General features: G+C 41.8%; 21 protein-coding genes across 27 annotated transcripts; 12 read left to right on the top strand and 9 right to left on the bottom strand.

Annotated features, from left to right (window-relative positions):
* Positions 1-4,865: 4,865 nt before the first annotated feature.
* Positions 4,866-6,787, bottom strand: bhlhe22 (basic helix-loop-helix family, member e22). Its single transcript, XM_072378457.1, has one exon. The coding sequence runs from the start codon at positions 6,549-6,551 to the stop codon at positions 5,745-5,747; it is 807 nt and encodes a 268-aa protein (XP_072234558.1). The 5' UTR covers positions 6,552-6,787; the 3' UTR covers positions 4,866-5,744.
* A 73,622-nt stretch (positions 6,788-80,409) lies between these two features.
* ythdf3 (YTH N6-methyladenosine RNA binding protein F3) lies at positions 80,410-88,730 on the bottom strand. Its single transcript, XM_072378040.1, has 5 exons — positions 88,145-88,730; positions 87,719-87,743; positions 87,466-87,545; positions 85,009-86,655; positions 80,410-81,488 (listed from the first exon to the last, which is right to left on the bottom strand). The coding sequence occupies exons 1-5, from the start codon at positions 88,166-88,168 to the stop codon at positions 81,465-81,467; spliced, it is 1,800 nt and encodes a 599-aa protein (XP_072234141.1). The 5' UTR covers positions 88,169-88,730; the 3' UTR covers positions 80,410-81,464.
* Positions 88,731-90,040: 1,310 nt separating this feature from the next.
* Positions 90,041-95,289, top strand: abhd10b (abhydrolase domain containing 10, depalmitoylase b). Its single transcript, XM_072378678.1, has 5 exons — positions 90,041-90,172; positions 90,627-90,813; positions 93,051-93,162; positions 94,300-94,437; positions 94,526-95,289. The coding sequence occupies exons 1-5, from the start codon at positions 90,079-90,081 to the stop codon at positions 94,865-94,867; spliced, it is 873 nt and encodes a 290-aa protein (XP_072234779.1). The 5' UTR covers positions 90,041-90,078; the 3' UTR covers positions 94,868-95,289.
* Positions 95,290-98,914: 3,625 nt separating this feature from the next.
* Positions 98,915-102,243, top strand: tagln3b (transgelin 3b). The gene is made up of 5 exons (XM_072378886.1): positions 98,915-99,190; positions 99,938-100,160; positions 100,554-100,728; positions 100,870-100,972; positions 101,087-102,243. Exons 2-5 carry the CDS (start codon positions 99,981-99,983, stop codon positions 101,226-101,228), a joined length of 600 nt encoding a protein of 199 aa, XP_072234987.1. The 5' UTR covers positions 98,915-99,190; positions 99,938-99,980; the 3' UTR covers positions 101,229-102,243.
* A 1,126-nt stretch (positions 102,244-103,369) lies between these two features.
* Positions 103,370-104,675, top strand: c1qtnf9 (C1q and TNF related 9). The gene is made up of 3 exons (XM_072378472.1): positions 103,370-103,556; positions 103,674-103,736; positions 103,851-104,675. The coding sequence occupies exons 1-3, from the start codon at positions 103,370-103,372 to the stop codon at positions 104,618-104,620; spliced, it is 1,020 nt and encodes a 339-aa protein (XP_072234573.1). The 3' UTR covers positions 104,621-104,675.
* A 1,956-nt stretch (positions 104,676-106,631) lies between these two features.
* Positions 106,632-122,449, top strand: spata13 (spermatogenesis associated 13). 3 transcript variants are annotated; one of them, XM_072378017.1, is made up of 13 exons: positions 106,632-107,098; positions 112,718-114,283; positions 116,055-116,483; positions 117,419-117,563; positions 117,725-117,858; positions 118,112-118,291; positions 118,844-119,023; positions 119,310-119,489; positions 119,626-119,858; positions 120,801-120,930; positions 121,044-121,419; positions 121,556-121,630; positions 121,748-122,449. In XM_072378017.1, the coding sequence occupies exons 1-13, from the start codon at positions 107,090-107,092 to the stop codon at positions 121,927-121,929; spliced, it is 3,819 nt and encodes a 1,272-aa protein (XP_072234118.1). In that variant the 5' UTR covers positions 106,632-107,089; the 3' UTR covers positions 121,930-122,449. The 3 variants fall into 3 exon arrangements, with proteins under 3 accessions (XP_072234118.1, XP_072234119.1, XP_072234120.1); XM_072378018.1 differs by lacking the exons at positions 106,632-107,098; positions 112,718-114,283 and adding an exon at positions 115,276-115,640; XM_072378019.1 differs by lacking the exons at positions 106,632-107,098; positions 112,718-114,283; positions 116,055-116,483; ... (1 more) ...; positions 117,725-117,858; positions 118,112-118,291 and adding an exon at positions 118,307-118,445.
* Positions 122,450-125,562: 3,113 nt separating this feature from the next.
* On the top strand, positions 125,563-133,702 carry tmprss7 (transmembrane serine protease 7). The gene is made up of 16 exons (XM_072378794.1): positions 125,563-125,670; positions 125,746-125,813; positions 126,368-126,561; positions 126,644-126,679; positions 126,753-126,981; positions 128,039-128,163; positions 128,403-128,515; positions 128,594-128,700; positions 128,791-128,927; positions 129,044-129,151; positions 129,325-129,432; positions 129,511-129,627; positions 131,328-131,523; positions 131,873-132,141; positions 133,265-133,401; positions 133,516-133,702. The coding sequence occupies exons 1-16, from the start codon at positions 125,578-125,580 to the stop codon at positions 133,675-133,677; spliced, it is 2,199 nt and encodes a 732-aa protein (XP_072234895.1). The 5' UTR covers positions 125,563-125,577; the 3' UTR covers positions 133,678-133,702.
* Positions 133,703-134,159: 457 nt separating this feature from the next.
* LOC140284799 (suppressor of tumorigenicity 14 protein homolog) lies at positions 134,160-144,985 on the top strand. The gene is made up of 19 exons (XM_072378793.1): positions 134,160-134,413; positions 134,963-135,149; positions 135,242-135,366; positions 136,384-136,451; positions 136,590-136,783; positions 136,901-136,996; positions 137,425-137,644; positions 137,795-137,937; positions 138,071-138,168; positions 138,326-138,435; positions 138,559-138,692; positions 138,911-139,015; positions 139,518-139,628; positions 139,718-139,831; positions 139,914-140,033; positions 140,141-140,324; positions 140,396-140,667; positions 140,775-140,911; positions 141,712-144,985. The coding sequence occupies exons 1-19, from the start codon at positions 134,333-134,335 to the stop codon at positions 141,877-141,879; spliced, it is 2,667 nt and encodes an 888-aa protein (XP_072234894.1). The 5' UTR covers positions 134,160-134,332; the 3' UTR covers positions 141,880-144,985.
* Positions 144,986-145,679: 694 nt separating this feature from the next.
* flt1 (fms related receptor tyrosine kinase 1) lies at positions 145,680-178,270 on the top strand. Of its 3 annotated transcripts, none has more exons than XM_072378201.1 (29): positions 145,680-145,954; positions 147,959-148,049; positions 148,689-148,894; positions 151,495-151,619; positions 155,250-155,412; positions 155,501-155,637; positions 156,027-156,198; positions 156,393-156,510; positions 157,356-157,525; positions 157,620-157,767; positions 165,094-165,217; positions 165,796-165,904; positions 167,200-167,502; positions 169,781-169,927; positions 170,015-170,146; positions 171,111-171,217; positions 171,930-172,065; positions 172,504-172,608; positions 172,703-172,816; positions 172,960-173,048; positions 173,491-173,688; positions 173,777-173,899; positions 174,250-174,361; positions 174,497-174,596; positions 175,989-176,094; positions 176,232-176,329; positions 176,537-176,606; positions 176,727-176,815; positions 177,052-178,270. In XM_072378201.1, the coding sequence occupies exons 1-29, from the start codon at positions 145,897-145,899 to the stop codon at positions 177,218-177,220; spliced, it is 3,819 nt and encodes a 1,272-aa protein (XP_072234302.1). In that variant the 5' UTR covers positions 145,680-145,896; the 3' UTR covers positions 177,221-178,270. The 3 variants fall into 3 exon arrangements, with proteins under 3 accessions (XP_072234302.1, XP_072234301.1, XP_072234303.1); XM_072378200.1 differs by having other exon boundaries at positions 176,229-176,329; XM_072378202.1 differs by lacking the exons at positions 165,094-165,217; positions 165,796-165,904; positions 167,200-167,502; ... (14 more) ...; positions 176,727-176,815; positions 177,052-178,270 and adding an exon at positions 159,651-161,201.
* Positions 178,271-178,644: 374 nt separating this feature from the next.
* On the bottom strand, positions 178,645-197,787 carry pan3 (poly(A) specific ribonuclease subunit PAN3). Its single transcript, XM_072378915.1, has 18 exons — positions 197,096-197,787; positions 196,076-196,197; positions 194,079-194,151; positions 193,910-193,980; positions 193,604-193,745; positions 193,114-193,331; positions 192,570-192,674; positions 192,417-192,474; positions 191,814-191,975; positions 191,336-191,452; positions 191,010-191,111; positions 189,591-189,756; positions 189,247-189,334; positions 188,933-189,072; positions 186,995-187,124; positions 182,064-182,128; positions 181,847-181,985; positions 178,645-181,153 (listed from the first exon to the last, which is right to left on the bottom strand). The coding sequence occupies exons 1-18, from the start codon at positions 197,439-197,441 to the stop codon at positions 181,013-181,015; spliced, it is 2,385 nt and encodes a 794-aa protein (XP_072235016.1). The 5' UTR covers positions 197,442-197,787; the 3' UTR covers positions 178,645-181,012.
* Positions 197,788-198,370: 583 nt separating this feature from the next.
* Positions 198,371-208,803, top strand: flt3 (fms related receptor tyrosine kinase 3). The gene is made up of 24 exons (XM_072378095.1): positions 198,371-198,440; positions 199,660-199,736; positions 200,773-200,924; positions 201,034-201,155; positions 201,598-201,709; positions 201,858-201,967; positions 202,231-202,397; positions 202,569-202,707; positions 202,830-203,007; positions 203,101-203,201; positions 203,290-203,401; positions 203,483-203,685; positions 203,769-203,878; positions 203,960-204,092; positions 204,435-204,539; positions 204,617-204,727; positions 204,835-204,991; positions 205,445-205,551; positions 205,680-205,801; positions 206,233-206,355; positions 206,454-206,565; positions 206,646-206,745; positions 207,450-207,555; positions 207,715-208,803. The coding sequence occupies exons 1-24, from the start codon at positions 198,410-198,412 to the stop codon at positions 207,928-207,930; spliced, it is 3,006 nt and encodes a 1,001-aa protein (XP_072234196.1). The 5' UTR covers positions 198,371-198,409; the 3' UTR covers positions 207,931-208,803.
* Positions 208,804-210,590: 1,787 nt separating this feature from the next.
* Positions 210,591-211,480, top strand: urad (ureidoimidazoline (2-oxo-4-hydroxy-4-carboxy-5-) decarboxylase). The gene is made up of 2 exons (XM_072378097.1): positions 210,591-210,820; positions 210,948-211,480. The coding sequence occupies exons 1-2, from the start codon at positions 210,646-210,648 to the stop codon at positions 211,295-211,297; spliced, it is 525 nt and encodes a 174-aa protein (XP_072234198.1). The 5' UTR covers positions 210,591-210,645; the 3' UTR covers positions 211,298-211,480.
* A 67-nt stretch (positions 211,481-211,547) lies between these two features.
* pdx1 (pancreatic and duodenal homeobox 1) lies at positions 211,548-215,479 on the bottom strand. Its single transcript, XM_072378096.1, has 2 exons — positions 213,925-215,479; positions 211,548-212,419 (listed from the first exon to the last, which is right to left on the bottom strand). The coding sequence occupies exons 1-2, from the start codon at positions 214,301-214,303 to the stop codon at positions 212,034-212,036; spliced, it is 765 nt and encodes a 254-aa protein (XP_072234197.1). The 5' UTR covers positions 214,304-215,479; the 3' UTR covers positions 211,548-212,033.
* Positions 215,480-215,580: 101 nt separating this feature from the next.
* Positions 215,581-218,964, bottom strand: LOC140284265 (uncharacterized). Its single transcript, XM_072378098.1, has 3 exons — positions 218,803-218,964; positions 218,218-218,292; positions 215,581-216,926 (listed from the first exon to the last, which is right to left on the bottom strand). The coding sequence occupies exons 1-3, from the start codon at positions 218,889-218,891 to the stop codon at positions 216,575-216,577; spliced, it is 516 nt and encodes a 171-aa protein (XP_072234199.1). The 5' UTR covers positions 218,892-218,964; the 3' UTR covers positions 215,581-216,574.
* A 1,199-nt stretch (positions 218,965-220,163) lies between these two features.
* Positions 220,164-232,927, top strand: lnx2a (ligand of numb-protein X 2a). 2 transcript variants are annotated; one of them, XM_072378781.1, is made up of 11 exons: positions 220,164-220,303; positions 222,507-223,065; positions 226,890-227,125; positions 227,219-227,356; positions 227,580-227,779; positions 229,279-229,692; positions 229,811-229,984; positions 230,201-230,378; positions 230,468-230,693; positions 230,975-231,133; positions 232,161-232,927. In XM_072378781.1, exons 2-11 carry the CDS (start codon positions 222,662-222,664, stop codon positions 232,294-232,296), a joined length of 2,265 nt encoding a protein of 754 aa, XP_072234882.1. In that variant the 5' UTR covers positions 220,164-220,303; positions 222,507-222,661; the 3' UTR covers positions 232,297-232,927. The 2 variants fall into 2 exon arrangements, with proteins under 2 accessions (XP_072234882.1, XP_072234883.1); XM_072378782.1 differs by lacking the exons at positions 220,164-220,303; positions 222,507-223,065 and adding an exon at positions 223,081-223,569.
* A 377-nt stretch (positions 232,928-233,304) lies between these two features.
* On the bottom strand, positions 233,305-235,345 carry gtf3ab (general transcription factor IIIA, b). The gene is made up of 9 exons (XM_072378485.1): positions 235,094-235,345; positions 234,857-234,951; positions 234,671-234,767; positions 234,475-234,563; positions 234,320-234,393; positions 234,164-234,244; positions 233,836-234,068; positions 233,553-233,606; positions 233,305-233,456 (listed from the first exon to the last, which is right to left on the bottom strand). The coding sequence occupies exons 1-9, from the start codon at positions 235,205-235,207 to the stop codon at positions 233,325-233,327; spliced, it is 969 nt and encodes a 322-aa protein (XP_072234586.1). The 5' UTR covers positions 235,208-235,345; the 3' UTR covers positions 233,305-233,324.
* A 4,734-nt stretch (positions 235,346-240,079) lies between these two features.
* rpl21 (ribosomal protein L21) lies at positions 240,080-243,160 on the bottom strand. Its single transcript, XM_072378533.1, has 6 exons — positions 243,063-243,160; positions 242,287-242,365; positions 241,424-241,485; positions 241,182-241,294; positions 240,450-240,600; positions 240,080-240,201 (listed from the first exon to the last, which is right to left on the bottom strand). Exons 2-6 carry the CDS (start codon positions 242,351-242,353, stop codon positions 240,112-240,114), a joined length of 483 nt encoding a protein of 160 aa, XP_072234634.1. The 5' UTR covers positions 242,354-242,365; positions 243,063-243,160; the 3' UTR covers positions 240,080-240,111.
* Positions 243,161-243,669: 509 nt separating this feature from the next.
* Positions 243,670-252,981, top strand: usp12a (ubiquitin specific peptidase 12a). Its single transcript, XM_072378314.1, has 9 exons — positions 243,670-243,815; positions 244,765-244,845; positions 245,474-245,687; positions 245,829-246,064; positions 246,171-246,247; positions 246,663-246,746; positions 246,861-247,058; positions 251,934-252,012; positions 252,120-252,981. Exons 1-9 carry the CDS (start codon positions 243,768-243,770, stop codon positions 252,219-252,221), a joined length of 1,119 nt encoding a protein of 372 aa, XP_072234415.1. The 5' UTR covers positions 243,670-243,767; the 3' UTR covers positions 252,222-252,981.
* A 641-nt stretch (positions 252,982-253,622) lies between these two features.
* On the top strand, positions 253,623-258,832 carry gpr12 (G protein-coupled receptor 12). Its single transcript, XM_072378576.1, has 2 exons — positions 253,623-253,960; positions 254,816-258,832. Exon 2 carries the CDS (start codon positions 254,828-254,830, stop codon positions 255,854-255,856), a length of 1,029 nt encoding a protein of 342 aa, XP_072234677.1. The 5' UTR covers positions 253,623-253,960; positions 254,816-254,827; the 3' UTR covers positions 255,857-258,832.
* Positions 258,833-259,703: 871 nt separating this feature from the next.
* wasf3b (WASP family member 3b) lies at positions 259,704-270,875 on the bottom strand. Of its 2 annotated transcripts, none has more exons than XM_072378574.1 (9): positions 270,791-270,875; positions 265,903-266,059; positions 263,836-263,970; positions 263,564-263,717; positions 262,765-262,882; positions 262,460-262,641; positions 262,105-262,380; positions 260,936-261,249; positions 259,704-260,578 (listed from the first exon to the last, which is right to left on the bottom strand). In XM_072378574.1, the coding sequence occupies exons 2-9, from the start codon at positions 266,033-266,035 to the stop codon at positions 260,421-260,423; spliced, it is 1,470 nt and encodes a 489-aa protein (XP_072234675.1). In that variant the 5' UTR covers positions 266,036-266,059; positions 270,791-270,875; the 3' UTR covers positions 259,704-260,420. The 2 variants fall into 2 exon arrangements, with proteins under 2 accessions (XP_072234675.1, XP_072234676.1); XM_072378575.1 differs by having other exon boundaries at positions 270,797-270,875.
* A 2,045-nt stretch (positions 270,876-272,920) lies between these two features.
* On the bottom strand, positions 272,921-281,533 carry cdk8 (cyclin dependent kinase 8). The gene is made up of 13 exons (XM_072378543.1): positions 281,100-281,533; positions 279,078-279,153; positions 278,594-278,704; positions 277,835-277,975; positions 276,885-276,942; positions 276,665-276,796; positions 276,426-276,569; positions 275,730-275,799; positions 275,485-275,557; positions 275,291-275,388; positions 275,015-275,093; positions 274,647-274,805; positions 272,921-273,948 (listed from the first exon to the last, which is right to left on the bottom strand). The coding sequence occupies exons 1-13, from the start codon at positions 281,225-281,227 to the stop codon at positions 273,823-273,825; spliced, it is 1,395 nt and encodes a 464-aa protein (XP_072234644.1). The 5' UTR covers positions 281,228-281,533; the 3' UTR covers positions 272,921-273,822.
* Between the last annotated feature and the right edge of the window lie 662 nt (positions 281,534-282,195).

Raw genomic sequence — 282,195 nt, 5'->3', positions numbered from 1 at the left:
CCAGGATAAATTGCCGGAAATTAGCCATAAAATTCACTGTGCAGGGAGTGTGAGGTGAAGGCCGCCAAGGAGCCAAGGACATTGGGCCGCCATGGTTACGCTTGGCCTGGCCTGCCTCCCCCATGCTTGGCATTCATGGCTGTTAAAGACCTCTGCTCAGACAGATACACTGAAGCCTCGAGTAGCACTCAGCACATCAGGAAGATCAGCCAAGCAAGTGTTACACTAACGGCGGAGTTTCATGCTCCAGTAACGTGACAGATTTTCAACAGAGAGAAGTGGATTGTCTGTTTTTTCCTTCTCACGTTATAGATTTTAATCATCTTTATAGATACTTATTACTAGATAGATACACTAGAGTTCCCCTTGAAAATATGAAACTGACCTAAAATTCAGTCAGTGTTTTGAGGCCTTTGTTTACTGTTGACCTTGTTCATCTTAATCTTCAGATTACATTTCAATCTGAAACCTGTCCGGCAATCAGGTAATGAATAGTTGTTTGAACAACACATAAACAAGTAGATCCCAACAGTAAATTGAAGCTGTATTATGTGTGTATTATGTGGGAAGAAACAAAGAAGTGTTTTGTGGGTGTGTGTATGGCTGAATGAGCAGTGAGTGATTCTCACTGTTATTGTGTCATCCTCATGTCTTTATTTTAATGTGAAAGCCAGAGTTAATGAATATCACAGAGTTGAGATGAAATTCACCTCACCTTGACTTTAATGAACCTTGATAGGGTTGGGATCTCCAGATTGATTGGGACAAGTGATCCCTGTCTCACACACACATGAAAAGCACACAGAAAAACACTAACAAAGCAGATAGAGATTCCATCATGTAGCAGTTTTTAATTTTAGTTTTGTTACCTTTTAAAGCTGTAACTGTTAAAGATTTGCGTCACAGTACAGCTGAGTTTAGTGCTGTTTTAGCCTCCTCGCAGCATCCACAGCAGGGTCACTGTGAGCTCCACGTCCACTCTGATCAAACAGTAGCACATTATCTGAACGTTAAGGTCACAGAAATGGAAAGTTCACCGCTGTCCTGAACACACTGTTATTTTTATCACCTTTAAATCATCTCATGATTAGTTCTTTTTTTTTGGTCTTTTTTTTTGTGTGGATCATTCAAGCAACTTCTCAACCAAAAGCAAAGCTCAAAGGCTTTTCTGAGCAACAGCATGGTAGAATGAAAATAAATCAAATTAATTGTCTCTCGGCAGCATTCATAATTTGATTTGCTGGGCACAAATATTTGCGCAACAAGAGCCCTTCACTTCATTGCACCTGTTTTTGTTTCTTTAAATCCTCTTTGCAAGATTGCGGAAATAAAAACAACCAGTGCACCAACATAGCCTGCTCTTTCCACAACAACTCCACAAATTACAGTGCTCTGCCATGACACATGTTTAATCCCAGGGGAATAAAAGAACATCAGATTAGGGCACAAAAACAGAGCCATCGGTAAACAGGGATTAGGGGATTGGGTCCTTAATCTGATTAATATGGAAGCAGTTGGAATATTAGAAATGTTACTCAACACTAGTATTCCAGATGAGAAAATAATCACACTTTGCTACGTCATTTTTTGTCCGCTGTTAGAAATTTCAGAGATAAGCACATCACCATATGTTTATCTGACCTCAGGGAATCCTCAGAGGGAACAAAAAGAAAAACATTTCCAATGTAATGAATTAGGAGTTCATGTGGGAAGCAGGAAAACATGCACTTAGCACACTGATTGTTTTAAGTATTTCAGGAAGCATGGGTGGAGTGTCGATAATCTGTTGCATTTTCAGAATAAATAATAAAACAAACATTTTTCTTTGATGAAAGACATTCAGTGCAGTTTCTTGGCTACAGCACATTCTCTCTAAATACACTGTAAGAATAACTTTTCATGAATATATGCTTCAACATGCTTAATTAAACAAAAATATAACAGTACACAAATTAAAAAACTGAGTTACAGCAAAAGTCGCTTTAAGCATAGATTACCATGGAGCTGATTTAATTTTCCAATCAGACTTGCATTAATCTAGAAAACTACTGCATGTCTTGTTGTTTCATTGGTAATGTGGCTTATTTCATGCATTTCCAGTTCACAAAGAACACCATAGTAACATTTCAAAGGTTGGCATCATATATTTTTGGTGTTAAGTGTCTTGTCCTGCTTTTAAAAAAAAAACTAAATCCATTCTCATACTGGTTTGATATCTCTAATGAAAGCGGAAGCAAGTTGGGCATTTGACCATCTTTACAATAAAGGGATAATTCAGCTCAGCCTGTGTGACCGGCTGAAAACAACGTGTCCAAAAAACTGAGCTTTTGTAAAGATGTATAGATGAGTGTCACTTAGCGTCAGTCAAAAACTAGAGAGGCGTGACTGTTTAAAAAAAAATCATGCTTAAATTTGCAAAGGATTCTGTCCATAAAAAGTATAATAATGCTTTTTTTACATTGCACTTTTTTAGTGGAAGTTAAACAATGAAACAGGTGAACCTTGTGGTTGACCCCTACAGTTGCAGTCTGATGAGCCTACATTGTGTATGCTCAACAAGAAGACAACATTATGCATTGCTATCAGTAGCCTGACAAAAGTGAATTACCTCCCAGCGGTTGATTTGGAACCTCAGCCAGTGCAGCACATATATTTTTATACACAATGTATGACACAGCATGGAGGAATCCATTGCCAGAGTTTTGCCTGTTACTGTTATATGAGGGTGACATTTCAATTCAGTTTACCTATGTATATTTTGACTTTAATGTTTATCATCTTTAGCATACATCACACCCCGTTATGAACAGACACCATGTTCAACCTTGATATGGTAAATTGGACATTTTGTGCTTTATGAGAGGGGTGTTTTTATCCACCTCTTCTATTCATGAGCCTCAAATCCTGCTGTAAATGGTTTTAAGACAGATTCAGCTTTATTAAACTCATGAATAAGAATGATGTTTTCTATTATGACGAGTAGCTCAGTTTTGTGGCCACTGAAAAACGCTTGGTTTCCTATTTTCACAAACCTCTTTCCAGTCCAACATAACACTTCTGGGACCCTTGTGTGTACATGGCACCTCATGTACGCACATGAGAATCCACATCAGGAGGAAAATAATGCATTTTGATTTTGAATGTTCTACTTTGCCGAGATATATTAGTTGTAAAAAATTTTATGCTGTGTTTTGTTTTCCACACACATATGGCTCTGACTCACCCCTGGGGAATGTCCTCTTCTTGGTTAATGTGAATATTAGTATGGGTTAAATGTTCCAATCAGTTGTGCATTAATGCATATTGCATAATTAATGTTTTTTGTGAAGTCTCAGTTTCCAACAGCAGGAGGGGAAGAAATACCCTCTGTTCAAACTTGAAATATGGGTTTAGCCCTGTAACACAACTTGTGGCTTGTTTCTGTTGATTAAGGGCCTTTCTGTGAAGAATCGAGGTGTTCGGGAGTGTGATGGGATTAAATGGGACACTATAATGTCCCTGTTGTCGGAACAGCTCATCATACAGACACAAAGCTCAGATCGGAGTCTGGCAAAAATCATGAAACTGGGATGGAATTGTACATTTGAAATGTTGAACTATGTTCTTACACATTTTTCAAGACATAAAACATCAATTTAGTGACTAAAATATTTTCACAAATTTTTCTACAAAGATTTAATAAGGAAAATATATGGAAGAGATATAAATGAAACACGATTTACTAAACTTAAAAATAAATATTCAGTTGTCTGTTGCTCCCTGCTGGAGTTTGACATTGAATTTAGTGACTTTCTTATTACAAAGCCAATGCTTTTCATGTACATCTATGCTGTAATCACAGAAATTGCTGGGTGGAAATATGACCTCTGTCCATGGTGCTGAAATCTTCTGATTTCAAATGAGATTTGGCAACTTTGCACCACAGTTATAACAAATAGTTTTAAATAAGGATAATTTCATGACATAAATATGACTAAGATATTGTCTTCCTGTGTAAATGGTAAACTTTGCCTTTTGTATTTCAGATGTATCACATGTCGTTCAAAAAGTTTAATCCCACTTCCGCTCTAAATGTTTGTCCTCCATTAATCTGGTTTCCCACGTTGTTATTGCACAACATGTTTAAGGAATATTTCGTTTGGCACCCATCAAATTTTCGATGTGGACAAAGAGGGAGTCGTTCCCGACTGCAGCTGATGGCTGCGTAGTGATTGAAGACACCAAATTTGCGGCAATGAGCACGGTCGTGATTACATTTCTTAATCACATTCTGGAGCTCTAATTGCCTCAGCGATGTGTTTCATTATGTGGAGCCAGGTAATACAGTGACAGTTTTCATACACACTTGTTTTCGAATTATAGTATCATTACACACCGTCATGGAAATCATTCTAGTAATCACAATAAAGGTAACCAGAGGTGGTTGTTTCTGTTTAGTTTTTTTTCTTTCCCGTGGAGCCCCGAGGCTGTATTCAGCTACCACATCTGGCCCAGAACTTGGTGTGAGTTTTAGCTCGGGGGAAACACACACACACACACACGCACACACAAATAGTTGCCAGTTTGTATGAAGTGGGAAATGATTTAAGCTGGTTTCTCTCGTGCTTTACATCTAGTGAAGGTAAAGAATCTGATTTTTTTTTTAAAAGAGGGAGAGAGCTGTATTACCTCCAGAAATCGCGATGATCTGCAGTACCATGTTGGAAGTTGTGGCACCACAAACAAATTTCAATGAAAGCGTCAATTACAAAATTAAAAAAAAGGAAAACAATTTTCTCTGATTCCACTCACACTGACCTCAAATAAATAATAAGAAGTCTGTGTCTGTTGTTCAAAATATTTTAATAAAGCTTTGAACACTCAGATACATACAAACGGCCCTCTTTGCTCATAGAATAACCAAGGTATCTACAATAGTCCACAGCCTGACCTGACAACGCGATTAATCTGAAGAGTTCATGTTGGAGATGAAAAAGGAACGCAGTCAATACATAAACTTAGTAGACTACAATGGAAGCAAAATATCTATCATAAATATCCAAATGAATAAATTACAAAAGACACATCGAAACAGCACCTTGATTCAGGTTTTATATTTTTTTCTGAATTGGCATTTCATCACAATGTCCCAAACATAAATCGCAGTAAACATGCGTAGCTTTTAACAAGAGTCCGGATTAGCACATAAATATCTGATGGATCGGACCGTCTAACTTGTCATCTGTTTTATTTAACTTTGCTCATTCACAACATTCCACGTGCTCAATAGAAAAGTTCGTGAAAACAGGCCTGTGATTATATAAAAAATTGTCTCTGATGTGAATGAAAGAAAATCCGCAAATCAACAAGAAAGCAGCAGAAAGTGAGGCTGGACTAACGCTCCGGGGAAGGTGTCCATCTATTCAAGTGAAAATGTCGCGAGTTGCCAGGTCACCTCAGTCTCCAATATGAGATCCATCACAGAGCAAGTGATCAACAACAGGCCTTCATCTACCTCAGTTTGGTCTTAACTGTCGCTCATACCAGCACTTTAAGGATGATTTATTTACACAATCAAGTATTGTTTAAACAAAAAGCGCGTTTTAATGCATTTAGTAAGTGTTATAAAAGTATTCATCGGTATTACTTTTTGTGTCTAACCTAGTGACTTCAACAACAGCGGTCTCACTTGTTTTTTTCCAAAAGTGTCCTCAAAAGTGGGATCTGTTCTCTCGTGTGCTTCTCGGAGTCTTTGTCAGGCGCAGTTAAGGCTTGTCAGTGCACTGTTTGCAAAGGCTGGAGGTGGCGTTGTTGAACAGGGCACATTTGTCGGGGCAGGAGGAAGCAGCCACTCCGGTGGGGAACGGGTATCCAGGCGGCTGCTCGTACGCACCCAAACCGGGAGCCGCAAGAGCAGTGGTGGCTGGTATCGAAGCTGCTGATATGGCTTGGCCCTGGTTGAGATACGCCACCAACCTCCTCATCTCCTCCAGTGCTTGCGCTTGCATGAGGATATAGTTTTTGGCGAGCAGCAAAGTGGCAATTTTGGAGAGTTTCCGCACAGACGGGCTGTGCGCGTAGGGTATGACCCCTCTGAGCTCGTCAAGCGCGTCGTTCAGATCGTGCATCCGTCGTCTTTCTCTGGCGTTGATGTTTAGCCTCAGTAATTTCTGCTCTTTGGATTTCTTACCTCCTTCGCCTTTCCCCGTTGACACTGTCCGCCCGTCGCTCAGAAGGACCATGTCACACCTGCCGTCACTGTCATCGTCGGGGCTCTGCTCTCCGCCGCTGCTCTCGGCCGCCGAAGTCCTGTTGGCGTTCTCCCCGTACTTGACACACAAAGATCCGGTCGGCAGACCCAGCGTACCCCCTCTACCTCCTGCCAGTCCTCCCGGTTGAATTGGGTCTGGATCAGCCTGGTCAAAGCAGCTGATCGGCGACTGGCGGTCTCTAGCTGGTAGCTCAATGCCGGCCGACGATCTGAAAGGATCCATCTTTTTGGAGGACACTGCGCTGAGAGTTTTGTGAAAAATGTCCCCTGCGCTTCCGTTTAAGTTCATCCTCCTATCCATAGCCTTGTAGATTCCGCGTCGTCACAGGCTACGGTCGCCTCTGGAAACTCTTGACGCGTCTCTGTGAGTTTCTACCTCTGTCTGTCCCTTACTAGTAGAGTTGCGAGTCAGCGGTGAAGTTGTGGGCTTGCTCCACTTGTCAGCTGAGGTGTAGTGACGAGGAGGAGACTCGTATAATAAGTGCTGCTCTCTCCTGCCTATCTCTCTGTCTGCGTCTGATTCACCTTCACTTTGTCTCCACGACGGTCCTCGTTATGCACAAGACGCTTCACTCTTTTTACATCATTATCTCGAGGCGGGTTATTAAAAATGATTCGCCTATTGGGACAGAGACACCCTCTCACACTCCACCCAATCAGGTTAACGTTTTAATTAACTGCGTTTAAAGGATGACAATACCGCGTGCGCTCAGTCTCTCCCTTTGAGGGAGTGTGTATTGTCAGCTCTGTTTAACGATGTTTTTAGAAATCATCCTGATCGTGAAAAGGCCTGCTTTAATTATTTGCTCTGGTTTCATTCACATGTTTGTTTCAGGAGAGACGTTGGGGTGTAATACTGCGAGCCTTTATTTAAGTCAAAGTTGATAGACTCTTTGTTTAATCTAATGATGACTTTTATTTCTTTTGATACGATTGTTTTCTCTCCCCTTAACCTTTATTTGAAACCCAGCGTTTTATTTCTGTCATTAAAAAGCCAAAACTGAACATGAAACTGCTGCAGAAAGGAGTTGCATTAACCATTAATTTTCTCTCAAAACCGCAACTATTTGTCTCCCCTTTGCTTTTGCCTGCTTGCAGAGTTTTACTTTAAGTCAGTCGTCTCCTCAAATAACCTGGAATCTGTTTTTCTGCATCTGACTTTGTGAGCTTTTCTATCACAAAAGTCTGATCTATTAAGAATGACTTGTGCTCATACTGCCATCTTCTGGAGATAATGGTGTAGTACATCCAATAAAACATCTTTATTCTGCTTTCTTTAACCACACAGTTTAACCACAGGACCAGTAATATATTTATTTAGTTAAAACAAACAAACAAACTATAAAGGCATATTTATTGATTATAAAGGTTGTAGTCAACATCATAAGGCTCGAAACTGTAATGAATATTTTAGTTGTTTTCTTTGGGAAAAATTTGAAAAGGTATTTATTTCTTCCATTCAGAGAAAAAAAAACAAAAGCCAAAGATCATTTTGCAAATATCTGGCTTAATAGAAAGTTGAAAACAGGACAGTGAAAATGTGTCACAAATTAAAACTGACATATTGTGTTGCTTTTTGAAAGATTCTGGTTTACTTTGATGCCAGGCCTACATTTTGCAACAGTTGAGATGGGGGCAACAAAAGCATGTCAAATTTGTGTAATACTTTAAAAACAACACTAACTAACAGAGTGAATAGATAAATAAATAGACCCATCAGTACTGAGGAAGATGGATAAATAGATCTCCATTCTAAAATACAGAATGGATAAAAGGTTTAACAATTTAAGAATGTTTGAAGTGGTAATGTTGCAAAGAATTTGAGGATGACATCATTATGCATGACATCTTCATGTTACATTCAGATCCTCAGGCAGTGGTCCAATAAAAACATGTTCTGTATGCTGTATGGTTAACGTGCATAACTCTGAAGATATCATCAACAATGAATGATATGTACATGTTTGAGAGTTACATAAGCTCCCATCCAGTCATCTTCATTTTAGAGAAAGCCTCACTTATATCAGCAGGACAATGTGAGGCTACTTTCTACATATATTACAGCTGTAATATACTCTATATATAGCTCTGTAGTAACAGAATACAGATTATAAACTAGACTGCCTGCTTTCCAGACCTGCGACCAATTTAAAACATTTGGAGCTTTATGAAAGGAAAAATACAATAAAGAAGGCGTCAAACTCTTTTATGCACCTGAAATCTTATATCAGTATGTAGTATGTATACATTCACCTGTCCCAAACTTTCTGAAAGTTGTTGCTTGCATTAAAATCAAAATCAAAATGTGCATGAGTTATGATGAAATAAGAAAAGAAATGCTTTTCTCAACATTTCATCTGAACATTTGATACATTGTCTTTGGGCTGTTTTTAATCTAATATTTTTTAGAGTTGGAGTTTGGTTTGTTCACATTTATTAAAGCGTCCCAGCTATTTTGGCGTTTGCTCATTTCGTTCATTTAGGTCTCACTCCATTACGTCTCTCATCAAAAGTTATCTTAGATAGAGCTACGACATGAGATTTGTAAAGGAAAAAATGCCTTACAAAACAGAATCTAGAAGTTTGGGAGACCATAAAACGTGGAGGGAGTTTCCTTTTGGTGATTGTGGGATTCAGATGTTTTCAACTGGGTCTGGAATGTAGGCTAAAAGTCCTTGAATCCTCCTTAATCTTACAAGTTCCCAAATGTACTGAAAGTAATAGTAAAAGAGGAGGAGCCCACATCATGTCATGTAACTGGAAGGTGACTGTGGACAGCTCCAATGGTTTAGGCTCTGCACATATGAACACAGGTGTTTTGATAATCATAGATTGTTCATCAGATCAATACTGCTTGGTCTGGCATCAGAATATGCACCCTCCCCCCCTAAATTTTAAGAAAACCATGTTTGTGTTAGAGGTCTTACACCTTCCTAAACTCCACAGTCGTGGCCAACATTCACTGTATCCCCGGGAACCCCACAGTTAGATTCAGTGTGACCAACTCTGTAACATTCTTCTTCACCTCAGATATTTCAGACACACACTAACAGCCAGTTTTGTAATTGCTTTCACCAAGATGCCATTTGAGGACCCACAGTGCCATGCATTAAGGATGAAATCCATCTCCGTCTCTTAACAAGGTACCATGGCTAGTTACCATGGCATATGTGCAGCACATATCCAAGTTACCTTTAGCAGTGATTATAACTGACTCTGCCAATTGAAACCGTTGTGAATATATTGTGGATTTTTTCATGCTCTGAATCTGGTGCCATGGCAGCTACATACTGTGAAACAGGAAAGGAGCTTAGCAGAAAAGGCTGTTCATGCTTCTTGCAGCGAATCAGCCACTGGAGACAACTACGTTTACTAAAGAATTTTGTTCAGAGCTCATGTTCCTCATTGAAAAACATGGAGGGAAATTGAGTCAGAACAGAAACATTTGATATTTTAATGTGAAAAACCGTAGTGCCATCCTTTGCAATTACTTGAACTTGTCTGCTAGTTAGCTGCTCTATGAATTTTAATCTAGAGGCAGATGAAGAAAAACCTTATTTAGTTTTTAATCAACTATTAATATTGGTAAGATAGGAAATAGTGCAAGAGAAAGAATTATTTTAATTTGTTATTAAAGTCAAAAGAATAATTCTAACTAGACATTAAAATGGCCACCACAAAAAGGTTATTTCTGTTTTTAACCATGATTGTTCTACAATTGATGTCTAAGGTCCGTTCAAACACTAGAGGAAGTACTTCTTAACCTTTTTTGAAGCTTTGGTCATATTGCAATAAACAACTGTGGAGGAAATCACTGCCATCTTACCCACATTAATATTTAATGCTGACTCTTGATCAAAAGCGTGACCAGATGCTGCAAAACATGAAATCAACAGAATCAAAGACAAAAAAATGTTTGCCCTCCTGGACCTCAGTCTTTGTATCAATGGTGCTTTATGCAGCTGCATCAAAAACGCGTTCAACACTTAGCGCCACACATTCAAGGTCAGCGGTTTAGCTCTTTTTCCAGCATATTTCAATTAGCTCATGCTCCTCTCAGGAGCAGAATACTCAAGGAGTTATGATCTAACGAGGAGCACAGACAGTCGCTTTATCCTGAGAACACCTTCATGGCCAATCGGGTCCGGTTAATGAGACAAGATGGGTGAGGACAGTGCCACAGCCATTACAGTCGCAGTGTTCGTCAGCACTTTGCTAATGAGACCATGAAGGCAAAGCTGGAAGAAAAGAGAACATGCTTCAATTTAGTTTGGGACAAAAGGGAAGCTGAGAAACACCAGGAAGTAGTCTTAAACACAGTGGGTTTTACGCAAGATTCAATTCCTTGATTAATTGTTTGTACTCTGCTTTGATCCTGATGTGAGCCAAACTGTTGTTGTGCTTTTGAGTTCTAACAGTACAAAGTTAACATTTTCCCAAGTCAGATGTATTCATTGTAAATCTTAATATAATCCCTTTTGCCTCTAAATTCTTGCCCCTGTTCAAAAATGTTTGGGTCAGCATTGCTCCTCTTGGATGTTTGAGTTTCACTGCAGACTGAAGTACAGTACAATCAGAATTTGATGCCAGAAGCCTCATCTGCGGAAAGCGGAATGCTCCTCTGAACTCACTAGAAAGTTGAGTTTAAGGTTTTCATTTTTGACATTGCAACAGCTCAATATATTCTCATCTTAAGGGTGAAACAGAAACTAACTCTGCACTGCTTGTACAATTAGAAGAGGAAGTGTCCATTTTTATTTTATGTAAATCGGAGTACAATAATTAATGAGATATGTTTTTATGCTGTGGTTGCTTATCTGTCATATCCAAATACATTTCCCTCTGGTAAATACATCTTTCACACCAGGTTATGTCTTTTTTATGGAAAAACTTCATCAGACCCCAATCATTAAAATCAGAGTATGTTTATATGCCTTGAAACATGTTCAAAGGGGGGTTGTGATATGATGTGGTGGTTTCTTCACAGCAAGTGGGATCTGAATTGTGTAGAATTTGTATGTTCTCCCTGTTTCAGTTTTCTCCCACAGTCTAAATACATGCATGCAAGGTTAATTGCTCATTCTAAATTGGCCGTGGGTGTAAGTGTGAGCGCACATGGTTGTTTGTCTCTCTGTGTAAGTCTTGTGGTGGACCGGCAAACAGCCCAGAGAGTACCGCCAAAATGTCAGTTGAGATTATTCACCAGCAACCCACAACCCTCTGGGTGGGATTAAGCCGGTGTAGAGCAGTATTTATTCATTTCTACCACAAGAGGGCAGGCAAGGACTTGTAAAATCAAACCATGTCGATGCAGGAAGAACTGAAGGGAAAGCAAGAGCATGATGAACATGCTTTGTGGCACCCTCATGGATTTCATTCAACTTGAAGATTTTGGTTATCAGCAGAGGCCAGACTGTCAAGCTGTTGAATTCTGATATGAAATATCTGGGGTTTTATTTAAATGTAGAGTTCTATATCGAGACCCACCAAATGTGCGATATTTATGACATGGCACGGAGAGTGCAGTTTCACTCTGTTGGCAACCAAGTTGTATCTCCATTTGTCGTCGTTTTAACATGCCCGACTCCCTCCCACTTGGTAAATGCCGGTGCTGACTGCTTATATTGTTATGGTTGAACAGTGTCTTTTAAGAAAAAATGCATCACTTGATCATGCGCATTATAGATTAAGATGTCAACACTGTTCTGTTGTAGCTTCTGCTTAGGACTCTCGGCGCCTCTTGTCTCATTTGTAGGATTGACAATTTCCCTGGTAGCTTATTTAACTGATATAAATAAAGTAAACAATAATAAGTCGGTTAAAATATTGAACAAACCCCCATTACCACCACCAGGCCCCTCTTCCATCCATCTATCACTCCTGCGATCATTCTCGGATGATGCGCACAGATTCGGATCATTAATCAAGATCAGCTTATTTTCTGTTGCCAGTTCTAAATGGAGCCAGTGTGTTTTTCTGTGAACATCACAAACCAACCTGCAGTATGAATAAAAAAAAAATCTACCACAGATGGTTGGAAGTGTAGCCCTACGAGTCTTGCTCTCAGTTTGTCTGTAACAATATGTCAAAATCTCACCTTTGGAAAAAAAAAAACCCTCCTTCATCATGGTCCTGCTAACGGGTAAAGATAAAGATGGCAGGGTGTTTTTTCACCTGGCTCCCACCGCTCGTGGTCTGCATTCATCTCTTGGGCCACAATTTCAAATCTCTTGATGTTCATCAATAGGACATACCTCCACAAAGATTCTGAGTAGTTCTTATTTATAGCTCACACTGGCAGCATGTTTATGGTTGGCTAATAAATCTAGAGAGCGAATAAATCGTAGGTCAACATCCTCGACATTAACGGGCAGTTTGTGTTATTTGAGATAGTGAAAATGAACATGCTTAACTGAAAAAAAATTTTTTTGGAACAAATAAGCGGAGCTGTCGAGTCAAGCGAACATGCTTTCTTTTTAATATTCGGATGTTCTGCTTGGACAGTAATGTTACATTTGTAGACTTTCCGATTCATCCCCACAAAAAAATAAAGTAGGTTATTTAGACATTAAGATAAATCGTTACTTGCCTAAAAGATTAAATCTTCTTAGAGATACTACCTTCTAATACACTCGCTCGTTTTGCCGTATGTCGGTGTGTATACACGATGTATAACGTCGAAGAGCCCGTACTGCATTCCTGCACTACAGTTAAATAGACTATCCATTTCCGCTTCTGCACCGGCAGCCGAGAGAAACAAAAGGCTGATCTGTGGTGCGCAGATTTCAGCACCACAGAAGGTGGACAGCGCACCGCGCAGCCTGTGTGTGGATGGACAGCTCCAACCGACTCACAGTCACATATGTTCACATAAAACCAGAGCCTTAAAATCTTTTTGTGTATTCACTTTATTGCTGAAAAGAGACAGTACATGAAACCATGCGTTACAGTTGGAAACACAGCAAACATTCAACGAGGACGCCACCAATATTTTTTTTCTTTTAATGTTCACAACCAGCATTTAAACTATTTTCTAGGTGTGCAAACATACGTAGAGAAGAGGATCATCTCTTGGCATTCACCGCGTGCCTTAATTGTAAGACATTAAATCAAGGTCCGCTGTGAACACGGAGAGACACAACCCGATCGTCTGTGTTTGCGTGTATATCCGTCACCAGCTGCATTCACTTCACTGTGGGAAAAAACGCCGAAACATTGAACCTTTCCGTGAAACCTCTTATCATACTTGCAGTCAGACTATTATGCAACTTCCGAGGCCTTTGCCCTGCGACTTAAGATGTTTTGGGATGTCAATGTGTTTAAAATTTTAAAGAAATAATCCAAAGCATCCCGCATGGATCAAAATAGACCAAATCCTTCCCTGGTTGTTGTTAAGGCCTACCTTATATACTGGGAAAGAAAACAGAAATTATCTTAAAAGCTGAAAATATGTATACGTCCCAGGCCGCTTTTGCAGGTAAATAAGGAATCCGCTGATCAGTTTTCGTCGCATAGAGCGCATATGGAGTCCTTCATTATCCCATAATGCACCTGCAAAAAAAAAAAGCAAACAGAAAATGTATCATGAGCTTCATATAGAGTTGCAAATATCAAATTCTAATATTCCACATTGATCAGAGAAGAAAAACCGCTCTTGACGTCCAAAAATAGGTGTAGAAAAGTCTCTGTCCACGTGCTGTGTATTGATTTTTCTAGTCACAATGTTTTTTTTTCCCTCCCAACACATTCACTCACATACATACGCCTCAGCCCTTACTGGTGGGTCACAAGTTAAAAATGCCGCAAATCTCAAAACGGGGCAGCTGAAGAACATCGGAAACTGCGGGTGTCCACGCGCGTCCAATTGCCATCTCACGGAGGGATATTGTGACCGAGCTGTGAGGCGCGAGCCCAGCACCGACACCACCTAAATGGGACTGATCTCTCTGCGTCCGGTCTTTTCCTCTGACTTTGGGATTAATGGTGCTCCAGCCAAACAAATGAGGCATCTGCCTTTCAGCACAAGAGGATTGGGATGACGAGGGGGTGGGGTGGGGTGGGGGATTGTTGACGTCACCAGGCAAACAGATGTTCCTCTATATTACCCAGCGTCCTCCTCATCACTACCCTGTGTCCTTGAAACTAGGAGGGAAATCGACGACTTTTCAATATGAATAATAAGTTTTCGCGAAAACTCGTTCATAGTTCTGCTGTGGGTTGGTTGAGTCTGTGCGCGCGACAACAAAAACGCCAACAACGGTGCCGCAACTTGCGAAGCCCCAAACCTTGCATTGGCTGTGAACAGTTATGCAACATTGCACTATTTAAGAAAAAAAAAGGATCACGCAACACTCACGCAAATACAGGATCGCTCGGGCATGCGCACTTGCCCTCTCTCGTGCACTCCCTCGCACACACGGTGATTAGGGAGGGATGCTTGTGTCTCGATCTTGAGATGCGAGTGTTAACAAATGCTGCATTTGGCTTCATGTGGTTAGTTACAGATCATTCAAAGTCCCTGAAAGAGGTTGTGAAATCAGTGACACTCAATAAAACGTTGACTGCACTGCACCTGTTATGATGAGGTTATACAGACACACTGCAATGCAATGTAAGCGTGTCCTTTTATTGTTTGCTCAAAGATGCAAAGGGACGAATTCCTTTATTAATTATCCAAACTTTATCGGAGGCTGACGGAGATCCATGCTCTGGTAATCCAGTGGAATCTGCTGTGGTTCAGACTACAGTAAAAACCAGTCCACTGTCAATTAATGTGATTTTTAAAAATCGCCTGTTTTTGAATGAAATCTGGAGGGGGCTGCCTGCTCTCTAAGTTGAACCTGACCGAGCTGACGAACGTACCTTAACCGGTGACCACATCCATATTTTCCTATTAAAGAGCAAAGTCCCTGCGTTAAACGCCGTATAGCGGAGAAGAGGCGCAGGCTGGTATGGTAATTGCAGTGAATTGCCCCACTCGGTAGAACAGAGAGGAGCTGGGCACAGAAACAAAGGGAATCGCCATTTTAGACGGAAACGTTCCCATCCCCTTGAAAACCGGGTGACTCTCTCATCCACCGTCATTTTGGAGTTTCACCGCAGCTCGTCAGCACATCACTCGGCGATATTTCGGGTCCCAAAGAAAACGACCCCCATTGTCCTCAAGCGCCGCGGAGCTCAGCTAACAAACGATACGGCTCAGAAATCCACCGTCCTCTTTACCCTTCTTAATGATTATGCAACCGTCGACGTGAAACTATGTTTAGGCTGCAGACTATAGGGTTCGCCGAGGATTTAGCTCGCTCTTTTTTTTCTTCTTCTGTGAAGTGCTTTATTCCCTGAAGCCCGCATTAACAATGGCAAGTGCAGCGTGGATGGAAAAGCGATGGAACAGGACCGTTATATCTCTACGGATTCAGTTTGATCGCTGCTTCCCCTTTAATCTATCTATGATTTACTAACGTCTGAAGCATAAACACACGCTCAGATTATGAATAATTGATTAGACAGTTGATCATAAAGCAGATGCAGGAATAAGATACTCACCATGATATGGTCCGCGCCATATGGTGGATCCCAGCACACTGTGATATATTTATCCGTGTGCTGCTGTTTTCTCACTTCATTTAAGCATTATTGCTTCACTGCATGTCTTTTCATCGCGGAGGCAGACGCTTGTATTCCCGGTTCCTTTCAGTGTAGCGGCGAGCAAGCAGAGACTCCGTTTGGCGAGAGGCTGATACTACCAATGAGAGCGACGCTGTAGCCTCTGCAAAGCATGGCTGCGCTTCCTCGCTTCTTTTTTTTTTTTTTTTTTCAAAAAGAGGGCAGGTCGTTCTGTGCATTACAATGAGTAAAATCGCTCTCTTTCTCAGCCTCTCTCGCTCTCTCCTCGCACGCGCGCGCGCACCCACGGGCTTATACATTATAATGCGCGCTCGTTCACACTGGCACGCAAATATGCGCGCTCCAGAAGCCTTATAGATCTTTTTGTATGACCATTTGGCTGTTTTACCTTATTATTATCAACGCGCGCTACGCTGGATTTTAGTGTGTTAAAGCACAATGGTCCTGCTGTGGTTAATGTCTGTGTAATAGTAAAGCTACATTTTAACTGTGTTGTCGGATCACTGCCTCGCCGGCTACAATTAATCATGTTTAATGCCGTTTGTCTTGAGAGGTCCATTAGTGCGTTGCAGTTTCACGCATCAGGCCACTAGATTGCAACTCAGAGTCTATAGGCTGTTAGTCCACTTGTATGTTGAACCTGCCCACATAAAGGAATATTTTATAGCAAGAATAAAAGAAATCTGCATCTTCTGTCTGCACGCATAGTTGAAACTTCTCCCAGATGAGCCCTTTCTTCACAGGCTGTTTTAAAAAATCTTTTTTTTTTTTGCTCACTTTCTAACGTTTTTCCTCACCGTAAGTTTTGACGTGCAAAAGCACAGACCTCATCTTGGTTGTGTGTGCATTCAGCACCGAGGCAGTAATTGATTGAAGCAAGTGCTGCCCCGCACGCCTCGCTTGTATCGCCTTTTGACTCCCAGGCAAAGATCCAATCGAGACCAGGGCCCACGGATGATGTCATTCGAGTAACCTCACTAACCCCTGTAACCAAGGCGGAACACAAAAACCTGATAATGCTTATTACGCCAAGCTTTTAATTCATACCTGATTCCGGCTTTAAAATGCCCTGCAGATGTTATTCACGGTCTTTTCCCTCCAGTTTTCTCCTTCTGTCATCTCATACCCTGAACATCCACTCTGCTACTGTTTTTTGGTTTCACTGTGTTACAGTGTTTGGCCTTTGACGGCTGCAAGAATCCAATCAGTGCAATGATGCAACATTGTGATGCAATCCGGGCGAACACACCACGAACAGCGTAAACGTTTAGTCAAGATTTTTCCTCTTTATTTTGAGGCTTGGAGGGAATCTGTGCCCGGGCTTGCGTCAGGCTTCATATAGAGGGAAGTTTGAAAGCTGCTTTTTCTCTGGCAAAGAGGGGGGTAAAGCTATTGTTCCCGCTGAAACAATGGGAGCTGCGGGGCGACATGCAGCGGTGCGCACATGAATGGCAGGGCTCCGGGATGTGTGTGGGTCAGTGGCCCGAGGTCTCCGTCCCAAAGCCCCTTTCCCAGCGCCCCACAATGCACCCTTACAAGGTCGGAGCTCCTAGGGGTCACAGGCCACCCCCTTTTGTCCCGCACTTCAAAACACATAAACATTTATTAATCAAGAGCCAGCCACTGGGCCCCTCTGCTGAAAAAAAGCGGTGGGAGAGTAGAGGGGCGATGAGGGTGGAAAGAAGTGAGGGAGAAAGAATGAAATGACCAGTCACAGCAGATGCACATTCCATTATTTGGGCAGAGTTTGTAAAAGTTACAGCCACTCTGTAGCGAGAAGCCGGCGGATAGAAACACGAGGCCAAGTAAGGCTGGATTTGGACTAAACATTAAACTGTACCCCGTCCATCTGGTTCGCACGTCTGTTGGATATGCGTTCAACATATCTGGAATGGGATTTCTGACACTTTTTTCTCCACACCTGAGGACTCAAAGGACAAAAATGGGGGGTAAAGCCATCTACACAGAATTCAGTCGATTTGAACTGCAGTTTCAACTGCATAAATCAGTTAGCGGCAGCGCAGTGTCACAGTGAAAGCAGTTCGTTAATATCAAAACACACGGAGACTGCAAAGTCGAAACGCCTTCCATAGGCGCAGCTCTCCATCATGTGAACAAGTACAAAATTAGAATTCAGGCGAAATCGAAATCTGTTTCTGTATCTTCGACCGAGGCTACTCTTTTAGACCAAAACAAAGGAATGACGATAATAATCTAGGAGCAGGCCTCCCTACAGCTGCAGCTTGACTACAAATAAATTAATTTAACTGAGGATCAAATAACACGTTGTCCTGCGAAAAATAATCGACATTCATTTCATTTTAAATGTGTTCGCCGGCATTAAAGCACCGCAGTAAGCATCGGTGTTGGTCATTTCGGGGGGAGGGGGTCGGTGTAACGAATTTGGAGCCGGGTTAAAAGTACAAATTTATGTCTGTGTGTAGGAGAATGTGTCCAGGCTGCTGGAGGCTGTGTGCTCTGCAGCAGTAAACGCTGGAGTTGCATCGAGATGCTTTCAACGCTGCCTGTCTGTCTGCTCCCCTTTATATTTTTGATCAGGCCTCCCCTCCAACATCACAAAGCCTGCACGACGTTTCTGTTATTGTATTACAATATTCTCCTTAAATTGTACACCAAAACTGATTAAATGCATTGATATATATCTTTTACATTTAGCATCCCTCTCAATGGTGAAACCTGAAATTCTAAGATAGTGATTGACTTCTAATTCCTGTTTTATTTTTGCTCAACATTTTGATTAAAAGACAAGGTGCATGAGTTAGATTTTTTTTTCTGTGTTAAAATGTGTTCCTGAAGGCTGTGTGGCATCATTCATATCATTATTCTAACTACTTAGCTACTGGTTTTTTTGTTCTTATTGTTGTTATTCTCGTCATAGTTTAAAGGTTTCTTCAAGTTTATCAATGTATTTAAACACCAGAATCCTTATTATTAATGTGAGAAGGTAGTAAGAAAGAAAAAAATTGCTTTAATTTTCTGACATAAATAAAAAGATGCATCATAGATCATCAACAACACAGAGAGGTAAACACACCCACATTACCACAAAGCAATAGCTGTCGCCCTACAGTTTTTGTGGAAATATTTAGAATAATTGGTTGAATTATCTGGCTATGTGCACTTTTACTAATGACATTTTCCTGCTGTTGCTTTATATCTAAATGCAAGCCTCATCACAGCTGTAACGTGCAACCCTATTTCTATATGAATTATTGCATCCTGTAAATGTTTAATGAATATCTATATTAAAAAACTAATACATTTGTGATATAATGTCTAAATGATCATTTTGTTAGTGAGTTATTGTTGCATTTAGGTTCACAATCCAGTTTGAAATGGACCAATAGGTTGTGGTTACTGAATGTGTCTCGTTTGATTAAACCACTTACACAAAAACTGTGCTTGTTCTTTGATCTTTCCTTAAATTTGAGAACCTCATTTTTAAAAAGATTTTAGCCATTTGATGTAAGCACAATATCATGTGTAGTGAGTATTACTTGAAAAATGTCCATGTGTGTTACAGTGTTCCATGTTCCAGGAGTCCTGACCTGTAATGAACAGACTCCAGAATTAGTGAACAACCCAGCAGATCATGCTGTATCAGGACATGACCTCATTGCAATTTTTTTCTTCTTTCAAACCGATCCTGATGGTAACGTTTGCCTGCCTAACCTGAGCAGGGACGGTACGCTCCCTGAGCTAACATCAAACACCAAGCAGCAGTTGTTATTTCATGGTTGCGTGCAAGCTGAACCAGGTCAGCTGCACTGGGTTACAGGCCTGCTGGCTGTGCTTGGAGTGTCCTCCAAAGTGAGCATGCTGCAGACATTTGTACTTTCCCCCTCACTATAGAAATATTCTTTTACAGATTTGCTGTAGTTCCTGCTAAGATAGCACATTTCAGGATACCTGTTATTTATTGATATGTCGGAGAGGAGATGTCTTTTTTTAGTGGTGGAGCTTTAAAACAAGAATCTCTTGAAATAGCATATTAAATGTGCTGCTGGGTTCTGATAAGAGAAAATAGAAAATGTTCCTTGGTGAAGATAACCTGAACCTTTTAATACCACCATGCAATTACTTGCATCCCAGTCATGTTGGAAGAAATTGTGCCTTCCACTAAACATTAGGAGGTGGCTGAATTCTCTGTAAGTACAGAGATGGATACTTTGTTCTCTGTACCCTTGTATTGCTTTGTGTGAGCGAAGCAAGGATGAGAGTGTGGGACCTTCCCCCTCTGACATTAGCAGGGGGTCAAATGTGCATGTAGGGCACCGGGCTCTCCACCTCCCCTCTCTCTGTGATGTTAAATGTCAACCAGCACCATCCACAGAAAGCAAGGTGAGCTTCCATTATAATGCTTCTGCCAGGAGATCACTGCGTCCGACTCCCAAAGCCATGTTTCTCTTGTGTAGAGCAATTAAAGCTGTAAGAGAAGGGAAATTTATTGAACCATTAACCTGCGGTTTTCTTTTCTCTTGTGAAGTAGATGGTTATAGGGTTGTTCTGCTGAGAGGAAAGCCCCTGGCTTTAATGTCAGTTTAAGATGAGAAGCCTAATCTCGATTTGTTTCAGAAAGGTTTGTGTTAACAGCTATAAATGTAATGAATCCTGTGAGCTGGCTTTTGTGGCCACAAAACAGTAATTGGATTAAACAAATGAATCAATTTTGGACACAGGTGCTTGTCTTTCTGGAAATCATTTTGCTCTAATAACTTGTATTCCAGCGCTGCTGCTTCACGTTGCTCCGTCACAGTTATTTTTCAGAACAGCCGCAGCGGGGGAGATATGATCAGATTACTGATTTTATGAGAGACAGTGTGGATTAATGTATAGTTCAAGAACCGCATTCCATGCTTATCCAGTTGTCTCTCTGATTTGAGATACACTTCAGTGTTTACGCCTCACCAGGTGCACGAGAGGTTAGATGTAAATCTGCATCAGTGGCAGAAGCACCTTCACTCAGAAGTGGGCAGCAGTCAGGACTTTGCTCTGCACCTCCACTGCTCCCTAATATGAAGCGTATTGAAGCCCAATCAGCAGGTCTGTTCCAGCCTTGTAAGTGGATTTCTCTCATACCCCCAAGGTTTGTGAAATGGGGGTCAATGGGTCTGTTATTGTTTTTCTCTGCCTCTTTATCCCCACATAGCTCTGTGATGTCAACAGTGAAGTGACAGAGAGAGCAGAAAAGGAAAGGGGGGAAAAAAAGCCGCAGAGGAAATAACTGCTATTATGATTTCAGCGCATTTTCACTCTCAACAGGGCCACAATTGTTCTGTTGGGCATGGATGCATACCCATATGAAGAATGGAAAAAGGTAAATATCACTTATCTTCCCAACAGTTCGAAATGAAACAGCAGCATCTTACAGAGAGCTGCTGAAAATATTGAGTTTTGGCTTGAATGCATCACAAAATATAAAAGGTTCCTGTATGTCACAGACCAAACAGCAGTTGTCACACAGGAAGTGTCCAATAAGTGGCAATAAGGATCCTAAAGAAATATTAAATATATGAACTGTGCCATTTCTAAGTGGTGCTTATATATTTCTCAGCAACATCACTGTTATAACATTTCCAGGTTTTCACTTTTTTTTCCACCTTGCTTCTGTGTGGGGAAAAATAAGAAACATATATTTTCCTCTAATGTGACCGAAAATAGAAACATTTTGTACAAAATTGTTGCTCGGGTGGAAAGCGAAATGGCATTGTTTTCCTCTGCGTATCACAGCCTGGTGCCATTTATTAAATGAAAGTGGGGATCAGTTATGAGTTGGAATTTTATGCCTCTGTCTGCAATGTGATCATAGCACCAAAGCGCAGCCATAAATTTCTTTTTGATATAATTGTATTAATGCAGCGAGTAATGGATGAGCATATGTTTCACACTGATTACTATCCCTCTCTGACTGTGTGTCCTAGTTGCCTTCCCATCGCCTGACTATCGGAATGAGAATGTGTGCCTTGAGTTAATGCTGATTGCAGCAGCTGCCAACACATGAATCTCCATGGCAACAATAACGGTTGCCAGGCAACCATGCTCTTTTAGGGACACTGAAAGAAGCCCAAAGGCTTACTAAAAATATATATGGGTATAGTACTTCTTGAACGCCTCAGCCCTATGAACAACGTGCTCAGAACGACGAACGCTCAGTGCTTAAGACCGTGTATGCTATTTTCTCTCATTCAGCTGCAGTGCGCGGTGACTCTGATGTTATTCTATTTTGACTTGAGCACTCAGCTCCAAATGGCAGCCACAAATACTGATACCTTTCTCGACACCAACACACAGAGCCTTGGCATAGAACTGAAAGCTTTTATGAGGTTATGGAGCTTATTTGGGGCTGTGGACGGTCTGGCTCACTGAGATAGTGAAGGTTTTCTTTTTTTTCCTTTTTTTTCTTTGCTTGGAAAAATGGGGCAACTGTCAGCCATCTTGGCTCTTGTGTCGAGCTTCCCCTTGCAGCTCGCACAGACTCAGGTGGCATGCGCACATGCTGTGGAACAAAGCATTCCATCAGCGCAAGTGACATCACTGCAGTCAGCTCAGCTGTTTCTGCCTGTGCTATAAATAGTGTGGTGGAAACGGCGGATTGCCTATGCAGAAAATATTTAACTCCTGACCTGAAGCCTTGAGAGATTTTTCTTTTTTTTTTCAACCAAGTAGTGAACTGCATCTATGCCAGTGCAGCAATCATGAAATATGGGCTTCCGCCCACTTTTCTCACGGTAGTGTGTCTAAGTCCTTGCACGGTATATTAGGATAGAAAATAATATTTTGTCGTATGCAGTGCTTTGACACATGAATTATGGAAGTTTGAAAAGTGATGTTTGTACTTGTTAACCATGAGATGTGAAATCTACAAGCAAGTATACTTTGTGGAATACAAAGTAGATGTTGTTGTTTTTGCCCTTTGGTTTGGAAGATTTCCTCGTGTCTTCCTCTTTACATACACATTTTTTATGTTTTGTTGCTACGCTTGTTTTATTATAGAAACAGACTCTGCAACCTCTAGTTGTGAAGCATGAAATTACAGAGAGCAGTGACATTTGAATACTTTGCAATAGCTCTCATTAAATAGGTCATACCTCCACCTCGGCTGATAAAGCACCTTGTATCACAGACAGGAATCGCGCTTGTGTCACGACTGCCTAACAGCACTTCAGTCATTATGTCACGCTAATTGGAAAACTGAGGTGTGCTTTTAAATTTTGCTTTTAAGACGATTTGTAAATATATTTTAGATCTAACCTTTTTAGTTCGAAGCTGTTTGAACAAGGTGGTTTGCTAAAAAAAAAAAAAGTGAATGTAGAGGTGCAGCTTAACACAAGTGCAAAGATAACAAGGGGAGTGAAGCGAGGGAAAAGCTCAGTCACACACATACTGAGATCAGGAAAACCATCACAATCATTTATACTGTAGCTTGTCTACTTGTTGTCTGCACTGGCTTTTTCTCTGCTCTCTTAAAAACACTTAAACTAACACAGCAGGCGAGCCAAGTCCTCTTTCATCCCTGCGCTTACTCGCTCTGCAGTAGCCGACGAGTCCAGCCAGCCATGCTAAGGGTCGTGGTGTGGCTGGCCAGGTGCCAGGACGTGTGCAGGGGGCTATGCCATGGCGTTGGCCCTTGCAGACTGGCAGCATTTAGAAGCGTAAAGGCATTCAGAGGCGTGAATGTCCCTTTGTCTCAGAGCAGTGTGCCAGGGTAGCTCTAATGAGGCAGCTCTTTGTGGCAGGCCTCTCAACATCAAGTGGGCTGGTGGACTCATTAACCTGACTACTGCAAATAAAGCAGGCAGGCACAAGAGACGCCTATGATAGCACACTTAAGGCCCTGCTGAATCCCCCCACCACCATCACCATCACCTCCCTCCTCTTTTCCCTCTGGTCTCTCAGGCTTCCCAGGGCTCCTCTGATAGGAGGAAGCCAGCCTCTGGCCTATTTCAGGTGTCCCAAATAAGGCATGGGGGTGATCTCCACTTTTCTTATTCTGTCTCCTTCGTACCTTAAGTGTTAATCAGTTTTAGTCTCTGTGCTGTAACCTAGATTTTGCTGAAAAATGAATGAACCAGGTTTGCTTGGTCCCATGGAACTAATGTAGTCCGTCGAAAGAAGTGCCTACTTACAAAGCATTTAAAAATGTTAATATGGTTATCTGCTCCCTTTCTTTTCTCTTTGTATAGATGTTTCAATGATCTGGTTGAGACTTTATTGTGATATGGAATATACACTTGTAATGTCTTTATAGATATGTATAAGCTGGGAATGGGTATAAGACCTGTGGACACCTTTTAATCTTGGTGGGACTCGGATCAATCATTAGGTGTTATCAGTAACAACATAACAGCTTTAACTACTGATAGGCATTCTGTGTTTTGGTTTAGTCAATATTAGGATTGGTCGGAGATGATAATTGTAACTGGAACTTGTTTTATGAAAATATGCTCCACTGTCTTAACATTATCTATGGCAGCTACGAGGTGCAAAACGTGACATTGTAGACAACTCAACAACAAAATGAAAATGCTTCAACAAAAACCTAAAAGAAAACTGCATTTCAGAAAACACAAATAGAAAATGTGAGAAAACAAACACAATATACAACAATATTACAAAAGACATTAAAAGTAGATTTTTTTTAAATACTGTTTTTGATTTATGATGTATTTTCTGTGTCATGGTTTTAATTCTGAAATGTGTTTTTTGGTTTATGAGATGCGGTGTTTGTTTTGTGAGTGTGTTCGTGTGTTTTATGATGTGTGATCCATGCTGTTTTGCTTTTGTATTTTGGAGTTTTCTGAAACCATGCTGTATCCTGTGTTTTGTTGTTGTGTTTCACATCTCATGGCCACTGTAATTATTGGATATACAACACTTGAACATTTCCAGTTTATAGCTCATTAATCTTTATCTTGATGCTCTTTTTGTTGATATGTTTAGAGTCAAGTGGTTCTTACAAGCACATTTCAACTGTAAATGTTCTCTCTTGCTGCCTTATTACTTTCTGTTTCTACTGAACTACTGTCAGGCTGATTTGAATGCTTTGGTTAATGAGACCTGTTATGCCATCTTGAATGTTTTAAACTTATCAACTTGCGCAATGCGTTGATCCACCTGACTTATTTAGGTCAGTGAAGCCTTTCTGACTTGTTCTCCCAGCTGATGCTTGATTGTTAGCAAGTCTGCTGAAGTTGATTTGCCCTCTTTGATTAATATGTTCATAGTGCTGTGGAAGTTGTGTAGCTCACCACTGAATTATGTATCCAAGTGAAATTGGGTCATGAGTAGCTGTTTCCTGGACTCCTGATAAGGACAGGTCAGATACTCATCTCACATTTGGACAATATATTGTTTTACATATCTAATTTTTTCAATTCATCTCTCATAACCCTGCTGGCCATTACTGCCCAGCGATACTGCCTCTGGGTTTGAACCTCATGGACATATATTCAATGTTAACATCATGTGCTGCTTGATATATAGCCTCTGAAATTGCTCGAGCATTTTATCAGGTTGCTTGTATGTAGATTAGATTCATTGGATATCCCCCCCACCATTTTTCATGTTGTATCCACACACTCATTTTAGAGCCTCCCATTGTCCTCCCACCTCACTAACTGATTTTAATCTAGTGATGCTGTGTAGTCTTGATAAGCCGTGTGCAGACTCCGGCAGCACCACAGAAGGCAGGAAGAGGCAAACGCCACAATATGCGCCAATCGTGCGAGTGCCTTGAAAAGGAATATTCATATCAACATCAAAGGAGTTAGCGCCTCTGACACTGACAAATTGCAGATGAGGTTTTATTAATTAAGCAAGCCGCTAATGTTTATTTAAATTAAGTTTACAGTTGCATTATTGATTTGCCGGCGCAAAATGATCTGATATGATGCACAGGACTGCGGGCTGCATGGCTCCCTGCAGGAGCTGACAGATAGCGGGAGTGAGGATGTGGGGGAAGTTTGGGTCAAAAGATTGAAGGGAAAACACAGAGGGGACATGTTAAGAATCTTCACAGTAGATACATATGAGCATTAGGCCAGAGCCTGCTGTCATTGTCTGTGTGTAAGATGTGAGGATAGAATGATTCCCTAGTACTACTTTAGAAAGTTTGCTTGCGTAGAATATGCTACAAATGAAAGAGAAAGTAGCTGACAAAAAATGCAGATCCACTCTATTCAGGGTGATAAGAACTCGTGTTTTCCACCTGGTGGATGTTTGGAATTTGTGGACAGATTTGAAAAATAAATCTGCATCACGGAGGCAAGTCTGACCTGAGTTTGTCTGTGCGCATTTATGCACACGCACACTTTTATGAGCAGCTCATATACACTTTGGCACTGTTTGTCAACACAACACATGTAGACGAATTGCTATTGACAAGTGCACACAATACACCAAGGGCTACCGCAAAGACTCAATAAAATTGAATGATAGGCTTGTTGAGATCCAAGGCCTTTCTAATTTCCTATAATAGAGTCCTCTATGCTTTGAAATGTGATTTAGGCTGGAGTAGTGGGTTTTGGTAGTCTGTTAGCCTCTCTGCCACTACCATTGCTCCTCCCTGTAATGGAGAGCATCGGAGTCACCGACAGGTTTTTATCAGGAACAGACACACACACACACACACTCACAGCAGTAGCAGCGTTTGTCCCACGGTAAAACATCTGACTGAACAAAAATCAATCTTAATTAGATCAGATGAAATTAATTCAGGCGTCAGGGTTCAAGTTAAAACAAATAAACTAAATAGTCAGCTGCCAGGATTTGTGTCGTGATTTATTTGAAATACTATACTATACTACCATTATTATGTCTACATTTGTGGGGGAAATGTGGTGTTTGTTGTTGAAATAATTCATATTTTAGTAACTGTGTGCAGCAAGTATACAGCACACAAATGCACCTTTAAGAGGTTTACATTATGTTTCTAAACGACTTGGCAAAGACAGCACATTTTGGCATTGATGCAGTGCGCTTGTTTTTTTAGAAACAGATTTGTGTGTGTGTGTGTGTGTGTGTGTGTGTGTGGAGCAGCTGAGACTGTTTCTGTTCTTCTCTTCCTCCTCCCTGGCGGAGCTCTGATGGCAGGTCCAACGGGATGACTGCCTGCCATCTGTCCAGGTATCCCACACCACACGTCTTTGCCTCACAGCTCTGTTGAAGTGTCTGAATGTGTGCACATGCCTCTGCGTGTTTTTTTTCTTCTTTTTTTTCTGCACTCTCTGTGCTCCTTCTGAACGACAGAACCAGAAAACCCTTGCTGAATTCATCATCCCCCCAGCAGTTCCATCGCCTTTATTTTTTATTCTTATTTTGTGTTTTCACTCATCCATACTGATACTTGTTGAGCAAATACAGTATCACACAGCATCTCTGTACCAAATGACAGACCAAATCTTAATGTGTATTGAAGGAAAAAGTTATGTAGAGTTGGAGCTGAAGCAGAGACAGTTATGAATGCGTGTAAATGTGTGTGTGGCAGGTGGTAAATGACATTGAGAGCCAACAGGCTGAGATCAACCTTTCCGGGCAGAAGCCCAAGCTATATTATCAACTGGCAGCTTGCTCTGCTGCACTGACATTTCTGCCCACATCCACTGCTATCCACATCTTATAAACACACAAACACACTCAGACAACTAGCTAACATATTGATTTTTTTTTAACAGCGTGGAATTCTAAAGAAATGTAATGATTTTACTGCTGGGAGCTGCAACACTGCTGCTGGAGCACTAGTTTAAACACAACACTTCGACGAGAGAACTGACTGTATGTTCTCTCCATTTGGTTTGTATGGATTTGGAGAAATAGAAATACATGCTGTGTTCATTCTGACTGTGTAATTTAAATGATCTGCAGCATTTTCACTCTACAAAACAACATACTCATTTATGTTTTTACTGCATATTAGATTTTGAACCTTTAGCTGCAGACAGATTATTTGAATTTTTTGCCTCAGTGTCTAATCACGAGTTACTGTCATATACTGCAGTGTGAGATTCAATGGAGGACATTTTCAGCATTCAAAATAGATCAAGTGCCTTTGCTTCATAGCGCTTCACGTTACCCTATCTGCATCATCCTCTCAAAATGAAAGAAAAATCTTCTGACGTGCTCTCATTTTTTTTGCGGCAAGTCATGCTTCATCAGAGCGCTGTACTGTTTGACCCACTTTACGTCAACATTTCATCCACTGTTGTCTCGGAAGGAAACCAAATACCAAAGTGCTTTTACGGTGGTTGGGAAATGACAGTGTATCGCTCAAACGCTTGTACGGCAAATACCACACTTACTTTGCATATTGTGTGTAATGACACCTAGCTGTTGATTGAAGAAGATACACTTGTGTTTAGTCTTTAATGTGATGAAATATTTCCATCACCTGTGATGATAAAGACCAATGAATTTCCTGCATCTGTTGGTTACCGTTTGTTATCTCTTTCAGTGTTGAGGCAGGGAGGTCACAAAATGTGACAGCAGCGTTTTGCAATTTTGCCCCTGCTGTTCATACCAACAGCCCGTCGCCCATAGGAAGGATCCTGAATTTATATGTGAGGATGGGAGGCAGGGATGGATAGAGAGATGCTGAGGAGAAGAGGGGGAAGGGATGGGACGGAGGGAAGGAAGGAGAAAAAGAGGAGTGGGATGGGATGGGGGGGGGGGGGGGGGGGGGGGGGGGTGCAGCAGCTGGCTCGTTTTTCCCTGTCATTATCCCTGGTCGCTGTTTCAGTCAGCCCCGTTTGATGAAAGTCAAATAGTACACTAGCCCTGATTATGTGACAACTAGAATTCACCTACTTAGTTAATCCTGCGTCGGGGTTTAGATTTCAATTAATTTCTCTCTGGTTGCTCCATCTTCCCAGGGGATGGTGTGAGCATGGTGGGGGAGGGGAGCCTGCTGTGTGGGTGAGGAGGATACAGTATGATGAAGAGTGTGGGGGGAGGGGAAGCCATACATAGAGAACCGAGATGGTGAAAATGCCTGCACAGCACATTCAGATATACCACGCAGAGCAGGGAGATAGAACATGCCTCGTTCTCTTACTTTTAACAGTGTAGCCTTGAAGCAACCAGCTGAATATTTTTATGTATTTTGCCTCCTTTCCAGAGGATTCTTGATGTGTGCATGACTGCATGTCTTTGTGCCCTCCTGCACTGCGCTCAGACAGCCGCCTGATATTTAATGTGTTTGCCTACTCGAATAAGCTCTGAACGTGTGTGAATGCGCGCTCATACGACACACATTTGAAAGCATGTCTGCATTTACCACAAAAAAAAGCTGCATATTAATAAAGTCTCCAAGGCCCTTTAAAGGATCGAACCCCCCAGGTTGTGATTTTCCGCCATTAGTCTTACGATACTGAGGGGACTGGAGCTGTTTAGGCCAGCTGAGCCTGCTTCTCTTCCGGAACAATGCCACCTCATCGCTGCTTCCTTCCCCGCTCCTCCTCACGACTTCTTCTCACTGACATTCCTTGACATTCTGATGAAGGTTTGAGTTGGAGCCTCCTGGCCGTGTCACCATGGTGAATGTTTTGCCATATGGTGACTGGGCATGCTGGGTGTCCGTGATGGAAGAGGGAAAGCAGAGTGCCTGGTGTGATGCTGCACATCCATTTAAGATGTAGGCAGGTCAATTTCAGGAAGCACAATGAGTGTAATATGGCTTTTACAATTTCTTATGCTTATGACGAGAGGCAGGGCACACCCTGGACGGGTCGCCACCATAGCACAAATCTTAAATACTATTTTTGACTATAATTACAAAAGTATAATTTATTCAGAAACAACGATAATGAGCAGTATCTCCTCACTACTATGACATTTTGCTTTGTGTCTGATGCTGTTGTTACTTTGCCATTTTACTTTTTGACATAATTCAGAATGCTCTTTTAGAAACGACTATATGTGAATAATTAAAATCCTGTCAAGACGCTCAATTTTAATTACAGGATGTTTTTTGCATTTTTGTTGTTTTTGTTGAGACTAAGAGCACCAAAGAGTGCATGCACTTATGGGAAATGTAATGTTAGCGTTTTGTTAATGCACATTTTGTCAGTTTTTTTGTCACATTTTGTTAGCCATAAATTATAGTTTTAACAACAATTATTTTGCATCTTTCCAATCAGCCATTTCAGTTATTCCATAAACAATTAATCTCATCTGTTATGTGATGACAGAACTTAATTTCACTTTGTTACCTTATGCAGAAAACAATGGACGAAGGACCCTGTGCTAATAAGGAAGCTAAAAGCAGAGCTAAGGGTGGAGATAATGTTAGTAGGTAGGGATGGTAGCTAAAGAAAATGTCATACAGAGCTCCTGCAGGGAGTCCTGGCTCTCCATCAGGTCTTGTTAGTGAAGACGGTGCTGTGCCGTGGTGTGAAACGAAGCTGACCCTTAATATACAGCCAACCCGCTGCACTCTGCCTTCACCAGTGCAGCCTGACAGTGTAGCTGGATAGTTAACGCAGCTGCCATTCCTTACCTTACCTCCATCCAGGCCTGTACCTCCTCGTCATTAACCCATCCGATTCTTTTGTGGTTCTGCTCTGCTACCCACCCCCCACCACCATCACCACAGTTAAACCCTTGGAGCAGAGGATGCTGGGACAGTAATGATGCTTGGCATCCAAGCTCACTAACAGCCTCTCTAGATTATTCAAGATGCTGGTGAAGAGTTGAAACATTATAATGGCACACTAAATCGACTTAAAATGGAGCAGGCAGGAAAGTCTCCTTAACCCTTTAATGTCCTGCTCTACCATTTTGTTTATTGAGCACATTTTTTCAGTGACTAAACTCTGTTTTTGAACATTTGTGGAAGTAAACTTGCCTGAGCCTTCTCTACCACTCGGTTTAGGTATATAGAGCTAAAAGTGAGTTTTGTTATGGATTTACTTTTGAAAACTGTAATACTTTCATCACAGGGTGACACCTCAACCATTTGATTAAAAAAAAGTATTTTTCCATTGCTTTTTTTTTCTCAGTCAGGACATCAAAGGCTTGAAAGTATTTTAGAGTTAGATCTATTTAGGAATAGGATTAACTGTTTTGAAAATAAACAATTGCTTTTTTGTTAAGAATTAAAGCCTCTTTGTCACTGGCCAAAAGACCCACTAACAGCGGTTATCACCTGGCTTTTGAGTGCCATGTGAAAGTTTTTAAGTGTTTTCAGTCCTACATCAAATCACTCTGCTGTAGATGCAGGTTTTTATCAGCTCCGGCTCGGTACGACACAGATGGGAACACAACACCTGGGTGCACACATTAATTGTCACTCTGGATGCTGCAATCGGGGGTAAAAGAATCGGCACTGCTCACTTTTTCTTTACAGAAACACGTGTTTACTGGGTCTAACATCAGATCTGGATACTATAAAGCTGACAGCAACAACTCGCAGACAAAAAGAAAAAAGACTGATCCGTTTTACCAGCTGCAAGACAGCTGGCAGCTCATTCTCTGTGCTGCTATATGGATGTGACGTCCGCAGTCCCGTTAGAAATTATAAAAAAGCCTAATTAGAATCATGTTTATCAGAGACTGTGGTCCAACACAGCCTACAGATACAGTGTAAAGCTGTCCCTTCATGTTGTTGTAGTTACAGGCTTATCCCTTGGGTGGTAGTGACCAGTTTTAGCCCTCAGAGCACTGAGGGTAAACACGCTATTACTGGCATTGGGAAAGTGGAAAAGGATTTAATCAGCTTGTTTTAGTGGATGTACTCGTGTTTAAAGCACCTGAATATGCTACTTTTAGAGTGAAAATGGCATAAGTGAGATTGATACCACAATTAATGAGAAGCTACAGCCACCAACCAGTTAGCTTAGATTAGCACAAAGAATGGAAAAAGCTTGCCTGGCGTTGTCCAAGTGGCAGTGTACTATGGATCAACAGAAGAAATTAACGAGAGCCTTTCAAAGTTTTCAAAAGACAACCTTGATGATAAACAATCTTACGCTAATGATTTAGACCTAACACTAACTAAACGTGACTGAAGCCAAAGTAGAAAAGTTAAGTCAGTACATCGTATTGAATTTGAATTGCTCACATGGCGGTCCATGATGAGGGGTTTTCAACGTGTAATTGTTGTGGAATATCATACCTGTGACAGTATTACTTAGAACCAATGGAATTTTACAATTTGCAAAGAAAAATGTAAGTTCATAATGCTTTTGAAGCCTTGAAAATGTAGCAATTGATCAGTATTTGAATATACTTTGCAGTTTCACATAATTCAAACAGAGGCATGTCAAAATTTTAAAAGGCAGACATGAGCATGCATTGTTTTGGAGCCTAGAAAATGTAACGATTTTACCCTTTTTGAGTCTTTATTGTCAGTCCGCTACACGAAGGTGGCTGCTACGATGGCAGCTATGTCCTGGTATGGCCGTGGTAAGTATGATGACAATCAGCAGTGACTGGTCTTAAAGAGAATATCAAAGATTCTTCAGCAATCATTTATAGCAGAGCCTAAAAATGTTCTTATTACTGATTAAAAAGATGGTGTACTGGTATTGTTGGTGGTGTTGCATTGGTATTTATTTGCTGATTGAAGTTGGTAAATGGCAGGGAAGCACTGATAGTTCATCTATTCACCTGCCCAGTAGTGTTTTTGTCCCTTTTCCTGTTTTCACAGACAACTTCCTACATTGCTCTGTATAACAAACCATCTGCTGTGTCAGATTATATTTTACAGGCTGTTTCAAAGACTTTAGAAACCCATCATCAGAACAGAGCTGCAGTAAAAAACCATGTAAAACACAGGTGTTATGACGATATAGCCATTGTGGGTATGTCTCTACACTGAAGACAATAAAGTTTGTGACCTTACCCCCCACCCCCCACCCTGTTCTGTGACACTTGTCATTTTATTGTGCCTGATGTCATAGTTAAAGCCAACTAGAAAATGGGACAAGAAGCAGTATATTCAGATATATTCAAAATTTATTCAGAGCCCAACCTGTCACATTTAAGTTTTTTTGTTCAAATTGAGCAATTGAGTATGCTTATGTGCTTAAGTGCCATTTTAATGGTGATACGGAGCCACATATTCATCTCTTAACAGAGCCAAGCAAGCAGAGCTAAGTTATCTTTCTTATAGCATTGATATCCATGATCTCATCCAACTTACAGCAAGGAAGAAAAATGCCCAAAAATGCTGAGCTATTCCTGTAGTGTTGGAGTAGAAACGATGAAGCATCAAATACTTGGACAGAGCTGGAGATGAGGAGTGTGTATATGTGTGTGTGATATGCATGTATTCAGAGTTATCTTAGCTCTGTAATGGCTGCCAGCCTCTCGCTCTCTGACCCTCCTCCTCCGTAGATCCTCTGTGCCCAGGCGCGCTGTACTGAACATGCATGGCAGCGTGTTTGCTCCTGTAGCAAGCTACCTTCTGCACCACTCCTCTTGCTATTTCAAGGAAAGTGCAACCTTTGCCTTGGGCCTTAATTGTGTTCAATTTGCCAAGCTGGGCCTGAAACCATTGGGGGGTGGAAAAGCTCTCTGACCTATTTATCAATGCAGCTTTCTCCTTCCAGTGACTGAGACTGAACCAAAAAGAGACAGGCAGAGAAATAGAGAGATGGAGCAGGCAGAGACAGTCAGTTTTCACACAGTTAGATATGGATACATGGATTCTGTTGGGGGGGCGGGAGGGTTGCTCCAAAGTGCTTCATTCTAAATTTAATTTCATAACAGTATCACCAGTGTATTTAAGGAACAGCTTAATAAAAGCAGATCTTTTAAAGTGAAAAAAATCAAACTCAAAAAATTGTGTTTGTCTACCTGTAGCCACCAATGCTGCGTTATCTCCGACCTACACCATCACTCTCTCAATAGAGACGGAAGAAGCTTCTTTTGACCACATGATTGGAGGTAAACACCAAGGAGGCCATTGACCTTTCATTATAGCTTCTGATAAGGCCAACTATCTTCCCTCTCTACGCTGTGCCCCAAATGTCAAGTCACTGTATGTGTTGTAATTACCCTGAGTTGGTATTTTCCTCCTCTTCACGTTTCAATGCATGGACAGCACATCACGCCAGTCGAGGCTGACTGAGGACATGTCAAACCACATGAGACGTGCGCCGTTAATTTAGCTGTTCGTGCGAATTACCCTCCCCCCTCCTTTTTTTTTCATTTGGTAACGCAGCATTTTTCAAATATTTCCAAAGATGGCAGGCAATCATAACACAGAGAATTTACCTCCCAAGAGTCGAGAGCTTGTTGATACATTCTCATTAAGAGTTTTTATGCATGGACAAATAAACAAATGCTAATAAACTCCTAATTATTTTCTCACAGCAAGTGCAGGGATTTTGAATATTCATGTCTGACCAAAAAGGAGTGCAATTATTTTCCCTTTGCCTAGATGTTACTGTGCAAAACATTTTGAAAAAGCTTCTTCTTAAAACTATTTGATCGTAAGACATTTATTTTGAGAAGAAACTGAAACTCTTGAAGTCAAGAGTTTATTATTCCAGGATTGTTCACTTTTTAGATATTAGAGTATTTTGACTGAGCATCTAAAGAAGCAGTGATTTTAAAATGATCACACAGTGCTTTTCTGCAAATTTACATTTTTACTGATTAACATTTTATTTTCTATTTCTGTGAGCCGTTTCTGTATTTTTGCCAGCAGTTGCTGGGTTTTATTTTGTTATGCCACAGGCTTGTGTTTTCCGCTACAAAAGAGCAACTCAGTGCAATACACCATATTTTAGCTCCATTGTGACTTTTTTCCCCTGTCAAAAATTTGGGCATTACTAATGCAATTTGACTCGCTGGTGCAATTGTGTGGAAGAAGTTAGGCCCATTTTACTGAGTGTCAGGCAAGGCTTTTAAACTGTCACCCCACTTTCTCCTTCCTTCATACAGAAACCTTTTAAAGGTCCTCTTTGTTGACTCGGACAATGAAGCGTCATTGCTATTTCCCTGTTCTGGGTTTTGCTGCTGAGTTATGTAGTAATTTAGTTACTGATAGGTTCTAGAAGTCTTGGCTTATCTGTAAGGTCATGTACATGTGTGTAATTTGAGTGTTAATTGTACGGTATATCTGTAGTCTTTCTAGTTTTCGTGTTGACAGACTGCCATGATTCAAGATGGCACCTGTCTCACTGATGTCTTTACCATTGCTGCTCTGAGCCCTCTGCAGCTTAGTGGCAGGCTGAGTCGTTGCTGGAATGAAAACCCTGCTAGAACCTGAGGCAGAGAGTCTGAAATTGTAGGTTTTAAGAGGTACGAATCTCACTTTTCAGGACAACTCGTTGTTAGATTAAAAACTGCGGGGCGCCAAAGATCTTAGTGGGCGCTGTGATTTGCTGCATGCCTTTAACAACTGCAGCCATCACTTGCACATGCCACAAAACTGAAGTGGGGAGAAAATGAAATTATGATTTGTGATGACAAATCTGAGACGTGTGCTTGCTATTACAAAAACAGCAACAACTCATAAATAATGCATGCCTGCCGTTGGCTATAGATTAAGTGTGAATATTCATTAATTTGCTTGCCCTTTGGGAGATGATGCAAATTCCTACAAAGGCATGCTGACAGCTGGGTTATGCACCACTCATAGCTGCAAAAAAAGGGTAACTATGGATGGCACTGTGTGTTTCTTGATAAAAACCTGAGCTGTATGTAAACTGGAAGACATCATTGACTCTGTTAAGAAGTTTTAACAGGGTTCTCCTGAAGTAGCGACCCCTCCTTCCTACTCCCACTTCTTAAGTGCTAAGTCACCAGAGCAGGGAAAGCCCATTAGTGTAAAGAAGGTGGGGTAAGGCAAGAGTTTGAGTGATTAGGCTGATTGGATGTAGCAGCACTAGGTTGCTCAGGTCAGGTCTAATCAGCTTCAGAATAGAGAGAAGGTTCTTAATGAGTAAAAGAGAGAAAGACTGGGAGATTGGTCTGCTGTCCGTTGTAAACGGGCGTCATGTCACACAAAAACAATAACGCTCTCATGCAGCCCCTGGCATAGCAACGAATGTTCCATAACTAGGAGCAAGTTTGTGCTTTTGGACAAAGTCACCTGTTTGGTACCAACCACAAATCTGCAGGTTTTCAGTCCTCATTAGACAATTACATGGAAAACACAACTATTCAAACTGTCTCTGTACTAGCTCTTGATAGTGCCTTCTTTTACTAATTTGCTCCCTCCCATTTCTCAAACCTACAAAAACGCTTTGCAGCATAAATTGATTTTGTTTAGAAGTTAATTTGCACATTTTACCAATGTTATATGGAGATGTTGCCATGTAGACTTCCCCTGCAGCAGGCTCTGACAGGAAGAAGAGCAGGGATTGGATGGAGATAAACGACTCATTAACCCCAAATTGATCAAGAACTCCACACTTGTGAGGACATTCCATCATTAATATTTCAACTTCATTATTTGTGCGCATGTTGACTCCAAGGTCATAATTTGCACAGCGGTGTGAGATTTATGAATTATTGTAATGGACAATATTTGAGCAGTTATTACTCCTGCTGCCACAATTTGTCTTTCCCTCTCCTCTTTTTGTTTTCCCACCTCTCACAGCTGATATTTCTGTATTATACAGTATTATTTCTGTGCGCTGAAATAATTTGTTCTTGTGATGATTGCATGTCATAGGGGCTTAAATCTTATAGATTACCACTTATAAATCAAACATTGCTGACTGGGGGAATTCTTCCTCATGTAGTGCTTTCTTTTTAAGGCTGTTTAATTTTTTTGTTTGTTTTTATTTTTAGTATTAAAGGACACTTTTGAGATATGTTGTAATTAGGGACTGAATATCCTTTGAGTGGCTAAGAGTTTGGTAAAATAACTTTGTGAAGTTTACACTAATTTTCATGTCTTTCATGTTTTCTATACTTTATTCTGTATGACGCATTGTCGGTATCAGTGTCGCTGTCTGCTATCCCTCAGAGGTGGAGTATCTGTGTTGCTTTGTTTACCGTTCTCTCCTGTTGTCTCTGCCACTTTTGCTCACTGAGATAGTGGTGACAGAGAGAGAAGCTTTCATTTCCGTTAACCCAGTGCCTTCAGAGCACCAACACACCACAAATAATTCTGTACGCCCGCACTCTAACATCAGATAGTGAACAGACACCTAAAATCAGACAGCAGGTGAGCTCTGAATCGTTCAGATCAGCTTGCCAACACCTTTAACAAGACATCTCACTCCAGGCATGGCCGCTGTTGCCACAGCTTCGACTTTAATAGATTCCTCTGTCTGAGGTTTGAGGTTAGGAGCAGAGAGCCAGATTGTGGGGTCTGGGGATTGGAGGTGAGTGCAAACCTGTGCATCAGCATGTCCTAATCCCAGAGAGCCATAATCTGGGATTAGTGATCCTCACTGGATCCAGATTAGAGCATCTGCTCATGCAGCAGCCTCTGCACCAACGGCTGGCACCACCTCCTCAACCCCCTGTGGGAGGAGCTGGGAGAGGCTGTGGTGCTTGCTGATTGGAGGAGGTGCCAGATAAACTATGTGGTGACAGGGGTTGCCAGGGCGATCATGCTGGCTTTGCCATGATTGGTTGTGTCAGAGCTCAGGTTGTCTGCCTGTCCTCAGAGGAGCATTAGATCACTAACTTGTATAAACTCATTTATAAGTGCACACTGTTTGACATGCATTAAAACTGAAACATTTTTGCTCTTCTTGACTGCAAATAACTACAAACTCATTATGAAAGAGTCACATTGAATGATGTTTCCAAAAACGAGCAGAGGAAGCAGTATTTCATCTGAGCGCAAGTGTGTGTTGATAGGTGGATCTTGCTAGCTGTCAGATATACACTCACACACAGCAGCAGCAGCTCACATAGGGTCAATCTCATCACCCTGCTCACTGGCACATGGTGGAACCATAATCCGAGGGGTCAAAGGTCAGCTTCATGCGGCTTGCCTGGCTGAAAGGGCAGATGGGACACACACACACACACACTCACATGCGCATGGACACACACGGGTCAGCCTCATGCTGCCGGGTTGGTTTGAAGGGCAGATGGGTGCATTGTGTCATTATGGCGGCCAGGCTACAGCTTGTGGGGGCGGCCATATTGTCATTGAGAGGACACTCAGTAGGTTAGGAATAGAGGCAAACACTGAATCTAGTATATTATGTGTTAGGACGGTCATATTCTTAACACATCTCTGCAAGTCGTTTAAATGCCATTTACATTTTTTCCAATTTTCAGTCTTTAATGTGTTTGATTTAGAAGGTCATCATACATCTAACTTTCTTTATTCCTGAAAAGCTATTCATGGAAAAGTGATTTAGACTGTGTGTAAGAAGCCTGCAAGGCAGAAATTCAGTTGAAATGTTCTCATTTGGCGTGAATCCATTTGGGGGTTTTTATGAGACACAGAAATTAGTGTGCAGAGAAGCACACTGGAAATGGCAAAGTGATACTATATTGATTTAGTAAAGTAACATAAGTAATGTGAAAAAATCTTTTTAAGAGCAACTGTTGGGTCACAGTTGCCAGTCAATAACACGCACACTCATATAGCACATGTCAGCATTCTTCCTTTTTTTTCTGGGCTTTCTTGTTGGGTGAGCATTTTCTCCTTGCAGTCTTACAAAATAAACATCATCAGTGTAACAATATCTTTTTGAAAACATTGTTTACGTCGTTCATTTAGCTCGCACGCTTCAACCCGTTTTTATTGCAGCAGAGAAACACTTCTGAAGGTTTATTTTTTGTAAGCTGCTTCCATTGCATTTCCACTGCAAATGTGGTATTAAGAATACTGCAATTTTAAGCAATTTAATATACGTATAATCTGCTTTTGCTGGATTAGTCCCCCACATTAGAACAAATCAGGAAAACCACAAAGGGCAGCAACTCGGAGATCTAAATATACTCTCTTTATCCGCTGGAGCATCAGCCCCATTTTTGGGAGATGCGTTTCTGGTGATGAGCGCTGACTGGAGGAGCATTCTCTATAAGACACTTCAAATCTATAGTCTGCTTAAGCTGTTGCATCAAGGCCTGTGCAGCAAAAACTGAACATGTTTATTATATTTCTCACAAATGCACATTGTATATACTTTAGTGCATGTAAATTCCAGTTCACTGGCAACCTTTAAGTAGAAGCCAACAGTATAATGCAATATTTATAGAGTGCATATGTGCATGTATGTGAGTGAGGCCCTAATCTAGAAGTGGTTGTTATGTGCTCTGAGCGAGGTAAGCAGAGGGTGACAGCCCTCAGTTAGGTCTGTCACAGCAGGGACTCTGCAGGCTGTCAGTCCCAGGATAGCAAAGAGAAAATGGAATACATTTTATCCCCGGTCTCCTCCAGGTCAACTGTGACAGGGTTGCCCCTCAATTACTGAGTATCAGCACCTCTTCTCGCCTCACCTTTCTTCCCCTCTCCCTCGCCGCAGTATTTCTGTGTGCGCTCTGCAAGAAGCATGCAGAGAAGAAAAATAGAGAGGAGAGTGGGGGCAGGGTGGCGAGCACCTACAATAGGCTGCCTGGTGATTCCATAGAGTACAGCGAATTTCCAGAGGCGTTTATACCTTAGTTGATTGTTTGGCTGTATATCTTCACCTACACCAAGGATTTGTTTGCTATCACCCAGCAAAACAGTAGACTGTATGTTTTATTGATTGCATTGTGAATACCGAACATCGCCTCAGATATTGCGGCTGTGTTTACCTTCAAGCATAATCTCTTTAAGTGAACCTCATATATCTAATGATCCTAAACTTCATGTTTTATGTATCCACCTTAGCTAATAAGGTCAACAAGCAGTGAAATGGCTGACAGGAATCTATGCATTTTAATGCTGCTGCAGAACAATAGACACGCGCCAAATACAATAGGTTGTATGTGGAATCAGTCAATGAGGAGGTAGTGTGACCAGCTGGAGCCCCATACCCTCTGACCTTGAGGTCACCAACAGCTACACTCCTTTTTCATCCACCTCTTGCAGTTGACTCATGAAAATGCATGGAAATAGAAAGTTGCTTTGTCATACAGATAACCTCGACACGTGGAGGTCTGATAGGGCGGCATTGTGAAATCACTTCCCTGTGTTTGGACGGTGTGATTGCTCCGACGCCCCTTGTCAGTCCCCGCGTGTTTGAGAGATGGAAAGCAAGGTCAAATCTGAGCAGATGGATGGGCTTGTGTTTGGGTTTTGAACAGTATAACTGAACCCCCTCACTCGACCTTGACCTCATGTAAACCCAGGGTGCACTGCCTTGAGGTCACTTAGATTTTAATTTCTTTAAACATTAGAAATAAAGCAGAAACTCCCATTAGGCAGACTAAAATCACCACAGCTACACTTTAGTCTTTATTTCGACTATCTGAAAAGCTGCAGGCTTCACAGATTCAGATTCTAACTTCCTTCTCTGTGTCCTAATCCTTTTCAGAGCAGTGACTCAAGCTCTCCTGCTTCCCTGTCCACTTTAGTATCATGGTGAACAGACCTGTCTGCCTCCAGCTCTCAACTTGCACACCACTCAGGCTCACAGACAGTTAGAAACCAAACACTGAAACAATCCAACCAGCAGAGCAACTAAGCTGCCAGCCTTGTCCACCTACACTTTAATGGCTGTGTGACCCATTAGCAGGAGATGATTCTGTCACAGAAATGGGGCCTTGAAGCTTTTGAGCACCAGGACACAGTGTCAGAACATAGTAAAGGCAATTGGGACTCCTGACAGATGTGTGAGACATCTCCACTCTTTTGTTTATTTCTGTTTCTCAAGCATTGATCAGATTTGACATGAAAAGCTTTTGAATATAAGTGAAACCATCAAATTCAACAGTGAAGTTAGTGTGGACTTAGTCGGGCTTGTGCTTCATTGTAGTGGAATAAGTGAATACAGTAGAGATATTGACTCTTCCCAGCGCTGGATTCAAGGTAGGTCTTTTCAATCTAGTATCTTGTCTATAAAGCTCAGCCTCTGTGTTAGCCAAGAATTGTCAGACAATTGAGAGAGCGTTGGTTTGCTCACGCTCCCAGGAAGGAGACAGAAACTATGTAGAGCTACAGTTAACCAGCCCAAACATCCATGGATATCTCTGTGGCCGACTTCCCTGGTCTTATATTTCCAAGGTTTAAAAATCAATAGAGCTGCTGCTGATGAAATTTGCCGCATGAGTGCACGCCGGAGTCTGCAAAGCAGACCTGGGCCGAGGCATTTCTCCGCACCCACCCGTATTCACTTTTGTTCCTTTCTGTTTTCAAATGCAAAGGGGATTTCACTTCATTCTCTTTTTGCCGTTTTATTTATTTATTTTCGCTCTAAATCCAGCTTTTGGAAGGCCCAGGGGCTGAGTTAATGTGATCGATTTTTACAGTGTGTCATCCAGGCTCCCCTTTTAGGAGTGGTTTTGGAACAGAGGCACAAAGGCGCGTGGAGCCATCATTCAGTCGGCTCTTTCATTGTTCATTTAATTCATGTCGAAGGATCCAGGTCAGGCTAGCAAGAATCTTTCACAGGTTAGAAGTCAGGACTTCTTTCCCATAAACCACAGGCAAGAACAAAACCACATATGTCCAGAGGAATGATGTAATATCGACTAGAAATAAAATCCACAGCTGTTTCTCTTCTATTTGTAATATGACTGTGAAACTAATGAGAACAGAATGTGTCTGAAATTATATTTGCTCAACAGGGTTTGCAGAACAGGGAGCTGATATGAGATGGGATGAGAACATCTAGCATGGTTATTAGTTGAACTGTGTTTTCTAGAGGAGCAGGTTGGAGATCATTTTAAATTTTCACAAGGTTGATTTTCTTTTGTGGCATAAGGATAAAACCAACTTGTGTTGGCCTGAATTAACCAAAACAACATGCCTTTATTGTATATTAGATACGGATATAGCTAGTTTATTCACAAAGTCTCTCCCGGCTGGTGAAGTCCACAACAATGAGCATCTCCTTTCTTACAATATCCCCCTAAAAAAAAGCTATAGTCACCCCGCCACTGAGAGACAACCATGCACGGCAGCCTCGCAAGCCGGGCTCTCCTGTGAGGGAGAATTAATCTGCTCCAAACAACCTTTTATTTTCTCGACGCAACTACTTGTCAGCTTCCACTAAAAGCAATTTGTTTTTGGCTCCCTTCTTCAGGCTCATGTAGCAGGACTGAGAGAGCGGTGTGGCATGCTGTTTCAAAAAGGAGAAGAAGAGGAGGGGTGCAGTGAGGGGAACAGTGCTTTAATCTGATTAGACCTGGCTAAAATCCCAAACCGGGGCTGAAGTGCAGTGCTTGTGGTTTCTGAACAGCTTACGCTAAGTCTGTACCATGGAAATAATCTACTCTTAAAACCCAGGAAACAAATCAACTATGGTAAGGACATAAGTCGCTGTCATTACGGAGTCATTAGGAAAAACATTTCCATACAGCATGCAGGCCGGTCATGCTGGCAGAAGGGGGCAGTGTGTATGTGTGTGTATGTGTCTGTGTCTATGTATGAGTATACTTCTGTGATTATGTCTTTTATATTTAAGTATCCCTGCTGACGCTTGAAATGCACAATAGAAGTTCATGTTTTCTCAAATTCCTCCCTCTAACTAAAGATTTTCTGTGTTTGTATTGCCTCTTTGTCGCATGCGTCTGTCTTTAGTTAATTTGTATGTGAGTGTGTATGCGTGTTTTTCTGTGCTGCTGTGGGATTGCAGGACAACTTCTCGGGTGCTGAATAATGAATCAAAGCATGGGAGAGAAGCAAAGTCACACTGCAGCAGCTTGTCTCTCTGCTCTGCACTGCCTTCACTTTAGCTGAGCTGGATGACTGGAGCCTAGAAGAAGCCCTCTTTTATAGGGCAGAGACCCAGCTATCACCTCCACTACCACACAGCGGTGAACCACAAAAATTCTCTTTGATTTGCCGCTCCACAACCAAGTGAAACCCCAGATCTTCAATTAATATTTAGTGAATTATTAGCATTTGTTGTAAAAGTACTTTTGGAGGAACATTCAGTAATACAAGAGGAAGAGGCCTCTTAGGAAGATTAATAGAAAACCCTGATTAATATACTTTTCATGAGACTGGTTTAGCCATCAATTGAATATAGAAAAGAAAACCAGTTTGTGATCAATATTCAGTGTATGTTGGGGAAAAAAGGGAGCAATATGGGAGAGGAAGTGGTGCTGATGAAATATAAGCCTTCACTGCCATCTTGCAGGCTTGTAGCAGAAACACAAAGGAGAATCTTCCTAATGACACTGTTAAACTGTTTTACCACAACGTACAATGTTGCCAGCCGCAGTGTTTCGTTGTCTCATTAATAGCCTCCAAACACAGTACGGATTTCAATATCAGTTTGCTCTCATTATCTCTTTTATCTTATACCGTTTCATTTTACACAGGCTAAATTAAATGTAAAAACCATAATGCAATTCTGCTGGAGGAGAACATGGCATCTAATTGTATTAGACTGAACTGTCTGTGGAGTCTGCAGCGGCTAGGCCCCCATCACTCTGTTACAATTAGTACTGGCTACTCCCCTCAGTAGCAGGTGTTGTCCCGCACGTGCCAACATTCCAGCTGACTGCCTGAGCACTGCGAGCCGCTCTCCATCCATCTAGGTTAGCGCACCACCATAGCTCTGTGCAGATACTCAGAGGGCTGCAATTACATTACTGTTGAGCCCGCAGATACGCATGGTTGGCAGCACACACCTCGCTGTCACACTGAAAGGTTGCTGAGTTGCAGAAAGGACTCATATGATCCTGTCATGTTGCAAGCCGAGGAGAGTGGTTAGCTGCAACCTTGGCCTTGAAGGTTGAGGTGTGTCACTGTGAGAAGCAAGCAAGAGCATGAGGGAGAGCGGGCAATGAATGAGGCTCAGAGCGGTAGAAGAGGCAGTGAACTCACACACATACACCCACACAGCACGAGGTTGGCAGCATTCCAACACACCCTGAGAGCAGTTGAGCTAACCAAATTATAAATTTACAAGGACTAAATTACATAGCTAGTGTACGCACGTAGTGTCACATCAGACACACACACACACACACTCTAACACACACACACACACACACACACAAGGGACACAGAGACAGCCAACATCAAACAACTTGAACCTTGGACAGGTAGAGAAGGTTCTGTGCATGATATGAATAAAAAAAAATCTCAAGCCTGAAGAAAACTCCACAGCTTTTTGATGCTGTTTACCTACCCATCTGTGATTTCTCATTCCACTCCCCCAGGTCAAGATTTCCACGTGTCTGAAATGCATCTCTGTGAAAAACAGAAGTCTGAAAGTGAGGTGTAGTGGTACAAGATAAATTAAGGAGCCTCTACCATAATACAAAATGAAGATATGTGGTCGTTTTTATTGGTCGTTATAATTTAAAATCACTTTTTCTTTGCTTCACAGCATATATTTTGGTGTTTGAAGATACTCCCAAAAACTCATCTCTCAGTCTCAACGTCAAGTTCAAATCATGCTACATCCTCTGTACCTCGCAGTGGGATGTCAAAACAAGCTTTTTCTCTTGCTTTTTCATTTATTTATCAACAGCAAATTTTCACTAGCAATTATTTAGTTAATTTAACCTTATAAAAAGGAATGAATTAATTGTGCTCCGCCATTTATTTTTCTAATGTTCTATATACCAACAAGAAAATCTGAAATCTAATCCCCAGTCCTATGTTGAAAATTCAAATTTAACATTTATCATTAAATACAACATCGGTTGCTCTCCCATTATTAAAATAAACTCGTTAATGTCAGCCAGCGAAGCTCAGGGATTATGTCACAGAGAAATGACGACATGTTTTTGACAGGTGTAGAAACCTGACATCTGGTTGTTATTTTCTGTGGTGGCTACAACTTGGGCCATTTTAAGCAAAGCCCATGACAAGATTGTGCTTAAGATACAGATCAATAACAAGATTCCATTACCAAACTGCAGATCAGAGAATTTTAAATATTTGTGAATAGAACTGCACGTGAAGTATTTTTACGAGTTGGTGTGAGGTAGTCTGAGCTCAGTTTGCCTGGTGTGCTGGTCTGAGCTCTCGGGCTATTTACTATATGGTTTGTCATATTGTAATAATGCGTATCAAGGGAAATTGAGTGCTTGTGATCTCAAAAGAGGCACACCCTGCAGAAGAGAGGGATGGAGAAAGCGGGTCACTCCTAAAACAGATCAACACGAGATGTAAATTCATGGTGGAAACAGGAGCTGTTGGGCTGTATCGTGGAAGAATTTTGACCAAAGCATGTAACAGACAAATACATTAGGATCTGTGAAAGTCAATTTGTGAAAATAGGGCATAATATGTCTTCCTTAAAGAGGTGCTGTGGAGTCTTTTCATAAACAAACAAAATGGCATGTTCACGACCTTCATCACCTTCATTAAACATTTGTAAAGCTCTTTAGATCCAGCTGACTTGTATTTCATAATTGGTTCTGGGGTCCTTGAGTAAACGAGCATGTGAACAAAACCAAAACCAGTTCTTCGTCGGTTTAAAACAACCATATGGAGGATAGAGCAAAAATTTTCGGGAAAAAAGTTTTGGCAAAACTGACATTTCAATGCTTCATTGTTACAGTCAACTATTTCATTATTGATGGCTCATTCCAGTTTGATAGTGTAAGGGCGTCAAGGGGTTTGAAATCCCTTGCTTGTTTCTTCAGCTTACAAATACAAATCAGGTGATTTACTGGGGTGTTCTGTCTTTATTTTAGGCTGTGCCCTCAGACAGATACCCAGTTTTGCTGCTCATCATGCGCTCATGCAGTTGAAAGTAATACTTGTGCTTCAACAGCAAAAACGTGCAGATTGAGTCCTGCGGTGGACTCAATCAGTGGACATCTTCTGCATCGCTGCTTCATATGATCTATTGGTTTGTTCAGCTGAATCTTGCAATCAGTGTTTCAAACGTCTTTCCAGTTGAACCCAACCCTTTTCATTAATGTCTTTGCCGTTATCTCTTGGGGATTTACAATTCCTTCCCATTACTTAAATTCAAACTACATAGGTTAACTTTAATTTTCATCCTTATGTGTCATAACATTCTATTCAGATGCAGAGAAACTGCTCCTCCCTCTCTTTTCCACTGGATTAGACACATTATGGCTTTGTTCAGACTGCCAGCTCAGATCCGTTTTGTGATGTATTCAGATTTTGCAGCCAGATTTTGATTTTAGGAAAGCTGGACAACGAAAATATTACAAAAAATCTGAAACCCAAGTAACATATGGAGTTTGAAATGCAGGTCCAAAGGGTTTTTCTTCACAGTCCGACTGTAATTTTCATCACTTACGCTGAAGCACACGACAACCCTTAAATCCAAACTGATGGCAGTGCTGAACGGAAATAGTGGGAGCACCAGCAGAGAGCCATGCAGGATAACAGTCCATTCTGTACTCACCAGTCTTTAAGAAATCTACCACTGGAAAGCTACTTTATAAGAGTAGCATTGTAGCTTGGCAGGATTCGTACGTTTGCATTTCAGGCAACAACTTCTCGCGTCTCATTCATTTTAAATTGGGGGACTTGTTGCGTTGGTGAATTGAATTCAGGAACTTTAATACATAGGTTGCGGAGAAAAGTTGAGAATAGTTTAACGTTTCAAATTGCAGCAGAGCCGCCAGCCAATCAAATTGCTTTGTCTAATCTCAGCACTGATTGTCGCTGCAGTTTAACCCACCATTGAGCATTACTGCATCACGTCTATTGGGAACACTGCCTTTCTGAGGTCTATGCTGTTACCACAACAATCATGCAGATAGATTGATGTTGACTGGAGACATAAATCCAATATGATCACTTGCAAATATCAATGTGGACAGTCTATCCAAATGATGGCATTTAAGTTAAACAAAATCAGTTTTATTTATAACCAGTCTGTTCAAGTTTCAAATTTGAAAAGAATTTGGAAAAAAAAAGTCAACACGATGCCTTGAGTTGGGTTAAAAATATATGTAACTAGTAGAGGCTTCTCACCTTAAACAGGATATTAAACATTTTCTCAGTGAATTTGGCACATTTTAAGTTTTTCATACTGACCTTTGCATTGTTAAATGACACAGTAACTTACGGTTAAGGTCAGGCAAGGATATCACTGTCAACACAAATGTCAGATGACTGTATGTACAGTGATGAGATGCGACTTGACTTGACATGTTATTTAAACACAAAAAAATGAAACATTTTCACAGCTTGTGCTTCTCCTAGCTGTCTTTGTTCTTGTGTACAAAAAAAGAACAGCAGAATGAGTGTTTTTAAAAAGGCTGACATAGGATGAAATCGATAACAATATCATTATTTTCTAATCATCAGATCTTTTGTTCTCTTGTCTAATTATTTATAGATGTCTCTTAAAAACCTGTTGTCTGAATTCACTGTCAATACAAACCAACAATAAGCCACACCGAATGCTCAGTAATGTTATGGGTTGTGAGTTATTTCTGACCCTCACAAGGGGTTAGTGTTTTATTGATTGTCACAGTGGTCCTGCTGTGCTATTGCTCACAGCCTCAAATGTTGAAGAGACACTGCATTGTAAACATCCCTCACTCATTGAGTTCCACATCTCGTATTGCTATAATAAAGCACTGTTGCATTAGTTAGATGCAATTCTACTTGTTCAATCTATTAGAGGGGAAAATCAAATCGGTTGCATTTTTAATCACTCCATCACACACTCATGCTTTTATAGTTATGGTGTTTTTTGGTGGGGGGGGGGAGTGAGATATCTGGCCCAACACATCGTTCAACCCCTCTAATCACACTGTTTTCTTAAAGCGATAATAGGGAACCACCGTTAGTGACAGGCCACACAGTTCAAGAATGGCCCTGCCAGGCCTGCTGCCAATTACCCACAGAACAAAAGCAGGAAAGTAAACATACAACCACTAAACGCATTCATGCATGCGTACACGCGCTCGCCCAAATGTGCACACATCTTTTTTTTCCCGCTGTGTCTTTCTTTCTTTTGGAAGTTAGCACAAAGGGCCAATTGACTCCCCCAAGTCCCATTAAGTCAGCAGCCTATTTGTAAACATCAGACTTTTAAGTTGGTGCCCAAGAGCCAAAAACAATGGTTGGTCCTGAACTTGTCGGTTCTGAATTGGATACAGCAGCAGTTATAGGAGCATATCCATGTGCGTCATGTCAGCTGCTACACAGCCATTGTGGCATGCTACAGAGCTCCCAGATGTTTCTGAATTTAAATGCATATCTTATTAAAAGACCTCTAAGCATTTGTAAATGCATTTTGCAGATGTGAATCTGAAACACTGCTGCATCTGGTTGAAATAATTGCATTTCAAAATCTATAAACAACCAGCTACAATGTAGCCAGTAAAAATTGCACAATGGTCGTAATGGTCTGGATTTGCCCCATCCTCGTTTTGTTGTATTTTCATGATAATGTTGTGGCTGGTGGAGGAGCTCGAGCTCACATCCATGGAGACAAAGCGCACTCGTCTCTCCCATGGTTAATTGCTGTTCGTGTTTCTCCAAGTGAGGCAACCCTCCCCTATATCAGCCCTCAGCCAATTTACATCTTATTATGTCTATCTGTGCTGAGAACTAGTATGTGAAATGGAGAGAAAATTACTCTCCAATTTGGGGGAAAATAGTGACTCGTCCTAGTCAGCCCAACATTGAATCGCTCTGTCACTGTGTCAGAGGTGCCTGTGAAGATATTGTATGAATTCTGGCCATGCATTGTGGGCATTGTCCCATACTCTCACTCCATTATTAAATCCCTAATGCCATTATTAACTGCACAAATAAGTAAAAAGAATTATGCAGGCGGAATTTGGTCCTGCTTTGAAAGAAGCAAACAGAGTAGAGCTAAGTAAATATTTTATGTAAAATAATTTGACTATCTTTAATCACATTTTATAAATTATAGTAAATGTTATTGAGATTGTACAACAAGTGCAAATTATTTAGTAAAAAAGGCAGGATATTAAAAAGTGTAATAATGTATTTGCAATAATCTCTGCCACATTTCCTGTCTTCATTCATTTGCACATCTTGCTATGTTTGCATTGAAGTCATGTACAATATTAATTAAATGTTACTGTTAGAAAGCAGTCACACACATATAAACATAGTTATCCATTACTCTAACTCATATGAATAATGTCCTCTTTGACAATTATTGACTGTTTAAACAGAATATTGGTAAAACATGTTGCAAACAAAGCCAATATCCTCAATCCTCAGTCTATATGTTAGAAATCAGGTGATTATTTACATCTGCTGTACTAAGGTTTGGTGTGTAAGCATTTGTAATGATGTGCTTTATTAATAAACTAGACAGAGAGAGGAAAAGCCCTGTGATAGGACAATTATTTTTGTTACAAGCAGCCTGTGCGTGGGAGGACAGCCCAGCTCCCTAGGTTACCAACAGCGAGTTACAAAGCTTGTCTTCTAAAGGGAAAATATTATGGAAGAATCACTTTTCTTTGTTTGAAAGCATATATTTTGGGGTCACTACCAACTCAAAAACTTTTGTTTTTATGTCTGAAAATATTTAACTCAGTGAACAGATTTTCAGGGGGAAGTTTTGTCTCTTTACAAGGTTATTCAGTCTCCTCTCGCCTTATCTCCACATAGCGTCAACTGCAGATGATGCTGCTGTATCTCGGAAGTAGGAAGTTCAAGCTCTTTTGCTCTTGCTTAGATAATTTGATTTTTTTGTTGTTCTTGCTGTTAGCGTAAAATTCCATCATTAGCTTCATAGTTGTTTCAACCAAACAAATAACTGACCTAATAAAGTGGTGCTTTGTTTAGTTTTTAATATTCTAACAAGACATCTGAGGTCTAATTGTTGTGCCTTATCTTTTACCAGTCAGAGGTGTAAATTCCAATTTCAACTTTTTCATTGAATGCATCATCAGTACAGCATGTAACTGCTATTACAAAGGCAAACATTGGGGAAATGTTCGCTATATGAACAACAGTTCTTCAAGTTAGCCACCAAAAACGTAAATAAAGCACAGAGAAAATGAGCAACAATGAAGTCCAGAGTTTATGGAGCCGATATGTGACGGAGGAATTACAATCTGAGTTCTGATGTGTGTGTTATAACAACTTGGGCTAGTTCAACACATGACTGAGACTGAGACTGTGCTTTCAAAGGGGATTAGCATGGTCCAGCTGCAGATGAGGGAAATGTCCATTTTTGAAAATGAAATTTCAGTTTGGTGTGTGGTCTGGATGCTCTCTCATAGCTTAATAAAGTGCTTAACAAAAGAGTTATTGAGGACTACAGAGTTCAAAGAGACAGACACTAAGGAAGAGAAGGGAATATGGAGTCAAGTGGGTCACTCCACACCCCTGATCTGCTTGAAAAGAGGTGTAAATTACTAGAAGAAAACAAGCTGCTTTACTGTATTGTTTGACAAATGTATGTCATAGTCATTTTATTAAGACCTCAGAAAATTGCCAGTGTGTGAAAAAAGGGCATAATATGTCACCTTTAAAGTAGCTGGAACTGCACTCAGGTTCACGATCGATCCAGTGCCTCGTGGCTCCTTTAAAATGATGCGTTATAATAATTGTGTGTGTGTAGAAAGGTAACTTTGATTTATGCCAGAAAATAAGTCACTTGCAAAAGAAACCTCTCTGTTATAGTTTAACTGAACTCTATTGAAATATCTGTGCTTAGACACGTGAATGCGAAGTAAGATAACGAGTAGTTTCAGGATAACCACTCTTTCAATGCCTGCATTGTTTTAACAAGAGAGTTTGAGGAACTGAATCTGAATTACTGTTCCAGAATGGGAACATAATGGGTTTAAATTTGGTGCCAGGCGGTGTTAAGCTATACAATACAATACAATAAAATACATTTGTACATGTTTGAAAAATTGTTGCTGTCATTAAAGGTGTGTGAACAACAGTGTGTAGTGATGAATTTTGGAGGCTAGTTTTTCCAGAACATAAATTGTTTTATGTTCAGGACTTTTCCAATGGGTCATTAATCATAGCTTAGGAGAGTCTAATTCAATAAGACCCCATCTCTAAAATTATGAAAAAACTAGAGTGGTTTAGTATCTGGCTTACTATCCCATCTGGCTATCTAACGGACATCTAGCTAGCTTACTAGATAGGCTGCCTTCGTCATGCCATTAGATCCTCCCTGGATGGAAGAATTCCTTGTTTAGATTTCCTGGTGATGATGGCTTCCAACCTAAAAACATTTTTTAAAAAACATCAAAACACACACAAAGCTGCCTAGGATTATGGTAGTTTTGTAGATAATGTTTATGCATTTCTTTTATTGCTATCCAGAGTCCACATCACTCATGGTCATCACAAATGTCTGCGCTACGGTGAGCTTTGCTCACCAGGTTGGCACTTTCTGCTTCATGGTTGGCTTGTGCTTGAGGCAAGCTGTAATCACTGCTTAATTTAAATGTAGCTGTGCTGTTAATACTCAGAGCAGAGAATACTTCTAATTTTCTCATGATTTTGTTTCAAGATTTTAAATGGTTCCGAATTAGTTTGGTTGTTAATAATTTGGTTGTTTTATGGTAATATGTTCATATCTTTATACGGGCTTCTTAGTATTCAAATCTCTGTGAGAATATTACTTGTGTTATTAATGTAGAAGAGGCCATCATCTTGCATGTATCCACTTTGTTTTTCTCACATCTACATGTTCACACGCAAAGGGGAGGTGAGATGGGATCCTCTGATTCAGCAAATCAAAGGCCTCTCCTCCTGTCTATATTATCGATGCTGCTGGAGGGCCGTGGAGGATGCCGGGGCACAAGGCAGGGTGGGGGTGGGACGAGCTGGCGGATCTGTCGGGGGCAGGGCAGGCAGGGCTGAAGCTGCAGATTATTCTGGAAATTGCCAGCTGCAGTGTCTGCAATCAGGATCAAACCGGTTCCGGGTGGGGGAGGAGGAAGTCACTGTCGATTTTTGTCAAGCCAGCCTGTGCCTATGTGTCTCCCGGCTGAGTGGGATGACATTCGCGAAGGCGATGGTGGAAATGTCCTACCACCTCATCCTCTCCTTAATAATTCATTCACCTGCCTGGGCTCTCTGGCTGTGGCCGTTGCTTCCTGCCTTTTAATGGAGCTGGTGATTACCAACACTGATGTCTTAACATTCGAATAATACACACACAAGGCCGAAGCAAAATCAATATTACATCAAGAAAGCAGAATGAGCGCTGCACATCTAGCCAGCAGTATAGCATGCAGAGCATGTCAATGCAGAATGCATACACCACTCCTCGCTTCGCACACAGCCTCCCTTACGCTATTCCCACTGATATGGGGCCTTCTTTTTCCTTTCCTGCTCCTCATCCTCTCCTATTTCTTGTATCCTCTCACTGGTACATTCCTTATTTCCTTCTCACCCTCTTCCTCCCATGCTCTCTAAGGATAGTAGGGCTCCTGAGGCAAGCAGCAGAGTCTTGGGACAAACCCTGATTAAGACTGCTTGTTAATGACAAAGGCCCCAGAGCTGGAGCTCATGCTCTAATCCTAAACTGTATGTATCTACAGGAGCACATATTTGTTCTCTCACTCAGTCCTCTGATACCAGAAACACAGAGGCAGCCATTTTGGAACAGCTGTATGGAGCTTCACGTAATGGAGTCCTGACCAGGGCACCAGCGGGGACAAAACCAAATCCATTTATAGAAGTCTGTGACCATGTTGGGCTTTCTTCAACCTGCCCGCCAGGTACATGCAAGCTAAATTTGGTGCTGGATAAGGGAGAGGTAAGGCACTCAAATGGAAAGTCCACGATACCAATATACCACTTGCTGTTTTTTTATCTGAAAACAAAATTTCATTAGTTTTAGCACTCTGAGCATCAGCTACACTGATTTTGAATAACCCATGGGGTAACCTCGAGAGCATAGGAGAGGCAGCCTATTCACCTGAAAGGAGGACTTGTGTGCTAACAATACAGAGAGAAGGTGAGCGGTTTATTTTAGCATTGAGGCACGAGGGGGGGGGGGTTGTGTCTGCATGTATGCACTGATGCGGGGTTGATTTCTTTCGGCAGGCCTGTGAATGCCCCGAGGCGAGAGGGGTGAGGACCGTGGAGGAGAAGGGAAGAGAAAGAATCTGGCCTGGGGAGACTTTGCAACATGAGTGCACTGGAGCCATTAAAATATAACAAGAGATGAGTGCAACAGTGTATATTTAGCTGCAGAGAAAGCCTGCTACGCTGTGTTACCGTGTTCGTATATCTTTTGGTCACTGCAGGAGCTCGAATCAAAGCAGAAAAAACGGCGAGAGATGAAAAGGAGCAAAGAAGCAAACTGAGGTGTTTATCAGTTGCTGTTGTTGCTGCTGGTGAGTCAAAGAAGAAAACCACTTTCAATGTGATAAGAAACAGTGGAGTTATAAAATGAAAATACGAGGTCATTCAGTGTGTGAAATTACAGATGCGGGAAAGCACCCTGGATGTGGGCGAGAAGAGAGAAGTATGTCAAGAAATCTCATCGTTCTGATTTCCTCTCTCTATCCCTCCTTTCTTTCTATCCGATTTCATCTCCTCTTCTCTTATTTTTCCATCCTAATCTCCTTTGCTCCCATTGATAAAGTGGATTTTAAGTTAATTTCTCTGTTGATATCTGTCCACATTTAGCTATCCACTTGGCCCAGCTTTTCTTCCCTAAATTGTGTAGCTGTGAAACAGAGCTGCAAGGTCTATACAAAATCATTATTCAAATCTAAAAAGAAAGTCTCAAATCTTCATTGTAGAAAATAGAAAATGTCACATAGGGAAGCTTTTTTTTTTTAATGCCCTCTTGTGTCACTGGTTTTATATCAATTTGATTTCTCTTAATTTTTTAACTGAGAACTTACCATAGATGGGCTTCTGTGAAATTCCATCATGGAGAAGTGTGTGCAACTAGTGTGCAGAAAGCAGCACTCAAGCCAATTTGTTTGGCAGAGTTTCTAAAAAGAGATGACAAGGCAGTTACCTATATCAATCATCAAAAATATGGATGGAAATTGTTTAAATTTCCAAGGAGGTCACAGCCCATTGCCAAGAGCAAAAGAAAATTGTGGATTAAGACCAGTAAAAGAGCTGACTGAGGTCCCTCGAGTCCCAAACGAAGCAGTCAGTTGACATTTTCTATGACATATTTGTATCAGGCTTGCAATTACTGACTTAGAACTGTGACAGCTAGCTTAGTGTGGGACAGTGGCTGGAACTGATTACATTGTTAGCTTGGACCGTGCCATTTATATGAATAAATCCATCATCATGGACTGCTCCAAATTTTGCTACATTTGTGTGGTTACAATTAAATGATCTTGAGTCAAATATGATTCCAACACTATTCCTGACAACGGGTTGAGGTGTCTTGTACTGCAGTAAATGTACAATATTTGACATTTCTGTTGAATGTGTTGTAAAGTACAACTTTTTTTTTAACCTTTTTACATGCCAAGTAAAACTAACGATACTAATTTTCGTTATTAGTTCTTTAATTTACATTTTATTGAGTCTACAGGAATCTGATGCCATCCACATTCGGTCAACTGGTAACTGCCGATCAGAAGGATTCAACCCTGGGCAGAAGATACCCACAGGTATAGAAAAGAACAAACTATGAGGTAGAGGTAAGCAAGGGTAAACAGCAATCCGACATCTGTAAAGCTGTAAAAATCAACATAAATAAAGCTGACTGATATTATCCATACAACTGAAATGCGTGACAAATGTCATGGTTTTACAAGATGTTTCAAAGTGTGATTGCCGGTCAGTTGCACTCAAGAAGAGACACAATATAGCCTGTGATAATCCCTTTCATTATTACAGCTTCTTATATTCATGTAGAGGACTTAATAAACAAATAGGATTTAGAGCAGTGTTCTTATTATTGGGCATTAGTGAGCAGAGTCATGCTGGCTGAGTGGGAAGGATATCTTAACTCAGGTTCTTATGTTCTGAAAGACATCCTAAGTCCTAACTCTCAACCCGAAGAATCCATGGGAAACACCATTAAAGAAATCCTGGTCCATTCTTCCCTCCTGTGAGCCAAACACAGGGAGGATCCTCCTGGTCCATGCACTCCCTTTGAAACTTTATTGCAAAACCATTTAGTTGTCAAACTGATATGAGGACAGTCCTCAAGATAATTTCCTACCTCTAACCCTGACACATGTCACATAAGGTGAGTACAGAGCTGGGGAACATGTTTTCAGGTTTTCATTATTTCTTGTCAGGGGGAGTGAAACATTGGACCTTGGGAACAAATGACCCTGGAGCCCTTTTCCAAAAGTGGAGAACATATAGGAGCCTTGGTGGTCTGGAGCCTTGTAAAATAAGTGTAACTCAGCTCTTATTCCTCTTACCTCTAGTGTTTATGCTTGCTAACTGAAATATTTAGCAATTTTCTCGTCTGACTCTAACATGTAGTGTGAAAATAATTACATGCATTTAAAAAAAAGTGGAATACACTCACTAAATGGTAATTAATTCACATCATTATCTTTTACTTTATTTTAGAAAACAAATATTGTTTTTTTTCCCTCTTCCTGACCTTTTTTTGGTATCTAAATGGAGGGGGGGGGGGGGGGGGGGGGTATCAGCATATCACTAATAGTCATGGCTTCCAGCAGGTTGCTAAAGTCCATTATTCTCACAGTCATTTTCATTCTGTCCATTGATGAATAGAAGATGGTGCTTGTAATTACAGGGTGCTTTGCAGAGTGTGATTGCAGCGCAACGAGGGTCAGCGAGAGCAAGGTTCAAGCTTCTTGATATTTCCCAGAGAAATAAATATAACCAAAAGGCGTTCCTGAGTCCCAGAGGACCACAAAGTTTAGGTCCCCTTTGTGTGGCCACCTTTGGCTTCAGAGAGTCAGAGAAATGAGTTAGTAATCTGTGAAGGCTCCGGGGTGCTGGAAAAGAAGCAGCAATCACAGAGAAATGATAGAGCGATGTTAATCCATGCCGACGGCGACCTCTGTATGACAAAGTGCTCAGAGAATGAAGCAGATTGGCTTTGAGCTGAAAAGTGTGGTGCTGTCTCTACTGAGAGGGGTTGGGGTCTATCTCAGTGCCTGAAATGAAAGTTTTACAATGAAACAGCCAGATGGAGATCATATGTGTGAAGCACAACATGTCCCCCTCTAAAAGAAAGCCTTACTCCAGGAACTACATTATTCTCTCAACTTAAATGAAGCTAATGGCTGCTCTTGCAAATTCTGCCTTCCCATCATCAAAATGACTTGCCTGTTAGCATTGTGCCTCCACACATAATAAGAGGAGAGTCTCATGCATGGCGGAATCTCCATTTATAACAAAGCACAAGTGGATCTCATATTCCCCTCTTAACCGTAATACAGGAAACATAAAAAATTGAACAAAATGATATGATGTTTAAACTGCACAAACTTCTGGTTGGAGACAGAAGACAAAGTCCTCATCCTACCTCTTCACATGTGTAATTTAAATCAGTGGTTGCTATTCTCTAACTCTCAATGCGCAATCAAAGCTGAGGGTTGTGAAATATTTTCAGCTTAAACTTGTCCATTTGGGTTTGAGTAATACACAGAGAGAGTGCATTAACATAATAGCCATCAATTACACAAGATTTCTGCATATATATAAATATATATATATGTCCTTTACTTGTTGAACACCATGAAGAGGAGAGTTAGACATCCAAGGACAAACCATACACGAGAGCAGGGTAAATGTGGCTTGTCATTTCTCTCCACAGCTTGTTTCAATCAATATCAATTAATTATCACGGGTACTCCAAAATGATAAATGCTTTTCATCTATCACTTCACAGATCAATGACTGCAGTGTTACCGTGCTTGCATTTATTTCATCATGTGGCTCAATCAATTGAGAAGTCACAGTGGACAATTTACATTTAAGATGTATGATGAAGGGGAATCAATATCGTTAGTAGTGAGAGTGAAGAGGAGTGTGATGTCTGTGGTGATGAATTTAAGAACATGGCTGTAACATTAACAACTTGAATGATGCCACAGGAGATCAAAACATAGCATTGAAGGCAACAGACTAACGTCTTGCATGTCTTCTGCCATATATCACATCTACTGCAATTCTGATACTTTGCTAAGGCAAGGAACTTGATGGGATGTTAAGTCAGAGGTTAATCTTTGCACATTGGCCATGTTTTCCTGTCATACAGGGATTTTTAGCCCATGTCTCATATGGAGTCCGCTCAGACCTCTGTGCCCATCCGGCCAAGAACCCGATGACCTGCTGTGGATAGCATCTGACCCGCGAGGTCAGTGTGTACAGGGTGAGTGTGACAGGCGACGCCGCTCCTTGACGCTCCACTGCTGACCTTTGACACCTTTTTGAATGCTAGGTCTTTAGAGTAGCAGCATAAATCTTGAGAGGAGATGCTAACCTTCTCTCACTAACAGCCTGTATGAGCCTTGCATTGATTTGAAGTGAAGCGCGCTGTGCCTGTTTGAATTCAAACAAAATTGGCCTAATTTCCCACTGGAAGATGGAAAAGTTAATATTTGAAATTGGAGAGAGGGACTCAAACCCTGTACTTAATAAGATCATAGTTAATGGGGTTAAACAAACATTTTTTTTGCAACTCAGCTTTGTTCTCATTTCATACATGATTTTTCTCAGATGTTTTTGACAAATGTAATATGAAACCTTTTTCTTAAAAAACTGTGACACTGTCAGTTGTAAACATAATATAATGATCTATAAATTACTTAAATGTCATAATTTGATGGAAAACATTACAGTGGCAATATATAAAATATTGAAGTTTCAAGATGTCATTCACTCTTGAAAAAAGTGTATGCTCAATTAGAATTTTATACAAACACATTTTCAAAGAAGGGCAACAGAAGCAATCAAAGTCTGGAAATAGGAATTTGACAGTGTTACATAACATTATTAAACGATGCAAAGAGTCCAGAGAATTCCTTCTTTGCAAGGCTAAAACCCAGTAATGAATTATCATGATCTTCATTAAAAACATAAATCATTTTGCAGTGGAAATCACTGCAGGGACACATCTGAACAACAGTGTCAGTGAACACACTTTATTCAGAAATTCAAGTCAAAACTCTACCACGCAAGGAAAAACCATATATGAATGAAATCCAGAAACACAGCCGCCTTCCCGACCTGAAGATGGACTGAGGTAAGTGGAAAACTGTTCTATGGACACGTGTATCAAAATCTAAAATACGACTACGAAAGTAAGGGGAAGCATTAATGCACATGACATTGGTGAATTTTAAATGTGTGAAGGCAGCATCCTGACTGATATATACAGGGTTTAGAGCAATATATGATGACACCTAGACAATGGATTTCAGGGAAGGTCTGGCTTTTTGCAGCAAGTTCACGTCTACAGTTTTCAACACACACTAGAACAGCGGTGTTTTGCTACTAAATTGACATGACTGCAGTTTGGACTTTTACCCACCGAAAACATCTGATGCTTTATAACTTTTTTTGAAAGAAGTGATTCAATCCAGGGATACTGTTAGAATGATGCTGTTCCAACCTTTTTGAAAACAGGGTTGTATTTTTTTAACTTCTACGGCCATTAACTTTTTAAATGACTGTAAAAATGTGGTCTTTAACAATTAGTTCTATTTTATTAGATGTTACTTTTTATCTGTCTGATAAAGTGGTTAACTAAAAGCCACAGCTTTTCTCTATCAAATTTATTCAAATTTGGTTATGTATTAAGTAGCAGATAATTAAAACATGTAAAGCGCAAGTCATTTTGAAACGTACTGCAGCACAGTTCTGAATTACTTTGCACCAGGGCACACAGAAGTGTGAGTTTGCTACTGATAAGATCAAATAATTTGCAAAAATATAATTAGAGATATAATTAATTTTGTCAGTATTGTCAGTTTAGCATGAAGCAATAGTAGACATTTCTTGTAAGTTGGCAACAAGCTCCTTTAAAGTAAGTCTTAACTAGAGTTCTGTTCAGCCAGACTGAAAGGAGGAAATAATAAGATACATACTTAGTGTCTCAGACAACATGATATGCACATGGAAATGGTGAAAAGTGTTGATTTTAATTACTATCCATAGTGTATTTTTCCTCATTCTTAGTCATTAGGGACAGAGAGGTCCAGTCGTATATTTTAATAAATGTCATTACGCCTGAAGGTGTCAAAAGTTTTCTTTTTGCTTTTAATGTCAAGAACACAGCTCTCCTTACATTTTCTCGACAGGGCACGTTTAGGTCTCTTTGCATATTTACTTAATGTGGACATAATAGGTTGCTCACAATGGTCTAATTACCATAATTATACGGGTTACTATAGCAACCCTGAAGTCCAGGTTTGATTCTTTGTGTTCTACCTCTCAGACAGCTTTAACTGTTGTGATGTGGGATAAGAAATGGCTGTTGGCATTTTCAAAACTGTACTTCAATATTGGCTTTTAACACGTGCTTTTGAGTCTCACTTTGTGTCGGCTACAGCCCTGGTCACTACACACTGTAACACACACACACATATCGAGAAATGGGCTCATATAATTCCACTAGTACAGGAAACATTACTTTGTTCAGAGTGACTTCTTCATGTAACTTTAATTTGAAAATAGTTTGATTCTGCTACTAATCTAGAGATAGTTACATATATACAAGGTTTACAAACTTTGAATTAAGCTGAATGAAGCTGGCATTTTTGGTTTGCAATATAAAGTGTGAATACATTCAGAGACCTTTTGGTGTATGTGTGAAAATCTGAATTTATTTAGTCATTTTTTACAGTGTAGTGCTGACAGTAAATACACCAATCCTTTATCTATCTTCTGAAATAATAATCCTGTCATTAAATAAACCATGTGTCCAATGACAAGTCTTTTTATTGAATTAGCAAAAAGTCCATTTAAGTGGTGAAATTGAAATTATATCTCACATTCTGCATTATAATTGCTTGTTTTCCTCAACTTTCTGCAGACACTATGTGTCTCCCAGGGCGTTTCCTTCACAAGACTTTCTGCTGAGCGTCGACTGATTTTTCCTGCGTCTGCGGCCCACAGAGGACACAATTCATATCAACACATTTAAGACAACAGATCTCAATCGGTCATGGTCGCTGGACTTCTGGCCTTGACACATCCCTCACTATTACAGAGCTATCGATTGTGCAATTACACAATGAGGGTCAAATTTCCCATGATAGATGACACTGGGAAAAAAAGAAGATTAGCAACAATAAAGGAGGAAGGCGAAAAATGACATAACTGAAGAAAGTTGGAAAGTGGAAACTGTACAGCATTATACTGTATGACCCTACAGGTTACAGATTTATTCACACGTCTTGGCATACAACGAAGCCTTAAATCAGTGAAAATACTGTTCCAGAGTAATTTGATGAAAGCGCACCTTCTCATTTCACAAAAGTCACCAGTGATTGTAACCGAGTACTTTGGCTCATGTTCTTCATTATAAAACAGTGTTGAGGCAGTTGTGTTTAAGAATATCCATTTTATGGTATTTTGTGATTCTACTGTATTTTTCCGGGAGACTTTTTATTCTGGATTGACAAAAGCGTCTTTTGTTATTCAGGCATCCATAATAAGTACATATAAGGACTGTAAGAGAAAGCTAGGCTTAGCTGTCATGTTTCCATGACATCCTCTACTAATTTTAGGGCTACTCCAGAGATGCCATCACATAAGTATTCAGCCATTGCTATCTTGGGTTCATGCACTCGAAAGTGACATGCAAGGCAGGAGAACCTGTGGATATTATGATATTATGTTGTGATTCACTCACTTTCGAGTCAGCGCTAGGTAGTGATTACGATATAATGCATATTTTGGCACGCCATCCTCACTGCTTGTTGCAAATCTTTTTCCAAAAAAGTTGGGACACTGTCAAAACACAACTGAATTTGTGGGTGAAAATCGGGGAAGATGCAAATTGTTTAATCTGAGAAATGTACATGGCATTTTAATTTTGAAGTGGGATAGTTTAACAGGACTTCTGCTAACTAACAGTTTGGAATTCATTATCGGTTTAGCACCCAGACTCTACTACCTGCTGTTGCAATACATGCAGAATTAGGTTTGAAAATGTATTGCTGACATACGCAAGACCTTCACTCAAATAGAAGTTGTCAAGATGGAAGTATATGCTATGCCAAAAGCTATAAATATTTTTCAGCAGCAAAGGTGCCTTTACAGTTGTGCAAGTTACCCATATTAGGTGCACTAATGCACCTCCATAGGATACATGCATAATCTCAAAAGAAAACATGGAATACAGACTTCAGTCCTTCCACATAGCAACTGCATGTAAAGGAGAAATATGAGGTCTGTTATGCACGGTCGCATTATAAAAATGATTTTCAGCCCTGACAATGATTGTTTTCGTTCTCTGACTTGTAACCAATTCAACAGTGAGCAGCATATGTATATTCTCAAGTAGCAAATCTTCAAAGGTGAACGGCATCATTATGCATCGACGAATGGCAGTTGTCACGTAACAAGAATTCAGGTGGACGAGGAACATTTAAGTCATGTAAGCAGCTTCTCCGTAGTCATAAGGAAAATCACCAGTAAACGATAGTTATCCTGCAATTTTAGAGCTTCTGTACTGAAACTACATGATTCTGTGCTGTGGACTAACATAGCTAATATATGTTCTGTCGTGTGATTGGATTTCCATAACAGATGCTGACTTCTGAACTTGAATAATTTAGCTAAAGCTAAAAGTTAAACATCGACGGTTTGTAGTGCTGTGATACCTAAAGACCTGAAGATCATGTCCATTTGGTATTGGTTTTCAACTTAGTTTCCTTCATACTAGTCATATTCTGGCTTTGCTCCAGTTTTCTTAAAATGTGTTACTGACATTAAATTCAAGTTTCGTATATAACTGAAAAGAAAGCAAATTTCTTCATGCCAGTATTTGATATGTTGTCTTTTTAGTAATTTTTAATCAGATATGTGGTGTAAATTATGTGCAGATGATTGCGTTGTTTTTCTTTGTTTTACACACCATCCTCAAATTGTAAAAGTACTGAAGTTTACACTCTAAACACACCTTGTTTTTATTAAATCTGATTAAATACAAATTATTTCATTCTAAGTACTGATCTACACACTACGAAAATAAGCACGTTATAACTGGTTGCCACCAGATAACATTGATGTGACAAGACACTGAGTGTAACGTTGCTCTGTAGCTTAGTGAGAGCTTGTTATATAAGCTCCTCTCCCTTTTTCTGTAAGGTGGAATCACTGTAGGCCTTATCAGAATGTGCCCCCTCATCAGTTGGACTGCCCATGAAAAGCTTCCAGGCGACACAAATTTGAGCTCACTCGTCACAATGTGCGCTACCTGTGAAGCAAAGGTGACGGAGTATAAAGAGAATGGTGAAATCTCAGCCCTATTATTTATGTGCTGTGTCTCTCGGTCTCCCTCAGCTGTGCTATTTTCTGCTCTCCCTCTGCAGCGCGGCCCTCGCTCAGGCGGGCTCCAGCTCTCAGCTCTGATTCTGCAGCGCTCGCCCACATCCTTCAGATGACCTTGCCGCTCCACCATGCCCTCTGTCGCCATGCTGCTAGCCTCAATGTGCCCACTGTGGCTGTGCAACACACACACACACACAATCGCACACACATCCCACTAAATCAATAGCACATTGGGCTCCTGGTCAACAGCGAGAATTTACTGAGCGTGCCTGATCACGTGGAGGGGGCCTCTGGGAAGATTCATTGGCTTGGTCACACATGTGCTGTGGTGTGTATGTACTTCTACTTGTGTGTGTGTTTTCAGTAATGAGTGGGGTGCAAAGAGTAAAAACAATATCTCAGTAATGACCTGTTGTTCACAGCACAGGGTTGTGTTTAAGTATGTGGGTTGTTTGGTTCTATGTATTGTGATCGGCTCCTAAACCTTCTCTACACAGGTAACACTTGTACCTCATCCTCATCCTCCTCCACCACCTCGCTGTGCCCTGCTACTGAACAGGAGGTTTTTTCTGTAACACATATGTGTGTGCAGAAAGACTTCAAACGCTGGGCAGTGGCTCACAGCATCCCATTACTGTTGGCTCTGTCTTTGCAGCAGTTAACTCCTGCTCATACCTGCATACACTGTATATGCACATCTGTCATTATGTTCTATCTCGCCGCTGTATTCACCTTTTTAAGCTATATTCGTAATCAATGTTTGAGTGCAGAAAGTGTCCATGCTTCACATGTGCGTGTTATCTAGAGCATAAAAATCCCTAATATTTACATAAGAGAACACAAATCTACACTTTAACAGAACTCATTCTAGACCTGCATATGTATTAAAGGATGACCAATGAGATAGAAAAGTAGTGCGTGGCATTCTGCTCTATCTGTACCGCTCCATTCCACTCATCTGTCCCCAGGGCCAGAGTCAGAGCGGCAGGATCAAAAGTAAAATCAGAGCAGAGAGCTGTATCCAATCATGTCAGTCAGAGAGGTCTCTCCCTATACTGTAGTCTGGCAACGTCCAGAGCTGAGGGCACTGATCTCTATCAACGAGGATAAATTCAGTCAAACCTCTGAAATGTGTGGCGGCGGACCTCAAGTGATTTAAATCATTAAAATGAGGCCAGCTGCATCATGCAGTCAGAGCACGCAGCGGGGGCATCCAGCAGGCTGGTATAGAGAGAAGAGTGCCATCATCTGGCTCCTGCTGATACATTCATCCCACTGCGGAGTGCCTGTATGTGGAGAGATGCGGCAGCAGATCTGTGTTGGCTCTAGTGTTGGTATTTGTGTGTGTACGGTCTAGAATTATAAGTCCTAGCCCATCTTAAAGGTGTAACATGGACCTTTGAGTTCTCAGCATTATGTGCCACACTGCAGAGAGCAAGCAAGGCCCATTCCCCAAAACCAATGGAATAACATGATTATGATGGTAGATTCAGTGTGGCGTGTTCTGGAGCAAAGGCAAACTAGCCCGACAGCGTCTTGAGGAGGAATCAACATATTTTAAGCACAGACAACAATCGTCCATCAGCTGCTCCATTTCACAAATAATAGAGCAGCTCCTCCTGCAATCATTATATGGGCCTTAGACAGGGAAAGCGTGTGTGTCTTGTATAATTGTAGGGTTACAGGCGTATGTTTGTGTTCATTCCGTTCATTGTTAAAAGGTTGTGAGGTGCTGATTTACCTTTCAGCGTGTAATTGAAAAAGAAAATCGTTACAAGTCACTCACACTCATGGTCTTCACGAAAGAAACGATTTTGGCGACTGAAATTAATCGACTTGCATTAGCGCTCGACGCAGCCTTTTTGAGATTCTGAGCTCACAGATGTCTTCATCGTACAGCCCACAAATTCAGGCTGCAACAAATTTATAAAATGTAAGATTTTAGCACCTTCTTTTAATACACTGGTGCATCTTTTCTTTGCGTCACTAACTGTCACAATCACCATGCTCTGTAAAAAGCAAATCAGTATATTTTCCAGTGTAAAAAAAAAAGGACTCCTTGAAATCTTCATGAAACAAGAACAGCACAAACAGGTGGCATTTGTGTCATGGACCAGACAGCAAAAGCCCTCAGGAGCATCTCGGTCAATCAGCAATCCAACTGTCTCCAGCGTAAACGCACCTATTATACACGCCAAGTGGTGTCAGTGTAAACATTGCAGAACAATATACTCTGCATTTCCAGCTGCAGTGGCTCCTCTGATTGGTTGGATCGATCGTCGGAGGCATTTGATGTTATAGGCGTAGAGGCAAGGCATATTGATTGGAGGATAATCAGAGTCAAGCTGGCTTGGTCCTCTTCAATAATTCAAAGGAAGGATTTGGGTGAGATTCCCTTAGATCTGAGGTGTGATGTACATTTCATAGCCTGAGTGTTGAGCAGCTGCAGAGAAGCGGGGAGGGGGTGCGGATGAGTATGTGTGTTTGTGAAAGTGAAATTAGGGTGGGACGGGGGTCACACAAGCTCAAACATGAGATACCTTTTTAACCGATAAACAAAAAAAGTAGAGCTGCCTACATCTGTTAGAAATATGAAAAATTGTGTGTGGGGGGGGGTAGCTCATTATTCGCATGTGATGTCAGATATGTTTGTAAGTATCTGCATTTCTGTACTTCTGCTTGTATATATATGTTTTCTTCTTAGAAGGCTTTTTGCATCGTTCCCGAGGCAGAATGTATAGCAGTTTGTGTTTACCTCACCCAGAGGATCCTGCACTGCAATGCAAGCATTGATTTTCCTCCAACACTTTGAGCTGTGTATGTGTGAATAAAGCAGTTTTACTATCCGTGACATTGCTGTGAAAAATCAGATGAAGCATAAACATTTCACCTTCAATCATTCTGGCTTCAGTTTTTGCCATAAATTCCAGATCAATATTCCGCCTTAAGAACACGAATTGGATTATTCTTGAACTTGTTGATGTATCAGTTCACATCGGATCAGAAACCTGTCTGTAATTTTTGTTTGAGTTTTCTGGTTTAGCTCAGAGGATCCCAAAGCAACACACTAATTCTGACCTGACAAGTTGTGGTTTCCCTGACTTAAAACCCAGTTTTGTTGCTTTAAATTTTGCTTTTCTGTGCTTACCAGACTGCAAACCCACGTTGTAAACAATTTATTTTACGAAGTAAATTAAATGCATTCTTATGTGCATCAAAAATATCATCAATGCATTACCATAGGCTCACTATATTTCATAGCAGTGTCACTACAATGCAGTTAAATAAATAAATCTTTTAACTCTTTGCATACAAATATACCCTATAAGCATGGACATACATAATAAGCCAGATTCAGAAAACCCAATCCTAAATCACAAATTTAAAAAAATGAGAGGAAAAAAAGCTCAAAACACATAATATTGAAAAATCAAAATGAATGCAATTTAAAAAGTCTCCAATGCAAACTGGAAAAAAATTTATAAATACACACACACACACACACACACAGATCTACAATCCCAAGATCAAAATGGATGTACACATACGGAATGTTCTGCATAAGATAACTAAAGAATTTCATACAAAATTACCAATGCAACATAATAAAAGAAGTATATTTTCACAGCCAGAAAATTAATTAGCTTTCACACAGAGGATTGTGGGAGTTGTGTGAAAAAATGAAAGCCAAAAGGCTTTATCAAGAACAGGCAAGATTTTTATAAAACAATTTTGGGGGGGTGGACAGCACCCACGTAGAAAGTTGTGATCCACAATCCAATCCATTTGGCTTTGCACAATTATTGTTGCATGGAAATACTTAATACTTAATGTAGAGCCAAGCCCAAGGTGCTTTCCATGGTGAAGGTCTGCCGAGTCTTTCCATATTTTATACCAGCATGACCTCTCCTGTGGATGTGCGCGGTGGCAGTCACGCATGTCTTGAATCGGACTGCAGCGCTGTCTCTGCAGTGGGTCACACGGGGTGCTTCCTCCATAAAGAGCGGTTTTCTCCAGTGTTTATCTCCTAATCACTGCAATTACCACGGCAGCACTTGTTTGTTTGTTTGCTGGACTGATGCATTAGTGTGTTTGTATCCCGCTGACCGGTGCAAACATGTCAGGCGGGTGTCTGGGGAGGGACACCGCAGCTTGAGGGGATGCTGACTGCAGATGTGGAATCTGTAGAAAGGTGCATAACATATCCTCTTGTTGTTGTTGTTTTTTTCTTATCTGTTTGTCCTTATCAGATTAGTCAGTGTAGAAGTGGACAGGATACAAGAAAAGAAAAGAGAATGGCATGCAACACAGCTTCATGTACATTGCAATTATGTGGTATGCGCCTTAACCATTAGTTTTGGGTGTCCTACATCTTCATCATCACCATCATCTTGATTGAATTTCCTTCTCTGTATTTCTCTGTATCTGTCTTCCTCATTCTATCAAAGTGAACCACACACCACGGGGGAATTGCTGCACCAGGTCGTCTGTCACCCCCCGTATATACACCCTAGATTCTACAAACACCAAACGTGTCTCTTAAGGGTATTTTGCTGTTAACATAATGCTCCCAGTTGCTTATACCAATTCCAATTCTTCACTATAAATGCTTGCGTCCTGTTTTTTAAAATATGCCACATTATAAAACATTAAATCAGTCTTTTTTTCCCTCTCATATTTTCAGTCTTTATCTGCTCCAGAGCCTTGTGTCATCTTGTTCCTTTGCTGCTGCTCTTGTCTTGCTCAGCCTGTGACACTAGCCCCGGTACATTAAATTTTTGAGAAGAGAACGCAAGCGTGTAGACAAACGTCCTCTCCAGTGCTCCCTGTCACCTCTTACCCAGAGTCACATCTCCATGCGCACTCTAATTATCCCATCTGATGAGAAACAGGGCTCCTCAGCCACCGCTGCTGCTCTGACTCCACAGCCATCTCCAGCCCCAGCAAGTTGATGCAGGGCTTCTCTCCCTCTCATCATTACTGCCGGAGATACCTGCCTAATTATAGCCCCACAATGCTGTAATGGAGAGGGGCCTTAATCCTGGTGATGAGGATAAGACATTGCTAGAAAACTGAAGAAGGAGATTTAGCAAAATAATTCTTTGTGTATAAGCTAGAATTTATGAATTTTCTTTCCAATTAATGTTTGACTTCTGTAACATTTGATTAAAATAATCTCTGCTTTCAAAATATATCTAGTTTTATGTGTATGAAGAGAAATACATGTTTAGATTCTGCTTTTGAATGTAAATGTCTAACGTAGGCTCCAGATCTTATTATTTATTCATTTCTAGTTCAAGGAGGTGGTGCTAATATTAGCTTTAGCATTTCTCTGTTTCAACCTACACAGTGAGGTTCAACAAAGATTGACCTTGATCTGAAAACTGTAGGTGAGCTCCATGGCAGGCTCAACACACACATATACACACATAATGTTCAGTGTGTGAATGTGTGCACGGCCTCTCTGACCCAGCATGTCCTCTTTCTATCATCTTCAGTTTTTTCTGACACCCCCCCCCCCCCCATCCCCCCATCACCGTAATGGCTCTCTGCGATGCCTTCTTGGGTGTATGCAGCATCATTCACAAACGCCATGCAGTCCTTCTCCTCGTCCTTCCCCTCACTCATCCTCCTGTCCTTTCATTCTTTCGAAGTCCTTGATTCACGTATATTTCACTGAAGAGCTCCTGGATGTCAGCGCAGCAGCCAGAGAGACAAAGACAGGCCTGAGTTAATTACCTATCATTTAGAGCAGATGGCTGCAGATGATATGTAAATGTGCGTGTGCTCACTTGTGTGTGCATGTGTGTAAATGGGGGTTTATGTGATTGCTAATATGACTGCATGTATGTGTTTGCACATACAAAGTAGCCCTTTGTATGATGTTTGTAGGGCCAAAAACACACATTAACACATGTATAGAAAGGCATGAAAATTTCTGTAGAGGAGTTGCAATTTAAACCCTGAATCTTTGTTTTTACTCCATCCAGATAAACTGTTAGTGACTGAAACCATAATTATGGGATGCAGTTTTTCTGCAGCCATATTTAAGCTGCTTCCTTGTCCATTTAAATATGGCCACAACCCTAATTTAAAATCAAGCTCTGGAGTGTCATCATTGTCTTTCACATAACTAAAAATGATAATGTGGGAAATATTTTACTGCAGGTATAGCCACTCCCTCACTTGAGACATTTCTTCTTTGGTCTTTGACAGATTTTCAAGAATATCTTCTCCGAGTCTAAAGAGGTAGTTCTTTCTGAACCAGACTCGCTTAACAGCAATCATGAGCGAAAATGTCTAGTTGTATGTGCATGGTGAATCAATGATGAATGTGCAGTGAATCGGAGATATATGTTACAGTGCACTCAATGACACAGGAAGAAGTATAACCACAGAGGGAGGGCAGCAGTGAGCGAGGTGTAGGGGGTGTTCAGTCAGATCAATTGGACTGCAAGAAACCCTTTTGTTTTTTTCTCTCTCTTTCACACTGTAAATTAAACATTCTCAATGCCAACATTTTCTCAGCAGCAAGTGCGTGAATAGTGCTGTAAATGCAAGCTATAGAGCACTCTTTTGTGCTTTGCAATAATTTGTGTATGTTTATTCTCCACCAACACACCCAGCAGGAGTCTGTGAATATAGCCAGCATGTGTGACTCTAAGTTTGCAATACCGCAGATGGAGACCCACTAATTTACTCATTATGGAGATTTAATATGAGAGAACACTGCTGCAGAGATCAGATGTAACTATAGAGCATCGTCATCCACATCCATACAGTTTTTCATCCGGTCTCCGCTGTATTGTACTTGAAAAAAATGAGGTAAGTGTTTTTATTATTTCCACAGATTTTTTTTTTCTTCATGCTCAGGCATGACTCGATCTGTGCAGCAGCAAATAGAGCTCATTCACATGATGGTTAGTCCCCTATTGGCTCCCTGGTGAGCGAAGCTCTTTCACAGCTCTGAGGAGTTAACGCTGCTTTGGGCCTTTTTTATGGTGTGATGGGAAAGAGAGCAGTTTGGCTTTCCATGAATAAAGATCTATTTACTAATTCAGCTAGTCCGAAGAGCAGTGCATTGTTCCATTTTCTCATTGTGTTAAATCCAATCATATTCTTGAATAATACTTGGCAGATACATTACAGCAGGAATTGTGCAAATCTGTTTGACTCAATCATAGTAAAAATCTTACAATAGCTCTTTGATATTGGAGGAATTATCCAATAAGATTTTAGTTGAAATATTAGATTTTTTTATTTTTATCGTCTAATAGATGTGTAATATCCATCAGTAAAACAGGAGCATTCTGTTTCACATTTACATCGTCAAATTAAGATGTATTGAAGCAGTCTTGTCTCAGGGTTTAGGCTGGTATATGGCTGCTTGAAATGGAATGATCTCTGAGCTTTAAGTTGTAACGGTGAGGCCCTCTGCTGGCAACAAGAGTCTCTGCACAAGCACCTTCATATTATTAGAAACACAGCCTTCCCCGTTTTCATCAAGTCTGTAGTTGGGATTTCTTTGACTTGTTATTGTAATTATGTGGACAGCTGCACTGCTGAATGAATGTGGAGGATGCACCCGGGACAGTCCTGCAAATAGCTACACCATGTGTCTTCCAGCCTGAGTGCATCTGCTCCAGAATAAAACATCCAATTGTGTTAGAGTTATAGTGACACCAATTGAAAATTTATAGCACCGAGATATGAGGCAAAAGAAGATTCTGATTAATCTTTGCTTATGGTTAACCAGCAGCATATCATTTACATGCTTTTTTTGTCTGCTATTACATTTGAGGCCGACTGCTCATGCCAACTCATTTTCATGCACGACACCTTTTTTTCTTGAGCACAAACACACAGTATCTCTCTCATCCACCTGCTGTGTAAAAACTGGACCTTTGATCTGGTCTTGCTTGTGGTCTGTATCTCTCCTGAAGCAGAGAACCATTACACACTCTCTGTGTCCAGATGTACTTGTCATGCAAAGGCAAGCTCAGATCCCAGGCAATCAAAGGTGTGGGAGATGCCTCCAGAACCCGCATTAATATGCATGAGAGCAGGAGCTACTCTATGATGTAATTGCAGTAGCAGCGAAGGTCAGTGCCTTCGCCTAGCCCTTGCACAATTTCAAAGCCCAGATGTACACACACCACTCAGGTTTGGTTATGGCAATCTCAATGCATTTCGGAGACAGAGGATAACTGTGCTGATAGGGATGTGCGAAAAGATGAAATCGGCTGTTAATTGCGTTATCGCCAGACTTTTTTATGCTACCAGGAGTCTGACTCTCACATTACAACGATGCTCTCTCATGTTCCCTCCCTGAACACAAATCACAGTGGGCCTTTCATCCGGGGAGCAAAGCTGTTTACAAGCTTCCCACCCACCCATGTGGTCCTATTCTCAAGGCTCTGTTTGGTTCTGAATATAATGGATGTTCCTTTTATTCATATTCCTGCTCTGGCCCTGATTTGGCCCCAAGGATTTTACTGTATATCAAAGCAAAGCATCCAGACGTTTAATGAGAATAAAACATGTTCCTGAATGTGGACCCTTTCCCACATTGAATTAGATATAATATGCCTTATAAGTGAAATCCAACATATTTGCCTTTGTTGTGACTGAATGTGCTGATTTGATGTCGTTCCAGTTATTCTCTCTGTGTTGTTCCTGTTTTGTTTTGGATCCTGTGAATCCCTCACTGCAGTGGCTGATTGACAGAACCAGGACAGAGAACAGTTCCTATCACTTAGCTGTGACTGCTATCAGACCCAGTTCTGTCACTGCATATGAGTTTACTTTAAAGTGCAACAATATGTACTACAGTATTTAACATGAAATCTAACTTGTTCATGAGGTATTTTCGTTATTATTTAGAGTTCTTTTAGTCAGTCTTGTCAAGAAGGCAGTTGAAATGTCCGTTTAATGATCTCAACAAACATAATCTTGACTTGATGACCAGCATGTCAGACACCCGACGCTCCACTCAAAGGGCTCTGTACTCAAAGTATGTTTCATGCAAACTTTTTTACAACTTTTCCTTGCTTATAATATTGTGGAATGTCAGAAAAAAAGGCAGCGAGGCCACACTAAAGCTTGTGGATCAATACCAGATTTAAATTCCATGGCAGTCCATCAAAACACAATTGCACAAGTAAAAATATTGGTATGGGGAATATCTGAGGATCGGTATTCAGCATGGATGGATTATGAAACAAGGGTTCGCGGAGCACCGTTGGTGTATGTAATAACCTCCTGTTCATTACACTTAGGAACACATACTGAAAGAGACACATTGTACCCATAAATACTGCAGCTTCAATCTGTGGTTGTTTTGTGTCTCCAACTGTGTATCTTTCATTACTTTGATGAAATTTTGCATCTCTTTGTGGTTGTTTTTGTTCAATTTTGATCATTTTGAATGTTGTTTTGGTTGGTTTATATCTTCTTATGATAATGTATTGGACCAATTTGAGTTTAGCATTTATGCACATTTTTTATTATATTTCTTCTCCAATTTTGTTGATTTTGCCTCTATTTATGGTCATACTATCCTTTTACATCTTGTTAATGTTGTTTTGTGTCTCATTTTGGTCCTTTTGTTCACCCTGTGGACAATCTGTGTCTGCCATATTAGATCTCTTTACTGTTTGTCTTATTTAGCCAATATGCTATTTGTGTGGTTATTTTATGTATGACTCTGTCTCTCATTTGGGTTGTTAGTTTTCCATCTGTCATCAGTTTAATCTCTTTGTGGTTTTGTTTTTATTTCCTTTTTGTTTTACATATAATTCATTTTACATTGTGGTTATTTTATGTTGCTGTCACATTGCATCTTGTAGGAATCATTTTCTCCATCGTATTTGCTTCTCATTGTGCTTGTTTTTTCTTTTTCTTTTTTTTTTTAACATATTTCTGGGATAAGACCCTCTGATGAGCCCCTTTACTACTTATACCCCTAAGCCTGTGTCTGTTGGGCACATTCAGCTAGTTGTCCATCCTGGTAAGCAGGAATTCATCCATCCACCAAAGTATGGGTAAAACTACTGATCAAACCACCTTAAAAGTACCTGGTTTCTTTAGTAAGAGCAGTTTTTAAGTGCGAGTAGCTATCGAGCTTTGTGGGAATCCCCCTGAATTAGCAGCATAGTGGTACATTTCCTGTACAGTGCAAACTAAGAAGATTTCCATGAGCTCCTGTCAGTGCTAATAACCACAACAGTCTTGTAAAGAGCTCCCCCAGGGCTGTTTGACCATGCTAGCAAAGGGAGGGGGTGATGTTCACAGGGGTGGGGGTCGGTAGGGTTTGAGCTGACGGCTCTCAGACTGTCTCAACTCATTTAGCTCTTTTGTACACGGTCAATCCATCTCTCTGAGAAGTTAGCTTCGTTGTAACCTTGCTGTGTGTGGTCGTGGCCAGAGTTGGTGAGAGCACAGAGGCAAGGTATGAGTGAGATATGCAAGTGGACACACAGGACCAAAGAGAGGAAATACAGACAAACATGCAAGCAAATATCAGAGGCTGGCCTAGAGGAGGTCAGGACCGAAGTGGTGCCCCAGTGCTGACATCAGCAGAGGCAGAGCAAATCCTACAGAGAATAATGAAGCACGAAGGGTGGGCGAGAGGAAGAGGAGAAGGGAGGGGCAAGGAAGGGAGAAGATGCAGGGGGAGGGGTTAAGGATGGTGGTACAGTGCTTGTAATCGGATCATTGGCTACAGTGTGTTGAGTCAATGTGATCAATAGAAACTGCACATGAAGCAGAGAGCCTTAATGGCCCTTAATCTCCATCAGTCCTGAACAGGAGTGTAGAAAAAGACGAAGTCACAGGAGCTTGTATCACATTACATACTCAGCCTGCACCATCTTGCACAGTGCCATGCCCTCAGATTCTCTCCAGTACTGTTCATATATATGTATATATATTGCTGAGTATAGAGTCCTGACTGGGGGGCTCCCCAGACTCCAGACCTCAGCAGCTGGCATGTCATATTTCATTCCTTGGCACCTTTTCATTTCATTTCAAATGCATTACATTTCAGACCTTTCCATTCTATGCTACCCCCTGTGATGCAAAACCTTAGTGTGAACACTCTGTCCTTGCACAGGACATATTCCAGCCTTTGAATTCGATAAGCAGTCTGCCTTCAGCTTGTTAGTCTTCAGCCATCATCTGCAGAGCACGGTTCTTTTATGAAGTTTAGATGTGGTCCCAAACTTTAGGATGCAGTGCTTTTTCCCCATTCTCTGAGTTCATACATTTAACTCATCTACTTCATGGATGACAGACTCATATTCATGAGGCCTGGTGTCCAAGTGCCCTAAAACAGCAGAGAAGCATAATGAAGGTATAGAAAGATATCAGTGCAAAATAACTAGAGGAGCAGTCTTCACTCTATGTAACTTATTCTGGTGTTCTTTTGTTACAAACTCTTTACCAACTCCTTCTGGTTTTTTTTTCCATTCAGCTCTCACTTGAGCATGAATTAAAGAGTACATTGACAATAAACTGAATCCTGAGGGCACAGGCAGGAGCAGTGTATGACCTGCTGTACTGTAAAATGAATAGCCATGGTCAAATAATCCCAGACGATGGTGGATTAAAAGGCCTTTGGAATCTGTGTCAGGCAAGAAATGATTGTTTCCACTTGTGAGCACTATCCAGCTGGATATGAAGCAATATAAAAGACAATTATTTAGTGTATTTTATGAACTGCAAATATGCTAACAGCAGCAGGAAAGGCACTGCTTTTTACACACATTTGCATAAAAAAGGGAAAACAATCGTTATCCAAGGGACAGCATTAACATTGATTTGATAGTTTTGAATGTTCCAGGGAAACATTTGAACATATTAAGGGCTCTAAATGATTCCCTTATGCTTTGAAAGCTGTCTACACGCATCACATAAACATTTAATTTGTCCTGCAAAGACAAACTTGCAAAGAGTTCTGACGATTGCAAACACTGCATTATTCATTGTAATATCTGAAGAGCATCATCATGGAAAGAACCTGGGAGGTGAGTGGTTGCCTTGAGGATAAAGGTATTGTCGTTTTTCATGGCCTGTGTTTTTTAGTGTTTATATTTCAAATAATACCAATCTAAGTATGATTAGAGTAAGACTGGAGTACTATCAGGTGCCTTTATTCTATGTGAGCCCCTCATGCACACGCACGTGCTGTCACACATTTATACCAAATTTAAGCTCCATTATTAGCCATGTTTGTTCCAGAGAGAAAGTTACTGAGGAAGTTACTTTAGGAGCTCAACTTGAGCTTTTTTCAAGGTAAAGAGAAAAAAATATTATATCGGCTTTTGCTCTGGACATTGTTACAATGACATTTTCCCATCTTTCTCTATTGATACATGCATCTACACAGCTTTCTTGTTGGCCACTGTTTTTCAGTAGAGTGATGCATCAACTGAGCCACCCTTTCAGTGCCTTTGAGCTACCCCTCCAAAGACATGTACTTCAGCACTAGTCTCACTATTTCATTGTCAAAAACAACGTCTAGAAATATGACCATTGTGTAAGGTTAAAATAAGCTTTTTTATGAGTCAAAATACTTCAGTCTGGATTTAAAGGAAGGAAGGAATATTTCAATTAACAATAATTTGATTAACCCGCAGCTCTGTGATTTGGAGACTTTGAACATTTTAAAGAGAGAGATTTTGAAGGCGGTGCATTACAGGAGGCCAAAAGTTGGGAATTCTCAGTTTCTGCTGCTTCACTTTTCATACTTATTTACGCATCGTCTTTGGTCCCACAACTTTATGGAACCACTGTAGTGAATCACTTAATTGTGCCTTTTGAACAATGTTTGACGTGATTTCAACTCACCTTCCACCTGCTGAACTGCTCTGAAAGGTTGAACCTGTTAGATAAACGAGACGATAAATGATCAAGAACTACTGATATCCTGGTATTCCTCACTAACTCCTATATTTGTGGAAAAAATAAAGAAAATGTTTGAGTTGTGGTTAATGATAGGTGAGAAAACTCTCTGAAATGGACATTTGTACCTCCACCAACGATGACAAATCCATCAATAGCCCTTTCTTTTTTCAGTACTTGCAGCATTTGATACGTGGCACAAATGAGATGCAAGCTTCATCTTTCAACATCACACTGATCAAAGTGTCATTTAGACCCATTTACCCTTTTTTTAAGCAAGAAAAGCAGTGGCACTGCCTTCATTAACCACCATCAATTGTAAAGCCCCGGCTGTGAGCCGGCATGCGCACGACAACTCAAGCTCCTTCTGTGTTTTTCTGTCTGTGACGAGCTGCAGCGTCTGCTGCGAAAAAGGTTTATTCAAACAGGAATAACCAGTTCAGTGTCAAACACTGAGCACACATCCCTCTGTTTAACAGAAGCCAAAAACAAAGAAGAAGTAACACCGACCACAAAACATTTGTGAGATTAGGGGCACAAAAAAAGGTAGATTTAAGTCTGTTTGTCTTCATTTATGAATGCTGTCACCAAACTGTGCTCCATAACTTCTCTTCTCTGGATGTTTTTTTCTTTGCTGTAACTACAGACATAATTATAACAAAAATATATGAAATGTGATCTCTAATAAAAACCCAACAGATCTGATCAAATCAAAAAGTAATTTCCTTGATAATTATTTGCCCTATTCAACACCTGCATTAACGGAATTACAAAAATATTAGAGTGCAAACCACTCAGTTCCGTCTCATTGTGTGCGGAACAATACAGTCTGTTCAGCTTAGATCTACATCAAATCAGTGTGTTTCAGCAAATGTTCACCCTCTACTTTCAGTTCACAGATAATGATATAACCATGGCAACAGAGACACCTTGGGAAAGGGCAGTAAGAATACTTAAACATTGCTGTCAATCAAAGCCCCACTTCCTCAAATGGGGAATAAAACTCTGCTGATTGCTTCATTTGGCTTGCCGAGCACCACTTTGAAACTTCAGCATAGCTTTGAATATCAGCTGATAGATTTGCAACAAACCCACAGTATAAAGAAATTCATTCCAGGTTCCTCTATCAACAGCATGTCAGTTAATATAGTCATCAATAGCACTAATGTTCTGTGAGGACTTATCGAGTGACATCGCCCAGAGTGTGAAAACCTTCCAAACATCGAGGAAGTGCCAACCCTGAGACTTTCACTAACCTTGCCTTGAGCCATGTGTTGATGAGTTTTGAGTGTGACTGAAACTTCAAAGGCATTTCAGCTCTCTTAAGTAGAGGATGCTTTTTCTCTCATCTTCACTCAACAGCATCTCTTTCCAGAAGGACATTTTGATGGTTTTTGGGGGGTGGAGGTAAAAAAAAGTTTGCTTGGCACTCCCTCAGAACAAGCTTTGACCACGGTAGCTAGGGGCAAATTAACTGCAACTGTGATATTAAAGTCATTAATCAGTTACTTTGATTCCTAAATGTTAAGAAAAACATGAGCAAGCCAGTAAAGGAGCCAGTGAAATTAAATGGAAAAAAAGGTTGAGCCTGCAGTGCATACAGCAGTGTGCTCTACTCATTAAACAGTAAAGAGAACCCTTGTTATGTTGCTGCACTTTGCAACACGTCAATGCACGAGGTCAAATCTGCGTCCCACCAGAGGTCTCTAATTAAATTGAGTTTAGCACATTTGAGAATTTGTACATCGCAGTAGTGTCACACTTAACCAGTAATTGTAAGGGCATTGTGAGGAAAATAAATAGCAAGTTACTCGTGTAGTTTGTCTGTTGTGTTCAGGGGCAAACGGAGTGTGGCCTTTTCAAAGGCTGCCTACAAAAACCTGACAGATGCACAAATTAACACACAGAGGAGAGAGGTTGCAATCCAAAGCCTCCAACGTTATTATTACAGCTCTTTCTTCCTCCTTGACACACATAAAGGCAGATTTCTCTCGCTCCCTGCTTACGTCCTCTTTCTCCCTTCTCCTTTCCACTTCTGACCGCACAGCTTGGTGAGCTGGCATTAATTGCTCAAAAGAGCTGTGGAAGAACAACAAGTGCTTCTCATCCTGGTAGTAATTGTGTCCGTAGGAGATGGAGGGCTTGAGAAGAAAGAGGGCTTTGCTGCTTACAGGAAAAGCTTTGTAGTATGTCTTGTGAGCAGAGTGGAGGGTATTTGGGGGGGGAAATGTGATATGATGGCGCACTCTAGTGGAGAGACAGTGAAAGAAAAGGTATTCGTGTCGATGCAGAGAATATAATTAGAATATAATTAAGGGGAGCGAGCACATATCACATGACATCTGGCACTACTGAAAACCCATGAAAACCTTAATGTACATTTAGTTTTTGCTCTTGCACAGCACTTGAGATTGTCAGTTTCCTGTCAAACATTTCCTGTATAACATTCACAGAACAAGTTATGTCTGTCTGTAAGTCTAAGGATTAACAAAACACGCAGGCCATGAGGGCTTGTCTAATAATGTGGCTCCACTATCTGTAAAACCTGTTTCTTCTTTCACCGGTGTAATCTTTTTCACTGCGTATGAAAACCAACCTGCTTCAGGCCATTTCCATCCCTCTTCCAAAAAAGTCAGAACACTGTGAAAAGCAAATTAAAACAGAATGTAATTATTTGCACATCGGGTTCAAAAAAAAAATTTCATTCACAATAAAACTTAGAACACAGAAAAGTATCTCGTGAAAAATATTAGCCAATCTTGAATTTGATAACAACGCATTTTAAAAAGGTCGGGCTGGAGCAAAAAAAAGGCTGAAACAGTAAGTGATACAGCTGGAGGAGAATGTTGCAGCTCAGTAGGCAAATTGGTAAGAGAGGCCGAGGCTTTCAGCAGCAATCTAAAAAAAAGAGGGAGAAAGTCTCTAAATTACTGAGCAATTTAAGAATAATATTCCTTATCATAGAATTGGGATTCTTATTCCACCATCAACAGTACGTAATATCATCCAAAGATTCAGATAATCTGGAGACATCTCTGCGCACAAGAGAATCAACAATAAATACTTGTGATTTTCAGGCCCCCATGCAGCATCACATTAGAAACAAACATCATTCACTCATGGAAATCCCTGCATGGGCTCAGGAACACTTCCAAAAATCTCTGCCTGTAGCTCAGTTCTCCGTGCTATCCACAGATGCTCATTTAAAGCGGCACGAGGCAAAGTAGAAACTGTTCTGTGGTCAGACAAATTTGGAAATTTCTCTCAACATTTGACATTCTCTGTGTTATTGTGAATGTATTTTTGGTTTATGCAAATCACTGCGTTCTGTTTTTATTCAGTCTGCACAGCCTCCCAACTCTTCCCTCAGTGTGGCCCCCACTGAGAAAGATGCCCACGGAGAATCATGTGACCGACCAAGGTGAATGGCTGCAGATGCATGTCATCAGAGTTCAGGAACAAGTAACAATGTATGTTTGTTAGTAAAATATTGCTCATAAGTACAATTTTGAGGCGAGTAGTACTTGGTATTTCTTTACTCGGTACAAACTGTTCTACATTTGATGCATTTAGTTATTTGTTACGTTGTTGATTCAGATTAATGATACAAAACACCTAAAAAAAAAGCACAATCTAACTATATAATTACTGTGAACAGCTTTACCTTGGCTTCCTTTACCACTGAGAGGAACATTGGAGTTATTTTTGTTCACGATGTTTCCTTTAACTCGCACATTGAAGTAGTCTCTTGGACAGTCTTGCCGGGAGTTGTTTGGTTTTTCTAAACATGAAGTGCCCTGAGATTACTTCAGTTGTAAACAGGCACTGTATGACTGTATTTTAAAAACATGATGCACAATAGGTCAGCATAAGCCTTTACAGATACCCTGAGGGAAATTCATCAGTATCCAGTATTAGTGATATACAGTACACATAAATTCATACATACACAGTTCAATCACTTACAAATTGTTCTAGAAATAATGGTAGATGATAGTTTAACTGTATTTAGATGCTAATACTGTTGTACTTTTACGCAAGCACAATGTAGAATGCATGGTTTGTTGAAGGGTGCGCCACACAGGATGCTGCACTGCCTTCACCTCAGAGATGTGATTGTTGTCCAATCTGTGGTAGATTAACATCATGTCTACCTACAGAGTTTCTCAAACCGCCCCACTTCACTGAGGTGTCCCCCGCTGGCTGCGCAGGAATCATTCAGAATGCGCGGATCCCCTTATTTCTTACTAACCAGCGTCATGTTTGCGTAGCTGAAACTTAAGATTCGTCAGACGAGAAAAGCTCATTTCAGTAATTGACAAATCGGTGTTTGTGTCTTCCAGCTTACTTTAAAGGTTTTGCTTCGTCGGGAAGGTGGAAGAAGCACTCAGAGCATTCTCTTACAAACCAATGGAAAAATGTAAAAACGCTCCGTGATGAATGCAAATACTGCATTCTAACTTTCATTTGAGTAAAAGTACCAAAGTATCAGAACTATTTTTCAAACATCAAATGTAAAGATACATAAAAAAGAATTTCCCATGCTGCTTGTTTTACTGAACATCTACAAGTGTCACGATGCTGTTTTAACAGATAGAGCTATATGTATCTACCTCATGACACCTCCATGGATCACATGACAAGTCTAAGAGGTCATAGGATGATTACAGAGAGGGCAGAAGAAGCTACTTTTGGATACAATATACAAAGTATTGGTTAATCTGACCACTTACATGAGTGGAATATGGAAAATCTCTCTCTTGAACATCAGTTGGGATAAAAGGCTTGTGATGATGTGACAACCCTCAGACTTCTGAAGCTTCATCTGAACCGCAGTCACGAGCCAAAATGGCTGTGACAAGTGTATGGCTTACATTATCCTGCTTTCAATTGTTATTTTGTGTGTGTGTGTGTGTGGCTGATTTTGACTGGTAAAGTCTTTATCTGCAAGTCAACTAAATGTGGGTAACAGTGTGGAGCAAAAAGTCAAACATTTGCTGCTTAAATGTAAAGTAGTTTAAACATGAAAGATTCATGGAGGCTAAAACTACATGTGAGTAAATCTGTTCCTTTCCACCACCGCCTCCATGGTCTTTGCTGCTCATTACGGGTTTCGATAATGGCTGCTAGCGTATACCGAGAAAAATGTACTGTGAAATCTGCTTGTGCTGCAGACTTCCTCCAGTGAGAACTAATAGCAAACGGATACCATGTAAAGGGAAAAGTCTGTGTGGGCAACTAGAGTAAAAACACAAAAGCAACGTTTGCGCTAAACATGTATATTTTTTATTTAGCTAAGTGAGTTACCAAGAGGAGAAAACTGTCACACCCTTACAGTTGATGTTTTGCTTTTTTTGGAGGAACCTCAGTCAAGTTGATTAGGTGGGAGGGGGGTGGAGGTTCTCCCAAAAGTGCTGAGAGTTGTTAAGGACAGACAGTCTGATTGAGCCTGAGGTACTGTTTGAGTACATCAACATCAGAGCAAACACAGTCACCAGCAGGGCCATCGAAGGGCACCGCTGGTTCTACCAGAGCAGCAGGTTTCTCCTCATACAAATGCACTTCAGAATGACAGAATCACCAGAAAAGAAAATTAAACCAAAAAAAAAGGATGTGCACAAGCCGGCAGTCGCCAGCCTGCTGCATAATTGTAATCTTTTGGTAAACAAACAGATGCAGGAAAAAAAGAAAAAGAAAACATCAACAAGGGAACAGGTTAGGGGAGGATAAATCCCACGATTGGCATAGCTGTGGCCGTTTCCCCAATTATTCCGTCCCACGCGTCAATCATCCACAGCCTCCGTCTGTAAGGATCAGACGGCTAAATACAGATTCATCTACAATATTAATCTAGATATCTTTAATTATCTTCAGGGCCTGATGAAGCTCACCAATATCCCAACATCTGCTGCATTAAAAAAAAAAGAAAAAAAAAACAGAAAACGTTACAAATAAGCTTAGGGAAATCTTCTGACTACTCTAGTTAATCGGTTAGTTGATCATAAACAAAACCAAAGAAGAACAGAGTTAGAGAGTTAAGGGTATTGGCAGAAGCTGTTTAGAAAGGAATCAAAGTGCTTCAAAGACAGAGTTTCAAAGTAGGGTTACGCTCTTTTTCTTGTGAGACAGGAACACGCGGTTTGACGCACCGGTCGACAGATACAGATGAGTCCGCCTAGCGCCAGGTTCAAGTCTTCAGATACATTGTCGTCTTCAGTGGAAAGATTGTGAGAGTCTTTCCTCCGCGTGGTTAGGCAAATTCGATTTAAGGTCCTACATCATTAGTGTTGTAGTTCTAGCAGAGGGCTTGCTTGGAGTTTACTGTTTATTTCTACTGCGCTCCTGGGCAGGGGAGAGAAGACACAAAGAGAAAAATCAGTGGATGGCACCAGCAGGAGAGCATCCGAGGAGAAAAAAAAGCAGCTTTATGGCTGCTCAAAATGCAACATCACAACATCTGCCCTCCTGCTGGTTGCCATTTGTGGAACAATGATACAGTACGTCAAAGTTGAACACATTCAGTGCTGATAACACATAAAGAAGTACTCCTTTAGATGTTGAAGGTGAGCTCACGCAATGGTACAGCAAGAAAGTCTGGTCAATTCTGCGATTACCCTTAGATGTAACAATTGAACTCTGAGTCCTAATGGCCTATAGGAAGACTTCCGATTTCATCCCTTTGTTTAACTTGATAAAAAGCCATTCACAAAGGTCCTGAATGGGGATTCTAGTTAAGGATTTATCAATTAATAGCTTCTAATTAATGTTTTCACAAATCACTTAATACATCAACTAATACATTTATTTATGTGCTTTAAAGTCAAAGCCTGCAACATTTAAGAGTGGCTTATTGGAAATGGAATATAACGTTCATTATTTTCTTTTCATTAGTGTAGAATTGCATTAAAATTAAATTAGAACAAGCCGTTTATATCCAAAGACAGCATAGGTCCCCCTACTCTTCCCTTTGCCTTGCTACAGTAGCCCAGAAGGGACAAACACTGGCTCTAAAGGCAGCCTTTTGTGTCTTTCTTGGCATTTATAGTGTGGAGGTAGGTGGGAGACATTCAGTTGGTCGTAATTTAACATCTAACACACTGAAACTCTGCATTACACATGAAGCTAGAAACTGGACAGTCTGGGAAGTTTCTGTAAAACTCCACGGCTAAAATATTGAAGAGCTAAAAGAGGACTAAAAGAAGAAAACGTCTGTTATATGTCCCATTTGTCAATAAGGGAGGCAACTTCATAGAAAACACCATAGAAAATCAACAATATATATATATATGTGTATTATTGAATGTAAACTCAGCACAAATATGAATATAGACTCATAAGCCACAACATTAAAACCCCTGACAGGTGAAGTGAATAAAACTGCTAATCTTGTTTCTGTGAAATACTATGCTGGGATATCTTAGGTCCTGGCATTCGCTTGGATGTAACTTGGACACATACCAGCCACCGAAACAAGCAAGATCCTCCCATGTGAACAGTACCAGGCTCCCCCAGCAGGACAATTTGCCCTGCAACGCTGCAAAAACGGCTCAGGGATGGCTCCGAGAACACAGCATAGTCTCGTTTTGTTCAAATTTGATGACACCTTTACAAATAGTCTTATTCCAGATGTAAGCCTCCTATTCACTGTGGCAAGTACTGGTTTCTAAAACTGGCTTCAGGAACAAACACTTAAAGGTTGATAGAAAAATGCCACTTGGTAAATTGTGCATAAGCACATTTAAATCAAAAAGGCATCACTAACAACACCCTGCAGAGATCAAAGTAATGGTTTACTTTTGATTGATTTACAGAATAAAAAGGTATTTAACCCTCATGAACCACTCTACTCTTGATAAAGCTCCTTAGATGAAAACAGTGCATATTTTGTTGCTGGGTACTGTCATGATTGTCATGTCCATTTCTAATTGAGCAGATGGTGGAAAATCTATTTCTATTAGAGCCTTTTCTGTTTAGTAGAAAACATAATGCAGCAAGTAACAGAGTTTACTCCATAAGAGAAACAGAGAGAAAATGAGTTTAGAGGTCCCAAGGAATGCGCTAACCAAATATCCCGCTATGTTTACACTGGCATGAGACTGCGGTCCCTACATTCAGCTTGTAATTATGAGTCTCAAATAGTCAATGATGGGGAAAAGAAAAAGAAAAAGAGGGAACAAACTAGATAACAAAAAGAGGAATACTGCGAGTTGTCGGTTAAAGACACAACACCACAGGTAAAATCATAGTTTGACCGAATATAAGCTTGGAATTCAAACTAAGCCACGGATCTTTATGCGTCTGGACTGACTCTTTTTTACATTTCTAGGGTTTCCATGTCGGCCCTCTGAGAGAACCACTAAGAGCAAGGCCCCAAGAGTAACTCTATCCCCAGTAAGGCCCTGGCAGAGTTCAGTCCATGCAAGGCATGGGGGTCAAATCAATTCAAATGAGTTAAGTTCAAATATAGCCTGGCAATGCAATTCAATAATAAAATAATTACTAAATAATACACATGAACATAAATAGCTAGATATCTTACTAAAAATAATTATATAAATGTATTACATACAAGTGGGATTCATCATAACAAGTCATGAGTTTCATCATCACGGTATTTTCAGAAAATAGAAGGTTGAAGCCTATATGTATTAATTAGCAGATTAGTTATGCAAATAAAATCCTGTAATACCATTCCGATGCAAAGTTGTCTTTAAAAAATACAACTCGGGAAGGTGTTATTGTGTAGGTAGCTGTGCCGGTTTGATGCCTCTCAAAGTTGGGGAAGGACAGGCCAAACAAAAGACAACAATTAACCTTGTCAGGCGCGGGAGGGTGAGGCCTCCACCCAGCCGATCCTGTCATGTAGGAGGTCAGGGCTACAAAAGCAGCGCGGCGCGACGCCTGGCGCAGAATGAAACTGGCTTTCTACTGACAGGTTGTTTTCAGAAGCCTGAAAACACTGGCTTGAAATATTTATGAGAAAGTAGCCCGGTGCATATTAACAAGGTCAGCAGCATCAACAAAGCACCAGCAGTTTGGGAGTGGGAGAAGAGGAGGGAGCAAGCCGTGTGGATTTTCTTGATGACATTAGTATACGAGTGAATCTGAGAATGGACACAGCAAAAGGCTATCGGTGATGCCAGCTTTTGCTCTTTGACTGCCGTTTCTCCACAGCAGTAGCATCCCATAAAGTTTTTACAGGTTACTCTGATATTAGCTGTATGCCACTTTTATGACTTCCGACACATATGCTAGTTTCTCCTCTGGAGGGGTTTATACTGTGTGTGTAAACAAGCTTTTCTTCGTGCATTTTGCTGGGAAACATTTTAAAAATCCAACTCTGCCAACTGCGCTGAGGCATGCTGAAGCCAGTTTGTTAGCCAAGGGCTTATGTTGTTAAAGGCTAATAAAGCATGAGGAGCCTGTGGAGAGCAGGGAGGCTCGGTGTTCAAAAGGGAGATCAGAGCCTGCATCTGCCTTTGTCTGAGAGAGGGAATGCCAGGAATGTGGGCTATTTCAGGAAACATGCATCCATCTCCACTTGGGAAAGTCATCGCAATCTTAACAGCATAAGATGGCTGTTGAGGATTCAGAGCTTCCTGAACCTGCTTTTGTGTAAACGGAGGCCCGTCAATGAACAGACAGAGCTATGGGGAAGTCCATTTTACTGCAGACTGTTGATGCGATCACAGGATGTTACAACCTCAGAGCAGGTGGAACAAGATCAGCTGATTACGGCCTGACAACAGACTGCAGCGGTGACTCAGAGCAAGTTAGTTCCTTCTTTGAATTTAAGGGCAGCTACACTCAACTGTGTCATACATACAAACAACATGGCTTCTTATGTGTGTATTCATCTCACCTTCCTCAGAGCCTCCTCCTCTTCCTGACGTTTCTCATAATGTGCAAAGTCATCAAAGATTGAGGTGGTATGCTTGTAAGTGGCAATAACTTTAAGCACTTGTTTGGCCTTCTCCAGAGGCACTTCCTGAGTGTCCCTGGAGTTGGTCACTGGCTTGTTGTCATTGTTCTCCAGCCGGATGTGCCGCAGCTGGTTGTTGGGCACGTCTTTGATGAAAATCCACTTCACCTCAAACTTGCCCTTCCATTTGTCCTGAGACCAGACGCCCGCATAGGCGTTGTAGTCCACCGGTGAGCGCATCTCGGCCACGCCACAGAAGTGCCCGCTGCCGTTAACGCTGAACAAGAGGTACATGGGGCCCTTGTTGCCCATTGAGCAGTAAGCGCTATCCAGGCGCTTGTTGCCATGTTCTGTGCTGCACCAGATAGAGTACTTGATTGAGCGGTGGATGTCATCTTCTGAGTAGCTCTTGATAATGAAAACACGTCCGTTTTTCAAGTTCCAGTCAAAGTCTTTGGGGTTGTAGTTGTTGAGGGCACGGAGTTTCTCCAACACGGGGTGCACTTCTCCAGAGCAAGGGGAGGCACTCAGTGGGACACCACCACCCAGGCCAAAGGCATCACCCCTGTTCCTTGGAGCCACCCAACGGTTGGGGGGTGGGCCAGGCTGCTGGGGTTGCTGATGGTGAAGGTGCTGTGGGGGACCAGGTTGAGAAGAGAGGTGCAGGTGTGGGTGGCCCGGAGGGTGCTGGGGGGAATGGAGAGATTGGAGTTGGAAGGGTTGGTGTTGATGCTGTGGCTGGTGTGGAGGCTGATGGGGTAAAGGGTTCTGTAGTAAGGGCTGGGGCTGAGCTAAGAGAGGCTGCTGCACCATAGGTTGGTGGGGCATCATAGTCTGAGCTAATTGGGGCTTGTTCAGAGAGCCCTTATCGTCCCAAGTACCAATGTTCATATTGTGCTTTATGGGGGGTGGGGGGATGGTGGCCCCTCCACCCATCCCCATGTTGGCTTTGGGTTTGACTTTGGGCTGGGGTTTGGCCGGCTTCTTGGCAATTGCTGCCCAGGAGGCTGGTTTAGGTGCAGACGAGCTGACAGATGGAGGAAGGTTATTGGCCGCCATGCTGCTCATACCTGCTGTGCCTCCTAAGGGTGAACCCACAGTTTTCGTGACAGCTGCCACCATGTCTGTACCCAGTTTTAGCCCCGTCATACCCTGCTCAATGCTACTCAGCACTGGGACCTTACTGAGCTGGGTGTCGCTTCCAAAGCCCGCCTGTCCGTCTGCGATGGCCCGACCCAGTGAGCTGGGGGCGTAGCCATAGCTATTACTGTAGACTGAGCTCTGCGTTGACTGACCCTGAGAGACAGTGGTGCCCCAAGTGGAAAAGTCTGCATTACCAGGAAAAAAGTTGAAGCCATGCTGGCCGAGGAAGGGAGGAGTGTTTCCGAGGGCACCTGGCTGGCTGAAAACACCGTCTGGGATAAAGTGCGGCTCGCCATTGCTCATTTGTCCATAGGTAGTTAGGTAGGGCATAGGTGGGTCACCTGCTGTGGACCAAGCAGCCTCTCCCAGAGAATAAGGGAAACCAATGGATGGAGCATAGTAGCTGGGCATGTAGGGATCTGACATTGGTGGATAGTTGTTACTCTGTGTGGCACAGAAAGACATGTCATGTATTTCACAGAACAATAACAATATATGCGTTTACTGTGATCACTTTGCATAGCTGTTCGTTGTTTTCATTCCTTCATTCACCTCTATAAGAACAGCTGTATGAAACAATAAAAATTATACTCAGTTTGCCTTGTTCTGCTCTGGTTGAATAGAAACCGCTGTTTATGAGGAGGCTATTTCATTTCAAATATCCAACCAACACTTACTGACATTAACAGCATCACTTGTCTACATCAACGTGGAACACATTGGCATCATGTCTGCCACATGAATAGTTTGGCATGCCTCAAAATAAAGATCTTTTACTCCAGCTTTTCTGACAGTTAAGTTGACCAATTAGAGCAGACGGAGCCTTTTAGGGGGAGTGAAGGGGGACCTTAAGGAGAAAAATGAAGCACTTCAAACAGAAGAAACCTAAAATGTGCCGCAAAGGTGTAGAACACGGGAAGATTTATGTGGTATTTGATATTTGATGTAAAACTATTCTCGTAGTCTGAAAAAATTCTAATTATGAACTTGTAAGTGAGCATAAAATGAGCTCTTTGAAGGGTGCTGCAGAAGCAGAACACAACAACTTGGAGGGGTTGATCTGTCTGACTTGGGGTAAAAAGTTGGCTTCAAAACTAACTAAAATCTCTGCTATATAACAGTGGCAGAAACTGTCATGTAGAAATATAATAATTGTGACATCCCCAGTTGGAAGCTGAATATTAGCCACAAATACCAGGTGACCTGTCAGTCAGAGCAGATAATGATATGCATTTTTTTTTATTAATACATTACCTGATTTGTCTGGCCGCTTAGATAAGGCTCAAAATCATCATCATTCACACCATCTTTCTGATGCATTGATCCGTTTTGTACTAAACATGGAAAGAGAAAACATTAAATAGATATGTACAGTGTGTAATTATCAAATATTCAACTGTAAGTTGTTACCATTTTGGCCAAAGGTACGTAATGCTGTGTGAACCATGGTGCTGGCCACACGGGTGATGACTTGTGTATCATCTACAAATCCCAGTAAAAACCTTACCTTTGTTTCCTTGTCCTTTAGGTCTCTGAAATAAAGGGACAGGAAAGAGAGATGAGACTGTTATCAGATCACGACAGGAAACGAGAAAACACTTACAGAGGATGCTGTATCCTACACGGATAAATATCAAGAGTCTAATGTAGTAACCCTCAGCCCGGATGTTAACATTTCCAGGCTGCTTCGTCTTATTGACCGGATGTCAAATTTGCTCTGACGTCCAGTAAAAGGTGCCGCATTGGCAGCCGGCTCCAGCCGGAGCTGAGAGGCAGCACAATCGGCCTACGTTTCAGCTAATAGCTATCGCATATCGGAGACTTTGTAGCCTCGTTTGATCTGGCATGCCAAATCAGATCAAACTGCTGTCGGCAAAGTTTCACGTCGCCGCAAAGCTAACATATAGCACCATTCACCTCTCAGCACACGAACCTGATCGACTGTGGTCGCAGACATCCTCCAGGAACCGACACAGATCGCTGTTTGTGAGAGTGTCCACGGCTTCCCCTTTTGCCCGTCTCTGTCTCCGCACTCGGGTGCTTTCCTGGCTCGTCTCTCTGCTTGTCCAAATCACTCTGAAAACGTTACAAGGCGGCGTTTTTTTTTTTCTTCTTCTCCTTCCTGCAGCGTTCAAAACCCACGACGACCTGCCTCTTCTGGTTGCTACTGACGGTGACTTTTTGTCCGCGGAGAAGGCGTCAAACTAACGCGTCGGTTCCTGCCACAGGCTGTGTTTAACAGTCAATCTGAAACAGATTGGTGCCTCACTAGAATATCCCTTACCATCTTCCACAATGGCGGATAGGCTTTTTACTCCCGCTTCCGTTCCGTTCCGCTGCTCAGTGACCTTCCGCCTGTGACGCTCTGAGTCATGTTACAAACTGACACTTCACATGACGGCCGCAAACTCGCAACAACTTCTCTGCTTCCTTCGTCACATTCACGACGCACTGCAACTTTAGCCCCTGAACTAGCCAGATCCCGCGCTAACTAGTAGCAAAATAGCAGCTCATTGGGAAGCTTCTTAGCTTAGCCACTGCCTGCCAGCACTATGAATAGACGCCTGGTTTGCCATGTGGATACAGTAGCCCAAAATAAAATACAAATTGAAGTCATGGACAGATTTTAGGACAACGGGTTTCTGGGAGCATGCCACTGCCTGGCTGAGTTTTACTTGTAGTCCTTGTCAGTGTAGTCACTTGTATTTCTTTTGTGGTTATTTGTGTCCTTTTTGGCCATTTTGTGTCTCATTTTAGTCATCTTAGTGGTAATTTTACGTCATCTTGATGTTTTCTGTCTCTCAGAAGCCATTTCTATTTAGCTGTCATACAGCTCCTCTGTAGTTTTGTCCCTTTATCGTTGGTCTTGTTGTCAATATTATTATGTAAACCTTAATTAATTATCTTGATGCGCCTGTGGTCGTTTAGTTTTGCGTCGATGTGGTCAGCATGAAAAAGTGTCTCAGTAAATGAACTGCATCCAAAGGAGAGGCAATGGTGCAAAGTAACGAGGCAGATTTACTCATGTGATGCATCTTCCATTTTCTGCTTCTTATAAATTCAGTAACATTTGAAAATGTACCACACATTTAACTGACACACCATATTTGTTGTTGACAGGGTTAGGCAGTAACTGTTCACGTGCAGTGGGATTTACGAAATCTAATAGTAAAGATAACCACAATCGTCCAGGATAATATTTGAAATCATTTTTCATCAAATTGATAAAGAAATTACTATACACAGAATGTATCCAAATAAAACATTTAGCATCTTAGTGTTGATAAGAGTAAATTACTGCAACACGCTGTTTGAATGTGGAAAGTTATAAATCTGTAATCATGTTGGAAACTGCATTGCAATAGTAGAAGTAATGTATTGATCATTTTTATTATATTTACTTACAAGTGCTAGCGTTTTTATTATTTCCCCCTTTTATGTTTCATTTTGATCTTTCTATTTACATGTCTGCTACTTTTTTCTGACAACTGTAGAGACATTTACTTACATTTACTGTATGGAACATCAGCTCCACCTCGACTACGTGACGTCAAAACACTTTATGCACCTATCATTGAGTGAATAAATTGCCTTTTTCAGTGTTATATTTTAAGCATAGGTTAGTAAAATACTGACAAAAGTCCATTAACATTTTGTTCATGTACATTTATTATTCTTGAGCAAAAGTTTGAATATTGAAAATTTACTATAGTAAAAATATTTTTACACAGAGTATTCTAAATAGATTTTTTTTAACAGTATCAGAGTGCTGCGTGATGTCAATCACAACTTGTGTTCCTTGAGTGGAAGCAAACGAGAACCAGCATTGCTTCTCTCGCGATATTTCCTCAGTAGTCACGGAACAGTATGGCAGCCGTCTCGCTGAGGTCCTGTCGCAGAGGACTTTCACACATATTAAGTAATGGAGGACTCGCGGCTTTGTCTTCGAAGCGCCTGGAAGGTTTGTTGAAGTCTTTTCCTTTTAAGAAATTAATTTCGCTACGCTCGCGCGTCATTAAGACATTTTAAAGGCACAGAAGGGGGTGTGGCGACTGCGCCGTTCTAAAAATTTAGGGCACGTGAACGGTGTGATGTTTTGCGCTAGTGACAGAATTTGCGCCATCTGTGTGTATTCCTGTGGCAATTAGAAACGCTTTGACGATAATCAGCCTCAATTCGGAGTTGTAGTCGGCCGGATTTTTGGCTTGTTTAAAGGATATGATAAACATGTACACGTTGTTTCCACGGACTCCATGTTCCGTTTGTTTTCTGTAGTGCGTCAATTAAAGCTTCATCCAATAACATTGGAGGTTTATTGTTCTAACAACGTTCTTTTTCAAATGTTCCTACTATTGGTTAAAAAACACATTGTGTTATATCAGTGCGTAACGACATATAATGTTTTTGTTGCCCAGGAGACCGGAGACAAAAATCCACAGTTCAGTATGCTTCACGACCAGATCTTCCAAAGCTGGCCTACAGAAGAGTGAAGGGGAAGAGCCCAGGTGTGGTTTTCCTTCCGGGGTATGGATCCAACATGAATGGGCAGAAAGCTGAGGCACTGGAAGAGTTCTGTAGGTCATTAGGGCACTCATGCCTCAGGTAAGTCAATCAAACACATCACAAAACATAAAAAAAAAATTAATAGACCAGATCAGTTGCACATCAAGTATACTTGTCCCGCATACTCAGGAAGCTCCTTCACTACAAACAAAAGAAACTGACAACTTCTGTACACTGCGTTAAATCTAGTTGAGCTCTGTTTTTTCAGGCTTTTAAAAACAAAATGGAGTCTGTCTGATTTGTGCCGGAGAGCTGCAAGAACCACAGTCGCAGTTATGCTCTCACAGCCTCCATCTGCGAACAAGAAGTCAATTCATAAAGATTTCAACACCATGTTTTTGTTTGTCATTGGTTAATGGAGGGCAAGTGGGTCTCCTCTTTTTCTGATTGCGGGCACACAAGAAAGCTAGAGGTGATGACAACCAGTCAGTGAGAAGTATGGGTCTTGAATAGAGGGGGGAAACATTTGCTGGTGGGGAGAGTTGCAACCTTAAAACAAGGATAATCTGTTAGACTGCTCAGGGTTTATTTTGTCATTAATCGTTGACAAAATAAGTGTATTTTTAAAGCTATCACGTGTTTCACCTAATACTCAGCAGATTCGCTGACTGTATTGATCTGTTTAAGGCTACATTGTTGCTTCACATGATGTCTTTATGTCAGCCTTAAGGTCAAGGTGGCATATATGCCGCATGCACACCATTTTAATGACTTATTTGCCATTAAAATGGTGTGTTGACCCCGCCTGCTCTGTGTTCTGACATGGTAATGGTGCAGACGTCTGTTTTACCCCTTTAAATATTGTCTGATATACCTTTTGAATGTAACTGGGTTGTAATAAGTTCTGATCCTTTTCCTCAATAAAACCCTAAAATAACACTTTCAGTCATTTCAAGATTGAAAAGCCATGTGATTAGATTTACTGTGACGGGGAGAACATTCATATGTGAGAGGCACCAGTTTGATATAAATTCTAAATCAAATCGATTGGGTAATTTTCTGTTTTCTGGCTTTTTTTCTAAAGATGCCTCCCACAACTTGAAACCTTGCATTATTTTATAGTCGTCACTCTCGAGGTGGATAGTCGTGAAACACTTGGCTCCATCATACTGAACACGTGGGGCTTAATCCATGTTTACGGTATTTTTCTGATTGTGTACAGTACTTACAACTCTGTTTTCCAAAAGGTTTTATCTTGTGTAAAATGTAAATGAAAACCGTGTGAATCATTTAGACTAGAAAAAGGAGGACAACTGTTAGCTTTTTATTTAATGAGTTTGGCGTCATCGGTATGTTTCAATGATGTTTGGTTGAGGTGAAACGATATTGGTGTAAGTGTTGTAATGCCATTATTAACTTGATTGGCATGAGGTCAGTAGCAAAAATAAAGAGCATCCCAGAGAAGCCGAGTCTGTAAGTAGTAAAGATGGGGAGGGGCTGACCACTTTATACACAGCTGTGTTGGTGAATATCTGACAAATTGGACATTTTCAATCTTATAAATAGTTCAGAAATTTTGTGTTGACCACAAATCATTTTCATTTAGTAGTAGACATTAGCTACATGCTTCTGGATTTTAGCACTTACTGTATGTAATATTGAAAGATTAAGAGAACCCAGAGAAACATCTCTGTGTGTGTGTGAGGTGGTAGGTTCAATGTTGGAGGAAAGTGATCTGAAACGAGACAAATTGTGTGGTGGGATATCTCTGAGCTCAGGAACTGCAACCACAAATGGAAGTTGAAATTCTACAACAGCAAAAAAACAGAATAGAAGAAAGATATCTGCGACCCACGTCTTTTTTTCAGGGAAAGCCTTGCCAATTTCAGCAAAACAATGCTAAACCACAAAACAGCAGCACAGCTGTGTGGTTGGAAAGCTCAGTGTTACCTGACCTTCCCGCAGCCTCGACCTGTTGGCCTCTGAAAGCATTTGACCCATAACGTAATGGAGAACATGACCAAGGAGGCTCTGAGACTTTAAAAGAAGAGGTGATGCAACAATGTGGTTGTATACACCGTACAAACTTTTATTTATTTCCATTTTTTTTAAAGCGTGTTGTTGGCATCAAATGCAAAATGAGCAAATGTGTTTTGCTGAGTTTGTTGTTGTTTTTTTAAATCTATATTATATATTATCTACATTATAGTTTTCATACTTTTTAGTATCCAATTTTAACCAAAAAAAGGTCAAATTGTCAGTGGCCTCTTGTGGCTGGACATTGTTGTTCCCTCTGATACTCACGGGCATTCACTGTTCTATTTCTGTTTTCTCAGGTTTGATTACACGGGGCATGGGGCCTCAGAGGGGGTCTTAGCAGAAGGAACTATCGGTACCTGGAAAAAAGATGTCCTTTTTGTGTTGGATGAGTTAGCAGAGGGGCCACAGGTAAATATGGTTTGGATTGACTCCCCTTTGCAAGCTACTGACTGGTAATCAGTGCAGTTATGAACATAGCTCTCTATAACTGGACCCTGTGCACTTCACTTGTTTTTATGTTGATGTTCTGTTTTAATGTTGTTTCTATCTTTTATCCTGTATTTTTTTTATTGTAAGGTGAACTTGGGTGACTTGAAAGGTGCCTCCAAATAAAATGTATTATTATTATTATTATTATTATTATTATTATTATGGCTCAACGGGGATAGAAGCTGTATATGGTTTCCTTACAGAACAGGTTGCATGTATCAGATTCCAGAAAAATCCCCGTGCTCTGACATTCAATTATTGTTTACTGTGTTCTGCAAACACACTACAGCATTTTATCCCAGACTTCACATTTTAAGACGCCTGCATCATCCCAGCTTTTCATTTGAGACTGATCATGAATTAATGAGGGTGGGACCAAACAGTACCCCTCTCACACATTTATAAACTCATTTAAGGATACTGTGAATAATATTGTGTCTGAAATGGTTTCTCCACCTAAAAATCTTGAAATTGATATCTACACATCCTCCCTAAACCAAAAATCATTATAAATCTAGTAATAAATACCCTAGTCTGTCCACAATGAGGCATCCATCTTATTTTTCAAATGAACTTCAGATAAATTTGGTGAGCATCGTTGCGATGGTTCAAATTTTGCACACACAGCGTTCTGCATGCTGAAACTAAAACTTCTAAGTGAGGCAACACTACTCAGAACAGGTGGGGTTTTTTGAGGGAGGGACTGTGTTGATAAAGTTTTGCTTCTTATGAACACAGATCAGCAGTTCTATTAACACGGCTGAGTATTTTTCCCTTAGTGCACTTAGTGACCGCCCAAATGGGCTCATTATAGATCAGTTGAAGAATCTGGTCAAACAGTAGAATGATCATCAGACCTGAGAGCTAGCAAACTTTTTGATGTATTCCTCTTCATTTTTCCTCTGTCATCTTTATCTGTCTCCAGAAGGTGGCGCTGTGTTACAACATGTGCATGTGTCACCAGTCGTGTGTTGGCACAGTCACTGCTTTGGTTTTCCGTTCATCAGTGGATGGTTTGATTTACTGTTATTTTGTGGTATTTCTGCTTACTTGTAGATAATGGTGGGCTCCAGTATAGGCGGGTGGCTGATGCTGCTGGCAGCCATTGCAAGACCAGAGAAGACTGCTGCACTCGTGGGCATCTCATCAGCCACTGATCACATCGTCACATCGTTCAACTCTCTTCCACTGGAGGTGGGGTGTTTATACGTGTATCAGTTTAGCTCAAACCTCGCAAATGTTCTGTTTTCTGAGTGAGATGTCTCCGTGTTTTTGTGCACAGACTCGCAAGGAGTTTGAGGCAAAAGGGGAATGGGCGGTGCCCTCCAAACACGCAGAGGACGGCGTTTACAAGTTTAGCATGGACTTTCTGCGCGAGGCAGAAAATCACTGTGTGCTTCAGAGTCCCATACCCATAACCTGCCCCGTACGGCTCATCCATGGCCTCAAAGACGAGGATGTGCCCTGGCACATCTCCATGCAGGTCGCAGAACGTGTCCTCAGCCCCGATGTGGATGTCATCCTTAGGCGACATGGTCAGCACCGCATGTCTGATAAGGACGACATCAAGCTTATGGTCTACACTATTGACGACCTTATAGACAAGCTGACCACTATGGTCTGAGTAAGAGATAGAGGAGCTGTTCCTAAGAGAAGAAGAGTGACTATAAAACTGGGAAGTCAACACTCAAGGAATTTACCAAACAAAGGCATGTTTTTCTGCCAAATGTGACCTTCTATCCACCTGTTTTTCCCTGTATTTCATCTGTCAACATTATCATGTCAACATGCCATAATAGTGCAAACAATATTGGAAGGGATCATGCTGATAGCCTCTCCCTAATACTTTCAGGTTGCATTTATATGTGCTTGGGGTTGTTGTGTTACTTTGGTCAGCCATTGTTAGGTCTGCCATTGCTGCTGTCTCTGCGGCCGTTCTTACTGTTTGGCTGTTTTTTTTTTCCTGTCTCTGTAAGTAGATACAGTTTTCCTGTGCCTTTTTAATCACTTTTCACCCGTTTTGGTCAATAAAACCTCCGCACACTACCGTGCAGGTCTGCAAGTCTGTGAAAGTACACACACACTGTTTGCATGGTTCTCTCAACAGCAGCTGGATCAAGATAGAGTGAAGCTTGAATTAAACGGTGGAAAATACATATGAATAAAGTTGTGGCCGTGTCTTCCAGCTGCAGGAAATATAAATCGAATTACAAAAATCTTCAGGAGAAATGTTTTTTTTTTTTAAATCACAGGTTAAAAGACATTTAGAATTGGTTAAAACATGAGCATTTGCTTTTATTTTAAAACAGACTTTCAGAAGACTTTTCATTAAACTTCTACATAAAAAATTCCATATTTCACCAGGATTTGCAGTAAAGAATATCAACACTGAGGTAGGTGTCACTCACTGGAGCATCTTCATGGTGTGCTCCTTAATCTGTGAGCCACATAGCCTTTGTACTTCATATGGGAACACCAGATCAGTGTGTCACAGCAAGCATTTAGTCTTTGGAGTTGTTCAGACTGATTATTTGAAGTATTTGTGCATGTGGGTCAAGCCAAAAATTGCATATTTTACATTAATACATATCACGAGTCATTGTGATCTTCAAGTTGGCCACATGCTGCTTATATATTTCCATGGTAATTACTTCTTGTATGAGACATTAAATGCGTTAAAATTTTGTGTGTGTGTAAAACAGTTTGCCTACCGTTGCAGTTTCACTTTGGAGAAGCGCCTTAACCCTGATCAATATCGTCATTTACATTTTGATGTTGTAATCACGTTTTAGCTGGTTGAAGGGAGAGCAAAATGTAACAATGCATCAGCCAGTTTCCATGAGGAATCAAAGCCATTGGGACAGTGGGTTTTTTTTGGGGGTTTTTTTGGTCATAGTCACATACTCTGGTTTTATTGACTGTTATTGACTCTGCTTGAGTGGTGCTCTGGAGCAATCTGAGCAGGCATGACACATGTTTTGTTTACAACTGGAAATATGTTGCGGTACACCCTTTGTTACAGTACAGCAGAGCAATTCACTTAATCCGATCCGGCTGAATGCAGTATGAACAAATACAGAAATTGGGTAATGCCAGAGGTGGGGGGGTGCAAATGGAGCAGCATGGGGACCTCAGGGTAGGCACAATAAATTAATGCTGCAGCGGTTTTAAGCTGAGCTTGTTGTGTGGGAGTGCCTTACTAAGCTAAATAGAATAAATGGTTTTCATACCCCAAATTACCATCATTACAAAAACAATTTACAGTATTTTTAGGCTGGCAACACTGAATCCTGGCTCTACACAGGGTGTAGTTATCATTTAGGGTCGTAAACTACAGCCATATGAGGTTTATTTTTGTTGGCTGAACATTCTGTTACATGACACCCTATACCTGCTGGCCTTTAGGCATTGTGAAGCCCGCTGAATGGAGCCAGTGGACTGTTGATTATTAACATGTAATTGTCTACAAGCTGCTTTATGCTCAATGGAGCAAATCAACCACTTATATCTCTCAGGTCCTCTCAACTGCAGCAGTGACCTTTAACTTATGACTTAACTCTGCAGTCAGTCATTTTTATGTCTAAACTAAAATGTCGGTTTAGAGTAGACGAGAGCGTGGCGGTTACCATCGGAGCAAGAGAAAATGTGTGAAAAGGCACCGCGGGTGTTCACGTTTTTCTACAGTTATATGAAAAAGGTACAAAATGTATGTATCCTGAAATAATTTTATTAAAAATCATCTTGTCCTTACCAACTCTTAAGAATAGGTGATTATAACCTCAGATGACCAACACACGCCAAATTACAACGTGTGCTTCATTTAACATTTGTACTTCATTCATTTAACAAAAACTGAACCATAATGCAGAAGCAGTGAGTGAAAAAATAAGTACACCCTTACTGCTTCTACATGCATTTAGAAGTCCATCATCCCACAGTGAGAAAGATTATTCACAGTTGGAGAACATTCAAGACAGTTGTCAATCTTTCTAGGAGTGGACGTCCCAGCAAGTTCATCCCAAAGTCAGAGTGCTGCATTCTCAGACTCTACAGGCCCCAGTTAGACAGTTAGAAGGTTCTTGACCGTACAATCACAACCCCAATTCCCCAAAGGTTGTGACACTGTTTCGAAACCCACATAAAAAAGTGAAAAGCATTGCTCTGAAAATCTCATAAACCAATATTTCATCTCAAAAATGTTGTGACTCGGGCAAAAAAAAGTCTGGAAAAGTAAGTGGTACTAAAAAGAAACATCTGAGGGAACATGTTGCATCCAGGTCAGTCACATGATAGTATAAAAAATGGCACCCTATAGAGACAGTCTCTCTGAAATAAAGATATGCAGAGGTTCAGCAGTCTTGCACATCTGGAATGCTACCATTGGTGCTTAAAAGTATTTACAGGTTTAGAGCAACAAACACTCCCATCCAGATATCTTTTTCGGAGAGTGTCTTGCATATTTCAGCGAAGAAATGCTAAAACACATTTATTCTAACAGCGTGGCTTCATAGAATAGTGCAGCTGCTGGACTGGCCTGCCTGCAATCCAGACCTTTCACCAACTGAATAGGTTTTGGTGCATCATGAAATACAACATCTGGCAAAGAAGATCCAGCTCTGCTGAGCAGCTAGAATCCTATATCAGACCAGAGTGGGACAGCATTACTCTTCCAAAGGTCCAGCAACTGGCGTCACATATGTTTAAACACTGTTGTTAAATGAGGAGACGGTGCTCCTTTATTTTTCAGACATGCAGCTGCTGTCAATGTTAAGAAAAGGCAAAAGAAAAGGACTACCAGAAGAATCCTCTTCCCTTTAAAAAGAATGTGGCAGTATGGCATAGATTTTCAAAGTTGCATCTGAACAAAGTACAAGAAGCTGGAACAATGTCCTTTGGAGAGATAAGACCAAACAGGAAATGTTTTGTCATAAATCACAGCACCACATTTGGAGTAAACTAAACACAGCATATCAGCACAAACACATAACTATCTAGTACAGTGGAGGAGGCATGAGGATTTGGGCTTGTTTTGCAGCCATATGTGTATGAGAGCTAAAGCTTGGCTGAGACTGAGTCATGCAATAGAACAATGATCCCAAACTCGGCAGCAAATCTACAACTCAATGTAAAAATGAATTGCCCGGTCAAAGTCCAGACATCAACCTGATTGAAATACTTTGGTGGGACAGAATTTCCGTAAGCCTCAATAAACTGAAGCTACTTTGCAAAGAAGAGTAAAACCTTAGAATTGATGATGGAGTACTTTCTTTTTCACATGACTGTGTGTTTCTCATGAGTTTGCCAAAATACAAATGTCTTAAGCTGTGACAGTAGTTGGATAAAATGAGGCGGAGTACTTACAATACTGAGCCACTGCATATATCCATGAAAAGTGACTTAAATGGTTTTACTAATGAAACAATAATCCATGCATTGTCTGTGTTTTGCAAAAGCCTGACTAATTTATAAGTCAGAGGTGAAACCAACTGTTTAAAGCAACTCTGTCATCAAAGACTCTCAGTTAGGATAAGATAAGAATGGTGGTTATATTGCACAGTTGTATCCAATATTGGCTTGAAGACACAGCCAGCAGTTAAATTGATTTGTCATGTGCCTCTGCTGGCCGAGGGTCACTCCACGCTGCACACAGCTGAGCTTGCACTACACTGACCACCATCCGGGAGAGAAGTCACGTCGCATCCCGTGCATAGCGTCTCTGGGGACCCCTCCTGGAGGAGCTGGCATATAAAACGAGTGACTCGCCCCACCCGGACAAAGTAAGGTCCAGTCTGGCCCGACGCGCTCGAGCAGCGTTTTATGGACGCTTCAGCAGTTCAGCATCCTCCTCAGCCCAGCCCAACTCAGAGGAATTAACACGGTGGCACGGGACGACTCTGGAAACGACATCTCCTCCTCAATAAGCGTTCATCCTGTAAACCCGCTTGAGGTGCGTATCATATGTGGGATAAAATGTCAATGTAAATTATGTAGTGTCGCAGATTCTGTGCGCGCTTTTGGGAGCTGCGTTTTTGTTTGGAAATGTTTCAACAACATGCGGTATGCGAAGCAATGTGACGCTGTGACGTTAGATGTCGGACTTTATTTGTTAGAAATGACTGAATTTAACTTTAAAAAACTGTGCTTTAATGAGATGCAGTAAAGGCAATCAATTTCAGGAATTATGTATGCGTCACAGAGGACTGACGTAATATAATTAACTGCACCGCATGCTGAACATTAAGACCATATTGTTTTCCATTATATTAGCGCATGCTTTATCAGAGTGGGAACTTTTTTCTAATACAGTTGATTATTTCATTCACGTCACTGTCCACTGGAGGTCAAATTAACCAAAATCCCTGTGCATCCCTATGTGCCGGAAACAGGTTTGATTGTTGCCATAGCAATAAGAGGGCTGGTCCCCGTTCGGGACAGCAGCCAAGAGACCACACCCTTCTCTGCTGTGGCATCCATAGATGCTCCCGCGTGGGCCTTCAAGAGAGAAAAATGCTTTTTGAGCTTCTCTTAACACACGAAATGTTTGGTTAATGAATGAAAGGAAAATTCTAATTAAATCAAATGATTGACAGGAAGAGGTGTTGTCTGTTACAGGAACGCTAGTAACATGCTGTATAGAAAAGGCATTTTATTGTATTAGTCCGATCTGATTTGTGACTTTATCTGTTCGGGTCAGCTTTTCACCACATATAGTGAACTAGATTGTTGGAAGACCCATCATGGCGAACAGAGGGCCCAGTTACGGACTGAGCCGGGAGGTGCAGGAGAAGATCGAGCAGAAATATGACCCCGACCTGGAGCAACGCTTGGTGGACTGGATGGTTGCACAATGTGGAGGAAACCTAGAAAAACCACAGTCGGGCAGGGAAAACTTCCAGAAATGGCTGATGGATGGAACAGTGAGTGGCTGCAGTAACTTGCTACCTAAAATAGAAACATGTTGAATTATTTAGGATAAAACATAATAACTCTTACATTATAAAGAGCCCACTAAGTTAGTGAATTTATGTGCCCAGTTATTTGCAAACGTTCTATTAATCTTATTGGTCTTGATTTACAATACTGAGAAACTTATATTAGGTCATTTTTATTAAATCGGAATATCAATAATTAGAATAATAAAGAATCATTCTACTTTCAAAACCGAAAGCAGAGTTTGAGATTATCACGCAAAGATTATACAAAAATAATGATTATGATATTTGGTACACAAGAGTATCAAGTATGGCATCAAGGCTTGTTGTGTTCTTTAAAATATGATCAAGGCAGATTTCCAACCTCTTTTGTCCCAGATCCTGTGTAGACTCATCAATAGCCTTTATCCAAGGGGGAAGGAACCAATCAAAAAGATCCCAGAGACCCAGATGGCCTTTAAACAAATGGAGAAGATCTCTCAGTTCCTGCAGGCAGCAGAAGCTTATGGAGTGACAACCACTGACATCTTTCAAACAGTGGACCTCTGGGAAGGTAAAAGGATCTTGCAAACCAGCAACTTGTCTTTTATAATCTAGCCTCTGACTGCTTACTTTCCCTCTGATAATTGGACCTTGTATATTCTTCACATTTGTTTTTAAAAGCTACATGCCACTAAAAATGTTCTGGCTACAGGAAAAGACATGGCAGCCGTGCAAAGGACCCTGATGGCTCTGGGGAGTTTGGCTGTCACAAAGGACGATGGCCAATACAAAGGAGACCGAGAGTGGTTCCACAGGTAAAGAAAAACCACACACCAGCTAAAAAGCTCTGTCTCTCCACAGCTGTATCTGTTTTACACATTCCATATGTCCCCACTTCGCTGTGTGACCGTTTTGTTTTATGTGTGTAGGAAAGCTCAGGGCTATCGACGAGATTTCACTGAAGAGCAGCTGCGCCAAGGACAGAATTTGATCGGCCTGCAGATGGGCAGCAACCGTGGGGCCTCTCAGTCTGGTATGACAGGCTACGGTATGCACCGTCAGATCATGTAGACCGTTTCCAAGCTAACGTGTCCCCCTGCTTCCAGACCTTATTTTCTACTAATTACACAAACGTTGTGGCCCCAAAACATTCCTAAGCTTTGTAGAACCCGCCGTATTAACCTCAATTTCCCTGGAATTGCTGCTTTAATCCACACCTTTAAAATGATGTCAAGTGTTGTAGATTTCCTTCTTCGAGCTCACGTCCTCTTCCCCTTTTCCCCTTTATTATTTCCTCATATGTCTCCAGCCTTGTTGACTCTGTTTTCTTACATTCATGTCAACATGTTTACCTATTGTGGATTTCAGACAGTCATTGATGTCTCTTATTCTTTTGAATAACATATGATGCAAGCTATCAATATTGTACACATATTTACAGAGATACTGTAAGCTACTGTTACAGCATGTTGTATGTATTCTAATTTATATGAAGATGCCGTATACTTAAATGTTCTTTTAGTCATTATAAAATGATTTGGTATTGTGCAATTATTTTAGCCTTAAACTTAATGGAGCTCAATAAATGAGGATGTCTCTGCTATCTTGTCTGAAGCCTTGGTGCAGTGTCTTCTGTAGCCAAATCAACCTCACGTTGTGCCTGGTTATGGAACTTCAAAGACTGGGTCCTAGTACACTGGCCTCGAATTCTAAATGAGTGTCATTCATTCTGAGCCATGCCCCTGTTATTTGTTTATTAGGTCACATATTTATCCATGTTGTGTCCAATTTGTGTACAATGTACAAGTGAATGTGCAGAAGCCAATACGTATGACAGTCAAGTTTCCATTTCTGGTGTCAGGTAAACACATTGCTTGAATGTGCACTTTTATGTGTTATGTTTATATTTTCTACATATATTTATACCTGGAGGCTTGTAAGAAGAGGTATTAAAAAAAAAAATAAAGTATGAGAAAAGATATTGGTGTGTGTGTTATGTACCGTAATACATAAGTTCGTGTTATGATAGGACGTCAGGGTTGTATGCTGTGTGCTCACTGTGAGCATTTGGGGGGAGGTTATATTTTCCTTATCTCGGCTTTATGTTCCAGCTCCTCCCTTGTGCCCATCCCTCTTGTCTCTCCTCACTGTACACAATCTAATAAAGTGTCAGCAGCACAGTATAATTTGGATGCTGGGTCCTGATTCAGGCTTGCTGCATGACCTTGAGTAAGATATCAAATCCTTCCCTGCTCCAGCGTGATTCTTAATAGCTGACCCTACTTTTGTGGAGGATGCAATAAATAAAAAAAATTTAAAAAAGGAGAGCCATTATTTTTATTGTAGTCTTTCCTACGTTTGCAGGTTTTTTCTTTTTTTTTTTGAGTTTTCAAAATTTCTTATAGAAGTTTCACATTATCAAAAAGACTTCTTCAGCTCTAACTGAGTGGACATCGTGAGCATTCAACCGTGGTGTTTAGCACTGAATTTTCAGTGATCAAATGTCTGCATGGTTTCAGGGGATGTTAGGTCCTCATGAGGCTTGGTTGGCCTTTGGATGGCAACAGAACACATCATACTGGAAGTCAGTGATCCATTTTATGGGGGCAAATGTTCCTGACCGTTGTTTTTTTTAAATGGCGCATATGAAAAAAGCATGCATGAATTAACAGTTTAGCATGCTATTAGCATCCAGTGACTAAACAGAGGGTATTAAAGTGTGGACCTTTAAGCAACAGCACATAAAGGCTCCCATTCATGGACCATATTTTTTTTTATCACTCAATAGAACAAAGTGATATCCTGCAAAGTAAATGTCTAATGTACAAGTATGTACTTACTTGCTTAAGGTTAATACTGTGTCTGCTTCATTGTATAGCAAGGCAGCTCATGTGGAACTATGTGACGCTGTGCACCTCTGATCCTCACACACTGTGAGTCGAGCTTATTATTAGCCTCTGCTAGACTGGAGAAGCATCTAAAGGGACACAGGCCATGCGTAACAGATCGGCAGTCAATAAGTAAACCAAAAACACTGACCAATGAGATGGCTTTGAGAGATGTGAGGGGACCGTTGTACAAAGATCTCATCCAGTTTGTGTCTTCTTTGTTTTGTATGCATTGAGTCAGACGTGTGGTAATCGGACAAACTGTGCGTTATGCGTGAACTTCTAAAAGTCTAAAAGTTCTGTTTGGCACGTACAACAGGTAAAATGTTGCAGATAAGATTTAGGGTCACTCTGCTGCTCCTGCTCCTTGCTGTCCGATGTGTGGCAGAAGAATCAGTGCAAAGTAAAGGCTGTGTTTGTGGATACCCGGGGATACCAGGGGATCCTGGTCACAATGGCACGCCGGGCAGAGACGGTAGAGATGGACTCCGAGGTGACAAAGGTGATCAAGGTAAGTTTAGAAGTTCTTTTTTTTTCTTTAGAACTCAACTCTATTTACATCTTTTGCATGTTTTTGTTTGAACTAAACCAATTGTAACAACTTTGTTCATTAATTTTCAATGAAAAGGTGAAGTAGGCCCTGCTGGACCAGCAGGTATTGATGGCCACAAAGGTGACAAAGGGGAACCTGGTATGTACCCTCAAAATAACTGCTAGAATATTGTTTTTTTAGCCATGTCTTTCCAGAATATTGTAAGGCAAAGTATAAAAGAAAAACAGAGGTTTACTGTGTTCTTATTTCCAGGTGCCATTGGCCCAGCAGGGCCCAAAGGAAAAAGAGGAGATAATGGAGAACGGGGGCTTCCTGGGAAAATGGGGCCCCAAGGAGTGCAAGGCCCCACTGGCCTGAAAGGAAATAAGGGAGAGCTTGGGCTGCCTGGACCTCAAGGGCCTAAAGGTGATTTTGGGCCTCCTGGACCAGAGGGTCCAAAGGGGGAAATTGGCCTCCGAGGTGACAGAGGCATTCAGGGACCACAAGGTCCCCCTGGCAAGCCAGGCCCCAAGGGAGAAATTGGTATTCCAGGTCATAAAGGAAATATTGGTTATCGTGGGGATAGAGGGGCCAGAGGTGAGAGGGGCGATAAGGGTGAAAAGGGAGACACCCCTGTTATCCCTAAAAGTGCCTTCTGTGTGGGACTCACCGCACAAACTAAACTCCCTGCAGCTAATGCACCAATCCGGTTCGACAAGATCATTTACAACGACCAGAATCACTACAGTCCACAAACAGGAAGGTTCACAAGCTCTGTGGCAGGTGCCTACTTCTTCACCTACCACATCACTGTCTTTTCCAGAAATGTGAAAGTGGCCCTCGTGAAGAACGGGGCAAAAATCATCCACACTATGGATAACTACCAGAGCAGTGAGGATCAGGCAGCAGGGGGCGCTGTGCTGCACCTGGCGGTGGGGGACAAGGTGTGGCTGCAGGTGGCTGGAGGAGAACTGTTCAACGGGCTCTTTGCTGATGAAGATGATGACACAACATTCTGTGGGTTTATAATCTTTGGGGCATAATCAAGCCTTTATTCTGGCAGTAAAATTTTATATGACTTGAATCTGCCAGAAAGGATTAACATGACACTTAATTTCATTTGATTTTATGATGAATGTTGCAGAGTAAAAGCTAACTAAATTACTCAGACAGGACAATTTCTAATCAACTGTATTTCAAGTAATTGTATCAATACATTCTTCTTAATCCCTATTCTCTCAAACGGAAACAATCTCGCCTTTTTAACATTTTAGTTACACCACTGATTAAACCTGCGCATCCACCAAATGACACACTTATAAAACACAGCGCTTAAGAATGAACTACCCAGGAGTGTTGAGAGAAATACCTCTTAAACAAGAACTATCCAGTTCTGGCCAGAATTAATCACCAGTACCTGAAAACTTCAAGAACAGAATTTGGATTTTTTTTGCTGGGGACTTTATTCATATAAACCAATTCTGTATGATCAGAATAATTTGATAAAATCTCCAAAGTTGTTAAGCTGCAGCAAAGAAAACCTTTTCTAATGGTGACATAAAGTATTCACACATCAGATATTTGTACACCATATTTTTTTTAATCTGAATTATTTACTCAAACAAAGTCTTGAACTTCAGTGGTCACATGACCATTTTTTAACCTTTATAAGGTTTTACTGCATAAAAAAACTGCCTTAGAGCAGCATCACCTAAACACAATTACCAAAGATGTTGAAATACGTGTTTCAGTGATTTTGAATGTTCTCAAGGGTCATGGACGTCATTACATTTTCTGCCAGAACATGAAAATAAAGAAAGAAGTCACTGTGCTCATCACAAGACATTTAAAGAGCTTCCAGCTGACCTGGAGCAACCTGGAATAGTGGTTTCAGCCTGTGTTGTATGTTAACCAAGAAGTGCTCCTCTATTTAAAAAAAGGTCCAAAAGGCAAGACTAATGTTTGCAAAAACTCAAGAGAGATAAGTCACAGTCCTTTGGTATAATGTTCCACGGACAGGAAAAATCAACATGGAGCTCTTTGGGAATGCATTGTACCTGTTTTTTTTTTCTAAATATGAAGTTAAACCCTTCAGAAAAAGAACACCCATCTGCAGTGAAACTTTATAAAGGTTATATCAAGCAACAGAGATGTTTGCTGCCATGTTCTTAACTTATTATCAAAGGAATAGGGAAATCGGAAGATTACAGAGGCATTTTTGGGCTAAATTTGTTACCCAGTGCCACTAAAAAGAGTTTGAGGTGAAGGTCTTTGAGGTGACAGTCGGAAGAACACACAAAACTGTGGTTGAAAAGGAAAATACATGCTGTTTTAGAGTGACCCAAATCTCATTGAAAGTGTCTGGAGAGAGCTGAGACGAGTCTTTGAAAAAAGGCCATTTAAAGAGACTTTAAAGTGTTTGCATTTCTTATGTCATACTATAGAAGCTATTTGTTATTGTTTTTGTTTTGTAAAATATTCAAATTTTACAGAATTGGTTTATTTACTTTTATTTTCAATTGTATTCAACATTTTGCCACATCATTTTGAGCACGTTTATCATCTTGTAGAAGCTTAAACATTTAACTCTGTGAATGTGAGCATGTTTCTGTCAAATGTAGAATGTAAAGTGTAAAGGTTAAGCCTGCATTGTGTTTTATTCTTGTCTGTTTGCTGTATTACAATAAAGAGCTCTCACAAAATCGTTCTGCTTCCTCCAGTAGTATTCGGGATGGGCACAGAAATATTCTTGGTATGAACTCTTGGCGTGGTTCAGTGACATGACATGCGGAAGATAGTGCAACACCAACTGGAAGGTCCAGTCTTTTTCTGTCCCTCACCCCTTGTAAGAAGCAAGGTGCAGCATTGTGTTGTTACTATTTTTTCCTCAAATCGGTGTGTCTTGCACGTGGGCGTGGCTTGTAATTATAGTCCTCATTTGCTGAATTGCGATTGGCTGCTAGCCGAATGGTCACGCAGCGGTCAACCAGTAACCTCAACCGTAACCTCTCCATGCCCCGCCCCCTGCAAATACTGCAACAAGTGTATTAGTGATGCTCGCCAGCTCAGTCCTCCAAGAAAGACCTCTTATAACTGGATTCACGAGCGAAATAATGAACAGCTCTTGACAAATGTTGGAATATTTCGTATGATACACTGTTTTCTTGCATCTACTTGCCTACCAACGAGTTTTGCCGGTTCGCGAAAGTGAAATTAGAAACCGCACAGCTTACGCAATTCGGAAGAAGTTTATCAGTCAGCTCGTGAGCTAGCTCAAGTCGCTAGCTCAAGAAGTCAGCCAGCCATTTGTCTCAGTATGTTGCGGGGTAACTTGTGAGTAGAGACTGCGCACTTGTCGGGCTTTTTTGTTTTGTGTGTCTGACATGCTTTTGCGGGAGGACGAGAAAGAAGCAGCAAGTCGCTGGAAGACCGACTGCTTCACTATGGATAAATAACTAAACAGCTGCTCTGTTGGTGTGAGAAGAAAGGTCAGGAGGAGAACAACGGCGACTATGAGCAGGGTGAGTTTTCTTGTGTCCTTACCTCTCACCGGGACGGCTTATATACGTGATTTAAAACTCGTTCAGTTAAAGTGTTTACTTCAGTGGTGGTTAGCCATACAGTTGTAGTGATTTGTCCTCTCCAGTCCCTGGTTGATATGGGTCCTGGGAGGGGGGTGTTGTGGGGCATTACAGCGGTGGTTGTTATAGTGATGTGGGAGATGCCAGGCTGTGCAGGGAGGTAGTGAAGGAGGGGAGCAACTACAAAGAGCTCAACGGAACAAGAAAGTAATTAATGCAGAAATAAATAACCACTGAGTTCTTCAGGAGTCTGGAAATCTATTCAATGAAACCCGCTCTCTAGTTTCTTACTGTCAAACTCTACTTAACCATGTACCAACGTAGCTACACTTCCTTTAAAAGTTGACTTCTTATGAATTGTTTCATAGTAAACTGGGTCACTGAGTGTTAAACACTCCCGCAGGTCAGAGTACTCTCTTTTTATATTGACTCAATACCGTGATTTATACTACAGGACTGAACAACTACAATATAATCGTGCACTAGGGTGCAATAGTAATTTGGTATCAGGTGACACTAAATACAATCCCTAGATCTTTTTATAGTTTCAAGTGGAAGCCCTCTTGTGAGAAACTTCCTGTTGGGTGCTCTTTGAATGTTGAAGGAGCATCCTTTCAGTTGTTGTGGCTCTGCTGTCAGGTTACACTTTTGGCTGATGACAACGAGGCCCAGTGCTGTTTTGTCCTCACAAAGCCAGGTACTTTGTGTGGTATTAGATTTCTGGTTGACTGTCTCTATGACAGTCCTTCACAGATCAGGTGAAAATGTGGCTTCCACTGCGAGAGTGGAGGCACTCCCAGGTTCGGCCCTCTACCTGTACTTCCCACGCTCTATAGAAAAGAGGTGTGGTGTCTCCCATGCTCCTTCTCTTTGCCCGATCAAATATGAGGAACTAGGTCACGATAAGATGTGAGACTTAAACGAGGAAACCTACCTATTGTCAGATTCTTTGAAATGGTATTAAAACAATAGCACAGATCACTGGATTGCTGATAATTTGGCCAAAAGAAGTAGCTTGGATAAATGTAAGTCTTTATCTCTCGCTTATCTTCCTTGACCCCCGTAGAGGGCACACAAGCCAAGTTACCCCCTACAGTCAAGTCCTGGTATCCCCCTTACGAGCTTTGGGTGTCATTCAATCAGTGGTGAATAGCAAAGTGATCCTCCTGATTAGGCTATCATTCGAAGATGAAACCAGGCCTGAATGCAGACCGTTAAAGCTCTGCTAATCAGATTATTACTGGAATGGAGGTCGAATAGGCTGTACACACTCCCACTCGCTCACACTGCTCCCTCACATAGCAGATTTCCTTCAGAGTCAACTTGCTGACACTTTTCATCTTCAAGTGGAGACAGGCTTTAAAGTTGGCTGACAAGCATGAACATTAAAAAAAGAAAGAATATGGAGTCATATCAGCACTCACTAATGTCAAGTGTTGCCTAATCTGACAAGATGTTTATGCAACCGCAAATGGGAACTCATGCACTCGAAAGACAAACCACAGTGAACTTTCTGTTGTACTCACCAAACCGTATGTGCAGCTTAAGTTGCATGCTGATTTAGATAATCTGCCAATCTGCTCTGTAAAACACTGTGTGGTGGTGTTTTTTTGGACATCCCAGATAGGACTCACTGCCTTCCTCGCAGCTTTTACTCATCAAGAAAATAATTAACCGAGACTGGTAAGGAGACGGCTTACAGTGGAATGGTGGCGCTCCAGGGCGGTTGTGTCTGCCTCTGAGTTGTGCCTGAGAATCAAAATGAAAAGTCTCTTTTTCTCTTGATGCCCTCTGCATGGTGGTTTTTCAGTTTAGTGGTCGCTTCATTTTTGTTAATGAGTTTTATCCTTGCCTCAAGCAGGGTGTACCTCTGCAGAGGTGAACCTGGTTTGTAGAGAATCACTTCACACTATGTGTTTATGATTTCTTACATAACCGTCTGCTTGGGTTCTCTGGCCAAACAGGAAGGGAGGCTGTCATTTAAATACTTTCCTCCCTGCTCTGTGCAAACATGCACGCAGGCCATGCCGTGCACTGTGTGAAAGGATGCTCTGACTAATTGCATACATGTTTTTGGAATGCACTTTTGACTGTTGTGTGCATGTTTATGTATGGTGATGCATGTTCCTCCCTGTCTCTGGGAGTCTAATCTGAGGCTGACTGTGGTGGGGGTGTGGGGTGGCGATGGGTTGACTCCTCCCTGATCTCTTAATTAACTCAGGACCATGGCCCCCAGTATGCAGCTGCTTTTGACAGATTAGCCAAATGAAGCTGGCGGGAAGCAGCAATCCTGGAATGCGGGAAACATAGGAAAGTTAACCGTTGTAAAAGCGATGTGCATGAACAGACTGTGGGAAGCGACATTAACGCGTACGTAAGTAATGCTTGTGTGGATGTCACAGTGTGCATGACTGGAGACGTGGACTTAGTAACTAGCAAGTTAGTTTCAGTTCTACCTTAAAATCTACCTTCAAATTCAAGAAAGAAAACGGTTCAAGTTCAAGACTTCAGAGATAGACAAAAATAAATTATTCACACCTTTCACAATTAAAAAGATATATATTCCTGTATTGTGGATGGATTGTAAAGGTAGAAAAATGGTTTACCTTAAGTAAAAAGCAGCTGGTTATCATGCCTGCAGTAATAAGTTTGATCATTCACTGATTTTTCTGAATGAACTGATAAATCATTCAGCCTGTATCAGTGGTAGTTCTTGTTCAGCCTAATTTGACCATCACTTGTCCAAACTCGAAAATGTGAAAATATTTACTGCACAGTCTCACTTGACTGAAGAAAAGCAGAACATTCTCACAATTTCAAACTACAACAATGCCAAAAAGAGACTTTTAAGATTATTTTTCTCTGTACAATTTCTGCATTCTACATTTGGAATGTAGAATCCCTAACCCTAACCCATAATAGCTGAGAACTAGCAGTCTAGTCTAAGTATGTTTACCTTCCACATAAAAGCTACCATTAAGACAGTCTGCACAAGTATAATGAAGCCATCTTCAATATTCAAGGCTATAGATGAATGTCACAAAAACACATACAGTGGAGTTGCTTGACTTTAAAAGCATAATTTTGTGAAAGGTGACCGCCTGTGCTGGCTTGGATCTTGCTAACAACGTTGCCAAGAATTAGTGGATGCCAACTGGCCTGTGAGGGTTGGCGCCTGCTGCAAGGTGAAAAGATAAAGGCAGTGAAGGATGGAACAGTTGGTAGAACGGCTGACATCATGAGCATTCAAAACAAAAACAAGCTACCCAATCTGGGGGCATTCCTTCCCTATCTTTCCCTGTCTTTCTGCTTGGAAGGCAGATGGAATTATTGATCTTGTCTGTTTTTCCAGTTGCTACACAATGTGATTGCTCTGCTGCTGGGGAGGAGAAAGCACAAGAAGACAATTCAGCATAGTTTTGAAAGCTGCACATTGTTCCCGAGGGGTGTTTAGTGTCTGTCAGCATCGGTGCTTGGCAGCGGTGGCTCTGTGTTTACATAAGTGTTCAGTGGGAAGGAGCAAGCCAGCTGAAGTGACAGCAAATTCCACAGAGAGCTTGATTGAGAAAGATCATCTGCTGCTAAACATGCACGGTGAGGTATGGAAATGTCCCAGAGACCCTGAGAGATTTTGAAAAGATTTTGAGGCATGGCTCTCTTCAAACCTTGCTTTTTTTAAAACTAGAAATAGACTTTCTTAGGTGAATGTCACGGGAGTTGCATTTGTACAGTCTGTGACTGAAAGGAGGAGATTTCCGTGCATTTCCTTGAAATATGAGATTCAAATGTCAAAATAAGTTTTCAAATGCAGGCAAAAGAAACCTCTGGCATATACCTCAGCATAGAGAGTAAAGGTGTACATTAGCAATGTGAACATCCTTAAAGCAAACCACTACAGTCCCAAATATACTTTGTGACTTGCTTATAAACTGAGAGGAGGAAGGACAGTGAAAGGGTAAACAGAAATAAGGTGCAACCCATGTGTGTGATTTTTAAACACATCAGACTCCTCTTCTTAGTTTGGCTCAGACTGAGACTCGGACATGTTCTCCATTGTTTCCTCCCAAGGACCAATTCATGATTACCACCTGCAACCCGATGGGGAACTTTCAGACGTGCATGTAGATCCGCTCATGCCACAGTTGTTTGGAAAAACTGTCACTTCACGATGGCAACAGGAGGACTGCTCCTGTGGCAGAAGAAGATCAGGTCATAGGCTGAATCGGGATTATAAATTATTCATGTGTGGACAGTCTTGCACAGTCCCTCAAAACAAGCTTCACACGTAATCCTGGAGCCGTTTAATTTTTGTGCGTGGAAAAACAACGCTCTTATTTTTGCATTGTTTAAAAGTGCTTTCAGGTGACTTTTAAAATAACTCTTTTGCAGTTTCCCTGCAAACGAGGAGGAATCGGCCCACTGCATAGTTTCTAACACTCAAGGGGGAACTCAAGTGGGCCTTTTTGAAGCGTTAGGCCTAATTGATGACGTAGCAAATTTAGGTTTTATAAATCCTTGAATAAATTCTTGTAAATGGGGGGTGGAAGATGTTAAAATGTAACTGAATGTGATAACTCTTGAATTTATTCCATTAAATCTTCAATGCCATCTCTGAGGTATTGTTTTTAAACAATTTGTTGTTCCTTATGACAGACTTGGAGACGCTAAAGTAGTTGTAGTTAATGAAACCCTGCCTGTTAATATAAAAGATGCTGCTTTAGACACTTAATTTCTTTATAAGTCTGAAAAGCATTGATAGATAGCATAATTTTTTTTTAAATGGATAAACGTAATCGATCTTTGGTTTGTAAGTGAGTTGCCAGCTACTGAGAGATGGTGATCCGCAGTGAGTTGAAGAGGGTCGGGGATTTGAGGACCACACAACCCTCCCTGTTGCCGTCACTTCAACTTCTATGTAATCTGGAGAAAAGCGGGCAATTTATTGCATTAATCACAATGGATTAGCAAGTTTCATTGCTTAGTCACGCTCACAAAGCTGCACTTCAAAGCCTCAGCAGCATTAGCCACTGCCTGGAATCACACACACGCATCAAGCTGCCGTGAGCACCCACACCCCCCCCACAGCTTGGGCCTCAGCTCTCCTTGGATGTTGAAATACAGCACCAAGGACAAATACATGTAGTGTTCTCAGTAAAATGTCCTTTTCCTCTGGACCTTGTGCACACTGAGGGAGACTCATCTTTCTGTTTGCCTGCGTCTCTCCGTGTCATCCCTCCCTTACACGTTTTTTTTTTTTTTACTTGCAAACACAAAGCATTCTGTGCTGCGAATGCACAGCAGTAGATTTTTATGCTGTCATCCAGTTAACTATATTTGAAGTTGTTTTCGTTGCATCAAATGTTCTTAAAATAGTATTTTTCACTGCTTTCTTTCAGAAGTGGTGCTGTGACAAAAAACGCGCTCACTTCAAATCACCTGATCTGCATTTATTCGATCAGCAAATGCAATTTTAACATTTAGGCCTTTTGAATAAGACTTTCTATTATTGTGTAATGCAACATGTGATGGTCATTAAATTGAGCTCCGTTTGTTTTGCAGGCAGAACAAAAAGACAGGGTCTTGTCCACAAGCGAAGACTCTCTCCTGTACGTCCACAGCGCAAAAGCTGAACCCGTCACCCAGAGCAGACCCCGCAGTGATATTTATCCATTTCAGAGCCACGCCGAGAGAAGTTCAGTCCCGTACCTGCTGCCTGGATGTGGTGCCCAGGTACAGCCGATTAGTCTCACTCCTCACTCTGACGAGAGCAAATTAAATGGCATCAACTCGTCAGCCTGGTCCAACCCTGTTATAGGTCAAGCTGAAGGAAAGCCTTACTCTTCAAGAATCATGAGGCTGTTTTCTAACTCAAGGAAGAGCACTGGCTCTCCTCACAGTTCCACCTCAGACAGCCCAACCTCCACCCACAGTGATGGCAACAATAGCCCCCAGCCTTTTATAGGACTTTCTGGGTTTGGTGTTGTGGACTCCTTCAAAAAGCTACGATCAGCTGTGCTACAGGGTATTCAGAGTAAAGAGGCAGCAACCATTGAAGGAGACCATGTTCCTTCACCTCACCAGGAAATGGCTAACGGCTCAGCCGAGATCAGTTCTGACCGCGGTGGAGCTGTGGCAGAAAATCATTTAAAGGCTGCAGAAGGATATAATGTGTCAGGAAATTTCACAGGTCAAATGTTTGCTGCGATCAGCCAGTGTAGTTCAGATATTGAGGACTACGATGAGGAGGAAAGTGATGGAGATGGTCTGACGCGCAACTCACGATTCTCCAGAAGTATCAGGAGAGCTTATGGAGCAGGACGCATATCTTTACTTGACGGTGTGAATGGGAGGCAAGCCGGAAGGAACACAAATAACACTGCGGTTACCACACCAAAACCAAGTCACACTTCTGAGATCGGCGTCCGAACAGAGAACGTGAAGGGATCACCAAGTGTGGCGGTTCTTAGCAGACGGAGCAAAAGCGCAGAAAACCTTCAGATATTTAAGGCACCTTTTAAACGCAAAACCCCATTTCCAGCTCCCCCTTCCCCACAGGAAGACTCCCAGAGTATATCACAAGGGACGTCCAACATCGAAAGGACTTCCAGTGTGTCTTCAATGGATTTCCGTGGACGCTCTGGTAGCAGCAGGCAAAGCCCTTTAAGGACTAAGGTACCTATGCTAAAACTAGTTGGCAGCATGACTGACCTAACTGTCCGACGCAGGCGAAGTCCCTCCCCGAGCCCCACCTCTTCATCTCCCTTGTCACCCTTGAGCCGTCTCCACGATGACTATTCCCGCCGTGTGCCTTGCCTACAAACCAACGAGCGACAGCGCCGACCCTCAGCCCACACTGTCCAGTTAAATCTTTTTGAACACACTCCACTGGTTCATCAGCAGCCTGAAAAGAACACAAACCCACATCCACACCAGGTTAATGTCAACCCCCTTTCCCCGGAGCCTCCAGAGACAGCACAGCAGAATTCACCTGGTAACTCTGCTCAGTATGAGCTACTGGCTGTTGCCATGACAAATGGTTTTAAACAGATGGTTGGACCCCCACTCCACCAAAGAGAGCCTCCACAACACCTAGAACAGGCCGAGGGCGACTCGCTACCAAATGAGGTGAGCCAGCAAACTGACAAGTCTGATGGGAAATAGTTAAACTTTCTTGGTTTCATATCAGTCTCTTTCTATCTGCATTTTTTTTCTTCTTCTTGCTTATTTACACAAGAGTTAAACTGATGCTCCACTAGAAAATGATGACATCGTGCTCAGATGTCATCTTTATGCCGATGGCCTGCTTAAGGACTGAGCTTTACACTCCTTACAGATTGTTTAAGCCGTTACGAGCCAAGGCTTCCTATGAAAAGCTTTTAAAAACCCAAGGGGTTTGCTTGAAAGCTTAACTGTCCATTAAAAAAATGTCTAACTATAGTCGTGAAATAAAATCCTTTGAGAGGTAAAAGCTTCAGGTTTTTATTTTGTAAATGATTGGCTTTTGCCTCATTTTCATCAGTATTTACAAAAAGAAAAAAGATTGAAACTGATGATGCAATTCTCAGGGTTGAAAAATAAAACAATGCAGATGTTGAATAAGGTCTGAATGAGTTAAATGCTGCCACAGTGGTAGTCTTTGTAGGTGCAAATCAACGTTGGCTTAAAAAAGTTGTTAATTTTTAAAAGATCAAATCTCTTATCAAATAGAACAGTGTGAGGATTAATGGGTTCCTTGGCTTTACTGGCCTTGACCTTTGTCTTAGGATTTGTAACATTGTTCCTTTCAGATTGAAGTGATCTTTGAATCCAGCATGATTCTCATTTATTGAGATATGTTCTCATGATACTGAGATACCTGTCGGTATGGTACGGCACGTATGCTTAAAAACTGAGCCGTAAGAAGTCCAAAGTCCACTTGTGTGACAGATAAATAAAGTTACAGGCATAGCATCGATTGGCCCTCCTGTTCCTGTCAGTTGTGTCTGTGTCACATGCCGTGCTGCCAGGCACTCCGAAGGAGCAGGGAGAGTTAATGATTAGGCTTTGTTTATGATTAGTGGCCCTTGCGCAAAACAGCTCCATAGTCCTGTTCCTGTGGGAGGGCTGGAGGCTATGGCTGAGCACAGCCCTCGCTTCTCTCCTTTCCCTCTTGCTCTCTTGCTGTAGCTCCATAGATCAAAGTCCAGCACCATGAACTCCAGGCCTGGGACAGCTGACAGCACCACCAAGTAGACAGGACTAGAGTAAATACGTTTCGGTTTAAGACTTTGATTTTCTCTTGAATTATGAATCGGAAAACCAGATTTGTTTACTTAAGAAATCAAGGGGCTTTTACCGGCCTTAAAAAAATTTAGGGGACCTGGCCTTGCGGATCACAGGCCAGTCGGTGTTTGTTTGTGCGTGTTCCATGATGGTATTAGTACACTGTGTTCCCTTCATGTGTATATGCCGAGGCCAGGACCCAGATCAAGAAAAGCAAGAGGTGAGGTTTGGTCTGCAATGTCCATGAGAGTAACTGTTTGCCAGCATTTTACTGTTCGGTATAGGATACTTCTTGATATACATCCCAAATGATGATATTTAATTTTGGCATATTTCTGCAGCTGGTGGTGCAGTTCTTGTTTGAACTTGTTAAGCATGCTGGTCTATTGTGCTTCACATGTTAGTCACCGTGTGAGCAAGAATGACGTTTCTCATCTGATGCAATCAATTGAAAGCTTTTAGCCGGTTCCTGTTTGTTCTTCTGGTAAACTAAAGTGGTTGTTTCTACATTTAACTTTTCCGACTTATAAGTCCCATGTTTGCTCCACGTCTGTGCACTCTTAAAGGTGGTTGAACAGGGAAAGTGAATGTCATTGCCCTTTTTCAGTGTGGAACATTTTCCTCTGATCTCCAGGTGACGACACATCTAAAGGAACAAGAAGCACTTCTCCTGGCAGAAGAAGCCTCGCCGGCAAACAGCAGCACCCCCCCCATCAGCCCATCGTGCCTCTCGGAGTCACCCTCATCTCCCACAGATGCAGCCTCCGCAGAAACGCCGTCCGTCAGGCCCCGACGAAGAAGTGGGCGCCAGAAACCTCGGCCCATCTCTGACTATGCACAGCTTGTTTCTAGGAAGCATTGCATCCCCGAGGAAGTGGCAGAGCTGCATAATGAGGAAAGGACAGCAGATACACTGCAGCATAGAGGCTGCATCGGTAACAAGAATGGAGACAATGAGAAGTGTGGCATGAACAGAGATGTTCAGAGGCAGCGTCGCATCTCAGTGATCGGAGCTGTGGATATGTTCCCTGCAGATGCAGAGCTTAAGGACCGCCTTCCCTCTGTAAGCTTTCAGTGTTTTTACCCACTGCTTGCATTATTTCAAAGCCTTGAGTGCCAATCAATGGCAAATATAGGAGGATATAGGAACAGAACTGCAATGCATAAACACTTTCTTTGGTCTAGAATCACAAGGGAATCGTTTTACTTTTGTTATCTGAGATCAAGCACTTTGATATCTTCAGACAGGGCAGGTCCACAGAGTCTCTCATGTAATGTCATCATGTTTTTACAATAGTCCAAAGCAGGCAAACAAAGCACTGGCTCTAACGATGGCCTTTTGTTTTCTTTGCATTTTTAGCAACCATTGTAGTTGCCCTGGCATGCTTGAGAGTGAAGGCTGAGGCGGACAGTCTCCTTTTCATTCTGATCTGTATTTAAGCTGCTGGATGTCACTAAATCCTCCAGATAAAATTCAGACTCTCTTTGGTATATAGTGACTTCTGCTGCTAGAAAAAGATGTATTTGAATGCAAAAATAAATCTCACGAAAAGAGTATATTAATACTATGAAAAAAAGCATACTTGCACTGCGTGTAGAATTTCTCAGGAAATGCTTTTTAACTGCATTTTAAAACAAGGTTTTTCATTTGAAAATAGATTATTACTTTTGCTTGTATGAAAAGACAAGAACTTGGTGGTTTCTGCATTGAATGAAACATCTCAGGTTTAATTCTAATGGAACTATTACTGTCCCTCATTCATAATTTTCTGTGATCTCTCTGTCTGTCGAAAAGATTTAACATGCACCCAAAAATATTTTAGAGAATAGGAATAAGAATCCCAAATTCACTGGTCCCAGTCATGGATATGAATGTAAATTGCCCGGAGGCTGAATCTGCTATTTTTGTGGAACGCTTATTCATCAGGCTTGCAGTGAAAGCCAGAGAAAGTGAGCTCTTCCTAAATCCCTGGATGTTTTCTCTTGTCATCCCTTCAGCCTTTGTCCCGACCACCAATCCCATCCCATCAGGTGCCCCCCTACAGAGGAGTGTCTGCCAGGTTTCGTCCGTCTGTTCTATCCCAGAGCACCCCCATCGGACTGGACCGCGTGGGGCGGCGCAGACTCCACAGAGTGCTCAGCGGTGAGAGCTGGGCTCGTTTACTACACTTTACAGATTTCATTCTGTTGGGAAAACTGGGGTGTTGGAATGTCAACAAGTACATTGCAGGATAACGTTGATATAAGCCAGGTGTGGGTGTTTCTGCGCCAGCATCATATAGTTTCGTAATACACGTGTTGCAGATGGCATTACTGAGTGCTCGGCCACGCTTGATGACAGCGTGAGTGAGGAGGAGGAGGAGGGCAGCAGCTTTGATGAACTCCCTGATGTCACACCCTACCTCCAGCCAGGGGTGGAGCTCTCAGTGCTCAACGAGGTGAGGCTGGGGAAAACTTTGCCATGTTGAAGCACGCAAAAACATCTAGTCCAAAAATATGGATCAAATTTGCGATTAAAGATTTATCTTCCCGGTGAGAAGCAATTTGAAAATGTTTTTGCGTATGTTTCCAATGTGTTTGTCCAGAAAAATCCCTGCACTGTCCACTTGTCTAGACATCATCTTTCATGTTAGACATGTCTTAGCCTCCGTGTAATTGTATATTTATCTAATCTGCGTGTGTGCTACTCAGTGGATAAGCTCTGGCCACACGGTGTATGCCGAGGCGCTCTGGGACCATGTGACCATGGAGGAGCATCAGCTGGCCTTCAAGGCAGGAGATGTTATCCGTGTTTTGGATGCCTCCCATGACGACTGGTGGTGGGGCAGAGGGCCTGACAGGGAAGCCTGGTTCCCCTCCAGCTTTGTGAGGGTAAGTGGACATTCTGACCTGTGTGTTTGCTCACCAGCAGCACAGAAAGGACCGGCAAACCAGCTTAGCTCCAAACAAACCTCTGCAGCACTCTGAATAGTGTGTGGAAAGACTCAATCCTCAGAGGTCCAGCTGGTTTCTGTGGTGATTAGAGGTGATTGACAGTTAGGTTTTTTTTTTATTAGGCAGGCTGTGGTTACCATAGTGAGCTTGTTTGATTGCAAGATGGGCGTCTGCTGTGTAAGTGCTTGTTGCTGAATCAGTGTTTATGAACAGGGCCTGGTTAGGCTTGCACATGTTGTTTCCATAGTGATATGAAGTAGTCTTTTGTTTTTAAGTAGCTATTGTTCTTCCTGAAGTAATTAAGTTAGTTTGCATATGAGCTGTGGATTTTTATTTGGTTTCATTAAACAAAGAAAATGTGTGAAGAACCTTTTTAATAGGGAAAAAAATACCTTTAACTTGTTTTAGAAGTCTAGAATTAGTCCTAAACAGATTTAATGACTGAATATACTCAGGATTGCTGTTTTATTTGTGTTGGATGTGTTTCAGGTGCGTGTCAACCAGGAGGACTCGAGCACTGACAGTGTGGAAAGTGTAGCAGACCAGGAAGATCCTTCTCCCAGGGACATGCACAGCACTCAGCACAGAGAGCAAATGAGAACCAATGTAGTTCAGGAAATCATGAATACCGAACGAATCTACATCAAACACCTAAAAGACATCTGTGAGGTATTTGTTTCAGTCTGAATGAACCATAATAGTACAGGGCTGCTGCTTCTTTTGTCATATTTTTTTGTTTGTTTATATTTAGCGGTGACTGACCTGTCTTTTGCAGGCCTTACATCCCAGTAAATGTCAACTGTTTCTAATAGCCCTGTTTTCCAGAAATTACATTTAAAAAGTCACGCTCAAACAGTTGTGTAACACGGCTGCATAGCGACACCGGTTGGTTGCTATTGAAACTGTTTTCATGCCTTCGGTCAGTGTAAACGGTCTGTTTTGGTGCACGCTGCAGGGTTACATCCGTCAGTGCCGCAAACACCCCGACATGTTTACTGAGCTTCAACTGAAGACCATCTTCAGCAACATAGAAGACATCTACAAATTTCAGAGGCAGTTCCTCCGAGAACTGGAGAAGAAGTACAACAAAGAACAGCCACATCTCAGTGAAATAGGCTCCTGCTTTCTCCTGCAGGTTGTGGCCATGCATAAAATCCTCCACCTTTACACTTAATCACTGTGTATCTGGTGTTTTCATCAGATTCAGTGTCATTTACTGAATAGCTTTTATTGACTATGTGATGTTTCTCTTTTTTTTTTTTTCTCTGAAGGGAGAGGGCTTCTCAATCTACTCAGAGTACTGTAACACTCATCCTGCCGCCTGTGCCGAACTGCAGCGCCTCATGAAGTTGGGGAAATATAAACATTTTTTCGAAGCTTGCCGCCTCCTCCAACAGATGATCGACATTTCTATCGCTGGTTTCTTACTCACACCTGTCCAGAAGATCTGTAAATACCCCTTGCAGCTGGGGGAGCTGCTTAAGTACACACCCAAAGACCACAGGTAGCATCCCTATCAGTATTTACACCAAATGCCAACCTTCCCACATGCATCGAATAGTATTCATTTCACATTTTGAAATGTGAACAATAAAAACAAATTTGGAGTTCCGGCATTAATGTCGATATTATTCTGGCAACCTGCGTCTTACATCCTGTTTGCAGACATAATGCACGCTCAGTTACATCCCAAACAATTCTCAGATAATCTTAGTTGGTTTTAATGTTATGGCTGATTGGTTGATTGAGTCGTGACTCAGCAACAATTATTAGGAAAACGTTTAAGCTTGACGGCTACATCTTTAGCTACCTTTTATGCTAAGGTTGCTTGAGCGATGCAGCTCTGTTGCTTTACCGTTCATTAGCTGCACAATAATTGTGTGTAAACCCAGCTGCTATGAATCCCTTCTGTAGCTATAAATAGTCAAATCCTTTCACTCATGAAGTTAAAGGAAATGAAGCTATAGTAAGCTGTTAGTGTTTGTAAATGCAGTATTCAACTCTGGATCCCTTTACTGAATGCAAGAGTGTCACCAGTCAACCCCACAGCAAAGTAGTTTATTCTTTTAAATAAAACACAGGTCACTAATTTTCATTCTAAAGCTCAAATGAGTACGTCCACACCTCTGCACACAGCCCAGCAGGGAGATGATGCATCATACGATTTGAAGTGAAATGGCACATTTACACTGAGAACAGCGAAGAGGAGTGAGATGGTCGTTTAAGTTGATCACTGAGTTTTTGTAGTCCTCACATCCATGTGCTATCATTGACTAACCAGTGTATGCAGGACTCTGCAGGGAAATCCACCACCACACACTTTAAGTGGGTCACAAGAAATGAGAAGCATGACTTACTGATGATTGTTTCTTTTTTTTCTTTGTCTTTTAGGAATATTCTGCTTAGTCTGGATTGAAATGAATGTTGCCTTGCTGTTTTATTTCAGTGACCACGCTGGTGTCAGTAAAGCTTATGAGGCTATGAAGAATGTGGCCAGCTTAATAAATGAGAGGAAGAGGCGGTTGGAGAGTATCGACACCATCGCTCACTGGCAGGTCGCCATTTTGCACTGGGAGGTGAGGATGGATTGTTAGTAGTTTTGATTGTGAATTCGGATATATTTTGCCAACCTTTTGTAAAGAATGTGTCTGTTGTGTAAATGTTTTGACTCTTTGTGAACACAATGAAGGGGCCGGATGTTCTAGAGCGCAGCTCGGAGCTGATCCACTCCGGTGAGCTGACTCGAGGTGTCCGGCAGGGTAAAATGCAGCAGCGCAGCTTCTTCCTGTTCGACCACCAGCTGGTGTACTGCAAAAAAGACGTCCTGCGCAGAGACCTGCTCCACTACCGCGGACGGCTAGATATGGATCAAACCGAGGTGGTGGATGTGCCTGATGGGCGGGACCTAGACCTGGGCCTGACCCTGAGGAACGCTCTGCGCCTCCGTAATGCCTCCACACTGGAGTTTGTGTGTGTTCTGTGCTGTAGGAAGGCCCAGGACAAGCAGAGGTGGATACAAGCCTTCGCCAAGGAGAGACAAAGAGTCAAGGAAGATCAAGAGATGGGTGAGTCACTCAGAGTACAAACAGCTACTGTGAATAGATGTCAAATAAAAGGTGAAGAGGTCAGAAAGATTGTTGCCGTAAAGTAGGCGGAAGTAAATATTTTCATCTGAAGGTGTATTCTCTGTTGTCTTTGCAGGAATAGATATCAGTGAAGAGCAAAGAAAACAGGCCATTGTTAATGCTAGAAGACCCAAACATGGGAAGGTCAAAGGTAAGGAAAATATAGATGTTTTTTCTTGTTAAATTGCTCTTCCGCTCATTTCGGCTTTACTCCTCATTTGCAAATTTTGATTGTTTTTTTGTTTTGTTTTGCTTGTCACCTTTTTAGCCTTTGGTTACACTGGTTCTGTCCCGCCAATCCACCAAAACCTCCCACCGCTTCAACAGCGACACGTAACCATTCCAACCAGCGTGCCTCAGCAGCAGGTCTTTTCACTGGCCGAGCCCCCAAAACGAAAGCCTTACCATCTGTTGTACAGCATCACCCGCAACGCCTTTTTCAGGAAATAAGGCTCTGCCTCCTCAGCCTTTTTTTATTTTATTTTTTCTCTTTCTGCACGTTCAGAGCCTATCCGAACCATCCTGAAGAACACTTTATTTTTTCCTGTCTGTGAAAGCACTGTTAAGTTTTGTTCTTGTGTTTTTCATCATGTCTTTGTTTCTGTTGCATGTTCGAACTCTGTGCCTACATGATGGAAGGGGCACGAAAGTGTTAAAATACATACTCTGTCCGTTTTATTGGTTTGTTAAAGATGCTGCTTACCCAAATGACATCCGCCCTTTTGTTGTATTAATTCCAGCTGACAGTTTTTTGGGGTTTTTTTGTTTGTTTTTTATTAGTATTATTTTAATTATGACAACGATTTCGATCCTGATTTTTACACTGAAACGTGGTTTTAGTTTTTCATGAAGGCTGGGCCCTGTTTTTTTGCTGCGAGTCTGTCAGCTCTGAGCACAAAATGGCCAGAGGTTAAATTACACATTCACATTACCTGTTTAACACTGTAAATAAAACTCTTGTACAAACACATCTAATGGGGATGTTATCAGTTTGAAATGATTTTGTTTGCCAGCTTGTTTTTGTCTCTCTCTCTCATACCAGCCACAAAGATACTGTTCCCAGCAAATATAGTTTGCGGGAATTTGATCGAAGGTAGCGATGGCAGCTAATGAATGAAACCTTAGCCATATGACTGGAGGCAGTACGTTGCCCTCGGTGAGCTTCCTCTTTCTCCACTGCTCATCTGTACTGAAGGATCCTGTTTCAGACACCTGTTCACTGAGGACTCCACACCAGTGTGCTGCGTGGCTCCAGCACTGTTTGTCTGCTGCTCTTCATATGAGCAATTTGTTTTTTGATGTAAATGGATGGGGTGGGGGTGGGGGGGTGACTCTAGATAAAGAAAAGGAATTAGATCAAAAATGACTTGATGGGATACGTCTGTCATGGGCACAAGGCGTGAGGAGATCGATCAGCCGAGCAGAACGGATGATGCAGCTCACCGAGACGCCGCCAGTGTAAGTAAGCCGCGATGGGTCGGAAAATATTTCTTACTTTAGTTTTTTACACTTAAGTCTCAGTTCCGTAATGCATACTAAAGTGCAGACTCGCAGCTTTCATTTTAGGCTTTTACCATCCAAACTGGAGAAAGGTTCAAAGAACTGTAGCTCTGTAATATGTGGAGGTTTCTTGTTCTGAAGATCTACATTAAATGGACAAATCAACACAGTTAAACGGGACTTGAAAGAAAGAAAAGACACCCTTTTGTCCTTTGCGATGCTTTGCTAGGTCCACACCGCAGATGATGGTTATTTGTTTTGGGGTTTTTCAGCTTTTAGCTTTGTCTTTAGCCAGATGTAGCTTGATTGAATTGATAATGCGTATCGGGCTCAGTCATTGGAAATACTCTATATCTACTCCTAATTTTCTTTCACATTATGTTTTGTTGCCCTATCAGTCTTGCTGCTTTTGGCTGAATCTGAGCAGGCAGCCTGTCCCTGTATGTGACACAGTACCTTCACTCTTTATATCTTTACATCTTCATTTGTAAGTCACTTTGGATAAAAGCGTCTGCTAAATACATAAACATAAACTCTGCCTCCATATGTTTTACAGATGATGCCTGATCCTTTGGTTCATATGAGCCTTTACAGTCCTCATACATGCAAGTTTATCAGTCAAAAATCAACCTGCAAAACTGCTTCATCGTCAAGCATCTAAAAATCAGTCTAATCATCTGACCTCTCTGGTCTTGAAGATCATGAATAATTTGCTCTGGAGAAGTCCTCTCTTTATGATAGAGCTGATTAATTATATGTGTACATCTTCGATAGTGTAAAAACTGCGATCATCCACCACAGTTGGCTTCTGAGGCTGTCCAGGCCTTTTAATGTTGCTGAGCTCAATGCACTCTCCTTCTCTCAGAATGAATCAAGCTTGATTTGGCCACACCTAATCTTCTTACTGTCTCTCTCTAATGCATTCGGGTTTGTTTTTGTAGCCTTTGGACGCACTGAGATCTGCTTCAACTGTAGCTTGTGGGTTCACAACAACAGTGCGAATGCCACTAATGGAATCAAATCCAGATGTGTTTCCTGTTTAACTGCGCTGCATAAATGCTGTTAAACAGGTATGCTTGTGCTTAGCAGGCATGTTTGGCTACCAGTGCAGGAAGTGAGATTTACTTGACGAGGTCGTGTCATTTTAGGCTTGAAATATGTCAAAAGATCTTCCTTAGAAAACACTAAGTGATCCACTTACACTAAGAGCAAGACCAGGTACATTTTTAAAAAATGTAAATATCAGATTCTGACACTTTTAACTGCAGTGTGATGAAGGAATAGCCCAACATGAAACGGCTTTAGAGTAAACTGTCTAGTTACATTTGAGCTCCTGAAACACTAATTTGCAGACCTAAATTTTTATCTTTAGCTTGAAGATAAACAGATAGCTGTGGGGATTTGTAAATCTGGAGTTTTTAAGGTACATCTTGAGTAATAAGGTATCTGATCCTCCACATAGAACCTTTAACACTGGAGGTCTGTCCAAATGTCAGAGCTTTCAAGTCACATCTGTTTGCAAGCTTTTTGCTTTATCAAATATGTGTAAGATGAATGAACATTTTTTTTTCCCCTGTTGGAATCTATACTCTGCTAACTTGTGATGGATTAAGTGACAGTTGCACAGTATGGGATGACACTGAATGAATAATACATGCTCATTGGGTAACTCAATGAGGGCTGAGTGTTACATCTGATGGAGTATAACTTTCAGATATTCCCCTTCATGAGCTGTTTGGACTGCTAAATCAGCATAGTTTCCAGCAGACACAGGCTTACGTCACCACATTACTGGTTGCACAACTAGTTAATGAGACAATCTGACTTCCTGAAACATGTTTCACTGAAAAACTCAGGATTCATTAGTGTATTATTCAGACTATTGTAATGTAAACTATCACACCCGATACAGTACAGTGATAAGGGGATTACTGTAGCAGGTTTATGCTCATTTGAGAGCCGACGTTGCTGTGTTGTCCTCTTTTATCCTAAGAATGAAACCCAAGGTCTTTAATAACTCATCAAGAGACTCTTGTATGCTCTGTTCATATTATTTCAACACCATTTACCACATTCTAACTAATACTGCAACATATTGAAATGACTTCTTAAAGGGCAGGGAACACTGACTGCTTCCCCTGAGCCATATTGGATTATATGGGTGTGAACGTGTCCCCCTCCCTGGCTGTAGATTGCAGATGTGTCCGTGGAGGTGGCCACAGTAGACCACACGCTGCAAAAGCTGCGCAGGATGTACAGGAAGACCAGACGGAAGCCCAAAGGACTCAAGAGGCTGTTGGCCTATCTGCTGAACATCCCTCACATTGCAGTCATCATCACGGCAGTGGTGTTTGTGGTGGTGGTGATCATATGGTCGCTGCTGTGGGTCTTTATATGTATGTGAAAGGATTCTTAGACTTCCCTATTATACAATTTGAATACTTTTTAGAGTGCAGTGCTGATTTTATTGATCATTTATTAATAATATGTATTAGACTGTGCAGTTATGATTTTTAAAAGCCTTTAAAAGTGTTAGAAAAATTTGACTCGACTTCCTCAGTTCGCAGGGAAAGTTACAGTGGAGCATATTTTGCCGGAATGTTCCGTGTTGCCAATGTGGAGTTTATCCCAGAGTACCGTCAGGCTGAGTCCCATGAGTTTGTGTCCATGGCAAACAAAATACAACATGTGGTACGTATCAGTCTAACCTTGCTGCTTACATAATGAACTATGAGTGTGTAGTCTTAATTGCCCGGTGTCCTGTAGGTGAGCAATGTGTACAAGATGTCTTCAGTGGCCAGACTCTACAAGCAAGCAGTCATTTCAGACCTAAGGTACAGTTAGTTTGTTAGTCATCCTCACCATAAGCCATAAAGAGATCCAGGTGATAGTTACAGTATGATTTACTGTTGTGAAAAAGCCAGTATATTCTCTTTCAGTGCAAAGGTTTTACTTATCAAAATATGATCAAACAAATCATCTGATTTGATCGTAAATCATTTGATTACAACCTCAGATGAATAGCGCATGACATGTTACACCGTGTTATTCAATCATCTAACAAAAACTAAGCCAAAGCTGTTTGTCACGCCCCATAACTCGGTAACTTGTAGAACCACTTTAAGCAGCCATAACTTGCAGTAATTGTTTTCTGTATGACATTAGCGATCTCTCATCTTTGTGGAGGAATTTCGGCCCACTTGCCTTTGCAACATTACTTTAGATCATTCAGCTGTGCAGCAATCGTTTACGCACAGCATTCCTAAGGTTCCACAGCAGCATTTCAGTCGGGTTGAGGTCCGGTGCATGAAGTCTCATGTAAATGGATGAACTTTTCTTTTCACATGACTGTCTTTTATTTCTCTTTGTTACCTGTTTTCCCCCCAAGTAGCAACAATAAGGGGGGGGTGTTGGTGCATTTCTGGATGGTGTTTATAGTCCCCCAACTAAGGAGCGCAGCAATGTGCGAGGAGTGTATTGAGGCCATTCTTAGAGACTCGGTGCACACCAGCCTGAAGAACAGATCCTCTGTGGGCTACCTGTTGGGGCTTCCAGTCGACATGGACTCCATCCTCATCAACAGTGCGTTTATGTGTCTGTATTTCTGGAAGTCTGCTCATCACCCTGTACTTTTACTAAAGGGGACTACTCTGTACTGTTGCAGATGTTCAGCGCTCAGATTATACATCAAACACAGCAGGTAGGTAACAACACATCGGTTAGCTGAGTAGAACTTTTGCTGCATGTTGTACATTTTCTCTCCCTCCTTCCAGACTCTCAGTGTGTAGATAAGCTGTATGCCAACCTTCCAGGAGCCAGGGTCCCTTTAAACGTCTACTCATCATGGGGTGGTGTGAACTGCCACGTAAAACTTACCGCTGTCCCCAGCTTTCTGATCCGCCTGACCATTACCTCATTTGTTATTGAGCCCACGGACTGTGTGAATGATGCCCTCACTGTGTACGATGCCCTGCTGCCCATGAGAGGGCGCATTCTGCACAGGTGAGTCTGCAGCAGAATCTCCCTTTTATTCTCTTCTGTTGTTTTTGTGGTTAAAATCGCTCATGCATTACCCTAATAACGTTTGCAATGTATAGTTATGTAAGAAAATGAATATGGAAATCTCTCCTTTCAACATACTTAAACAAAATGTTGATTCTCTTTGAAACATTGCCTGAAAATGGACAAAACCACAAGGAAAATGAGCTTTTTCAATTATTTCGTCTACATACTCAAAAATGTAAATGCGTGTAATAATCCTTTGCATAAAACCTAGATTTATGTCCTTGGCATCAAAAATCCAGACTTTGACCTGGCAATTTTCTCTTTATGAGCCATTAATTTATTTATTTTTTTTAATATCCTGAGTATTGCTACTCTGTTGGAAGGTTTGCTTACTGTATGACTCAATTTCAGCTTTCAATCAAAAAGCCTCACAAACGGCAGTCTTCAGTCGCTCTTGATATGTTGCAGTATTCATAGTAGAATCAGTCCAATGAAGGGACTTCAAATCACAGTTGGTATCAAGTTCCTCACCTACAAAGATGTCTTTGGTCTCGACCAACAACTCTGTCTTTAATTTAATCTGTTCAGAACACATTATTCCAAAAGGCCAGGTCTTTCTCTTTGTGTATGATTCACTTTTATCACTTGTTTGGACAGTAAAAGCTTTTTCCTGGTTTTCCTCCCATTCAGTCAAATCAGCGCAGTCTCTTTCTTACTGTGGATGACTGTAGATATATGATTAGACAATTAGGGTTCTTTAGGGTTTTGTTTTGCATCAGTTTGCTCTTAGGTTGAATTAGTTGGGGTGGCCACTCTTGAATAGACTGCTGATTCTTATAAATCTACTCTACTAGTTCGATATTTTCTTTACAGTGAAACTATTTTATTTAAACTTTGATAAATCGCTACCAAACGTTTGGCATGATGGTACCTCGCTCATATAGCAAAAAGAACCCCAGATCTATGATGTAGAAAATTTGAATAATCTATCACTGAGATGTTTTCCTCAGTGTGAATGTAACTATATGTGCTGAAGGGTGTCTCTGTGCTGCAGGCTGTGTGAGCCGGTGTCCAGCTCCTTCTCAATTGTCTCTACCTCCAATGTCATGTTACTGTCCTTCAGAATGACAAATGGCAATAAGAGCTTCAAAGGTCACTTTGAGGCCATCACTGAGGAAGGTATGACACATTTACCTGATTATACTGTAGGCCTGTGATTACTAACGTTATCACACATCGTGTTCTGTAACCACAGTGTATACCAGTATTTCAATGAGTTGGACATACAGTTGGATCAAAGCAATTATTCCTGTCTCGGTTTAATTCGTAGAAACCAAAAGGCCCCTAACTTTTAAACTATTGTTATATTGAATTGAGCTGCTGAAACTAATACCCAAGTTTCTCTCTGTCTTTCTCAGTATGTATGTCTCACGTTGAGACCCCGTTAGAACCTGACTTGAACGGTCAGATCTACAGCCCCTTCTACCCCAGCCTGCTGCCCCCACGGTGCTCCTGTACCTGGAAGTTTAAGGTAGCCATTTTTATATACTCAATCATACACAGTTATGCATTATTGATAATTTGTATTGACTGTATGGTCTGTTTTCAGACCACAAACTCAAATCTAGGTGTTGCACTTCAGTTTAAGAACTATGTACTAAAACCAAAGGACATGAAGGGCTGTGACAGTGGCTGGTGGAAGGTCAATGAAGTCATGTAAGTGGCTACAGCTGCCAAAACCAAGGTGTTCATGACCCTTCTTGAATATATCTGATGGTTTTGTTGATGACGGTTCTCTTTTCTCAGATTCTGTGGCAACTACGTGGGACACCACACGGTGTTTCGGATCGCTGACCACAGTCCTGAAGTGGAGTTTCGCTGCAGCTCGCGTAACTCTGCTCAGCCTTTTCAGGCTTCTTACAGCAGTTACAATGTCAGCCAACGTAAGTGCTGCGTGGGACAAGCCTGTTTCGTTGTAACTCTAGTAATTAAATTAAGTTGTAGTGCCCCTCCTGCTCTTTTTCTAACACATAACTACTCATGTCCATGTGTCCAACAGCCTGCCCAGAGAGCCACTTCTTGTGCACCACGGGACTGTGTGTGGAGAAGAGTAGGCTCTGCGATGGCCTGGACGACTGCCAGGACGAGAGCGACGAGGTCTTCTGCTGTAAGTTGTTTTACAAGTCACACATTGCTGATTGTTTAAAAGAATGAGGAATGTGATATTTTGACTGTGAGTCTGTGAGGAACTACAGAGGTCCTGCTGACAGATTATACTGGTGTAAGAATAAGAATTCTTAGAATAAGTCATGCACGGGAAAATGCTGCATATCTTCACAGCAAGACCCACAATGAACTGTGGTGGCAACAGTCCCCCACATCCTTTGTTTGTTTGTAATGGGGAGACGGACTGCAGCGATGGAGTCGATGAAATCAACTGCACTCGGGGTACGCATTTTATGCAGGCTTTTAAAGTGAAATGCATATCTGCTTTGGACATCTAATAACTGGAACGTTTTTTGTCAGAAACAACCTGCTCTGCAATCAGGTATCAATGCAGCAGTGGATCCTGCATCCTGAAGAAGAACTCAAAGTGTGATGATGTTCCTGACTGTCAGGATCACAGTGACGAGGCGGACTGTGGTCAGTACATTACATTACTTGACATGTGTGTGTATCTCATGGTTGAAGTGAAAGAAAATTGCTGCAGGTTTGCAGCAGACACTCTTTTTTTTTTCTATAGAAAATGACTGTTTTAATATCCAGACTCCCAAAACAAATATGATATAGGATTAAACTGTTTTGCAAGACTGAAAGAACTCTGAGAGATTGAACATACTCATTCTGCGATAACCCCAATTTACAGTCAAGTAATTGGATTATATTATGGTTACAATTAATTGGGGTATACTTGGCTTGAATTGGACTGTATCTTTTAAGTGCCTTGATTTGCCACTACATAAATAAAACTGAGTTGAACTGAAAAAGAACATTAATTAAGACTTAATACTTTTAAAGTTGCCTCACTCTTTTTTCATGAAAAAACAGATTTGCGTGTTCAATTTCGGAAGTCTGTTTATGGAGCAGCAAGACTAAACTGAGACCCTTCAGACTGATGGGTCAGCTAGGCTGAGAACGAGAAGACTGGGCTCTGTTGACGAGGAATGTGATGCCCTCACATGTGTGAACTCACCTTGGCAACCTCTGAACTCTTCTCAAGGCAGTGATACCAAGCATATGTCCAAGTCAACCAAAAGTGTTCAAGAATTTTTATTCTATCTCCTTGACTGACATATTGTGACCTTTTTGACACAAGCTGAACATATCCTGAGGTCTTAATGAAATGTCGGAGACACGCTGATTTAAAATAACACAGAGAAATGGTAAAGCAGCTTTTTTCTTCCACTAATTTACATCTCTATCCAAGTGGATCATTTTTGTGAACTTCACTGTCATTCCATTCTTCTGTGGACTTTTAAGTTTTTAGCCACTAACATTGAGAGCTGTTGATTTGATGGACAGCGTTTCACTGAGATACTGACGCTGCTTTCATTGATAAATGGGAATTTCCGAGCTCTGACATGTAAAAATATGAAAGTGAAATATAAAACTTCTAATGAGATTTGATGGAACTAGTAAAGCAAAAAGTGAGAGCAAAAGAGTTTCTCTCCGCTTCTGAGGTACAGCAAATACAGCTGTAGTTGGGGCTAGGTGGAGATAAAGAGAAAATGGATTGGATGACCATGTAAAGTGATGTGTGTTCTCTCTGCAAATCTGAACAACTCACTGAATGCCACAGTTTGAGATATACTGTATGGACCCAAACCACAATGCCAGTGTTGTGCTTTTCTGAGTTTTTGAGTTGTTTCTGACTTTAGACACCCAAATATATGTCCTCAAGCACAGTAGTAGTAGTCATTTTTCCATGATATGTCTTTTTTTGTAATTACCCTTTTTATATGAGTAATCTGCTCTTTACTATGCATTTGGTAATTATTCTTCCACTACAAATCCAGCTCTCTGAATGCTGTGTGCTTCATGTGGTTTCATGTTAAAGCTGTTATTTTACAATCTGCAAGATCAAATCTGCTGACCTGCAGCACAGAGGTGACCCCATACATACACGAGTACAAGCGCATATTAAAGCTATGGTTTTAATAAGGTGGTGGGAAAGCTGCCAACAATGGTGATGACTCAGTATGTCAGCACAGCTAGTAAGAGTCTGTGTATAACACACATGATGGCACATACAGGACCCAAACAGATATGTATACATATCAGTAAACTCTATTTGTATATGCTGAAACACACCCACACTATATGCATCACTATGTCTCACTCAGACTGTGGTCATCCCTCCCCATTGAAGAGGGTGGAGTCATCTACGGGCTTTGAACGCATTGTGGGTGGAGCTAACTCTGTGGAAGGGGAGTGGCCTTGGCAGGTCAGCCTTCATTTTGCTGGTAGTCTGTATTGTGGCGCCTCTGTCCTCTCCTCTGATTGGCTCATCTCAGCTGCCCACTGCTTCAGCAAAGAAAGGTAAGCTACCCTCCTGTGTGAATAATGTGTGAATAATTCATTTTTATACACTCACAGCTTTTATAATACAGACAATTATACTTAAGTGCCCTAATGCCTTTTTGGATTGTGACACCTTAAACAATGGGGTGCATCACCAAACTATATCACCTAACAGTTTGGTGTATTTACATTTGAACTCATTTCAGCCCATTTATAGCATATTTTTCTGTGTAATTACAAATGATCAGTTTGACAATGATAAATCATTTGCAAATTAACTCATCAGTTATGAACTTAAAGATAAATGATTGTAATCTCTAAAATGTGCTCATTCAGAGTCCATGAACCCTACCCTCTGACTCTGCAGGCTCTCTGACCCACGTTACTGGAGCGCCCACCTTGGCATGCTGACGCAGGGCAGCGCCAAACATGTGGCAGAGATCCAACGGATCGTGGTGCATGAGTACTACAATGCAAACACGTTTGACTATGACATTGCCCTGCTGCAGCTCAAGAAGTCCTGGCCCCCCTCCCTCAGCCCGCTAATTGAGCCTGTGTGCCTGCCACCCTCCTCCCACACGATTACAGACAGCCACCGTTGCTTTGTCACGGGATGGGGGTACAGATCTGAGGAAGGCAAGTAATCTGCTAAAGTAAACATGGTTTCTTAACAAAACTATAAATGTATAATAAGATATTATTGATAAGAATAAGAATTTTTATGTAAAATTCTTATTTCTTTTATCAGAAATTCAGAAACTTTTATATTAGAAACTGCTCCTGATCTAATCTGATCAGTCAAAGCTTACAGAAACATATCATACTTCATGACAGAAATGCCTACATAAGTAAAAAAAAAAGGAATGAGCCAAAAAAAAAAAAGAATCAGCTAAATATCCTATTGAGTAAAAATATTAATGAGACGGTATCAGTACTACTCCAGTTAGAGTAATGGTCTCAGCCAACTCTATCTTTGACCTGCTTATAGGAAATAATGAGGAAATAGTTGATAAAAGGATTGGGCATGATTTGATCAGTGATTCGGATGAAGTGAGAAATGTGTTACAGGGATAGTTTCGTAAGTATAGGACAGACTGGACATGTGCCCGCAGCTGATAAGATCCCCTTTCAGAGAAGATTCTACATATTGTAAGGTCTGTAACGTTAGCTCACTTATCTTATATAAGTGTAACTTAAGTGATTTTATGTTTGACTAAATTGTTAGAATAACAATAATATTTCAGAATCATTCCATAAAAGCAGAATGGATGGATCTACTGAGAAACTTATAGTTTATTAAAATGATCCATTAAATCTGTCATTTGATTTGTGTATCATAGCAATGAAATGTTGACCCTGCTTTTTTCAGACTGGGCTCTCCTCTTGTACCTTGTTGACAATGTTGTCTGCTGAAAAGTCAAATGTGTTTTCTCCACTAATATCAACAATGAATGCACTTCTGTGTTCTGCACATTGAAATTCTATTCCTAAGTAAAAAGAATATATATTTATATTTTACCAGTTGAACAAAGTTAATAAAAGAGCCATTTCCTGACAAATGAGCGTCTTATTTCCTACACCTTTTCACAGCTATTTCTGGAACTGTTTCCCTTTTACTGCAGAGTTATTTTCTCACTAACTCGGATTGTTTAATCTAATCATCCTCACTGTGCTACTTCATTTTGAAATCACCCTTTATCAGCTGCTTTTTCTGTAAATGTTTTTTTCTCAGCTGCATGTCCATTTTGCTCCTCTGCAGATAAGCTGTTGCCCTCAGTGCTGCAGAAAGCTAAGGTGTCCATAATGAGCCAGACTGAATGTAAGAAGAGCTATGGCCCCATCTCTCCACGTATGCTGTGTGCTGGGGTGCCCTCGGGAGAGCAGGACGCCTGCAGGGTGAGCTTCCAACCGACAGAAACACCCATCATCACCAGCTCCATATTGTGCATTATCATAAGTTGGTGTTTACCTTTGTAAATAAGTGTTCTTTCTGTACTTATTGTATCTCAGGGGGACTCAGGTGGTCCGTTGTCTTGTCAGGCACCAGGAGGAGGTCGCTGGTTCCTGATTGGGATTGTCAGCTGGGGGTCTGGCTGTGGTAGACCCAACCTGCCTGGGGTTTACACCAGGGTCAACAAGTTCACCTCTTGGATCTACAGCCATATCAGTTGACATGATGAAAGTCATTCATTGTGCTCATTCAGAAAAATGAAAAATAAAAATACAAAAATCATTTTATACTGTGTAGTGTGTACTTCCCATGCATTCTACTGCTATTTACTGCTATTACTAATTATTGGTGTGTAACCCTGCTTTAGCAGTTTGGAATCTCTCAGTGTCACTGTTGCATTCCACATCTTTAAACAGACTTAATTATAGGTTCTGCTACAGTGTTAGAACGGTGAAGTTTGATGCCATATTTGTAATTACAGGTTGTCCTGCACCGCTGTGGGGAATCCAATTAGAATATCTCACACACGTTTCCCTCAAACACTCTTGTGCCTGTTCGAGGTTGAGCCGAGCATTCACAGCGGGAAAGTTTGCCCACAATATCTGTCGCACGGATGCTTGTGCGAATTGTGGCCTTTCATAGAGGTCTCATTGTCCCCGCACTGCATTCTGGGGCTCCGTGTGACACCTGCCGCCCAGTTCAGGTAAACGGGAGGCGGTGAATGCCCACCGCATCCGAGCCAGTCAGCTCGGATTTCTGCGCTTTTTCTCTTCTTTTTTCAGAGGAAACAACCGCGGGGATTTCCTCTCTCTCCATCGTTTCTATGCCCGAGGTATTGTTGCATATCGCCTCTCCGGAGCTAAACTGGACAGTGCTATGAGGACTCTCCCCAAAAGCAAAACTTGCGAAGTGTACAGCGTCTCTGCGCATGGACCCACAGGCTGCTCGGCTGTACAGGTAAGCTGGCACAATGCGCTTTTCACTGCGCGTAAAAGACGGTGCCAAACGAAATTTGCTCCCTGCAAGCGCTATTTTCTTAACATATTCTATCCTATTGCGAATCTACACTTTGGGGGATGTTTTTGCAGTAAGAGAAGGAGGCACAGTGTTTAGAATCCATCAGTTACTTCATAAAAGTCTGTCCGTAGGGGTATGTGGGTGTCTTTCTAATGAATGTCCATGACAGGTTGACTGAGTGCTGACACTGCTGAGCCGGGCCGTGGGAAAGTAAACCCCTCCAGCGATGCTTTGTCTGGTTCCCCAGGGAATCCTGCCAACCCTTAAATGTTTTAAGAGATCATTTTAGGTGAAAGATGCTCATCACTGCTGTCAGTAAACCTCTGCTCAGCCATAAAAAAATCTATGTCTCATTGATTTTGGGCTTAGAGGATGCATTTCATTTACCGCACCTCTGTTGTGCTCACTTGAAAATGACAATTAGAAGCAACTTGAGAGCAGACATTAAAAGCCAGTATGATATTTGAGTCATGTCCTTGTGTCTGAAAGGGAAATGGGGAGTTAAGGGAGCCTACCCTGTCACTGACTCCCCCCACGAAGCCCAAGGACCAGGCAGAGCAGAGGGTGGAGGGGGCGCGCGCTCCAGCATTTTGCTCTTGGAGGAGATGGATGTTAGGTCTCCTGCCTTTCTTTCCCTTCACTGCTGCCATTGCTCTGACTCTCCACTACTTAACATGTGAGTGCAGACCTCTCTTGTCCCTCTCAAATGTATTTATTTTAGGTCACACATCGCACCTGTCTCAAATCTCTACTCCCTCCCCCCTTCAGCTCCACCTTGCTCAGTGTTCTTCCTGGGAGGCAGCATGGAGTTCCCAAACCTGAGCTTCTCCTCAGAACTGACAGACTCCACCTCCCCCCAGTTCCGCCTGCAGGCTCAGGCTTTGACCCATTATGTGAGTGGAACGAACAGCTTGTCTGTCACTGCCTCCCCTCTGAATGACACATTAGAGTGCTGCTTGACCTTCCTGCTCCTGTCTGAAGCTGACCTTGCTGTTCTAACTTTGATATGCTTCACTATAAGCACACTACCAGTGTTCTTATGGGCTGCTTTCAAAACATTGATGCCCTCCTTCTCCTCCTTCCTCCTTGCACCCTGATGGGTCTCTCCTTATCTGCTCTATCCTCTGTCTGTCTCTGTCTTTTTTGTGCACCACTCTTCTCTCCTCTGCCCCTCTCTGTGTCTTTCTGGTGGTGTTAAATGTAAAGCTGAAACAGGAGCTGTGAACAGTGTGTGTGCGAGTTCCCGAGACCCCCAGGGACAGGGTCCTTTCAGGTCTCAGGACAAGCCTGCCATTTGTGAGCTTAGCTGGGCCCAGGCAGCAAGAGTGAGAGGAAGAGCAGGCCCTCAATAAAAACATTGTCTGTGTAGCTTTCACACAATCAGCCACTATGTGTGCTGTATACTACAGAGAGTGGGCAAACCTCTGTTTGATGCTGGGGTTAAGAAGGAGAGACAGGGCAGTGGGGCAAGCCGGGATGACAGAGGAGCAGAGATGAAAAGAAGGGGCGGAGGTGGGTGTTAGGAAGAAAAAGTCAGGTGCATGGGTGTAGATAGTTCAAACTGATTAAATGGGAATCCCCCAAGCTATGCAGTGACCTAGTTCAATATCTGTGTAACATAGAAGGGTTGTTAATTTGTCATAGAATCTTTATGGCCAACTGTTCATTAATCTCAATGCCAGAAGCCCATACCACCCAGGGTCCTGCCTCTACACTGCCGGCAGCTAAAGACACAATGTACCTCTGTACTCAAAATCAGCATCCATACATGCAGTCTTACACACAATCGCAATGTTTTTGTTGAACTCTGGCTCAACCAAGCATGATTACAGTACATGTTGCTTTGATTAGAAAAGCAGCCTCACTTGTACCCTCTAATGTGTTGTCTCCTCTTCATTTCTTAAAAATAGTTCTCAGAGCTCTATGAGTCCACCCCGTGGAGCTCCTACTACCTGCGCTCAGGAATTACTGCCTTCAGGTAGGCTGGCCCAAAACAAAACCCACTGGTTGACTGCAAAGTCCAACAGTCGTTACTCTCAAAGTGTGCATGACCACAGCATTCTCAGACACATGTCCCCTCTAGAATAGCAACATTGTAAACCCCTTTGTGTGACAGTGAAGGATCAGAGGGGCTCAGTGTCTTCTATTGGAGTAAATTCTCTGCCCCCCATGATGTTGCCATGGAAATCCAGAGGTCCAGCCCAGAGAGGCTGCAGCGCAGGCTCCCTGGTACTAGTAAGGTGCAGAGGGACAGCCGCAACGAGCAGCGCTTCTATATGGAGCCCGATGATGACACGCTCCACCTACTGGGTAGAGGCTTGAGCTGCTGTTTGAATATATACAGGGCTTTTATAACAGAAGCAATTCATACATGCATAATTAACAGTAGTCGTGTATGTATATGCTAAAAAAACAGTTTGTTTGCAGGTTTGGATCCTGACGATTTCGAGTCAGAAGAAAAATCGGACAAAATGAAAAGTCCAAATAGTATCCAGGGTGGAAAATGGCAGCTTGGCTTCCAAGGTAAGGACAGCGTCAGCCTTGGAGAGTCCAGAAGTTATAACATCAACAAGGCCAACAATGTTGAAATTCAGCTTTGGAACATGCATGTTGTGAATTTAGACTTGTATCATTTCTATCACAGTAGAGTGCAATGCAAAGTTTTTACCTGGACTGCAATGATTTGCAAATGAGAAGAAAACATCTACATTTTATGAACTCAAGGATTTTATGATTATGAATGTGATGTGAATTATATGCTATATGCTTCACCAAATCTCTCCTATGGGAGATTCTCAATGAACATGTTAGGTGGCAATTTCAGCACCACCATCTTCCTGCAGTTGGGCTCCACTTCTTTTTAAATCGTTTTTTCTTTGTTTATCTGTTGCCCAACTATATGTGTAGTTTAATCAGATTAACGCAGCGATTCTATCTCTTTCGCTGTCTAGCAATGTCCTTTGACCTCTATGCCAAATATGGGAACAACCGCACTCTGAGCCTTGTGAGCCCTAAAAAGCCATACTACCAGTGGCGCCTCCGTGTGCCATCGGGTCACGTGGTTCGGCTGGTCGTCCTCACCCTTCATGGGGCCACACCAGGAAGCTGTGCCGCCCACAAGCTCTCTGCCTATGACTTCCTACTTCCATTGCAGAACAAGATAATTGCCAGGTAAAGGAACATTTTGGACTTGATTCATTTGATATGTGGAAATATCTGCAGTGATACTGAGTAACTGGCTTCCCCTTGTTGATCCAGGCAAAAGCAGAGCTTCTTTCACTAGAATCAATGTTAAATACTTGGCTGTATGTGCCTGTTTAGGTGGTGTGGGCTGCCTATTTCAGGCTCATCTCCAGTCATGAAGCTGACATCCTCTGGTAATGTGATGTTGGTCACTTTCTCCTTCAGCAGACAGAGAGATGGGGCAATCTTCAAAGCTTACTTCCAGGCCATCCCAAAAGCAAGTGAGGGCTTGTTTTGTCAATGTCTCAGTGCGACCACAGCTTTTATTTGACCTGCATCTGTAGGGCAGAAGTTGCTTTGTTGGGTTTTTTTGTACTTTTTTGTGCTCACTTGTTTCACTGTCTCCCCCTGCAGGTTGTGGAGGATCAATTTCTTCCTGGAATGGCTCTGTTTCCTCACCATACTACCCCTCCTATTATCCTCCCAATATAGACTGCACTTGGACACTAAGGGTGAGCTTACCAAGAGTTCTTATCTGCATGCTTTTAGTTTGTGTTAAAAAAGCGCATAAAGTAGATAGGAAGAAAGGTGATTATACTTCAGTTATGCAGCCTTACTACATTCCATCATCCGAGCTCTTTCTTTTGCTGTGTATGGTTACTTTATCAGGTGCCATTGCCAGGATACCTGATCTCCATGACAATCATAAAGATGGACATTCAGGATTCCCCATCATCTGATGGCTGTGAGAAAGACTGGCTGGACGTCGGTGGGGTGAAGTGAGTTGCGGAAATGAACCATTTTGAGAAATGTTCACTTGACTAATTTTACTTGCAAACATGTTTTGTCTCATGATTAAGACAGACACTATAATTCTTACTTTTGTGCTGCTTTTCATCTAGACTGTGTAATCCAGTGTCAGACAGCAGCAAAAAACGAGTTTATTCCTCTCCTCTGTCCATCCACTTCCACTCTGATGAATCTCTGACTCACAAGGGTTTCTACTTGCTGTACCGAGCCTTCTCTCCAGAGGGCAGTAAGTCAGATGTGACTCTTTAAGGATTTGTTCAGATAAAAAAAAAAACAACGATATTTTAAAGCAAAACAACCAATCCTCTCGAACACCTGGGCCATTGACCCTTGTTGTCATAACTAAGTTTATCATTCTCAAAGAAAAGGTCCTTTTTGTGTTTACTTGACCACTTTTAAAATGAAAACACAACATTTTCAAGTTTCCCTTGCTGTCTTTTAAAGGTTGCCCTCGCCAGTTTCGCTGTGGAGATGGTCGCTGTATCCCTCTGAGGAAGGTCTGTGATGGAGTAAAGGATTGCTCAGATGGCCGGGACGAGGCTAAATGCTGTGAGTCTTATTGCACAAGATAGCGCATATCAAATGAAAAAATGTTATTTTCTTCTAAGTCACCAACAGGTAAATAACATTATTGATAAAAAGTAAAGGTTGGGACAGGTTCAACGATTGAACAATATCTTTTCTCAACTAAAAATTGCAAAGAATTTCATTATCTACTGTACACAAGATTAACCAAAGATTCAGAGAATCCGGAGAAATATTTGAACACAAGCAAAAGGGCATATAGCATAGGTAACTTGCACTTTTTTAAAGGTACCATTACTGCTGAGTGATATATACAGGTTTTGGAGTGACATTTGCTGCTATTTAGAAAGTCTTTTTGTAGGAAAGACCTTGCTTATGTCAGCAAGACAACGGTGTCTATGCTGTCTTTGTTGTATTTTAAGTTTAAAGACGGGCTTCGGTGAATTGCAAATAATTGATTTTTATTTTCATCTAAAAACTTACACAGAGTCGCAACTTTTTTCAAAACTGTGTTTGAAACATTTAGCGAGCTGCAGGCCAGGCGAAGTGCTATGTGGGAATGGCCAGTGCAAACCTCAAAGCAGCCAGTGTGCCGGTCAGAGCTCATGCGCCGACAGCAGCGAGGAGGGCATCTGTGGTGAGCAGATAGACTGATGAGGTACGAACATGTGCATGTAGTCGTGTTTGTTTGAATCATGTTTGTTCTGCTTTGTGTTTGTTTCTCAGGAGGTAAATGTCACCACGTTTGTCCTAACAAGGTGTGTTTGCCTAAGTCATCGGTGTGTGATGGCGTCATCGACTGCAAAGACCGCAGTGATGAACTCAACTGCAGCAGAGCATGTGAGCAATCGTGGTCAGCATTGCTCGTTTCACCATTGGGTTGACAAGTGTTATTACTAATAAAGTCTGTCTCTCTCTTTAGATGTCAAAGGCTGCTCTCCGTCCTCCTACAAATGCGCCAATGGAAAGTGTGTCAGTAAGGTCAACCCTGAGTGTGATGGAGTTAAAGACTGCTTCGATGGCTCTGATGAACTCCGCTGTGGTAAGTTCTCACCCTCAAACCTCATACTACTGTGTTTGACTGAAGTGCTGTCGCTTTCCAGATGGAGTTCTCATCATTAACCTTAAGTTTCCTCCTCTGTCTCCCAGGCTGTGGCACCAGGCCCAGGAAACGAACTAAGATAGTGGGAGGGTCTGATGCTGTGGTGGGGTCATGGCCCTGGCAGGTCAGTCTCCAGATGGAGCGATACGGTCATGTATGTGGAGCTACGCTGGTCTCCAATCGGTGGCTCATTTCTGCCGCTCACTGTTTCCAGGACTCGGATGCCATCAAGTAAGAAAAACACCAAAAATGTCACCTTGATACTTCATGTATTCATGTATTCATGCTAAGCGTGTCTGCAGATACTCGGATGCTCGAGCATGGCGGGCTTACATGGGGATGCGTGTGATGACCAGAGGGAACCACGGAGCTGCCACCCGACTGATCCGTCGGATCCTCCTCCACCCGCAGTACGACCAGTTCACATCTGACTATGACATCGCCCTTCTTGAGATCAGTGCCCCTGTTTTCTTCAATGACTTGGTGCAGCCCGTGTGTGTTCCTGCCTCCTCTCACGCTTTCACCACCGGGACCAGCTGCTACGTCACAGGCTGGGGGGTTCTAATGGAGGACGGTAAGCAGCAAACACACTGAAAATACGTTTCACTTGAAAGTTTTTAGATATTAAAGATGACTTGCACCCACAAAATATTTTTTTTTTGTATTTTTTTTTCATTGAAGGAGAACTAGCCTCTCGCTTACAAGAGGCCTCGGTGAAAATCATAAACAGGAACACCTGTAATAAGCTGTATGATGATGCCGTCACTCCCAGAATGCTGTGCGCTGGAAACCTGCAGGGAGGAGTGGATGCCTGCCAGGTAAGTGTGTGCTGCTGTGAATTCAGTTGAAAAATACAGCAAACACACTATGGTAGCTGAGAAATTATTTAATTTACAGTAGCAATTACCTGTTTTTTTTTCATTTATGTCTAAAGCACAACAGAACATGTCTGTATTAAGGGATTCTTTTTTTTTGTGAAATGGGGATTTGTGAAGTACTTGAATAGTTGGCCCATTGTCAATGGAATATAAAACACTGTATATAAAACCATAGTGTTTGTGTATTGGTGCACAGTTTCCATACTTCTTAGTCAGATCCACTGCTCATAACGTCACGTTTTGAATGAGCAGAATGAGAGGTTTCAAAACAACAGACCACAAATCAGTGGGAGAAGTCTCAGAGACCATGACCAGTTGTTAAAAACTTATTCTCATCTCCCATGTATACATCATCTCCCTAAGACCTTGGGGAGTCTACAAAAGTCTTTAACCCACATCTGATTGAATCATCAAAAACATTAAGCAAATTTGAGTCTTGAGGTACAGTTATGTTGTAACTGAATTTTAAACGTTAAAAGTAAAGTTTAAAAAAGGTGTTAGAAGTTAAGACCATATCTTACAGTTTTCAGCTAAGAACTGACATTGAAATCCCCTTAAATGCTTGGTGGATTAGTTTGTTAGCAACACGTTAGCCTGAGACGGCTAATGAAATAGCTTGACTATCTTGACTGCACTGGCTGCTGCCAATACTAGCAACAGTGGGATCAATTTAAACTAACATCAAATGTATAATATAAAAAGTTAATATATAAAACGTTAATGGGTGTTTGTGCCCTCAGGGTGACTCAGGAGGTCCGTTGGTGTGTCTGGAACGAGGTAGGCGGTGGTTCTTGGCGGGGATTGTGAGCTGGGGTGAGGGCTGCGCAAGGCAGAACCGTCCCGGGGTTTACACCCAGGTTGTCAAGTTCACTGACTGGATCCGTCAGCAGACCAAAGGGCAGGTGTGACGAAACATCACACTCACATGTACGAAACAACAGACTTTACACACAGGATGACGGTTTCAGTCCTTAACTCTGTCCTCAGAATGTGGTCATGACTGCATAACGACACATTCAGTCAGTTTACGGGAACGTGTCCAATGCAGCAAACCAGAGGGGGCATCATCCCTACTCCAATCCAACCAGCATCCTCACAATCTGCAGCAACAACAACAACGTTAACATGCACAAAAATCAAATTTAGGGTATAGCATTTAAATGTTTGCATTTGACTGAAATGCATGACCAAAGTTACACATTGTACTGCAACACAAAAACAATGTATTTGAGCTTGGTATTTGCTTGGTACATACATGCAGATATAACTGGGATTAATATTGACTGAGGTTAGAAGGTATGATGAATATTCTGAAACATATGTGGCATTCACAGTTTTGTCTCCATTTTATGAATAAAAATAAAATATACGTATAAAGAAAATCAGACTATTTCAGATTCCACCAATGTATTGGTATACACATATTTAATTATGCTCTGTAACCACGAATTACTTTAAATTACTTTCCTTTGTCCTAAAGTGATGCCTATTCTTCAGATGTTCTTGTTCTCCTCTGTATATTATTGGAAGCATCCTCTGATTTGCCATACTGTAAGTAAATTGTGTGCTATGCTTTCAGAAAATCTCAAAAAACAGAGAGACTTGTGACTTTCAGGCTGTCAGCATCTGTGTATTGAGCCAGAATCAATGTGGCCTTCTTCCTTGTTAAAACCTTACACCTCACTGCAAATTGGCTGCTGTTACTGTGAGGTGATCGGGGCATTTTATGTTGTGAGCAGCTAAAGTAGAATCGTGTAAAAGCCTCAAGCAGAGTTTAAGACCAGGATACATGGCTCCAATTTGAAATAAAAAAGAAATTCACCTGGATTTTCATTTTCTATTTCAGATGTGACATCATTTAGGGCAATCTCTTTAGCTTTGTGCTGCTCCCCCTACAGCCACCGAAGGTTTCAAAGCTTACAACCTCTTTCACTTATGCTGAGTCAATTTACAGTCTTGTTATTTTGGTCTGTTAGAATAGGTACACATGCTTTAATGTTTGAAAAAGATTATTCTTACTCATTGTTGCAGCACATCTTTATGAAAAACTGTCTCTTTTGGCCAAGCCTCCATAAAAAGAAAAACAATTATTATTTTGCTTTGATCGTTCAGCTGATTGGTAAAAAATTGTTGGAATCTGTTGGCATTATGTAAATGTTTGACATCATTAAGTACAGAAAAAAGCCTGGGCTCACAAACTAGACATTTTAGGGATTTTAGGAAGTGTGTCTTCAGTGGGAGAGAACATGCTATGGATTTAGTTGTTTGTAGGTGTGCCTGAAAATATGAGCACAAATCTATAAAACATGTTGATGGAGAGGTAGACATTTAGAAAAGGATGTGACTTCTTTTATAGGCACAGTAAAAGCCTTTATTTAGGGCAGAATTTTGCCACCGACCTGTGGTCGGGATCTCTATCCCATCATCATTATATTCCTCTGCATGGGTTGTTTATGTGTAGTAGACTTTTAATTTCTTCCATATGTTCTTAAGGAAAGGTTGTAGCAAACCAGATTGAATCACTAACTAATGCACATTTCCAGATTGCAAGAAAAAAGATGATATAGTAAAGAGCATGCAGTTCCACTTTGAGTATGTGAGAGACATGTGCCTGGTGTTGGTCTTTTCCTCCAGACCATTTTGTGGATGTGAAACACCATTTCAAGGATAGTGATTATCTTAGCTGCATAATAATTAGTTGTCATTTCACAGACAGGATTAATCTTATTCTTGTAAATGGGGATTTTTCAAACCTGAAATACCATGTGTAACTCTTAGCAGCAATGGGTTTCCCACTCAGTGGGAACACCACTGTGGGAACTGCTATTGTTCCCATTGGTTTTCTCTCTGCCTTTATTCTCCATGTCTTCCTTCTCTTTGACATAGTTCCTTATTCATGAACAACAAAGGCAATTCAAAGACAAGCAGAGTAACTACATGACTATCCAACACAACAATATTTAAAAGAGAGAGCTCTTAAACTATGATTTGAATCAGCTTTTTAAAACAGATTTTGCTGATCTGTCTCTTAGGACAGCAAACCCACAACACATCATCTTAGTGAGTATTCTCACCTCAGCATTTTAGACCACATGTAAGCAGATAACGTTGTCTTAAACGTGAATTACAGATGAATTTGGTAAATATACTGAGGACTTGGTGAGCCAGAAAGATGCCCCGGAGATAATACAGTTAGCAAAATGACTGTGACTGCTGATAATCTCCATCTATCTGTGGTCACAAAGGAATCTGAGCCAATTATCCCTTGGATTATATTACAGCTGTTCTTAGCCTTTTTGCCTATGATTGGACTGCTTCCACACATGTTTGTTACTGTTTATAATTTACACCCAAAAGCAAAGTAAAAGAGAAAAAGAAAAGAAGAAAAACATTAGCTTGACATACAGTTCAGTACCCTCTTTGACATCAGACTTCAGGATGGATCCTATCTTTTACATGTAAATGGAGCTGATTACTTCCGGTTTCGCCAGTGTTGTCATCCTCACTTAATCAGTCTTTTTATCAAATGTGGAAAAAGTTCTCTCCTGACATGTATCTAATTGTGTAATTTTGCCCTCATGTTTCTGTGTACTGTATTTTACTCTGTGAGCTCACGACTCACTGGTTTTGAACTGTATTTGTATGCGTGTCCTTTTGCATGCCTAAGTTAAAGCCTCGTCCTTCATTTTCTCTGTAACTGTAGAGGAATGAACGGCTCCCTCTTTAGGGGGATCATTTTGGTCTTGTCTCATTTATCTTAATACTCTCTTTGACATCAATCCAAGTGATGTTGTTTGTAAGAAACAAATAAGACCACCAGGAGAGAACCTGACCTTTTATTTCCATACAGACACTTGTGCATTCTCTTTATTTCTCCCTTTTCATTCAGCTCACTTCACCACCCAGTGGCCTGGCTTTACCATTGCAATAATTGTATCTCCTGAGGGAATGATGCACCTTACACCCACAGAATTATTACTGTATTATACTGATATTAATTGCCTTTACATTAAAGACACGGTTATCATTGGAACAATGTTAGTGTGTATGTATATTTTTCTACACAGTCGTGTTTTTGGTGGGGTTTTTTTAAACTTTTCTGTAACTCTGAAATCTGGCATTTTATTTATTTATTTTACTTTTTGCCTGGAAATATTTGTTGCTTCAGTTTGGTCGTTGCTCTTTTGACTGGTAACAACACAGAATGAGGCACCTCAGCTGCAGTTTGGAGTAAACGCAAATCTACCTGAGGTCACATTGTCCAGTTGTGGAACCTGCTACATCCACGTCCAAACGGTTTCCTCTACAGAAACAAATCCCAGTTTGAAATGTGAGAGGCACATTTGTCATGCTGCTGATTAGAACCCACACGTTTACCCCTTGCCTACGTGCTGCTCACCCCGTTTACCGACCACCGTGTGTAGCACCGTGTGACTGCTACGTTGATTTGTGCGCATCCCTCCTGTATCTGTCACTGCCCAGTTATGCTAGGACGTATTTGTGAAAAAAAGGTAACGTTTTTTTCAAAGGGGCAATTTAGTATAATAAAATGTTATCCTTGCAACTTCTCGTTGTTCGATTGATAAATGAGGAGAGCTGAAGGCTGTTACGCGCAGTGGGTGTGCCAGTCGACGTAACGGAAGTCCATCATCCGGTGGCTGCACTGTGGGAACATTATAAATCGGCCTCTCCATCATAAACCATGGGAAAAAGTTGCACTGGAGTTCAAGCGTCCTGTTGCGTGATCTCCCGCAGCTAACCTCAGGAAACTCACCGTCTCCAGTCACTGACCATCAGCTCTGAGCGCAGCAGTCGGCTGCGCTGCGTTTGGAGACCACGGTGGAGGAGAAAACCGCCCGCAGGAATAAAAAAAATATTTCATGAGTTATATCTAAAAGTGGTTTGCTGCATCGGAGTCACCAGACATGATGAATTTAATTCTCTTCTGCCTGCTTTGTGGATTGTATGGTGTTTCTGGAAAAGGTGAGTGATAGTTTAACAAGTTTTTTGATGGTGTGCGGAGTATTAGCTTCTAATCAGCAATTTTCTCACTACACATAACTCCTATTGCAATAATAGGTACATAATGTAATGTTTTCTTGTTACTTTAATTCTGACGCTGCACGTTGAAAATAAAACTTGAAACTTGGAAGCTGCATTTTACGCACACTTTCATTAAAGGAATCCAGTGGCGCGCTTATCAAAAAGGCAGCAAAGGCAAAAGCCCAAAGGCTCACCGTAGTGACAGTCTGTAGTGTAGTGTGGCGTGGTGTGGTTGCGTGCCTGAAGCTGCTCGGCTTTTACACCTCTGATCTGGCCACTGTTCATTTGATGAGATAATCGCCTTCGAGGGGAACGCTTGTTTGGATAACGCGGACCTCCGTGCTCCGTCTCCTTGTGCGCTTGGCCCCGGTTGAATGGGACAAAGGGCGTTGTTTCCTGAGACTGATTAGTTTGTCATATGGAGTTGTCATATCTACATATGTGTCATATCTACATTAAGTTAAGGCTTACAGGGAACCTAACATTTTTTACACGCATTGTCTGTCAACACATTATCTATTTAATTTCCGAACAGTTCTTTTTTTTTATACACGTTGTATTTTGCTCCTTATAAATCAAACTCGGAATGTGTTACAAGTGTTTTAAATTTAACTTCTTAATAACGCAAACTTCACGAAAGCGTTGCTGATTAACCAGTCCGACCACAAGAGTACAACTAAAATAATGTAATAAGTCAAGATTTCAGCAAAAAAACTGTTGAATTTTTGTGTATTTCTTTTAATGAACACAGTAAGGAATTAACCAAAATGTGAATTTACTTAATCCGACAGGAATGGATTACATCAAGAGTAGTAGAAATAAGTGAGCAATTGCATATCAGCAATGATGTACAGAGCAATCATCCATTTACATTTCTCATACATAGCCTACATGTGTTCACAGTTTATTATGTAGATTAATTTCCTAGACATCTCTTCTGATTGATATTTGATGCTCTGACACTGATTTCACATGAAAAACAGTCAGGCAAGGCCCTTGTATTCATTGTTGAAGATTTCCTTTGTACGAGTCATTTAACATCTAAAATGTGAGAAACAAGCCACATGCAGCAATTCCAAGTGATTCATTATTTTTGCTGTTATTGCAGATAGGATTGTGATGCTTAGAGTCAGATACGTTCACTCTAAAATGTCATTACAAAAAACAAAACAACTTTTTGCTTTTTTTTTGTCCTTCATTGGGCAGATGCTAGATGATAGAAGGCATATCACAAAAAATTTTTTTTAAAAATCAACTGATTTTATGGGGACTTTCCATAAAGAGGCAGGAAAACTGTTAGACAACTGTTGAAATATTAGACACTTTTTTGAACAGGCCACAAAAGGCCCAGAGGAGATCATCGACTTCCCCACCATCTTCTTTTACACTGCCATGTGCGCCTTCTCACACACAGAGAAACCCAAGGAAATAGTATAGGAAGTGCAAGCAGTGTGAGTAATACCAGATCTGCTCAATGGGGAATCCACTGGGAACAATGATGCTGACAGCTGACAAATTTGCTAACTGCCTGACCAGTGATTCAACCTCTCACTGAGCAATGGGATGACTGTGGTTTGAGCTGATGTGGTTCTCCCTTTGAGGGGCATTCAGAGTGAAGGACAAACTCTTCTGAATAATGTTTCCGCTATTGTTGGAAGGAAGGAAGGGTGGACAGAAAAGCGTCTTCATCTTTCATTAGTACATCTCAGCCATGAAGTGGAGAAATCGTTTTATTTGATAAACAATCAAGACACTGCTTACGCATTTCCACATGAGCTGACGAGTGGTCAGAGTGAGATTTGAGGAGGGTTACAGGTAAGGTGGGCATGCTGTGGAAACTGGGGGCTGGGGTGGAGGATTTCCAGTTTACTACCAGTCAAAGGATGTTTCTGTAACTTGTCTTCTTCTGTATCCCCATCCTCTCTCTAACCTCTCCGGATAAAGATCTAAAGGGGAAGTTCAGCGTCCCTCTCCTGGATGTAAAAAGTCGACAGCTGGTTCTGGAGGCCAACCAGACACTGCTGCTCAACTGCAGGTGAGTTTCAGGTAGATACATATGAAGTCTAGAGATCCAAGTTTGGGCAAAGGGGTTGGAGCTGGGGCAGGATGAGGCAGTCCCAGTGATTTGGATCCAGAAATCTAAGCCACAGGAAACGTACCTCCCTTGAATAGCAGCAAAATAATCTCAAAATCAAAAACGAGATACACATTAGAATAAAGACGATTTCCCCTTTGAGACTCCTAACCTTTTCATTAAGTAATTTACTGACATTTTTTCAAGAGAAAGACTGGTGCTTCTCCTAGCACTAAGACATTTGCCAGTTTTGTCCATTAAGAGAAAGCAATCAAGTCTCGTAACTGCTTTCCTCTTACTTGCTATGGATGATAGTTTGTCCCTTCTTCTCAAATATCTCCAGAGAGAATTGGAGATATTTGAGAGTTATTTGAGAGTTTTACAGAATTTTTCCAACATGATTCAAACATTCTTGAAGGTTAAACACCTTCATTAATGTTTGAATCATGTTGGAAAAATTCTGTAAAACTCTTCTTCTTAAGGCATTCCTTTGAATTGAAATCTCTTGAACACTGAATGTTTTTAATTATTCCACCAGAACACTAAAACATTTCTTAGATAAAAGAGACACATGCAGTGTTTTCTGGGACTGTTTGACAGGGGTCGTTGGGAGCTGTCATGGGCGTTCCCAGCAGGCTTGGACAGAGATCAGGTTGAAGTGGATGAATCACGCTGTGGGAGGACAAGCCAGCAATACTGCAGCCGTCTGCGAGTTGTCCACAGCCAGGCCCGGCACACCGGCCTGTTTCGCTGCCGGTACCGGCACAGGACTCAAAAGCAGATATCCATCTATGTGTATGTCACAGGTAAGACCACATGTTATTCAGATATGCACACATGTCAGTGTCTCATTTACTTTCTTTTTTTTTTCCACACTTTTTCAACACTTATTTTTAGAAGTTTTAACTCTCTCGTGTACTCTATGCCCCTCTCTTCCTTCACCCCTTCATGCTTATTGTTTATTCCCACAGGTTAAACAGGATGTGGTGGGTGCTAAATACAGACCAATACCAGAGAGCCAATTATATCTAAACACTGTTTGTCCCAACAACACATCCTTCTTGATGACTCTGGCACCGTTTCACCCCAGTCCTCCCCTGCCTCTCCTTTTTTCATCCCAGGCCCACCTCCCTCTAGTCTATATATAAATTCTTTTTTACTTTCGTTTACGTGCTACCTCGAGGCCAGGAATAGCCCAGCTGCTGAAAGGCTCAGGCTCGGGCAGAGTTTCCCAGGGCATCAGCCTTATCTGCTCTGCTCAGCCTTGCTTGAAGCATCCTGTGCTTGGGGGAGGAGGGGAAGGGCTTCAGAGGGGGTGTGCTGGGAGGGGATGTCGCTGTGTCTCTACAAGGTGGTGGCGAGGCAGTGTGTGGAATGTATGTGTGTGTGTGAGGAGCTGAGAGGGGTAAGATGAAGGCCAGCTACTTGGTTTTATCCAGCGGGCAGAGGAGGCACGATGTCTGCCAGGCCAGCTCCTCCCTGTCCTGGAAGTTGATGCTGCTCAGCCTGAGCTGCATAAGGTGTGGAGCTTGGCTGGAGCCCAGGGTCACAGGGCACGCTACTGTTTTGCCAACAGGACCCTTGGGGGCCATCAATCGCTCAGGTCACCATGTCCATTAAGCATCAGACTTGGCCTGCAGCACTGCTCAGATGTTGCCTCCCTCCGTGAGTCCTCTATTAGGAATCAAAGCAAGAGAAGGAAGCCCTCAGGCTACTAGTCCTTGGGGTACTTTTGTTCGAATGTTCAGAGATTTGCTTTCCTTGAATAACACCCTATGGTCCCAAACAATACAGGGAGCAACACCCACACCTTTGAATGGCACAGAACTATTACAGTAGTCGATCTGAGGGGAGAAACCACAGAGAGGCCTTTTGATTGCCTCTAAACAATCTGTATGTTTATTGTTGACTGCAGGCAGTCATCTGCTGAATGGGTATTCAATGAATGGGTGTGGAAGGACAGTGTGAGTTTGTTTGTTTGTTTTTGTTTAGATACTTAGAAGTGTGTGTCTGGGATTGTTGGTCGGTGCGATTATGCAGAAATTCAGGAATGCTTTCTTTCTGTTCGATGTTTGTGGAGGATTTTAAAGGTTCGCGTTCATGTTAAATGAGTCTGCAGCTGTGATCAGTAATGACTGGAGCACAACACACTTTCGTTTCAATGAGGGTGCTGCCCTCAGCCCCACAAAAGAAGGCACAGCTCACTTCCTCTTTACAGAAACACACATTTGATGATCATAACCCCTCACGTGGAGCCTCAAAAACTGCAAACAATAACCTAGATTGATTGATTTTACCCAACTGTAAGACAACTGTCAGCTCGCTCTTAGTCTGCTGCCCAGTCTGAAACCACTCTATTTATCTCAGAAAGTTGTGACTATCAGAAACTGTTCCAGCACAGTCTACAGAATACAATGCAAAGCCATTCCTTCATGTCGTTGTAGTTGTACCCTGGGAGCTAGTTATAGGATTTTGTTTAAGGACACTATGTTTGGGGAACAGACGACATAAGAGGAACCCCATCAATTCAAAGTCCTTATTGCTCCTAAAACTTGATTAAAGTTTTATAGTTGCTTTGCAGTTTTGTTCTAGTTGTGTTACATAAAATCAGTCACGCACCCAACACTGTCAAACCTCCATCTGCAAACACCACAGCTATGTGTAATCCCAGTAGTGCAAAGTTACCTACGGTTATCATTAACAACAACCACATTGGTCATTGAGAAAACCCAATTTTTTTGTGACTTGTTGTGGTCGGTGTTGGTCAGTTCTGGAAAAATGTCATTGTCAACTCCAATATCTGATTTCCAAGGTAAAAAAGTCTGCCATGTTGTCATTTGTTTGCCTTTATATCTAATTCCATGTTATTCTGCTGTAGTGAAGATTGTCGGCCCTCAGTTAAAGACACATGCTACTAACAGCCAAAGCCAGGAACTGCGACCACTGGTGTATGAATTTAAAATCTACTTCATCATCGACAGTTAATAATCCTGAAAATGAGACTTGGATTGACAAAAGTCAGTTGTATTAGTGGTAAGGGTGCACTCAAAACATTTATAATACAACATATATTTAATTTTATCTCACTATACGTGTGAATAAAGATGTTTTTTAGTCTTACAATGAGGGTGTAATAAAATTTTGTTGCACCTAGCAGTGATTTAGTCACCGTTTTATAACATTACAATTTTAACATAACCAAGGCAAACTAGGTTTTGCAAGCACTAGAACAGGTAAATTAAAATGGCTTCCTATCACGAGGTGTAGGTGAAAATAAGTTTATATATCAGACTGAGCTGCTCCTTTGAACCTGACTGTTCTATTTTTTTACATGTCCCTCATGAGACTTTTTTTATGCAAATGATATGTACCATATGTGTCCCTGACCGCAGTGTTTGGGTTTCAGACAGCCAGCAGCCATTTGTGGAACACACGGGTATGAGCGCAGGCGTGCTGTACATGAAGGTGAAGGAGCCCCTGGTCATCCCATGCCGTGTCACCAACCCCAACATCACCACCACATTGATTAAGGTCAGTGCACAATTATGCATTGTATGTCTTTTAAGTCACGTTTGGGTGCAGAACTTATGTAAACACTTATGTCACAGTTTGTTCTCCTCTGTTCAGTCCCACCACTCACGCACTGTGAACATCATTACTTTCCCCAGTTTTTTCCATCAGGCCCTGCATATGCACGCACAATGCACTATCCAGTTGTTTCTCTCTGTCCAGATCATTCGCCACATTGTTCTTGTCTTGGCAGCCATTACACTGTGGAGTGTGTGTCCGTTTGTTTGTGTCCGTCTGCGGATATGTGTGAAAGTGTGTGCGGATATGTTTGTGAGTGTTGGCACTTGAGTGCTGAGTGAGGGGGAGCGGACGGAAGCATTTAGAGTGCTCACTGTCTGCATGTGTATCGGTACTGTTTGTGTAAGTCTTACACGTTGTTGTGTACACATTGCTTGCCTGTGCCCCTTTCTATACCGACTTTTTCCAATAGAATGAGGGCTGCTATTGGCACTGTTTTTGCCTCTGGAGACAGGACATGGGCTCTGGAGTGGCCCGTTGGCCCTTGGCCATCACCACTTCCCACATCTTACCCTCCACCTCTTGTAGTAGGAATAATAGCTGCCAACTTTCTCCAAGTGATGCTTTAAACAGCTGGCCAGGCTGGTGGAGGAAGCTGATGTACTTAAAGTAGGCTCCAGCAGATCAAAGCACTTATCATAAGGACTTATCGTTAACATGACGACTTTTGCATCACTGTCGGAAACTTATATCTACAGGTCAAATTGGCTCTGGTTTAAACAATCTAAACTCTTACTTCAAATCATGTTTATCTTTTTTAGTTGCGCTATTTTTCTCATACACAGTATTTAAAAGATGCACATTGCCAGCGAGGTGACATGAACATCCAAAACATTTCAGACTCTAACAGACTTCTCAAAATGAGTCAACTTCTCTCATGATATACTAAGTCAATATATTTTGTCCACCAGTCAAGATGATGTTATTTGCTGGAATCCTTTCCACTGACTAGACAGCTGATGCAACACACTTTGGTGAGGTTTTGGGGCTAAACTACTTGGTTAGATCATTGTTTGGGCTGCAACACATTCCTCCACAGGATTTACGACAAGTTACAAGATGCCATTCTGTAGGTTACCTGGGTGACTTGTTCACAGGTGATTTCACATGACCACAAGAGATCTCATACTTTTCAAATGTCAATGTAAGTCACAAGAAATGCTTTTTTAATTTTTTGTAGTAGGACCGTTTCCAATCCATCATTACTTTTGGAGACATTTCATTGAAAAAAATGTCATGAGGTTGCTGGAAAAAAGCTAGTGGTTCAAAGTCAATAGGACTGGGAGCCAACCTGCTCGTATAGATCAAAAGGAGAACACAAGAAATCTTTAGGAACTTGAAAGATTTGGATGAGGGAAGTGCAAAATAATTGAATACACCAGGCATTGCATGTCATATCCATGGTAGCATGATTTTGCCCTGCCTCCATCTCCTGACAAATGCCACGAACGTCTCAGGTAATTGCTCTAAATATAACTCTCCTCCTCTTCCTTCATCTCCCTCCTTTTCCCCCATGTTGGCCGGGTTTAACCAGGAATCTACTCACTGGCAGAGCCTCTGGAGTGTTTTTTTCCTGGAAGTACTTTGCGTTTTGCCCGGGTCTCTGCTGTGACCCTTCTCAGCAGGAACAATACCTATGAGGCGCTGCTCTCTCACTCAAGCCGTGAAAGTGAGGTCTGGGATGACAGGGTTGACCTGGGGTTCCAGTCAAAAGGTCTATATCCTGTAGTAACAGGATGCGAAGAGATGGACTGGAGTCACGTTTCACATATCCTGATTCCTGTGCTCCTCACCCTGCCCCTCCACCTCTGCAACTGCCCCCACTGTTGCCTTGTCTCCATGTACAGTAGGGTTAGAGGATGAATGTAAGAGGGGCACAGAGGGCACTAAGGGTGTTCAAACAGGGCGTCGCTGAGTTCAGAAGGAGGAAGTAGAGGGAAGGATCTACTTCACAGGACTTCTGGTGTGGGGGGGGGGGGTCACTGGCGTCGTAGAGGGTCACCTCACTCTGGGAGGGGGGCTTCCCACTTGGGATGCAGGAGTGGGAAAAGTGTGTGTGATGGTGGGGGGTGGGGGGGGTTGGTCTACCTGGTCCCTTGAGAGAGGGTGGGAGGCTTCCACCATGTCACAGAAAAACATTTCCTTGTGGCTGCCTCCAAGAAAACAACAAGGTTGTCAGTTACACAAGTGTCCATGGCCAAGAATTACAAAACCAACATTGTGAGAATAAAGCCAACTTTAATCCTCTACGGGTTCTGATGCGATCAAAATCGTACATCTTGAACTCGTGTCTATCCCCAGACTTCTGTAGATCTGTCTGTTATGATGAAAATAAGAGCAGAAACCCAACTTAGGTCAGGCGCAGCTGAATCACAACCAAAATCGAGCTCTGGCGTGAACGCAGTATTGTTCATGTTCAAGGTTGCTTGTGCTTTGTTGTCATCTTGTTTCATGTCTTTGTAGACTTTCACATATGAAGCATTTTATCCTGGTTTCAAAAACAAAGCTGGAATAAATGTAGCTTGAAAATGAACAGCAATGCCATAATAACTGATTATTTTTTTACCATGATATGTAAGGGGCTGGACGTGGCACAGCTATGTCAAATTTTATAAAAGTGCTTTATGAATTAAGGCTTCACTTGCCCATTAGGACCAGTTTTAAAGTTCATTCAGTCCTTTTCTTAATGAGGCACTGCTCCCATTTGGTCTCATTGTGTGTCCTGGGTGACCAGATCAGAAGCGGGCGGTTCCAAGTACTTGTCTTTAGACTTGGCATAAAAATGCTTCTCCACATGTGTTCTGATTGACCACTTGTGATCAGATCTCACTCACCCACTCTTCATATATCACACAGTTAGCTGTCTGTTGAGCGACAAAAAGGACATCAGCAGGTCTACTGGTGTTTCTGTAAAGTCTCAAATGCATTTAGTGACCTCCACTAGATCATTATTCAGATATCAACCCAAGTCAAATTTATGGCTGAGTAACTCACAAACACTGCAGTGATCTCAGTTGTGTAAAACATGCTATGTGAGAGATGGAAAGGATCATGGAATGAATCATTTTTGATCTTCCAGAGCTCAGTGTCAGCACACTTCTGCTGGTAAAGACACACATGCTAAAGCTTTTAATCCCTTAAAATTCTGATAGCCCGCAGCAGGCTTTTAGCTGTCTTCTACACAACTTTGTTGCACACACAAGTTCTGTGAGTTCTGTAGTGTGATTGGTGCAAAGCATTTTATGTTACGGTGGCCACTGAAGGTGCCATCGAAGATGATTGTGATTTCTTTTCTCCCAACACATCTTAATGACAAATATTGCTGTTTTCCTCTATCAATAATCATAGATCAGAATGTCTAAATAAAGTATGGCCACACTGTCTCCACATTAGCAGTTTTTAGTGAACATATTGTCCCTTTTTTTTTTCTTTAGCCATGACTCCGCTGTTTCAAAATATATCCACTTCTTTAGAATTCAAATATGCATCATTGTGTGTCATTGTCTCATTGCTCAGCATTGTGGTAAAGTAAAATATGTGAAGGGTATTGTCTTCTCCATGCCTCCTATACAGTTTCCCATGAACAGCTTCGGTCCAGACCAGAACATTATTTGGAACAGTAAGCAAGGCTTCACCATCCGAACGCCCACCCTCCATTACATCGGCCTCTTCTTCTGCCAGACCTTCATCCACGGAGTTAAACACGAGTCGGATAGATACTTTGTACACAGACTAGGTCAGCACGCAGTCTCTGACACAGTACACGAATTACACATAAATTCCTATTTATGTTGTAGTGATATCTACTTGTCCCCTTGTCCCAGTGAGCAACATCACAGAGGTGAATCTGAACAGCAGTGGACCTGTACAGGCCCTGAAGGGAGAAAGATTGGTCCTGAACTGTACTGCCACTGCAGAGCTGAACACCAGAGTCAACATCACCTGGGAGTATCCTGGAAAGGTCAGACTTCCTTTCATTGAGGCCCAGAAAACTACAGGTTTAGATGACAACTGACCTTTGATAGAGACTGAATGGAGAGTATTCTTCTATTTGTGAGGAACAGTGAACTTCTTCAGTCAGTGTGATCTGAAAAGTAATGGTTACTTGGCAAGTTTTTGGTTTGTCTAAGGTTTGAGTAACAGCTCTAATCAAGTGGAAGCCAGTCATTTTTTAGGTTCTGGCTGTTTATAGGCCAACATAAATCTGTTTCCTATACCACAAGGTAAAAATAAAAATAAAAACACAGATTTAATTGTATTGATAAGGCACCGCAGGCTGCTTGGTTGGATGCACATGTAATCTGTCTGTGTTAATTCTGTTGTGTTTTCTCTCCTTCTTGTAACCATTAGAGACATAATGCTGGCTCCACCTTCAAAAGGCTCTTGAGACACCCATTTCACATGCTGTTCTACAGCGTCCTGACCATCCCGAAGCTCCAGCGTTCAGACAGAGGCCTCTACACGTGTCGCGTCACTAGTGGTGAACAAAGCAAGCAACAGCAAGTCACTGTCACCGTCTATGGTGAGTTTCTTTGAAATTTTCTACATTTAGATGATTAAACCACAGTCTCACCGCATTTTAAATTTGGCATGTTCTCTCTGATTCAGCAACATTTTGCAATCACCAATTCTGAGTCACTGTTACTGTCACTGTGGATAGATTTCAACACACTTTCTTAACCATGCATTAATGTGAACCTGTCTCCTCAATTTCAGACCGTCCATTTATCCGCCTGAAGCCCAGAAATGGATCTGTGATGGTGGCACAAGCAGGACAGAAATCTTATAGAATCTCCCCCAAACTGCGAGCGTTTCCTGCCCCTGAAATTATTTGGTAAGGATCTTATCTATCATTCAGCTGTCAGGTCAGAAATCCCCTTGTCTGTAATCACGGACAACTGTCTTGAGTTTACAGTTTCTTCACTGGTGGTGTCTCTTTTGCTAAAATTCACTCGCTCAAATTGTGGAATGATATTTGTTTTAGCAGTAAAGCATGGGTGTACATATTTACGGTAAATTTCGGACTATAAGCAGCTACTTTTTTCTCAGGCTTTGAGCACCATGGCTTATAATACAGTGCGGTTGATATATGTTTTTTTCTTTTCAGTAGACCAATAAAATTAACGAATAGTTCACAGTGGTCCAATGAAATTGTACGATAAATCAAACACACTTACACTACTAAATTATTGTAAATCGGTCATTTATACTCACCCTCACTATGGAAAAGAAATGAAGAAGGCGATCAATGACTTTTCCTGGTAGGCTTGTTTTTTTACCAGCCGTGTTACAGACACTGGTCGGGAAAAAAAGCATTTGTAGTATGTATTTGTTTATGTGCATTTAATTAAAAGTTTAAAAATCCTCATGTGTAACATATTTCTGTGTAAATATCTCATATTACAATGTGGACACCTGCAGCTTGTAATCCGGCGCAGCCTATACCAGTACAAAATGGATTTTCTTTTTAAATTAGAGGGTGCAGCTTATATTCAGGTGCGCTATATAGTCATAAAGTAATTTACGGTAGTCACCATAACAAACTGACTAATTTTATAACTCCACGTGATATTCTCAGTGAAACTTTTATTTGAAATTCTATCTATATATATTGCATTGTCCCTGAAACTTGGGTAAACCCTCACAAAACTTGGCTTAGAGGTCTTTTTCCTTTGACAGGTTTAAGGATGGCATGGTGGCAGCAGAGCAATGCTCAAGATACCACATGAATGGAACTTCCCTGATCATTCGAGATGTTGCAGAAGAGGATGCGGGGAAGTACACTGTCCTTGTACGAATCAAGGAACATGGGCTGTACCAGAATCTCACAACCGCACTTGTGGTCAATGGTGAGACTCAGCAAATAAAGTGCTCCCTCAACAGTCTCTCCTCCCCACAGCTGTTAAACTTGGCTCTTCTATCTGTTTCCTTCTTGTCTCCCAGTGAGTCCTCAGATAGGAGAGAAAGCGGTGTCATTGCAGGACCCCGGCTCTGTGCCACGGGGGAGCAGAAAAGCACTGCTCTGCACGTCACACGGAGTCCCTCCTCCACACATCCAATGGCTCTGGCATCGCTGCCCATCCAAAGGCCTGTGAGTAACGTAAAACACTAGAATCCGTATAGTGTGCAGGTTTTGTCTCCCATATGAGCAAGGTCAACTTATACTTCACACTTAAAAACAAACAGTATAAATTTCTCATAGATATTCCTCACTGAAGGTTTATGGTTTAAATGAGGTTTAGATAAACTTGATATACTCTACTGTAAGTAACTGATGAAGACTATTAGAGTAATGTGTAACTATTAGAAATACTGTGATTAGATGAGTTTATATTTCTATATGTTTAAACACTGTGTCTATTCTTGCTGCAAAGGCTAAAACTAATATAATGCTATAATGAAACACACACTTAAGTATAAATAATAATGTTTGCTTTAAGTCAGTCATTAGTGTGTATTGTGAAAAACGAGACATGTTTTGTCTATTTCAGCATGTGTTCAGACAGCGTTTCCTTCTTGTAACCAGAACAGATGCATTTTGGGGCCTTTCATGTGCGGGAATGTGTAAAAATGTGTGTGTGTGTGTGTTTGTGTGTGCGTGCGTGCGTGTGTGTGTGTGTGTAAGTCTGTGCATGGACCCACGTGTGTGCACGTGCTTTATCATGCCTGTGTTTGTGTGTTTGTTTGCTCGCACAGCTCTTTTTCCATCATTTTGTTCTCTTTCTGTCCTTTTCCATATGTTTGTTTAAGTGCATATAAATATGCATGCGTATGTTTGTGTGTGTGTGTGTGTGTGTGCGCCTCATACATTCACAGACACAGTACATGGTGTATCTCAGACTTGAAAGGACAGAGAAAAAAAACACACACACTTCAATAGAAGCCAGTTCCGTGCTCTCAGTCACGATTTGTTGGTTTCCAAATCAAACGCTATGATTTAATGAATTTCCTGTCCAGGACGCAGGGTGAGAGGCCTGTTTATTATTGTGATTGCACGGTGCATCCTGTGATGCTTTTTCTTATATCTGACACTCACTCTATATACAAAGTTCTCATGAGAAATTGCCCAACCCAATGATACGGAGGGACAGTCAGTGAGTCAACTTAAACACACACGAGTGCTAATGCAAGCACTTGGCAGAAACACTGATTGAGTTGTTCTCTGGGGTCAGACACTTATTGTGTTCCTTATGACAAAGCCAGAAAGGTTAAGTATTACCTGAGAGCACTACAGCAGCCGCCCATACTCTATTCCCCCTCTGAGACACACTGACATCATCAGTGTACTTGACCTGTAACCCTGGCACTCTCACATGGCGCCATGCCATGATGCTGTTCATTCCTGACAAAAGCCAAAAATAATTTACATAATACCTTTTTAAACCTGGCAGCGCTTAACTATATGATCTTCACTGTTAGACCAAATCCGACTTGAGTGATATAAACCCTTTATCCTCTTAACCTTTACAGTGTGGCTCAGTTTAATACTACTAAAACAATAGGTTTATATTTTAAGGTAATAAAACTTCTTGTCTCTGTTGTATATTTTGTATGTCTGTGAGCATCTTTATCTTGTTTCACAGTAAGATGTCAGATGCAATCTGCACGTGTTTTGTATTGACCTCCAAATCCAAGTAACTTTATGATCATCTGGTGTAAATGTTTAGTATTTAGATTTTCAGTCAAATCTTTCAGGCCTAATATTCAAGCCAATTTAAAATGTATTGCAGCCTGTTGCTGATTTAACAATGTGGCATAAATGACTAAAAAGAAGACAATAAAAGATATACTTTATTACCTAAGTGAGCATAATTGCAGTGTAATATCCCTGCAGATTACATTTGCCCTCTTAGCTGGCTGACTTGTGGTCCTTTGAAAGGCTCTGTTCTGGTTCTGCTTCAATGTCTGTACTCAGTGTGTTTCTTTAGACCAGTAGTTTTGGTTGGATCCTCACTAGGCCCTTGTTCTTTGCAGCCCGGCTGCACCACGAGCCTGACGCCGTGCCGGAGGAGGCCCAGGGACAGTGGGCCAGTCTGGGCCAGGCTGATGGAGGGCCTCTCGCCTAGGTCCTGGGTCCACTCCTGGGTCTGGCCCTGGGAACCGCAACGCTCTTATCTGGCCCTGGCAGGAGGCGCACTGGGCTTCCTGTGCAAAAATCAGAGCGCTTTTCCTCTCGTTGTTTGGCTTCCTCTCCGACGCGAGACGCTTCCCAGCGGCGTGATTGTCCCTTCGTCTTCAAACGTGGCATAGTCCGCTTCCTCAAGAGCTTGATCTATTCTTGAGAACACCCCCACACCCCTTCCCCCCAACTCTGCTGCCCCCCACACATACCTCTCCAGCCCCTTCCCTCACCAGCTCTGCCCTCCACCCCAACCCAGCATCCTCCGTCTCCATCCTACTGAGGAACAACTCACCATCGCCTCCCACCCTGGAACTCACCTCCTCCCCACACTCATTAGTGCCTCTCCATAACACGCAGAACCCTCAGTGACATTACCAGCAATTCTAAGAGATGATCCTGTGCCTGCTAAACTGGAAAGTGAGGACAGTAACTTTTAACACTGCTGAGCAGTGAAGACCAGGAGACACAGGAAACCAGGAGTTAAATAAGCCACAACACTATGGATATATGAACACTTGCTTTACTAATTATTTATTTATTTCTTTGATTTAGTCAATTCAAGTCCTTCCCATACCAGGATGCCCTGTAGTTTTGTGCTTGTTATATCTCACTGACATTATGAGCCAGAATAAGTGCAATTCCATCCATCCACCAGCCACAATTTCTGGAGCTGCTTTGCTTTTTTTGTGTCCTAGAGTGGTACTATAATGGGTGCATGAACCGTGCCTGTCCCAAGCCCTGATCTGATTCTGACATCCACAAAAGCTGTGAGTTTCTGTCTCAACTTTAAGCCGTCGGTTGAAGGTTAAAAGTGCTTGCCTTGGATGGGCGAAACAGGAGAGAGGATAAGCTTTGTGTTGGTCACTATGGGATGCCTTCAGTTCTCTCTGAAAGACTAACGGTCAGCAGAAGCCTACCATGTAGGAAGTCTGCACAGACCAGAAACTATCCTGTGTCGTCCACTGTCATCCCATGTCAAAATGTCTTCTTTGTGTCTCAGATGATGTCAGTATAACAGCCCTGTTGTCTTTGTATCAGAAGTTAATTAAAACCCAAATATATGTGTGATACTACAAGCCATTTTCAGAGAATGAGTGCCATAAATCTTAGACTGACTTCCGTTTCTGGGTATGTGAGTAAACCAAGTGTGTCAGTGTGTGTGCTTGTGCAGAAATGTGTGTTTGTGTGTATCCCATTTTACGGGTGTCTGCCAATGTGATTCATTCCATGTATACAGATGTTCTATGAGTAATATATGAATCTAATATTTAATAATTTTTTACAACTAACTTACATATGATCAATGACAATATTTGCCAACTCTGTATGACTCTGTTAAGAAGTATTGAAGTGTTATATCATTTGTTTGAGTTTCTGCATTAAACTTTGCTTATTATTGTGAATGGATTCGTACAGTCTGTGGTTATTTTGGGGTTGAGACAGGTACAGGCAGGGACAGCGGTAAAAATGTATTTCAGGCAGCAGAACAGGACAGGAAGAAAAGGAAGGAGATGACCCCCACTGATACACAACTTGGAATAGTCCATTCATATTTCCAGGCAGCTGCAGCTCACCCTGTTGGCAGGCACACACTGAATGAATGTTGATGTGGTATGTCTGTATGCATGTATACATCATTTTCTATGTCTAACCACCTTTATATCCTCACATCCGTCCAACTCATTTCTGTCTGTGAGTGTAAAGGCAACTTTGTGAGGACGTCTTTCGTGGGAAATGTGGGAGTGTAAGCTGGTGTAATGTCGGCCTGAGTGGTGTGGTATATGTGCATGTCTGCATTTGTGACGAATGTGTGTGTCAAGCCCTTGGAGTCATGCACAGGGTGTGTTGTTTGTGCAGTCACACACACTATCTCGATGCCAAGAGGAAGAGCAATCAAGGCGAAAGAGAGGAGCCAAACACAGGGAGGAGCTCAGGACAGACAGAGAAGGATGACGACAAGGATACAGACAGAGACAGGGAGCAGAGAAGGGCAGTGATATATCCCTAAACAGACAGAAGATCAATGAACAGAGTGGAAATTATAGTTTACGATAAGGATGTCAAAATAATGAAGGCGCTTTCTTTTGCTTATGTGATCTCCCAACAATAATCACCTTATAACTTTGCCTTACTGATTAAACCATCCAAACATGAAACTGTTTTTGAGAAATATGAATAAATTCCTATTTAAAACATAGGTAAATACATTTTAAAAAATCACCCTTATCTTTGCAATAAATCTCAACAGATAAAGGCGGATTTGTCAGCAGTGACATTAAAATGCATTAATTGCAACCGTTAATCATAATCGGAGCCCAGTTGTTTAGTTTTTTTGTTTCTTATATCAGTGTTTAACAAACAAGTTCTTAGTTCATTATGATAGGTGTTAAACTGTTGTCTATTGCCGCTCATGGCTACAAAATAAAGTTTCGGTAAAAAATTATGACCAGTGCGGAATTAACTGTGACCCTCTAAAACACACAAGGGTTGCAAGCTCAGCTGTTTTTATACATTAAGCCTAGTTTATGCTTCTGCGTGACATCAACGGCGTACCTACGCCATAGCTACGCCGTCGACGTGGACCCCGACACTGTAGCCTGACGCGCACTTCCAAAAAATCCTAACTATGTGATTGGCTGTGATTGGTCCGTTCAGAACATTATTTTTCCGGCAGTTGTAAATTCACCCGTTCCCAGCCTCATACAGACCACCTCCGCAAACGTCTTGTCTGTCACCTGCGCTTCAACAATTGCAATTGTTCTTCAATATTAATGAGCTCCAACTGCAAATACAGCTGCTCCACCTCGGTTGCAATTGTTTACTGTTGTTAACTGTGACTGGAAGAAAAAGCTAGGATTTGGCTATAACCCCTGAAACCACACAAACACATAGCCACACACCCCTAGCGGCATGGTGAATTGCAGAGCAACGCGTTCCCTCAAGCAGAACTTCGAATGCTCAATGGCAGCGTCACGGACGACGTGACGCAGAAGCATAAACTACAGGAATACCTGCTCCTCCTGAATACTACTATCAAATGTTGTGGTAAAGAATAGATTTTCTTTTAACGTAAATGTCATGAAGACACGAAGTGCGTTTTAGGCTCTCCATCTAAAGTGATACACCTTGATTTTGATACACTTTGAATTGCTGAACAAACTAATCTATATGTAAATTTTAACCATGTTTGAAGGAAATAGTTTGGGAAATTTGTTTGTAATGACAATATGACTTTGAAACTGTGCCCCCTCAAAAAGACTTAAAAACTTCTGTTTTAGATAGTTAGAATTTAGATATTTTGATGTTTTAAATAGATACTGGAAAGTATACTTATCCATTTTAGACAATCTTTTAACGTTGAACAAATTAACATATTAACTAAAATCTTTAGTTCAGTTGAGTAACTTGGAACAACTTGTGTATAATACATATTGTATGTATAGGTTTATAAGGTAACTCTTAACTCTTAACACAGATTATATTATCAAGAATATTTCTCTTCTCATTAGAGCATTTAGAACAGCACAGCTTTAACAGCATTTGCCTTTGGAATAAGATTAAGTGAAGGTGACAAAGCATCAACATGTTTCTTTTTTTAGTCCGATTTTCAATATCTGCTAGATTTGCCTGGACTATAAGCAGCATACTTTCTCTTTTAACAACTGTAGAGTTAAAGAGCCATTACCAATAAACCTCTGGTGTGATTACAGTCATCTGTTAGCCAGCTGTTGATACTAAAATGGAAACTTGGCCATTGAAATTCCTATAATAAGGAACAACTGACGTCATAAATGTAATATCCGACAGTTAGTTTCAGTTTGACTGTTACTTGTTTTTTTACTAACCTGAGTCATTGACAACAAAGCTGATGCTGATTTGATGTATTTAGCTTTTGTAAGCTCAGAACTTTCAAGACTTGCTGTGGCAGATTTTCAGGCATTGTAACCTTTAAAACGTACAGTCGAAGAACCACATACAAAATATGTGTTTTAATTCTATCAGTGTTTTATTCTTCAATGGCTGATTTATTCATTTCCAGCAACATGTGAATTTAGCAAGTCTGTGCTCTCAATTTGGTTTAATATGTATGTTCCCTTTATTTCATGCAGTTTTCAGTTTCTGTCGTACTGATTGACAATTTACCAGTTTGCAGCTGGAAAAGTCAAAGCCATTGGATGTATCAGCGTTGTCTCCTTTGAGATAAAACCAGTGGACCCTGTTGTGTTTAAAGCGATATTGCTATGCTATTATTTTGATAAGAAACAGAATCTCATATTACATTTATTATTTCTTGGATAGTAAACGTAAACAAGTGTAATTAAAGGCAAATGCAAGTCAATTTTGGATAACATAAAGACCTTATAGATTCAATTGTAAGACAAATCTGGGTTTTGGGTTCAAAGAAAAAAGAGAAATACCAATGTGACTAAAATGTTTGCCTTTTAGATAATTAGGTGGAAAGGTGAGACATATGTGTAGGAATTGACTTTTTGCTTTCAGGTTGACTTTTTGTTGGCGTCCTAATTCTCTACAAGGGTATATGTGCTGCCTTCTACTTTATATCTACTGAACTAAACATATTTATATTTAACGAAAGTATTTAAACACAGAAGATCTCTAAAAACCTGCTACACTCACTCATTCCTTGTATTTTGGTCAAGTTTTATTTAGATAAATGTATTTTCCTTTAAACAGACCTTGCTCAACATATTTGCAGCATCGCTTTGTATCAAATGAAAAATAAATGCAAAAATTCATATCGGGCAGTCAGTGTTTCAAGACATTTTCCCTGCTGTCATGTGATTTCACAAGTTCTCCTCATGTGGAGGTATGCGTAAAAATGACCACAAAGCCTCTTGCATAAGCCCCAGTTCCCACAGTTCTGCTGGTGTGTCATCTATGGATTTAGACTTGTGAGAGTCATTGAGGACAGGAAGTATTGTCCTGAAAATGTGGGATGGTTTTCTAAAGAATGGAAGGAAGCTAATTGACAGGATGACAATACCACCTCTGCATCCTTAATAGCTGAACAATCCAGCATTACCTTACACCCAAAAGCTACACTATTGTCAGCTAGCAGGACAGAGGAGGACATGATGCTATTGATAAAAACAGTTTGGTGATAACAAATTACTTCAAGCAGCTATGATCAAGGCATTTCCCGGGGTTCTGGTCTTCCTCCCGCTGAGCGCAGCTGAGAAAAACACACACTTACACACCTGGAAGTATCATATAGTGTCTTGTGTCAACACAGCTGAGTCCCTGTCCCTCTCCTCCTCCTGTTCCTCCTTCAAGGTGTGTGTCTCCAGTGTCCTCCTCGCTATGGAGCCCTGTGACGGAGAGTCTCCCTGCAACATCTGTGCACAACCACATCTTGAGTGTATCCCACAGACAGGAAGTGCTTCAGGGGAAGAAAAAGGTAGTTTAATCTGTGAATGACTCACTGACTGACAGCTGGAGTCATGTGTGGAGTTTGTTTTTCTTTAAAATGTTTAATTGCAGTTGCTAAACATTACATTTTAGAGTAGGAGCAATAATCTGAACAGTTTGGATCATTTCTACAGCTCACAATAAAGAATCTCAAGGAGAAGTTTCCTTCCCTAAATATTAAAACTATAAAAGTAAAAATATTGCAGACTCACTTCATCATCTCCTCTTACTCTTCTTTTATGCTATCAGTTCCCACATACACAAACAGTTACTATATTAAATGTAGTCCCCCCCTACTGGCAAATTAACTTAGGCTGTAAATGCTATGGTGTGCGGTATTTGTTAATGCCAAACTCTTGTCCGTATACAAACTAATTATTGCTGATGTAGCTCATAAGTTCTAAGTGGGAACGAGGTCTGGCTCAGAAAACCCCTATTGTCTGCTCTGTGGATCCATGGAAAATAATTCCTGCCGCTGGAGGTAACAAGCCCGACCCTGTGTGTGAGTGTTTTTCGTAATGCGCAAAGCGCTGGTTTTGTTCATGAGGATGTTTGTGCTCGCTACAGACGGTGGGGGTCCTGACTGTTGCAGAGGCCTTTGTGTCTGGAGTGTATCGCTGCATCGCCTCCAACTCTGCAGGCGCAGACCAGCTAGACATCCCCTTCTACATCACAGGTGATCCAAGACAAGAAGAATAATCATGGGCGTTCTCTGTCTGCCTTATAGCAAATGATTGTAAAAAGTCTATTTTAAGCACTCTCGCCATCCCTCTTACCTCTCCCTTTATTACTGAGAATTCTACTTATAACAAGTTAACAAGCACCTATAAAGAACATACATTATATTCCCTGAACACAAGCATTTTTCTTATGCAAATAAGCAAGTTTATTCAAAAAGGATTCATTTAACAGAAGAGTACGGTGGCCCTGAAGTGCAAATCACTGTGAAATAAAAATAAATACACTGCAGCGAAGTCACTATAAGGTGCTCAGAAAAAAGATGTGGAAGACTCAAAGCATCTGACATCGAGCTAAAGTCTGATACGAGACCTTGACCTGGAATCAAGATGCAAGGTGTTTCTGCTCTGTCACAACAATTCTTATTATTTTCTTTTTTTTTTTTATGAGAACAGTTTTCTTCAGGCTACGTTGACCGTTTTTAATCAGCAATAATCAAAGCAACTACTTTTGAAATTGTCTGAGTGAATTATTCTTCAAGGAAAGATGGTAAACACTGCACAGGCCCAGGTCCAGTAACGGAATTGAAACTGAACAGAAATATCTGCACATTGACATAAAAAACGCTAAATGGGATGCCACTTATTGGAGAGAGGAAAACATTTGTGTCTGGAGGCACGAAGAAACTAAAAGTAACGCTCAAAGGATGTATCACTGCAGAGTTTTCTGCGTGTGATGTCAAGCTGGATTCGGGCTATACATTCATGAGCTATACAGGTTAAACCGTTTTTGTGTCTGCGTGAAGGAGTGTGTATTTGACTGTGTCAAGCTTTGTTGAGCAGTTAGTGTGTGAGCAAGAGTGAAACAGGAACCTGGGGCTCTTATCGTTCCACTTCCCCGTGCAGCGCACTTCCTTGGACTGGCAGGTCCACTTTATTTCGGGAGGCCTTGGGGTGTTTGGGAAAGATAAACACTATCTGCCATCAGGAAACTCTCAAGCCGTTTCCACGGGAAGTTTCAAATGGCTAAAGTAAATAAAAAAGCCTTCTCACTGTATTCCACAAGCTGCGTTTGCCTACAATAGCCATTCAACATTGTCATCAAAGGTTTGGAAAATGGAGGATTGGTGGAATCAAGTCTCCTGGTTTAGGCTGCAGTCAGGACGCATGTCGAGAAACTGAGAAGGCTTATTCATCACACAGAAGATTTGTGAAGTGTTGTATGTTGCTCCCTCTTCCTCTGTATTCCTACTTTCCTGTTAATCTATCTTTCCCTCTGCTCTGTTTCCCTCAGACGTCCCAGGAGGTTTCAGTGTGAACCAGCTGGAAGAGGCCAGAGAGGGAGGCGACCTCCATCTCACCTGTTCAGCCAATAAGTACCTGTACACGGCGCTGTCATGGCGACAAATAGAGGACACAGGGGTATCCCGTCACCCTGCTTTGAATATTCATAAGACAACATCAGGGGAGTTCTCCCACTCTCTGATCCTGTTGCTTAGTAACCTTACAGCTAGAGACTCTGGGACCTACAGATGCTCCGCGCGCCATCTCATCACCGGGCAAGAGACGCACCTGGACACACAGGTGGAGGTGACAAGTGAGTGATCTCAAGTTTACCTTCTTCTGTCATTGTCCATCCTCAACGTCTGGAAGGTTTTTTTTTTACAGTTCTTTCCCAGATGAAATGACCCACAGTCAAATGAGCAAACTCACACACAATATGTTTTAAGGTAGAGTACAATACTTAACAGGCCTCAGATTAATTAAATAACTGACTTGACTATTTCTGTACTCTAGAAATAGGTAAATAATTCAATATGAAGGGCATTTTCTAAAAGTTAAACTCATCATTTTCATTGTGTAAGCCTCTTCATGTTGCTGTGTACCTTGATTGCAAATACATGCAAATAAACACCTGAAGTTTTGCACAGAGGTCCTGCTGCTTGGGAATCGGGTCCCCCTCAGTTTCCTGAGGCCCCACCCTACTGTAGCTTTGCTTTTGCACTCCAGCTCAGCACCTCTTTCACATGGGAATGAGCTCTTGTCTAGAGGAAGAACACACAATAGCACTTCCCACAATGCCACATTTACAGGCCTCTGCACAGAGCTGGAGGAACAATCAGCCAATCAGGCACTGTCAGGCCCCGGCCCCCGCGGACAATCATCAATTGTTGTCCAGGAGGAAGATCGGGGAAACAACAATCAGTCGCTATGGTTAAGTGACTTTTCTGCGTGTCTTTTACTGCTGCTCTCTATACAATCAGGGCTCAAAACGTCAACTTCCTCCCTTAGGACCCTCACAAGAGAATTACTAGAGAGACAGGGTGACCAGGAGGAGAGAGGTGGTCAGTGGGGGCAGAGAGAGGAAAAGGAAAAGAAAATTCACACATGGGGTTAAAAGACATTTAGGGAAGATGGAGGCATCTCTTCAAGTTATAGTGTATGTGTATTGTAGGTAATAATAATGTATCAGAGGCTGTATTCAATTCAGTGTGTGCGCTTAAGAGCCCTGAGCTACCCTTAAAATGAGATTATACATCATTGTTGCTCTGTTGAAATGGCTTTGTTCCCACAACTTTTTTGGGAGAATAAATGGCCCCAAGAGGACCAAATTTCAGCTGACCCACAGGTCAAAGCCAGGGCCACTCTTCTGCATATGTGTCATCACCACCAGCTCGCACTTATTGTGCAAAAGTGGCACAGGTCCAGTAAAGTGACTGGGGAAAAAATAGCACGACTCTCAGTTCGACACATTTCTGTTACTATAAATATCGCAGACTGTTCTGAAGCAAATACTTAGATGCATAACTAGTAGTAATTTTCTGAGTTGGGGGAAAAAAAGAGATGCCACAACATTGAATAGACTGTCTTTAAATCCTCTGTCAAAGATTTTAAGTAAGAACCCTCGATGATTAACTGCTTTAATGACATTTATTGTTACTATCATTTTAGAATATTAACAGCAGGGTAAATTACTGTTTTTATAGCTTTTAGCACTTTGTTGTGGTTTTCCAGCCCACAACTTAAACAGTAACTGACCCAGAAGAGGGACACAAGGACTCTGGGATGACAGTTAAAAGTTTATTGTAGTTAATGGAATTTGCAGGGGAATCTGGTAGGGTGGGTGAGACGTCAAGACCCAAGGAGACAGGAGTTAGAAACAGTTTAAACTATGAGTTTAAATCAGATATTACTAAACGGCCTTGGCCAAGTAAATACCACTGAGATAGATTAAACAATCTGGTGATAACTGGAGGACAGGGCAATTATTACACAGCTGGGTTGATTAGGAGATGGCAGTCAGGTCTCCCAGTGCCGGGCCAACACCCGACACTGAGATAAAACAAGGAGAGGAAACAACAGCGGGATCATGGCTTTAGCCATTAACCAGATATTTCCCACGGACATTTGTGAACAGCAAATCTGAAAGAAATATTTGATTTCTATTTGCCAAAAAACACAGAAATGCTTAGCTGAAAGACCGTTCCGAATGAGTTTGATGTGTGTGTGAGGATTACATACATCCACAATATTAAAAACACTGTCAGCTGAAGTGCAGTGACCTTGTTACAATAGCACTTGTCAAAGAGGGTGATGTATTAGGCAACAATCGAACAAACAGATTTCTAAATCAATGCCTGCTTGCTTAACCATCCCAAAGCACCTACATTGGGCACACAGGTGTCAGAACCAGATCATCGAGCAAGTGAAGAAGGCGGTGTGGGTTGATGAATCGTTTTCTTTTACATCAACAGAAGAATTATTGTTATGCCGAGCTCTGCTTGCCCAAAGAAAATCTGTTCCACCACTGAGAAATAGCAGAACCTGTCACACACACACATTTTTATTACTGCTGTATATGTGTGTCCTTTCAGTTCTGGAGCCTCCTGTGCTGCTTAGCAATTTGACAGATTGCACTGTTAATGTAAGCAGCTCAGTGACCCTCAGCTGTCCATCTCAAGGAGTCCCACCTCCAACTATCACATGGTACAAAGACGAACATGCTCTGCTGCAGGGATCAGGTAGAAAAGACAAAAAAAAAAGATCCAAACATGTACATCTCTTTGCTGTATCCTGGTGTCTGCAAGTTAGTTTACCACCATCTTCAGGTATCGTCATATCAGCGGAAGACGGGAGCCTCCATATTGACAGAATCACAGTGGAGGACCGGGGTCTGTATACATGTCAGGCGACCAATGAGAGGGGATCTGCGGAGAGTTCAGCCTATATATGGGTCAACAGTAAGTACAGTATGTGTTTCTCAAGCACGTATGCCTTTGATTCGCTGTTCATTGGCTGTTCACATTTGAAGTGTCTAATTGTACATTGTTCCCTGCGCTTCAAACAGGCGAGAGTCTGGATGTACACGTATAGTACAGTATATCACATTGTTGTTTTTATGTAGTATTTATACACAGAGGTGTGTTGTGTCAGTTCTAATAATGGAAGATGATGCACGTCACTTTCTGAGTAAACATTGATCAAAGTAGGTCTTAACATAAACGAACTCGGCCTTTTGTTCAGTTTCCCTCATTCACACACACACACACCCACGTGCACACACTCACACATCCTGAGGTAACAGAGAAGGAGGAGACCCCTGGAAACAGTAATAGCCGACTCTCTTCCAAATCCAGGTTTGGAAAGAGGAGTGGCTGTATATTTTGGTGTGTGCATGTTGTGTTCTGATCAGCCGGGAAGGAAGCTGTCTCCCGTTTTTATTTCCTCCGGAAGGCCCGGCCTGCATCGTAGAGAGGCTCCATGTTGTAGTGAGCTGGGCATTTCTTTATCCTCCCATTAAAAAAAGAATAAGAAATAATTGGAGTTAATGAGGGGCATTTATGGTTAAGTTCAGTTGATAATGCAGGAACACTGGTTGGTTACTTTTAGAAAATGATCATTAGGGCTTAAATACATTCTATCTACAATGTGACTGCGACTGTCACCTTCATGGATGCCATTTTTACAATTCACTTGCACTTGTTCTCATGACAGCCAGAGGCGGCATATCCCACAAACTTAGTTGTAAACAAATACGTTCCCATGGGAACATAAGCAGGACAGTCTCTTATACTTATATCCTGCAGATCCCTGATGAGCAGAACTTTTCATCTTTACAACTAATTGACATTATTCTAAGTCCTGTATGATCCAGTACAAAACAAAAGCAAGATTGATGACAACATTGTTTTTGTTGCGTTCCAGGTGTGTCGGAAACATCGTTTCTAGAAATTCCAACTCTGACTTGTACCTGTGTGGTGGCCACTCTCTTCTGGCTTTTCCTCACACTTTTCATTCGGAAACTGAAACAGGTGAGAGGATGTAGGAAAAAGTTTCTGGTTGTAATGAAATTAATATTTTGTGTATGTCGCTTTCCCTTTATTGTTTCTTTTAACTGAACTGAGGATTTTTTTTTTACCAGCATCGTATTCCTTCCCTCAGCCTCCATCTCCTCTCAAACTGTTTCACAGGCTGTTGTTACATTAACTAGCTGTTGGTGAATATGTTTATGTTAGTATGTATGCGTTTCCCAAGAGGTCGTCCCAAAGTGTATGAATGGCATGTTTGAATTGTGTGATTTAGCATTTTTGAGCTACCATAAAGGGTACAAATTCCATGCTTTTTTTCGTTTTTTAAGTACAAGTAACTGGTGCCTCTACTGCAGTTTTATGAATTTGTTGGCTTGCAAAAAAACCCATTTCTTTATTTTCTGTTTTGTATACTTTAAATGTGCTTTTCGACATTACTTAATGCACTACATGAATTCTGTTTTATTTGACCTGGAACATGAATGAAAAACAATGGTACAGGACATCATTTTAATGAATATTGATTTTTCATATAGAATGACTAATAACAACTGTGACTAAAGGATCTTCACTTTATCGTTATTCATGATATTACACTGTTCTGATCCTTCTGATGATTAGAGTTTTGCTTTTTCTTAAACTTTAAGTAAGATATGGTGTGTTTGGTGCTCATCTGAATTTTTTCTGCAGCATAACTTCTTTTCCTTTTCCAAAGTCCAACACCTCACACACCAAACCAGAATACTTGTCAATCATACTGGACACAGGAGAGGGGCCAATAGAGGAGCAGTGTGAGAGACTGCAGTATGACCCCAACCAATGGGAGTTCCCTCGCGAACGTCTTAAATTAGGTAATGCTTCTTTTTTTTTTTTTTTAAAGATAAGATATTTGCACATTGTTACTTTTTTGTGGGCTGCAACCACACAGATTTTGGGAATTCACTGGGAGAGGAGGGAGGTATTTAAGATCACATTACTGATACAAAGATTTTCTCATAGCTCTTATCTGATTATTATTATTGGGAGTGACTCCAATTCCATTAATCAGACTTTGTGTTGTCTGTGGTGAGCTAATCAGCTCCAGCATGGGGTGTTTAAACTGTGTTTACTGGAACTAATCAGCTCCCGCTATCATCAGGGTGGGATTAGGTTAAATGGACAGTTGATGAGGTCTGAAGTCTTCTGCTATCAGTATCTCACATCTGGAATGGATGTGAATAGTAATTAATTGACACACCTCCTGTTTCCGTATCATTCCCTCTTTCACAAGGACTCTCTTTCTCTCTCAGGGAAACCTTTGGGCCGCGGAGCCTTTGGAAAGGTGATGCAGGCATCAGCAGTTGGTATAGACAATGCAACCAGCTGCAGGACTGTGGCTGTGAAGATGCTCAAAGGTACCAACAACATCCCCGTCCTGCTGTTAGAAAATTCAATTGAAATTAAGACCATTTTGACAGTGGTATTGCTCTTATATATTTTGTCCTCCAGAGGGAGCCACAGCCAGTGAACACAAGGCTCTGATGACAGAATTGAAGATCCTTAACCACATTGGAAACCACCTGAATGTGGTAAACCTCCTGGGAGCCTGTACCAAGCCAGGTGGTGTGTGTTTGCATTTTTATGGCTTTTTTTCTCTGTGTGCGTCATTCGTTGTGTGTATGTCACTTTATATGAATTTGTTTTTATGTTTGTTTGTACATTCACACTACTTTTGGATATGGGTGTTTGTTTTTTCATAAACATAGGTCCACTGATGGTTATTGTTGAGTACTGTCACTTTGGAAACCTCTCAACCTTCCTGAAGAACAAGAGGGATGTGTATGTGCACAACCGGGTGAGACTTGTAGATTCTTTCAATAAAGATGTTGTGAAGATAGGCGTTGGTGTGCAGACATGGGTGCATGACTGTAGTGACTTTGTGGGGTTGAGAAAACCGAAATACCCCCTTTGAGGTGCGAGCACTTGCAAAATCATACACTCAAAACTCACTTCTGCAATCCATTGAGGTAGAAAATTGTTATCAGTAATCTAGCAGGGACATTTACTTCCTGAAATTCATCACAAGTTCACACACAACTGAAAACATGATATTTTCACAGAACAAAGGGCTCTTTTTATTCTCTTCCCTGAAAATTGACGTGAATTACTAATTGAAAAACTTCAATTAACACTTGAGCTTTTTTTCAACTCTCTAAAGCTTATTTTCCCTCTAACTTATGACTATTTCAGTTTTCACTCTGACATTACGTAACAGTAATCTTTTTTGTCCATGTCAGCTGGCAGAAGGGGCAGATGGGGGACCAGGTTGTGTCAGCAGTGTGTTTGACAACCAGAGCAGTGCCAGAACACAGTTTAATGAGTGGGATGCCAAAGAAGATCCAAAATCTTCCTCCAACTCCCCTCTCTTCCTGGAGGATCTCATTTCTTTCAGCTTTCAGGTGGCACGTGGAATGGAGTTTCTGGCCTCTCGCAAGGTCTGACATGTTACGCTCCCCTTGCAAATTCATGTACACCTCTGTTTAATTCATGTCATAATTTGTGTTTTCTGTCCACCTGGATCAGTGTATTCATAGAGACCTGGCAGCAAGGAACATTTTGTTGTCTGACAATAAAGTGGTGAAGATCTGTGACTTCGGTCTGGCCAGAGACATCTACAAAGACCCCGACTATGTTCGCAAGGGAGATGTGAGTACATTTTGTATTTCTATTTCTTGATTTTTTTTTATGCAACATGAGACATGAACTCTCTTTCTTACAATATATCTCAACATTTCAAGCTTTCAAACAATAGCCCCGACAGTCATAATCTAGTTAGTTTGGAGTGTTTCTTTATTAACTGGCTAAAAGGACTTTGTAAAAACATCCAATCTTTTTTTATTTTTGGCACTTTTTATATGTTTTAGGGAAAAAAATATGGATTCAGTTATGAAACTTTTATTCTTTTTGAAGAGTTGAAGAATCTTACAGCCAGCCACACTTTACTTTTCTTCATGTATGGACTGATTTTGTAACCTTGTGCTCTGATTGGCTAACAGGGCCGTCTCCCTCTGAAGTGGATGTCTCCAGAGTCCATCTTTGACAAAGTGTTCACCACCCAGAGTGATGTGTGGTCCTTCGGCATTCTGCTGTGGGAGATCTTCTCTTTGGGTATGAGCTCTGGACACATGCGGGTGGACATAATAAAGTCAGAAGCTCTGTAATGGCACGGTCATATAATTTGACATTTTTTTAAGTGATTTATTTAGCGTATGATTACATGATGCATATGCGTCTGTGCAACAGGAGCTTCACCATACCCGGGTCTTCACATAGATGAGGAGTTCTGCCACCGGCTGAAAGGGGGAACGAGGATGAGAGCACCAGAATACAGCACACCTGAAATGTGCGTTCATGTTATTCACTCCCCTGCTCGGGAAATGTGAACATCAATTATTCTGCTCTGCGTTTGCTGCACTTCTTTGCAACTAATAAGCTCCCAACTTCAAATTAACTGTAGAATTTAGATCTATTGTTGTAACTGGTTTGGTTGTGTAGGCAAAGCTTGTAATTCATAAGCCCAAAATAGTCTCAACTACTGAGTTCAGCCTCAACCACGCCTCTCTGGGTTTTGCAGAGGTGTTAGTTTTGAACAAGAACTCATTCGATATACACCCATTACTTACTTGAAGTGAGGAGCACGGCTCATCTTCTTACAGCACAATAACCTGCAAGAAGAACCTGCATCCTGGTATTCAGCTCAATGCTAGTTTGACTGTTGCTTCCTGAAACATTTTTGCAGAGCATACCCCCATCACCACCTCCACCATATGTGGCAACACCACTCCCTAACACTGAAGCCTCACATGTAGAACAGCTGTGGCTTCAGCAAAAACTACTTTAGAAGGGCTCAAACAACAAAACAAACTCCAAACATACCATAGCTCATAGAATCTAACATCCCGGTACAACACACTACACAGTACCCTCAGCATGAGAAGAACCTGGTCGATGGTCATGATGTTATTGCTGATCAGTGTATCCATATGTTGACAAATTCACGTCTGCTGCCATGTGTGTATTATAAATTGGCTGAAGAAACCTGTCCAACTGAGCACTAAATGTCATTTAGAAACCCTGCCCATGCTATAGCTCACATATGGACCCAGACTACTCTGGCTACATATAGACCAGGTTTACATCTGTAAATGTTTAACACAGGCCCAGAAAACCCTGCATTTAAAGTATTCTGTAGATAATATTTTAGTAGTGAAATGGTTAGGATCAGGGGACTAAAATAACCAGCAGTTAATGCCCATCATCCAAATACAGCAAATGTATGTTTAATATCTATGGTTCAGTTTGTTGTCTACACAGGGCAATGTTATTCTTATGGTGATGTTCTTACAATATAAGCCTTGAAAGTCTGTAATGTACCCCAGTATTCAACAGAAACAAGTAAACTCAACAAGTAATCAATGAGGAAGGCTTTCTGTGCAGGATGGCGTCTTTTTGCTCTCCATAATAAAATATAGACATTTTAGAGTCATGTAGACACACCAAATGAACTTTAACTCCCAGCCTTGAATAACCTTATTCCAGTCTAACCCTTCCAAACCAGTTAGATGCGTAATAAACATCTGTTTAACGCGACTGCCCATTTCCACTTTCATTCTAGAGTTGGAAATTGAACATATTTAGTATATAGTTTTTGCAGCAGGAAGGAAAGAATAGCAATGCTGCCTGCTGATGTGACAGAGTTACTCAAGGGGAAAAAAAACCCTGTTTGTGTGTACAGTTACAGCACAATGCTGGCATGTTGGGAGGCCAGTCCCTCAGACCGACCCACGTTCACTAACCTGGTGGAGATACTTGGAGACCTGCTACAAGCAAGAGTGCAGCAGGTCAGAGACTTAAAACTTTCATCTAATTCAACAAAATATTTCTATACTTCAAGACGAGGATGCAAATCTCTCAATAAAATGGTAAAGATTTACAAATTCCTCACTTTTTTCCTTCTTTTTTTTAATCTCTCCAGCAGGATGGGAAGGACTACATTCCTCTGGGATCTTCCATGAACGGAGACATCAGTCGCTGTGAGGCCTTCAAAGCAAACCCACTTGCGGTCACAAACCTGAGGTAAATAAACATTAGTGCAACAGTCTGAGCCAGTGCACATTGAGTTCAATTGTTCAAGTCTGTGTACGCCGGAGACATGTTGTGGAAAAAAAAGAAAGTCATGTGAAAGAGGCCCACCAGAGTTGCATGAGGTAATTGAAACTGAAATGCAGGTTGTGAAAGCCGAGAAGTTTCCGTTTGATTTGAATCTGAACCCTTTCTGTCCAGCTACATGAGGGGTATGGCCACACTTCAGACTTTTGAGGAGTTTCCCTGCGAGGAGCAAGACAGCCCTGATGTAAGACCAAACCTTTGCTTGAACTCAAACATAAAAGCTGAAGCTAAAGAGAAGTATGACCTGTCTTTAAAACTGAGAATCGATCTGATAAGCTGCATGTTTGAACCGTCTCGGTTTTAGGATGAGCAAAGTGACAGTGGGATGGTGCTTCCATCGGAGGAGCTGAAGCAAATGATGACGATCAACACCAAGGACAAGAAACTGAGCAGGTGTAGACCTCCAATTGTTGTCTGCGTAATCCAGACTTGTGTAATGTGCTGTTGCTCAGAGGTATTTCCGTTTGATTAGAAAGATTTGTATCACAGCCTGCGCGCGATGTGCCCTAGAGGAAGAAAACATTGCAGACATGCTGAATCTTTGAAACAAAATATAGTTTAAAATGTGCAACGGAGACGTAAAGTAAATTCATCTTTCATTAACACAGAACAATTTCTCAATTTTCTAGGTTCTTTACCTTTGCCAAGCGCCAAGACCACCAAATGCCTTTCCAGTGCGATGACATCAAAGGTCTCCATGACAATGAGCCCTCGATCCTGCCGTGTGACTGGGAGTCTGACGAGGATGGTTCCCCTCCTCCAGACTACAACTCAGCGTTCCTCTACCCCTCCCTCTAGCTTCTGGTTTTGTGTAATCATTTCACAGCTTCATACAGGGTTTATACAATTTCTTCAGTCTCTCAGAACTTACTCTGCCTTACATCTTTCTCTACCTCATACGTGCAAGTTTCCTTCTGACATCCTCTTTGCCTCACCGAAGTCTACGCTTCCCAAATATTCTCACCCGTTCAAATTTAGAATCTTCTGTACATACGAAACATCTAATTTTGTGTTTTTCACTTTAAAACAAATTCCCAATTATGAGCTCTCAGTGCTTTTCTCTATACGACCACTTCCAAGAGCAGCTAAGTGTTACCGGACAGTACTTAATCCGTACAGTTAAATATATTCACAAACCTATAACTATTAAAGCTTATTGTATTGGTACCTCATGCTCAGAGCTTTGTGAAGAGGAGCAGTGCTGTATGTAATAACTGTTCCTCTTACACAGCTACTATATGCTGGAAAAAAAAAATTATCCACCAAATTATATTTGTGTTAGTCAGAATGTATATCTGTATTTATTTGAATTCTGTTGTCATGTCATAGAAGAGGTAAACATTTCTGTGTAGATGGTGACATCTCAGGTCTTTGCACATTGTGATTTGTCCTTTCATGTCTCACATCAGGATAGAGGCTGTAACTTCATAGATTCAACTGAGTGTCAAAAGCACTGATAGACAATCAGAACTGCAGTGGAACTTTGTTTCAAAAAGCAAATCTCACCGAGTGTGCTGTTGTAACAAAGTGCTTTTGAGTATTCACTTAATAAATCAGTTATTTCAGACCATTACTCTGTATTTACCTAATTAAATGTCACATGTTGAAGTTTGGATGCTTTTTTTTGGTTTAAATGCAACTGTATCTTCCAAAAAAAAAAAAAAAAAACAGTAGATGGGAAGTTTGCCATTTTGTGGAATGATCCCCTCTTCTGAAACGCACAATGTTTTATGACATTGTCTGGCTGAGAATAAAAAGGACCTTCCTTGAAGATCTCATCTGTGTGGCAGAATATATCCTTCAGCATGAACAGAGCCTTGAAAGATGTGGGAGTTACCCATACCGTGTGCATTAGCAGATGCTAAAACCTAAACCAGCCCCCAGTGCATTATTACCCAAAAGATTTTACAATCTGAAATGTTCACAGAGGATAGTGAAGTTCCTGTTCAATGTTCTCCCTTTTAATTGTAGTTTTAGCTTCCGTATCGGGATGCAGCTGAGATTTAATGCAGCACTGCCTCTTTTCACTTTCTTTATGGAAGGTTTCTTTTAGTTTCGTTTGTTTTGGCAGTGCAGTTTTACTCATCACAAAAAAAAGGTGCATTTCTCATGTAAATAGATCCAACCCATTTGTATTCTTACTAAATGTTGTAAAACACTAGCTGTAGATCAAATGCAGCCGTGTTACCAACTGAAAAAATATCAACTGTCCCACATCAGTATCAGTTTTCGTATTCTTTATTAAAATACTGCTGTACACACAAATATTGCAAAATTTGAGACAAGAACACAAGAGGGGCATAAAACATACTAAGATGGTGATTGTAGGTGTGTTGCTGTGGGGGAGGAGAATAAGGTTGTCACTAATTATCTGGAGTGTGTGTGTTTTGATGTTGAAAACGGTGTTATGGGCACTGACATTATGTAGGCCGAGTCAAGGGGCATGTGGATGTGTTTTTAAGTGTGTGTGTGTGTGAGTCTGTGTGCTGAGGGTTTTCTAAAGCACCACATTCACCAAATGTGTTCCGTCTGTTCAGTTCACTAAAACAGAGGAAGTAGTACATGATCCAACACAGCCAGCTCCCTGCACGCTTGTTGCCCCAAAGAACAGACCTCCAACTTTTAAGGACAATTTGAAAGATTCTCACAAAACTGAATGCAGTCAAGACTTTGTGCTTGATTCCAGGCTCCACCTTAATTTGAAGTGTGGCTCCTACATGTGACCCTGTTGCTCAATAGTCTCATGTTTGTGCACATTCATACAATAAGACAAAGGCAGAAGAATCAAGACCAGTGGTCTGGCAGAGCTTGAATTGTTCTTTTTCACGGGTAAAGCAGATTTGCACTAAATCTGATTTAATTTAGGAAATCAAAGTGAAATTAAAATAGATCTGTGCTTCAGGGCAACAAGAAATCCCTTACAGCATGATCTCCACAATGCCTTAAACTTCCGTTAACTTCCTAAAACCTCCATCTGAAGATGTCCCGCCCACTCCACTGAAGCTCATCTATCTGACTGGACATGGGGTGGCCAATGACAGCCAAACACATTCAATCATCGGGCCCCTCCAGCTGTTTGTCATCCTGAGAGAAATCCAAGCCATCCAGTTGAGTGCAACAGCCAGCACCACTGCTTTGTCTCCAGCACGTTTGTATTTCATGATCTTAAAAAGTCAAATAAAACAAACAAATTACAGTCAGTGTTCCCTTCGTCCTTTGCCCTCGATCCCTTCCCCTTTACCTAAAACCCCTGCTGGAATTGGTCCACCGAATAATAAAGAGCAAAAGTGAGGCAATAATGGATTGCCCTCCCATTTCCCAACGTGCATTCCTGCACAACAGCTGAGCAAAGAGAAAAAGCAGCTGGTAAAAAGTCACAAAAAGCGCCACTTTTTCTCAAAATGTACACCCCCCTGAAGGGAAGTGAAGCGTGGGATAACAGGAAGAAAAAGATGGGAGAGTTAAGAGAGAGATGTAGGGAGTGAGAGGACGGGGAACGAAATAAAGACATTCCACAAAGAGGCAGCTGTGGCTCCACCTCATCTGAGACCCCATTCGTGAGCTGAACCCCGACACAAAACGACCTGTCCTTGAGCAGTTGAGGTCATAACAGTGTCCATTAACAAAGGTGGTTGCTGCATATGTAACAAACACTTGGTAGATGGCCTCAGGAGAAGACACCCCTTCCTCAGTGCCAACAGAAAACCATGCTTCACCTCCCCAAGATCCTGGTCCCCAGTCCAACCTTGCCCACCCACCCACCCACAAATATGAGCCTGAAGTCTTTCAATCTCCTGAACAAAAATGTCAGAAATCCATATTTTTTTTCCAGTTTTACAAACCCTTCCACCCACCAAAGTGGTTTGTCCTTTCTCAAAGGGAACCAACAACCAAGGCAAAGGTGGGCCGACCCATTTCATGAAACAGGCGCAATCCCGCCACAATGAAGGCCTTGAGTGGTGTGTCCCGTCTCCTAGTGCGTTAGAATGAAGGGGTGTGGTCTCCAACCGGCAGAGAGATGCAGTCAATAGAAAGCTGGATTTCTTTTCTTTTTTTCTTTTTTTTGTCGTTTCTTGAAATTGTGAGTCTGCTCTGGTATTTATGTCCATGTGTGTGTGACTTTAGCTCTCTTTGCACCCTGTAGGCCACTCACACATATTCATAAAAATTAACAAAAAAAATTAACAAAAAATTAAAATCTTAGTGCATCCTCCTCAGAAAAATAAACCTCAACTGTAGAAATAAACAATAAAAGCAGGAAAAAGTTCAAAACCTCATGTTTGTTTCTCGTTTTGTTCCCCAAATCTAAAAAAATGTCATACATCACAGCTTTTGTATTTGTCCTTTTTCGTTTTTTTGTTTTTTTTCTTTTTCTTTTAAATTTTCAGCTGCAGGTTTTAGGAAAACTAAAAAAAATACACTTTAGAAAAGCCTTCCTGGTGGACAAGGATCAGTGTATGTGACTGAGGTTCACGAAGCCCTGCCCCGCTGCCTTCGCCCTGCTGATGATGTCTGTGAGCCTGGTCTTCCACTGTAGTGCAATGGTGTGCTCCAGGAGTGGGCAGTCCCACCCCGGGCCCTAAGAGGGCGCTACAGAGAGCCGGCGACAGCAGCCTGCAGCTCCTGGAAGGTACTGTCGAAGCAGCGCTTCAGGTCCGAGTAAGTCACAACCAGGACGCTTTTCTCATCCCGAGAAACCAGGCTGATCTTCTCAGGAACGCCCGCGTCCAGCTGAATCCACAAGGATAGAAAGTGTGAAATAATGTCACGCAGCACTGCAACAATAAGTACGTTTGTATAACCACGACTGGGACAGTCAACACCTGCCGAGCGTCATGCTAAGCATCAGACGAGTAAATCTGCGCACCAGATGACCATATAAATTTCAGATCACTGTGTCGATTCATTAGTGATGCTTGACGTTCACTGAAATAACATTCAGGAGAAGTGAGAGGTTCGTCAGTCTCAGTCAGAAACATTTCAAATCGGCTTCAAGGCAAAAAGAGGAACTGTGCTGGTAGGAAAAGAAAACAGCAACAGCTCGTGATAAACGTACAAGGAAGCTCACGTCTGCGTGAGGGTTACAATTTTAGACAGATCGTCTATATCAAATGTTAGAAAAACAAGTTTAAACAATTCTTAACTACAGTAATTCTGGAAGTTTTCTGTTTGTTTTTTGGAGCTACGCAGAAAAAAAATTCAATTGTAATTTTGGATGTTTTGCTCAAATATCTGCAAATCAAATACCAACCGAGACTGTTATAATGAGACCAAAGATCTAAAGTTTCTAAATATTGCAAAGATGTTTTTAGCCAATGCAAAAAAAAAAAAAAACAATGAACAAAAAACAGCCACTTTACATGAGTGTGGACAACACATTGCACATTCCGCTATCGGTTAATAAGAAGAGTCTTCTTCGCTGACCTTATTGAGGCAGGAGACAATGTGGCTGAGATCGATCCAGGGCGTCCCCGCTTCCGTCACCTGGTGAAACAGGTGATCCCGGAAAAGCTTCAACAGGTAGCGGTCGCCCGTCTCCGACCACGTCGGGTCCTTCTGAAACCTGATTCACGAGACGGGCTCGTGAGTGGATGGCAGAAACACGAATGAAACCTGATAAAGGCGCTACAGTAGTACTTACTCTGGCCGCTCATTTATGGTGCCCAGTTTGGCGAGCAGGCGGAAGAGGCGGCCATTTTGCACCTCCTGTGAAAAAGGAAAAAAAGCACAAACACCCATTTCACTCATGAGTCCCGAATATCTTCATTTTATTATTTTCTACATGAAAAAAGCAGACAGAATCTAGAACTCTGTATTGCTTTGACTTGATGCACGGAACAAAGCGTCTTGGCTGAACAGAACACAAACAGCATTTGTTAAACTGAAGACGGGAACCACTTTATGTAAACTATGAAATCGCACATCTTGACCGTTGCACAGAGAGCATTGTTATGCTGTATGTTCATAATGCAGGCTGAACGATAACTATGCAAACAAAAGAAGAAAGTTATTCGGACCCAAAAACAGGAAGCGAGTCCTCGACAATGAACAAACATTTCAGATAGATAGTAAGCAATCAGCAGCAATTCCTCCTTGAAAGAAAAAGAACACCTTTACCAGAAATACCAGCAGCAACGCTGTCAGAAACTGAAACCTGTCACTTGACTTTCTGCTCAAACGCTCAAAAGACCCTGTTTTCCAGCACTTTCCAGAAGGCACTTCCTCCTTACTGAAAGCAAAAACCAAAGGGCACTGAAATTACCAACTAAAAAAAAAGTACACATCTTATCTTGCGCAACATAAGGCAGTTTTAGCACCTCACCACACAAGTTCATTTCACACGGAGTACTGTCGCTGCTCTGCAGGACCAACGATGCCATGGATGGAACCGTTTCTACTTTACTCCCTGTGAAATAAAAAGCATTTGAGACGCAAATCCAGTGGCTTTATTACAAATTAACGAACTGGATCTTACGGTTACCAATATTTCAGCAAAACAAATATATTGTGCGGCTTCAAAATGATGACGCAACACCTAAAAGGCCAAAACGTACGTCGCTAATGTTAGAACGGCCATTAACGCGATCAACAGCTCAGACAAAATCCAAACAACAGTGGATGAGATGGATTAATTTGGTTTGTTGCATACTAATCATATTTTTCAAAACAGCAGTGAAAGAAATATTCAACCACAGAATCAACAGATCATTTTAGTCATAGGTCCTCTGGCGTAAACCCCATAAAAACTTGATTGTTGCTGAAGGAGAACGCCTCATCTCCCAGCGATAGGAGCCAAACATCAGCCTTTTCACACATGAACTGGAGCACCGAGACATCAAAAACGTTCTGAAGTAATGGCACATGCAAACAAAAATGTCTGCATCCGTCACGATGGATTTCTGTGGAGAGCCCCCTCCCCTAATTAAAATCTCAAAAACATCAGTAAGTGAGACACGTGTAAATGTATCTGCTGGCATTCAATAGCATGTAGTGCTTGTCTGAAAGTGTTTGCTCCTCCCTTTGACCTGTAAGCTGGTCTTCACTCACTCCTCATGTTCCCATACACGTGGCATTGGGTGTATTGACATCAACACAAGAAGCCGACATGTCGCCTGCATCCCGTCTTACCTCCTTACCTCAGAGATTCCTCCTCTGAGTTCAAGCAACCCTTAAACATCAAAACTAATTGTAAACTGTTCAAGATCAGAGTATTTAAAACATTTTACTGGGCAAACTGAAGCAGTATTCAATGTGCACCTAAAAGTGGATGTTTTTAGGTCCACGTGATCATGGCTCACCTTCATCTTTGCAGATAAAATCTACTCCTGCCTCTCCTTATCGCTTCATCCTCTCTGCCTTTCTCACCCTGTTTAAACGCTTTCTGCACTGTTGGACAAAGTGACAATTATTGAGAATCGATCAGCCAGTCATGTTGGCTCCTTCCAACAGAAATGTGGGATTATTTCTTCATTTTTCTAATATTCCAATGTAGTTTCCCGCTCCCACTTCAACAAAATAACCTGGCACGGACACATGCAAGACTTAAAAAGCCTTCTTGGGTCACATCTGTTACGTGTCAGATTTCTGATATTTTGATGGCGCAGTTGCAACATAAACCTGCCCACCAAAACCCGTTTGCTCAGTTTGAGGTGAAAAAAAAAACACAAAGACGTGCGACACTTAACAGCACCAACATGACTCTTGTGTGGGTAACTCGCCGTTACTCTTGTACTGATTTAATCAGTTGTGGCTACAATGTTAAGGGGAATCCAAAGGGTCCGATCAGATCTCTGTTCACCGAGCAGAGAGAGTATATGAATTTAGCTTTCTTCACCCTGCAGCTTGCTGGCATCAGCTGTCTGCCGATAAGCTAAAGAAAATAATCAGCCGGGGCAGATTAGCATGCTGGGTTTCCTGCTCTACCAGTACGGAAACTAATAACTAACCTTTGGGTGCTCTACTTCGCTCAAGTACTTTGCTCAAAACAAAAAGAGTGCAGCTGAATTGATTATTCTCATTAATACAATCAAATAATTACAAATCTTCCAGTTCTTTGAGAAGTTATTTTCTAGACGCACCTAAACATTATTCATTAATAACATGATTTTGACAAGATTGTGATCTTTCCAGATTGAATATACATTGCAGACTGTCATCACTTAACTTTTTACAATAATATAACCTTAAAAACGGGGAAAATCCCAGCAGCTCAAACAAACGGTAGTGCTTCAGCGCTGCAGCCACAACAGCAGGTCTATGTCATTTCTCATGTACAGAGCTGATTAAAAGTGACTGAGGCCTTTTTGTATTACTGCATGAATGCAATTTAAAAGATCTTCAAACGGTCGTACGGGTAGTTAAAGAAAACAACCAACAAATAAAACAATCCTGTTTAGAGAATTTCAGTTCCTGCCTTCATACAGAACAGCTTCAACTCTGCAATGTTGGTGGGTTCTTCAGGTCTTTGAACATTTCTGTTGGCTCAAGATCACTCAAGAGCTTTAACTTTATCCTTTTTTAACAACTTTGGTGACGTAATAGTTGAGTGTCAATTAGGGCCCTATGATTTCCGGGAGCACGGAGTCGCGGAATTGGCCGATTAAAACGGAATCTATTTTTTAACGCACAATTATCACGGAATATGACATAATTTGACTGAAATGTTGTCCATATGTGGAAGAGGAAAGTATGTCTGAAGAAAACTGCACAAAGGGAAGCAAAACTGGGTGGCACAACTAACCCCTCCACAGACTGAGCCCCTTCCCCTTCAAAACAATGTAAGCAAAGCGAAGTGGCTACCAACAGCTCTGTCTTCGTCGTCAAAAAAAAAAAAACTCGTAACTCTGCATTAACCTTTTAATACAGAACCGAGCAATACCCAAATGACTTTTATGCGACAGGTGAACTGTTGTTCTTAAAATTTTGCCAGCACTCAATTGGCAACGTACTAACTCACAAGGACTAACTAGTCCTACAGCTTAAGTAGCTTATCTAAGTTAAATTTGAAGAGGTTTAATGTTTTTTTTTCTTAAGACAAGTCAACTAAAGTTTCATTACTTGTAGCTTGTTTTTGATGCACTTTTGATTAATTAAATTTAAGTTAATTTCTATGTACATTTTGGTCATTTACATTAAAAACACTGTTTCTAGTAGTAAAATAAGAGTAAAATTAAAATTAAAATTAAATTTAAATAAAAATAAATAATACAAATAAAAAAATAAAAAACAGGATTTGGGAAAAAAAAACAAAAAAAAACAGAATTTATAGGGTCCAAGTCAATGTCTTGTTGCAGCAGACACTTTCTCCAGATTCAGCTGAACGGGCCAAAAATCATGATCCTACCTCCACCTTTACTCAGAGAGGGGATAAGAGCCTCATGCTGGAAACACATAGTTTCATGCTTCAAATCTGAACGAAAAAGTTTTATTTTTTTCAGAATATTGTTTTACGATATTGTTCTGACTGGTCCACATGATCAAGCTGCAGACAGGCAGCAATCTCTTGTTGGAGGGCAGAGGACGCACACCATCGTTGTTCAGTGTTACTCTGATGGTGGACTCACAAACTTTAACCTATAAGAAAGACGCTTTTAGCTACTTAAAAGTTAATTTGGGTTTCCTTGTGAGATCGCAGACTATTGCTACTAAGAAACGTAACAAAGCTCTTGAATTTCCTGTTCGTCTGTCTGTGAAAAGTTGAAGTTTAAACTCTTTAAAGATCCTTTTCAGTCAGAGGAGCATCAACACCTCTCTAAGTCTTTTCACACTCTAGTGGGGTTCACTTACATTAGCCAGTTTTGTATTATTTTCAGTGTATAGAGTTGATCTTGTTTGTTTCTCTGATTTCACTTGTATACTTTAACCACAAACTCTACTTGGACAAACTTTCAAGCACCACCGTAAATTATCGCCCCCATGATGAGACTTAATAATTGCCAAGAAGTTAGAAGACCTGCATTTATGCAAACAAAATGCTTTACGTACATCAAACAATGAAGCTTGTTGACAACAAAAAGACTTATAAAGTGAATAAACACCAGCACTGTTAGTAGTCTGAGTGAGAATTCACATTCAGCTAACTGAATGCAGAGATGGGCAAATAAACAGGAAACGCTTACACTTTTCACACTAACCAGCAGATTATATGCAGCTACACTTTTTGTAATTACCACAGAGGCTGTTCCCTCAAAAAACTCTCACCACCCCACCCCAGGCGCGCATCGCATCACAACTCATTCAGAGACCAAATTGGAGGTAAAAGCTGTGAAACAAACTTATTCTGGGGTAAGTTCAATAATACACAGCGGTGGATTGAAGAGGAAGTTGAGCATGAACCAAGAGCAAAAAAAAGCGATGGTTTCAACCCCGTCACATTGCACATTCACACTTCACATGGGGCACTAGGAGCAAATTAAACATTTTTAAATACACTGTCCCACATGGGTGCACACGACTTCCTCCAACCAAGTCATAATCCAGACAAGCAGCAAAGCATATCACACTGAAATGAAACTGAGTCACGCACGGAAACATGGCCTCTGACCTTTATGCAGTCAGCACCTTTTACCTTACCTTGGCCAGGTCCTCCTCAATGACATCATTCCTCATCTGTGATGCATCCAGCTGTGTGTAGAATCGGGCTCCAATCATCGGCATGATGTCATTCACACTGCGCAGGCGAGACTGTTCAGTCAGCAGGTACCTGCATGTGCACAACACTGTCAAGATACCGCAGATCCCAACCATCATCACAAGTTTGATTTCTAACGTGGAGTACAATTTCTTGGTCCTTTTAGCCATTTTTATTGTATGCACGCGTTTGAACAAAGCATTTTTTTTTAACACTTTGGCCTTTTGTACAGTTGCAACTTTTAGTACACGGGAGCAGATTCCAGCTTTGTCTGGTGTGTTACTTTTGTTTTGTTACAGTGGCGCTTCTTTTCGATTCATCAACCAAATACTGAATAGAGCAAGAAAAATCAAGCGTGAACTCGGCTACCATCGAATCAACTTTGAAGGCAGAATGAAAGAGGTGGAAAAACAGCAGCGTAGTCAAGACAGGAAGGCATATTCTAAACTCCTCTACATTACTCAGAAGAGGTAACTCATTTGCAGCAGGACTTGACGTATTTGCAGTAGCTCACTTCCCCTACATCTCACACTTCTACACAAGTAATGACCTTTAATGGCTAAAAGTAACAAAGCTGGAAATAAGAACTGGCAGCTGTGAATATCACACGAATAATTTTGTTAGGAAGGAAAAAAAAATAATATAATTTTTTTTAAAAAAAAAAAAAAACGTTTTTTGAGTTTAAAAAAAAATACACAAAGTGTACCTCAGTATCGGTTATTGGAACCCTTCACAAATATCCAGCTACAGAACCTAACAGCTGCACCCATTTACTGGCACTGTCTCTCTTCCATCTCTATGCATTCAATCCCTTTAAATTGCACATGAGTCTTATCAGCTCCCAAGGTTTTCATTTGTTTAAAACATCTGTTCTTTTTTGCCTCATCACGTTTGTGCTGTTGGATGTTGTCCTTTAGGTCACCATCCTGTTGAAAGGCCCAAGACGTTGATCTCAAGCCTTTGACACAAGATCATTATTTTCACTATTGAATTCATCATTTCTTTAATAACTTCAATACACCAAGCATCAGAGACAGAAAGAGGCCAGCTGTTCCCTTACAAGCTCATTTTTGTTGCATAAACTCTACTTGAGTCTGCAAATATTAGGCTAGACTTTTTGAGTCCATCTTGTAAATTTAGCAAAATGGGTGCTAATAACCGTAATTAAGGTACTTTAAAAAATAAAAAAAAACTTTTCAATAAAAAACAAACAAAAAAATAAATCATTTAACAAGTTTGGAGATTTTATGACAAAATTTCAAATTTACAGAATTGGTTTGTTTGTTTGTATTTATGAAGATGTTCTAAATTTTGCCCTTAAAAGCGGTTCTTACACCGACTCTAATATGTATTTCTCTGGTCTTTCCAAACAGACTTGGTGCATCAGTATTGAATTAAGGTTTCAAAAAACCTCGAGCAGCACAAAACCTCCAGCCCAAATTTCTTTCTTAATATTGTGCTGTGGAGAGTTTCAGCTACATTTAAGATCACAGATTTATGTTAAATTTGATTTAACCAACAGCGTTGCTACTTCCCAATGCATATTACTAAAGATACTTGTCAAATCTTGCATTGAATAGCTTCATTCTTGGGTGATATTTAACAAAACTGCAACATGACAAGCTTGTAAAAGAAAAAGAAAAAAAAACTACATCTATTGGCCAAAAGAACTGAATAATGTGACTTGTTGCAAGCAAGGACACTGATGTGCTTGAGCGTGTGGACGGAAACAGAACATTTCTGTCAGCTACCCATCATCTTGGGTTTCCCAGATCATGTTTTTCAATGCAACTGCTATTCGAGGAAAAATTTGGGGACAAATGATCCAATAAGTGGTGTCTGATAGCATAGAGAACCTATGTGCACCATAATCCCCTTACAGAATGAGGTTCTTGAGGTCTGAAGAATAGTTTATAGACACCAGCTCCATGGCCTTCTGCAGGTTCTCCCTTTGAATGCCAACCAGGGAATTACAGGCCAAAGCCAGCACCACCTTGCCCAGCGACACTAGATCTGCTTGCTACAGAACAAAGAAACAAAAAAAAACAAAACACAATGTTGATATCCAGTTTGAAAAGAGTTTTAGCCACACATGCTTACTTTGTCAAGTAAAAGAAATATTAATCAGACATGCCGCAATGCTACTTGATAAAGTCCTTTCGTAGAAAAAGAATCACATGCAGGATAGAAGTACCTGGTACTGTGGCATCAGGGCAAGATGATTGGTCTGACTGTTGTCAAACGTTAAGACATCAAAAACCCCTACACAGTTCACCCGTAACCTTCAGAGATAGGAGATCATTAGCGTCATTAGTGTCCGAATATGCATGACCACATGGCTGTGAAAAAACAGGAAGCCTTGACTGAAAATACTCTTCTCCTTTTAGCAGACTTTTTACAGTAAGACTCATCAACACCCTCCGAGTTTAAAAATGAAATGGTTCCTTAAGCAACCATTTAAGGTTATAAGTGTTGTCTTAAACAAACAGCACTGACCTACACATATTGCACAATGCTCATGTGTTTCTGTGTGTGTACCTGGTCTTGCCAGTGATAAGAATCTTGCTGGGATCCATCACCCGACAGGCCAGGCCAGCCGTGTGAATGGTCCGCAAGGCCGAGCTGAGCTGGACAATATAGGCCCAGATCAGAGACTCTGGCAGCAAACCTGCGTGCTGCCGTGGTGGCGGTGGTTCGTGTTGCCCTGCACGTAGAAAAAATGCTTCATCACACAAAAGCAGTCCAAGTCGTATGCACTACTTATGAACTAAACCTCAAACTGTCACAAGCTTCCTCTGTAATCTTATCTTCGGCAGACGCAGCCTCTCACAGCTGCAATGCCAATAAAAATCAGCATTTTCATCATCAGACTTAACCCATAGATCGATCTGCTCATTTTTTCCTTCAATGAATCCAACTACAGCAGAAGGTCTGTCAAATACACGGTTTACAAATGCATAAAATTCCTACAAATTAAGACAACAATCAACTCTGTTTAGAGTCAAATATACATGCATGGAAGGGCAGCTCACTAAACCGATAAGTCTGTCTTATGAGCTCATGAGCCTTCATGCACATCAGTGTCATAGTGAAAGTAAAGTGGAGGAATCAGAGGTTGAAAGTGGTCCCCCAACAAATGCACCTCTGAGCTGGCAAGATAGGTAGTAAAAGCTATGAAAACAGCTCTGTGTATAAGGCAGAGATGGCATTGGAGACCACGCAGCTGTGACTTGGTGTATATTGGCAAACAACGATGCGTGGCAGACATACATCTGTTTATCTTGTCTCGATGAAGAGGAACAGTCTTTTTTTGTGTCGATAAGGCGCAACATACATGTTAAAAGGAGGAGTTACCACCAACACTGTATCATAAAGCAGTGACAGGGTGTGCAAACTGAACAACAGTCTCACATCTGACCACATCAAATTATGCCAAAAACGTTAGTTTAACAAAGGTTCTTTCAGACAGAAATTCTACCAACTTTATGCTTTGTGCTCTGGTTACTTTTTGCATGCGTTTGCTACAGAATAGAACTAAATGTCAATGGTTTTGCTTCCTCTGTCTGCCATTCCTGCTGTATGTAGGCTATATAGTAGCACCTGCCCTGGGATCAGTTTCAGCCACAGTTTCCTCCAAACCCTCTGGTCTCTTTCACAGATACACAAAAATGCCAACTGTCAACCTCAAGCACCACTGACTCCAAATAATTCCTCAAGACTTGGTTTGTGACCTTAAATGCATCACTTTTTTTTTTCTTTTATCTGTAAGGCCTCAACTACCAAGGGTCTGACAAGAACTAAACCACATGCAACACTAACAAGAAAGTGCACGTCCAAAAAGGCAATGACCACATTTCAAAACAAGCAAACAAGCCGAAGGTGTGAAGCAGAGATGGTGCCTGAGATGATGATGCCGCTTCTATTTTGGAGTGATGGAGGAAGGGAAGAAAAACTCACCCCATTTCCTTTTGGTAAAGTACGAGTCAGCTGCTGGGTCATTGAAATGCCTGCTAAACATCGTTTCTGCACCTGCATGGAAGTCATAAGAGAAAACCAACGCTGTGCGAGAGAGAAAAAAAAAAAAAGAAAGAAGAAAAAGGTTAGAACGCACAGACTCCTCAAAGGCATCATCTTCCACCAAGAAATCCCCAAAATGCAGAAATAAGCAACTGTAACTAACTTAACATGAAACGTAATTGAGCAACCAGCAAACTTTAAGCCTGAAACACGTTTAAACAACGTGCATTAAAAAAAAATAATAATAATTTAAATCACACACTCACAGTGGTCTCCGAAGGCCTTAGTGGTGAAGACCTCTCTCAGTGTCACAGCATTTGAGTGCTGAATCTTCTTCCACATGTCCACCAGCATCATGCACTTTGTGTTAACAAGGCGGAAACCTGGCCACGGTTAAAACAAGGCAGCAAAACGGTAAGTTTGTCGTTAAACCACGAACCCCTAACCCACACATATGCATTGCACAATTCAAATAAATCCTTTCCATGCTACGAGAATACGCATCAGTTTATTGGAAGCATGGTCATTTAACATGTTACGAAACCAGATTAGCTGAAAATCTGAAACATCTTAGCTATCTTTTGAAAATAACACTTTAAGCTGTCATTTTCTTTTAATAAAAGATATAAAAGTCAATACTTGATTCAATCATTTCTCACAGTGGGGTATTTTTGTGTCGCATCTGGGGTGTGCTTTTTTTATTTTTATTTTTAGAAAGACTTGTACTCTCGCTACATTTCTCACCTTGTATCCTCCTCAGGCAGTAAGGCAGGTCATCCTTGCTGTTGACTGCCTTGTAACAGGAGGTGATGTAGCTGAAGTTGCTGGTCTTCTGCATGCGGTTCGGTGGGGGGAGAGGCTCGAGGGGGAACAGGCTGTGGTAGCTGTCCACCTCAGACGGTACATCTTCAAAAGACAGCAACAATTACAAAAGATAATGTAAAAAAATAAATAAATACATTGATAAATATCTCACACACACATGACACAAGCATTTTTTTTCCTTTTACTTTTTAAATAAATGGGCTCTTGCTGAAAACTTCTATAACAATTTTGACCATGTGTAAATAAACACTTTGAATCAGTATTTTCATGAAGGAATTGTTTTCAAACTTGCATGACAGGTACTGCAAAAAAGAAAAAGGCTGATGTGACCAAGAACCCACAAAATACACGTGCACATAAGCACGTAATGACGTGTTGTTTTTTTAACAAACACAGAGGTGCCACAATGGTCTTTAGTTCAGTAGAAATTGTTGCAAAATGTTATTTATAGCCTCATTGTACCGCACATACACACACGCAGGTAAATTAATGCATCAGCCAGAACCAGAACTGACGCTTTACCTGGGTTCTCTGAGTGGTCAATTTGAGCCATGGTTATCAGATGTCTGTTAATCAACTCCTGAGGGAGAAACAGGAAGCAATGATCAGATATTCCCTCTAGAGAATAGAAAGGGGGACGTTCGCTGAAAGAGGAGGAGGACAACCGAGCAATACCTGCCGGAGCTCGTCAGCCATGAAGAAGGACGGGGCATTGGCTTTTGGCTGCATGTAAGCCACATGGGGCGCAGTGGAGGGATAGATATGGTAGGTAGGAAACACCTGCAATGAAACCAGAAAAACACAGCTTCCTAATTACTGAGAAATGAAATACACAGGGCGATAATACAAACACTTTTAAATTTCCGCAGTTCCGCAAGTAAATATGACTAAACTCAAGGAGTTATCATGGAATTGTTCAGGCGTTAAGTATCAAAAACCACACTGTAACATTTGACTGACCAAAATGACTGATTAGCATTGTGATAACAAGGGTCTGACACTATTGTCTGGAATGTTTTTGTATGATTTGTATGATGTAGTTTTTGTTTGATTCGCTAGAATTCTTGACCAAGTGCTCGTACATTCAAACACAACTCAAACCAACTCTTTCAATCTATTTGTCTTTCTTATAATTAACTTCTACAAAAGTCATTGTGTGACGCTACATCTGGCTGGCTAGTGTCTCGTCTTTCATGGTGCTCCAGTTTAGTTTACGTACCATCCCGGCCATTGGTGCAGGGGTGTTGTCTGTGTAGAAGTAGGTGGTCCCCCCTACGGTCTCTTTCTGGATAATGTGTGCGCCCTGGTCAGACGCAGTGGTGGGCACCATGTAGTTGGCAGGGTTTGGGGTGTGACTTCGCCGACGAGGAGCGGGTGAGGTGTGAGGTGTAATTTTCGGGGAGTGGAGGGGAGAAGATCCAGCAGACAAAGACATGCCTTAAAATGGAGATACAAAAAAAATGATAAAAAATTGTTCATTTATTTATTTGTTTTTTTTAAAAAAGACGTGGCATTCGGTATTGCCATTACATAAAACATGTGGAACTCTGAGAATTTCTTCCTAGTAGCCCATTTAGAGTTCACATCCTTGTCTAAAGAGAACATTTCTAAAATAGAGCTGGAAAACAAAACAAAGCCTTGTAGAAAGTGGAGCAAAGCTGATGAATAAAGTTAAATTCTCAGTTTAGAGTTATTCAAAAACCCCTCACCTGGAGCCAGAGCAGCAGCTGAGCTGCTGAGACCAGGATGTGCGAAGAGGGGAGAGGGGAAGGCCTGGACAGCGGACTGCGCCAAGGTGGCCATGCGTGGAGCTCCCTTAGGGATGAATTCAGTCGCTGTCGGGTTAGGAGCCTAAAGACAGACACAGAACAAGAAAGAAGATGACAGCAACCACTTCCCTCTGAGGCAAAAATGAAGATCGGGATTATTTATGGGTTCCAAGTTCCTCCTTATTGCAAAGTACAGTAACTAAACTTCAAAACAATATCTTAAATACGATGTCTTTTTGTGCTCACCTTTCTCCTTTGGGAAATGCTAAGAGCACCAAAATCACTGAACAGTGAGGATGTCGAGGAGTTCACTGGATCTGTCAAGAATCAAGTGCAGAGAGGTGAAAAGCTGCACTTTCACTGCCCAGCGGATGAGTGTCATTTACTACTCCAAAGTGCTCCAGGGGTGTCTTACCATGAGTGCTGTGGCTGAAATTCTTGGCACCATCGTTTAGGAGACTGGGGGAGCTGCTGCTGGTAGTCATTCGCTAAAGACAACAGCATCAATAAGTTTATTATTTTCCTCCAAACAAAAAGCACACTACGGTAAATTCATGCATACCGTGAAAAGAATGTTACGTCAAGAAGTGCAAGTTTAAATAAACATTTTTCAATTAACGACTTGCATAAAAATGATATAAACACAGTTATAAAGCGGTTTAAAGCCATGTTTTCATTGCACTACACATCACAAGCCATACGCTCGTTTCTTAAGCCACATTCTCAAATTTGTAAATCATAAACAAAAAAAGTTGGCTGTGTTTTTGCTTATATAGTTGTTTTTTTCCCCATATAAGTGGAGTTGTGTGAAAGACTTCTGAGAGGTCAGTGTTTAACCTACGGCAGTCACAGCACGAAGTTTGAAGAAGCGGAAATTTCAATATGGAATAACTACAATCTCAAAACCAAATGCCAAAGATGTGAACGAGTTATTACACAATACACGCAGCATTTTCTCATCTGAAGAACGTCTGTGTTGAGCATTACTGCATGCATGTAGAGGCTGGACAACATATCAAACTGCTGATCGGCTGGGACTAGCAATTATGCTGGTTTAAACCCAAAACAACAACTATGAGACAGTAAAAGAAAAAAAGGAATGAAAGTAAAAACACATCTTTACAACATCTTAACATCTTTTGAATCTTTGCAAAAGTAGTAAACAACTCCTGACAGACTCATCTGATCAGCAGCAGCAGGAGGCACATTAGGCACCTGCAGAACATGCAACGATGTGGCGCCAGACAGACATTCTTTGGTTAAGAAAAAGCTGACAAAGTGAGTTACTGAGTCATTTACACACAGCGACAGAGTAGTTAAGTCTGCGCACCATTTAATTAGCCAATTAGCTGGCACATAAGGTAACTCCCCGTGCTCAAAGTCAGCTGAATATGGTGAAATGTTGTTTTAAGCAACCATACTATCCTGAGGTTTCCATGGTGCAATATCATAACAGGCTCACGAGAGGAGCTGTGCAGTTTCTCTTTAACAACAAGCTGAGCAAAACTGACCGAGTCACCTGCATTCACTGTGTGCATTGTAGTGTTGTTGTGACTCATCCTCATGACAGCTGTAAACCCCCCTCTCTCTCTTTGAAACGATCACTCTGGCAAAAATTGTTGTAGTGTGTGAAGCTCTTGCCGCAGGTCAGCAGTGTAGTATCGACTAGAACTTTGAAAGTTCTTAACACAGGAGCAATACGGCAAGCAGCGTGACCAAAATCTGGCAGTGAAAACCATGTGTCCTGAACAAGGCTTAATAGATATACCCCTCCCGCACCACTTGTCATCAATTCAAGCTGGTTCAAGCACTGGCGACAAAAAAAGAAAGAACTCAATGTCCGACGCAAAAGTGATGCACTGTAAAACTCTATTTTATAGTGTTTGCTGTAACCGCATTCACATTTTTGAGGTGAGAGTTGATTTAAAGAAAGAGAAATTCACTCTTCTGGAGCCCCCATCTTCAGAGCTGTTAACTCTGCTTCTTGTTCAGAATTTTGCGCTGCCTCTTCAAACTCAGAGCACTCTGACTGCTGTCTACTGCAGGTAAGACACCAGACTACTCATAAGTACTTAATGCATTTACACTTCCAAAGAAATAAATATACCCCTTTATTGTTGCCTCTGTGGTTGTAATATCCACAACCCAGAACTAAAAATTCTACATGCAGATTTGCATACAACTGCTTTTGTTTGCAATAAAAGAAAAGTAAGAGTTGTGTGGCTGAGATTTTAATCGGTCAGTGGCCTGCAGTGTTATCATGTCACCTTTTGATATGGTCTGAACGCACTCTGAGCGGTGATTGTGTAGATACTTTAAAAATAAAGAAAAAAGTATCTGGTACCAAATACTAGCTTTACTTTTTTCATTTTCGTACTTACACTTATCATACTGCACGTCTATGGCCTTTACCTGCATCATTGAATATTTTGACTCCGCTGGGCTTCCAAACCCATTGACTCCAATAAAGCTGCTGCTGAAGTAAGAGTTGGTGAGATTGGCATCGCTCAGGCTTGCGCCCTCCATTCCTGGGACTGTGGATGAAAAAAATGACTGTTGGTCCATTGATATAAACATTGGTTAACTCTGGACAGAAATCATACAGTAAGATACTGATGATCATTTCAGGACTACGAAGCGTGCCATTAACTAATCATAAAGCAGAGCCAACTATAAAGCATGTAAACAATGTACAAAACCTCTACTAAATGCTCCTACATGGTGATATTTAGTGTACCTTCAAACAACAAAGATTTTCGACACCGTTACTCCAGAACGTTTTAACACAGTTGAGCCACACGTGAATGCTTGCTACTTCCTGTTTGTTTACGCTGAGAAAGCACGCCAACATGGACCAAAAACAATGCTCTGTTAACAGCTAGCACTGATACCGTAATTATAGCAAACATGCAGCGTACAACATACACGGCAAACGCTATATTTGACACAAGAAATGCTCAATTGCATCAACGACTAAGGCTATTTTACTTAAATTGCATAAAACCTCTCTGAATGAAAAGCCATACCCACTAAAGTTAGTTAAAGCGATCAATTTAAGGCTAGTTTCAGCTAACGCTAACTAGCTAATGGCTGCACCCGCTAGCGTTAGTAAATTGTGTCCACTCACAGCTGTCATACAGAAACAACAGGCCTCCGTGTGAGCTGCAGAAGCGTGGCTACTGTTATAGGCTGTAACAGCAGAAATAACTAATAAAACATGAAAACACACATTATCACAAGACGGCTACAGAGTACGTTATGGGCTAGTTGCACACTGAAGGTTTTGGATATGGCAGGTAACTGTTAACCACGTTGTTTTGAGGTAAAGAGGCCCGGGTGAATCATCGGGCTAAATTATAAAACAGTACCCCAAAGGCCCTGAGGTAAAGTCAGTCAGCAAACCCGTGTGAGGCCTTGTGTCGGTATACTCACTCGCCAGCAGCTGCCCCTCCAGAGACGTGCCTGCAGGCCCCAATGTTTCGCTCTTCTTGGACACACCGGTCCCTCCACCACCCGGGATGGCCGCTGCCGTACTTCCAAGGGAATACCCTGTGGGCGTCCCGCCAGCCCCAGCCATGGGCAAAGGAACAGGGCTGCCGCTGCTGCCGCCACCGAGCAGCGGCAGACTTGCCATGGACGGATCCTCGTGTAGGAACTGACACTCATCTCCATAAAAACAGGTTTTGTCTTTCGCGTAGTATCGGCAAAACTTCACCTTGACATTGGGTATCCCGGCACCCCCGAGCGGAGCAGCTGAAGGTGGTAGTCCACTGTTCATGGCACCGCTGCTGCCGCCACTGCTGCCGGAAGACACTCAAACATAGAGACGCAGAGAGCTAGCGTGCTAGCCAGCTAGCTTTCAAACAGTTTTTCCGTAAAGCAAAGAAATAATATCACTTCAGCTCATGGAGTACATTTAACATCCTGCAGTACTCACATTATAAAGCTAAGACGCATTTTTGGTTTGAGAAAAATGACTGCATGCGTGAAATCCAGGTCGTCGTTGTTATCGCTATCCATGCAGTTGCCTTCCCTGCAAAATAGCCTGTTGTTTTCTGCTCGCAGTCAGCCTGCTCTGCTCGAGACCAGCTAGCATAGCTTTGCATTCTGGGTACAGCAGCCCTGACTTGCTGCAAAAGCAAACTGCAAATAAACCTACAGCATGGTGATATTGTTATTTAGCCAGAAGGGAGACCTTTACAGGATCTATTTTATGGTTTTCCACCTGTCCACCGTAAAGGAAGTCAACATGAAAAGGGAAAACAACGGCTACGCTGCTGATAATTTGAAGTTTATAAACTATTCAAATATTCAGAATTAGGAAAATAAATTTTCGAAAAAATACAATACCTCTAGATGATAATTGCACAAATTACTCTTACAAATTAGTTTGATAATCTTAGATTATGTCACATTCTTTTCAGCATATTTAAAATATATTTTAAGATATTTAAACATTTCAACTAGATCTGGGATTTTTCCATTGCCGACTATTTTCATTGTTGTTTCTATTTGTATATTTACTATTTCATGATACTATTACATAACCCTGTGGCCTTATGAACAGTTTCTATCTAGTTTACGTTTAGTTTTTTTTCCCTCATCTCATGAATACTGATTTCGGGCGTGACTAAGGATGTGATTATATGTAGTTATACTTCCTCTCTTTAAAACTTACTCGTGTACTTGTCGCACATCAGTTTCACAGTGAGAACACAGATGTGACAATAACAGCTGAAAAGCATTATGATGCGGAGACACAACAGTGTGATTGCGGGTGAGTAAGACTTTTGGACCCTCATGTTACTGACAAAGTAAAACTAAATTGAATTTTACAATCATTTCAGCAATTTGTGAATAACAAGTAACATGGCTAATGTTCAGCAGAACAGCGAATTTAAGCTGAACGATTCTGACACACGGTGATCATCAGCAGGGTTAACAAATTTACATGGAATCAAGTTTATAAGATTACAAAGTTAAGTAACTGTAATTACACCAGATTGCATTTTAAAAAGTGTAATCATATTCAGTATTTTGATAGAAACAATGATAAGAGGTAAAAGATGCTTTATGGAAAAAGGAGATTATAGCCTCTTTTTTTGTTTTTTTTACATTTAATATACAAAATTAACCTTTTGGATCAATGCACATCTTGCAGAACAGTAGTAAAACTCTCTTTAAACAGATGAAACAACATCCTGTATGTTGCTGAATACACACACAGGAGACGTGGTTTCTGCCAGTGCTATTTCACAAAAGCAATTTGATTGAGAACTAACTTGAAATTCGGATCAGGCTGTGCAAAAAGTGAATTAGTTAATTTGCATTTAAACATTTTCACTGTTTCAAGAGAAAATGTATACATCAGGTTTTAAAAGTGTGGTATTTGCATCTGTTAGTTTCATGAGGTGTAATAATGTTAATGTCTGATCATGAACTATTTAGATATATATATAACTGTTATCATTATTCTTTGTAACCCAGTGAACTGATTGCAAACAAATGCTATGGTATCTGTAGTCACTGACTAACTGACCTAACCCAGACTACACCAGTCATACAATGTAGGAGAAAGGATTCAAGTTCAGTTTTGTTTTGTTGAAATAGTTTCAAACATATGGCATGTAATATGTAAATTAGAGGCCTAACGATACTGGTATTTTGGTAGTTGGTGTGTTAAACTGAAAGTGGAGGATAACTTTCCAGCGCTGTATTTCACAGAGTTGATAAAAAAAAAAAAACTTTGCATGAAGATGCACCACATTCTGGTCAGATATGATTGTTACCTGCCGCCAGTGCTGTATAAAGTCAGAGCCACTTTGCTTGACAGATTATGTGTGGACACTGTTTCTAGATTACTTCTAGAAAAAAATAGTTTCCTTATCAGCAAAAATTAGTTTTTTGTTTTGAATTATTCTAATTTGCTGAGTGCAAACAGAAAACGTGTCAAAATGTTTGAATTTAAGTTCCCTTTTTTTTTTATCTCTTTCAAGCTGCTCTGCTGCTGTGTGCTGTCAAAGCACTCTGTTCTCATGATGTGGAGAAACACACCTGCGTTCGCAGTTGGGAGGTAAGAGATGCTGCAGATTAAAAATTAGGTTCCTGCTGTGTTTCTCAGTTCTGACACAAAATCATTAGAATTTTTATTTCTTCATAAATGTGCGAACGAAATACGGACAGCACGTTTTATACAAACTTGGAGGAACACTTTAACTGTAGTCTGGATGAAACACAACTGGGCACACGTTTAGACTGTTGGTATTACAGAGCAAGTATTCACCAGACCTCACACATACGTGACAATCTTTTACAGAAGTCTATATAACAAGACAAGAATCTAGGCAAACTGCTAAGAGGTTGTAAAAATAAAATAACACCAACCTGACTAAAATTCTTTTTGTTTTGTGGTGTATTGGGGATGGTCGCCTTCAAACAGCTTGTGTGTAGATGATGCAGGAAGAACTCTGCTGACACAGACTTGGTCGAGCACAGAAACCTTTTATTGTCAACCAGGTCCGTATCAGAATTACAGATTTGATGCATCCAGTCTGGAGAGATGTGTCATGCCCGGATTCCCCAAAATCTCTGCCTTAGTGAGGGTGCTGTCTTCGTTAAGTAGAATCTTAGTGACCTTGAAGATGTTGCATGTTCCCATCACCAAGCACAAAGCCTGGACATGGTGTGTGCGTAATTTTGAGCCCATTCTTGGACAAACTTACTGGGGAGTGTGTTATTCTCAAAATGTCTTGATTCATACCCATGACTGCCTAACACAGCTGGCAATTATAAGACTTCTTATAATTTTCCCAAACCAACTTTGCACAGGTGGTAAACATCAGACACTACAGTTTCATTTCTTGAAATCTGTCAGCATGTGTCCTTTCAGTATAACCTTTAATAAGGTGAACGACTGGAGAAATGAAATGAACTGTCACACTTGAGAACTTGATGTCTACTACTTTAAACGTGGCAAATTTTCAGGGTAATATGTTTCAGGTCTTAAATGTGGCTGAGCAAAACATTTGAACAGCTTCGAAATCTTCCCAACAGTAACTAGTTTCATGCTGTCATTGTAGAAGGAAAAAATGCTAAGTTTTGTCTTTCAGGTGGAATGTTTTCTGCCAGCTGACCACCTGAATGGATCTGATCCTGTTGACATTAAAATGTCTGCAGGTAAAAAGCTCATCATCTCACTGGAGGGCCTGTCTGGTTATTCTGTCTGCCACTGGGTCAGAGGAAATGACCCAGTAATGATAAGGTAAGTATATTTGTGTGTATATATATATATATGTGTGTGTGCCTGAATATGTTTTCCATTTTTTTATGTGGATATCAGTAACTTGGGGTATTTATTTAAACCTTTCCAGAAATGGGACAAACTCCAAGGTCACTTGGTCTTTTTCTGAGACACAGTCAGGGACGTACACTCTGACCTGTGACAATAAGAATGGGACCAGTTTCTCTAAAACGATGGTTCTTCACGTCATGGGTGAGAAACCTCTCTGTCACATCTAAGCCTCTACATACCTCGATCCTAAACTTGAGATGCAAACTCAACCCTCCTTGCTGCCTACTTCATGTCTGCATGATGGTGTGGTGGTTAGTGCTGCCATCTCACAGGAAGAAGATTTCCGGCTTGAACCTCAATAGATTTGGGTTTGCCTGTTCTCACTGACCCTACGCGGATTTTCTCTGCATACTCCAGCTTATTCCCTTTAGATCAAAACATGTTTAAATGTCTAAATTGGCTGTAGAGGTGAGCGTTGGTTGCTGGTCTCTTTTATCTCTGTGAGGCTACACCCCATCGCCAGTCTTTTTGCCTGTTGGGATATGTTCCAGCCCCCTCCAACCTCAAACAGGATAAAGCAAGAATGGAAAATAAAAGAATGACTAAATCAATATTTTTAAAAAGTCGTTTATGTGCTTTCTAGAACGTCCCACAAAACCACAGATGATGCTGGACCGAGTAAATGAAGAAGGAAGATCCCCTTTTTTTACGTGCAACTCTGAGGGCTCCCCAAAGCCAGAAATTAAATTGTCTGGGTAAGATGTTCTTTATTGCATTTGTATGAACTTGTTAAAGTATGCATACTATTTAATAATAAAGCCCACATACATCAGCTTTATAAAATAAACAATTTCACTCTCTGATTCACTAAATAACATTGTTCTTTCTTTTCTCAATTCATAGTGATGAAAAAACACAGAGCTCAGTATCAAGTTCTAAATATCACGATAAAGGAGTGATGTGTTGTGCCACCAATGATGAAGGACAAGAGTGCACCCAGCTGCATGACTATGGTAATTAAAAATTTTAAAAATCATGAAAGAAAATCTAACTCGTACATCTCACAAATTATTTTTCCATAATAAATATCGCCTGAACAAACTGATTTGCTTAAAACTGCTTGAAAAGGTGAGAGGAAAGCTGTTTTCAGAGATCTCCTCTAATTAAAATATTGCGAACTAGAGAACATGTATAGCAAATATTTACCGTAAGTTCACTCATTTGAGAAAAAAAGAAAGAAATATAGTAAATGACTTTCGGCCGTTGTGTGTTTCAGATGTAGGGAGCATGTCAAAGAACAGTGAAGAGGTTTCTAATGTGACTGTGAGCCCTGGTGAGTCTTTACTGCTTCGCTGCAGAATGAGGCAGGGCCCAAAATTTCCTAGTTGGACAAAAGATGGCAAAACTCTGGACGACGGCTCATTTCCGTGTGGAGAACAAGAGGTACTGTGTTCTTCTCCTCAAACAGCGGAGATTTTCGAATGATTTTCACAAATTTTCCTCCAATTTTCTTCAGCAACAAACCAACCATTCTGATATTCCTCAGCCTAAGACAAACAAACCAAATCAACGTGCTGAACTTCAACATTCTAATATTTATTTTTTTTCTTCCAGATGTGCATTAAGAATGATAAACATTTCGGCATGCGGATGACCTACCTGTTCATCAGATCAGTTAGTGTGGAGCACAGTGGCATTTACACCTGCACAAGTCCAGAAAACAAAGCGAAGCCTGTTCATATTCAGGTTACGGGTTAGTAGAGCTCATCGTTAATTTCCTGTATGTGTTGCAATTGCATCTGTTACCACAGAATAATTCTGACTGATTCATGCGACCTTTGGTGCAGGCACTAATGTATTTTTATGTCTCTTCAGCTGAAAGTTTCCTCTCTGTCCAGCTGGATGACACAATGATCGTGACAGCTCAAAACGCAAACAGCATCTCTTTACAGGCAAATGTTTCATACCACCCTATGCTCAGGTACTGCTACTGGGAGGCTCCTGATACACAAATTACCAAATGCATCAGGGAGGAATGGGTAACAAAGCACAGGTAAAGTCATTTTTAAGGAGCTTAAGATATACAATGAAAGACGTGTTAATGGTTTTGTGTAAATCTGTTGGTTATAACACTGTTTTCTCTCAGGACTGTGAAGCTTCATAATCCACTAAAATCAGGAGTTTATAAGTTATACTTGGAGGCAGGAGGAATCAGAGAAACTAAGAATATTACAGTTTGTGTTGTCGGTATGTACATTTTGTGTCATAACTTGTTAAGCAATTTAATTCATTTTTTTCAAATTTCAAGATCTTTAACCCACTGATTTTCTTACAGACGCGCCTAAATTTCAACTGAAGCTTAATACGGATGTCACCTTCACTTATGAGACTGCGACTCTTGTGCCAGCTAACTTTACATGGATGTCTTGCCCTTCATTCAATGACAGGTATTTAACTTGACGGTGGCTCAGCTCAGAGGTCGCTGCAGCCCTGATTGTTAAAGGTCCCTGCTTTTTGTGTCTCTGCAGCTGTGAAACTGATTCATCCTGGGAAGTACTCCTGGAGGGCCATCAACCAGGTTCTGAGGACTTCTGTAACAAAACAATCACAAGCTCAGTCAGAAAAGACCTGGTTGCTGAGAAGTCTATAAAGTTTTGCGTGACAAATTCAGTTGGGTCCTGGTGCGACAGACATATGCATATGCTGTCCTTCCCACCCCTGTCCTCAAAAAGTAATTGAGACTTTGTTGCTTTCCTTAAAGGAACTCGGTATTATCTACAGATACTGTTACTTATAACACTGTGTGTTTTCTAGGTGTTTCACCGTCCGAAGACGGCTTGATGCTGCTGAAAGTTGGCAGTTTGCTTCTTCTTATGACTTTGATATTGGTCATGGTGGCGCTCGCATACTTTGTCAAAAAGAAGGTACACTTTATATAACACAAAGCTCGCATAGTAACACAAACTCGCAGAAGGACATGACATTAAATCCTCTGTTTCCAACAGAAACCCCAGTATCAGCCCCAGCTGCAGATGATCCAGATGGTTGGACCAAATGACAACGACTACATCTACATCAACTTCAAGGACTTTGAGTACGACAAAAAATGGGAGTTTCCCAGGGAGAACTTAGAACTGGGTATGAATCAGATTTAGTTATACAATCTCCTGGAAGTCAGGAACAGAATTCCTTAACTTGTGGTGTTATTTTATTGCAAAGTACAGTAGACTCGGCACAACTCTTCCATGCTTTGTTATTTATGTTATTGGATCCACTGCTTAGTCGGGTATAATTAAATTTTTTCATTCTTTTGATGTGAAGACTAAATCAGAAAAGTAATGACAAGAATTATTTTTTTCATTTTCCGGTCCTTGTTCCGAGTTGCAATACAATTCACATTAAAAGTTGTAGGTCTTTCAGGTCCACATAAGCAAAGTTTATAATGAAACTGCCCTCAGAGTGTTTCTGTGCCCTCCTCAGGTAACGAACTGGGCTCTGGAGCCTTTGGCACGGTGTTCCAGGCTACAGCTTATGGCATCAACAAGCCAGGAGTCTCACATCAAGTGGCTGTCAAGATGCTCAAAGGTCAGTGTTTGTTCTGGGAGTGAAGAGCAGAGTGTAACGGGTTGTTTCAGCATCTGATCTCATGTTTTGACCTGCAGAAAAACACCAGTCAATGGAGAAGGAGGCTCTCATGTCCGAGCTCAAGATGCTGACTCACATCGGTCACCATGACAACATTGTTAACCTTCTTGGTGCATGCACAGACTCAGGTATGTTTACCATAAGTAATTACACACTCATCCACCCAATAATGAGTTACTAGTTACAATTTAGCATATCCTTTGAGTACTAAATATCTTTCAATGCCTCTGTGTAGGACCCATATACCTGATTTTCCAGTACTGCTGTTATGGAGATCTGCTGAACTACTTGAAAAAGAACAGTGACCGCTACCACAAGTCTGTGACTGATGCTTTTAACAGGGACTGTTTCAGAAACCTTTACAGCAACCTGCAGGTCAAGAAAAACTCCAGGTGGGAATTCAAGTACAGGGGAGGCGGGAACTAAAACACTGGGAGGAGTTTAGTAATAATGTCACATCTACAGATCTGTCTATTTATATCTATCTATATGCAGAGGTGCAAATCTCTGAGCACTAGTTTTGCTTTCGAAAAACACAACCTTTCAGAAAAGCAACAATAATATGTCAGAAAACACAACAACATTCAAACAGAACACACAGTGGGGTTTTTGAAAATACGCGTTCAAAAACGCAACACAAAAAAAAAAACTTTAGTTTTCTCTGAAATGTTTTGTTGTTCTTACCCTGTTTGGTTAAGTTATGTGAAGCTTTCTTGTGGTTTGTGAAACATTTTGTTGGTTTTTCTGAAATGATTCTGGAGCTTTTTGCACCTCCGAACCACCATAGTTTTCTGTTTGTGAGGTTGCTTCAACGGTGGGGATGTATCACAATTGTGTCTCCTCAGAGAGTCGGTCTCAGCAGAGGACAACTACATGCCCATGCATAGCTCCACCACCAGGGGGCAGGAGGACATCGCCCTCCTCACCCTCAGCTACATGGACAGCAATGAAGGTGAGAAACATATAAAACCAAACTGAGACACTATCAACATGGACATTTTGTTAATGGTGAATTTAAAATGGCATCTGTGTACGCACCGGGTAACAAATCGCTCAGAGCTTAACTGATCATGTCTACAGACCCAGAAACCTATGACAGCCAAGACGATCAGACCGAAGACGTGCAGGCCATCACCTTTGATGACCTGCTCAGTTTTGCCTTCCAAGTGGCCAAAGGCATGGAGTTCCTCTCCTCCAAGAATGTGAGAAACATCTCCTTGATGCCAGAATCTCTTTTCAATTCTTTGACGATGCGTAAAAACATTATTAGAGCTGAAATGATAAATCAAAAAAGTAATCAAAGACAGATAATTGATTTACTACGGCTCCAATTTCACTCTCTTTTTCAAATATTGCTTTTCTTTTCTGTTTTTTCCTCACTTATTCATAGTAAATCTACAATTTAGTTGTTTTGGATCATGTCGGACAAAACTATCGACTATAAGATGTCACATTGGAATTTAGGAAATAGTTTTGAGCATTATTCACCACATTTAAGGGGCCAAAGAATCTACTCAAATCATTGGTATTTCATTACAAAAAGAACATATTTCTAGTAAATGACCCATCAGAAAAGCACAAGGCTCGCTCGAGTGACAAACATCAAATATATCGGTGGCTGTGCCGTTTGCAGTGTATCCACCGGGACCTGGCAGCTCGCAATGTGTTGGTGACAAAGGGCAGGCTGGTGAAAATTGGTGACTTTGGGCTGGCCCGGGACATCGACAATGACTCCAACTATGTTGTGAGAGGAAATGTACGTGCAATGCAATCTAACACCATTTATCACTTGTGCATTTTGGGGATATTTTCTTTCTGCCATCTAAGTATGTTTTATGACTTGCTGTCTTTCAGGTGCGTTTGCCAGTGAAGTGGATGGCACCAGAGAGCATCTTTCAGGGGATGTACACCATGAAGAGTGACGTGTGGGCTTATGGCATCCTGCTGTGGGAGATCTTCTCACTCGGTACCTTTCGCAAACAAGTTCTCATAGTGCGCAACACATTTACACACGAGATCACTTTCAACGTAAACTCTTGTTCTCAGGCATTACTCCGTACCCGGGCGTGAAGGTGGATCCCACCTTCTATTCGATGATTGAGAGAGGATTTAAGATGGAGTGTCCATACTATGCCAACGAGTCTGTGTAGGTGTCTTCACAGTGGATGCATGAAACTCCTAATCAGTCATAAAGATGAATTACTCCAATTATGCATCGTAGATGTTTGGTCTCACTGCAACATCGTCAAGCAGTGTGATGGAAAGCAGGAGAGCATTTTAGTGTTTTAGTCCTCTTCTTTACTTCTACTCCACCTCATTTTAGGGAGGAATAAGGTTCAATGACTAGTTATCTAAATGCAAAAATATTTACCTCAAGTCATTTTCAAGTCATAACATGAAAATCTCAACTTTGAACTTTTATTGCAATTATATAATTCCCTTTTTTTTAATCTTTCCAAGTGAATAAAAAACAAGTTTTCAAACTTATTCAAATAAAATAAGGTTTCTGCCATCAGAACCACCTATGCCTGTGGCATATTGTATTATATACACATCAGTAACAGTTATACAGTATATATGGTATGGTATGATCATTTTGCAGTACTTTTAGAACTTTTACTTGGAGCATTTTACTCCACTATTCTGCTACTTTGACGCAAGTGAAAGATCTGAATGTTTGTTGAAAACGATTAAATATTCTGTCTTAAAGACCAACAACATACAGCAGTGTAGCTGCCTTTCACTTTACCCGTGGGTAATTGAAAATCTTCAGACACCGAGCCTTTCTTAGTCATTAAACCTGCACTGGACTTAATTTTCATCTTTGTTCTCTGCGCCTTTCTTCTCCAGGTATGATATGATGTGCAAGTGCTGGGCCCTTGATCCCTGCAACCGCCCGTCTTTCTCCAAGTTGGTGTCCTTCATGTGCGACCAGCTCACAGACGTAGAGGAAAAGGTATGGGCCTGCAGGGCAAGATTTTAGTCGATTCCATTCCAACACCTCAACATTTTTAGTCTCCACCACTGGAGACTGACTATGAATATTCTGATCTGTGAGAAGCTTCGTCACGGAATCGTACTCCATCTCCTGATCAAGCTCCTTCCTGTTTCGTAGCTCTACCATAACATGCTCGACCAGACTTCCAGCGACTACCAGAATGCACCAACCATTCTGGACATTTCGGCTTTAACAAAACAGGATGACAGCAAAGCACCACCAGCCAATGACTACTGTCGAGCCTACTCAACTGAGGAAAGCAAAGCAGGCGAATCAAGCTCAGGGGCTGTAGCAGTTGAGGAGGAGCTTCTGAAGCCGTCTCACTCGGAGTGATCACCTATTACATGCTGATGTTCAAACTATCTTAACACAATATATATGGAAATATAATCAGTACTCTTCTCATCATAATAATCTAGTATTGACAGTGGAATGCACTGCCTCGTATACTTTTCAATGTAACTATTTTGAACCATATGTAGCATTTATTTATCATTTAACATTTATATAGACATGTACCAATCAACCACAAAATTATGACCACTTGCCTTATTGTGAATGGGTTCTCTTTATGTGACCAAAAGAGCTCTGAGCACTCAGAGGTAGACTAAACATCTGAGGACGTCCTGGAGGGTCTGGTTTGGGGTCTTAGCAATAGACCCTTTTGAACCTGTGGGTTGTGGGGTGAGATCTTTGTTGATTGGCCTTAAGTCCCACAGTTGTCATCAAATTGGTATCTTGGGAGTTTGGAGGTCGGTTGAACACCTGACTCTCTGTTGCGCTCTTTGAGCCTTTCTTGTGGGCAATGCTGTCCCTGTCGGGGTGTGATGTCATCACATGGTGTGGTTGAGGGTGCCCGGTCTGCAAAATGTTTATGTGGGTGGCAAGTGTCAAAGTAATGTCAATGTGAATGCCAGGATGCAGATCTTCCCAGCAGAACATTGCTTTATAACAAGAAGAGCAGTGGTTTTCATACTGTGCTTGATAGGTGTGGGCTTCACAGAAGAATTCTGAATGATGTCGGTACTCTACTTTAAACATGTAGCTACGGAGTTGTAGCATTTGTTTTCCCTGCAATAGTCACAAAATAACGTGAACATATTTTAGTTTTAGATTTATTTTTCTTTTTATATCTTATTGTTACCAGAGTATAAATATCTTTTGACACATATATGCCAGCAAGTGTTTTAAGCTAGTTTTATGTTCACTTTTCTATATATTTGATCAGCTTCAAAAATATTTTATATATATATATATATATATTTCATGCTGTATTTTATTGTACCATGTATACGTGCAGTAAAATATATTACAAGTTCAGTTAATAAAGGAAAAACAGATGATCGCAGTTAACAGGATCTCCCGAGACTTTTGTCGAGTGTTTCTTGAACGTAAAGAATAAATGGCAGCTCAACATGTCACGAGACTTTTAAAGAAAAACTGAGTAATCTTTTACCCCCTCCCTGTGTTGTGATCCATGATTTATGTCGTGACAGTAATGTTTAAAAAGTCAATAAGTGCTATTGTGTTCTATCGTCATTAATAACAGTGCGCCTTGTGCTCCTTGCAGTGCGTCCAAAGGAGGGTGATTAAATCATATTCATAACACAGACACAAAGCCAATAAGATGGTGTGGAAAAGCTTGTGTTTTTAAAATCAATCCTTGCCCTGCACTCTGACCTTTCATAGCTGCAGTCATAGGCTGACTTTAACAATCAGAAGACCACCACAGTACTGGAGGACTCAAGTTACCCATTAAGATACTGTATTTAGCTGCTTTAATCGACTTGTACTTTAACATAGGCCATTTGCTGACGTGCTTTTAATGATACCCGTACTTTAGACACCAAATTCACTGCATCTAGTTTCATACAGGTCCAGGGTGATCAAAATGCAAAGTAATCAGTAAAACAGCCCTGTTCTGCATTTTCAAAAATTAGAAAAAGGTTTCACAAATCCCAAACAAGGTATCGATTAATTTACAGCCTCTTTAGAATAACTATATCCAGATTTGAGCAGTCTAACTACAGTAGTTTTCATACAGGACCTAAACTCATGTGGTCCATATGCAGAGAAAAGGCCCTTTATGCCTATTCTTTTAATTTGCGAATCTGAAGCCAACTTCAGCATCATGATCCATAAACACCTATCAGTCGATCCTAATATTTTCATAATAAACTAATGATACAAGGATTCAGTCCTACTGTCGAGACTATTCAACTGAGGGAAGCAAAGCAGGTGAATCAATACTCTTATCACAATAATAATGTAGAATCTCTAGATGTAAAAAATTGAAAAGGGCTGGATTTATAGAGACAGTCACCAATCAGCTACAAAATTAAACGCTTCGTAAGTCACAAAAAGAGCTTTGAGCAGTCAGTACAGGGACTAAACATTTATTTATATACCAACAACTGTTGTAAGCATCTAAAGCTCCATGTCGTATTTCATCATGTCATGTATACCTGCAGTGAAATGGAATTCAGCTCTTAAAGGAAAAGCTGGTGATCACTGTAAACTTCATTGGTTCATTGGAAATAACTGCTCAACATGTCACAAAATTAAAATCATCTTTTTTTCCTCCCTCCCTGTTCCGTGACCCATGTGATTTATTTTGTGATAGCAACATTTGAAAGTCACAGAGTGCATGTAAAGAACTGCTCCAGAAAACCTTTTTCCAGTATGATTATTGACTGATTATTTTACAGATTGAGATTAGTTTCTGAAGCACTGTTAGAAAATAAAGAACTAACCCATGAACTACCACACTATGACGCTTTTTGCCAGTACTATGCTATTAACATGATGATCAACCTATGCTGACCTGGCAGGCAACAGATCAAATTAAGTCCCACTTCTAAAATGCACAGCACTGTTGTGCGGATCCCTGGAAATTCAAGATAATTAATAACAAGACATGAACTGACGGGGGGCGGGTTACTGGGGGTAACTTTGTGTACACAAGTGCGTTAACCCGTGCTGCAAAGTATAGTCCGAAGGTCATTAAACACTGCCAGTGCAACCACTGAAGAGTTTTCCCGCAAAAGCATGGACATCGCCGCCGTAAATGCTCTTCCCTACGAAGATTTTGTGAATATTTTCGGGAACGTGGTGGAGAAATGTCCAGTCATTACAGCCGCTGTATGGACAGGACGTCCCTTCGCAAGCTTGAGCGCTTTGGAGGCTGCCATTAATGAGTTCATTGATGCTCTCCCAGAATCAGGTGAGAACTTTCTTTTACATTTGGGTGTGTGTTTTGCCAACTGCTGCCACCGTAAATGCAATTCCCTGCGTGCGCAGTGGCATATCACCTCAATTCGGAGCAGTAGTCAGTCTTCATGTGTGTCCAGGTAAAGAGGGGATCCTCAGGTGTCACCCGGACCTCGCGGGCAGGGACCTTCACAGCGGCACGTTGACTCAGGAGTCGCGCGAGGAGCAGGCAAGAGCCGGGATGGACGCGCTGAACACCGAGGAAGCCTCGCGCATGGCACGGCTGAATGACGAGTACAAGAAGCGCTTCGGCTTCCCGTTTGTCGTTTGCGCGCGGATGAGCGACAAAGCGAACATCTTGCGGCAGCTGTCCCAGAGGTGCCAGAACGAGCGCGCGGTGGAGAGGGCGCGCGGTATCGACGAGGTAAAGAAGATTTGCCGCCTGCGACTCCAAGGTCTCGTGCTCACTGACGCTCCGAACAAGTTGTGAATCTTAACCGGTAACGTTTCTGTTGGATTACCCGAGAACCAGTTTAACCACCTGAATGCAATGACTGTTGTCAAACTTAAAGGCTGGAACATATTCTTTATTTAGAAAAATGATCACGTGTGTTATTGATTCATTCCCCAGGATGAATTATTCTAACAATAAAACATGTTCATCACTGATTCAAATTCAGGATATAGCTCAGATTTATTCAGGCCGATACGAGTGGACACCGATATATGGAAAATAAACACTGTTGACATAACACACACTTTCATAAACACAATTCCTTACTTTGGCCTCACTTGGGGTAAAAAAGTCCACCATTTAATTTGACAAAGCAAGCGTTTGCACTGGTGAAACCCTGTTGTCTCCAAAATGGGAAAAGGAGGTCTTCGTGTTGGGATTTTGTTGTCTCAGTCTGCCATCTGGTGACCAAAATAGAACATCTCAAAGCACATTTGGCGCAGTACGATAAAGTGAAATCCCTTTGGTTAAAAAACGAGTAAGACATTTCAAACGGGTCTCGGGAATGAGATGACTTTATTTGAACGACCACGCCTTTATTTCAAGAAAAAAATAGTTCTTGTTATCATCACCGCTGATTCCTGTCAAATGAAACCACTTTACAATGCGCGACTGAAGTCTGTCTAATGAGTTTCCATCAAAACAAACTTAAAAAGGGTCCCTGGAGTATTTATAAAGGCTCCAGCCTTGAGTGTATGTCCCTGCTTCGGGTCTATGCGGGTTCTCTGGGCCCAGACCCTGACAGAGTGTGGCCGTGCAGCGGAGAAACAGAAGGTGTCGTGGTGTGAGGTCCATTTGTGGAGGACACCCCTCCTGAGGCCTCCCCCTGGTCACCAGAGGTGATGGAGGAGTCCTGGTCTGGGTCTGATCCCCGAGCCCTCCTCCGGTCCTCCTCCTTTTTCCACTTCATGCGCCGGTTCTGGAACCAGATCTTGATGTGGCGTTCGGTGAGGCTGAGGGTCAGCGCAAGCTCCACGCGCCGCGGCCTCGAGATGTAGCGGTTGAACAGGAACTCCTTCTCCAGCTCCAGCAGCTGGGCGCGCGTGTAGGCAGTCCTCGTGCGCTTGTTTTCCTCAGTCTCAGCCATCACATAAGGCCCTAAAGTCACAAAGAAGTGCAGTCTTTACAAAATGATATATGTCCTACAGTATCATTAAAAAACATTATTTCAAGAAGTTTTGTGGGGACAAAACTCTCAACCATAAATAAGCTGCTTCTGTAGTTTATATCCGGAAACAAATGGGACGAAAAGTGGACTGTTTGTCATACCTTGATTATGTGTTTTTTTCTTATTTCTGATAATCCATCCATTGGACCTGGACAGGTCGCCAGCCCAGCAGGGTTCATTTGTTTAATCATTTTGAGCGAAGGCAGGATTTAACATTTTAATATGTAGTGTTTACTGAATAAAATGCCTCTCAGTGCATGTGGCGACCCACGGAAACTCTGCAGGGTATCAAGTGCAACTAATAACTGATCGTGGTTTATGATACCCGAAGTAAACGTAGTTTTTGTAAAAAAAAATTGTTGTTGCATGGATTCGACAATAAAAAAGGAGAACAAGGAGACAAGAGAGCCGAAGAATCATCCCAACAAATCGTGAACCTCCAATTCGTCTCTTTCAAAGAATCCCCTGAGTCCTCGACCCGGTGAAGTTCAGGGTTTAGTGACCGGTGACCGATAAACACGTTTCAAAATCAAGAATAACTTGCATTTAAAAAAAATTAAAAAGTAGGAAAACGTTCAAAAGCGGTCACCTTGTAGATTCTATATCATGGGCAGTAAAAGCCACAGAGCCTCATGGGCTATGGTAACTTTAAAGGGTTAACTCAAAACTTAGATCATCACAGACTTCTATCTAATGTGATCTACATATTCAAAAATAAAAATCGGTGAAATGAATCTGAATAGTGAATCTTAGTTTATAGGCAGAAATAGTTAAAAATCCAGGTATGATTTGTTTTTAAAACACAATATGAACGCAAGAGTAACGAGGTATTCAAGACTTTGATCATAGACTTCCTGCATATAAATATATACACATACACACACATATATGTATGTAAAAAACTTGGACCTATTTAATTCTATTTTAGAAAGATTTTGCAGCTTCAACCTCTTGGAAATGAAACCTAATTGCAATGGAATTATCTCAAAACTTTTCCTAATTTCAAAATGATCTCACAATGAAAAGCCTTTCCGTATAAGGCCCACATCAATCAAAAGTTTGTGTGGTAGGTTTGGAGAATTAACGGCCTATTGTACTCTGTAGTATTCAGGAATTGGGGGTTTAAGATGTGGTGATTTGTAAAAAAAAAAAAGTTATGTACAGAGAAATCCCACATTTTTTTGAACGATAAGACCTGATAACAGCGAGCGCGCTAACCTTCCGGACCATTTACAAGCTGACAAGGTAAACGAAAACACCCACGAACATATTGTTGGGCGCATGATGTCATTGCAGTCCTCATAAGGTTAGTCTGAAACGCTCTTGATAAGAGTCCTTTGGCGATCAAGTAAATAAAGTTCCCATTCTGATTTAATTAAACCGTCAGGTTCCACATTGAGAAATTAAACACAATTACTGATTTTTGAGGGTTTACCTGCCCACTGTCCCTTCCAGGTGTGAGAGTGGGATTTAGTGGTTTTCATCCAGGGGAAAGGGAGGTGATATCTGCTCTGCTCTCCCGGGTCTCCATAACCTGGAGGCTGAAGGGACGGCTGCTGGAGCCCCTGCGGGTGGTGGAGGTGAAGCACACCTGGATCATCCCGCATGCTGGGTAGATTGTAGGCAGGCGCGATGTCAGGGAGGCTTGCCTGCTCCAAGGCTCCCAGGGACGGTGATGTGTAGACCGAGTGAACCTGTCTGCTCATGTAGAGGCACGGCGGCGGGCTGTGGCTGTAGTCATCACCCTGTGATCGCTGGTAAACGCAGGAGTCTTTAAAAACCTGAGTGGGGTAGTAGTGATCTTCTCGATTCATGGCTGGCGAGGACCCGAGGCAGCGGGGGCCGTTTGCGCGCACATGCACCGTACCTGCCCTCCCACGGCGTGGACCTTCAGCTTTACCTGTCTGTGGCGCAACTGCGAGGCCCAGACAGCTCCACACAGGTGTGTCACTCTGTCACCATGTGACCGCGGCGCCCGACTCATTGGTTTCACTGTTTGCTCAGAACGGCAGACCTATGGCGCTCAGTTTCCAGGATATTCTGCAGCTTGGGGACTTTTTTTTTCAGTAAATTGAACAGAGCAGCGCGTAAATCAATTCCACTCTGTAAATACCGCACCGTTTACCTGGCATCCACCTGCTTGTGTCCCCGGACAAGTGAACAGGAGAATCTGCGGCTCCCTGCTTCCACATACAGAGGTAGCATTAAACTCAGAGAGCGTGGCAGAACGACGTTTCTCGTGTAGGACACGTTGGATTACCCTCAAACAAGGCACCAACCTACTTTTTATATGGATATATCTCTTGTCTCCACACTGCACCTGATAAATCGATACGTATGGGCGCAAACATTGGTTGACCCGAGATAAGAGATCCGCACGGAGAAACAGTTGTCTTGGAAACTCAGCTGCAAAAAAACCCGTCCAACACCACAAATCTTTTTTTTCCCCCGCCTTCTGGTCATCCCTCTACCTCTTTCGGAGATTTAAAACGTATCCATTACACTTTTGTAAATGCGTCATTTAACACCATTTTGCGCGCGTGGGCCCGCCGTCCACACACGAAGGGCCCTTGGCGACAACAAACTGGATGCACTCTCACCATGTTTGCCGCCCATTAGCCTGTTGGCGGCCGCGTGTGTGTTCGCCCCATTAAACAGCAGCTCTCGTGGTAAACCAATTAAGGTGGAGAGAGCGACTGAACTCAATTAACCAAGGGGCGCGTGGTGCGCGTCTCCAAGACTCACAAGCTCACCTGCGACGCAACACGCTGTAAAATGCTTATTATGCATCTTATTTTACAGGATAATCCTGCTTTTACTCTGACAGTGTGTACAGTACCAATAGACTATTTGCACTGAGATCTTCAAAAGCAATTATGGCACTTTCCACGGTATCTTAATGGGGCACTCAGCGACGCAATAAAGTTCAAGTAAACCAATTCTATGCAAAACACCCCCCCTGCACAATGGCTTAATGGTATTTATATTTGATCACTGTTGCAAAGAGGAACGAAACAGTTAACCCAGGCCGTTCTCTACTTCAGTGGAGATAGACAACGTGATTTATGAAGCATGACACGCGTTAAAGGCATTTTAGACAACTTTCCAGACATTTTTAATGGGCAGAGGAGAAGAGATGCAACAAAACGCCCTATATGGGTGGATGTGGCCACAAATACGGACAGCTGTGGGAACAATAAAAAGATTCTGGAGACAGGCCAAATGGATGAGGAAAGATATAAACAGCACTACAGCACTTTTAATGCTTGAGCAAATGTCCATCTGCTGCCTCGAAAGCCCCTATAACCCCACAAAACCCCAGGAAAATGCTGCTTGACAAGTAGAGGTTTAATCTCTGGGTTATCATTATAACTGTAACTATTGCAGCCTAAAGTAAATCACATGTATTTGTGTGTCAGAGGCTATTTGTTCAGGAGGAGTCAGGTAAAGTTAGGAGCGTTAAGAAAACTTTTTTTTTTCTCTCCTTTGACAAACAAAAGCGTTTCTGATAGCTGGCCCATACATGTCAGAAAGCTGAACGGGCGATAAAACGGGCCTACCCTGTGGTGACAGGAGCATGGCTTATGTAAACATCATGACCAGGTAAATAAGAACCGAACAATGGTAACGACATTCTAACGGAGATTAAGTCTTGTCTGCGCCAAGTGACACACATTTACACCCCACTGTGAGGCACGTGAGAAGGAGGAGAGCAGAAATGTCGGCAAAAAACAAGATTTCCAGGGAAACTTCCACACAGAGGCTGGCTGGCATTTTGCTACTTCATATCTTGGTGGGGGGGAAAAAAAAAGAAGATTTTATCTAGGCTGTGTGGGGAATTTAAAGGGCTCAACTAAGCATATTTAGACTTTAAAAGCTAATAAGCCAACAGGCTTCCACCTCCTTTTTCTATGAGCAGAGGAATGAAAAGTTAAAGTCCTCTGGTTCAGTTTAACAGCAGGTGAACAACACAGGTCTCCCCCGTCTGTCTGCGGTGGCTAATCAGAGATCTATTTCAACTCTGCCTCTGTGCTTCCAGGATGCTCTGTAGAAGAAATGCTCCTTCCCAAAACAACCAAACTCATTCAAGAAGTCTGTATCTGCCTGTTTTTGTCTCTGTTCTGTTCATCGGCATGTCTCCTGCCTCTGTCGTCTCTGTGTCTGTAGCGCGTGTCCTTATCTCTGTCCAGCCGCTTATCGTGGTCTTGGCGGCCGTCCCTGTGATTATGTTTATGGTCTGTGTGGCCTCCATAACTCCTGTGGTGTATTGGAGGTGTTCTGCTCCTGTCCCGTCGCCTGTCCGGGGACTCGCTCCTCAGACGCCCCCTTGTGGCGGAGTGTGCGGCTCTGGGCTCCTCGGTGCGCCGCTGCAGACCAGTGGAGCGCAGGGTGTTGAGGAGGAAGCGTTTGTTGGTGCTCCTGAGAGGGCATTTCAACCTGACAGAGATGCGAGCAGAGACATTTGATTCAGTCATCCGACAGCTTCAAGTAACACGACTATGAGAAGGACAGATACTGCACCAAAAACTCATGTTTTAAAGGGTTTATCCAGAGTGAAGTGGATAGCACTGAGGATACTGAACCCCCTCTTTATGCATGTCAACCTGATTTAATTCTCCACAATCAAAAGCCAATTAATAATACAATAATTCCCACATTAACTTGCGCTAGTTAGAGCATAGAAACATACTTCTATATGTATTTCAGATGACTGTTTTATGCGATTGAACTGCTTTGTTTTGATGTTTTATTTATAACTTAAGTTGTTCTTAAGTTACAAGCTGCATCTGTCCTCACTGAAGATGGTTCTGTCCTGTCAGCTCTTTCATGAGTTTGCTGAGGGTTCTTTGAGTCCCCGGCCCTGATGCAGGAACAAACAACACCGAGCTCCAAACACTGAAGGTTCTAAGATTCCTAAAAAGTTTTTCACGTCTAAAAAAATAATAATAATAATAGTAAATCAAAAGGAAAGATTTATCGAAAGGGTGCAACGATGGCTTGCTGAGTGAAACTGCGTGTCACATGGAAATAAAAAGGACTCTTGAGGCTCACTGTGTTGGAGTCTGACAGCACTGCCACACTGAGATGCATCAGTCGAATGATATTGGTCTGCTCCAGGCATCTGTATCAGCTTTTACATTCAGCAATATGAATGTGGGTTCGGTCCAGCGGAGCGGTTCCAAAGAGAACATATCAAAGCTAAGCAGATGGATGTGCAGACTTAAGTGGTGTCTTCACGGTTAGCTCCAAACTAGTTTGTGAAACACATGTCTGGAATAAGAAATAAGCGATGACCCCGTGTGTGCATCAAATCTCAGAAAATATATCTAATACATTAGTATATTATCTAGAACGCATATTTCAACCACTGAGAATACAGAGAGGTTAGGAACTGCAGGGGTGGTCCTGGCGGTGTCTGCCATTCATTTCTATTCATTGAACTTATTCGGTGAAAATGTTAAAGGCTGCTTTTATTTGTTTGACTGTAATCCTTTACCTGTAAATTAACACAGCACAGGCTTTTTGAGACCAAGTACACTGAAAAATATCCGCTCTTGCTGTCACAGGCCAAGAACCTGAGCAGTTGGACTAATTGAGAGTGCAAAGTGTAAGAAAACAAACCATACAGACTAGAACTAAATAAACCACCCAGGCTAAGCTGATATGCAACAGTGAGGCATAGTCTATGACAGGCGCATGCAGATGACATTTCAAACACAGTGCTCACCATCCTGCAGGGCCCATGGTCTCTGCTCTCACCCGGGCTCTGTCAGTCTCCTTGAGGAGCTCATCTATCGCGCGCCTGAATGGACAGATCCAGAAAAACAACACACACACACACACACACACAGAGAGAAAAGGAAGTCATTTGAAGAACGACAGGGCGTGGGGAGAAGCTGAGGACAAAGATGGCAAAAAGCTCCAGGTGGAGCCGAGGGGAGAATGATCCATTAATGTGCGAGTAATGCCGAGAGTAGAAGTGAATAATGAGATGTGAATGAATGAGAGAGAAGCAGCAGTGTCCCCGTTTGACCCGACCCGCTGAGTCAGCAGAGTCTCATCAGCGGGGACTCACTGATTCAGCCGACCTTTAACAACACATCACAGGCAGCTAATGTATCTCTGAAGGGCTAATCTGGCCGAAGACACGGAACTCATACGTGTCTGACAACACAGCAGCTTGGAAACTACCGACAGGGCTACACTGCGACTGATGGCGTGGTGTAACAGTTATGGAGGAAACCTGTCTGAGGTGTGCGCAGACGCCAGCGGTTTACATTAACCGAGAATAAATCTTTTAAAAGCTACTCACTTTTCCAGCTCGTTCTCTTCCGCCATCACGTACTGACGTACAGACGTTGCTACTCGTGAAATTTGTCCAGCTAAAATCGATGCTCGCATGCTAATTAACGCACATCTCTTGTTTACCTCTGTGCGAGGTCCTTCAACCGAGGACCCCGTATATTTGGCTGCCTTGAACAGTGCCTGGTCGTTTCCAGCATTCACAAATCCTCCGACCCCCGCCAATTCAACACGTACCTGCCAAATATTAAAGATACGCCGAAATTGTTTGGTTATTGTCGGATATTCTGTTGTTTGTTTTGATGAAAGCAATTAACAAACCAACATGAAAACTTCCTGATATTTTCAGTAAACCGAAAGCATCAGTATAACTCAACTTCTGCATTGCACGTAAAGTTAAAGAGTCTTGTTCTTACGGTGAGTATTAACTAGGAATATGTGCCTATAACGAAACAAAAAAATCCTCGATTATGTACTTTGTTTTTCAACCCTGCAATTGAAAAGTATTTTTTTTATCAGGATTATTTCATGTTTTGCTTTTCAATGTCTGTATTTGCAAACTAAACATTATTGTCAATTTGATAAGCCGTAAACTATTTATTAACATATTAACTTGTACTTATCACCATCAATGGTTTATGTTTTATAATGGTTCAATATTGATAGACTATTTGAAGACATGAATGCACATTTGAAACAAAACGGAAGAAACTTCCTGTTTGTGATTCACGAGCAAAGATAATTTATTTTAATTAAACACCATTTTGTTCATTATTCTAATATCATGCTTATTAAACTTAAAAACATGATACTTAACGTGTTACATAGGCCTACAAATATTTAACATGGGCTTTTGTTATTATTATTTTATTTTATTTTATTATTACATTTACGTTATGATAACCTACATATGATATGATATACAATAGCATTATATACATAACAAACAGTTGTTTTTGTTCTGTGAGGTTAAAGTTGTTAAAGTTGTTGAAGTTGTAAATGTTAGAAAACATTCAGGGAATGTTTTCTAAAAGACCTATAAGGATACAACAAAGTAAACCTTTAGAGATTAGAGAACCTTTACAGAATTTATTCTACAGGTTGTAAACTTTCAATCCTTTTAGAGCGCTCTCTAAAGCTCTAGTTTTATGAAAGCAACTCTAAAGGTTTCACTCGGAAGTCGCTCTGTCGGCATACAGCCACTTCTGATTCTGATTAATGCTGCCATTTTCATATTTGACAAATCAAGAAATCAGTCACGTTTTTGGGCAGGCGGTTAAGAAGCCACCTCTAATTCCGCTCCGGATTGACAGCAGCAAACTCCGCCTTTTCCCATTGACGGACAGCGGTGGGCGGGGTCAGAGCCCCCAAAGGCACGGGGGCGTTTTCGTGCGGGGTTTGCGGAACGGTCCTCTCGTTGCGGCGAATGCGTGATTGAGGTCCCGCAGCTGATAATTGTTGCCCCCCTCTCTGGGGCCCGAGCGCGCGGCGCGGAGGAGCAGCCGGAATAGGTAACATCACATCTGCATACATTCACTGTCTACACGAACGGTGTCAGTGTGTGGCTGGCTTTGCATTGATATTGCCGTTGTCGCTTCTTCTGTCTTCGCTTTTCCGCTCGTGGAGGGTGGGATGGAGTCAGACAGTGGGGGGGCGGGGGTGGGCAATGATTTCTAACAATGTTCTAATCCAAACAAATCGCTCCGGTAGAAATCATGACATAGCAGGTGGTGCCTTGTCGAGGTAAATTAGGACTATGGCTGGGAAAAAAAAAAAAAAAGATTGCAAATTGAATTTTATATCAGGTTGAGTTTTTGTTGTCATCACTGCCATGTCTGGCTGTTGTGGAAAAATAAAACCAGCCTATTGCGTTACTAGCAGAATGGCTGCGGGCCTCTTCTTGCAAGTGGCTAACAGTCTTTCTGGATTTTTTTCTCTCTCTTTTTTTTTTTTTTTAAAGATGAGGTATGACGACAGGGGTTTTTATATATAAAAAAAAGTAGGCTAAGCCGAGAGGAGAGTTTTTCAGTCTGTGGCCTAAAACATCATCTCATCTCCTTTTGAAAATGTAATTCCTGCACGTAGCAGTCCCTGGCCTGTCATGTGCTATAAGATTAGTTTTGTCATTTGTGGAAACTGAACAATGAGCAGAGACAGGTGCATGGGCAAGACTGTCATTTAAGAATATAGGAGGGAGTGCAGATATAACAACAACGCGGCTTTAGACTCATGTATTGAAAATAAAAAGTATTTCACGAGCATTTACCAGTCTTTGTCGTAGTTGTGTAGAATAATCTGTTGCAATAGAGTCCTGCTCTGGTTAAAATAGATTTAAGTGCTTTTCATGGCCAGGACTCTGGAATGCTCACAGTGAGCATGAAGACTTTACTTATTGATAGAGATTACTCACAGGGGCTGGTACCTAAAAAAGCTCTTGTGCTTGACGAGTGTGCGTGTTTGCTTTTTGCCTGTATGAGGCTTGTGCTTGCATGTCTACAAGTCTGAGTGTGATGTGGTGATGTCACAGCTTTGTTATAGGAACAGAGAAGCCTTGTGTCCTCATGATTAATTCATGTCCAGCTGCGGGATAGAGACAGAAGCAGCCAGTCACACACAGACAGGAGCACGTATTTGAAGGAGGCAGAAATAAGTAGCTACCGGTCCGGTATCCAAGGAGACAGGAGGGACAGGTTGTCACAGAAATGGGTAGCCACGGAGACGAGACAAAAAAAGCAGCCAAAACGCAGCCAAGGGGATTCTCATCATCATCATTATCATCATCTGTGCCGTCTGACAAGCTTTCAGGCTGTACCAGGAAGGAGCAGAGCATCCTGCTGGGAGTAGTGCATCTGTTGTGAGCCTCCTCTGCATCCTTCTCTGGCTACACTCTGAATGTCAAGCCCTGCTGAACAGAACAGGATCCAGGTCGTCATGGAGACAGGAGCAGACCCTTGCTGGAACAGAGGCAGGTAGTCAGTGTGGCTTGGCTGGCCCGCTCAGTGGAGAGGCACGCCCTCTGCTGTCCGCTGACGGCATCAGGCCCACAGGGGCTAATAGAGCTTGCTGAAGGTCTGAATGGCTTTGGATGTGAAACGCTGAGGAAACGATCAGTGCATACTTGCTGCATTAGCTCTGGGGACACTGTCTGCACGCTTTATTTCAAGACTGTGCTTTAGGCATGTTCTCTTTCTGTTGCAGAGGAGACTGATTGCATCCACTGTGCATGACCTGAGCCATTCTGCCATTTTCCTTTCTTTTTTTTCAATCTCTTTAGTGGGTTTTAGTGCCATTCACAGCTTCAACCATGTATGCGCCCTCCCTTCTGTCTTTTCCTTGCCTGTTTTTACATCCACTTGCTACTTACTACCACCTGCCGACACTACTTTCCCTCTCTTTTGCTTTCCCTATCCCTCTTTCTCTGATCTGTGTCCTCTCTCTACTTCAATCCCGGATAATTCCCTCTCTGTGGAATTGGAAGATTGGAGCAGGCGAGAGTAAAAGAGAGATTATACTGTCAGATTAGCGGACAGGAGCAGCAATACATAATCTCTGTACAGTTACACACACACACACTGTGCCACATTCGATCTCGTGCAAACACACACGTGCACAAAGCATTTGCCACATGAATAAATGCACAAACTCATAATCAGACACTGCTTATTTTTCCTGAAACATCTGTTAAACCCTTCTGCTGTGCCCTCTGACCTGCAGGGTGATGTGCCATCAGCCACCGGGGGGCATTTGTCCTCTCCGCAACCTGTTCAACCTTTGAAGCTTATGGGATAGGAGTCTGCGTGCCCCTTCCCATCCCTGCAGCCCCGCTGGAGTCATTTGTGCCAAAGTTGAGCTGTGCTGAAGGAGAAGAGATGGGCAGCCCAGGCTGCGAGGTGGATGTCGCCAGGCCGGTGGAGCCAGCGGTGGAGCCTCTGTGTCCAGAGTGTGGGCAGATCCACCGCAGCTGGGAGAACCACCTTTATAACTACCGCCTGGAGGTGGACGACGACCTGGTGTGCCACATCTGCCTGCAGCCGCTGGTGCAGCCGCTGGACACACCGTGCGGACATACCTTCTGTGCCCGCTGCCTGCGCAGCTTTCTCCAGGAGAGGGACTTCTGCCCTCTGGACAGGACACGACTGCAGCTGCAGGCATGTCGCAGATCCAGCATCTTGGTGCACAAGCTGCTAGACAAGCTGTCTGTGTCCTGTCCTTTGAGTCCTGTCTGCTCTCTCAGCATGCCTCGATGTGACCTGGAAGCACACCTCAAACACAGGTAATAAAGATGATATATAGACTAGACAGATCAATGCACGAGAGCTGTGTTTGCACGACAAGCAGGATTTCACAAGCTTTATAGTGGTAATGCAGCTTTATTTCAGCTGTGTCGGAGTTGGTAAGGCAATTAACAAAGACAGAAGATACTTGGTTTCACATGCCATAAGAACTTGCCGGCTTGTTTCTCAACAGAAGCTGTGGGTAAATAATAGATAATAGTTCATTTCAGATAGACCTACCCACCGTTCTTTAACCTTAAATGTCCCCCTCCCATCCAGACGCTTTGGCTTTTGGCCCATTTGGACCAGGTGCTGTGAGACCCTGAAGGGATTATTGAGCTGTAGGTCATGTGACGGAGGATTAGTGGTTCCCTACCGCAGTCATGGGTTGGTTGATCGTGAGCTTCATGTTCTCATTCCACAATCATGCTGGGCAACTTCAACACCAGAGACCTTTTCAACCACTTCTTCTGTGAGACAGCCAAGGGCAACCCTGGTCTGTGGTGAGTGGAACACAGTGGGACGTGAGGTCAGGTTTTGGGGATGACAAAAAGGCATTTTTCTCACTGACCACTTTTGACTGCCACTGACTAAAATTGAAGATGTTACATAGATCTGCTCTGCTATAGGCCATCCAGGATATGTAGTTATTGTTGTAGACAGAAGCTGTGCAAATTCTGCGTATGAGTAAACATTGAAACAAATGCAGCAGTGCTTGGTGAGTTTAAACTACTTGCATTGATATTTCTTCATCCGGCATTGATGATATAATCAGTGTTATAGATCTGCAAGCAGACTTCCTTGTTGGTGGCTGAAGTCTTTTGCTATAAACCCTGGTGTTTTGATGTGGCTTATTGACTGACCATCTAACCCTTCACTTGAGTCGTGGATATTTTACTTAACAAGCTTCACAGGCTGTCTATACCAACATGGTAAAACCCTTTGTGAGTCAGCTGTTTTTGCAGGGCAGCCTTCATTAGCTCTTTATTTTATTGTCTTTAAAGCAAGGCTATGCATCTTTAGCCAAATGAAGGCCAGTGTGACCATTGCAAGGTGCTGGCAAATTAATTAATGTTGTGTAAGAGATGTATTAAAGCTTTTAAAATGACTTAATTATTAGTATCTGTAGCGTATCTGACAGAAGTATGTGTTGTAAGGTTCCTCTTTTGATTTGTTAGAAGAACATCTTTGCTAAATGATAGTCCAAGAACAAGAAAAGTATTTCTCCTGACCAAATAAGAGGCTAAAACTCCCGATTTCACCGTAGCAGATCGTTTAAACCTCTTTGTCATCTGTCTTTTATAGTCTTGATAAGCCTTAGTAAAGGTTGTGCACGTCAATATGTAGTTATGCTGAGGGGAAATGTAGCAAGATAGATCAAATGAGGTCAAATGAGGACTAACGTGATATTCTTTAGCAAAGATTAAACCTCGGCCCCACATGGGTTCACTGCTCCCCTACCCTGCAGCTCTAAGATGCTAACAGGAGCCAAGAGTCTGCTGTCCCAGCGTGTGACATTGTCAGTCGCCATTGTTTATGTTAAGGATTACGAATTCGATGCCGAACATTAGATTAAACGATGGGAGTGCCAGGACACAGTGTTCCATAGTGCAGTCAAGGTGGAATGGTTTATTATTGATAGGGTGCACAGAGTCTATGGCAAATTTACAGCCCCTCTCCCCTCTCAAGTTGAACACATTTTAGTGTGATCTTTAGAGGGATACAGCTTTTTTTTTAACCCACAGTCCTGGTACACATTTCCTTAGGAGGCGTCGTCTATTCTTTTAGGTAGAAACATTCAAGCTGAATGGGGTTGGATGGGGTGCTCAGACATTTTCAAGTCTCCAGTCACCCTCTGCCGGGTTCTTGTCTGAACTCTGGCTGGGTCACGATGTGGCTTTCGCAGTTTTCCATAATCACTTTTCTTGGCAGCATACCTTAGATTATTGTCTTTTTTTGCCCCTTGTCCTAATCAGTCTCTAAATCTGTGTTGCAGAAAAAAAAGATACCACTAACTATTGCTGTCACTATCATAGATGGTATTAATGAAGTTCAGCGCCTGGAATCCATAGCACATGCTCGTTTGCCAACTCCCAGTGGGCTGTAATGCCTTTGGGTGAGGAAGGACTTCTGTGGTCACTTTGCCTTAAATGCCTGTTTGGTGAGGCGACAGTTGTCCTTCTGTGAGAGTATTTCATCTCCACAAAGAAACTCTGTATCGCAGTTAAAGTGACTATGAGCTTCATGGTTACTTATGGAATAAAAAGGGCATCGTCTGTGATTTCTCTGTTTGGCTGAGCGGTCAGATTTAGACGTCCGTCTGTGGTTCCAAATTGATTCTATTCAAGAATGATAGAGGCCGCTGTACTTTTTGGCACATCGAGAAGTTTTCTTGTATTCTTCCCCAGATCTGTACATTGAGTCAATCATGTCTCATAGGTTTGGGCTTGGGTTTCACTCTGGCCTATACCAACTGTGAAGCCCTATATAGCGGTGTGTGTGCCTTATCCTTTTGTTCAGATTGGCATCGCTGGACTTGAGTAGTCAGGTTGTAGAAGTGTGTTAAAGATATGATGGAATAATGTACCATATCTCACTTACAAGAGTCCTAACAGAAGCTTTATGAAACATTTCCTGAAATTGCCCTTGTGGGGAATTGTGAAAAGAAATCTTTCCGTAGGCACCGTGAATGTCAAAACTGATTCATTCTCCCCGATCCAAAGGACTTAAATGACAGCCTTTAAAAGCAAAAATCAGTACAAGCTCTGGTTTGATAAAGGTTTAGTCTCAGAACAATTTCCTGTTGACACTGAGCATGAAAAAGAGGACATGAGAACTCCTTTCACCTGTAAGCTGCCTCTTACATTAAACACTTCAGAGTCAATTAAGGACGTTACCACATCGATCCTTTCAATCTCTCCGTGTGTGCGTATTTTTAAATGTTTCTATTTCTGGATCAGGGCAGAGTCTTAGTTCTCCTCCAGACTTGCTGTCATTTTTAAGGAAACAACAGCGGGGAGTGACAGAACTTAATGGCAGTTAGCACAGGATTTCTGTGTTGGCTTAAAAAGAGACTTGTTATTTCAGTAAATCAGTCAACATATTCTCATTTTTCTGTGCACGTTTTTTTTTTTTTTTTTACATCTCTTCTCTACAAATTAGCGTCTCTACAAAATGCCAAATTAGAATTAGAAATTAGACATTTCTAATTAGAAAAGTTTTAATTAAAACAGTTATATAAAGTCATCTGTGGATCTAGGTCAGATAGGCTAAGTATAAAATCAAAAAAGCTAATGTCGCAAAAGTTTTACTTCAAGATTATTGAAGTGTTGTAATGTCAATGAGGGAGTTCTGTCCTGTGGTTACAAAACAAGCTCGGCTCAAGAGCCCTTCGCCACCGTGGTCTTTTTAGGGAGAAGAGGCTTTCTCCTGCAAACCGTTCAAACAAGTCATACTTGCAAGTCTTTTTCCAATTGCACTATCATGAACTTTGCTATTTAACATGCTAACTGAGGCCTGTACAGTCTGAGATGTACCTTTTTTGAGTTTTATGTAGTTTTGAGGAAGATGAAGAAATATAATCAATGCCAAAACTGATGATAAATCATCATCAACAAAGAAAGCTAAACAAAGTGTGGTGGTGCTGCATCCTACAGTATGTTGGAACTGACTGTGCACTCTCTGACTTCTCTTGTGGAGGCATCAGCAAACAAACGAACGAATTCCCTGACGGGATCAAATTACATTAGATTCACTGAGCTAAACCTGATTTTCTTTATGTGTCAGATGGACTAACAAACTGACACCTGTTGCTTGGTGAAAGGTGTCCTGGGACTCAGTGTCCGCAGACGAGCGTGGACGGGCCACGATGTGAGAGCGGGGATGAGCGAGCGATGGTGACCAGCCCTCCCAGGTCGCCTCTTTCTCCACAGACAGACCTGAGAGATTGCACGCCCTCGCCACACTCTGGACCTGATAACGCCTGCAGCAATGGACCTGTGTGGACGGAAGACGCCGGCCTCGATAACCCTGCCTTTGAGGAAAGCACCGAAGAAGACAGTGAGTTTGGGGTTGCTCAAAGAGAAGAGATTTCAGTTGTTAATGAAGTCGGTGAAGTCAACATTCATCCCCTCATGTCCTCTCTGTCTGTAGGTGTGGTGGGGCTGGAGTGTGTGGTCCCCAGGGTAAAGCGGCCCCTCAGTAATCCGTGCATCCATCTTCTCCGCTCTGTTAGCTCCACCTCCTCTGGCTGGGACTGTCCTGAATCCCCACCTCTGTCTGCTGAGGAAGGTATGATGTCAGTCCTTCATTAAACTGAGCATCCTCTTAAAGCTTAAAGCTGGATACAATAGACCGGAGACTCTGAAATGTTGCAGCTTGTCTTCCCTGTGATTGCAAGAGATTTAATCAAAAAAAAAAAGGATAATTACATTCAGGCAACATTGTACTGAAGTAGTATGTGGAAATTACTTTCAGAAATGCAGCTGTGTAATGTGATCTGTTTATCCATTAGGATGTGTGAAGTTGCCCTCCCTTCCTGAAGGAGAGATTACTGCCATAGAGGTCCATCGGGCGAACCCCTATGTTGAGCTGGGGATCAGCATCGTTGGTGGAAATGAGACACCTCTCATAAACATCGTAATTCAAGAAGTGTACAGAGACGGGGTCATCGCACGAGACGGAAGGCTCTTAGCTGGAGATCAGATACTACAGGTGAGACGATCATTTCTGTTTTGATCTTTCAGCGTTTTTAGCTAACTTTTATTAAAGATATTCATCATTTACTACACACTCTTACACATTGCTATATAAGAAAGGTTATGACAAATTCTTTTGGCAGATTTAGAGGGTCTACATTTCTTTTACAGAATTCTCATATTTTAGGATAAGATGTTTAAAAGGGGTATATATATATAATTCGATTTTGGCCTTTGTGAAATATTCACTGACGATTAAGGTCACCGTTCTTTTCTGAAACTGCCTTTTTAGTTTCTTGACGTGTTCTCAACCATTTTTTTCACGAAGCAGCAATCACAGCCTCCCGAATGTTTTTCAGGGACCTGTGTCTGTCCCTCTCATTAAATCTCGCATTCTCTTTAGGATTTAAGTCACGTGAGGAGGAGAGTCTTCTAGAAAATCCAACATGAGCTTAGATTTTCACAGGTGGTAGCTGGCCTACCAGCTGATCACCATTTAAACCAGGTCAAGCAGGCTGGTCCAACTGCTAAAAACAGCACAACCAGCGCTCTGAGGCCTTTGTTTGATAGCCACATGGGTGTATCCTGCAGAGAGCTCAATCATTTAGAATACAGCAGATGTCTTCTTTTGCATCCACTTGAAGAGAGTACCTTCCACAAACTACCCACTTTAAACTTCCAACGAGCTCAACAGCCTGTAACACTACATCTTATGCTGGCACCTAACTCTTTGCAACCATGTGTCCACTTGTGATCCAGCCACAGGTCATCCATCTGTTCATTTAATCTGTCCATTAAGCCTTTAAACAATCTGTCTTCAGGTTTTTGGCCTAAATTTGATGTTTCAACTTCTGACTCTTATGGCCATATCTCTGAGCGCTCGGCACCTTTTACTCCTGAATTCTCCATTCAAGCAGCAGTTCTGTAATATGGTGGTGCTGGGGGATGATGGTTGCTGAACACTGAATGTTTGTCATGTTTTTTGCAGCTAATTTTCACCTCGGACTTTCTTAACTATTTATAGCAAAACATAAAATTGTCTGGTGGTCAGACCTCAACAGTTTCGCAGCATTCTATGTGTTGCTTTTGTCTATAGTTGTTCTTGCCTTGTAGATGATTTTGAGAAGGTTTCATTTAATCTAAATTCCATCTTCATATACAGTATTTCTTTATGAAATCATTTTGTCCATTTTTGATGTTTGCTTTAAGCAGTATTTTCCCAATACAAATGAATGTTTTTAGCTAGAAAGATGCGATAAACCAGAGTTAGTGCTAGCAAACCTGAATTGATTAATTAAAATAAAGCAGTTCGGGAGCCGTCTCTATTTCTCTTGTACTCTCGGAGACTAAAACAGAGCTAAAACATAGTGAATAATGGACATTCATTTGTCAGGTGGCTGGACGCGTGATTTAAATGATAGCTAATGCTTCTCAGTAGTATCTGAGCACAAATAAAGAACTCTTTTCTTTTTACAGTTTTAACTCTTAAGTTTTCTCGATACCTCTTTCCCCAAGGTGAACAATGTGGACATCAGCAACGTGCCACACAGTTTTGCTCTCTCCACCCTGGCACGACCCTGCACCACCCTGCAGCTAACTGTACTTAGGGAGCGTCGCTGTGCCTCTCGGGCTCCTCCTTCATCTTCCTCCTCCACCCCAGCTGTTCCCCATGCCCCGTGCTCCACCCCTGAAGGCACCCCGTCCAGCCCTGCCACACTGAGAATCACGCTAAACAAGCGAGACTCAACAGAGCAGCTCGGCATCAAGCTGGTGCGACGAACGGATGAATCAGGAGTCTTTGTGTTGGATCTCTTGGAGGGAGGCCTGGCAGCGAAGGATGGCAGGCTGCGGAGCAACGACCGCGTGTTGGCAGTCAACGACCAGGACCTGCGCCACGGCACCCCTGAGCAGGCTGCTCAGATTATACAGGTGTGGATGCATGTTGTCACTGCAGCTGGTTTATTTTGGTTTCATCGTTAAGGACAGATAAATTTGTCACTTCACATTAATTTACAAAGCACCACTTCTGACAACTCTGTCTCTCTAGGCCAGCGGAGAGCGAGTCAACCTGCTGATTGGCCGACCCAGCAAACCCACCCCACCCCCACCACCAAAATCGAGCTCCACCAGAGACCTCTACTGCCTTGACCACTTCCTGCCTAATCACAGCTCTACTCCGAGTCCTGTGCCCATACACCTGTCCCGTACCAGCACCCACAGAGTGAGGAGATGTGTGTGTGTGTGGAAGGGCTGTGTGTGTGTGTGTGTGTGTGTTTCCACCTCCCTCTTGCATGTGATTGTATTTTCAGTTCCACCTTTACATAGAAAGAATGCGGTATATGATAAAGTATGATTAAAAACAGAATTTACTATTATTTAGTGGGATTTTATGATACTCTGTTGCTTTGAGGTTGAGGTTGAGCCTTTTTTTGTGTAGGACCTGTCCCAGTGTGTGACTTGTAAGGAGAAACACATTACTGTGAAGAAAGAACCTCACGAGTCTCTGGGGATGACTGTAGCAGGAGGGCGGGGCAGTAAGAGCGGGGAGCTGCCAATCTTTGTCACAAGCGTCCAACCTCACGGCTGCTTGTCGAGGGATGGGAGAATCAAAAGAGGTGAACACTCCCTTTTAAACTCTGACAACAGGATCAGTTGAACATCGGAACCTCAGAGAGCTCTGAATCTTCTTGCCTCCCTCCCTCAGGTGATGTCCTGCTGAGTATCAATGGTCAGGACCTGACATACCTGAGCCACAGTGAGGCTGTGGGCACCTTGAAGGCCAGCGCTGCCTCACCCTCAGTTCAGCTGCGAGTGCTGGAGGTCACCATGGTGGAGGAGCACGAGCATGACGAGCTGCTGCCTCACACTCACGACAGTGATTTTGATGCCAATTGGTCCCCCTCTTGGGTCATGTGGCTGGGCCTGCCCAGGTTAGCGCACAGAGGCAGCAAGAATATCACAGGGAAAATACTTAAGCTCTGTATATGAATGTGCAAAACCTGGATGTTTGAATCCAGAATCTGTTGTTATTCAAAGATCTTCGGCAACAGAAATTGTTCATGATTAGCTTAAGTTTGTTATAAGTATAAAGAGCAATAAAGTCTGATTTAAGCTCTTTAAGCAGAGATCCAAATGATAGGAAACCATTCTCTATACTGGTATTTGTCTGTCCAGCCCATCCTTCACTCAGCATTCTGCTCTTTTCTTACAGCTACCTGCACAGCAGCCATGAGATTGTGCTGCGGAGAAGCCACCCTGGTAGCTGGGGCTTCAGCATCGTTGGGGGATACGAGGAGAGTCACGGCAACCAGGCATTCTTTATCAAAACCATCGTCCTCGGCACGCCTGCATACTATGACGGCCGCCTGAAGTGAGTGATTAGTTGTTCCTCGCATGACTATCAGTCACTTACGTTAGCGGTCATATAGTGGTAAAATAGCAGGCAGATAAACTGTGACCTCCAGGTTGTGATAGATGAGAGTGGCGTGATGATAGAACACATTCCAAGAACAATGCATCTTTTTTTCGTGTTTATTTAGCTGATTATTTGATGTAATGAATCTCACACTGACATGCATTAGGAACAACTGCATGATGTTCATTACAGTTCAAGATAAAAGACCTATGTGCTTCAACATTGTGAGGCTTCATTAAAAAAAGAAAATCATCTCGTAGTTGTTCAGCAGCTGTGAGAGCTCGGTAGGCAAAGATTAGCAGCGTATACCCTCTTCTTTTTACACCAAGGTTTATAGGCTCTGTATTTTTGCTGCGTCATCACTGGCTCATCTAAAGCAGCTAACAACTAATAAAACCTTGTCTCTGCACATTAATTGTATGCATATAAATTAGAAAAATTTGCATCCGTTGGAGGTATAAAAACCTTGTGCTGTAGTCAAACAAAAGATTTAGTGAATGGACATGTTACTGTTTTTGTTTCTCATAAATTTTCCTGTAGCCTACGAGTTAAATTGTTTGTCTTCCTCTCTGTGTGCCTTTTTTCTCAATATTTCAATTAATATTCTAAGTAGAAAATATTATTTACCCAGAAATTTAAGGACACATGTGGTGTTGATGTATTTTTCCTCCTACCAAGACAGCTAATGTCACCAAAGCTTCTTAAGTCTTGCACCATAGAGCTCCATTGCTGTAAAAGACTAGCTTTTGGCTTGCATGGATTACTCATTTCCTTCATTTTTTTCCTTCATTTGATATGAACATTGAACATTAAAGAAAAACATGATGTGCTTTTATGAAATCATTTTCATTTAAGGATTATTAGCTAATTAATCTTGTCCTCTAACACAACTTGTCCGCATATGATACCACACCGCACCAATCTGTCAGTTCCTGTTTATAGTCCAAAAAGTACATGCTGACATCTTCCTGTGTCGTTCTAGGTGTGGTGACATGATAGTGGCAGTTAACGGCCTGTCGACAGCAGGAATGAGCCACTCGGCACTGGTTCCGATGTTAAAAGAGCAGCGCAGCCGGGTGGCTTTGACTGTGGTCTCCTGGCCAGGTAGCCTGGTGTAGCTAGGACAAAAATCAGCAGGCTACACACTCCGGAGTCGACGCAGAATGTTCTATATTGGGAACGACCTTGGCCAAAGTGAACTGGTACATGCTACTGTACATCGCTCCATACCAGGCTTAATCCAGGACCAAAAGCATTCAGAACTGTAGTAGACCCAGCAGGACTAAGCCTGTCCTGACCAGGTGGGAACTGATCCAGATTGTACCACGTCACTCGACAGACTGCACTCACACAACACACTGCTGTGTTCATATGGTCATGTCTTCACTCCCACAGGGAGATTGGTACTGCAACTGTTAACAGGCGATCTGTGCTGTATTCACTTTACTGGGCAGTGGTAGAATCCAGGGTTGTATTCAGGTGGACGCAACGTCGCAGGTAGAATGTTTTTAAAAGCAAAACAAAAAATTTAAGTGGTCTGTTCCTCAAAACACTTTAACAGATTGTCCTGCCACACCAGCGCTGTATCCATCTGAATAAACCTCAGGCCTTATTAGAAACCTGCCACATCCTGGGGGCTCAGCTGCCCTCAGGCCTCATCACCATGACAACCAGCTGTCCCATCAGCTGGCATTTTATACATGTGTGAATGCGTTTAGTTTGTTAAATAAACATTTCCTTTTAAGGATTGATACCCGTGTTCTTTTCCATATCACAGGAGACTGAAAAACAGTTTGACATTTTAGCAGCATCTTGAAAGGCACTTCAAAGTTTCTGTGCTGTGGAGGCTCACCGTCGGGTCCCTCTACGAACAACAACAACCACCCTAAACATTTGCACCCATGCTGGGCATTCACCTTGATCAGTCTCAATACTAGTAAAACCATACAATAAAAATACTGCATAAAAGGTGGCCCAAAGTATGTTTGACCTCACACACCTGATGTGAAAACTCAGTCTACCTAGATTTAGACTTCTACAGGTATGCAAAGATTGACCATTTAATGCTTTACTGAATGCGGCTTTATTCACATGCTTAAACAAACTATAACAGAAATGTTCCACATCCAAGTCAATTAATACAGCCTCAAGATTTGTCATCTAAAGTCGTGTTGCACAGCTTTGCAGAAAGCTGATTGGTTTCTGCTTGACTGGCTGCAGCTGCCCGTTTGACCTGCTGCACCATCCTGCAGGGCTGGTTCTTTTTGGGTTGTCGTTTCTGGAATGAGAGCACATATAAAACCACCGCATCATGCACAAGGACACAGGAGAAAATTCATTTCTTTAAAATAAAAAATAATTGAGGACACTTTACCTTCAGCTTCCTCTTTGCTGGGTCATGCACCACTCCGTGTCGCCACAGGCTTTCCTAATGAGTTTCCACAACACCAACATTTTAACAGATAGTCAAGGTACATTTCTGTACAAGTACCAAAAAGCTACTACTCTGCGATGTTGCAGAGTTTCTTCCAATTAACTGTTCACGTCAGACACTGCAACATTTGTTGGATTAATGTAAGGGCAGACCAGTTCCAAACAACCTGTGTGCTCATAGTTTCCTTGCTAGTGCCTACCCCCACCCTGAGGTGATTGCTGACCTTCATGGTAAAACTCTTCCCACAGCCAGCGTAGGCACACTTAAAGGGTTTCTTCCCCTCATGGTCACCCAGTACATGATTCTCCAAGTTGAAGCGACGGGTGAACTTCTTGTCACAGCCTTCTCTGGGGCATGAAAACAGTCTCTTCTCCCCGGAGTGGACACGCAGCTCGTGCAGGTGCAGGAACCGGGCGTTGTTGAAGAGCTTTTTGCAGTTTCCACATGGCACCTTGACTGAGTGCAAAGTTATCAAAAATGTGCTAGTTGTGTTTCAGCATCTTACTAACAAATATTAGAAATATTGCATAAAAAAAGAGGCATATTTGTACCTTTATGTTCTTTTCTGTGCTTCAGATATTCTGTCCAGGTTTTCCCCTTGAAAGGACACGATTCAGTGGCACAAGAATAACCTGCAGCAGAAAAAACAATTTAAGTTTAACACTGATTGAAAATAAACAAGCCACACGTTCTGGTAACCAACCAACCTGCATGCACTTTCTGATGACGCTTCAGTTTTCCCTCACTGAGAAATTCTCTTGTACATCCGCTGAAAGAGCAGCTATGTTAAAAAAAAAAAAAGTAGTTTAGGAGGCGCCAAGACTAAAATGATTAGTCATACATCCATTTTTAAGTTACCCACTGAAAAGGCAGAGGCTGTTGGTGCTCACACTTGTGGGTTTTCAGTTGGCTCTTCTTGTTGAAGTCCTTTCCACAGCCCTGAATGTCACACTAAAGAAAACAAAGAGACGAGTGCAAAAGTGATGCAGAATTACAGTCAATCACAGCAAGAGAGACTTGCAAAATAAAATTAAGTAGTATAGGAATGATATCTGTACTTTATATAGTTTTTCCTGGTGCTGGTGGACTCGAGCCATGTGGTTCTTCAAGCTGGCATTTGTGACAAAGGCTTTAGAGCATCCATCACCCAGACACCTGGAGAGCAGAGCAGGTAAAATACTGTGGAAAAAAAACCCTGAAACTTTCTTTGCCGGAGAATTTCAGTCAGGGACGAGGCAGCTTACTTGTGTGGCTTCTCCCCACTGTGACTCAGCTCATGTCTGTTGAGCTGATAGCGAGTGCAGAAGCTCTTGTCACAGGTCTCACAGGAAAATGGTTTCTGACACAAAGGAAGCAAAAAAAAAAAAAAAAAAAACTGTGCCATCAGAAGTCATTCAATCACAACTTTTAGCTGTCGGTGAATCTCCTGCCAGCTGTTTACACATGTTCAATTTGACTTCTCGTATTCCCGAGCCACTTACCAGCCCTGTGTGTTTACATAGGTGAGCCTCTAGCTTCCACGACTTACTAAACGTAGCCTTACAATCAAAAAAAGAGCAAACATAGCTTTTTTGGCTTTGCAACCTTTCCCCCATCTTTAATAGGGGTGTTAGGGGTTGTGTTGTGATTTGATCACAAATGTAAGTTGGTAGGACACAATGTGACCCACAGCCATAAGCTCACCTGTGTTTAATTTATCTTATTGGAATGTACCATTTGTGGAGGAGAGCGGGGTGCCTTGGCTCATTCAAACGGAAATCTCAGGATTTCAGGATTTCTCAGGAGAAATTTTATAACACATTATTAAGTCTCCCACACTCAGTGGTGCATGTGATGTTAGATGCTGGAAAATGATTTAACTTCCTTAGTGTAAAAGTGATTTCACCTCTACCCAAACACTATAAAGTCTAGGGGTCTTTCCTCCACACTGATTGATACAAGCTTTAAAAATGTCAGCGTGTCGACTTGCAGGATGTACCCGTATCTGCTGATCTGCTGTGTGGTGCACAGGCAGGAAGGGAGGTGACTGCACGTCTCCATTTATCAGACACATTCTGAATTTACTCCTCTAATATTTATCTTATCAGTCCTCCAATAACAGTCTCAGATAGGTGTGATTTATTGTCGGAGAAGTTGGTTTTCCGTGTGATCCTTTGTCACGAGAAAGAAACAAATTAGTTTGTCTTTTTAGGGGGGGGGGGGGCTAGAAACATGTACTTAAAGACTTTTCATTGAGTTCTTTTGTAGTTGTTGTGAATCTCTGAGTCAGTGTTTTTGTGTGCGTGTGTTTTGTCTCTGAAGTTGTTTTTCTCCTTTTATTAATTTTGAAATTTTCTTTTAAATTTTAGATTGTGTTCTAGTTGTAATTCTTTTCTCTCAATACTTAGTTTGTGGCATTTTTAATCTCTTTGTTAATCTCTTTTTTTCCAATTCTTTCAAGTCTGTAGAGTTGTTTTCTGTCGTTTTGAGGAATTTTTCTGGATCATTTTGTCATTGTTTTTGCACCTCTTCGTGGTCTTTTGATTGACTGGCAAGTATCAAGCGGCATCCTGTAAGAATTCTCTCAGGCTCCTTGGGCCCCTGGGCCAGTGCACAAAGTAATCCTTTCATGTCTATCCATTATAAAGCAATATCTGTTCAAAATGTGCTAGAGTTAGACACCGCTATTCCACACAACAAAGCCTAGAGCAACATAGCAAGTATTGTTTCTTTATAAATTCAATGTGTCGTTCTAGATCCAAAAAGATAAAAGGCCTTAAAACACATGAGCCTGAAATTCTAAGGCTAGAAAAGAGTACTAGACAATCAAATGGCACTATCTGCTTGTCTAAACATTACAGATCACCCTCTGCGTCCATGCCCTGCTCTCATGTGAAACCTTTGACTGACTTTTGTGAATAAGGCCTATTGAGAGCCTAGTGGGCGTCACCTCAGTGCCCTCCCACGCTTCAGGTAAGCATGCCTGGGTCAGTTGACATTGTTATCAACCTTCTCCTCTTCTCATCCAGCCTCCTCTCACCACCTCCACCTCCACCTCCGCTGTCAGGGATAGGATCAATACAGCTGGCCCAATATCCACATATAACGCCATGCTTACACCTGGCTGTCTCTGATAACCACACAGACTCTCACCCCACACATCACACACAGACATGTGTTCTGCTTGTCCTGCAATGGGATTTTTTTTTGCTATGCCTTTATCAGACATTGGAAACCTTCAGGCCTACTGCCAAACAAAAAAAAGAAAAACACCCACAGTTGAATCACTGTCACAAATATAACTCTCATGACCACTTTGGGTTTGTTTTATTAAAGAACTAGGGGAGCGTGAGAAATTGTGAGGCCTTACAGAGACATAAGGAGATTGTTGGGTTAAAGCGGCTTCACTCCAGTGCAATACAAATGAAAGGCATTTCATTTATGGACTTCACAGCACAGTGACAAAAGGAATAAACCCTATTTACAGATTGCTGTTCTTACAGTCATACTGTATCTCCTTCCAGAATGAATGCTCCTGTTACTCCTGATACAAGTCAACACTGTCAATACTTATTACAGGGACTCACACTGCCAGAGGGCTTTTAGTAAAACTGACAATAAGTCTGAATTCTCCTAAAGTTTCATCTCAGACCCAAGCCACAAAGACCAAAAGTCTCTCTCAGAGTGATTCAACTAAGGTGTGCAGGCTTGTAATTGTGAAATGTCATATCTGTATATCTCTTATGTGCAGCAGTTCTACACAAAAACTTTCGTCTGTGTTCGCGTCCAATTATCTACTGTTTGAGTGCGTGTGTGCGTGGGGGGGGGGGTTAATAAGTAACACCTGGGTCGATACAGCTGCTCCGAGCTGCTGGCTGAGCTGACAGACTCAATCTGTGTGTGTCAAACATGTGTGATTAAGGAGTTCATAGTGCTCCACAGCTTTTATCCACAAGCCAGGTCTCTCGGCCCTCCACCCTCTTGCTTGCTTTCTCTCTCCTTCTATTTACTTTTTGTTTCTTCAATCAGTAACTTCCATGGGTCACGCTGCTGTGGTGTGTCAGTGACATCAAACACACACAAAGGGCTTACTGTAGACATATAGGCAAGACGAAAATCTTAACAGGACAAGGCAAGCAACAGCTGAGATTTAAGAAAGCTGGGGGCGTTACATATGGGAGGAATAAGCAATACATAATGTACAGAAAACCGAAGATAACGTTTCACTTATCTAAATTCGCCCAAGCAAAATCCAGACCCCAGCGATCAATACCAAGAGCTTTGGCTGCCAACCTGCTCATTGATTGATTGCATTTTGTTTTCCTGGTTTTATCACTTCAGGTTGTTGAACACTTATTACTCTGTCCTGATAAGACCGGTGTCTGAATTCCCTGACCTCAGGCCAGCAGGGTTATGAAGGTGCAGAAAGACAACCTCTGTGAGTTTATCTAAAAGAGGACTATTGTTCACAACGGATTACGAGATTCATTTTCCTCACTGCGGAAGTATTTTTTCACTTTTTCACAAGTACCATCATCTGCAACTTTCTGTCCTGAGAAACAAAAAACAAAAATCAATCGATGAACACACAGAAATTCAAATAGAATTTCTCTGGACTTTGTTGTTGAGCTCCTTCCCAAGCTGCTGGCCCTATCTCTGCAAACTGGCCCTAATTTGTGCAAATATTGGAAAAGTACTGAGGTGGGGTGAGATAACCTATTTGTCACATAACCAGCCAGCCATTCAGCCTCCACTGATTAAACAGTTCACATCAAGTCGTCCACAACGACACACAGGTGTGATGAGCGCTCATATAAATCCTCATTTTTCTCCTATCAAACATTGTATAACCATTAAACATATCTTTATTTGTACAGAACCCACTCAAGCAGAGAGAATAAAACTAAATATTTATTGGTCCTTTCAACCAATAATTTGCAGCTGATCGTCTGAAAAATGCATTCAGATCCAGACATTAGATATAAAAACTAAACAGCCACGTCATGCTTTTATTTTTTCTGGTAAAAAGTGGATTATGAATGTTATTTTTGACTCACCAGATTCGTATTGAACCATATCTCTTTGAATTTTTTTTCTGTTATGGTGTCCACTTACTTCTGAAACTTTCACTAATATGAAACAACTGGATGGCAAAACAATGCTACCTGAATAAGAGAAAAAAGATGGAACACTTCGCCTCCAACAGACTTGAGAAATCATAAGCCTGATGGTTATTGCTGAATCGTTCCCTTAACAGACCAATAAGTCTCACCTACTGAAATAAAGAAGCATCTATGGATTATTATTCGGTAAATTTGCTGTTTGGAGGACAAGTCTGACTATGTCGGTTGGTCAATGCACATCCAGGCGCATACTGCCACCTACTGCACAACTAGTGTAAGCTCTTGTGTCTGTGACCTCATCGCTTTTAACAACATACCTCGTGGGGTTATGGGGAAGCTATCACACCCTATACAATCTGTTAGTTTCGCTTATAACCTCCCCCCAAAATCTTCTCGGATTAAACATACAAACTTCTGAGTGAAACAAAGCTGGATCCACAGCTTTTTTTTCATTATATCATTCAATTTGAAAAAAATCTCCAGTCTTAATTTGTGTTTCCTATTATTCAACCTGATGTCATTACCTTTGGAAATTTTAGTAACTCAACATGAGAGGTTTGGGGGTTCAAACTGTGGATTAAGACAGCGTAATTTGTACTAGTCACTGAATTATAGGTGCAGCAACAAGTCCTTTCTGAAGCTGCAACATAGACTCTGCTTTCATTAAATGGCTCAGCTGATTAAACTTTGAAGGTTGACACTATATATTTCTATTATACAGACACAAGCTGCTCTTTGGGCCATTTTCTTTCTTCCAAACTTGATGACAACCATCGGCTCACACTTAAAGGACCATTTGTAAACTGACAAAAATCTAAACAGCAGCTACTTTAATGAACATTTTCCCTTCCAAAATTCATTGCCACTAGTCCGACATCGGGAGTTGCAGCCTTTTTAATGCTCTAATAATTCTGTATGCCTGATCAGATTGTTGACCGGTGATATTTGCCCTCAAGACACTACATTTGGGCGATGTGGAATATTTTCACTGACAGTGTTGTTGGAAATATTTACATCATAGCCTCAGGGACTATGTAATACTGACAAACAGGGACATGTCTGAACAGGAGAGATCGTGGTTTGTACACAGCCATTTCCTTTGTGTTCTTTCACATCTAAAGCTGGACTTAACTGCTGCCAAAAGTCTTCATTTGCACCATTTAAAACTGCACTCGGCTTCTTACTTCTAAATACAGATGTGAAATGCTTGTGACACATGAGCCAGTCACCCTCAGATCGCCGGTGAAATGAGTGCTTTTGATTTCATTTTGAGCAATCAAAGGAGGAGAATCATCACCGGGTGATGGCTCGTCGTGGCGTTAAAACATTCATTCAAATGCAGGAACAGAAAACGGGACAAGAAGCATGTGTACAAATATTTTTATTTGTTGAGCAGTTTATGCCATGAACTCGTAAGGGATGGGCTCGAGCAGCTGGGGCTCGTTTTTCTTGCTGCTGACAAAGTGAGCCCCACGGGGAGGAGCAGGCTGAGGAGGCAAAAAAAAGAGGAAATATTAAATCAGTTATAATAAAATGTACTTATCGTGCGCACAAAAGAAATTCAACACGTAATGTTTTAATCTGATGTCGGCACACTGGCCGGTTACTGTCACAACATATTCCCCCACAGAAGATAATTTACAGGTACATCTAGTAAATTATTCATCAACCTTTTATTCCCAAATTCACGTCCAGTGACCCACAATAAAAGGAAACTAATCGATTCAGCCCATACCTGGCGTTTCAGTTCCACCCAGGTGCCTTTCTCCTTGGCTTGCAGCTTCTTGCTCTCGTTCTCTTTGACGCGCTGCAGGAAGCTGTCTCTGCTCTTCGAGTGCTTCACGTGCTCAATGCGCACATTAATCCTCTTGGCAAGGATCTTTCCTCTGCGAAAGCCAGAGATGAAACCAATTCATATGAAATACGTTGAGAACAGAAACTGAGCAACTAGGTAGCTATTACTCAGTTTTCTATAAAGCTGTACAGAAATCTTCATTCCTGTGCTGTACCCTTAATTTCATCCAGGTCTAAACAGGTCATTAGGCTGGAGTGCTTAAGGATGAACTGCTTTACCCCACATGAATGACCACCGAGGACAGACAGGTTCCAGGTGGCAAAGTGAAGATGGGGTCATTAGATGAAGGTGTTTCACCTCTAGTAAAGTTTTAAAAAAATCACTTTAAATGTTACCTAAACGACAGACATTAACTGCAGTAGTGTTCAGAAACTGTATTTAGCCAAAACACAAATAAGCAGACCAGCTAGGATATCTTCAGTCTCAGCAGTACAGTGAACACTTGTTACTATCAGAGAGTGAGTATCTGAACAAAACACCAGATCTAATATGTGTTGAATTACTTGGTCGTTAAATTTTAAAACTTCTACACTATAAAAACATCCAAGTATTTTAGCGGGCACCAACTATATATAAACCCACATCACAAAATTATAGCCACGTTCTACTTACTTGACCTGCTTGTTGACAATGATGCCGACAGCATGTTGGGTTACATTGTAGACACGTCCTGTCTTGCCATGGTAGCATTTATGAGGCATACCTTTCTGAATGGTACCTGTGCCCTGGAGAGAGAACACAACACAATGGCATTACAATAACACTGTCTGCATAAAGGTTTGACTTTGTATTGAACATTAAAAGGCCTCATTAAAGAGACTGAATACAATAAAATATGCTCCGTCATGCCCCACCTTGATGTCAACGATGTCTTCCTTCTTGTAGATGCGCATGTATGTGGACAGGGGGATTGGGCCTGTGAAGTACAAAAAGTCAGTTAAAAAAAAACATTTAAAATCAGCTGTAATGGACAATTCAATTCTGGACAATTCTGCACCTCCCAAGAAATGGGCAGTGTACTTCAGACTGATGTTAGACTCTGTTCACACCCTGTCTGACCCAAACAGAAGTGAACAGCTCTGTGTACATCAATTCACAAGAGGGAGCATCTCAATTGACTTCATGTTTCATCCTAAAAATCAATAGCAAGTGTGGCCAAGTCTACTAAAAATCAGAAGAAATGAGAACTCAGACTGACTGCGTTCAATCCTTTTACTGCAGGGTGTAGACAAAGTGATCCACGCGGCGTACGAACCAGGTTCACCGCTCATTTTGTCACATTACCTCAGTGTATTCAAAGTGACGTAACACCAGAAAGTTGCCAACTTTTCTTAAAACGCAAAAAAATTAATTTGGGGAAATCTGTATTTTTTGATAATGGGGGGGGGGGGGGGGGGGGGGGGGGGGGGTTTAAAATCAGCTGAAATCTATTCCTTGCCATTCTCCTGACATACAAAAGAGTAGTAGATCCTGGCACTACTGAGGACGTCAGCTGCTCATCATTTCCCCACACACAAATATACATTCATACTACAATAAAAATATTGCCAAATGCAGTCAAAGTCCATACTGGACATGGTTTGACCAATCCAATTCTTCTCAATATTAGTAGGCTATCCACACACTTACTTAAAGATCCACTTGTTAACAAGGTTCAAGTCAACGGCAGGTGTGAACAGACTTATAACTTGCACTTAAAAAAAAAAAATGTACTCACCATGCTTGCGGAATGGCCTGCTGAACATATACCTGGTCCCCCTCCTCTTGCCTCTGGTGTTCGTCATGATGCCTGATTACTAGGGAAAGAAACCCAAAACATCTGTTAAAACAGGGCCTGGTGATTTTCTTCTATTACAGATCTGAATTATTTTGAACATTCAAAAATTCCATTTCAATTCACTACTAAGGATGATCTGGATAATGATTCGTCTTTAATAGAAAAAGTTCGCAAGTTGCGCTAAGGTTTTGAGGGCGACATCCATGCAGAAATAGTTCAGTTTGTCGTAACCCAACAGCTGACTGGTGCAGGTTGCAAAAAAGACTGTCTCAAGGTAAATTAGCTGGCAAATTCGTAATGTCACCAAATCCAATAATGATGGTCTGGTATAAGAAGAACCACGGTAACGATTGGCCTAAAATTAGATAAATTCCAACACACTAGCCAGTTTCAGCAACTTTCTTGTATCGCTGTAACCAACGCCCTTTTACCCATTTTTACCCACGAAAAACATTGGATTGAATGTATTTCAGGGGGTTGTCAGAGGGAAATACGGTTTCTAAACAGTTCTCAGCCGAACAGGGCCGCATGGAGAGCCACGCTGCTGGTCCTGATTGAGATTTAACGACCATTACCAGCCTACAGACCCATGTTTCAACCAACAATACCCCAGAGGTGTGTAAAGAAATACCTTCGGTGCATGTGTGCATGGCAGTAAGTGCGAAAACTGCAAAAAATAACAAGGAAAATATAAATTAAAACGGAGAACAACTTACCCCCGGTCTCAACAAGATGGCGGGTACGGCGGAAAGAGAGAACGAAGGCCCCCAAACTCCGCCTTGTGAAGCAAAATTCAGGCAGGCCACAACATCGCCTGAACTGAGATTAAATACGTGGTAAATGCTCAACAGACTCATTGACTAAATGAGTGAAATTCTTCATGACGAAAGGATGCAAACCAAAGATATTCATCAAGTTGAATGATGCGACCAGATCAGATTTAATAAAAAGTTTTTTTTTTTCACTGTTTTCTATCTCATTTTGAGACAAGTGAGCTTATTGTGTATATAATAGAATAATAGTATTTAATAGTAAATATGCACTTTTGTACTTATATTTGCAACAGTTTTAATATGTTATATTACGTTCAAATCTATTGATCTGTAATAATATCCGGGGAAAGCGAAACCTGTTTTTTTTTTTTTTTTTTTTTTACAATGACCTTTAGAAAAGACGTTATTTAATTTTTTTTTACAACAAATAAGCCTCTCTTTCACATTTAGGACACAAACGTAACAGTCAAAAGCTTCTATAATCGACAGTAACCGAAAACGGAAGCAAGCAGCAGTGCGTGCTCTCGTCTTCTTGAGCTATTAGACCTTCCTCTGCGAGCTCAGTAGAACAGCTCGCCTGTCCTCACGAGAGGATCCAGCCCAGTCTTGTCAGCTCGCAGCGGTCTTGTGGAAGATGGCGCTAGTCGAATGGAAATCCTAATGACAGTCTCCAAATTTGCCTCTTTTTGTACCATGGTGAGTGCACGGTCGTCTCATATCAGCATTTTTCTGATTATAGACTGATACTGAAATTGTGACTGCACTGTTATTGGCTATTAGAGCCGTTTAGATATACATTAAAGCAGTTAATTCTACTGGCTGTGCTAGCCAAGCAGTTTTCGGTATGTAGCGAAGCGAGCAGTCACCCACCGCCTTTACTGCTCTGCTTTTCTTGTTCACGACATTACACGGACGCTCACTAGTGTCGAATGCTTTTTAACTCGTTGCTTCACAGCTTAGTTGGTCGATATTTATCACAACTTGTGCGAGGACGGTGACAGTGCACCTGCTGTAGATTCACTGCTAACTTGCTAATGTAAAGCTAAACCAGTGTTTCAGCTTGCCAACAACTGGAACAGCTGGATTATGGGTGCATTCAGTCTGTGAAACGACTCGTCTCCATTATGTGTGGGGAAGCAATGAACACAATTCGAAGTTATTGTGTTGGCCTTTCACAAGCTATCGGATATTATTAAAGCAGACAATGACGACATTGTTTAACATTAGCTGCGCAGTTGTGCACTCGCTCCAGGTCCTCTCTGCAGACTGTTTCTGTCTACACATCAAATCACAGTTCATTGGCCCTTACCGAGGCATATCAGAGGAATATTTGCTTCCCCAAACAGCCACCGCATCATGTTCAAGCTTGTTTTGCCTCTATGCTGAGACACTCAGTTGACATCCAGGCTGAGTTTTACGGTTAAAAGCCTCTTGAGATGGGTTTAATTACTGGCCAGCCCACCTTTTAATGTAACGTCAGAATTACGCAAGCTTTTATCTCTGACTACTCTTGAGCTTTTAGGCACCCATTAGATTTTATTCTTTTATTTTTTTTTTAACCAATTTTCTTCGATGTGGTAGATGCATACTGGTTGATTTCAGAGGCAGTGCTGATGAGTTCTGTGCTTTATCTGTGCATTTACAGGGCGCCAATGCCTCTGCTCTGGAGAAAGAGATTGGATCTGAGCAGTTTCCAGTCAATGAGCACTACTTTGGCCTGGTCAATGTAAGTGACCGATGTCTCTCCTGTGCAGGTTCAGAATAAAGAATACTCCCATTACATGTCCTAATTCTAATTTGAATTATACTGTGTAGCGATTGCAGCTTAACTGCTGACACGGATGCTAAATCAAGTGATTTGATAAGACATATAAGCACATTCCAAAGCATTTAATATGAATAGAATTTCATTGCCATTTGCAGATATGACAGGAGACTTGTAAGTGGGTTACCAAGACTACCCATAATGTTTGATCTGTTTTTGCATTTCTACTGATAAGCAGCAACCTCCGAACTACAGACTTCTACATTCTTGCTACTGTCACGTTTCTACACATGTAGGGAATATTATAGAAACAGCATATTTGTTCCAGTCAAAGAGAAACTGTAAGATTAAGCTTTAAGATAATTGTTCAGGGCTAATTTTTCCTGTCAACCAGATTATCAGTGGTTCATGTCACCTCTCCCAATCTGATGAAAAATCATTCAAATCTTGGTAGATCAGGCAATGTTTCTGGTGCCGATTGCATTGATCTCAGAGGGCGTTTTTGTTTTCATTGTTATGGTAAAATTCATTTGAGGTATATGTTAATTTGTGTCTTGTGTGGTTTATTTTCCTTTTCTTTGTTTTAAAGTTTGGGAACACCTGCTACTGCAACTCGGTGCTGCAGGCTCTGTACTTCTGCCGACCATTCCGGGAGAAAATCCTGGCGTACCGCAGCCAGCCTCGGCGGAAGGAGAACCTGCTCACCTGCCTGGCTGACCTGTTCCACAGCATTGCCAACCAGAAGAGGAAAGTGGGTGTCATACCACCCAAGAAGTTCATCACGCGGCTTCGAAAGGAGAATGGTGAGTGAAAACTGATCTTTTTAGTGAGAAAGCGGTGACGGAGGGGCGTGTCATCACTTTTAAGAACTGCATCCAGAACATCTCGTAGTGCCTGTGGAACTTGTGGAAGCTTTAAAGTATCTCTCCTACTTTAATCCTCAGAGCTGTTTGACAACTACATGCAGCAGGATGCCCACGAGTTCCTGAACTACTTGCTCAACACCATTGCTGACCTGCTTCAGGAGGAGAGGAAGCAGGACAAGACGAATGGCCGCCTTGCCAACGGCACATTGGACTCCCAGAACAACAACAGCAATGCTACGCCCGCTCCTACCTGGGTCCACGAGATCTTCCAAGGCACTTTGACCAATGAGACACGCTGCCTCACCTGTGAAACGGTGAGATGCCTTATCCGTGTTTTAAAGACATTAAACCACGCAGTATTACTTAAAACTGAAGCGGGTATATTTTATAATCTCATTTTTTTGTGTTTGCTCGCTCTAGATAAGCAGCAAAGATGAGGACTTTCTGGACCTCTCTGTGGATGTAGAACAGAATACATCCATCACACACTGCCTCAGGTAAAGCAACACCATTCCATGCAGAAGCATAGTAGAATTGGGATTTTCATTTGATTTATGTGTTTTTCTTGTGACCAAAAATATAATTTGATTAATCCAATTGTTTTGGGAATCATAAGTGACAGCTTATTTAACCGTAACCCTCTTTTTTGAGGTGCTTTAAAGGTTTATTGTGCAATGTTTTCAACATTGATGATTGATTTTTCTATCTGTTTTGGTCGTAGATGCTGTTGCTGTAGCGCATAATAATTAATTAATTAATGCAATTCTTAAAGGTCAAATTCAACAGAAATCCTAATCGGATAAATAAGGAAATTAAAAACAAAAAGCATTTCAATCTGTTTGTTCAAAATTGCTTTTAATGTAGTGAATTTGAAGTTTAGATGGTTTTCTTTTGTCTTTCTTTTTTTCTTAGAGGTTTCAGTAACACAGAGACGCTGTGCAGCGAGTACAAATACTACTGTGAAGAATGTAGAAGCAAGCAGGAGGCACACAAGAGGTCGGTATAAGGTTTATTCCTTTATCAATGTTGTCCAAACATTCTTCTTTTGGGCGTTTAAATCCTGTCTCTAACGCTGCATTTTTATAAACAAAAAAATTCCTTTAAATGTAGGATGCGTGTAAAGAAGCTGCCAATGATCCTGGCTCTGCACCTGAAGCGCTTTAAGTACATGGAGCAGCTGCAGCGCTACACCAAGCTGTCCTATCGTGTTGTCTTCCCCCTGGAGCTCCGCCTGTTCAACACTTCTGGGGACGCCACCAACCCCGAGAGGTTATACGACCTGGTCGCCGTGGTAGTGCATTGTGGGAGGTGTGTATGTGAACACGTAGCCAGAGTACAGCACCTTCAAACCTGTCACCACAGCAACCAAAGGCATGCAGTCAAGTTGGTGTTCGAACAATAATACTCGTTCTGACCTATTGGTACATGATTTAAAAGTATCTAAATCTACCTGGCAGGAGAAAAGACGGGCCCTCATCTGTCATTGTTCAGCTTATTATCAGTTCTGCTTTTGATCTGGTGTGAGTGGGAGTTGCTTTATCTGTGTTTATTCAAGGAGTTTCCCTGCTTTTCTGTAAGTTCGTGCTGAAACAAATTCCTGCCCTCCTCGAGAATGAAAGGAACAAAAAAAAGCCAAACTTACTGTAACGAGAGTGGATGAAGTGAGCTGGGAGCCCTGAAAATATAAACAATGTAGTTTCCCCAAAATGAAAATGTTTCTTGGTCAACTAGCAGTTGGAGTTTACAGCAAATGCTACGCCGTTTCCCTCAGGCTCAGGGGAGACTTCATATCAGTGCATTACCATAATGATGGGCTATGCTCAAAATTTAATGGCTGCTAATTTGACCAAGAAAATGTAGGGGCTGACTTCTCAACCACAGCCTGTTCTGCTTATGCTATGTGTCAGTTTTTATAGTGTTGAGACAATAATTAAATGATCTGTAAGAAAATTCTCCCAGTGAGGCTCAGAGCCGCTAGAATCAGTCAACAAAAAGTTTAAACTTGCAGCAAGGAGACAAGTCTGTGCATCATATCACAAAGGTGACACGGGGTTGTCTGAGTTCTAAAATTATACTTCTACTATTTATGCTTTCTACTACTGAAGCATTAGCCACATGAGGTCATGAGACATTCCCTCCTATCATTGTCTATGTTAGATGAGTACAGTGTAGTTCTTTGTTCAATAGATCAAGGTTCATATAGAAGATGAACCAGAAAAAATAGGAAGCCTCCTTCAGCATCCAAGGCTAAACTAACAAGATAGGACACTTCTAACACAGTACTTCCTGTCTTATAGTATCACCTCGTGAAATTTTTCTAACATTTCCCTCCTGTTTATACTAGAAGAAAAGAAGAGTAAATCTCTATTTACAGAATATATATCTATATATATATATATATATAGATATATATATATATATATTCTACACTTCAAGGAGATTTTCATTAAAAAATCATTGAGAATTCACTCGGGGTCATGCAGGCACTGCTTGGCAAGTTAGCGTCATCTCCATCATCCTGGTGTAGCTCGTCGTCATCGTCACTCTGTACCTGCTGATACATTGTGTGGGGAAAAGTGGTCTCAGTCACTCTCTGGAATAGTCCTCTTAGGCACGGGATACAACAGCAACCACAGGTGACTCGTATGGCCACTACAACAGACAGAGATAGCAGTACAGAAGCAGCTAGTCTGCTCCACCAGCCAAACCACCTCTCCATCGTTGATCCCGGAGTCCTCTGCTAGTTGTGCAGAAAGTGATGCGAGTCCCTCTAAGGCCTTGGTGATGCTGCCATCTGGGGAGGTATTGTTAGGAATAAAGGTGCAACAAAAGGTTCTAAACATCTTACACAAAGCGCTGTTGGTTGTAATGGATGTAATTTATCTCCATTCTTAGTTATTGTTACCCACCAGAAAAGAAAAGATTCAAAACCTGAAGGCTACTTGATTTCTAGCTTTAAACTCATCTGGGACTCCCTATGCTATCTATGTACACTATTTTCAAATGAACTACCAGGTGAGGTTGAACACTTGTGATGCTGCAGCTGCTCAGGAGAGAGTTTGTGACCCAAGACTTTAAAATGCCCCACAGGGAATAGATGAAAAGGCACCAGTAGTTGGGCCATTGTGCAGCTGCCCTGCCAGTTAAGCGGAAGGACATGCCTCAGTTTCACATCCCCACACATTATCTGCCATACATTATCTCAAATGGAGTTAATCCTGTGCTAGTTGGAGTAATATGCATGCGTAGGACTATTAGTAGTAAACAGTAAACCCATTTCTTTTTCTGTTTCTGCCATGATTTTCTTCTACCTTGACTTAATTTTTCCATTATCTTTCCACCAATCGTGCTGACTGTGGGGGACGTGCACAGTGGTTTCTAAGGTCTATTATCAAGTTCTTTCTTTCATCAGGGAGATAACACTGTTTACAAAGTGTGTCCCATTATCACTCTTTTCAGGAATTCCAAATCTAGGAATTATTTCTTTTACCAGTGCTTTTGCACTTACTGAGAGTGCATCTGCTCATGTGCATGGAAATACTTTACCCCATTTGGTAAAAACATCTATTATCACCTGGCAGAATCATTCCCCTTCACATTTATTTAGTTCAATGAAATCCTTACAAAAGTGTTAATGGTTACTCTGGCTTAGGGCATTGTTCTCGTTTTGGTCTGAGATTGCTCTGTGGATTGTGTTTTTCACATATTTGACATGTTAGATTTATATTTGACATGTTCAAAAGCTTTTTGAGTAATTAGGAAAGCCATATGTTGTAAAGACGTTGTTTATTATTGCTACTATCCCTCCTGTTGAGACATGACATAGTCCAGGGCTCAATACTGCAGCATATCTAAACAAGCTTTTTGGCTGTGGGTTTTCTTTCAGGTCCTTCATACAAGTCTTTATTCTGCCACTTCTGTCTGTGGAGCTGCTTTTTGCGTATCACATAACACCTGATGGTCTATTTCTATGCCAGTTTCCTCCTTGGAAGGCAGCTCTTTTTGCTTCTTCATCTGCTTTTCTGTTTCCTTTAGAGACAGGATCAGTGTTTTTAGGATGTGCAGCACATTTACAGATAGATACTTTAGGTGGCAGTTGAATAGCATCTAATAATGCTAAACCACCATACCTTTGTTTTGGTTGTTTTAAGAGAACTTCAGTTTCTGCTACTACAGCAAATCCTGTAGCATTTGTGGGTTTTTCCTGTCTGACCTGTCTACAAACCTAGTTCTTTCTGCGCTTTCATAAGGTGTGTCAGTCAAGTCTGGCCTGGGTAAAACACTGATAGTCATTTCTGACATGCAGTCATGAGGCACTCCATCTTGTGGAGTAGGCAGTGGAGATAGATTAAGTGTAGAACATCTTTCTACAGCTAGGTGTGGCTGTGAAAGGAGAGCTATCATGCAGGAGAGATGCCTGGAGGGAGACAGATAAGATATTTTGTTTTGTAACAATATCACACCCACCGCATGAGGTACCTTAAGTGTTAATGGGTAAAATAACACTGTAGTGGCTGATGCTGCTACTGCTTGAACACAAGGTGGCAGGGCTCTGGCCACTGCAACTAATCTGGAGTCTGGACTTTTTCCCATGTGCATCCCTCTTTACAATCTACTGTTTTGAATAATCTGGTAACCCTAGAACAGTTGAACTGACCAGTAGTTGTTTTATCCTTACAAATGCCTCATCAGCTTCTAATGTCCACACTGAGGGATCTTAGCCTCTGTGAGCCAGGCCAGTGCCTGTGTGAAGCTGTTCTTTTTATTTTTATTTTCATTTTTCTGGCCTGCTCTCTCTGTCTTTCACTAAATTTTACACATTCTTCTACACTGAGATAAAAAAAACGTATTTTCCCATCTATCTAAGTATTTGATATTATCTGGGTCCCATTGAAACATGTATTTAACATCCCCGCCTAATTCCCTGTTTGCTTTACAACAAATATTCCCCATTTTCTACCCCCTCAGTAGCCAAACAGTTTGTATGGAGTACACCTGAGCAACTGGTCCGATCAGTGAAACGGTGCTTTTATTGTCACCGTTAGGTTTCCACAGCCAGATAGTTTGTTATCACCGCGAGTTTCACCCCGTCTGTTGTTTCACTCTGAGACGCTACTGAATAACTGCCACCCAACACAGCTTAAACACATAACATTCATATACATAAACAATTATTTATCGCGATTTATCATCTCTGGTTTTATTTACTCCTGTAGTCTTCTCACACAGACTATGGTCATTAACATTTTTAATTTCACTGTTTTGTGACAGATCTTGGTTAAAAATGACTCACACCCTTGTATTTAACTTCACTGGCTTTTACAGATCTCCGTTAAGAATTACACATTTATATTTAACTTCACTGGATGAGCAGTTCTTAGTTGAACACACTTTTTTTTTGCAAAAATAGTAACTCAAAGTCCTTTTTGTCTCACCTCGAATGCAGCGAGTCGGTCCACTGATTCAAAAATACGATCTCATCACGTTTCCTCCTTCCAGTGGAAGCTGGCCTCTGAATAACAGCAAGTCAGCCAGAGATCTTTCGTTAGGAGTGCCGGGCCCCCCCCCAGCTCCGACCCTGGACGGCAGAAAGGAACTTTGAAGGACCAAGTTATTACGAAAATTCTCCCAGTGGGTTATTGCAAGACTAAATACTCACCCCTCAGCACTGCTTATATTCCAGCAGACTCCAGGACACATTTCCACAAAATATTCATGCTTCCGCAACGTGTTTGACAACTGGAACAACTTTCAAGTACGATGCGTTAACAGCTCTTTAACTGTTGGTGGGTGCAGCGTCTCCCACTCAAACACAGTGGTACCGATACTAAAGGCCAGGTCAAACATAAATGATGTTTATGCCATGTTCATGAAATATCAGTGTTTATGTGAACACATAAGTATTAATTAAAAATAATTGGTGGGTCCCTCTTGATGCTTGATGAGAAGGAGCCTCACATCAGCCAAAATGGGTGTTCTTTAATATAATTTGTGTTAAGCTTCTGTAGGCTTGCTGTGAGCTTGATTGTGTTGAGTTAGCAGTGCTCATGACATGGCTGTTTCTGAGAAATGGTCCATTCTGATGTAAATTAGAACACATAAGAGTGGGATATATAAAGAACAGATTATATAGGGTTATTAAGACTTTGTGGCACCAATACATTGTTTTTTTTTTCTTTTCAGTGGTCCAAATAGGGGTCACTACATTGCCATAGTGAAAAGTCATGACTTCTGGTTGCTGTTTGATGACGATATTGTCGAGGTGAGTGAGTTGATTTGTGTGCATTTCTAATAAATCTTACAGCAAACATTTATTTATTCAGACCTCACTTTCTAACTTTGCTTCGTATCTCGTTTCTGCTCGTATAGAAAATTGACGCGCAGGCCATAGAAGAATTCTACGGTCTCACTTCTGAAATCTCCAAGAACTCCGAGTCGGGCTACATCCTCTTTTACCAGTCCAGAGACTGAAGGTGGATCTGAGCGCTTCACCACATAAACCAGGAGAGAGGCTCTCTTCCCTCTCTGTGGGGAGCAGCAGACTGAAAACAGACCACAGCCTGCCTGCACAGCTGGAATTCATACCTGTGCTTTAACGCAGTCAGCTCTGCAGCCCAGCTGTGGAAGTCCCCCCCCCCACACTCTTACATACCAGCTGACCCTGCTGGCCTCCATGTCCTTTCTGTCCCCTCATCCACCGCTGCTGCTGCTGCTGCCAGGACAATGAGACGATAATGAATGAAACTGTGTCGAGATTGTTTTTAAAAAAAGAAAAAGAAAAAAAAAGACTGAGGGTTGTACAGATGTTGATCGGTTGTATGAGTGGTGTTCTAGTTTTTGCCTTGGGTGTGGGATGAATGGGTATTTAATTCATATGATGTAACGCTGGCCTGGAGTCTTCACCTCCCGCAGTGCTAACTAAACATGGAAGGAGTTTTTTGGCCATGGATGTAAAGAGGGATGGACGGGAGGTGGGTGTCCCACTTGTAGGGCACACTGGGCTGTGTATTTCTACAGTGTACAGAATGGTATTTGTATAAATATTACAAAAAAGATAATATTATCATTGGAAATTGTTAGAGCTTGAGAAGATGTATTAACACTACGGTGCACTTTTGATACTGTTTTGTAGGTGTCGGCAAGCTTAATGTGAGGGTTTGCTTGGAAAAGGCCTGTTGTGAAGCGATCATTTTCTGTTTTAAAGAAAAAGAAATAAAGCCAGTAAGACTGATGGACAACGTGTTCTCCTTTCCGAGTCCCACAGGTGCGCACTGATGACTCATAGGGGCTCGACGTCGCCCCTAGGCGGTGGGCTCTGATATTCCTGCTTTCCCATTGCAACAGGAGCTGTTTATAATCCATTCAGACCCAAAAGGCAGGTGCTTTGGAAAAAACGCGCACAGCCGGCTTATGCTGATGTGGTCACTGAGATGCATATCTGTTAAGCCAGCGGCTGACTGGAAGCAGGCTGCATGAAATGTGACGGAGAAGATGGAGGACAGGGTGAAGAAGGAAACGGGAGGGGAGGGGAGGGGGTTGGTGACACACATCAGGGTTGCTGTTAATAGCACAGACGGAACCAGAATAGCAGAGCGTCGCCGGAGGAAAGCGAGCCTCTGCATCCAGCATCTCCATATCTGGAACAGTCGGGACCCAAAAACAGAGGAAACAATCGAAAAAAAAACATATATAGTGCAAACTAACAAAGCAGTGCAGGGTGGACGCACTGTATGTCCATGTAATCCGTAACAAGCTTTATTAAATGAAGGACAAACATGTGGAACATAAAGTGGAGCCTGTCTCGTGTCACATGTTGAAACGCGCAGGCACCTGGAAATTACGCATTAAGTGTATCTGTCCTTCATAGAGCACGGACCAGACATTAACGGAGTTCTATCTGTCTCTGGCAGTCTGGCCCTTCTGGGACTCCTCCTTCATTGTCGACCCCCTCCTCCCCAAGACACACACATACACACGCGCGAGCGCCTCCTGTTCCTCCCTTCCGCCGCTGCTCCACTCGCTGCACAACCGCAGTCCACGGCGATGCGCCGTTAACGGCAGAGCCGCCCCGCGCTCTTTTCATCATCACCTTCTTCTCCTTCTGTCATACCCATGGTCCGCTGGCGCTGCATAATCCGCACCACTAACATGGAGATACAAGACTATCGTTCCTCCATCTAGACGAGGAAGTCTCACCTCACGGAGTCAAGGTAAGCTGGATGGATGCGGAACGCGATTACTGAGCATCCTTTGCATGCGTGGAAAAAGTGCAGCCTGTACTTTCCACTCTGGTATTCTAATGTTGACGTGGAGCAGCCTGTGAGCTTATCTAATACAAGGTGCACGGTGTACAGCAGCTCTGCGTGGACATCCGTGTGAGATGCAAGTACGTAGGCTGAGAGAGAGGTGTCTCCATGACGGGTGGGGTATCTTCTGCCGGGAGAGCGACTCTTGTTCTCTTGCAGCTTGCTTAAATTGGTGCCATCTCCACGGTTTATCGGAACCGGCTCTCGTGGCCTGAAAGTTGCGATCAAACGCAGGTTTCAGTAATTCACCTGCATGTCCCGTGTTGATTCATTAAAACGGAGCCATTTACATGCGCTCTAATAGGCCCCTGTTATAATACGGTAGCTTTCCCTGGGTTGAAATCCCCAGAGGATAATACGTTACCTGTTAACAGCCTGGAGCAGCAGAAAAAATGTACATTGCATTGCTGTTACAGTGTAGTGTTTAATTATTTAAAAACTGCAAAAGAAATAGAGAGATTCGTTTCGACGTAGCTTAAGGCTTTTGTTTCAAGTTGCTCAACAGCAACACAAAGGTTCGCCTGCCCGGGCCGAGTATAGAGTACCACAGGGAGAAAAGCGTGACTGTTTACGTAGTGGAATGTGTAAATGTCTCAAAAACACCCTAAATTCAGAGGTCAAACAAAAGTGATGCCGACAAAGAAAGTGCAGGAAATTAAAATAAATAAATGAAAAGCGCATAAGAGGTATTTTTTATCCATGAAAAGTCTGCTTATCTCCAGGGTGATCAGTGCATGTGTTTGTATGTGACAATTACAGACGGGGGGCACAATGAGTGAGGAGCCACCGGCCACCCCCAGCTGGATGAGCCCTGACCCCACAGCGTGGGCCAGTGGAGGTGGGGGACCGATGGACAACAGCACCGGCATGGGAACGTTTCCACCGGACGACTCCCTCCAGCCAAACCAGCTGCCTCTGCTGGTCAACCCCTGGGACATTGTGCTGTGCTCATCTGGGACTCTGATCGCCTTCGAGAACGCCCTGGTGGTGCTGGTGATCTGGCAGAACCCCGCGCTCAGAGCTCCCATGTTCCTGCTGATCGGAAGCCTGGCTCTGGCTGACCTGCTGGCTGGCCTGGGCCTCGTGCTTCACTTCACCTGTGCCTACTTGCTGCGCTCTGACTCGGCCCAGTTGCTGACGGTGGGCTTGGTGGTGGCCTCCTTCTCCGCCTCTGTCTTCAGCTTGCTGGCTATCACCATCGACCGCTACTTGTCGCTGTACTATGCCCTCACCTACAACTCAGAGCGCACAGCGGCCTTCACCTACACCATGCTCGTGCTGCTGTGGGGCCTCTCCCTGTGTCTGGGCCTGCTGCCGGTCACAGGGGTCAACTGCCTGGCAGAGGAGGCCACATGTAGCGTGGTGCGGCCGCTGACAAAAAACAACATAGCTGTGCTGTCCGTCTCCTTCCTGCTGCTTTTCGGCCTCATGCTGCAACTCTACGTCCAGATCTGCAAGATTGTGATGCGCCACGCTCACCAGATCGCTCTCCAGCATCACTTCCTGGCTGCCACACCCCACTACGTCACAACGCGGAAGGGCGTGTCAACACTGGCCATCATCCTGGGTACCTTTGCTGCCTGCTGGATGCCGTTCACAGTCTACTCTCTCATTGCTGACTACACCTACCCTCCACTCTACACCTATGCCACGCTGGTGCCTGCCACCTACAACTCTGTCATCAACCCTGTCATCTACGCCTTCAGGAACCAGGAGATCCAGAAGGCACTGTGGCTGGTGTGCTGCGGTTGTGTGCCCGCCAGCGTGGCCCAGCGTGCACGGACACCTAGTGACGTCTGACCGAGCAGACCCAGGTGGGAGGAGAGAGGCGACCTGGGTCAGCTGTGCTCCTCGCTGGGCCTGTCCAGTGTCAAAGAGAGCAGCAGCTGTGGCGGTCAGGGGCAAGTGGCTTCAGCTGTGGCTGGAGATGCCACTGGCAGAGGCAGTTTGAGTAGTTATCTGCAGCCCACATGGATGGATGGCGCTTTTTCTTTTTTGACACTCATGATAGGGCAAAGGTACGTCACTGTCTTCCCCAGTAGAGGCCACTGTGCGGGCTGCATCTCGCCCCCTCCCGTTCAACTCGCGCCACGCCCTTTCTCATTTCTGCAGAGAGAGCGGAGTGCATCACATGTAACAGGCAGCAGCTGTATCTACAATGTGCATACACTGAACGCCACCTGTGTAGTTTCGGTCGACACGTGCTTGCTTTCCTTTAGATAAAGGAAGGAGTCGTTGGTGTGCGCACGTAAAGCAACCACACCGCACATCGTGATGAGAGGAGAGGAGAGGAGGGAGCGCAGGCATTTCCACAGCGAGACCCGTCTGGAGCAGCATCCCGGCGTTCTGCTGCTGCACTTTGAACGTGCACCGAAAGCTAAACAGCCGCGGAGAGCTAAAAATAGTCCCGGCACTCTCTGATCCGTGCTCAACAGACGCCGAGGAAGAAATCGAGCCGCTCCTTCTCCTCGCCTCTCCTATTTTCTAGTCTTCTTCTTTTCGTTGTGGATTGTGAGTGATCGCGTAAGAGTTCATGGGGTGCACGATAAAGTCCCGACAAGCCCCGACCATTACCCCCCCCCCCCCCCCCTTCCTGCAATTTGTATTACTATGGAGGCATCAAACCAAAAATATAGGCCTATCTGGTTATGTCATCATGCTTTCACATTTTTCGCAGGAGATCACTTTTGGAAGTGGACAACCGTTTTTAAATACTTTTGAATGATCTTAAAGTCATCATTGGACATCCAAGTAAGACCCACGATCAACTTAGTAGAAGTTTACCCCCAAAAAGTCAAATTGTATGTGATTTTTGTCATGAAATCTTAGTGTCTTTAACATTTATTTGACCATTTTTAAGCTTCCCAACATTACTAGATCTAAATTCCAGACAACATTGTCATTTGCATGCAGCAAGCGCAGAACCCTGTTTTCCTCCCTGAGTTCAGTGAGGTTGGTCACATAGGCCACTGCAGGCAATGTGCCATGGTTTCCTGATGTCGTCCTGACCTTAATAATTTTGTTTATGTACAAAGTACCACACTGTACCTCACATGTACTGCATTTTAAGAGCTATAATTGTCACTCCAAGGTCAGAAGAGCTCCATTTTGTTTGAAAAATGTAGTTTTCCAGTATTACGCGTGGTGTATGGTGAAGATGAGTTCCAAGTTAAAGCTCTACTTTGATCCTGCTCGAGTCACAGTACTTAGAAGCTGCTCTGAGTTTACCTTTTGCTCTCTAAAAATGATATAAGTTGATTCTCCATTCCTTCAGATCGTGTCAGCAATAACTAGCCTATGAATGGTAGTTATTTTTTTTTTTAGATGTGAAGCAATACTCAGACAGCAATAACATCCACGTCCCACCTTTACTTCTTCCTGCAGAATGAAGCACCGTAGCGTCCCCTCGGGTGGGGGTGCGTTATAGAGAGCAGGCTCAGAGAGCCACGAGTGGCGCTTCAGTGATAGATACTCAAATAGGTGGTGGGACCATCTCTCGTCAGCGAGCTCAAACAACCAATTCATCACAGTGACATCACTGCCTCATTGCACCACAACCCAAACACTGGGTTTTAATCATTTGTCAAAGAACAAACTTTTTCTGCATCTGCCTTCTGTGAGCGCGTGAACCGTCCCGAGTGTTGTAACCTCAGATAACCGTGTGTGATTTTGGACTGTAGCTTTTGTGCATCTGGTGGGAGTTGCATGGCCTCTGGGTGTGTGCATGTGTGTCGTTTGTGAACCAGCAGCTCAGATGACCGTATTCTGTCTCCTGATGTTGGACTGTCGCGTCCTGTTGACACCCTGACCTTAGAGGATAACAATGTCAGTCTTCCTGTTAATTCTGAGAGAAGCGGCCTTGGAACATGTTTGAGGAGCTCCTCGGAGGGAAATGGGACGAGGAGGTGGGCGCTCCAGCACTTCAAGCCAAAGTGAAAGGAACTCTGAACAAACTGCGATCCTTGTCCTGCTGTGTGTTTTCTGTCTCCCGTATCACCAATATTATACTCTACTTTCAATCAATCTGGTTGAGGCAGGTGTCCATAAGTGGCCTCTGAATGATCCTATGAGCTAAAAACTGCTACTTCCAAATACAAAGATAATGCTACTTCTTCCTTTCCCTGCTGCCTGCCATCCTTGCGAGCCCGACAGACACACTCGTAGTGCTCCAGGTTTTCATCTTTCTGGCCTCAGACCAGGAGCAAACACTTTATTAAATGGGGGATTGTTAAGGAAAGATAAAAAACAGCATTTCTAAGCATGGAAAAGTAGCTTGGGTATGTGAGCTTGTGCACGGTGTCAGGCTGAACCCTGTAGTTATTTGATGAGCACCAAAAGGTCGGACTGGCACATCACAAACTGTTATTACTTCACCCGTGGAGAAAAGTCTATTTTGTTATATTCTGTGAAAAGTTCTATTTTTTTCCACTTTAGTCTGGCCTGACTTCTTTCAGATTCTGACGTTGTACGATATAACCGCGCTGTAAAGCCTTTTTCTGAATGTAGTAGTCATCTGAAACCCCCTCCTCTCGACTCTTGTTTCTGTAAATACGGCATGCTGGAGAGGAGGGACTTTATACCGCCACGCATGGTGCTACCAAAGCCGGTCAATCTAGAGGACGAGTTGGGTCGCACCGTTTCTTTCGAGTGACATTTCTCCACCTTTGCTAGGCAGTGTTCTCCATCACCTTCGTCGCTTCGATATGCAGCAGCTTGTCAAGGCTGAGCCGGTGAGAAGATTTGGCTGAGCAGAAGTTTGAGGGAAAAATAAATAAATCAACAGTTTTCAGATTAGTGAATGTGGATCTCTTGTGCTGCAACAGTATTGTCAAGATTTTCATTGTAGGTGTGAACAAGGGCTTTGTATCCATGAAAGGTGAGGAGCTGCGATGTTGGATGTATTACTTAACTGTAAACACACCTGTTCATCTACTAAATGGTTTCACAGTGTAATAGTACACAAAGCAATTTTTATTTTTTTATTTTTTTTCTCCCTTCTTCTGGGGAAAAAAAAAAAATTGTACCAGTTGTGGGTTGTTAAACCAGCAGGAGAAGTTGTCTTTCTGATGGTTGCTAATTTAGAGCTAAATATCAAAACACTCAAGGGCCTGTGAATGTGTGAGTGAGCGTGTTTTGAGGTCGGAGACGGGGCGGCGCCATGGTAACAGCATCTTGTGCAGACGTATGCGTAGTTTTCAATGTGAAATGCACTTTATTTTTTTGGATGAAAAAAAATGGCACAACAAATTCAAGTATCTGCAAAATGAAACGTATAAATGATAATCAACATGCACTAACTTAACTGAGATATTGTAAAGAAAAACAAACAAACAAAAAAAACATTTGTGTGAACGTGGTGTCTATTTTTCCAAGGTGTTAGTTGTACTTTTTATTGCTTTGGTTAGCTCACTCAATTGAGATCTTGTTAATTTTGTATTAAAAAAAAAACGTGCTGTGCATAAAACTCCTGCCTCGCCTGCTTTTTCCAATCCTTGCCGTGGCTCACTGTCCCCTTTTTCACACTCCTCCCGTTTCCTTGGCAACTCCTTTCATATCTGCACTGTCACTATGGAAACTGAGAAGCCAGGTATGTGTTGTCTCTATGATGAGAGTGGAAGAGTAAAGAGACATGGCAGCCCGGCCGCAATCCTTCATGATTTTATTTCTCTCTGGCTGAGAGGTTACAGACCTCAAACTAGCGTACACACACACCTCCCGCAGAGCAACGGTCAGACATTTAACATATTATGCTCCGTTCGTCACCACAGCACTTTGAACACGTCGTTCGCTCAGCGGCCTGAGGCTGTGGCCGAAGTGAACTCCGTTACTTCCAGTTATATTCATCTACAGATTAAAAACTTACCTCACGATCTATGGCAAGTATTTCAGTAAAAACATTTTTAAAAAGACAAGTACAATTGCTAGCTCAAGAGGAAAGTTTCTAATATTTCTAACACTCTCAAGCTCGGACTATACATGAAATAAGCACCTTCACATGGTGTCTATAGTGTTAGAACAGGAAGAGAAACAGCCGCTGGGGTGCATTCACAATACTTTAAAGTATAATCATCAAACTCCGTGTTAAATGCTTCAGAGTGGTCGACATTAGTGTATATAACTAGTCTCTGTACAGTGTTTTGCATACTGAATACACCCCCAGATTTCCAGTTTTGGACCATTCAGCTTATATCAAACCTACAGCATGTGACTGTGTGCAGGTCTAAAGTGTGTGTTTGTTTTCAGTGATGATGCCTGAATGTAGACAAAGTGGGATTCCCTTCAGCTGAGTGTGACATTGACTGATGCCGCATCTTACTGTGCCTGTGTGTCAGTGGTTATCCTATATAAATATTTTCTGCGTGTGTTAATCCGACCAATCATTCTCCTCCAACTCCGAGTCGTCCTCCGAGTCGGAGTATTCCACAGCGATGCGCCGCGACAGGATGGTGGCCACGTCATTTCCTACCGGTTCTCTCTTAGCCTGCTGCTCCTGCTGTTCCTGCACCTTCTTCAGCTGGATGCCTGCAGGAGAAAACGGAATTCAAAGCAGCGTTTTTAAACAGCGCATGTTGTTGAGGGTCAGAAAATGACACAATGGATCTCTGCAGTTTTACAATGTTTTCAAGCATGTTGTCTGCATATTTGTTACCAACACCCTAAAATGGGAAAAACTAATGAAGTAATAGTAGATGTCTGCGACTTTTAATTACATTAGGAGTTTACTTGTTATCTGCTTCAGATTTTTACGAAAAGGTCTAAAAGGAAAAACTATTTTGTCACTCAAAAAAAACATTACGTATCAACAAATTCAGCAGAGGTTGTTAGAAAACAAAGTTTCTCCTTCGAGGTAAAATAAATGTACACACAAACGGCTCTTACCCATTCGTATAGCAGCCAGCAGATCACTGCGGGCATCATTGACCGCTGCGTTCTCAGCGGGTGTGATGGAGGACATCTTGTGGGTTGTGGAGTGGGAGGCACCAGCTGGATGGGGCAGAGGCGGAGGGCCAGGAGGAGGTGGAGCTGCCTGGGCTCCAGATACAGGTGGTGGAGGCGGAGCGTACATGCCAGCAACAGCCATTGGCCCAGGAGACATGGGACCTCCGGGTGGTGAGGCGAAGGCTGTCTGGGCAGAAGGGATGAGAGGGGCGGGGGGAGGGGGAGGAGGACCGGTGTTGGCATAGCCGTCCATGCTGTGAGGAAGACACAATGGGAGAGAATTGGTGGAGATACCACAAATCATAGCACCGAGTGCAGTTCTCTTTTCCTAAGGTTTGAGAGTGAAGCGTACAGATGCTGATCCACTAGGTGGCAGCATTAACCCTAAAGTTACTGAGGGTAGGTTCATAGAAGAGAGGAGCCTGTGCAGAGTTCACCTTTTTTTCTGTTATACTAATAATAACAACATTAGGGTTAAATCCACATTTATAAAACAAAGGAAATGCATTTTTAAATACATAAACAGTATCAAGTAAACTAAATTCAAAGCCATTTGAAATGGCTCAGCGCCTTTCGGCTGGATTTGCCAAACAGTATCCCAGAGATGTCAAGGGACTAATTATTTCTGTCCCTTTGTTCACATTTGCTTAAGTCATCTTTAAATCATCTTCCCAGTGTTTTCTGTTGCACTCATGCTTTGTCTTGTTACACATGGGATTCTGTTAATAAAATAAACATAAAAAAGGAAAAGAAAATGGAAAAATGACAGCAGTTACACGACGGTTAAAGGTCGAGAACTACGTTAAACTTAGTCACTCTGACAAATCTTTACTGGACAACATAAACTGTGATGAACCTATAGACACATGCTGTGTATAATCAACAATAAGCAGTAAAGGTATAATACAGAAAACACACTAAATAAATGGATGATTTGAAGTATTACCTACGTATGGTGTGTACTAAATATTTATATGTGCAGTACGTTTTGTGGTGGTTGTTGTTGTGTTTCATTGACTTTGAAAAGGCAGAAAATTATGTTGACAAGATAATGAAAAAACTGACCAAAAAAAACCCAACGTTTTGCCAGGAAGTGAAGGCTTAATTACCTGTAGTCCATCGGTGGGAGGGACATGGAGCCGCCGTTCATAGCCTCAGTGGGTGGAGGAGGCAGTGGGACTTGGTGGTGATGAGAGCGGCCTAGTGTCCCACCCTGATATGCCATCATTGTCCTGCCTCTGCCGTCATGTTCTCCTCCTCCACGAGCGGCGTGTCCCGCGGCCATCTGAGCAGCCAGGACGCTGGGTGGAGGGCCGGAGTAGGTGTGGGCATGGCCAGCATGGTTCATGCTGTTGGGGTAATGATGCTGATCCGCACCATGACCCCTGATAAGACAAATGTGATTGTTATTATATAAGCAAAGAGAGTGTTGCTGAATGAACAGCTGTGTGTGCGTTCAGCGACCTGTTCTCTGGTGACATGGAGCCCTCAGAGGAAGCCCCTCTGTCTCGGTGTATGGTGTGTCGATGGTCTGGCCTCAGCTCCTTATCCAAAGCCATCATGTTCCACTCCTGCCGACGGTTCCTCGCCTTGCGGACCTTCTTAACCTCCCTCTGCAACGTCCCATCCACACAACGCCTCTGCTCCTAAACAATGAGAACGAAAAGAGTTTTAGCCCTTCTGGTTTTACTAAGAAATAAGCCATTACTAGCACATTGGAATAATTCATCACAGCATGATCTGTGAGAAACTCTGGGCCAGCTTTATACCTTCTGCTTTCTCTTCTCTTTTCTCTTGTCCTCAGTGTCCTGTAACATCTTTTCTTTCCACAGGTCAAAGAAGTAGGACGGGTCTGTGTAGAATTTAAGTGCATCCTTGTGGTCATCCCTACAGTGATGAACACAGAGAAGTTTATCACCACATTCATACATTTACACAAAGAAAAATCAATGCATCGTTCCTGTTTAGGTGGAATAAAAGATACGGCAGTGTATTTGTAGAAAATTTTAGTGATAAAATAAAACATGTCAAGCTCTGAATATTACAAAAGTGTGGGGGGGAAGGCTGAGGCAGTAGTGTGTCGTGTAACCAGGGTTTAGAGTTTAGAGTCCCACTGAGCCACGGCATGTTAAATATGTAATGCACTGGAAAGCACACTTTACAACAGCAGCTACCAAATGCAGGAGGAAACAGCACAAAATCTGCCTCTTCGCCATGGATGGAGGTCAGAAAGCAGCAAAAATCCACAATTTACAAAGAGAATTTTCAGAGTTCAAGTTGGATACCACTTAGCACCACGTATACTGAAAGCTTCTTTTAACTGATATCAATTTCATCCGGTCAGGACATATTTTTCATTCCTCTGCGGTGTTGCAATTTCTTCCGAACCAGCATGAATTTGGTTCTGCAGGCTAATGTTTTCACATCTGACCAACAGACAACTTTCTGCCTTCACTTCTGCTTTCTTTCTTAATTAAATCCACACACAGATAGCATCGGGAAACGCAGCCGTGATTTCCCTGCACCAAGCATGCTGGAGGAGCGCTTGAAGAGTGTGTGCATTGGCACCTGTAAGATGAGAGGATGCTGAGAGGTGGAGGCTTGTCGCTCAGGTTGTACATCTCTTTGACAGGAGTTGGCACGCTACTCTTGGACACCACCTGCTGGTCCTGCGTGGTGGAGCTCTTAAAAGCCTTCCTCATATTGATATCTTGCAAAGAAACTGAGAGCACAAAAGAGATGGCAAATGATTGAGAGGCGACAAATAAGAGGAAAAACATTTTAGGAGAAAACTTGAAACTCTGGGGTAACCAAACGGTGCATTCTACCCTCTGACCCACCTTCCTCCACAGTGGAGTCCAGCTGTGTGACTTTGACGGCCAGCCGGTCAATCCGGTCCTGAAGAGAGTTGGCACGCAGGTAGAAAGTGTTGGCCTCGTTAAATAGCTCGCCAAATATGTCCTCTGCGTGTTTACCTGGAAAGAAAGAGCAGAGACAAAAAGAGACGAAGATGAAGAAGGAGAATTTTTAATCTTTATATGGAGTCAAGTTGTTCCACAAGAGGAGACTGAGGCCCGATAAATGCGATGATAATATAACACAATGTGCCACTGCGGGTCTGTGCTTCATATAGCCACATCCCTTATGCATAATTTAATAGGAGCCAAATATAACATCACCCAAATCGAACTATAAGTATATTTGAGTCGACCCAGTGACCAAAAGCATTCGTTTCCTGATATCAATATACTTTCAACTTTTTAAAAACAGCTCTTATTGATCAAGAGTCTTGATTTAGTCCTGTAAAGTATAACACATCTCCTTTGATGCACCATTAAACAAGATGTCATGATCCCATTACTCCAGAGGCTGATCAGAAACTAAAATTTGAAGATCGGTAAATCCTTTTCAACTATGGTTTAGGATTTTAAATGGTAAATGGACTGTACTCGATTAGCGCTTTTCTAGTCTAACTGACCACTCAAAGTGCTTCTTACACTACATGCCACATTCACCCAAACTCAAAGAGAAGTGACACATCAGTATTTGTGAGCTAAGCCACGATTCGACCACCACAGCTGGGCTGTGAGACTTAAAGATTCACGAGTCAAAGCAGGGACACTCCTTTCAACATGTGATTGTAGTTTTTGGTTCTAAATCTAATCCCCGATGGCATTCTGAACACAATGTTTTCTTTAAAAATAACCCAGGGAGACAAAGATGGAGTTTCCCTGTTCTGGAAAAGTATGAGTGGGAGAGGAAGTAGCCTACAGGCCACAAGTAAGAGCAAAAGGAGTAAATCTGGGTGGGACTGAAATGAAAAGAAAGAACACCTGACTAAAAACAGTGTGAGGAGCTTTGGTGAAGTTTTAAAAAAAAAAATGTAAGTATGAAACACTATCAGATCTCGAATGGCAAACATAAGGCTATTTCTGTCTCGCCTGCTGACAGGATGGGCTGTAGGAAAAACACTTAGAGGAAGGAAGAATCACAGATCCGGCACGCCGAGCCCGTCAACTCTGACCTCTCCTGAGGATTCCTGTGGTCCATTTACACACATGTGCACACACAGTCTGCACATATTCCCTGCCAGGCCTGTGCGAACACTTATATTTAACCCACACAGCTGTTGCTAAAAGGCCCACTCCCACAACTTGACACAATAAGAGACAGACAGAATCGATGTGCCTGCGCCAAAAGGCAAAACATTTTTTTTAAAAAAGGACCGATTTGAATTTATGCTTCCTAAGTTCACAACAAACTTTCAACGCCGTTAGTGTGAGAGCAGGAAAAAGGGTGCAGCTGAGGACAAACGAGTAACGGATGACTTCCAAATGAAACACATTAACGCGCACACAGTTGATGAGTACGAAGGACACGGGAATAGAAGATGGATGTGAAGATAGACGCCCTTGGTGCCGTCAAAAAACTGTCCGATACATTTGCAGTGAGCATAAAAATCGATAGCTCTGCACGCAGAGCTGCAGACGCACACTCCAACACACAGTGTATTAACTGCACGGTCACATGTTCACAGCTGGACAGAGAAGTTCATTTTTGCAGCGCTGTCTAAAAGGATTACATTTCAACACGCCATGTTCCAGTGTGAGGCTGCAGTAAGCCTGCTGCTAGCCCTGTGACCCCCTGCCTTGTAACCATGACAACGCCCAAATCAATCACCGCTTCGGGATTAATGATGAAAGCATGTGATGTTGTTCAGCCACAAAGGGGCTCCACACAGTGAGGACATCATCACACTGAACTGATTGGGATAAAGCCCGAGGATGTTGTCGTTTCAATCTGCTGTAAAAAAAAAGCCGTTTGTGTGTTTCTAATTTGAGGGTCTTATCGGCGGTCTACGTTGTGGAAAGGCTGAGAGTGTGTGTACTTAAGCGTGTGAGTCTTACTGAGGCTGCTGAGCTGGCGAATGATGGCAGAGAGCGTGTTGTTCATCACGCACTCCAGCTCACTGCCGATGCCCTCGGGCAGCTCCCCTCGGCAGAGGTGACGCGGCTCGATGTTCCTCTTCACCAGCGGCATGGCGAGGCCTCACACCGACACCAACTGCAGGGAAACACCAGGAGGAAGCGCACACACAACGAATGAGACACAGATGCCGTTGGTCAGCATCCAATTTGCTGAAGTGTTCATGAGCAAGACATCAATTAAGCTCCTAATTACTTTCATGATTAATGGTAGACATGTTCCAGGAGCCAAAACTGACTGATTAATTGTTTGTTTCTTCCAGTCAAGAAGAAACTTATAGATATTCAATTAACTTATATGAGCAATAAATATTTACATATCACATCAATATCAATGACACTTCTTTTTTTTTTGGTTAAGAAATAGCTTTAAAAATCTCTGAAAAAGCCATCAGGTTTTTTTTTGCCACTTTGTTGACAAATTGTTTAAGCGTTAGTTGAAATTACATCTTTGATTTGAAGGCATACGTACAGTTAAAGGTGGAATGACTATGTATACACGTGTGTATATTTGATTATATTGGCCTGGGGGACTGTGCCAGCCCAATAGAACCCACAGTAGGTAAAAAAAATGTTATGCCACCCCCCCCCCCACTATGCCAGAGAAAAAGACAGAGCCAAAGAAAAAGGGATCATATGTTTTCTATTAGCTTCATTTATGTAGGTTTTAAATGATCGTAGTGTAGTAGTGTTTTAATTGCAATTGAAATTTTGAGTTATTAAAAGGACTCGTCAAGGGTTTCTTCGCCTCTTCTCCCTTCCACTCCACTTGATGAAATACTATGTTACTGCAAGTGCAGCTACACCATCCCAACAAGAGTCAATACATAATGAAGATAGAAAGAAGTCAGGCGAAGATATGGCTTAGGATAGAAAGCCATATGCTGCTGGAGGTGGCGGGGGAGTTATGTTCCGACCAGAGCATCACAACCTCTCAAGATGCTAATCTTACGTATTTAACCCAAAACAAAAAGAACAGAAAAAAAAAAGAGGCCAAGGAAAAGCTTTGTCAACTGTAAATACGCATGTGCAGAGATGAGGGGGTGGTGGGGGTTGTCAGGACACGCGCTACATGGCCAAAGCTGTAAACCTGAAGGAAACGCTGTCGCTTTTCTGTGTTGCTGTCGCAGTGCTTATAGTAAGAGCTTCGTTTCATTAAAGGGTCTTCTTCTCTCCCTCTCTGCACGCCGTATTCTGCATGGAAAATAAAACGAAGTGCGGGTGAGCTGTTGACCACGGAACCGAGAGTGACGAACCAACAGTGTGCCAAAGCCAGAAGACTTCTGGCGACCAGCAGCGAGATTAAAGCATTAGGGATAGGAAGATACCGCGTGCCAGCTAATCCCAGGCCAGCTTGTCACAGGCCCAGCTGGAAAACTGACACAACCAGAGATTGTGGTCAACACCAAAAAAAAAGAGGAAAAATAAATACACCCCGAGGCTAAACTTGAAGCTTCATGACCTTCTCCAGATGATAAAACAGTGCTGCCCACACACACTGCCACACTGAACTTGACTGCCTAAAGTAAACTCAGATTGTCTCTGATCAGACACTCTGAACTCTCTGTGGTTCAAAGGACAGCAAATGATCCCTAAAAGCAGGAGAAATCCCAGAGCAGCCATCTTATCGGTGTCTCTTCCTGCTTCCTGTTTTTGAAGTGCGAGTCTGGCTCCCGTTTCCCGGTCCTCCCATTGTCACAATCTCTGCTTCCTGTGCTGAACAATAAAGCTGGGGTTCAAGAAGCAACAAGAATAACAGACATGAGCACACCCTTTACCTATCAATAATTTTGAACAGTTTTTTTTTCCACTATTGTCTATGATTCCAGAGTTTTTACTGCCCAGAAAACAAACAAAAAAAAAAAAAAAACACGAGAGAAAAGCAGGTTGGAAAGACGCAGGAGGTCTGGCAGTCTGACAGACGGCTAAAAATAGCAGACAGGTACATGTAACACAAAACAATTATAGAAGAAGAAAAAAAATAAAAATACTTTGGAGGGATTCTAAATATTCGTCCAGTTTTTGGGAAATTTGTATCTCATCAAGATCTGAACTGAAAGGTTATATTACATCATCAATTCAATACAACACAGAAAACTAGTACTAATCCTCCACTATCAGAGTCCCAGCCCCGTCATTACTGATAGTGTCATTACAACTGTCCACAAAAGACAAGAGCCACTTCTATTTACCCTGGCCAATTCCCACCAGCAGAGTCCTCATCTGGTCCTGTTTTCTTAGCTAGCGCCCCCCCGCAAAATCCAACAGGATCATGCCAACAAGGGAAAATAAAAGGGTAAAATTACATCATCATGTGTTGCCACAAAGGACAGTGAATAGCTTTACAAGAAGGGCTAATTTGGCACAAAACTGCAGGTTTAAGCTTTCTGCGTAAGTATTGTGAAAAGATCGCGCTCTGCGTTGCATGGAGATGAGGTGATGCAAAGGAGAAGATTGCATGTTTTTGCTTGCACTGTCTGGCTTGCATGACAATCACAATGATGAGGCAAAATAATGAGCGACTGGGTGGGGGTGGGGGTGGGGGGGCTTGTCTGCTTGTGAGACAAGCAGGGAAAGTGAAGGGAGAAGAGGTTGCATGAGAGAGACACCAAGTGGGATGAGAGTGTGACGGATAAGATACAGAGAATGTGACTGTGTGTGCGAGTGTGGGAGAGTTAAGGTTGTGTGTTGAACAGGGAGACAAAGTATATGTGCGTGTTTATGTGTTTTGTGAGGGAGAATAAGTGGATCTGGTGGGGGGAAGGGTACGAAAAAGGGACCTCGGGGAAGCCACTGAAAGGTTCCCGGGACAATAGAGCTCCGTTCACACGGCAACAGCACTAGCTCTTCCATGCATCCTCCCCTCCTCCTCCTCCTCCTCCTCCTCTTCGACCTTCTTTAAGGCCCCCTTCACTCGAGCAATGAAAGCATAGCAGGCAAGCACTTGTCTTTTATCCTCCACTCACTGACGAAGGAAGGCAGGGAGTGTAAAGCCTGAACTTAAGCCCACAGCTGCTTTTTAACTCATATTCTCCCTCACGTTTATTATGACTAACTCCTCATTATGGTCATGTGTTTGAATGCTTTAATTGTTACTACGCGACATGTAAACTCAGCAATTCAGCCAAACAAATCTGTGTTAACACACCAGGTAGCCTCTAAAATGTCCCATTAGCAGGAAAAGATGCCTTTGATCCTCAAAAATGTGACATTGAGGCTGCTTCTGAGGGGGAAAAACACACTTCCCCCTTGACTCCTGAGTGACGCCCACATCTCTACACCAACATGCAGTGATGGAGGAAGCCTTTACTACAGATGTGAGACCTCCATTAAGTTCTGAAAGGCGAGTCATTACCAATTTATGCACCGAGTAGAGCTTCTTGTGTCAAGAGGCTTATTTGCTTGTTCTGATGTTATAAATAATGCAACCTGGATTACGTCAGGTTACACTGCCCTAAATATGAAGATATAAAAAAAATCCTGCTGCGACTACCTGACCATGAACGTCTGCTTGTCCCAGTAGGGAGACACATGGTGGAGTCTCAACGGAGTATTGAACCCTGCAGCTTTCCTCCCTGTAGCCAAAACGTTCTGTTAAGGCTGAGCAACAATTCAATGATGCCATTTAGTGATTTCAGACCCAAAAATTGGCATAGAGTTGTCCAGTCTGCTACTCTGAGTTGTTTTAACACCATTTTAACCATTTCACTTGATTTTCCTTCATCTTTAAATGCTGTTGAAAATATTCGGAGAATATTTGCCCCATCACCCGGTATCAACACTACATCTGTTGAGTAAATTATCTGGGTTTATTCTTGTTGAAATACCCGACTTCTTAATGCAAATGTGACCTCAAGCTGTCAATCTAATGGACAATAAAATGGGCTAAGAAGCTTTCTTATTTGTGGCCAGTCAGTGTAACTTTTTAGATAGGTTACTGAGACACAATATTTATTTTCTAAAGTTTCTATAAATACATAAATTGAAATATTAAGTATTTTCTACTTTTGATTTGTTTGCTTTGTGTATTTATTATAGATTAGGTCTCGAAACGAACAATCAATCTAAAATATTGTTGGTTTGTTGCAGCCCATGACATTAATGGAAAGTTGTAATTACCAGCAGGATCAGCAACTTGGTCTAAAAATATACTGGCATCATTCATATTTCATTATAGGACACTTCATTTGGAAGTCACCCCGATTAAATCACAAGGCTTGTCATTGGGAAAATAGTTTGATGTGCAATTTTGCCTTAAAATTCTCAGTTTAGTCATATACTCCCTTTCCCCTACCTTCAGAGCGATGAATATGAAAATCACAAACACACGCGCGCTCGCGCGCGCACCCCCACACACATAAGCATAAATTGATGGCAACGGCGATCAATCACTGTTCCGCACCGTCGCTTCCTGTTACCGATGAACTGACCCACATCTGTTCATACATCTCGATCCCAGCGACTTTTTTCACCAGTTTTAATCTGATATTAACCAGCTGTTTTTATTTTATTTTTTTATTTAAGTGCCCAAAAAACGCCGGTGCACAGTCAACATTATTTACCTGGTTAAAAATCTTTAAAGTAACCCAGCAGCGGGGATAATGTTGAGTGTTACAGGATTTAGAGACCGTGCATTATCCCCTACTGGGGGTCCGCTCAAACTGACCACTTGGTTAGCTAGCTTATGTCCAGTGGTCGATTACTTAGTTTGGACAAATGATACCAGAGTCAACAGAAATATCCACACAAATGTCACCATTATGATAAAGAGTGCTACTAGTTGCTATAAAAAGTATCATAAGGCCCTCACCAGTACTTGAATTATTAGAAGAAATCCGCCCGTCCGCATGTCCCGTTAGATACTCATATTAGCTCTGCCATCCTGTATCCCAGCCCGTCTGGCCACTCTAGGGAAAATCCTTTGAGGACGTAACCACGCCCCCCAGCTCCATCAACTAATCATATCTCCAGGAATGGGATTTAACACATGATGGGCATCAACGCCAGCCAATGGTATCTCTCCATTGGAGTGACTGACAGGGAACCTCCCCAGCTCGAAAGCCCAGTAGCGAATGGAGGGGGCGGGGAAACAATTGGGCGTTGCTGAAACAATTGGGCGTTGCTGAAACAATTGGGCGTTGCTGAAGGGCTTTTCCCCCCCATTCAACTTAATCCATTCCTCCGAGAAAATTGAAGCTGGAGATGAGGCAATTTATGGTTCTGTGGATATTTTGCTGACATGAGGATTAATTTAATTAATCAGTAATGAGCAGAGAGGTTTTTAGGGGGTTAGTAGGGTATCAGGCACAGATGCAGAGAATGAGCTGTAACAGTATTGCATAACAAAAAAAAAACCTGGGCCAGCATCCTTGAGGTTTAGTGACAGGCCTTGCTATACTTAGAGCTGTGGTCTAATCTCTTTGGTGTTTGTAGACAATAAGAGTTTGAGGAAAATGACTGCTATAGAAAGAAACAAATGGAAAGAATATAGAGAATAGGCTCCAGGCACAGAGTCAAGGAGAGAAAAAGACTGTGACTGATGGCATGTTGGGACTTTAAAGTAAATATATTGCAATATGTATATTGCTCATCAATATCAGCAAATGCTTTCAGTGGGTGACAGGTCTGGACTGAAGGCTGGTCAGTTTAGCATCCACAGTGGAGACATGCTTTTCCAAATTCAGAATATGGTTTGGCAGTTTCTTACCGAAATAAACAAAGTATTCCCTGAAAAAGACATTGTCTGGATCGCAGCACACAGCATATTCAGCTCAAAACCTGAGTACAGTTTTGTGCATTAGTGGTGCTTACGTAGATGTGCAAGATAAACATGTCATATGTACTAATATGACCAAACCCTCTGGCCCCAGTTCACATTTTGTTCCTTTTCTTTGCATGGTGGAGATTTAACTTGTATTTAGTGGAGGCACAGCTGACTGTGTTCACTGAAAATGGTTTTCAGAGGTATTCCTGAGCCTTAGCAGGGATTGCAGCTTGTCTGTTTTACATGTAGTGCTGCCTGAGGGCCTGGAGATCACAGCCATTCAATGCTGGTTTTTTTCTTCCCTTTGTGCTTGTGTACAGACATTTCTGGGGACTCTCTACATTTTTTTTAATGATATTATGTGTTGAAGATGATGAAATTATGCAAATTCTTTGACATTTACAGTGTGAAACATCATTCTTTAAAAATGTGTTCACTGCCATCACTTTCCCAGCTTTACGTCCAAAAAAACTCCTCTTCACTGGGTTCCTCTCTTTTTGGATCCATGTTACTAACCTGCCAAGTAACCCAATTTGTCATGGGATGTAATTCTGTATATCCTTTGTTTGTTGTTGCTTTTGGTTAGCGTTACACAACTTCCGACTTCAGTCTTGTGTTGCAGCTATCCAAACGTTTTTTGGAAACATGTTGCAGCATTCTTTAAAAATACAAATGTTTTTTTGCATTATGTCTTTCTCTTAACTAATATCGTATTGGACTATATTGTTTTGTGAATCTTTGCGTACCAACTTATTTTGTGACAAATCAGGATTTTTATGGATTAAATGGAGAATAATGGAAATAATTGTCAGGTTAAGACAGTTTCCATTAGATTCTTGTAGGTTTTTAGCTTAGTTTAACCCTACATTTCTCAATCCAGCTTATTCACCTTTGTATTCTAAGGGTGCACATCTACAAACAAGGCATTTTCATAGATGAGAAGCCCTTCTTAGAGCCTTTCTTTCACAATAAGTGTTATTTAGAAGAAAACAGAAAGTACAGCAGACACAACTGTTAGCCAACAGGAGATTTTAAAGCTTTCTTCCTGCTGGCTAACTTGATTTATCTGAACTGAGCTGCAGAGGAGTGAAATCCGAGTATGAAACAACGGCGCGCATCCTTAAATTAACATCACAGTACTGCTGATATTACACACATACTTTCAAAATAACAAAATGATGTTTCCGCTTTTATTGTCAGGATACTTGTTTCATGTAAAATATTTCAATACAATACAGTACAATGCATGTTCCATCTGTCATCCTCCATGCGAACGGTTGGTTTTGTCATCATGTTGTAAGGCTTACCCACAGCATACAGCGGCCGAGTGCTCAAATTCAGGCGAGCTGCTATGCCAATCTCACCATGAAAACAAAACCACGAAAACAGATTAAATTATAAACTACTAAAATATTTTTTAAATTTTTTTTGTCCTCTCTGAAAAGCCCTCAACGCCACAGCTGCAGGGGGCTCCTCCCAGTTTGTTTCACAGCAGCTCAGTTCAGTCCTCAGCTGAGGCCCTCTCAGGACCATAAACGCAAAATGAACAGACAGACGGACTGGGAATCTGTCGATGCTGGCAGTCACTTAGCAGCTTTCAGTCTCATCCAGACTTTGAGGGGAAGAGGGGAGCTGGCTGGGGTTGGGCGTAGGTGGAGGAGACAGGTGAAGCAGAGGAGGGGAGGAGACGACACAACAGATTAACATGTGTCCTCCAAACCAAGCCATCTCCTTTTGACATAACCGATTATGTCCAAGCAACGGATGCAGGTTGGATTCGTTCGTATATGCTTTCTTTTCATCCTCCCACATTGTGTTTCACCTATTGAGCTTTGCTCTATGCTGTGTTTTCTAATACTGGGGTTGTGCTGTGTTATCTGTAACAAGTGAAGCCTGTTGATCTGGCCTAACGTACTGTAGAGAAGGTGCCCTTTGTGGGGGGGAGGGGTTGGCGCTGGGAAGGTTTGTTGCCTTGGACATCCCCACATTCCTCAGTACATTCGTTCAGGTGGGCGTGGTGAGGGCCGTGTGTGTACATGTGTCTAGAAATGTATGCGTGTGTGCGTCAGAGGGGTGATTCAGTAGCGGTGGGTCTGATGGGAGTACTGGGGTGGCTGTTGGGAGGTAGAGGAGTATCCCATGCTGCTTTGGGGCAGTGACGTGCTTGGTCCAGGGTTCTGGTAGGCAGCATGTGGATTGGAGCGCTGCAGGGTCAAAGAAAACATCGAAACATTCAATCCTGTTTAGTTTTCTCTTACATGTTTATGATGCTCAGCAAGCAATCTGCACTCATGAAGTAGTAACATGTCGGTCTGAATCTGCAGTAACAGCGTTTTGGCCACATGGGGGCAGTAAAAAAAAAAGAAAGAAAAAAGCTGCAAGTAAGAAAACTGAAACAACAGTCACAAAGATGCTACAACGTTATCAAAGCTCTGATGTGCTCAAAACCGGATCATCCAACATCTCCAGCCACTACACTCAGCTTTTCTTATTTACTACGCAAAAATGTGTGTCAATTTTCATGTGTACACCACAAAGAGCCAAGCAAAACTGGCCCTCACAGCTGAAATGGCCTGTGAATGATCTAAGCTGACTTTGTCTCCATTAAAGTTTCATTTGAAAAATACCTGGTTAGGGCATAAAGTAACAAATGTCTAGGCTGCCTTTCAGGCGATTTATTTTGGGCATATCCTCCCTTGAGGACACCCCGAGGAAGACTCAGGGTACGCTGGAGACGTTCGATCTCCAAGCCGGCTTGGGAATACCCATGTGCCCACCAACGGCGGCTTGTGGACCTGCCCCTGCTGCAAGGGTCTGGACTCTCTGGAATAAATGGATGGATGGAGGTGCATTGTGACCTGGAGGAACAATGATGGCAGGTGTATAAGACAGACAGATTTACCTGGTAGTCTGAGGTCATAATGAGGCCACCTGAGGTAGTGGTGGGTGGGACAACTCGCACTTTCTTCAGAGGCGGGCCCTGGGCGTGACTGTTGTCGGGGTTACCTGTGTGCCCCGCCCCATTTGTGTGGTTGTTTCCCTGTTGCTGCTGCTGGTTCTTCTAAAAAGCCCCGAAAGAAATGACAGACTGTTGAACATGTGTATACTGTATTTTCTGTGTAGATTGCTGGCAGTGAAACAAGCAGTTGCTCAACTCGACTCTACATTTACTACGTTACTTCTATTTCCCTTTATTTTCCTATAAAAACACTCATGAAACAAGCGTGTTCAATGACTAGAAAGACAGCAGAAGGCACACTGATGTTTTACTTTGTCAGCCTTGTCCTCTGGCTCCTCCTCTGTCAGGAACTCTCTCTTGGGGTAAGGAATCTGACAACCTGCAAACACACTGGAGAAAAAAAAAAGGCAGAGAAGCGTGTCATCTTCAAACGTTTATTCCCATGACTCAGATCTAATTAGCCAAGAGACCTGTTGAAAAGGTCCCTCGGTCATGTGAGTCGAGCTAGAAAGTAGCACAAGATACTGTAGATAAACTGTTATATGTACTAATATGAAATATAAAGCTGTGCATTTGCCATAACTTACTCAGAGGTGGGTAGGGGTTCCTCTAAAAAGTAAGGGTCCTGCATTGCCTGCTCTGACGTGATTCTACGGATGGGGTCCATGGTCAATAGCTTTTGCAGCTGTAACGTATTGCACATTGATTTAGCCTCTAACAAGAAGCCATAACGCAACTATTAGTTCAGCAATCGAACCATGCAAGCACTCCGTTAACTCACCAAGTGGAATGCTTTACTGTCTGGTTTAACTTTATGTTTTTCCATGTACTTTATAAGGCTGCAGTTTGTGTATCTGTGAAAGCAGAGGAGCAGATTATATCACCATGATGCCCTCATTAAAGAGGATACGCATAATTATTAAAAAAGTTAAATAAGAATTTAGCATAGACACAAAAATTTATTTTTATCAGTAGACATACTTTAGTTTGATTAAATGATAAAAAACTAGGACAAAGGGGACTCACGTGTTCCTTCTAAAGTCTTTCATCAGTGTGGAGTGTTCTGGCATCTTTTTGATGTCCTCCCAGTCTTTATCTGTCAAGTGAGGGGAAGACAAGATTACAACATGCAGCACCCTCAGTCCCTTCAAGAGAAGATTATTTGGGTTGTGGTGTCTGGAACAGAACATTTCTCATGACTGTCCCACAGCAACTCACAGATTCCAAAGGAGCAGACTCAGTCTTCCTTAAGACTAACAGGTTTAGATATTTTTCTATAGAACTGAGTTAACCCCGTTTTTTTAAAGTTTTCCCATCAGTTTGCTTTGAGCTTTTTAGTAAAAGCCAGCATCAATTTTAAACCATCAGGCCAGTGTATTATGCAACAAAAGATGCTGGCAGAGGGGAAAAGGAAGATCAGGAGGAGCTTAAATCAACTGGAAAATATTGGTCCAAATGTAGTCCTGCAAAAGTATCTATGCTTGTGACTTGGCTTCCTGTATGGAGTCTGTGGACTGAGCTTCGGGGCCCGCAGACCACATTACTGAATTCAGAAACAAAACAAGTCAAGATCGAGGAAATATTCGGCCTCAGCCTAGAACAGAAAATGATAACCCTTTCACAGCATTTCTCTACAGCAGCTGAAGTAATGGAAGCTTAAAAACAACATTAATGCAATCATTTTTTTCTGAATACATTCCACAGAGTCTCATGGAGTCTTACCAGCAGGGAAGCCCATGACATTAAAGATGCGGTCCAGTTGGTCGTGGTGGTAGGGGTTGCTGGTCTTGATGTCCTCCTGGCGACAGTGGAAAATGGGCTCAGACGTCAGCAGCTCCGCAAAAATGCAGCCAATCGCCCAGATGTCTGAGAGAAAAGCACAGCGCATGTTAATTACGCTGTCGCTCGAATCACTAATACTGGCTGCACACGTGCACACGGAGAGTAGCACCAAGTCTCACCGATGGCTTTGGTGTAGTGCCGAGCCCCCAGCAGCAGTTCAGGTGCTCTGTACCAGAAAGTGACCACCACAGGGTCGAGATCGGCTAAAGGCTTCAGTGGTGAATTGAAGAGACGAGCAAACCCCATGTCAGCTGCACAACAGACGGGATTGTCAATGGAGCGCAATGAAACCTAAACTGTGCTCGATGACAAACAGAAAAAACGAGGGATGGTACATACCAATCTTTACTCTACCCCTCTCAGGCCCTTCTCCCATCACTAAAATGTTAGCTGGTTTCTGATGGAAACAAACAGAAAGACAAAACCCTGATTAAAAAAAAAAAAACTATCCACATGTGTGACAACAGCTCAGCAAGGAGCCAAGCTTTGGTTGGCTCAGTTGCAAAACTTCAGTACTGCACGTTGAGTGCAATCAAAACTATTTGTTGCCACCTAGTGGACAAATAACTCAACTACACCCTACAAAGTAAAACGCTTTAAATGACAAATCTTTCTATAAAATAAACCTTGCACCAAACAATTAAAAAACAGAAAAACACAATTAAAAGACAGAAAGATAACTTGAAATTGTATCATCGATAGTAAATAAACAGCTGCATGCCAATCCTGTTTTACTTATTTAAACTAAACTCCAAATGCAAAGGGTTTGGGGCGCTTTGTAAAATGGAAACAAAGAATAGAATGATTTGCAACTCTCATAAACCAACTTTTTTTTTTTTTATATAGTCGAATGTAGAAAACATAATGGATGCTAAAACATTTAACTACTCATTAAAACCAAAGTGCCTATCTTAAGTTTGATGTTGACGTGCTGGGGCAACAAAAGGCTGAAAAAGTAAGTGGTACTAAGAAAAAACTGTTTGACGAACATGTTGCATCCAATCAGGTCAACTGGCAGAATTTCATTTTATTCACAACAGAACAACATGGTCTATCGCAAATATTATATTAGTCTATAAGATTTTCAAATCATTGCATTTATTATTCTTTATTACATTGTAAATAATGTCCCCAACCCTTTTTGGAATTGTGTGTAAAGTAACTTTTAAAGCTTCTAAAAACGGCCAGTTTAGATGAAACACACGATCACTGACAAAGCTTCACATGGTCTCCATAAATCCCCCCCCCCCCGGCTCTACCTAAACAGCCTCCAACCCCAATCCTCTTACAAGGTCTCTGTGTAGGACCCAGTTGGCGTGGAGGTAATGGATGCCATCCAGAATCTGGTACAACAAAGACTTGACCATTCCCCTCGGCAGCTGAAGTGGCTTCTTGTTGGCTTTGGACGCTCGGTGAAACTTGATAATGTGCTACGGGAAGACAGGGGTGAAAAAAATAAATAAATGTTGGGCTTGTACATTCAGGCTGAAATGCATCCTATTCTACACACCCATTTTAACAACGTAAGATTGCAACGATCAAGACGGATAAGGCTGATGTTTGCAGCATGCGTTTCCACTTCGTTGGAAGAGGAATGCGCGTTTAGCGGCTCTGTGGTGGAAAATGACGTTTAGCTCAGCTCTGATAGTCTGCCAGTTGTAACTGCCGACTGTAATATGGATGAGACCTGACCACCAAATATGAAGTACTTCTTGTTGTACGCATGGGTTTTAATGAGACTTGGCACCATTTTGAGATTACTTCCTCGGGTGTGACAGAACGTTCGTATAATTCTGCCATTTTAAAAGTGCAAAAAAAAAAAAAAAAAAAAAAAAAAAAAAGGACATATTTACACACGAGTGGAAAAAATATTATTTAACCGAAAAATTTAAAACTAAATGTACTGTCTGCAAATTAACCAGCGTGTGTTTTTGTTGAAAAAGAAGCATTTCTGTTCAAAAGTGGCATTTAGAAGACAAAAATCACCACAGGCTTGATATGTTGTGCTCCAGTGTGTGTGTGTGTGTGTGTGTGTGTGTGCATTTTACCCAGAGGTCATGTTCTGCGTAGTCAAACAGCAGCCATACTTTACGGTCAGCATGTGACAGGAACACCTTCTGCAGTGAGATGACATTGGGGTGCTTCAGCTCCCGCAGTAGCTGCAACATACGAACTCGCTCAGAGGAACCACCACACAATGTCAAGGCAAATATCATGAGCAACAATCACATAATGAGGGAGGCGATCCGCCCTAGTTATTTTATGGGACTCCTCATACTTATAGTAGTTTTTAACAACCCTGGTTACTGCAAGTACGACACACCAGGAGTGGACCCATACAGGCCAGGGCAGTACAACACAAAGGTCCAAACAACAAATGTTTATTTTCTTTTTTACTTCTGTGACTGTATTTCACATCTGCTGCATACTCAACAAAAGAAAACCCAAATTACATAAAGCACTTAGGAATGGTATGACAGGGTTCATCACAGACCAAACAAAAGGCACAGGAGTAAGCAAAGCAGCCCTTACTGCAATCTCTCTGCAGGCTGACATAGAGATGCCAGTGCCTTCAATCTGCTTGAGGGCGTAGTCCTTGTCATCCTTCCTACAAACACAGAGAGAGGCAGAGGTACATCAACACCAGACTAGACTGGAGCCCCCAAGAGAGCAGTCTGCACAGAAACAGAAATAAAGGGGGAGGTTGGGGGGGGGGGCTAGGCAGCTGGTACAGGGACCCTGAGAAGAGACTGAGTTGCATTACCTCCAGATTTGTGTAATCAAGCTCACCTCTGAGGCTCAAAACAATAGAAGGAGAGAGGAAACAGGCCCTGTGTGGCAGCTGGTGAGGGACAAACAGAGCATTGGGACTGGCTCTCACTTGAATGAGTTGGTTACAACCCCTCCCTCTCCCTGGCCTAAATCATCTCATAAACCCATGCTTTGTGCCCTCCTCGGGCCTCAGCCAAATGCCGCAGCGCAACTTAGCTCACGGAGTCTCGTAAACACAAGTAACGGCAACATCTTTAAACACTCTCTGGCTTTTTCGTGTTGATCCCTGCAGCCACTATCACTCAGGATGGGATAATGGGCCTCATATGGGCTTAGTTGCTCCAAAGCTATGATTGTTACAGGGAGCGCATTAGAAACAGCAGGAGAGTTTCTGAGGAGAAGGTGGGGTGGCGCCCTGACGTCCTAAGGGTTTACCAAACTAAAACCATGAGCCAAAAATGTCTAGTGTTAGGGCAAATCTGTCTCAAACTCTTTTTAATGCCCCTTTTCCATCATTACTAAAAAGACCAAGACACATGAGTGAAAAAAATGAGCAAATGAACAATCAAATAAGTAAATAATATTGTATGAAGACAAAAAAGCCTAATTAGGGAAACTTAAAACTTATACATTGTTTTCTCTAAAACAGATTTTGAGCTAATTTCTTAATGCATTGATATTTTCTACCTAATTTTGGTTGATGTGCCGATGGTTTGATTTATAGATGTGTCCACGTACTTTTATCAGAAATACAGAAAAACGTATCTCCCAAGCTTTTGGAAATAACCTATTATTCCATCTATCTTCAAGATGTCACATGTGGACATACAATTCCAACTTTTCAAATGTACACATTCATCAGACGAACAAGAAAACACCTTAATCTTACACTGTAGGGTTACACGGCATGAGAACTTTACAGTCTCAATGATGAAATGACAACAAAAAAATGACAAATACTCCGACACAAATTGGAACTGAAAGAATTTTCTGGTTGAAACTTTACTTCTACAGCCACGCTTACGTGTAAAACGCACACTTGTGTTACATTTTCAGATAAATGCCGTAAGATTCTGTCTTCAAACACTGCAACGACGCAATTCCTGAGACAAATTTACTAAAACAGCCATAACCACGGCAAATCAGACCTAATCTGCCTGTCAGTTGTCATTTGGCACTGACATTAAAAGCTAGAATTGGGGAGTAATTATGAGGTGCAGATAACATCATGCTTATCAAAAACAGCCTCATGTTGTTTTTAGCACAAACAAAAATGTTACACATTTACACAAATGACCTTATTGAAGTGCTTGCAGGGAGATTAACCACTGCATCCTAAAAACTACAACCTGACACCACCACACACTTGCACCTGCCAAGTGCTACGTGCACAAGATCACCTAGAAAGAACTTCAACTGCGATAAACCAAAAAAAAAAAAAAAAACGAGTGTCCACAGTTCAACAACACGGCATAAAACGGGCGCGTAAGACATGTTCAGGCAACATCAGCATCCCACCGAAAAGAAAGGAAAGCCACAATCGCAATGGTAAACAATGTAAGTCATGCTACAGGAAGCTTAATCAGCATCCCAAACGTGCAGACAATCTCAACACACTGCTCTATGCGGTGCATTTGTCGAAGTAGATCTGCAGCTAGCGCCTCCTCTGTCAGCTGCCTTGAAAGGGAGTAAAATGAGAGAAGTCATTTAAATTTATCTGAGAGAGGGAGGGGGCCTGGCGCAGGGTTCACAGGCTGAAGGCCTTGCTGGTCATCAACTCACCCATCTTTTCTCTTCGCCTTGTACACATGACCGTAGGTGCCTCTTCCCACTTTGCATCCTTCGTACTCGAACAGATCCTCGACACGCTCTCTTTCACCGGTCAGCTTCACTTTAAAGTCATAGTCCATTTTTTAACCTTGGTTTGGGCTAAACGTACGCGCTCCTTCCTTTTTTGAAGCGTCGCTTGGGAGGCAACTGGGCTCCTCCAACGAGCTCGGTTTGATATTTCAGCTAGTTGCCTTCCCCAGCGTGGCTCTTTTTTTCCTTTAACCCAGCTTCCACATCGAGCTTTTGTGTCAAACCTAATGTCCCGGAGGAATATGCGCGGTGCTCTGAGACCGTGCAGGTAGAAACGAGCCCGGATATATATCCCTTTTTCTTGTTGCTGCGTTTCTCTCAGCCGGTATCTGCTCCAAAGAGACGCACTTCAGTCGGTAACGACGCCGTATTCACGCACGGCATTGTCGTAAAACGTCGTGAAGAGAGCCCCGCAGCAGAGAAAGAGGACATGAAAACGGGCAGACTACTACCGCCTGGAAATTCATACTCAGTTTGAGCTGTGGTATAAATTCGATCAGTTATAGCAGTTTTGAGTTGTGAAAAAGAGATATCTTATTTTGCCTTATTGCTGTATTTTTTAGTGACCCAATATAGACACAACTAAATCTGCATTTGTTCAGCACAAAATATCAATCCGTTTGAATTAACCGGAATGAGAAGTTTCTGTACTGTCTTATCATATATTTCTCCTAAACGTATGGCATTTGATTTATTTTCATCCCTCGAGAGCAGAAAACAATTGGACCATCTTTGTGTCAAAGACACATTCAACGTTTAACTATTTGAATTAAAATACGGGTTCATATCAATATAGAGATAAGCATCTGGCAAGACAAAGACAGCAGAAGAAAATACGTTTAAGAAGCAGTGCATATCGGTCACTTGGAACTGGGTTTTATTGGTTTATAAAACCAAAACTTTATGCTAAAATACACTGTATAAAACACACTAAAGCTGCTCAGCCATATAATATAATATATACCCGATATAATTATATTTACTTATTTATTTTGATAATTTATCTTTCATACGCTTT

This window comes from Leuresthes tenuis, unplaced genomic scaffold (assembly GCF_036924035.1).
Source record: "Leuresthes tenuis unplaced genomic scaffold, fLeuTen1.0.hap1 SCAF_24, whole genome shotgun sequence".
Lineage (NCBI taxonomy): Eukaryota > Metazoa > Chordata > Actinopteri > Atheriniformes > Atherinopsidae > Leuresthes > Leuresthes tenuis.
The sequence above is the reverse complement of the archived record's forward strand: the minus strand, read 5'-3'. Positions and strand labels throughout refer to the sequence as shown.

What these genes read in the sequence shown, in the direction of transcription:
- bhlhe22 (XM_072378457.1), bottom strand. Translation starts at nt 6,551, where the DNA reads ATGGATAGGAGGATGAACTTAAACGGAAGCGCAGGGGACATTTTTCAC.
- ythdf3 (XM_072378040.1), bottom strand. Translation starts at nt 88,168, where the DNA reads ATGTCTGCGACCACAGTCGATCAG. An exon ending in TAAAGGACAAGGAAACAAAG is followed by an intron (nt 87,546 to 87,718) that starts GTAAGGTTTTTA and finishes TTCCATGTTTAG; the next exon opens with TACAAAACGGATCAATGCAT. An exon ending in AGGAGGAGGCTCTGAGGAAG is followed by an intron (nt 81,489 to 85,008) that starts GTGAGATGAATA and finishes TCCCCTGCCCAG; the next exon opens with GAGCGCAGTAGAAATAAACA.
- abhd10b (XM_072378678.1), top strand. Translation starts at nt 90,079, where the DNA reads ATGGCAGCCGTCTCGCTGAGGTCCTGTCGCAGAGGACTTTCACACATA. An exon ending in TTAGGGCACTCATGCCTCAG is followed by an intron (nt 90,814 to 93,050) that starts GTAAGTCAATCA and finishes CTGTTTTCTCAG; the next exon opens with GTTTGATTACACGGGGCATG. An exon ending in TCAACTCTCTTCCACTGGAG is followed by an intron (nt 94,438 to 94,525) that starts GTGGGGTGTTTA and finishes TTTTGTGCACAG; the next exon opens with ACTCGCAAGGAGTTTGAGGC.
- tagln3b (XM_072378886.1), top strand. Translation starts at nt 99,981, where the DNA reads ATGGCGAACAGAGGGCCCAGTTACGGACTGAGCCGGGAGGTGCAGGAG. An exon ending in AATGGCTGATGGATGGAACA is followed by an intron (nt 100,161 to 100,553) that starts GTGAGTGGCTGC and finishes CTTTTGTCCCAG; the next exon opens with ATCCTGTGTAGACTCATCAA. An exon ending in AACAGTGGACCTCTGGGAAG is followed by an intron (nt 100,729 to 100,869) that starts GTAAAAGGATCT and finishes TTCTGGCTACAG; the next exon opens with GAAAAGACATGGCAGCCGTG.
- c1qtnf9 (XM_072378472.1), top strand. Translation starts at nt 103,370, where the DNA reads ATGTTGCAGATAAGATTTAGGGTCACTCTGCTGCTCCTGCTCCTTGCT. An exon ending in AGGTGACAAAGGTGATCAAG is followed by an intron (nt 103,557 to 103,673) that starts GTAAGTTTAGAA and finishes TTCAATGAAAAG; the next exon opens with GTGAAGTAGGCCCTGCTGGA. An exon ending in AGGTGACAAAGGGGAACCTG is followed by an intron (nt 103,737 to 103,850) that starts GTATGTACCCTC and finishes TCTTATTTCCAG; the next exon opens with GTGCCATTGGCCCAGCAGGG.
- spata13 (XM_072378017.1), top strand. An exon ending in TCCCCTCCAGCTTTGTGAGG is followed by an intron (nt 118,292 to 118,843) that starts GTAAGTGGACAT and finishes GATGTGTTTCAG; the next exon opens with GTGCGTGTCAACCAGGAGGA. An exon ending in ACCTAAAAGACATCTGTGAG is followed by an intron (nt 119,024 to 119,309) that starts GTATTTGTTTCA and finishes TGCACGCTGCAG; the next exon opens with GGTTACATCCGTCAGTGCCG.
- tmprss7 (XM_072378794.1), top strand. Translation starts at nt 125,578, where the DNA reads ATGTTCCGTGTTGCCAATGTGGAGTTTATCCCAGAGTACCGTCAGGCT. An exon ending in TGGAAGGTCAATGAAGTCAT is followed by an intron (nt 128,701 to 128,790) that starts GTAAGTGGCTAC and finishes CTCTTTTCTCAG; the next exon opens with ATTCTGTGGCAACTACGTGG. An exon ending in CACTGCTTCAGCAAAGAAAG is followed by an intron (nt 131,524 to 131,872) that starts GTAAGCTACCCT and finishes CTGACTCTGCAG; the next exon opens with GCTCTCTGACCCACGTTACT.
- LOC140284799 (XM_072378793.1), top strand. Translation starts at nt 134,333, where the DNA reads ATGAGGACTCTCCCCAAAAGCAAAACTTGCGAAGTGTACAGCGTCTCT. An exon ending in CTCAGGCTTTGACCCATTAT is followed by an intron (nt 135,367 to 136,383) that starts GTGAGTGGAACG and finishes TCTTAAAAATAG; the next exon opens with TTCTCAGAGCTCTATGAGTC. An exon ending in AGCCTTCTCTCCAGAGGGCA is followed by an intron (nt 138,693 to 138,910) that starts GTAAGTCAGATG and finishes TGTCTTTTAAAG; the next exon opens with GTTGCCCTCGCCAGTTTCGC.
- flt1 (XM_072378200.1), top strand. Translation starts at nt 145,897, where the DNA reads ATGATGAATTTAATTCTCTTCTGCCTGCTTTGTGGATTGTATGGTGTT. An exon ending in ACACTGCTGCTCAACTGCAG is followed by an intron (nt 148,050 to 148,688) that starts GTGAGTTTCAGG and finishes ACTGTTTGACAG; the next exon opens with GGGTCGTTGGGAGCTGTCAT. An exon ending in TCATTCGGAAACTGAAACAG is followed by an intron (nt 171,218 to 171,929) that starts GTGAGAGGATGT and finishes CCTTTTCCAAAG; the next exon opens with TCCAACACCTCACACACCAA.
- pan3 (XM_072378915.1), bottom strand. Translation starts at nt 197,441, where the DNA reads ATGAACAGTGGACTACCACCTTCAGCTGCTCCGCTCGGGGGTGCCGGG. An exon ending in AGCTGCTGCTCTGGCTCCAG is followed by an intron (nt 193,332 to 193,603) that starts GTGAGGGGTTTT and finishes CTCCATTTTAAG; the next exon opens with GCATGTCTTTGTCTGCTGGA. An exon ending in TAAGGCCTTCGGAGACCACT is followed by an intron (nt 191,112 to 191,335) that starts GTGAGTGTGTGA and finishes TCTCTCGCACAG; the next exon opens with CGTTGGTTTTCTCTTATGAC.
- flt3 (XM_072378095.1), top strand. Translation starts at nt 198,410, where the DNA reads ATGATGCGGAGACACAACAGTGTGATTGCGG. An exon ending in CACCCAGCTGCATGACTATG is followed by an intron (nt 201,968 to 202,230) that starts GTAATTAAAAAT and finishes TGTGTGTTTCAG; the next exon opens with ATGTAGGGAGCATGTCAAAG. An exon ending in TACTATGCCAACGAGTCTGT is followed by an intron (nt 206,746 to 207,449) that starts GTAGGTGTCTTC and finishes TTTCTTCTCCAG; the next exon opens with GTATGATATGATGTGCAAGT.
- urad (XM_072378097.1), top strand. Translation starts at nt 210,646, where the DNA reads ATGGACATCGCCGCCGTAAATGCTCTTCCCTACGAAGATTTTGTGAAT. An exon ending in TGATGCTCTCCCAGAATCAG is followed by an intron (nt 210,821 to 210,947) that starts GTGAGAACTTTC and finishes ATGTGTGTCCAG; the next exon opens with GTAAAGAGGGGATCCTCAGG.
- pdx1 (XM_072378096.1), bottom strand. Translation starts at nt 214,303, where the DNA reads ATGAATCGAGAAGATCACTACTACCCCACTCAGGTTTTTAAAGACTCC. An exon ending in CTGGAAGGGACAGTGGGCAG is followed by an intron (nt 212,420 to 213,924) that starts GTAAACCCTCAA and finishes TTGTGACTTTAG; the next exon opens with GGCCTTATGTGATGGCTGAG.
- LOC140284265 (XM_072378098.1), bottom strand. Translation starts at nt 218,891, where the DNA reads ATGCGAGCATCGATTTTAGCTGGACAAATTTCACGAGTAGCAACGTCT. An exon ending in GAAGAGAACGAGCTGGAAAA is followed by an intron (nt 218,293 to 218,802) that starts GTGAGTAGCTTT and finishes CTGTCCATTCAG; the next exon opens with GCGCGCGATAGATGAGCTCC. An exon ending in ACCATGGGCCCTGCAGGATG is followed by an intron (nt 216,927 to 218,217) that starts GTGAGCACTGTG and finishes CATCTCTGTCAG; the next exon opens with GTTGAAATGCCCTCTCAGGA.
- lnx2a (XM_072378781.1), top strand. Translation starts at nt 222,662, where the DNA reads ATGGGCAGCCCAGGCTGCGAGGTGGATGTCGCCAGGCCGGTGGAGCCA. An exon ending in AGGCTGCTCAGATTATACAG is followed by an intron (nt 229,693 to 229,810) that starts GTGTGGATGCAT and finishes CTGTCTCTCTAG; the next exon opens with GCCAGCGGAGAGCGAGTCAA. An exon ending in GGATGGGAGAATCAAAAGAG is followed by an intron (nt 230,379 to 230,467) that starts GTGAACACTCCC and finishes TCCCTCCCTCAG; the next exon opens with GTGATGTCCTGCTGAGTATC.
- gtf3ab (XM_072378485.1), bottom strand. Translation starts at nt 235,207, where the DNA reads ATGGGGGAAAGGTTGCAAAGCCAAAAAAGCTATGTTTGCTCTTTTTTT. An exon ending in AGTGGGGAGAAGCCACACAA is followed by an intron (nt 234,768 to 234,856) that starts GTAAGCTGCCTC and finishes TCTGCTCTCCAG; the next exon opens with GTGTCTGGGTGATGGATGCT. An exon ending in CAGCAAAGAGGAAGCTGAAG is followed by an intron (nt 233,457 to 233,552) that starts GTAAAGTGTCCT and finishes CTCTCATTCCAG; the next exon opens with AAACGACAACCCAAAAAGAA.
- rpl21 (XM_072378533.1), bottom strand. Translation starts at nt 242,353, where the DNA reads ATGACGAACACCAGAGGCAAGAGGAGGGGGACCAGGTATATGTTCAGC. An exon ending in CAGGCCATTCCGCAAGCATG is followed by an intron (nt 241,486 to 242,286) that starts GTGAGTACATTT and finishes TGTACTTCACAG; the next exon opens with GCCCAATCCCCCTGTCCACA. An exon ending in ATTGTCAACAAGCAGGTCAA is followed by an intron (nt 240,601 to 241,181) that starts GTAAGTAGAACG and finishes TGGCTTTCGCAG; the next exon opens with AGGAAAGATCCTTGCCAAGA.
- usp12a (XM_072378314.1), top strand. Translation starts at nt 243,768, where the DNA reads ATGGAAATCCTAATGACAGTCTCCAAATTTGCCTCTTTTTGTACCATG. An exon ending in GCGGCTTCGAAAGGAGAATG is followed by an intron (nt 245,688 to 245,828) that starts GTGAGTGAAAAC and finishes TTTAATCCTCAG; the next exon opens with AGCTGTTTGACAACTACATG. An exon ending in TCCATCACACACTGCCTCAG is followed by an intron (nt 246,248 to 246,662) that starts GTAAAGCAACAC and finishes TTTTTTTCTTAG; the next exon opens with AGGTTTCAGTAACACAGAGA.
- gpr12 (XM_072378576.1), top strand. Translation starts at nt 254,828, where the DNA reads ATGAGTGAGGAGCCACCGGCCACCCCCAGCTGGATGAGCCCTGACCCC.
- wasf3b (XM_072378574.1), bottom strand. Translation starts at nt 266,035, where the DNA reads ATGCCGCTGGTGAAGAGGAACATCGAGCCGCGTCACCTCTGCCGAGGG. An exon ending in AGCATCCTCTCATCTTACAG is followed by an intron (nt 262,883 to 263,563) that starts GTGCCAATGCAC and finishes TCATCACTGTAG; the next exon opens with GGATGACCACAAGGATGCAC. An exon ending in GCTGGCTGCTATACGAATGG is followed by an intron (nt 260,579 to 260,935) that starts GTAAGAGCCGTT and finishes TTTCTCCTGCAG; the next exon opens with GCATCCAGCTGAAGAAGGTG.
- cdk8 (XM_072378543.1), bottom strand. Translation starts at nt 281,227, where the DNA reads ATGGACTATGACTTTAAAGTGAAGCTGACCGGTGAAAGAGAGCGTGTC. An exon ending in ACGCAGAACATGACCTCTGG is followed by an intron (nt 277,976 to 278,593) that starts GTAAAATGCACA and finishes GTCTTCCCGTAG; the next exon opens with CACATTATCAAGTTTCACCG. An exon ending in GGGTCCTACACAGAGACCTT is followed by an intron (nt 276,943 to 277,834) that starts GTAAGAGGATTG and finishes TGTTTCCATCAG; the next exon opens with AAACCAGCTAACATTTTAGT.